This window comes from Struthio camelus, chromosome 7 (assembly GCF_040807025.1).
Source record: "Struthio camelus isolate bStrCam1 chromosome 7, bStrCam1.hap1, whole genome shotgun sequence".
Taxonomy (NCBI): domain Eukaryota; kingdom Metazoa; phylum Chordata; class Aves; order Struthioniformes; family Struthionidae; genus Struthio; species Struthio camelus.
Window position 1 is genome coordinate 19554857 of NC_090948.1, and position 288358 is coordinate 19843214.

The 288358-nt window shown below is 38.1% G+C and overlaps 4 protein-coding genes across 5 annotated transcripts; 2 read left to right on the top strand and 2 right to left on the bottom strand.

Annotated features, from left to right (window-relative positions):
• The first annotated feature begins 11718 nt into the window (after positions 1-11718).
• On the top strand, positions 11719-179515 carry PLCE1 (phospholipase C epsilon 1). The gene is made up of 33 exons (XM_068950063.1): positions 11719-11800; positions 38393-39988; positions 85586-85871; positions 119927-120243; positions 135492-135637; positions 137407-137665; positions 138342-138550; positions 141795-142470; positions 142925-143107; positions 144060-144177; positions 144548-144707; positions 148878-149000; positions 149085-149221; positions 150654-150892; positions 151994-152055; positions 152170-152335; positions 154082-154189; positions 154632-154748; positions 154831-154989; positions 156011-156140; positions 159819-159943; positions 160686-160803; positions 165378-165509; positions 167104-167391; positions 168181-168344; positions 169237-169498; positions 170445-170563; positions 171633-171761; positions 172482-172691; positions 174763-174924; positions 175081-175299; positions 176509-176721; positions 177683-179515. Exons 2-32 carry the CDS (start codon positions 38798-38800, stop codon positions 176686-176688), a joined length of 6894 nt encoding a protein of 2297 aa, XP_068806164.1. The 5' UTR covers positions 11719-11800; positions 38393-38797; the 3' UTR covers positions 176689-176721; positions 177683-179515.
• A 3972-nt stretch (positions 179516-183487) lies between these two features.
• Positions 183488-201333, bottom strand: NOC3L (NOC3 like DNA replication regulator). 2 transcript variants are annotated; one of them, XM_068950064.1, is made up of 21 exons: positions 201218-201333; positions 199197-199404; positions 198612-198738; positions 196477-196634; positions 196320-196379; positions 195177-195307; positions 194374-194535; positions 193573-193666; positions 193161-193336; positions 192826-192954; positions 192285-192416; positions 191781-191861; positions 190850-190950; positions 190305-190377; positions 190165-190228; positions 189971-190042; positions 188810-188991; positions 188452-188580; positions 187721-187818; positions 185692-185776; positions 183488-183977 (listed from the first exon to the last, which is right to left on the bottom strand). In XM_068950064.1, the coding sequence occupies exons 1-21, from the start codon at positions 201224-201226 to the stop codon at positions 183846-183848; spliced, it is 2403 nt and encodes an 800-aa protein (XP_068806165.1). In that variant the 5' UTR covers positions 201227-201333; the 3' UTR covers positions 183488-183845. The 2 variants fall into 2 exon arrangements, with proteins under 2 accessions (XP_068806165.1, XP_068806166.1); XM_068950065.1 differs by lacking the exon at positions 201218-201333 and adding an exon at positions 200398-200995.
• A 417-nt stretch (positions 201334-201750) lies between these two features.
• On the bottom strand, positions 201751-252211 carry TBC1D12 (TBC1 domain family member 12). The gene is given in 16 exon segments (XM_068950066.1): positions 201751-203413; positions 204156-204414; positions 206204-206313; positions 206646-206774; positions 208592-208663; positions 209415-209509; positions 212500-212580; positions 213282-213388; positions 213765-213882; positions 216182-216264; positions 219359-219474; positions 225115-225171; positions 232787-232910; positions 251148-252029; positions 252031-252134; positions 252137-252211. Coding segments are annotated over 16 exon segments (2475 nt in total). The 5' UTR covers positions 252197-252211; the 3' UTR covers positions 201751-203335.
• A 19042-nt stretch (positions 252212-271253) lies between these two features.
• Positions 271254-275986, top strand: LOC104146040 (D(1)-like dopamine receptor). The gene has a single exon (XM_009677916.2). The coding sequence runs from the start codon at positions 271254-271256 to the stop codon at positions 272625-272627; it is 1374 nt and encodes a 457-aa protein (XP_009676211.2). The 3' UTR covers positions 272628-275986.
• Positions 275987-288358: the final 12372 nt, after the last annotated feature.

Below are 288358 nucleotides of genomic sequence, written 5' to 3' on the forward strand. Positions count from 1 at the left end.
ATGCTTATGACAGCCTGTTTTTCATTGGAAAGTTAACTGGAAGATTTTTGCTTGCATTAGCTGGCGCTAAGTAGGCGTCACTCTATTTTATAGGGAGTACTGTAAAGTTTTGGGAAGCTAAGAAACCTTGAAGTAGAGTAAAAATCTGTTTAGTATTGCTTGGAAAGGCTATATTGCAATTCCCTTTCATATAAAGTGCACTGTGAATCAGGTCTATTAATATGCATTTTATATATTCCCATTTGTAATTTATTTTTTTTAAAACAAACGCTCCTTTATATTACCATAAAAAGTATTCAGTGACTATTGAGCTGTGATCAGGAAGTGAAAGGAAATGCTATACACTTCCAAAAATTAATCCTGATCTTATTTTTTCACTGTACTAGAAATATTTTATGCCAGCCAATGCCTTAAATTTTTCATTAAACAACATCTTTGTATAATAGGAATAAGGTTTTACTTTCTGTTATTTGCAGTAATGAAATAGGATATATAAGAACATGTATAATGATATTGGACATATGAGAACACTGTTAGCCAGTGCTTTTTACTCTTGCCATGTGGTAGAATATTGTCCTTCATTATTAAAGATGGCGGATGATAAAGGAACACCTTATAATCTGAAATCTCCTGTGGGAGGACTACAAATAACAAGGTAGTCTTTTCTAGCCCAGAAAAACTCTCTACTCGTGTTACTCATCTCACTGTTCTGCGTTGCTTGCCAGAATCACAAAGTTGTATTTCCCCTGCAATTCATTAGTTCTTATTCTGTACTAACAAAGGTAGCTATTTCCAGTTTATGATGTGATCAGCCCTGATAGGCCTTCTTGTATTTTTAGGGAAGGAAGGAAGGTGTGAAATAGATTACCTACTATGCAGACTTCAGAACTGATAGATACCGTATTTCATACCGTAGAAACCACACTTCCTTCGTGAGTGGAACTGGCAAATTGTAATGTAAATTTCTATCATAAATCAACTTTAGTGAACAACCTTGTGTGTCTCATGTTTGCTTGGGAGGGAGGAAAGAAAAGGGAAAGGAAAAGCGTGTGGGGGGAAAATCTTTGGTCTTTCGTTGGCAAATTCTCTCTAGCAAGACTCTCCTGAAGGACCCTGTCTGTCTGATTGGTACAGATTTAAGAAAGAGAAAGAACAGTTTGTTCTCTTGTGATTATATAAGAATACCCTTGACAGCATTGCTCACTTCAGCTTACAACCCTTATCCTGGGATTAGAATGGAAGAAAAGAGGAAAACCAGTGTTAACAGCATATTTTTTTCTTTACTATGTCTTTCTTGAAAGCAAGAAACCTTGGTTTCTAGGTAATGGATGCTATTTTATATTACACTGTAACATTCAAGATGACAAAGTTTTAGAGCAACAGACTGTTATGTACTATTTTCCTCAAGAGGAATATACTTGGCAGTTTGATTCAGCTCTTTTATATTTTCTAGAGGACACTGTTGTCCTTCCAAGTTTCACAGAATCCACAGATATTTTGTAACATGTTTTTCTCATTTGCTTTTTGTCTCCTTTTATGGGATATTTAGAACTTCATTTCAGGATTGAAAGACTCTTTCTGCAGCCTTTACTGATTCAATTTTTGTGAAAGGACAGATTTCCTCTCTACAGGCAGGTAATTAATGAAAAAGCATTTTTTATGTTTAACCTCTCCTGTGTAGATGGTCTCAGTGCACTAGGAACTTCTAGACAGAAGCATGAGATCAAGCTGCTTTTTAATAGTGCCTAGTTCTTTCTCTTGAGTTTCATGGACATTTTTAGGCCCCCTAAATTTTGTATAGATCATACAATGCTTACATATGATCTTCTGTAAAGAAGGCTGGCCACATGTAGTTTCTCAGTTATACTTGTTGTCATCGGTCACATGTGCAAGTGAGGATTGTCACTATACTTACTTCCTCAAATGGAAGGGCATATTATGTGTCTAGAAGAGTCAGCGACAGCACACAAAAGGGAAAACAGCACGGCAGTTTGGTCAGGACACTGCAAAACTCTTCTAATGCACATAGTGAAGATTAATATGACTTAGAAATCATGCATCTTGTGCTCCCTATCTCCTCAAACTCTCCCATTTATGAACTATTCACTGGAAATGCAGTGAGCTTTACAACACACTAGCAACTTACAAATTCTAAATTAAAGGGGCTAACCAACACTATAAAATCTTCTAAAGTCTAAAATTTTGTATTTTGAACAAAGTAATTATTTAGCCCTTTCCATACCATCCCCTTTCCCAAGCAATTTGATTCTGTAACAACATTCTTAATGTAATAATCTGGATGACAATATTTTGCATATGATTTTAAGTCATTAGAATCTGTTGGTTTTCAGGTTCTTCTTTATCTCTTAATTTTGTTTTTACGATTTGGGTGATAATTTCAGGTGTATTTATTTTAATATGTTATCACACTGAGGAATTTTTCTCTGGATTGTTAGGCATCTGATACCGAAAATGCCAAATAACCATGTATTTATTATTGTATTAATACCACATGTATTTATTTTCTTAACCTTAGCATATGATACAAGTTATAATTAGTGCCTCTGTGTTAAAATGTACCTACATGTCCATAAAGTACAGCATATGGATATTTTGATGAAAGGGAATTGGGAGATGTTGCTTTTATAAAGCTGAAAGCTGCAGAGCAGATGTGGAAGGAATTACTGCAAAGAATCTCAACTGGCATATTAAAACAGAAGCTGAAGTATATTTTGTTTGTTTTGTTTTTATTATAAAAGAAAGAATGCTTCACCAAAATTCTGTTCTATTTAAGATTATACAAAACGGAGTTGTTCAGGACTCGATATGAAATTATATGCATTGATGTGACACTGGACGTAGAAATTTTTTTTTGTTTTAAATATTTAGTAGTAAAAGTTCACGCTGATTGTAAAATATGTATATTTAGAAATTACAGTAAATTTAATAACGTTCCCTTTTGGGAGAGAAGGATATCATAGATATTGCAAAATTCATGTCCTTTTTTAATTTCACAAGCAAAGAACAAAATTGCAATTACCCTTTTTGCAGCCTGATTGTCCGGCTACATTCATGGAAAGCCTTGGTCACGCAAACTCATTTCTGAATAACCATTAAGATTAACTCTAAGTACTCCCACGCTCTCACAGTTTAAGCCTCTAATCAGCCAACCTGAATCTGTAGAAAACAATAGATTATTTAAATCTATAAAAATAAGTAAATAATAAAGCATTAAAGTGCCTACCAGGAAACTGTGTGTGCTATGACAGTACTAAAAGATGTTTCTCACTTTATTTTTCTTACCAGTTAATTCGTTAGTGTAATGCTACATTAGAATTGCAGAAAAGTGTGAATTACTATTCATGACATTCTTTCTGAATAATTTGGGAAGATAATGGACTTGTTTATTTCCTTTTCATAAATCTACTGTTGTTTAGAGCAATGCGTTCCGTATTTTCATTCTCTATTGTCAGCACTTCTACAAAGAACGAGGAATTGTTGAGCGCTGAATAGCAAAGCCACATGAACAACGAATAGCTTTTCACATATATCTTTTGTGTTCCTAACTATCAAAGAAATAATGTTGAATTAATGTATCAATCAAATGCTGCTGGTATATGTTATTATAACAAACACCACACACACGAGCACAGTGATAGCAAGAGTCTACGTCATATAATTAACAGAGCTATAAAGGAGCTTAATCTAAAAAGTGGTTTGCTTTTAAATTTAAAATTACAGAACATAGTCTTCCAATATTGATGGACAAGGTGGGTCCTTCAACATATCACCTTGTAGAATTTTATTATTGAGGTCTTTTTGACAGTATTAAACGTCAAAGTAGTGGACAAAGACCTTCTGTTATGTCTCCAGAATTCATGTGCACTATCAACTGCCAACCAAAGATAGCAAAAAAAAAAAAAAAAAAAGTAATTAATTACACATTGGAATGTCTGGGATAGGCCAGTCATATGTTTTCTTAACATAATTGATTCAATTTTATTTTTGCCAGATTGCAATAAACTACCAGTTCAAATGTATACTGGAATCTATCTCAGTTCAATAGCTTTTAATGAGAAAAAACAAAAAATATCATTACATTCTCATTCAAGAACTAAATTAAAAAAAAAAAGACACACTAGGGGCCATGTTTTCTTTTTAAAATAAACATTGTGTTGTATAACCAGACCCACCTTGATTTTCTGAATATTATCTAAATTATACTTTCCATTTAGAAGCTATCTATACGCAATAGAACTGAGGGATTCCAAAATGCAAGGGTGATGAGGATGAATTTGCCTCTGTATGATGTGGCATTAGACTTTGGCTTCTCCTGGCCTAAGTTAACTCCTTCTCCATTGGGCAATTTGTGATCTACATCTTAGACTTAAGATTAATTTAGCCTGTTTAATGGTTCTCAGACTTTCAACTCTCCTTTAAATTTAATCACTGACTACTCACCTTGTTAACTTGCTTCCTTTTTCCTGTGCTAACACTATATTGGTAACAATTTTATAAATCTCTGTGAGTATAGTACCTCTTTTTCAAAGACAGTAGTTCCCCAAAACAGTTACTGAAGTTTCGTGTAGACTGATGTTTGAGTTCTGGAGACATATATTTTCCAAAAGTAAAGTCTTCTTGAAACTACTTGTATAGGGTAGTAGAACATAGTGAACATGAAACAAACACATGATGATGTTCAGAGAATGTAGATTCAATGTTTTTTTTTTTTAAGAGATGTTTTTACTAGGTTGAACAGTAAAAGTTGCCAGTTATTTCTATTTAAACTGTATCTTAATTCATATGAATGATATAATAAAAGCTTATATAGAAGATAGCTCATTTACCTTTAGATTTAGTACATAATTTTATACCCCAGTTTTGATATTAGAACAGGCTCCAAAAAGGACTAGCTAAATACTTAATTTCAGGATGAGGCAAACTCTTAGTTGAGTTGTATATGTCTTCAGGTTATACGAGATTTCAGTCCATTCTGCAGATTTTATATGTTAGTAATTCCAGCAACTTCAGTTTTTATAAGAAAGCCAGAAGTAACTTAGACATGCTTTTTTTTTTTTTGTATAAGGTTATGGTTTTTTCTTAAGCAGTCTTGGAAGAATCAGGTAATAACCATGTTAGGACTTTGAAAGAGATACCAGTTTCTGAGAAAGGTACTATCATTCTGGTATTATTTTCAAGAAGGATGCGTTTTGTATACATCTAGAATCTCATATTTTGATGCTAAGATTGTGCAGTATTAGCAACTGAGATTATTATTCACCATTAATTCAAGCATTAGAAACTTATTAAAGATTAGTCTTAGTCTTGAGCTGATGATGATTCATCTAGAGGCATAACCTTTAAGAACATTTTGAGAAGGAAGCCAAAAATAAAAATCTGTGAATATTAAACTTTGTGTGTATGTACAATAAATAGATAATACATGGCCTTATTTGACTGTAGTAAGAAGTGTTTCTGTGGCACAAATAAATTGTATTAACAGCAAATATCAGAGCTGAGCTGTAAAAGAACAACAGCCCATAGGACAAGGCAACAAAATTTCTGACAACTTCAGGGGATTCCCTCCCTCTCCCCTGCATGTTTTTAATGATTAAAAATATGTATGTATATCTGTGCAAAGGAACAACTTTTGCCAAATTTCACAGGAAAACACTGCAAGATTGTGAGATAAACTTTTTCTTTTATCTAGAGCATACTGTGAATCATCTAGAATGAAGCACCTTAACGTTAAGAACAAACATGCTAGTGTAGTTTGCAACTACGTGCTTTACAATATTATTTTTCATTATGTTGGCACGTAGGCTTTTCAGATGTATTACACGAAAAATATACAAAATTTTTTTAGTATCTCATGGCATTAACAATTCTGGTTGGTTACCTAAACAGAGCCTTCTGTTGGTTCTTGAATGTGGTCAAATGCATACTATGGCAGGTTGCCAGTAAAAGGAACTGAATACTAAACTGACCCTGCAGACTGTACATTGTTCAGACACAGGCATTAAAGACAATACTGGTTTTATAATTTATTACATGAACAACACATTTTCATTGGCTGCCTGTTTGCAGAGGTGACAGAACGTGGGCAGTCGGCTCATTTCTTGGTTCACTGATGAAGTGAAGCCCGGAGCTTAATAATAGTTTTGCCTTCAAAATAAAGGCTATGGAGATGATAGCAGTACAGCCTTTTGGTAAAGCTTTTTTGAAAATGTAAATCAGGAGAAACAGACTAAAAATAAAATACTGTTCAAAAGGATGGTCAGGTGACCCTGAACACTTAATGGGATTATACAAAGATAGATACATCTAATTAGCTCAGATAAATCAGGCTGTATTGTTTAGCTGTGCAGGATAGTATTCCATCCAGGCTGGATATGTAATTTAATTCAAGAAACAACAAATATTATAATTTTTAATTTATAAAAGATTTTACTTTGCATTTGAGAAACTTTAAATCTGAGACTGTGTGGAAACTTGATCAAGTAATAAAGCTGGTTTCTAAAATACTCAAAATTTTCTTATGTGGCTCTACAGAAACTTCCAGTCCAGAGTTAATCATTTAAAAACAATTTCTGAAACTCAAGGATTTTGTTTTCCATGTGTTTTTTCTTTTGAATCAATATGGAAATGGTACTGATTTTATTTCGCAATTTACAATAAAATAGCTTCAAAATCATGCCCTTGGTGAGATAGTTGTTCTAAGTGAAACTGTGAAACTGCCTGGTCCATAAAAACTCTTCTCATAGGGCAGAATCATCTTGTGATTGAAATAAGTGTGCTTAGAAAGAGAGCTGAGCTGGCTCTGGCACAGCAGCCTCCATCATGTGTCGGGTAGCTATACCTGAGTAGAATGATAATTGGTCTAAAGGAAGAGAAGAGTTAATTGTAGATAAGGCCTATGTGTTCCATCCCAAGAAACATCCAACATTAGAAAATCACTGAAATTTTTGCTGTACTGGAACAGAATGCAGTTGAGAAAACATTCTCTGTCCTTATTTTCATGTGTTTCTAGTTTTCTTTTAGGATTTCTCTTTGCATGCGTGTGCTTTTCTGTAGTCCTAGCTGAAGGGTGAATTTTGGAGCAAAGCCTGAGGAAAAGCCTTTTGGTTATTTTTTTGTTAAATTAAAAGCACATTTTAAGTGTTTTATATAAACTTGTTAAATAAATTGTTTAAAAATATCATTATAAACTACAATGATTAAAGACAAAGTATTTCTTTATACATTACACTGCAGGTTTTAGGCAAGCAATCAAGTGTTTGGACCGAGCATAAGAAAAAGTCAGGTATTCTACAGTTCTGATCCCAGCACTCCCACACTTACTTTTTCTCCGTGATGTTGGGAAAATTGCGTAAGTGAACTCGCATTGCTTTAGTTTACCCATCTGTATAATATGAATAATACTTACCATCTTGCAGGGATATGTGGGATTTAATATTTATGCATCACTTTGAAGATCATCTCTAAATAAATTTTGTAACCCGAACTCCAAAATACGTGGTAGCTAGAAGATTGTCGCTGGTAAGAGCCAAAAGACATACCAGTATTTTCCCAAAGTCCTGTATTTTTCTCTACCTATTTAAAATCCTACATTAGTAAAACTTCAAGGTAGCTGAACCTCCAACTTAGGCTTATATGTTTGCTTTGTGTTGCTACTGCCTCTAGCAACACAGTGAAATTTATTTGGATGTGTTGTCCTTTCAACACATTGTCAAGTCTGGAGTAGGCTACAGTGTGCTGACTAACATAGCTAGTTCTCATATGAAGGGATGGTGGGCACTGATGTGACAAAAAAGGCAACTGAGGCATTCTCAAAGCACCTTCTACTTGACAGAGACACATTAAAAAGAGACTATGATCTACAAGTCCGTTCTAGCAGAAAACTTTTTTGGTCTGTACGGTGCTGAGGTGAAGCAGCTCAAAATTTACCCTTGCAAAACTCAGGCATGGGAATCCCCCAGGGAGATAAGCGGCGTCTGGGATGCTACGAGTGCCTGAGATGACTCCTACCTCATGGACAAACTGGCTTGGGAAGAAGGTCATTGACTGTTGTTCAAGGGAGTTCTGTAGTGTGTACAACCAGGAAGAGAGGAAAAGAAGAAATCCAAAATGTATGCCTACCACAGTAAGGGAGGCAAGCAGATTACCTGAGTAATTATTGCAATCAGCAGCTTTCCAATAGGTCACCAAGGAAAGGACTGTTACGTTTGGGAGAGAGGTTCTTCCCAAGTACATCTGCTTCTAGCATCTCAGAGGATTGTATACTTATGTTGGAAGTGAAAGACTATGGCTTACGTGAACCAAAAATGTATATTGGAACTGCAAATTTGTCTTGATCATGACCCCCACATACCTTCTGATTTGTTTTTAAATACAGAAATCACATTAAAAAATTAGGCAGGAACTTATTTTTCAGATATACCTGGGCATGTTATTCCTTCACATTTAATTTTTTTCTTAAGCTGCATTGCTTTTCAGGGATGCAGTTTCTGGACTACCAATCACAAACATTTAGGAAGAGGGCAGCTAAGTCAGAAAACAGCAGCCCTCCAGTGCTTTAGAATCCTGGAGGTTTCTTCTTTCCAACAGTATGCAGAAACACGAATATCATCCCAGAGGAAGTGACCATTACTTATTTTGTAGGAATTACTTGTCACCATTGTATTTGACTTGTAATTTTCACTCTGTTAGACGTTTTCCAGCTGAAGGTATATTGATAGCTCCCATTATCATAGTATTTTAAAATTTTACTAAATAATCTTCCAGGGTGTCCCTCAGGCATTGAAGTCTTCAATTTACAGGTGAGGAGCTGAATCTCAGGAAGAGATCCTTGATATAACAAATGGCTTGAGCATGTTATTGATCTCTGGTATGTTAAGTTGTCCCATTGATGTCTTGTGCACTTGAAGTTAGTCAGACACTTAATTTTTTTTTTTTTTTTGAATCAAGGATATACTGACTTCTCCAAATTTTCCATTCCATAACGTGTATCACTTTCTTTTCAGTGTAGTGTACTTTTTATTGTTGTACTCTTGCAAGCTGAAAAAAAAAAATCAAGTGCTAACAGGGTGTGAAGGAAAATTTATATATATTTTTTCTACTGGCATAGTGTGGTAATAATTTTCCTGCACTTTTTTAAACAAATGAAAAAGCAGAGAGAAGCTGGGAAAAGCTTCTATGGAAAGGTTCCTGTTGCATGTGTGTTTGGAGGATAACATATTGCTGCTATTGTAGTGCTGAACATATGTGCAGGATTTGTTACCAAGTAGTTGCTCTGCCTCTGACACTTTAAAAAATGTAATGTACACTAATGTATTATTAATTTAATGTATTTTGGCTCAGTGTTCAGCATACTGAAAAAATATATGGAAGTACTGAAAAATATTCAGATTATAGTCATGCATATTGAAAACAGAACATGAATTGGAAAGAGAAAGCAAAGATTTACTATTCCAGTTTTATCTGTTCCAAAAAAAATAGTGTTATGGCATTGTTTTTGACAGTACTACATGCAGTGAGTGAAATCTGGGCCACGCTGCAGGCAAGGTGAATATTGCATTTTCTTTAGGATCCATATCTCATCCGATATACTCTTTACTTCAGCATAGAACGACTACTATTTTCAGTTAATTTTAATTAACTTCTGTAGGCTTTTAGTGAATAATTTCATTGACTTCCGTACCTGTTGAATCGCTGACCTTCTCCACTGTGATTACTATCTATATGGTATAAATACACACGATTGTATTTGTGTTATCCTCACGGGACCATTACTACAATGAGCTACAGAATGATTTCTAAAGTGAATGGAGTATGTAATATATAGTAGTAAACCTGAGTTACAAGCTTTCTTTGTTCTCCCCTTAGAAAACAGTATGATGAGTTCCTTATATTGGAAGGGAATGAAGTAAGTTTTACAACCCTGTACTGGGACACAGTCTCCACATACCTTAGCCATGAGAACTGGTGTCATTCATATAAAGCTGTCCAAAATAAAATTGTGTGTTATCTGTGGCCAACTTTCACCTCTTTAAAAAATGAGAATGCTTCCTTTAAAATGCGAGTTCACAGCACATTATTTTATGAGGCTGCCTTCCTCCCTGTTTCACCCCGCACGGAAAAGCTCGCACGCAACGAGGCACCGCCGCCTCCCCCGGCACTGTGTTTTTCCATCGTGTAGATGGAAGCGGCGCGGTATCTCCCCCCTTCCACAGACTCCGGCCAGCCCTTTCTTCCCCTGGATAATGGCTGGCAGCGGAGCACAGAGCAGAGGTTGTGCGCTGCGCCGCTCAGCGCACTCCTCAATGAACCGTTGTTTCCACTGCGACGGCCCGCGCTGCTCCTTGCACGGAGAGGAGGGCGAGTTTAAAAAAAAAAAAAAGACACCTCGCGCCTAACGGCCGGGCGCCCCCCGCCCGGCGGCCGTTACCCCAGCGCGCGCGGGGGGGGGGGGCGGGGCGGAGCGGGCGCGCGGGGGGCCGCGGGGCGCGCGCCCGCATTCCGATGCGCTGAGGCAGCCGCGGCGCGGCCCCGGCCCCGGCCCGGCCCCCTCCCGGCCCGCCCCCGCCGGCCTTCATTCACCGCCCGATGGCCCTGGAGCGGCTCCCGCTGCGCGGGGTGTCGGAGCCCGCGCCGTCCCCCGGCGGTCTCGGGGCCCCGGGCAGGACCGCCTGAGCAGCCCCGTCCCTTCGCCAGAGGTAGGAGAGCGCTTCTGCAGGGGAACGCGGAGAACCCGGGACCTGCGCGTTGTCTGCTGCGGCGGCGGGGGGGGGGGATTTAGGGGCTTGCTTTTTACTTAAATCCTTCTGTTTCCGCGCTCTGGTGCTACTTTACGGGCAAGCACGCGAGGGGAGAAAAAAAGCCACTGACTTTGTGGCGTCCCCAGGGTTATCGATGCTGCAGAGCTTACCCGCCAAACTTTTAAGACGTTCAAGCGCTGCTCTAAGAGAGGGGGAAGGCTGGAGGCGCACAGCTGCAGAACACGCCTCTGGCTGAAGAGCAAACACGTCCAGCGCTGCTGCAAGGAGCTCTGCTAGGCGCTGCGTCCCCCGGGCTGTGGGGCAAGCGCGCTAGGCGTGAGCATTTCATGAACTGAGTGTGTAGCTTATCTAACACAAACTTTATAACGGTGCACGTAACAGCAGAGGGCTAGCTCGACGGAAGGAGGCAGGAGGGACTGCCAGGGAAAAGGTTCACCCACGTCCTGCACATTTGGGTCCGCCAATGATGTTTCTGGCGCATAGGTGCACCCCGTCCCGCCTAACCTGGCGGGCAGGGGCTGCCGCGCCGCGCCGCCGGCAGCGCACCGCCCCGGGGCGGAGAGCAGCCCCCCCCCCTCCCCCGCGGGGGGCGCGGCGCAGCGCCGGGCCGGGCCGTGGAGGCCCCGCCGCCCCCCGCCCCGCGCTGGCCAGAGGTGCCGCGCAGCCGCCTCCTCCCGAGGAGGAGCCTGCGGCGGGGGCAGGCGTCGCCGCCTGCCCCGGGGAGCCCGGCCGCCCTCGCCCCGCGGTTGAGTCAGCCGCCGGCGCTGCCCTCGCGGCACCTCCCGCCCGCGGGCCCCCGGCCCGGCCCGGCCCGGCCCGCCGAGGTAGGCGCCTCGCGCAGCGCCGCCAGGCAGCGCCGGCCGTTGGGCGCTGGCAGCGCGCGCGCACGGCGGGGGCGGCTCCGTCCCGCAGCCCGCTCCGCCGCCGCCGGGGCCAGGGCCGGGGCCCGCCGCAGCTGCTGGGGTCGCCGCCGGCCACCCGGCCGCGGGAGGAGAAAGAAGATGCCGGCGAGAGGCTGAAAGGTGCGTCCTGCCGCTCGCCCGCGCCGCCAGGCGCCTTCTCGGGCTCCCTGCCCGCCGCCGGCGCGGGGCTCGCGCTCGCCCGGCGGCTCCTTCGGGGCCGCGCTCCCCCGCCCCGCCGCCGGGGGCCGCCCCGGGCTGCCCCGCCGCGCCTGCCGTGGCCCCGCTGACACGCCGCCTTCACGCTCCCGTGTGCGCGCTCCCCCCTCTGCTTCCAGGAGGGGCCGCGAAGACCCAGAAAGCAATTTGGGGTGGGTGGCACGCTTCCTACGTGCTGTAAATCAGCACGATTTGCTCCTTCGCTTACCGCATTAGTTCTAGCTTTCTTATCCGTTGTGATTTTGCAAGCAGCTTTTACTTTTTTACGTTAAAATGGCTAATTTTATTCTGGCAAGAGTGGTGTAGCTCACGTGAAATCTGGCATTGGAAAGAACCTGTAAATGTAGTTTACTGACGTCAAATTGTTTCTCCTCCTTCCCCCCGGCCCCCATCCTTTTTGCGCTGTGGCTCACAATTAGCCCCTCTTATTGAAGGCTGCAAACATCCCTCGCAGGCGCTGCGGGCCCCGGCGTCCAGGCCATGAAGGGCAAATACATTCTTTGCTAGCTCCAGACTGCTCTTTGACGTGCTTGGTAAAGTGCAGTTGTGTTGCAAAGGCTTAAATCTGCAAACACTTTCAAAAGTAGTTTCACTGAAGTGTTTGTAGGATCAGGACCAAAGTGGTTAAGATGCGGTGCTTATCAGTTCTGCTGCACGCTCTTGGGATGCCACTAGCATAGATGATATGGAGAAGAGCCTATAGAGGTAGCTGCAAGCCAGGCTTCTGATAAAGGAAGTATAAGAGCTAACTAGAATGGTACAGAAATGGATAAAGGATTGGCTATGCTTAAAGGAACCGTGAAAGATATAGTGTTTCGTAGTAAGGTACTTGAGTGAGGAGTAGAATTGGGCTTTTAGGACAAAAGCTTGCTAAATTTTAATCTTGCCTGTTTTATATATTTGTGTATTTGAAGGGGGATTAGAGAACCTGCTAATTATTAAAAAAAAAAAAAAAAAAAGGTCTGTAGGAGCTACTGCAAAGCAATGACCATGATGTAGTTTAAGAAGTCAGGTATTACCAACTACTACTGATAATCATCTTTGATCTTTGGTATATCATGCTGTGAAAAGTCAATATCAAACAAGCTATGTATGTGGTTGTTACAAAAACAAAATGAAAAACACCTAAACAAACCGGGGAGCAAAACAGAAGCAAACACTTCGTGTTTTAGGAAATACTTCATATTCTGTACCACCAGAAAAAGCTACAGAGAGAAATGCCCAAGTCATAAAGGATTACTAAAAATCTACTTTTTTTCCCTTAGTCGTCCAAATAGAATTTATTAATATTCTGCCATTTTGAGGTATTAATCCAGTATATTGTAATGATTTCATTCATATTTTCACATATTTTGAGAGATGTTTGTTCTTAAGAATCTTTGTGCCAGAGTGCAGCATCTTCTCAACTTCCATTGACTTACTGTAATGTACTTCAAACCAGTAAAAGTGTATCGTTTGAGCCAGAGTTCCAACAACAGAGTAAGAAAAACATCAAAGTCAAACTTCAGGTTCAGGAAACATGAAAACCCCACTACAGAATCAAAAATGAAAGTTTTATCTATTGGAAATCATGGAACAAGTTCATTTAAAAAGTTGATAATTTGAGGTTTGAGAAACTTGTAAAATAAGGAAAATTCCCTTATTTAGTTTATCTCAAAAAAGGTTGTTGGAACAATGTGAATGCTCTTTGTGATTACCTGTAGAAAAGCGTATTTCCTCTTAAATCAAACAGTCCATTGATACAAGAATATAAATAATAAGATCCAGTGACTAGAAGCTGCACAGAAATCCAGAATAAAAGCAAAGCACATTGCAAAGTGGCAGTTGTAACTGTTTATGAAGGATTGCGGTAGATTTCTGATGGCTGGAAATTTTTAGCTCAAGATAGGAGCCTTCTTTTTTAGAGAAGAGCTGTTGTAATTTAGGAATAGTTCTTGGATTTGAAACAAGAATCAGTTAAAGGAAAGCCTGTATTATAAAGGAGGTTAAAAGTAATTAATCTATTAGTTTATTAAAAGTTCATGCTTTGCATAGGGATTTTCTATTAAATATTAAAATATTTTGGTGATCAGCGTAATTTATCTGCATGTTTACAAAAGTGTTTCTTTATTTTAGTTTTTTTTTTTTAAATAGTATAGCCCTGTGGAACAGGGACTGTCATTTTGCTTTCTGTTTGTACATAGCCTACCACAAAATGGATACTAGTTCATGACTGTAAGTCCTGAACTTTATAAATGATAATGATAGTTTAATTAACAGTAATTAATATCTTACTTGTTGTACTGTATTTTTTGAAAATACCAATAAGTGAAGCATTGGAATGAGTCGTGTAACGGCAACATGGAGTGGCTTATTCTCACATCTGTTCACAATGCAGTCATTGATAGTGTCATTTGAGTAAAGGCTATCAAATTGTGCCCGTATCTTTAATGTGCAGTCTGATTAATTTTCAAATAAGGCTTTTCATCATGGCTTTATTTTAGAAAGTTATTAGCATGCTAAAATGAAACCCATGGTTTTCCTTATGTTAATTCTGTCTGTTCTCGAACTTTCTTAGTCTCATTTAAAAGGAGTTGTTCCATGTGTGTACTTGAGGGCCTACATGACTGAGTACACAGTATATGAGAGCAGGACAGCTTACTCTGCATACTGCTTTGTTTGTCTTGGCAAACCTAGGCCTATATCTGCTGGTGGGTGGGGTTTCCATAATCATGGTTCTGCCAGATATTGGTCATACTTTGCTCTTTTGATTTCTGAACAAAATTTGCATTTACTGTAATAAAAATTGCCTTGAAGAGTTGAAGATGAGGCTGTGACAGTGCTGTTTTCCCCTGAATTTTCTACCTGAGAGTCTCTTTAAACTTGTTATTTTGCTCTTGTGATACAGAATTTTGAACTTACTTGAAACAATGGAGTTAACTGTTAAATACATCACTGTGGTATGAAAAGCTGGCCCTGGTGTTATATACTCTATCACATTGATATTTCTGTGCAAGGCATTATTAATATTACATTTTAAACCAAGCCATCTACAGTAATCCAACATGCTAAAACAAATGCCGGAACACTGATATGCTTGGCATTTGTTTCTGAAAATTGGTAAGCTATCAGAGCTAGAGGGGATGAGTTTAACATTAAGCTGTGTTGACCAAAACAGAGCTTCTGCACTGCCTCTTCTCTTTCAATAAGCTGTTGGTGAAGGTATCTCAGGTGATATCACCTCTTTCAGTGAAGGATTTAAAGTAGCAAGGACCCCAGACGTGTGGAATATGTGACGTGCCACAGAGAATTGCCTTCTGTGCTGTTTACGTCTGAAGCTCTTGGGTAGCTCAGTATAACTTTTGACTGTGGAGACAATGCAAGCTTGCATCTTAGGCAAGGACAAGTATTCTGTGGGCCAGTGTATTTACTGTACAATTTGCCTCACAGTAGTCTGAGGCATATCTCAGTAGATGAAATAGGCTGTCAACGCTGAGTATTTTTTATTCTACATTGCTACCAAAATCCAAAAAAGTAATGCTTCATAATTTGATAAGACACTTTCAATGGAGCTATTCATTTAAAAAAGTAAATGAATCATTATATTTTTCAATTGCTATACCATTTCATAAGTAACTAAATATTGAAAATACCTGAATATTTCAGTTTTGACTTTACTTATATTCAGATGTTTTAAGTGAGACAGAAAAGGTGGAAACATTGAGTGCAAAGTCAAAGCTACCTTTCAAAAACATTTATTTTGATGGTAATGGTTTTACTCTATTAATATGCAAAAGTGCTGCATAACTTGCATCTAATAATAGTATGTTTTGTTAGACAGATTACTCTCCAGTTACATTGACCTTGCCTTGTGTAGTAGGACCTTGCTGTCTGTTGTTTCAGACAATGCTCTGATGTGGGACCTCTCCTCCCACAGTGTTTTTCTCCATCTGTGCTACAGCATACAGCAAGAATGCTGCTGCAGTGATCTCTGGTATTTGAGGTTTTTGTTACACTACTTTTTTTTTTTGGACATTTTAATAATGCATTCCTTTATGCCAAATACAAAACTCTGTTGCTTGGATTAGGTTAATTTCTTTCTGTAGCAGTGCAAATATCTTTCTGCAGTACTACTACCCAACTGGGTTTCCCTTTGGAATTTAGCAAGATATAAAGGGGTCATGTAGCAGAGTAGCTACTGCTTTCTCCATTACCAACCGTTCCCATTAAAGGGCAACCTGTAGATTTCCTCCTGAGGAACTCCCTTGATGTGAATGCTTTCCTTTTAATTTCTTCAGTGTTATTAATGATTGTTTTGGATTGCAGCTATTTACCAAATTGGAAAGGAAAAAGAAAACTTAATGTTTTACTGTCCAGGCTGAATTGCCTTCTGCAGGGGGTATTCTGTTTCTCATCTAATTTTAGATAATTTTCATACTGTGCCATTTTTCAAAGATGTATTTTCAACTAGTTAGTTACTGTTCAGTTCAGACAAGTATATCGAAATGCTTTTATAATCTGATAATTGCATTAATGGGCAGAGATTTCTGATTTAGTATTTACACTTTTATCAGCTAAAGTTCACAATATAAAGTTCTAAAGCCTTTCAAATATATTAGATGTTTGTTCTGCATCAATTCTACTGAAAACTATGGGAAAAAGCTCTAATTACAGGTATTTCTTGTGAAAGCTTCAAGTCAGTGTATTATTCGCTGCTCACTCTCTGTACACCCATTTTGGTTCAACAGGCTTATGGGAAGTAGTAACAGTAGAGGAATATCCAAGGCAGCGATTCTGTAGATTTCTGACTGCACGAGAAGCTGACAAACCTGCACCCCCGTATTTGGTCCTGTAATTGTTACTTACTACTTAGGTATACTGTGGGCTGCTCTTCTGTAACAACTTGAATGGCAAAGGTGTCAGAGAGTACTAGGCAGAGAATGCTTCTTGAAGTGTTTTTTGTCATGGTACTCCTGCATTTTTTTAGATGAAATATATTTCTTACTGTGACTTCTTTAGAATCCTTGAAGTCTTTCAGTGTAGCTGTTATTTTTGCGAGTAGTCTGTTGTTTTTTATTTTTTCCCCAAAGGACAAAGTGGGCATACAAAAAGGAGAGAATCTTGCATAGTTACCTTTTGCTCTGCTGTGATAGCACCATTTTCCCCTTCTGTTTACGCTTCTCTTAATGGTAAGCTTGTAGAAGAGAAAGCAAAAATAGGAACTATGAAATCAGCTGCAGTCAGGCAGCTGCTTATGCTACAAATATTTTATTCTTAATAACCACTCAAAATGTTGACGTTATAACTGATTTGAGTATGCATCTGTTCTTATTCTGTCCTTTATTCAGCCAACTATAAACAAGAAGTCCCACTTAGGTGTTGTACACACGTAAATGAAATGCAGAAAAACATGGTGTATTTTAAAGGTGGATGACTTCATATATGCCCATAAACCAAAGCCTGCATGACTATCCCATTTAAAGATGGGATGGCTCAATTTCATTAGCCTCCATAATTTACATATATAAGTCCGATTATAGGGCTTTTTTCTTTATTTTATTTTTGTGGAGTGAATTTAGAAAGCACTTATCACCGTTTTGGCCTCTGGCACTGTATAACAATTACAAAAAGTAATATAATCCAAATTAAATATACTGCTCCTTTGAGTAGTCTTGATGCATCCTCAGAATATGTAATTGGTAGACTTAAGTGTTTCAGTTTCAAAACTTTGTGCTTTCTTTGTTTTTTGTTTTGTTTGTTTGTTTATTTCCAAAAAGATCTGTTTTCCTCAGAAGATGCAGTTATCAGAGGGTAATTCTGGTAATAACTGCTTATTACTCCCTGCCCACCAATAATTGATCCAGCATCGAATTTTGCTCTTGTTCTGGATATTTCCCAGTCTCGCCTTCTCTGTCACGTCAAATTTTGTTCCTTGTTTCCCACAGTCAGATTCTAAGAGGGAGTGGTTGATACTAGGGGAGAGTGATACCATTTCATGCTTGTGCATCATCGATACTTTTGGTTTGACAGAACCACAATATAAACAGTATATATAAACTAGTATATAAATACAAATTAGTATATTGCCAATCCTTACCTAATACTGTATTATTACAGATTGCTGTCCACAAGAGAAAATTCAATGGTGGTATGCTTTCATTTCCATGTAGTGCAACTTCCTGTGGCTGGAAGCTGGGAATTCCATCTCCATTTTCAGGATTTTTTCAGTATCCCTGTCAGAGATATTTGTCCCAGTTAGAGTACTCATGTATTTAAAGTGATTGGGCACCTGCTGAAGCTGCCTGTCAGTTAAAAGGGTCAAATCTAATAAAAGGCTGACTATGTATTTACACGCATCAAAGTCTACTCCTCCAATAAGCATATCAGTTAGTAGCACTGTTACCTTTCTCTCCACAGGACCTCTCAGTGAGCCGGTATCTAGCAGAACTGCTCAGTTGTGCCCCAGTGTTGAATGAAATCCACAGGGTTTCTCACAAAGCAGAATTACCGTAACTTACTGAGAAGGGAAAAGGGAGCAGCTTTTTCTTTCCTAAGTGTTAAAACTTCCCTGTCTGAGTACTTCTGACTCGTATCTAAAATGATTCTTTTTATAGTTTAACTCTGAAAATAGGGGCTCTTCTGTTGAGTATACTGTGTCATAGAAACCTGCAATCCTTCCTACGTTTTGGATGTATAGGTTATGTCATATGCCTCTGTTACAGATAATATTATGGAACAGTTAAGATAAAGATGCTACCAGTCAATTATTCAATTAAAAAATGTCAGTTGCTTGTACAGTGTTAACTCATACTGCAAAAGTTGAGAGACTTCCTAATTTTGGAAAACTCATTACGTTAACCTTGTATATTTCTTCTCTTTCAAGCAACAGTAAGCATCTGGGTCTGTACTGTATCTGTCAGAGTATTTTTGGATGGATTCTCCTTATCTCTACAGAAAATTACATTAGCTTAGCCCAAATCCATGTAACGTTGGATGCTGTTGTTTTTATTACATTGCTTATTCCATGTTGGCAGAAATATGATGTGCGTAAAAACATAGTTTTTGCTATCCACCCATCTTTTGATCCCCTGTTAAAACATATTTCAGAGACTGTATTATAGAATTCCACTACAGGATTGAACTAACTTGCAGTCTGAAACAGGTATGTTAGTTGATTTTTAAGATGCAGAAGAGTGGACTTTATAACCTAAGCCAAACTTCTTTCTTAGTACGTACTTACCCAGAAATTCTTTGTAGATGAAGATCTAGAGTTTAAACTCATTTGGGAATATGGATGAATCCCAGAGTGTATTATTCAGTTGTTTCTGTTCTCATGAAACTTAAATCAAATGAAAGTTAAGAATATGCATAGTAAGCTGAAGTCAAAATGTTATAATCATTTAAAATCAAGGTTTAGTGGCCAGTTTTGCTATGTAGCAACACTATAGTGTTAATTATGTTAATTTTTGTTTGTGTTAAGTAGATGTCGTCGACTACCAATCTAGTTGTTTAGATGAAAATGTAGTGTTGCTTATATATAGTTATTGAAACATTTCGAATTTATTATGGAAACAGAATAATATTCTTCTTAAACATTAGTTTAGGGTTATGGGTAAGGGGATTATGAATCTTCAAATTAAGTGCATTATTTTTGTGATCTGCTGAAGTGTTTCTTGTTCCAACAAATTCTGAGTTAGCAAATTTTTTATTTTTAACTGAATTTCTATGTATCACTCAAAATCAATTATGAACGTTTTTTGGAAAAATACTCTTCTTCTTGTTGTGATTACCATTGTGCAGAAAATCGTAGAATTCCTTGATGGATTATCCCCTCTTATTTCTTCGTAAGAGGAGATAATAGTGACCTGGGAAGATGGGAGAAAATAAGAAGTCTGAGTTTTTCTCCTTTTCATTACATTTCTATAGTTTCTTTTGTATAACAAAATAGAATATAGGCTAATACTTCAGCAACAGTTTGGGATGCAAATGGTCTTTCCTGTTTTTCCAAGATGAGGAAATGCTAACATTTTGGATTTCCTATGTAAAATTAGAAGAAGAATAGGCAATTTGTGATATTAATAAATGGATAACATATACAATTTAAATTTATTTGCCCAATTATGTTCTTACTCAACCCAATCAAGTTCCATTGCAGGGGCATGCCAGCAAGCCGACTCCATTATGAAAACTGCGTTGTCAGTACCAACTGTTCCATACATCATTTTCCAAATCCTCCTCCTGCCTCCCTCTTTATCATTAGTTTGGCTTAAAAATATTAAGTGTGGAGCCTTCGTTTTTTGTCTTAAAAAAAGATTCTTGACTCATTATTGTTCCCCTTTTCCTGTTGTTTTTATAACTAAACCTGCTGTTTTTAATTAAAGCTGACATGCTGAGTAATTATGTAACACTAGGACTAGGGGCTTCTAGAAAAAACTTATTTTCTGAGACTGTAAGAATTAACAATACTATGAAGCCTGTTTAGAAATCATTTTTCCATACTATTTGAACTGTGATTCTAGATTTGCAAGCCAGGTTCAGTAGTGGTTTGTAGAAATAAGCGGTTCTCTAGACAGCAGGCTATAAAACAGGTCAGCGTTAAAATATGCAGTAACATCTTTCAAATGGCCATATAGTATTAGACTACAATGCCTGTTTGAATTCTTTTTCAAGATCCAGATCATAACATCTGTTTGGAGTTTTGTTACCTGATAGGCATAGGAATCATACAGATATCTGGACAGTAAAGGGTTGTCAGGAGGTGTGCGGGTCCACCCCTCCAGAAGAGGCAAGTTTGTGTGTTCTGACAGATGGTTGCCCAGTGTGTTCTCTTAAAAATTAAAAGTTGCCAAAAGCTTACCTCCATATTCATGTAATCCACTCATTTCATTCCGTATATTCTTTATTCTGTTGTGCGAGTTGATAATGAAAATATTTACCCTTAACAGGCAGTTGTCCTAATTTGGATAGGTACGTAAACAGCGTTCTTGAGGCTGACACTTCTGAGAGCAAAAGGTAATATGTCACAATAATAAAGGTGCAGTACAGTTTTATACTGGCTAACAGCTTCTCTGTACGCCTGAACTTTGTCTCAAATAAGTGCTTTATAGAAAGCTGCTTGGGGTTGACTCGTGAGTTGATGGGAGAGCTGTAAATATGTTTGAGGAGGGCGTGCACAGATTTAAAGCAAGGCAAAATTGTTTGGCATAACAGCATTTGAGCTACGATGGCCAATAAAATATCTAATCTGTGCATGATTCATTCTCTGCTTTAAACTCTGTGTGCCTTCCTCTGACTTGACATGGTGCACTCAGATTATTTTTATTTTGCTGTATGATGGCATTTTCAGTCCTTTATCAGCTTTTCTCTGTTCCTTCGAAATCTGACCCACCCTACTGAAAAGAGGGGGGAAAAAAGCCCCCAAGAGAGTTAAAGGAAAAAAAACAAACCCCTTCTCTTGCTATTCTTGCTTGAATTTATACTTGCCAAAACACACTCAAGCACTTCAGGTGCGTTTGACTCAGTGAAAGCAATGGATACTTCGCAAAACAGCCTCTGACTACTAGTTTCCCACAATACCCATCTTGCTTACAGTAAGGCGCTATTCTGTTAGCAACTATTCATCCCAATAAAGGTTTTGAAGTCTGGATTGAAACAGAGACTGTCTCAGCTCTTGGCTGATGAATGCAAAGGAAGTTGGCCATGTTCCCTCTACTTGCCAGAAAAGCAAGAAGGCTGAGGCTCTTCCTCCATTGAAGGCAAAAAGGGAGCTCGGATCTTTCCCGGTGTGGATTTTTGCAAGTACTGAGTCCCTGACATGCTCTTGGTAGGATTTGTCTGTCTCTTGCTTGATGTTTGTAGCCCAAAGCCCCCAGGAAAAGAGGTCTCATCTACAGTGATCTTACTGTATAGACAAACCTGTGCTTTTTTTCTCTCCAGTTAGCGTCTTCCGAATGAATAAGAACTCCCATCTCTACATTTACGTTGTGGTTTTTATGCATGTTGCTCATCTCTGTTGTTCTCTTTCTACTAGATATAAACACCCACTGGCTTCATTTTTAATATTTGATGTATACATAAATATATAATTAAAACAGCACAGATCTTGTTGCTGTCTAGTGTCCTACTGTTGTAGGTTTGCATGTAGACACTTTCAATAGCCGGTCCTCTGCCATACAGAGCTTTTAATGCTTTCAATATTCAGGTATCTGACAATCCATTAAATGATGTGGGGTTATAGTAAAATAAAGTATATTAAATAAAGATAGTAAAGAAGGAAGTTATCAGTGAAATTGGGGCTCATTTTTAATATATGCTGATGCGATTTTAAAATATGTTTAATTTATTATTGTCTAATCTTTGTAATTTGTAGTAGTAAAATTAGGATATCCAATAAAAGAAGCCTGAGTTTAAAAGTAGTACAGTAATAATAGCTACTGGCATGTATTGCTAAACATGATTGATAGGTAACCTAAACCTGTTTTGTCCATATATGTTAATGCTGAAAAGTAACTAAAACAGTGACATGAAGATTCCTGTCTATTAATTCTGTGAACTGATATAAAAAGTATTGTTGGTATCACTGCAGTAGGCTGAGTATCAGAATAAAGGCTCTGTGCTGCTCAGTTTTGTTTGATTCCTCTTCTGAAGAATTTAAAATACAGTTTAAAACATGACTCAGGTGACAAATTGATTTTCTATTCCTAATTTTCAGCCTTGTAAACTCAGAGGTCTGAAACTCAGGCTGCTTTATTTCTGCCTTGGCTTTTATTATTGTTAACAGTGATGCCGCAGCCTTAACAAATACAGTAATAAACAGACCAACAGTTAATTGATCCAACACTTTCTTCTGATTGTGCTGTTTCTACTTGCTCTGCATCCACAAACAAGTGCAAACTTATTTCTTTGGCTGAATAAATATCTACCATTTTGACTATGCACAAGAAGCAGTTTGGATGATTATGATACCTTTTGTGTATTCTTCTCACCATAACTGTACTTAGGTGTATTTTGAGGTTCCTATGTAATTTTTTCTGGCCAATGAATCATGAAAAACAGGCAAGGTTGTGGATTTTTTTTTGGAATGTTTTCATAATTCTAGGCAGTAATTATGTACAAACGAGTTGTGTACCACTATAATGCACAGTTATATAAATCATGTGGAACTGAATACTGACTTCATAGTTATGACAAATTTTTCTGTAATGTGTGTATGTTTATAGAGAAGTTGCATGCAAAATAAGTGATGAAATGCATATATTGAATAAAATTTGAAGCAATATAGTACTATTAGCATTATTACTTCCATTGCTGTTTCCTCTTATATAATGACACTAGACTGCTTAAATAAAAAGTCAGCATTAATGAACTGTTAATAAAACCAGAAAACTATACAGAACCCACTGAAGACCTTTGATGGGAGTGCTGTATGTTTCTAATTCAGCCTCTCCTTAGGTTACTCTCAGGAACTGTTCTCAGTTTGTGAAATACCTGGAGAGGTCTACAGTAAATTTTGGTTTTGAAGAGAGAGCTTACTTTTTCTAAACTAAATTTCATTCTACTAATTTTATTTTTATTTTTTTGTAATTAGGTAATAAAAAAAATACCTTAAGTAATTTTAGATCATTTCAGAAATCATTAATAACAAGATGATTAATAAAAAGATGTTAATTGTAGTTAGCAATTGCATTCGTAAATAAATCCTGCTAAATTAGCAGTAGCAAAAGAGCAGGTGTGAGGAGGCACTTAACCATTTGCAACATTAATTCGTTATAAAAATAACAGGGTTACTGATTTTCTTAAAAGCATGTTAAAAAAAAATCCTAGAACTTAAGGGATGCCAATTGATTTGGAAAAGGAGGCAACAGAAAGATCTGGTTGAGCAGGTAGCTATTTTGAGATGTGGCAGTAGAAGCCTAAGAAGACAGATGAACAATAAGTAATCTGAAATCTCAAAGGACTGGTTAGTCTGCTTTATGTATGCTGATTTTTATATATTGATTCTTCATAGATACTTTTCTTTTAAACTGACCTCTGTTCTCGCATATGATCTGCTTCTTCCTTGTTGGCTTCTTAACAACCAGAAAATAACATGTGGGAAAGCAATGCCATCTGTAATGCAGACGTATCTCTTAGTTTGAAACCGTTAAACCAATGTTATTTTCTTACTCTGATTTTCTGAAGGGTTATTGTCAAATATTTTTAACGTTTTGTATTTTGTAATTACTTTAGTTTCTTCTAGAAGTAAGTTTTGAATTGTTTCAGAATCTTCAGTAGGCTCTAGTTATTGAAGAGTGATATTTTCCCTCTTATCCTCTACACTGAATTTCTAACATACTCTGTTTCTTTAACCATGTTGACTAGTACTATTTGAGTATACATTTTAGTTTTTATCTTTGCCTCTTATTTTTTCACAGATTTTTATTTAATTTAGTCTTTTTAGTTCAACTTATTTTTTTGCTCGTTTTCTCAAGAAACTCCTTTATGTACCATCCTGGGTTACCTTTTGTTTTACCTTTTATGTCTGTCTTTTTTTTTTTTTTTCATTTTGTAGGTTGCATGCAGCCTGTTTTACAGATTACATAAAATTAATTTCACAGGGGTGAGTAGGAACAGTGGTAGTAAATCTGTGAATTCATTCTCCATGGCTCAATTCCATCTTGCTAGAGCCTGTTTCTTTAAGTCCGTCTGTAGACGTTTTGGGGAATTTTTCCTATTAAGGGAAGGTTTTTTTTTTTTTTTAACTTTTTTAATTGAGGAAAGGTAGAGAGGACTGTAAGTAGTACAGTAGCTGAAAATTGAGATCTGAAATTTGTGTGGTCTTCCTCCTGCCTGGGTCGGTACAGAGACCTGCTATTGTTTGGAAGATTGCCTCTGAATAACTGTAATGCAGATTTAATTTTCAAATTTTGTAAATTACTAAACAAACTGCAAAATGTTACGTTAAAAATATTCCTAAGTTAATGAAACCAGTCATTCGAGTCAAGGAAATACCTCTGAAATCTTCATTTAGACACGTATCCAAGGACAGAAAGACTACCACCTGATTGTGCCAAGGGAGTGGGAGATAAAATGATGAAATGCAATGCAAATAAATGTAATTTTTTTCTATGTAGGTAACATAGTGAATAAACTCTTAAAGAGTTCTTTTAAGCAATGAATAATGTTTTCAGCAGTCAAGAACTAGAATATTATAAATTATTAGGTGGAGTTCTTTGTTTAAATAATATATGAGAGATTAGTCAAGAAAATGGAGAACTTCAGACTAACTGTTGTACCTTGTGAGTACTAGTAAAGGTGGTTGTATAGGAAGTTTGCCTTTTGCCTGGAAGTATTGATGAAACTGCATTTTGGTGGGACAGACAATAGGATCTTATGAGTCTAGAATAGCAGCTGCAGGTGAGTCTAGAGCATCTGGTTTCCTTTTTTTTTTTCTTCAGCTAGGTAGAGTCCTTACTGTCATCTTGCCCAAGAAAAGCCTGATTACAAGGGTTTTGCTTCTCCTTTCAGTTTGCCACCTAAATAAAGGCCTGATAGTACTTGATTCAGTATTACAAAATAATTTGTTCATCACCATTCTTTTTGTTCCAGTTGCTGGTGATATATAAATGTCTCTATTCAGTGTATCGTTTCCTCAGCTTTCTCTTATCATTTGTAATAAAAACGTAGCCCTTGCTCGTTGTGAAGTCAAAGTGCTCGCTGTTGGGAGCCAGCAGACTTGGGCTGCTCCCTGAGAGAGGATGAGATGGGAGCTGAGGGTCTGTCGCTAGCCCAGTGATCATGGGACCACTGTGAGCTGACCAGTCAGGTGCAGTGTCAGTCTGAGAAGTCCAGTCTAAAGGTCCTGAGCAGCAGAGAACAGGGCCAGGCACAGATCTACCTGTGACATGGCCCAGCTCAGGAGCAGGGGCTACAAGCCTGAGATGAAATGGCTCCCGTGCCCATGGGTGGGTGTCCCAGGTGAGGCTGCCATGGCAATTCAGAACTGTTGATGCACTCAGGACCCTGATACTCCCTCTGAAAGAGATGTGTGCTGATTCTGTGTTAACATCACAGATTTTTATGCTAGTTGCAACGTCATTCTGTTGTTATCATGCCCGAATATGTTACAGAACACAGAGTAGTTTCATATCCATTAAGTGTTACAGCAGAAGTAACCTTGAGCATTTCAGCATTCATTGGCCAATTCATTATCTTTTACAGTACTTTTGTGGTTGGTTCTTTGGCTTGTTTAGCTGTGACACTAACTGTTTCCTTTCTGGTGCTTTCCCTTGTCCTTTGCTGAATGGTGGGATACACATCAGGCATATGTATATGCCTCTGTCCTGCTAGGACCTTTCAGAAGGTCCTACGAAGGATCCGTATAGGAAAAAGTCCTTAGCAATACCCTAACTGTAAGAAAAGTTTCAGTTGGAGTAGGCATCCCCTTAGACATCCAAATTACTCAACTCTGAGACAGAAATCTGCAGAAAGCCAGGATTCATTATTTCCGGGAGTAAATTAGGTATATAGTACTCGGTTATTCTATGTTCTTTTGTTTTTTCGGTTTACTTCTACCTACTGCATACTCCTCATGGGCACTAAGTATTCTCTGAAAGGTTTATCCCTTACTTTTATCAACAGCTTCACCCTGTGTTTAAATTACGTTTCAGCCATTCGGGTGAAATGAAAAAATTTTTGAGAAATGTAACAAACTTTGAACAAGGAGTTTGTTTACATTAGATAAGTCTAGAATTAGCTTTTGCCACACGTTCTTACCCCAGTTAACTGGATTGTGAAGACTAAAGTAAACTAAAAAAATTCTGGGATAAAGTCCCATCTTACCAAGACAGCAGACTTTCATTTTTGGAGTTTTTGAATTATTCTTATTCATGAAGCAACTAGCTTGACCACAGTAACTGAGTGAGTTGTTTTATGAGGATTACACTTGTTGAACACTTGCTGAAGGTTATCTTTTTCTTCCAAAAGAAAGGATAAAGTCCACATACACAGTTATAACATATTAACTGGGAGCTGAATAAAACCCACAGATTCTGAAGAAGAATCTCATAAGCACACAAAAATGCTTAATAACAATGGTAGGCTAAAGTTAAGAAATCTTGTAATTCCTCAAAATCTGTGAATAGATGTTGACGTGGATTGTATATGAAGTTCATTTTATGTGGTAGTCTTTTCTTTTCATCCTTTTCAAGTGCCTGAGCTTCTTATCATTTTTCAGGAATTCCTTTGTTGTGTTCAGGACAAGAAAGTGGAAAGCGTTATTCTTGTTCCCTTGTATTATTTCTGAAAGCATCAACAGGATGAAAGTCGGACCTTTTTGATTCAGACTTTTTTAGTTCTTCCTACTAGCATAACAGAAATGTTAGATTGGTTAGTGACATGAAAGGTATGACGTGAAAAGGTAATGATAATGGGAGACTCCTGTAATGTCAGGAACTGAAGGAAATTGCCTTTCTTTGCAAATTTGAAAAGAATTTTGGGGACCTAGTTACAGTGTAATTTTATAATTTACACTTACTCAGTATAATTTTCAAAGTAAAATTGAAGACCATAGAGTAAAAGTTGTGGATCCATAGCACAAAGAGGGAAAAAAACAACCTCATACCTTTATACGTATGTTCAAGCCCAATTGACTTTATTAAGCACATCAAAGTCCTTCGCAGACCAAAAGCTCTAGAAGCGAGAGAGCTGCTCAGCAAGTATACAGACGTTCATTGGATCCCCATATAAAGAATGGCCTAAGTACAAGCATCAGAATGATACATGGAGACATGGTCCATTAACCTTCAGACATTTGTCTCTTTCAAATAGGCTTTTTTTTTTTTTTTTGAAGTGGAACTTAAGCAAAATGGAAATTGCTGTAAACATAGTTTTCTGTGTGTCTGGTTCCATTTATCTTAGACATGACAGTATATTTTAAAGAAACCTTATAATTGTGACCTTGGGTACATTTACATCTTACGTATTTATTGAATAAAATTGAATTATTAGTATTTGCAGTGTGGATTACAATGATGCCTACAATAGTTTTTAAATATAAAAACCACTGATGATGTTGGTAATTGAAAACTGGTAATAACAGAAATAGCAGGAAATTATGTTGCTCATGATCTCTTATGTTAACATTGTAAATATATAGCAACAGCGCTAAAAAATAATTTGCAGTTCAATGGTGGTTTGCTCCTTGCACGTTTAATTCTAGTAAAAGCCAACATCCTAGAGATTACTTCATGGCTTGAATGAGTCAAACGTCAGGGTGGGCTTTTTCCCAGAGAATGATGCAGCTGATAAAGCCGTCGTGGACAAAAAAATGAACGTAGCCTTGATTTGCTGAACAAATATTATTTGCTGTTTGAGCAATGTTGTTTTCAGGCTCACAGGGCATAAAATCTTGAAGTGTTAGAACTGAAGTAGTAGTACAGGATTATTTCTTATATTTTCAAGGATGCTTAATAAATAGTGTTGTGAAAATGACATGTTTCCTGAGCAGGCTATTAATTACCCTCTAAGCAAAAAAACAGCTTTTTTTTTTTCTACCTGCGCGCTCTATTAGGCATGATAATGACTCTTTGAACTCCTTTTCACGTACAGATTAGATTGTTCCTCGTTATTTGAAATATATACCAAGGTTCCAGTTTTAATAGTCTTACTCCTATTACAGTTAGGACAGTTGAGTAACAATGTATAACTTATTACTCGAGTAACATTTTTAACAGCAGTCCTCTGGCTTAGCATAATGTGAATAAAAGCGTTAATTTGCGTTTACAGAAGATAAATTATACTGATGTATGTGCTTCTAACATACCATCAGCATATTTTAGTAGCTAAAAGTATTTTTATTACAGATTTGTTCTGTTCTCACCACCATGGCAAGAATTACAGTTAATGGCATGCGGGCAGGACAGTGAGAAAGAGGGAAAGGAGAGGAGACCTAGGTGCTCGTACAGAAAAAGAGAGTCAGGAAGAAGGAACAAGAGGAGGAATCTGAGGTGTTCTTGTCGCTCATTGTGTTGACCTAGTTCTGAGTAATTTTAAAATTCAGATAAGGTGACAGTCTTCATGGCAAGGAGCAGTTGTCATTTATTGAAATATATGTCAGTGTGCCTCTTTAAGTCCCTTAAGGCTGTGGTTTCACATGGAGCAGAAATGCCAAACTAGCTCAATCAGGAAGGCTACTTACCTGACACTTCATTGTTAACTAGGATTAGATAAGAAAGGAGACTTCCAGGGCTGGAGATTCCTGCTGAGGGATTGGGGGGGGGGTGTGCGGCAGGGATTTTGGTCTTGTGATCCTAACCTCTCTGCTCACCTTTTAGGAAAGGGAAGGGTGAGAGAAAATAGGGTTGATAAGATATTTGGGAAATGGTTCATTACCTTGAGGTTGAAATGACTTTCAGTTATAAGCTGCTGAGCCAAGGCTTGTAGGTCTTCAAAATTAGTACTTGTTCTTGCACTGTCCAAATACAAACTTACTGCTGTAGAAACTGATTTGCCTGTCTGTTTTGCTGCTAAAGCTTAGATGCCAGTGCAGGGAAGAATCCAGGAGAGCCCCGGAATCTTCAAAAGTGGACGAAGTCTTGAAATGGGATGATGGCTAAGTTATTTCCCAGTTTGAAGCTGCAAAAGTTTCAAAGGATTCAGGTGATTGGTTGTTGTTACTCACAGAACATGTGGTCAGTGCTGTGAATGTGTTATTTGCTGTTCACCCAAGATCTGTGCAAGATCCTTGGTGGACCTGAGTGAGTGAGGCAGTTGTGATCTCATGGCGAGAAGGATGTGTTACTGGCTAAGCTAATAATGTTAAATACTGAGCTAATTATCTGGAAACCTGCTGGGGATAGAAGGAGACAAACCTGTTACTTGCCCTCGTCTTTTTGTTTGGTGTCTAGGTAATGTATTCCTTCTCTGCAGTTCAATTGGGCTAAACCAAAGTTAGAACGAATTTAGGAAAAGGGAGTTTGTACAGAAGCTAAAAAGGAGGACAGGTTTCTCAGTTTTCACATTGAAAAGGACAACCCTGTTTCCTTAGACTTAATTCTCATGCAAAGGAGGAAGGCAGTGAGAACCCTCTAATTGGTCTTGGGATCAGCTGTGGAGGGGTGGAGGACTGCTGGCAGATCTCCACCACATGGAAATCATTAAGGAAAAAATCACAATATGCATAGTGTAATTTATTGCTAGTAGATGCCAGATGAAAAAGTTAATATAAGTTGCTGCCTAATGAAACCATGTCTCTTACATCTTGTCTGTCTTCCTGCATGTTTGAGACAAGTTTCGGCTGCTGTTCAGTTGTTTGATCTCACATTTGGCTTCAAGGTGAAAATTTTTCAGCAGGCTATATAGAATGGAAAAATATACATATTTAATACAGTGATCGCTAATCCTGGTGGTTCCAGTGACCATAGATAATGGTGGGGAGTTGACTAAAGCTTTTCTGAATAAGTCTTTTAAGTTGACTGAATGAAAGTATTTCTGTGAAGCTGCAGGAAAGTGATCCTGCTCAGCTGATGCTGCTGAAGTTCATAGAAAGTCAGTACCGTCTTTTAGGATGCCTTTCTGCCTTTTTTTAATCCCCTGCTTTTAGAAGACACTTGTGTTTTATCAAAATGCTTCTGTCTGTTGATCAAGAAGGTTAATTTGTTCGTTATGCTTTACTATAAATGGCATTTCCTTTGTTTGTTTGGAAGTGTTGAAAGTCTTCATTTCTTCTAAAAGAAATTCATTAAAATTTATTTTTTTTAATATTTACCTGGCTTCTGATGCGTCTTCCCTATTATCTTTTCAGCAGAACTTTATGCAGTGAGAATGCCAGCTTGCAATACAGCTAAGAGTTTTACACCCTTTCTTTTGAGGTTATATTCTCTCCGCTTAGATAGTTGGGTGCTCTGAAACCTGTGCAGCCATTGCATTGGAGGCATTTTGGTCACAGAAATACAGAGAGCATGGTTAAGATGTGTAATTCTGCATATTAGCTTTAAACGGTTCTAGCTCCAGTTTGATCTGGTAAGGGCAGAGAAATAATTGATTCAGTTAGTAATTATAGTTATTAATTCTGTGAAGGATTTAACTCTGGAGAATTGAGTGGTTGCTGCTGGTTCTCAGCATTGAAGTGGTACGAATTTGTTTTTTGGTAGTGGAATAATTGAGTTTTCCAGTCTTCTGTGGAGCAAAATGATTTTTTAGCTGTATTGAAACGATGATTAATATGTTAGTGATCGCAGTGAAGCGGAGGGTAACGTCTGAATTGTGCGGAATGGTTGAACGTTTCAGTTAGTAATGATCACTGTTTCTTGTTAAGTGCTTGGCTGTAGCCCTCAGGCTTCTAAAAAGAGTTTCCTACTGAATTTAGAGAGTCAGGTAAGAGGGAAGACAATCTACAATACTGTTTTTAAAAAAAAAAAAAAAAAAAGAAGTGCTTACAGCAACTTTTTGCAACTGTTCTTATTAAGAAAAGAATAGAAGAGGCATGTGTAATGCATATCCTAATCTTTGAGGATTAAATGAGGATTAATGAAGAAATCTCTCTGCGTTTGAACTAGTTGTCTGTTATGTCCTGATAAGAAAGTTAGCGGCTTGCTTTCCAAAAAAAATCAGTAAAATGGACTTACTCAATGAAGTGAGTAAATAGAATTTACGCTACTAAATTTGTCTATATCTGATCATGTAAGCCTTGATGGGATATCAGGAAATCCTCCTGCTCTGAGGCAAAATTAGGTATTTGGCTTCCATTATCTACCAGTTTGGTACCATCAAAGCCTATTACGTTTCCTGTATTTCAACATGAAAGTTCGTAATGAAAATGCTTACTAGAACTACATCCAACAGGTGCTGCTTGAAATGTCCACTGAACTTTTGGCCTTCTGTTAGAATTGTGTAAAAAACAGTTAAGTCTGATCTAAAGTAGATGTTTTACGTGAAATCTGAAGGAAGGAAGAAAGGAAGGCAGTATTTCAGCCTTCTGCGTGTCATAAATCACTCTTTCTACTTTTTAAGTAATGGACCTTTCCTTATGGTCTTTTCTTTGCTGCCTTTTATGTTATTTGTTACGTGTAACTCATGTTACCATAACCTCTCAGATTTTTATACTTACGTGCCTGCAGTCCTAAAGATTAATTTTCAGGATCTATTTTGATGATTGGTTAAAGCTGTCTCAATATGGGATGCTGCCAAAGGGAGTGATCTTACGTTCCTGCTCTCGTCTTCTATTTTCCCTCTACGTTCTCCTGCCTGCCTTTCGCCTATGCTGTCTCTGTCAATTTGTACGATCATGTTATGAGTGACATCAGATAATCCTACCTGAAGACATTAACTAGGATTTCCTGGGTTAATTTTCCACTGGATCAGTTGATTCTCTGCAGGAGTTCATGGACTGGCATAAGGGTGTTGGTGAGAATGCCTTGTTGAAGGTGACGGGGAATGAGTCTTGACTGGAGCCTGCCAGTAGGTTGGCTGAAAACCTCAAACCTCATTTTTATTCTCATCCTTTTTTGCATGTTTTGTGTGATTGCTTTTTGATTTCTCAGATCTCAGAATAAATCCTGATGCATTGGTCCATTTGTCTTTTACCTGGTTCCTTTGATTTCTTGCTGTATTTCCTATTTTTCTTCTGCACAGAGATTATTTATCCTTTTCTTTTCTAAGTCTCTTTTTAAAATTGTCAATTAATTTGCATTCCTCTATAGTTTATTTAATCTTTTGAAGAAATCCTACTTACCAGTGTGAAGAGTTTGAATTCTGCTTTTGAAGGTTTTTGTTTTAAGTTCTGCCACTCTCCCTTTTCCTATGAGTGTGGCACTCAGCGTTCTGAAATCTTTTTCACTCGTTTGAGATTGTTTGCCCAGTTAATTGTAACAGTTAAGGAAAATATTAATGAAATACTTGTTCAAAGATGGAGAGGGATTATACTGCTTTTAATTAGATTAGAGTTGTCATGCATCTCCGACTGAAGGACTCTTTCGTCAAAGTATAGATACGTACAGTTTTCAGGTTAGGTCACTTAACATGAAGTTCAAAGTAACCATGGAACAGAAAGTTTATTTAGACACCTTATTGCAGGTCAGATCTAAAAAGAAATCAAGAACTGGCACTGGCAATAGGATAAGTAGTAAAATCAGTCTTGAACACCAGCCTAAGCAATAAATTCAGTCTTGAATTCTCTCAGTATGTCTCCTCACACAAAAAAAGGAATATCTGTAGAGAATTGAAGAGTGGAGCTGATATCTGGCAGTAGGTCCAGATTCTGCTGGACGTAGTGATGAATGATGGGGCGTTTGAGAGGTTTCAGCATCTGGCACCCATAGGCATAGTTTAAAACATCTAATAGTTAACTGTGTTTAGGTAGGTATTCTAGAAATTACAAAAAAAGACTCTCTAACCTGACAGGATATATAAATACTATAGTTCTTTGAGGGTGTTCTGTTGTTGAAACACAGACACTGATGGCAAATATCACAGAATAACAGAATGGTTGAGGTTGGAAGGGACCTCTGGAGATGGTGTAGTCCAACCCTCCTGCTCAAGCAGGGTCCTCTAGAGCATATTTCCCAGGATCATGTTCAGGCGGGTTTTGAGTATCTCCAGAGAAGGAGACTCCACAACCTCTCTGGGCAACCTCTTCCAGTGCTCAGTCACCTCACAGGAAAGAAGTTTTTCCTCGTGTTCAGATGGAACTTCCTGTGTTTCAGTTTGTGCCCGTTGCCTCTTGTGCTGTCACTGGGCACCACGCAGAGGAGACTGGCCCCATCCTCTCGACACCCTCCCTTCAGACACTTGTACACATTGATGAGATCCCCTCTCAGCCTTCTCTTCTCCAGGCTAAAGAAGCCCAGCTCTCTCAGCCTTTCTTCATAGGAGAGATGCTCCAGTTCCCTCATCATCTTTGAAGACAAATCTGTTTGTGTTGCATGTTTTCAGACTTGAGACATTTTGTGCATGTGTGTGCTGAAAGGTTGCCAAGTTGTTTATTTTCATTATTCAGTTGTCTGGGTTGGCTGACCTCTGCATCCAGGATGATTTGCTAATGCTGGATCTAGTTTCTTTTATTTTTACTTTCCTTTACTGCTAGAAGGAGTACATCACATTTCTGACATAACTCAAGCCTTGTAAAGTGAACCAGTGTAGTTATTAATGGATTTCATCAGCTAATCTAGTGGCTTTAGAAAATGTCAGCATGTGTTGAGTACAGTGCAGGCTTAATAGTCTACTTCATGTGCCTATATGTTCAGATTTAACTGTGAATCACAATGTTTTGAGTGACTATACAACAGGCAGAATATGATTTTGAGTAGCTTCCATGAGGTTTTTTAATAATAGGATCTAGGTATTGGCATTGCATGTGCAGAGAAGCTACAGGAAGTGAAAATTCTGCCATTTTACAGTAAGTTGCAAAACACTGTTTTATTGGCTGAGTTTGCATTTTATGCTCAACAGCATTTATAACACTGTGTTAACACAGTTCTTCATAACACGTTTAATGAATTCCAACAGTTTAAGGAATTTGCTGGGCACAGTAAATTCAAATCTGTTGATTAGAGTGGAAAGCAGGGATTGAAAACAGTGTATTGAGGGACACATGAAACCCTTGTCTGTTCAGCAGAGCTGCTGCTTCAGGTATTTTGTAGTTGTCTATAGATCAGAGGCTTATTGACGACCCTTGTTAATGCCTTCTACCATAACGCGGTTTTATTATGCTTGTTATTTCATGAGATTTTTAGTGTACTGCTACACTAGATAGCTATTTTCTTAGTCTATAATTTTTACGTTCAGGGTGCATTTAGATGTCATAGCAAAAATAGTCTAAACTCAAGCTACTACGGAGCAGTGCGGTCCTATTTTCCCTTCTGGGCATTCCTAATATTTCCTTTCCATGGGATATAGTGATCATGTGGTGATGAGGTGAATCAACTCATTTGGAAGAACAGTTTCCTGACAAGTCAGCTGGCTGAATCAACTTGACACTGTGGCCTTATGATCTCTAGGCCTACAAGATGGGGGAAATGGCGACTCAAGGTCAAAAGTGAGGAGTGAAACCACCAGTTTTGGTGGCAGCTAGCTGTTAGATTGGCATAGCTGAAACACCAAGCTGCACTTGCACATTGCAGTAATGTGTAAATCAACTTAAACAGCCTTTTTATCCCTTCCCTTTGCTGCTCATTTCCTCTCCTGTGCTGTTGTAGGGCATAATAGCACAGGATGATCTAGATTGGGAAAATGATCTAGCTGTAAAGTAACTTGAGCAAAAAATTTTTGAATTGGATCAGTTCCCTATCACATTGCAGTGATCATGAGAGGATGGGAACAGCTGGACATGGTAGGGAGCTTCTTAAGCAGACATTATTCTTGAAGATATATATTTTAAACACAGGCCCAGATAAAAAGAGAAAAGTGACGCTAGTAGAGAGAAATGGGGCAGGCATATAGCTTGTGGAGCTGATGGGAAATGTGGCCTCTGATGGGGAAGATTAAGATAACGTTCTAGAGAAAAGAAAAGGCAAATCCTGAGAGAGGCACTTTGGACAGCATACATGTAGACTCTTTGGTGTAAGAGAGAGGTGAGAGGATGATATTGAAAGAAGCTTTTGGGAAGACTGTGGAAGAGCAATTCTGGTCCCTGAATGAGCTTTATTTGCAGAATCTGGGAAAGAAGTGGACTTCTAATTATAACAGCTTTCAGTTTACAGAAGTGCATCAGTGCTAGGATTTTTTTTTTTTTCCATTTTCTCCATATAGACTGATGTAAAAAACTTAATGTGTACGGTAAGTGGTTTTTTTTTTTTTGTTTTTAAAGTGTAGTGTTAAAGTTGCGTAATGAAGTTGCTGGCTTTCCCTGCTGTGCATAAGAATGTTGTTTTGTAAGAATTTCATTCAGCAACCAGAATCAACTGTATATTCTTTGCAGTGACAGTCCATTCAATTAATTTTTATTCCTGGTTTAGCAGTAGTACAGGGAGTACATTTATGAATGTATTACAGGAGGTTCTGTTTTTATTGGGTTGTCTGGAATTTTTCTGATGCAAACAGAAAAGATGAATAGGAGACTGAGGTGTTTTGATAGATGAAATAAATCCTCCAGCTATTAGTACTGAAGAAAGAGTATTGCTAATACACATACTTACTTTGTACTTTTTACAAGTATTATTTTTATTTAGTATAGCAAGAAAGAGACTTAAGAGTTAAAATAAGATCAAGGAAGAACAGCTGCTTCTCATTCTGACTCTTCCTAACTCTTTCTCATATGATAAGCATCATCATCATATGTAGATTTGGACTTGAAGGCACAAGAATGGTTGTCAAAAGAAATAAGACTGGAACATTTCAAGATGAATTGCTCACACTTGTCTTCCTGCGTTGTGGAAAAAAGTTACATAAGCTGTTATCTAGGGATTGGAAGGGGAAGAAGGGACAGGGAAGAGGGATGGGAAGCAGTAGAAGATTATTACTGATGTTCTTTCCTCTTTTTTTGGTGCTTAAGTATTTTTCAAAAAACAAAATGGTTGAGATGGAAGAAAGCAAATTCAAACAAAAATCAGAGTATACTTTTGTGATATAGGAGCTGTCATGGAATACTGACTTAAATTGCTCGGATGTTGGTTCCCTGTTGTATCTCCTCTACAGTTGTGCTGCCTCAGTGTTTTATAGGCTGCTCTTTGGGTTATGTTGGTAACATGACCCTTGTGCAAGTCCTGGCTCTGCCACTCTGTCCAACTACAGCTACTTCCTTTTCCACAACTTTTTATCAGCCATACCTTTTGTTTTGATTTCTGCTGTTAAATCTTTCTCTTATCCAGGATCTAATTTTCCTATTTTAACTGTCTCCTCTGGCTGCTCTGGCATCCACATAAATTCCTGTAACATATGCAGAAGGTAAAATTTCTAGCCTGTTTGTTTTATCTATGTCATCTTCCTCTCCTCAGTCTCTCTTTTGTTGTTAAACCAATGAAAGTAAAATCTTGATTTAAATATTAAATTGCCGTTTAGTTTTACATTTGTTTACTGTAGTTACTTTCTAAAAGAGAGAATTCTTTTCAATGGCTAGCAAAACTGAAGTCATCTGATCTGATCTACTAAATGTAACTCTGTTAAATTTGCTTTTTTGCTTTGTCTTGCAAACAGTGCATTTAGCCAATTACAATTTTACATTTTATTATGTGAGAAAATGGCTAGCAAATATCCTAAAAACTAAGGAGTGTGTCTTACCTTTTGATTTGTGCTGAACTGCTTTTCAGTGAAGATTAGTAATCAATAAAAATGAAAGCCAGCATTTTGTAATTGTTTAAAACTGTTGAAAGTAGTTACTTGAGAAGAGTATCAGAATAGATTTTACATTTCAAATCTCAAAGCAGAGTAAATACGAGACAGTTTGCGCTCAACACGTCCCTTAAGATTTTAGAACCAGTAGATGATCAGCCCCACATGTAATTTTATTCATAGATTGGGAGAAGAGTTTTCCTGCTTCTCTTCCCCCCCCCCCCCCCCATTCCTGGTTGTTTTTTTGAACTACAGATCTAATTACTATTCTCAGCGGAACTGAATGAATTGGAATGAAGAAAATGGTCCCTTCTCTTTACAAAGATACTGCATGGACCAGTATTTGGTTTTCCACATTCAGAATAATATACTTAACATTTTAAAATATTAAATACTTTAAACTGTAATAAAAGCATGTATTTATGTAATTTTAATTCACCATGATTTATCTCTGTTCTTGTTTCCTTTACTGAACTAATGATAACCTCTTCTGATTCCAAGATTTACTTCTACGGTGCTATTTCCAGGAAAGAAATTGAAAATTAATGGCACGGTTGAAGGACAGGTTAACTTTTTTGCCTACATAAGGCATATAAGTAAAATAATTGAGAAGATTATTGATAACATTTTAGTCTCTTATGCCTTCACGTTTGTCTTTTTCAGTGATTAAACTTGGCAAAAAATTGTGTCGTCTTTATGATGTTACAGTACCAAACACAGCATAAGGGTTACGGGGGGGAAGGGCACCCTCAAAACACCAAAACGATTGTCCTGATAGACTTCAGTTCTGGAGAGGGAAAGACTTAGCTATTTTTTAAAAAACAACATAAGTTTAAAAATGATATATTTTTCTTCAAAATATTTTAACTTATCCTGGTTTTACGTTCGAGAAAATATGGAAAGTAAATTTCCTTTTTTCAGTTTGCATATATCTTGTGTTCAGTTTCAGTGTTACCGCTTCAGTAAAATTAGTTTTATTTAGTCATGTAGCTTTGCATAGTGTATGGAAGACACTATTTAAATACATAAAATGTGACTGTAACTTCCCTGAATTGGAAAGTGAGACTTCTAAAGATGCGTTTAAACTAGTATTTAGAAATTCTCTAGGTCTCAGTGTAATTATCTTCAGATGTTTTGTGTTCCTTCTCTTTATTTAAAAGCCATTTTTTAATGTTGTAATTGTGATTGTGGACATTGTGCCATGGATACTGTTTAAAACAAAAAAAAATATATATATATGTATATACACACATACTTTTTTTTTTTTCTTTACAGAAAACCAACTTTTGGATGTCCTGTGGAATGATATATCTTTGGCATGGATTATCTGTTCACTTTTTTCTTTTTCTACAACCTGAGGCAAAAATGCGTGTGCTACGTCTGATAGAAGAATTAATTGTGGGAAAAGTCAAATGGCTATGCCACATTAAGAAGCTGATTTAAGAATGTTTATATTTCATGCCAGTAATGCACAGCTGGGAAAGATTATAGCCCAGTAGTTAAACAAATTACTTTTTTTTTTTTCCTCCCAGTTCAAAAAGAACAAGTAACCAACATATGTTTTACTATGTGTTTCCTGATTATTTAGCATTGAATCTTTTATTACACTGAAATCATGGTGTGATGATTGGTAAAATCTCCCCCTAACAGACATCCAACAGCTAAAGACTGTACGTCAAGATGACCTCTGAGGAAATGACAGCTTCTGTTCTTGTGTCTGTGGTACAGGGTAAAGTGATACCTGCTCAGTCAGCTGGGGATGAAAATAGTGAAAATGCTTTGAACGCCAGTGTTATAAAAAGACATACTGCCAGTCCGGGAAGGCAAACCACACGCACGCGTTCATACTTACACAGACTTGAAGAAGAAAGTCTTCAGGGCTCTCTGCCCAAAATATTCTCTCTGGCAAATGAAGAAATGACTAATGACAATAGTAATGAAAACTTCTGGGAGAGAAACAGCTCCATCCCTGATTCAATGGAATTTCTTAATATTAACTGTAACATTGTACAGAAAAACTATGAGAGCATTATTCCCTGCAGCCAGTTATATAAATCATGTGATTCTTTAGTAGGGGGAGATACATGCCTGGAAACTGGAATTCCTGTTTCACTGGAAAGAGCCATGCTTGCTGAAATTCAGTTGAAAATGGATGGACCTTCATTAAGAAGCCAGTCAGCAGTGAAGAAGAACGACACTAATGATTCTGATAAGGTAGCATTTTTTCACTTTCATTGTGCTAGTGAAAGAAATATATCAAAGGCTTTATGCAGTTTACACAGCAGCTTCATTTTGGATAACTGCTTGCAGCCAGTAAGTTCTGACGATCACACCACTGGTTCTACAGCCTGCGCTTGCAGATTAATGGAGTTGACAAATAATTGTGAGCATGGAAATGGGCAACAGTTGTATGATGATTGTGACACTTTAAGGGATAAGTGTTTATGCCTGGAAAGAACAGCAAGAAAGGTTAAAGTAACGTGCTCAGGTCACAACTTCTGTGGAAATAACTTTACTGGAAGAATGCCCTCAAAGCCATTTCTGAGCCATTTTGAAGACTGCAGTGATAACTGTGAGGAAGAGATGGAGGAGGATTTGTTTAGAAACAAAAAGGAACGTTCCACTTTATTAATAAGACGTTTTTGTAAGAATGATAAGGAGGTTAAAAAATCAGTTTATACTGGAACAAGAGCAATTGTTAGGACTCTACCTTCAGGGCACATAGGAACTGTGTCTTGGAATTATGTTGAACAAAGAAGAAACAGCCGTGGCTTGAAGCATTGTAGGATTACAACAGAACAGCTAACTGTAATTCAGTCCTTAATAAAATGGGAATTTAATTCTTTTCTTCAGAAGTCTTTATGGTATGAGGTAAGCTTTTCATAGTTTTTCTTTTTGTTTGTTTGTTTCTGTAAGACTTGCTAACCTGGTGACCTTTCATTCAACAAAATGCTTTTGACCCGTAAATATTTATTACCACCTAATAGGATATTTCACCTACCCATATTGAACCTCAGTCTTGTGTTGAACGCTGCTTTTTAGAACTACATATGTCTAATGCTTAAAAACTCATTTTGATTTAAAATTAGCATGGTGGAAAATAGATAATTTGACATTTACCTAAAATTGTATTTATGGATATTTATATACGTATTTATATAATAACCTTTAATTATATTAAATTGTGTCAGTGATAGCAGAAGAATGAACTTGATAGCCCAGGAGCTCCATGATGATTGTGTCCTCCAATGATACCCTAATATCCTTCTAGAAACTAATATATTTCTGTTTGGGTAGATGATTAAAGAGTAGCAAGAACAGCTATCCCTCAGTTCTTGTACTAGATAGCAAAGCTTTGTGATGCTGTTCCTTATTGTCATATTCACTATCCTAAGCAGTGAAAACTATATACTTGCTAGTACATCATGTGCCATGCTGGATGGTCACACTGCACTAAAGGAACGATATGAGCTATGTGTTTACCTAGTGTGACATCAACTCAGTGTGTTTCTGTAGTCATTTATGCTTTGTGGTGGGGAGGGGGAGAAGGGAGAATGTTGCATTACTAAGATCTAGGATAACTTTCACTTGCCCCAATATGGAAAGGTAAGGATGTATTCAGGGTGGTTCTTTAGGCATTTTCAATTTAACTTAATTGAGTTCTGTAGCTTTCAACGTTGCCTGCTGTGTCTTTTCACCACTGCCACATAAAACCAAGTGTATAACATTTTTGGGTGTGGAGGATTTAATTTGAACATTTTTGTAGTACATATACAAACACAGAAATAACTGTAATAAATTCTGTCTGTGAGTGAACAAAAGATTAACAAGTGCAGTAAAAGTTTGCTTAAGTACAAAGTGGAGAGTGTTTTCTTGTGTTGAAAAGAGGCTTCAAACTGTGCATTTCTATGTCTTTCTTCTTCCACATGGTCACTTCTGAAATTCTTTTCGTATCAACCTCTGTATTTAATCTTATAATATATAATAGGCATCAAGCATTCTTAGCATTAGTTTTCTATTTAGTATCAAAGATAATGTGTGTTTATAGTTTGTGTTATTAGCCTTAGATGCTTTTATACAAACATGAAATTAATGCTGTGGACTTGTCAAATACTTGTTAAACATATATACTGAGTTAAAATAGTGTAATGAATTTTAAGCGTTTGTAGGAAGTGTTCATGTTAATAGATGAAGAAGGAGAAAGTAGCAAATGAATGTGGTAATTTGTTCTTTCTTTCCACTTACCTCACCCTTTGAGCATGCATATGTTTGGAACAGCTAAGTGAACAGTAGCTCTGTTTTTCAGGGCAATAAAAGTCAGAGAAATTCAGTTTTCCTAGTGGTATTGGTGTAACGGAGAACAATAAAGACCTTTTTGTTTTAAATGAGAAAATGTGGGTCTCATTAGTGCATATCTCAAGCATCATTTTAGAGGTAATATAGGAAAGGTATTAAATTATTGTCTTGCCTTTTTTTTTTTTTTTTTTTTTTCTGTTCTCTACATAGGAAGGTAGAACTGAGGCTTTGGATTATATAGAAAATGGTGCTTTTTAAATTTAGCATATGATTACTATTTTTACATATTTTATGTACAGATTTAGACTTCTCCCCTATGTAGTTGGTGTATGTTGTCAGAGAGATTTTTATGCTGAATTATTTTTTCAAATTTTCGTGTACTTCTTGTAGCTCTGTCCATCTGATAAGGATAAGCATTGCGCTGTGCATGTTCAACATGACTCTTGTGTCTATATGTGAGCAATTTGCTTGTCAGTGTCAGAACAATGAATTAGTGTAAGGCCCTCATGTCAGTCCATCTTAAGGCTGTCCCCAAACGGCTTTGAAGACTTTTGCCATTGAAGCAAATACTGAGAGTGCAAGCCTTGTTGTTCGTTTTGCTTGCACTGGTGCAGTGTGCCCACTTTTTTGGTTCAACTCAGCTAGCAATCTGTAGAATTATAGAAGTCACAGTTTCTGGAATCACTGAACCTTCTGTGCCTGTGACACGTTAGGTTCATGGTGCTGAAGTCCACCTCTTTTCTTTTTTTCTTTTTTTTTTTTTTTCTTTTTTCTGAGGGTGGTGGTTCTGCAGTAGCGTTATATAATATGACAAAAGTATCCAGGTGCACTATTGACTAAAACGTAAAATATGAGCAGCTCACTAGCTCACTACCCCCTGGCTGATTTTCTCAAACCAGGTGAATGAGCTGGCAATCTCCAGATGACAGCGTAGTTGTGCAACAGCATAGCTGCAGTGCATAATAATTAAATTTTGTAGTTAAGCTTATTTTATAGATGTCAGTACCATCTTTGCTGTGTCATTACATTCCTGATACCCGAGGCTGGAGCTTTAAGAAGCAAAAATTCTGCTGACTTGCTTAATCTTTTCAGATATAAGTTAGCACGCTAATGTATCTTTCATTCTCTCTAGCTGTTCAGGCTCTATTGACGTGCCAAATAAAAATGCAATAGCAATTAAAAAATCCCCTTAATCATTATCACTATATCTGCTTACAGATAGAATCTTAACTTTTGTCTTATAAAGGAGTGTTTCATAGTTAATTTAATGATTTGGTATACTATTTCAGGATCTATGATCATCACACTTTTTTTTCATGAAGGTTAAATTAATTTCAATATTTTTATGATTCAAGTGTAAAACTGATTTAATGCAAGGATTCTTGATTTCTTGCATGACTAATGTAAGGATTCTTGTAAAAATTCTTGCTTCCTGTACAGTTGACCTGTACTCAGTTGGTGGCATCTGTTAACTAATCGTTAAGGAGAGAAAAAAGATTGGGAGGTAAAGAGTTTTACTGCCTTGTTTAAGGAATGCGATATCTGAATTAGTCATCTTGGAAAATAATTTTAAAGGGAACAGAGCCAGGTATAAGTAATTTTCCCTTTAATATATGGTGTGTGTTTGTCTGAAGTTTTGAGTTTAAATTGTTAAGAATTAGAATTAATTTTTTTAATTCTGAACCTCTAAAGAGGTTGATTCCCGATTCCCCTCCCCAGGATGTCCCGGCAACTCTAATCAGTGTATCTTTGTTGTGTTTTCAGAGATGCCAGGAAGCATACAATTTATGTAACTCAAGTTGATTCCGGAATTTTTGGCGTCATTATGCTGGAGATGTTTGGATTACAGAAATGACTTTCCAGATAGATTGGGTATATTGCTGTCAGTCATGGAATTAACATCTGCTTTGACTACTGTCACATCCAGTCTCACTAACTAAATGCAGGAGCACTTGACATTACATGAAAACATGTACTTGTATGCTTAAGATCAAAAGAAATGTTAGTAGTCCTGTACGTTCAGAGGAGGAGACTTTTTTGGGGAGGGGAGGAGGCTACTTCTGTCAGGTGTAGGATTTACTGGTAAATTTTTATTATCAATGTTTTGTCAGAGCAGTCATGAGTAGTCTATCTCTACTTTTTATCTAACAGTATCTTGGAAGACACATTTTCCACTATACAACATATAAATTATATAATTACAAAACCTATGCAGGTTCTTAAGAAGTAAAGCAAAAAGCAAAAAACTTGGAAGCATCTAATTTACCCTGTGTAGTAAAGACAGCATGAAGAAGCATAAGAGTCTTTGAGTATGTGTTTTGTTTCACTCAATGACTAATATAATTTGGTGGAACAGACATACAGCTCAGTAGAGTGGCCACATGAAATCACCTGGCGATAGGAGTGTTACTAGTGAAGTCACTCTGCCAAGCCACAAAGCATTTCCTAAGAAATCAAATTTTCATAGGTGCTCCCCTGTCAGCTCCTTTTAAATTGTTTCTGTAGGAGTTTCAAGTCTAGATTTGCTGTGCTAAGAACATCATTCTGATAAGACTGTGGTTTTTTTCACACTTCTTGCTCCATATTTAAAAAGAAGAAATTATTTAGATGGACTTCTGCACGCTTCCCTCCCTTTTTTGCATGCATATCTGAAATGTAATACTGTTTTTTATGCTAAAGTTTATGCTATACTTTTGTTATTATAAAAAGATAGTTTGCAGTTCTCTACCATATATGGATATTCCTATGAATTACAGACAGATTTGGGGTTTGAGATTTTTTTGTTTTCCCACTTTGAAATAAAATTTCTTAGTCCAACAATCTGAAAGGAATTTACAGGAAGAAATTATGTGAAGTGAATAAAGCAAGTGACCTGGGTTCTCTTCCTGTCTAAAAATTAATTTTTCTCTGACTATGCACGAGAATCTTACCTGTTGCTAGTGTTACCATGTTTCTGAACAAAAAGGTTTATATTCATATGTTAAAGTAGTTTGAAGGAATAGATGAGCTCTACTTTGTTCTATCTTGACCCTCTCTTTCTTGTTTATTTGCATGAGAGTTACAGCCTTTTATTTAAAGAAAAGAAAATTTCATGAGTAAAATTGACTAGTTGGAAAAAAATCAGGGAAGCAAAGGAGCCAAATCGGCATGAAATTATGTTTTCCCTTCAGTAAGTGCTGTAAAAAATAAATTGTAGTTTGTTAAATGAAGCTCTGTACTTATATTTGCTTTGGGTCGAGTTACTCCAGTTTTATAGGCTAGCTTTAAAAATAGAAATTTTACCCTGTGTCTGCATAAGTAGTCAATTTTATTGCTGTAATATACTTTGTGTTATTTTGTAGTTGCTTTACAGCTTTAACAATTTGGGGCCAAATTATGAACAATGAGTTTTAGCTGTTGTGAGCGTACTTATGTATTTAAAGCCAATAGTGTGGGAGTCTTGGCAAGAGCAATTTATTATGTCTTCAGTTTTTCCACATTTTCTGACTTTCCTTCTAGTGACTGTTCATTAACTGTAAAGAAGCATAAAGATCTGTTATAGAAAATCTCCCTGCAGTGCCCTGAAGAATAGAGTGTTATAAAGTTATCCTCTCTTCTAAATTCTTTTTAGTTAAAAACTAATTTATCTCAATTATCTGTATGAACTATTGAAGTTTTGATTGTTTACTCTGGTATGTATGTATAAAATCTGTGCTGTATAAAGATCACACTGTTGGTGAGTGGGTAATTAAATTAATTAAATATGTATGAAGTTTCATGAGTTTAGATTTTAATCTTGCTTTTCTACAGTCTTTTGGAATCTTAAAAATTTTATAAAATAGAATAAGCTTGGGCTGACGAGAATCAATAGGCATATATCTTCTTGGTATGAAATTTTAAACAAAGAGCTGTAGGAAAATCCCTGTTCTTGTAAAGTCATACCTGCAGGAAAAAGGCCACAATGCTTAAGGCATTCTCCATGAGATATAAGGCTATTCAGTTTCTCTGTTTATGAAAAATGATTTGATGTCATGTAGTTATGAGCATCTGGTTACAAAGAATTTTGGTACTGAAAATACTTACCAGTGTGCCAACTCCTTTAATTAAAAAGAAAAAAAAAGTAGTAGTCAGTAATATGTTTTTGGATATAGTAGTGACAGCTCAAAAAAAAGGAATAAAAATTGAACATAACACAGCTGGCGTGTACGATCCGAATACGTATGAGCTGGGTTATCAGGAGACAGGAGAGCTCTGAGAGTGCTCCCACACCAACGAAAGCTAATTACATCAGTCCAGCAGTTGGACGCGTGGTGACTCAGGGCAGGGTGACAGCATGCGGCTTTCATCAGAACGTCGGAAATGGGGCAGTGCTGGAAACATAAACGTTCAGTCCTGGCATGCCTAACTTCTCTTTCCCTTTTCTTACTCTCCTAATAACTTCACTAGAAAATTGCAAAATTAGAAGCTAGTCTTTGTCTGCAAAACATGTGTATCACACAGTGCTCATATTGAGATGCAAAACTGTCTAGCAGAATCCATTTTATCATTTTTTAAACCATAACCAGGCACAGTCATTTTTAAAATGAAATTGAAGCTTTATGTTTGAGATGTGCTTGTCAATCCTCTAGATGAGCATGAGAGAGGAAAATCTGCGATCGTTCTTACTTATACAGAGTATTCTTGTCCTCACATTTCTAGAAAGTTCAAGAGTCTTTGTGTTTATGGAATTATAATACTTACTGTACAAAGCTATGATTTTCTTAGAATAATAAATACTCAAAGATAGATACCTGCAATTAAGTGTACTATGACAGTATGGGGACATACAGCAGTAACAAAAGGTTTTTTTTATTTTGAAGTCAGCACATGCACCTGCTGTGGGCCTCTCAGGACAATTTAATTACCTATTGTGAAAATGGGAGATTTTTCTTAGCTTTTCCAGTAACTATAGTATCTGTTGACTCTTTCCAGTGTTTGGACTTCAATTTCATAATAAAAATGATGTGAGAATTTTTTTTGAGATGATTAAAAGTGATTCAGATACTCTCCACGACTATCTTGATTTTATTCTCCTAACACTTAAATTATTTTCAAAAAATCAGAGCAGATACAGACCTTCATGAGTAAAATCTGAGCAAAACAAAGAGCGCACTGCTAGCTGCACTGGTTAGATATTGCAACAGTCTTAGTTCTTAAAGTATCAGGAATTCTTCTCAAGTATTAAAGAATGGGTGAAATTCTGGTCACAGAAAATCTGTTTAAAATCTCCCACCAGGTAATGTGACTTGAAGGGAGAAAAAGCATGTACAAAACAATAATAGGCTTCCTGGGATCCAGAATGTTATATCAGACCTCTCAGTAAATAGATGTATTCCAAACTCTTACATTAAGCAGTTTTGAAACTATAGTTTTAAATTAAAATTATTGTTTATGTAAATATATATAATGCACTGAAAAAATAATCTAGAAGGGTTAACTTGATACTCAAAACCTCCTTGCAGTGTTAGCCACAGAGAGCGATACCATTCAGTTGCACAGGCTGTTATTTACTGTTCATATTACCGCTCTGCTTAGAAGCCCTAGTTCTAGACTTGAACCTGTTGTCCTAAGCTATCTTACAAACAAGTGATTATCTCAGCTGCTCTATAGACTTAGAGACAGGTAGTTGTAAATGAGCTCACTAGGGCATTGGGTAGGACCAATTACTACCAAACTGTCATGCTGTGGCCTAACTTTCAGCAGGCTTAGTTAGCTCTGTGCTGCACTGTAGTCTGCAGAATGGACATAGCCTTAAGTTTCTAGTGACTTTAAAAAACAAACAAACAAACAAACCAAAAAAGCCAAAACGGGTTTTTTCACCAGTATGAACTGTTAATCTGTTTAGTTAATTTTTTTTTTTTTTGGAGATACATGCTTAAAAGCAAACAAAAGCTGAGGTGTTTATATATGTGTGTGCTTGTGTGTGTATGTGTGTATCCAATCAATAATAAAATACTATCAGTTTGAAATACGGTCTTAATAGTAATACTATATAGTTTGTCTCTCAACAAAACTGTAGGAAAATATCTGAGCTGCAGAGAATTGTTCTAAATTATTATGGTCCCTTAAACCAAGAAAAAGACCCCTGAGAGAGAACTGTGTTAGTCTCTTCCATTTTAAATTAGAAATTTGTTGTCTTGAGTAATTTTGCAGAATTAGAGCATCATGCTACAAACTTGAGGCAATTATAATTCTGCCCTGTGCATGTGTATTATATATTGTACTTTATAGAAGCACAGTACACTTGCCATAGGAACCACAATAATGGACTCCCTATCTGTTGTTTACTATCTTAGCATTGCACTAAATCGTTAGTGTTTTTAAACACAGATGTGTTTTTGAAGAAGAAAGTGTGTTGTTTCATGGCTATTTGAATGTTTGCCTTTTCTGAACTTTCCCTGTATTCTGACTCACCTACATGCCCTTTTGGAATTCACACCACTTAAAATATACCAAGGGAGAACTCTAGAAATACAAAATCTTCTGGTATGTGAACACTTCATTGACATCTAGTGATTTGCCAACAGCATGAAGGAGGCTTTGGTGTCTGTTAACGGCATCTCACTCAGTAGGTTGAGACTGTGTAGAGGGTCGGTAGAGGTTATCAACAAACTGGAAGTAAAGCAGGGGTCATACGTAAAACAGCAGTGTATTAATTTTCCTGTTCTCTGGCAGTCCAGAGATACAATTGGGCCTTTTTTTTAAAAAAAACAAAAAACAAAAAAACCCCAATAATTGGGAATGGACTTTTACAGTAATTTGAATGCTTCCCTTGAGCAACAAAGTTCCTTGAGCTTTCATCTTTAGCAGGCATTTGTGAATCATTTCATGTTTAATTTACCTTGCCTAGTGTTTCTGGGCCAGTGTGAAAAAACTGTGCACAGGTTCTGTGCAAAAACTGTGAATTCAGTTTTTACAAATGGTGGATCACTTTTGAGTCATTTTTTTAGTTTTGAGCACATTTCTGATCATAGCTTAGCTTTGACCAGCTGTTTCCTGTTTTTCCTTAACAGTGGTTCGGCTGTTGAGGAGGTAAATGCATCGATGGTTTATTTCAGAATTAAAATTAACTTTATAAAATGATGTAAAATTAAAACTACTAAATTGGACACCATTAAAAGTAAAAAGTATGGCAAAATGAAGTAGTGCTTGCTGTACCTAGAAGATATTTCACAGATTACAAAGCTTTTGCTACACAAGGAGCTCTTTCGATACAGGAAAATAAATCCAGCATCAGAAACACTAGAGTGATTAAGCTTTGTGTGGGGGATTTGGGTATGTGTGACTGACTTTTTTCAAGCAGTTCCAATGCAATATTTTTGTGTCCCTACAGGAATGTTATGGTTTTTCTGATCTGTGATCCGCCTAACAACCCGACCAGTGCACACACAGGTTTTTTTCAGGATTTGGCCTAATTTGGATAGAGGATATGTTGTTTTTGTAATTGTACAAACTATTTTGGAATTTTAGAACTGAGTTAGTGGTTGTATCTTTGCAGCATAAACCAAGGTAGTTCTTTGTTTTTTGTTTTAGTTATTTTTTTCATGGTAAAGTTCTCCATATGCAGATAGCAGCTGCATCTTCTCCTGGCCTCAGATACCTGTCGTCAGGACCTTTAAATGAGTTATTTACTAACTAGGAAGGTGCTTATATAGATAGTAAGGGAAATACTGCCCTCTGTCTTCAGAATTGGGGTTGTCGCTACCTAGGATTATGGAAGGATTACTTGATTACTTGTTGCCCCTTCTTGTTTGGCCTAACGTACAGGGCTGGCCTGTAGCGTCCAGCATCACCTGCCCCTTGCGGTGCTTTCATCCTTCTTGTGACCTCTGTGACCAGATCTTACTTAGTCTGCACCCTCTGACATAACGGAACGAGAGGCGGTTGACATCACATCAACTCCAGTGACTAGTGATCCTCACTTCCTTGACTGAAGGTTTTAAATATTTTTTACCTGTTAGGTCATTGATTTTCCTCTGCGGTTAGCAGAGGAAGAACTGGGGCCTTGTCTGTAATGAAGGTCTGAGCCCCAGAACTGTAGAGCATGCGTTTGCTCCCTGGACAAGGTGCTGTTTCCCTAGGCTGCTTTTTATCTTTACCCATTCATAGGCCCCACCCCTAACCATTTTCTGGGGCTCTGCAGAGGTCTGCAAGTACCAGCCTTGGTAACCTATGTTTCTCAGGGTATATTTCAGCTGTTGCTGGAACAAGCAGGAAAAAGACACCCCTACAGCTTGCACTCTTTGTTTTGTCGTGATCTTTTCAGGCTCCTTCTCCCAGGTTCCTTTTGGAAGATGACCCAAACAAAGATCTGCTCTCCCTTTCTAGGCTTCCTGCACCTGGAAGTCTCCATGGGGTTTCTCACAGAATCCTGGGAGGGGAAGAGGGGAATGGTTTGTTTGTTTGTTTGATTTGAAATTCTAACTTTTTATATGTCCTCCTAACTAGCTTTACTCTTTTTACTTCAGGTTTATTAACAGGATTTTTTGGTTTTGCCCCCCAGTGTCACTCTTGAACTTAGCCTTCAATGTTTTAGTTAACAGGTTTCAACTTGCTTACTATACCTAGGCTACTGGTCTTTATGGAGCCGCCTTTACCCCTCAGTCTTCTGTATAGAGAAAAACTTCCGAATGTATTTCCTTTCGATTAGCTACTACTGGGTATTATTTTTCATGCTATTCACTATCTACTATCACAATCTACTCTTTAACTGAGTCTAATAATTAAGGCTGTAGTTCCTTCTTCATGCAATTGTGTAGCCGGTGTGGCAGTCCTGTTTTGTTAGCTTACGTTAGCTTTGTTGAGCTCATGCCTCTTTGTGTATGACATCTGTGCTATTTATAAGTATTATATTTTGGTTTGAGCATTTTTCTGCCTCTTCTTTTCCATGTTCTTTTCAAATTTTTTTCGAGGAAAGTTTAGTACAGCATTTAAACTTCACGTTGGATGATTGATATGTTGATATGCACATGGTTGTAGCATTAGACTTTCAGCCTGGAACTGGCTTTCAAAAAGAGCTGATATTTTGCCTGAAGTTAAATGTCCATTTCATCGTACTGTCATAGAGAATATTACGTTTGTAACTCCTTTTTTTTTTCTCTTCACCAGTAAAAAAGATGTTTATTCGTTAATCTTTACTTGAGGAGTTAATGACCACATTCCTCTGATCCTTGCTTATTTTCTCCAGTCTGCCAAGAACACAAGAAAGAAAGCCAAGGTGAAAGCAGATTCACAGGAAATACCCATGTGGTTGTGTCTGAGGGGACCAAAAAAAAAAAAAAACTTCTTCCTTAAGTAAAAGAAGTGGAAATTCACTTAACAATACTGGGCAGAATTTGCTAATGAGATACAAAAGGTTAGCTAAAGAACTCGTGAAAAGGAGCCAGTGATCTATGAAAAGCTTGGAAGGAAGATGAAAGAGAGAGTTGACAAAGACTCTTTTGAATTTTGCAACTTTAAAAACATAAAGAAAAAAACTAACAAAAATCTTACTTCCAAACCTAACAAGAAATAAATGTTTTGCTCCTTTTCTGTGGGAAATAAGACATATCTAAACCAATGCTAGTACTATCATGATGGTTCTGTATGAAGGTTGCACTTTCAAGTAGAAGTATTAGGAAAATTAAAAAGAATTTGGAGAGAGATTGTTAGTCATCATTTGATTTCTAAACCATTATGAACAGAGGCACTCTGGCAAATCTTAGTGTGACAAGGCTGAGCATTTATGGCAAGGGTCAGTTGGGTTGTTTTGCTAGTTTTTTGGGTTTGTAATTAGATGTTTTTTCTAGTTTTTTTTTCTTTTTTTCCCCAGGAATATTTTCTGCTATGGAAGGTATCTGATTAAAAAACGTACTTCATAATAACGGTTGTTTAAAAAAAAAATACATTTGCAAGTTGAGAAAATTAGATTCAAGGTCTGAAGTTTGAGGAACAAATTAGACTCTAAAGTTTTTATCTGAGAGGTAAATGAAATCCCTGTATACAGTGCAGTTAAACTTAATTTTGGAAAGATTAAAATTCCAGAGTTTCTTAAAAGACTAAGATGAAGCAATTTAACTATTGATACCTGAGTCCCTCTCCTTGCTTCCCAGATTCTTAGACTACCACCTCTTGCCCATAAAGGGGGGGCATGGCTTCCAAATTCAGCTTGCTCATACATCAGCATCATCATGGTAGCAGCAGCACTTATCTGTGTGCACATGCAAGAAGAGGTATTTGATTAGGTGACAATTGTGTATGCACCACAGCTTGAAAACCCATGCTCTGCAATTTGGCTGAATCAAATTGCTAAGTCTGTAGTTTTTGACTGAGATGAGATTATTTTCTTCATGTTCTATTAATAAATAAATATTATGCTGGTCCAAATCTAAGACAGTCTAGACCATAATGTGATCTCCTTTTTTGGGAAACAGAAGAAAAAATTGATGTTAAATACCATTTTTTGAGAAGTGAAAATATAAAGTCCCAGAAGATTCCGGTAAGCCTTGTATTATCATTGTATAGTCTAACTCATCTCTCTGCCCCAGTGCACGTCCAGGCAGTCCTGTTTCTTTGCCTCCCTTTTCTCTGTCCTGCAACCTGTAGTCCAGCTAACTTTCAACTTCAGATTTTAAATGGCTGCATCCTTCCCTATGGTGCTCTTGTCAGGCATGCTGATTTCTTTCAGTGCTCTGAATAGCCTGGGGACCTTTGAGCCCAGGGTCCATCATCAGTCAAACTCTGGTTTGCTGAAACTTTGCCAACCTGGGCAGAGTTAGGGAGGGAGCTGCCCACCCTCTATGTCTACTGTTTTATATCCGGATTTGATAGAGATAAAAGGAAATTGCATTTCCCTCATTAGCATTCCTGAGTTGCTTATCTCTTAGTCTTGTCCTGAAACATATCCTGAAGCTTATGTCCATGCTATTTTTGCCTCTCAGTTCTAGCTGAAGATCGCACAGCTGTATCGGGTTCTGGAGTGTTAGTGCTAGTAGATCAGGGGCTGGATGGCACAGCATGCCTGCGCGGTAATAAAACAAGTTCAATTCTTCCAGATACTTATTTTTGAAAAAACCCTTGCCTTATTTCCAGGCCAAAATATTAATATGTTAAACTCTTCAGGACTCCTTAATGCTGGGAAACAGCTTCCTGATGAATTGTCAAGATTATCGTTTCTGGGAAAATAAGTAGTTTGGAACAACTGACATATAACAAGGAGTAATTGTTTAGGATGTATGTGTATAGAATACTGTGTAACATTGAAAGCTATATTCTCTTTTCTTCTGAGGTTTTAAATTTTTTATATCTTCCTCATTTTTAATTTATACATTTTATCATGGTAAGCAGGTGATTCAAATCAGTTTGTCCCTAACACAAAATATCTGCTTACTGAATAACATAACCCATTTTTCCCTATTATCTGACCTTTTGTGATACAGAGGTTCTCTTTATGAATATGTCTGTTAACAGATGTGATCTGGCCTTGATCTTCCACATTTATTTACAAAAGACCTAAGTATAAATGAGGGTTATAAAAGAAATGCTCCTTTTTATTTCCTGTCTGAATCAAGTTTAATCCTAGGACTAGCAGAGATGAGATGGCGGGTAGGATCACAAAACTTTGTAAGTCATTGGTTCAAAGACTGACTTGTTTGCTGATTGTTGCAAGTTGCTACTGTCTAACCAGCTGTTGAGATTATGTCTAAAATGGTTGCTCTGTCTTGGTATAATACCATGGACAGATACGAATGATCTGACTCCTATCAATCAAGAAGGCATGGAGATTTGAACTGTTCTTTATCAGAGCTGAGCCTTCCAAAACAGGATGGAGAAGCTGTGAGATAGCTTCATTTATACAATAATTTATGTTCTTCTTCTTCTTTGAAGGTAGAATTCACATTTTAACACTATTTAAAAACATTATGGTCAACATTTTTAAATAAGCGCATTTAAATTAGACAGCAAAAATTCATGATTAGTCTACTAATCTATCTACTATCATGATTTTAGAGATGTTGAATGTCTGATATTTCTCATAATCAGACCAGCTACATTTCAAAGTCTTGTTATGGTTTTAAAGGCCAATTTGAAAATTTGGGCCTAAATTCCACTGAAACACTGTGTTTAAAAATGTTGACAAGACCTCTTTCTATTTGACTACAATATCTGTGTAACTGCCATCACTGATTTCCTCTTAGATCTGGTTTGCATATATATATACACACACATATGCATATATATATACACACATGCATATATATATATATGCATGTATATGTGTCTTTTTATATATGTAAATATATATTATGCCAGATCATAAGTAACTGTGAATAAATGCTGCCCATAATGATAAAATTTTTGTCTAGCTGTAGTCCTTTTGACAATACAACTTACTTCATTAGAGAACTTGGGCAAACTGTAGTAGTAGAATAATCTTTACGCTGTCTTTCTCTCTGAACTGTTTCCCTGCAAGGATAGTTTTGCAGGTATTACTTTACTGGAAGAACTGTATTAGCATCTCCTTGCTAGAAGAGAAAAGGCCAGGGTTTCAAAGCACTTCATAGATGTCTATATTGATTTTAATTTTGAAAATGTGTTCCTTATTCTGTACCTTGATTGCAACACATATCTTTTTATGTGTTATGTTGAAACAGTGTATAATTTCTAAACTATTGTTGAAATGTGTACAATTAGAAGAAAAAAAGACAAAGTTTGATCGTTTTCATCTGTGTCGCTGAAGTTTGATTGTATTGCAAGTAAAATGTGAGGCATATGCCATCTGGTGGATAAAATTATACAGTTTTATTGGAAATCTTGATATAGTTAACAAGCAGCTTCTATTAACATTTTAAATCAATTTCTGTTTCATGTTGCATTATCCTTTTAAATTGACATTAGTGGATATTTCTGTAGTTCAGGAGTAAAGGAAAAAAAATTCTGAAAACCGAATTCTGTATTATTTCAAAGACAAGATGAAATTTCGTACTTGACTCTTGTATGTATCACATTGTTGCTAGGAAGGAAAACCCCAAAAATAAAATGGAAAAGTAGCCATTTTTACCTCACTTTAAATACTAGTTTTAAAGGTTTTAAAATGGCCAGTTAGCCAGAGATATCTAAGATTTGCCTTGCTCAAGCTTATTTGCCTTATTGCAAATTGTGGTCTGTTTGGCATAGTCTTTGCAAAAAGACTGGGAATTGCTCTTTATCTGCACTGACATGGCAGATGAGCCTGGTGTAGCCTTTCAGAGTTGCCAGGGTCATGGCATACAGTGGCCTTCAGATTCCATTGCCTGCAGAAAAGAGTTGAAAGGTTACTTTATGTGTCTTTCATACTGTGATTTGCTACAGGTTTGATCAAATGAAAGCAAGTTCATTCTTATGGTATGAAAAGGAGTGAATTATTCAAATATGTTGTAATCAGTACATGTGTGAAATGGAATTGTCATCACAGCGTTATGTGCGGTTAGTTATCTTTCCATTATCTAAGGTAATGGCGAGGAGAGAGCTGAAATGTGGCACAGTGGAAAAAAACAGGTGATGCTATTGCTTCTGCACAGTCTTGATCTCACAAAGGTGGATCAGGTGTCTGCGCTGTGCTGCACAACGTTCCCAGCTCTGAGGGTGTATTAGTTCCGTCGATGGTGCACACACAAAACGGAGATTAATTGCACATAGAAACACTTTTGCCATTTGTTTTAATCCTGGAAGTAGCTGGCTTCTTTAGAAGTATTTTGAATGTTATTTCTTGACAATAGATTTACTTTTAGTAGACTTAGATTTATAATGTGTTTCAAATTTCATGGCTCTGTTATTCTTCTTGCAATTATTTCTCAACCTTCAGAGAAAAGTAACATTTAAAAATCTAGAAGAACAAGTGTTCACATTCTTTGCAAAAATCATGGTTAAATGTTTTTGCACCCCTCAGTATAACTGAGCTTATTTCTAAACTAAGCTGCTTTGGCACTTTGTGTCAAGTATTTTATGAAGGAACAGCTTGTACAAAGCTCACACCCCTATTAACTGTGTAATTGATTGGGGAGTACATGTTCAGTGCTGTGTTCAGTAGAGCATTGCTAAAATGGCTACAAGTTTGTGTTTGGTGTGGTCCTGTATTCTTAACAAATACTTAGGCTATATTGGGATCAAATTCTTTGGTCTTACTGTACCTAAAATGTTTTAGGTGGTTATTTACTCTTAAAAACTCACAGCACTGCAGAGGGTTCAACACTGGGATCTAAAGTTGCTTTGAAAAGATCCCTTCCTTTTTTGTAAGCACTTTCCACTTGCTGTTATCATGAATGCTGAATGAGTCCTTTCATATTATATTAGAAAAAATCACATTTTCCTCCAATCTGATTTAACAGTGGTGTCAGACAAAGGAGAAACAGAAATGGATTCAGGCCTGAAACAGGCTGAGAGTTCTAAAAAATTGAAGGCGGTTAGATATGTTTTCCTAATGTTCTTGGGGAAAAAAGTTTTTTTTAAGGTACTGAAAAGGAATCCTTAAGGATTCCTTCAAGCAATTTATGGTCAAGCCCTCCTCCACTTTCATTGAATAATTGGGCAGAAGTTTTTTGTTGTTTTTGTTTCCAGCTTAAGAGGCACAGTTAGGGAAGTAGGTCGTCTTTCACCCTATAAGGCCAAGCAGAAAAGTTAAGTCAATCCCATTAATTTCTTTAAAGGTTTTATGATGGCCTGTAAATAAATTCATTTGAATCTCAATTTTTATTTAGAAGAATAAGGTCCAAATTAGGGAATTCCATGTTGTACATGGCAAAATTTATTTTTCTGAGATTTTCTTATTTTTCTGAGAATCCCTTTACCAGATTGAGAATCTTCACAAAGTTATTTAGAGTTAGAGACTCAATATTTTACTGCCTTTATTCTACAAACCAGACAAAATACTCTTTACCTGAGGTGAATTTGCCAGTCATGGTCCCAAGATCCATGGCACTCTGTGCTTACACGGCTTGGACAGAGGTGATATTTTATTTTGGTTAGAGTCCTATGTCATGATGGTTATGTTTATATGAATATAGATTCACACTAGGCAAATTATATGAATATGAAAAAAAAGATTTATTCAGATATTGCTTTGTTTTGTTGCCTAAAATGTTCTCTATGTTCACAAATATATTTGAAAAATATTTTCTAAATGGTAGTTTATATATATATATATATATATATATATATATATAATTTTATATATATATGTACACACACGTATGTGTGTACATATATGTAGTTATATAGTTTTGTTCTTGGTAAAACTACAGAAGGAAACATGGTTTTCATGTACAGAGCAATGCAAACAGTGAAGGAGATAATTATAACTGCAAATTTTAAAATGGAATTTAATTTTTCAATCTATACTGCTATGCATTTCAGGCCAGTTTAAGTTTTCAGTCAGGAACTTTAACAAAAGCTCAGTCAAGCTCTGATGCAACCTGTGAATAATATATTTGTATTTGGGAAGATTAGAGAGAATGTTACTATGAAGCTTGATGAGTTCTTTCCATTATTATCCTTAAGAATTGAATGATTTCTTCAAAACCATAGCTAGACTTTTTCTTAGTTCTGTACTTGAAGATATCAGTGCACAGACGCTTGGAAAAGTAAGCTATTCGTTGAGATACTGATATCTGGAAATTCTCAGGTGATAGATTTTTGTATAGAAAAAAGGAATTCCTTTTACTCTTAACATATAAAAGTAGAAAGTGATGATAAAATAAGTTACAAATGTTTCCCAACTGCCTAAATTGAGAAGAAAAAAGAATTCTACCTTTTGATCTGCTAAATGAAGATACTGTACAATAATTTAATAAACATCATAACATTACTCATGAAAGCCTTTATCAGCAGATTTTTAAATGTTAGAAATCAGATCCAGTGTTGGAAGAAACCTGATGGCCAGTTTGATGTTCTACTGTTTGAATAAGATATTGGGCAAAGCTTTTTTTGCATGTGTTTGTACCGTTGTTGTGGTTGTAGAAAATAATTTTCCTACCAGTAGGTGGAATCAGATGAAAATCTTAACAATTAAACGCACTGTGTAGCTGTGTTGTCTGGTCTGGCCAGAAGAAATAATCTGAGTAGCTCCAGTTTGCAGTTCTCAAATAACAGTAGCTTTCTAAATACCCTTTAGCTCAGAATATATATTCATATTATATTTGCAAACAGTATAGCTTTGATTCTGGTTACCTAAATGCCAGAGTGTACATATTGTATGGTGGTTACCATTGTCAGGTTGCAAAACATTCTCCTGGGCGTCTTTCTTCTTATAGTCTTGTTCAAATATTTTGTAGAATTTCTTTCTGTTGGCTTTATGGGCATTACCATAGTGAAAGAAAATCCATAACTGGCCAGTAGGCAGTTTCTTCCATGAAACTTCTTTTTTGAAAAGTCTCAAATCTGCCAATCTTAAAATTACCAATATTGACCTATGTGATCCAAAAAGTAATATGCCAAAAAAGTTGGGAAAATGTGAACCTCATAGGCATTATTTTAGAAAATAACCATCATTCTCATTCTTCAAAATTAGATTTGCTTTCAGTCTTCTTTTTTGACGAAAGCTGGCATTATAATTTCTTTCCTTTATATGACTCAGAAACATTCAGAAGAAAAAAAGTGAGGAAAGGGAATGAAGGTTTCCTAGTTATATTGTGTGCGTAAAGTTTTGGTACTGCCAATACTTTGTTAATGAGATATGCAATTATTAAGAAGATAACAGGATTGTCACATGTTTGTATTTCCTCTGAAAAATCTGAGCTGTTGCACAAAACTCGACCTAAGAGCAACTGATTCCTACACCAGTATATCTTTAGCCAGCTCATAGAAAGAGATATGTAGTCCCTTGGAAAGGTCATATAGTAGGCAAAGGTTCACCTAGCCTTGTAATTGTGGCAGTTGAGGGAGAGGGGTTCAGTAATGAGAGGGATACTGGAATTTAGAAGTTACAGATTTTACTTCAGACTCTTCCTCTGAGTAGTTCTTACTTTGGAGAGGTTATTTACATACTTCTTTTCTTCATTTCTGCCACATTTGTAAAACTATACTAGTTTTACTTACTGACTTTGGGGTATAGTTTTCCCACCTCCTAGGCCTTTTGAAAAGTAAAAGAAAAATTCACCTAACCAGTAGTAGTAAAAATTTTCAAAAAACTTCAGAAATTAGGAAATACAAAAGAAAGAAAATGTTGAAGTCATTAGTAACAGACATTTCTGACAAGGCTTTAGCACAGTTTTTCCAGTTGGTCTTTGTCAGGTATAAAAAGCTCAGGCTAGACTTTAGTCTATTTTTATGAATTTCTCTAAAACAGCCTCCTGGATTTTTGTCTTCCTTCTTACCAGTCATTTTATGAGTTGGAGAGTTCCCATTTATGTTCTTGGAGGAAATAGTTTTTCATGGGAATGTTTTTCTCCTTTCACTGAGGAGAAACTTTCCAGGGACAGTTTGGATCAAATCGTATTTGTGATGGAAAGCTTAAGTTACGGGAGCTCAAAATATAGCTCACTTTTTCTCAGTGAGGGGACTGGACTACTTAGCATGTTGTAAATGCACATCTTGGTCCAGACCCAGGTTCCATAGAGTCTAAGAAGCTAAAGTCCTTTGGGAAAAACTTACACAGGCAAATTTTATGACATATATGTAGAACTTGTAGCACCAGAGTTCTGCATCTGGGTTTTTCTGCTTTAGGACAGGCTTGGCAAGCAGACCAAAGAGGATATGTTGAATGTTGTTTTGCTTCCTCCCTCCTAGCTACTTCTGTATACTGTAATACTGTTTCTTGCATATTTATGCTCTCCTCCAATTGCATTTATATAGAGAAGCAGAAAGCTAATGACGTGTATTTAATAGTTTGTAGAAAATGTGTACATTTCTTACATACTGTATCACAGATTCTCTGCTCTTTGCGGTGTCAAAGCAGGTCAATAGAACTGCAATTAAAGCTGTGTTGCAATGGACAGACTCTTAAGCAAGAGTCAGTATAGTCGGTCTTCTGCAGAGATGGTTTATTCTCCTTGGAAAAAGAACAAAGCCAAATAATAGTGTGGGTCAGAGCACCTTCAACTTTTTGTCGAGAAAATCCTGCAGCTGGGGAGAATGTTGTCTTCTGCTAAAGCAAGTTGTACCAGCAGTTGCTCTTATGCTGGCGAAATAAACTCTTAACTGTCATCCCTCAGGCATTCTGCAGTGGTTTGTTTACCTAAAATTCCTTGACATTAGTGAGAAAACATAGCTTTTCTTCTGAAGATTGGAATAATAACAAATAACAAAAAAGCTGTTGGTGTGGGGTGGAAGGAACAGCGTTATTAAATTGTTGGATACAGATGAGTGGAATCCTTTGTACCTCTTCTCATGCCATTAGGTTAATATGTTGGGGCACTGAAAGAACAAAGAAAGCTTATTTGACAGGAAAAGTATTTGATTTTCTTGCTAACCCGGTGCTAAGACAAAGAGAGCAAGGGTGTCTTAGTAGTGCCTACCTCCTGGCTGCTTCAGGCATGTCATCACTTATCTCTTGTCCTGCATGTGATATTTGGAATTCCTGGTGAGATCTTAGAAACAACTCAGGCCTGAAAATTTAAAGAACTTTTTCTTTCAGTCTTTTTGTGCAGGGATGCACCTTGGGGCGTTGTGAATCTAGTTAGACAAGCCTGTTTGTGCAGAGAGTAATACGCGTAGGGCCTTAGGGACATAGGGTGATCTTCAATACAACTGATAGAGAGCATTACCAAACTATACATGGAATTTAGATGCTGTTTTGTTCTTCCACACAAGCCCTAAGCCCTAAAGAGCAAAGAGAATTTCATTGTTTATCTGCCAGGAGTGCACTTAAATTGTATTTGAACAAATCTGTTAGACTTTTGTTTTGTTAGGACTGCCAAGAACAGATTGGCTGTCTTGAAATACTTCTTTGCCTAGTGGGATCACGCTGCACGTTAAAGAAGCTTAAAAGAGTAAAGCAGTTTCTGTACTAGATGGTATCAGAGTTAACTGATGTAGTCATAGGCACTTAGAGTGAAAGTTTCATTGTGGACTCCCAAGAGCTTGGAATTTTCAGTTGAAATTATGTCTTTTGTTCAGGTACTTTGTTCTAAATTTTCAAAGAACACTATTGCAATGACTGTAGAGCAATAATTATGAAAAGAATTTGGATCTTTACAGGCTATAATATATGGGTAAAGTTCCAGGTTCTGTAGCTGCTAATCTGTTGGTTAGTTTTTAAGTTACTACTTTTTACTTATTTTATTAATTTTTCCTGTCACTTCACTTTTTCCAAAGCCATTTTTGCTAACAGATAGCTACTGTATCCTTTAAGATGTCCATATACTTGAATACCTCAGTGCAGTATAAACTAAATGTCTGTACTTCTCTGTCAACAAGCTTCAAATGTATCTTTGAATAAGTTCTATTGTAGTTAAGAAAAGTGATTAAAACTGCTTTATCCTAACTTTATTATATTCACTAATTTGCTTAATTCAGAATGACTGTTCTTCCCCTACTTTACAGTGGAGTAGAAGCTGTCACTGGGATTGGAGAGGTTAATAGAAAAGATGGGCATCTTTTCATTAATATCTGATATGTAAAAATGGAGCTACTCTTTATGGAGAAAGTGGTTCCTTCATTTTGGTAAAATGAAGGAACAGGCTTGTCATGTAAGGTGTCCATCTTCTAAGTATTAGATCTAGAAACAAAATTATCTGTAGCCTTTTCTCTTTATTTCCAATACACTTTCGGCAGGCCAGCTAAGGATAAATAGTTGTTTTTTGTAATGTGTACTTGTAAGATCCGCATAATTACAGGGGATTCTGTTGGAGAGCTAATCTGTGCTGCAAACCTCAGCTTGATTAGGAGTGCATACAATGTTTCCTGTGGGAGAGGTATCTGAAGATACTTGTGAGATATGCCTCTATCAAAGATATTAGATTTTGACTGATGTCATTCTACAGAGTAAATCACTAGCTAGAAAGCAGAGAGCAGAGTATATGCACCTACCACGTGTTGTCTTTCTACCTAGAAACATAGTCACTGTTGGGCACGGATTAGGTAGAGAAGAAATAGGACAACCACCCTCTCCCTCGATAATTTCCCCCACTGACTCTCCTCCCATTGTGCTGGTCCTGTTGCCTTCTGCTCAAACATCATTGATCCATCCATATTTCCCAATAATATAATGAAATTTCTGCATGTGGAAGAGATGCGTTTACCCTGTCTTTTCATGCTCGGGAATACCATGGAAAGACTTTAAGCTGTGTGGATACCATTGAAACAGTATGTCTACCAGACACAAATCCTCACGAGGTGGGGGGAAAAAAAGTAGAATATCCTGTAGTTGTGCCTTGTCTTCCACAAAATGCATCTCCCCAGACAGTAACAGACAGGAAATCTCATTTGGGTTACTACACTTGAGGAAATAAACTGCAACTTGGTATCAGGGAGTTTTGGGTAGTAAAGCAGGTGGTTTAATGTCAAGGAAACGCCAGAAAAATCAGTGGTTAGAAATAAAGAAAATATTTTCTTGAAAGAATGGTTTTCCGTAGATAGCTACTCTATGATAAATTTGCATTTCATTATTTTTAATAAAATTAAGGATTCTGTAGAAAGATAGATACAACTCTTTCAGAAAGTCTAGTTCAATGAAAACGTGCATGTGAAATTGTCTTTGCTTCAGTTCTGGAGCGGCAAGCAAACCGTTGTATTATCAGTTATAATGCCAGAGCTAACAATACTTAAAATGAATATAATGCACTAATGTTTGTAGTATTTAATGACAAATCTTTGCAGAAAAGTTTCTTGGAATGATATGTAGAAAAAACACTTGAAGTTAAGACTATTAATATGTATCTTTATTTAAGAAGATTTTAAAATTTTCTCTAACATAGGCAATATCTTTTCTTTCTTGTCAAACACAACCATGAAAGTGGACATACTGTGCAAGTTTTGAAATGCTGAAAGAAGTTTTAATATGGAAAGGAAAAAATATTCTGATTATTTTTGACTCCAGAATTCTTCTGAACTAGTGAGGCCAGATAGTTTTGTAGGATTTATCCTGTAATAATTCTTTCCTTGTTTAAAAAATGTTGTGACAAATGAATGTTAGGTATAATGTATGTGTTTTTGTAAGTAATAAATTGTGTATTGTGTTTAAAGTTAAAACACACCGAACAAGATATACCTTATTCTTTAATAAAGAACATTCAAAATATATTTAGAAAAAATGCATTAGAAAGCCATAGTTCTAGTCACGGGGCACTAAACCTTAGCAAAAGACGTATCAAGTATATGATTTTTCTAGTATCAAATATATTTATTTTTCAAATATATAATGCCAAATTAATTAAATAGAGAAGATTTCCTTCCTCATCTTTACAGTTTCCTAAGCTTTCATAACTATGACCTGTGGCTGAATATCTGCATGACGCTATAGACTGAATAAGTATGAGAATTAAATTTGTAGGCATAGGATCTAGATAAAGAGAAGGAAATTAAAAATCACTAGTATTGCAATTTTGCATCAACTGGTAAAGGCTTTGTGAATTCTGTTGTTTTTATGTTTTTACTGAACTCTGGTATTTCCCACTATCTTTACGTTATTTGCTAGATGACTTATTATATTTAATAGCACTACTAAGTACTATTAATACAATATTAAAACATTGTTACGATTTAATTTTTTTTTTCAGAAATCATTGTGCCTGTTTTGTATGGATAAGACAAATTATGAACAATGGTGTTTGCTGCCATTTACCTTTTTTCTGTATTTGTTGTTATTGGTTAATTATCCTTACAGAACACTGAAGGAAGCTTCCTGGTTTTACTGATAGTTGGGTGTTTTGCATGTTTTTTACTTTCCTGACACTGCATGCAACTATGACATATTTTTTCGTTATTTTTCTTCTTTGGTATTTTTTCCATAGTGATACTAACGGAAGGTATTAAAGAAAGTGAGGGGTTAGTCATATTATTCAAAAATATTTTCAAAAGATCTGCAATAATAACATTTAGTGCTCATAGTCTCTGCTACTTGATGACTTTCCTACTTGTATGTTTACCGTCATTACCTTTATCATAATTTCTTTTATTTTTCCATGGTTCATTATTCTCACTTATCATTGCTTTTCAGTCAGTGTTTGTCCATAGATGAAGTTATCTGAGAACGGTAAATGCAGATAAACTTAAGTTATGACAGGGCCCACTTCTGAAATACAGTTGCACGGGTTACCAGATACAGATTTATTCAAGAGGTTTATTTAAAGTGTGGGCTTTTTATGATAATCTCTTAAGGGCAAGGAGTCTATATTTTCCTAAGTAATCTGTGACTTGGAGGCGCTAGAATTCTCAAACTGCATCCCACCTTGACCTAAAATAGCCTTAATTTTGGAACACTTTGTGAAGATCCCTTGTTTTGATAGAGTTTTTGGAGAAAGTTGAGTGCGTATTCTTAGTGATGGAGCCTCTAATGAACTGCTGAGATTCAGTTACTGGTATACAGAGATGTAGTCACATCACCTAATTTAGGCTGTATTATTGAGTAGGCTATGAAACCTGAATTTTATATTACTATAGGCAACATAAACTACAATTAGATTTTTTTTTCTCTGCAAATCTGTATTTTTAGATTATAATAGATAAATGTAACCATCTTGGTTGTTCTTGGTTGTTCTTGACTTGATAATTTTATTTTTGCTGTTGTGATCAGTAATGATTTCGGACTTTAGCTCTTTTAGATTATGTGAACTTTTCTGCTGATGCGCATACTTGGAATGGCTTAATATTACAGAGTTGCATTGTGATCATCCATTGGGTGACAAGTTTGATGCTGTAGTGTGAGGATGGAAATTTGATATTGCGTCTGTCTGATGTTAAATTATTTTTATATTTCTCTCTGGAACTCTTCTGGTCATATTCCTCTGAAGACACCTTTCTTGGCCAGGTCTTCCCTTAAAAAATGAGGATCATAGTCATAGTTATCATTTATGTCATGTTTTTATAATTTTCAAAAGCAATAATGTTTACAAATTTTCACATTTCTGGTGGAGATTGATAAATATTTTTCTTCAATTTCAAAATAAAAGTCACAACGGAGATAGAGTGAATTTGTCCAAATCCACATGAATCTGTGACAGAGCTGAGATTTGAATGAAAAAAGTCTTGATGCACAATCCTGTCTTCATATTTTTGTAACTTACATTGTAGTTCTTGTTGTACTGTAAGGAGGAGAATTGACCTCTGGTAACCCAAGTGAGTGGCTATTCCAGACAGTTGTCTGATGATCTTCAAGCAAATAAGCAGTTAATGAACATGCAGATTTCCAGACAATAGCCATTATTTGGCTAGTAGGGGAAGATCCGATGACTTTAAAATATGTTCCACTCATCTGGATTTTGTGTGGTTGTGATTGACAGCTTGTGGTTGACAGCACAGTTTTTGGTGCACTGTATTTTATAGCAGCCAAAGAGTAGCTCTGAGTATAGCTTAATTTGCATCTCTTTTTGCTATATCAAGATAACACTAACTTTGATTCCCCTAGGCAAGTATATCTTAAGAAACCTCTACTGTAACCTGGGCATGACAATGCAGAAGAGTAGGAATGGAAGAGTAGTACTTCTTTGTGCTGTACCTTTATTTCATCATTTTGAACGTACAGGTTTAGCACCTTTGCACATATCTCTTACTTTCTTAGCAAGCCCACACCTGAAATATTTTCAAAGCTCTTTTCAAGGTCATTTGTGCTAGGTTGCCAGCGCTTTGTGCTCATCGTCTCCTGAGAGAAGCAGTATTGAAATCAGAGCCAAAATGGGTAGGAGGTCATGGTGTATACTGTCTTTATTCCCTTTATATTCTAAACTTCAATGAGGGTGGACATGATCTGTACTTAAATTGGAGAAGTTCATAAGCTCACTTTATAGGAGTCTTCCTGAGGAGTGTAAGGTCATGAAGCCACAAAATATCTGCTGTGCTGCATTACTTGAATGTTGACTCCTTTATTTGTGCTTTAATCTATAAGAAAATGGATACATAAGGCTGCTTATTTCAGTTTCTGCACTGGGAAGAATTCTCTTTTTTACACTTTGTGTTCCTCTGTGACCCTGATACGTTCTTAAAGTAGCATACAGTCACCCATGGAATCTTTAGGCTTACAGCTTTTCCTTTCTAAATTATGCCCCCTTGTGAAGAAATACGGTGGGTCAACAGCAGAGGACATCTACAGCTTTACAGCGGGGCAGTGTACAGCAACATCAGAAGCATGCTTGGGAAGTGTTTCAAGGTGACAGGAATTCGAAATCATGGTCTTTTGTTTATATAATTTGGCTCTAAGTTTGTGCCTATTAATCTGTAAATTTTCTGCAGAAATATAATTATATTAGTAGTTTAGAGATGAGAAATCTAATGGGAAGAATTATTTTACTTCTACTGACAATGAGTTTACATCATGCCAGTGACATACTTGGTATTTATAAACAGTTTGTAGAAAATGCTAAATTGTTAATGTTGTAAAATGTTTTATTTGTATAAATTCCTACAATACTGTAAGTTTAAAGCAGTATTTTCAGATAAATTTAGTGTTGCATCATGTCATTTCCAATAATGTAAATGCAAACTCCAGTATGTCAGCAAAATGAAATATTAAATATTTCAGATTTTATTTTCTTTGGGTAAACTAAAATACTTACAGAGTTTTTATAATAAGCAGATTTCAGCTGACTGTTGGAAGAGTAGAGTTGTAGGAGCTGCAGAGGTGAGGCAGCACCATGTGAAATGCAGTGAAGGGATTAAGATTTGGCAATGCACTTCTTTTCTCTCCAGGCTCTTAGGCGGTCTCTGTAGACGAGAACAGACTGTCATCTTGTATTGCTGAAAGCTGTCTTGCAGTTTCTGCTTGTGTCTGCTTGTTTCAATTTCTGTCCAGTTTTGTCATTTTTACTACCGGTTGATATGATATGGATATAGAAATGGTGAAACACAAGGGAAGAAGGTATGGTTCATGTAATATAAAATATAAAAAAAAGTTCTTACTGCAGGAATAACAGGAAGGCTTTTCTCGTTCAGGAAGAATAATGTAGTGCTGCAGAAGAATATATTCTTGGTGTATATATAAAACGGAATGTTTCTTGTTGGAACATGCTTTTTTTTTCAAGACTCATTCTGCAGATATAAACAATTAGTAAAAAGTATGTTATTTGCCTTTTATTTAAATTGTGCATACAGTGTTGCATGAATGTTTATGAGCTTGCTGTGATTAATCGATTGTAAAGCCACTTACAGAATTTTAGTATTTAAGTTGCAAAACTTGGATGAACTTCTGGCTTCTTGTGTTGTTTGGTTAGTATTTGATCTAATTCTATAAATATAGTTATAGGCTTTGCTTTTTCATACTTTTTTGCTTTGATAAACAGAATTCTTGTACTTAGACACAGTCAATGATGTCGGCATTAAACCCCCCAGTGAATACTTCTCTGTTACATTAGTATGTTACTGTAAATCAATGAAGAAATAGTGCATGTACAATGAGGATTTATACAAGATGCTTGCCATTCACTAGTAAAGTATATTGAAATCATAAAGTGAACATATAGAATTTTTTTTTGAAAATAAAATATGAATAAAAGCAAATTATGTACCTAACATTTCACCCAATGTAATCAATAGAAAAGATTTCATTAGAAACACAACCAGGATGGCATTAGATTATTATGTATGTTTTTATAAATACCAAAAATACAATTTTGTCTTAATCTCCCATCATTTACTTTAGAAACTAAAATTACAGGCAGCTCAGTGCACACTAGTGGTCCCAGTGAGAGAATTGTTTCCTTTTCTCAACTGTACGTTGTCACTTTAAAAAATTGAATAAACTTGAAAGTCGTGTAATGTTTGGGTGTACTAGGCTAGTCTTCCAGTAAAGTGCTGTATTTCAGGAATTTAAACTGTGAACAGTGCTTTTGACTTGGCCCAAGCATTTTAGTGTGTAGGTTGGATAATGAGGAACCCAAGTGTCTGCTTGTTAAAATAATGTAATAATGCTCTTTTATTCTGTGAGCTGTGGTGATTATCAGGAGTAAGTTGTGATGATTATACTTAATGAACATAAACTATATCTTTGTGACAGCTTTTCTCATTTTCAGTTGTATAACGGGAAGCGTTTTGCTTCTCTAATCCGTGAGTAGTTTAGTGTTGTAGCTTTACTTAGGTTAAAATCAAATAGGTTGGGAATATTGCAATAAAGCTTTGAGGTCTTCAGTAAGGGGTTCAAATACCTACTTTTTGCTTTGTGCTACTCTGCAATTATTTAACAAAAAGCTGTTAGAAAGCTGGAGAGTGATACATTACGATTTTTATTAAAAGTTATTTGTACTGTGGTGTAATTCCATCTTTACTCCTTACTTCTCTGTTAATTTTGAGAGAAATTGTGTTTCATTCTAAGTGTTCTTTTCTGCATCAGTTATTTTAATAATACTGAAGTAGTGCCCCACATTTTCCACCTTAAATTCTGAAAAGCAGCTCTTTTACTAAACTTTTACTCTTGCTTCATTTTCTGTTTTTATATAGTCTTTGACAGATGCATCTTCATAGAGAGGTTTCATTTTAGAAAACTGCATTAGGACCGTTTGTAGAGTAACTTTTGAAAAGGAGGAACACAAAGACTTGGTTTTAGAAGTGTGGGAGTTTGTCTCTCTAATGGAAATCACTTTTTGTTCACCACAGCATTGACTTTTCCTCTTTCTATGCTAGTATGGTAGTCCGTTTGGGGAGTTTCTTTCTATATATAAAATATCTTGGATCTGATGAGACTTCTGTTACTAAATGCATGTGATTTTTTCCATGGGAATGGATTGTCCTTGATATGTTACTGAGAAAATAAGAGACTGAAAATGATCTTTTGTTTCTTTATTTTGTACTAAAGTAAAGATCAGTTAGGTCTGTGTAAGGTATTTTTTTTCTATTTTGGTCACTGGTGACTCAAATTCTTATCACAGTACTATTTGAGCAAGAAAAAGATTCCTGTTTACTCTCAGAATGATCCTACAGTGATCAAAATGCCATGTAAAGATCTTAATAGTGTATTTGTCATTTAATACAGAGGTCACTTATGCAAGTAATTCTTTGTAATAAAAGTGCAGTTTTATAAAAATGATTGCACTGAGTAGGATGGCTATGAATTTTACTAAGGAAGCTGTTATATATACAAAGTTTAGTTGAAGCTGACACTAAAGCAAAATAAATCTCATGGATGCCTAAACTGTAGTCCCTGGATCTGTAACAATCCCCAGAGAATAAGGAAAGTTAATTTAAAATATTTTTGTTCTTCTGGTCTTAAGCCAGATGCTTTAAATTCTAAAAAATCGAGCCTCAAGTGACATTCCACTCCAGTGGGAAAAGGCAGGAGAACATACACTCTGGTCCTTCAGAATCACAGTTGCTTTATTAACGGTTAAAAATCATAATTTAAATGCTGAACAAACTCCCACTCTCTCCCCTGCTTCCCCCCCTCCCCTCTGCTCCCTCTCTCCCTCCCACTCTCACCTCCTCTCTCCCCCTCTCCTCCCCTCATCTCTCCCTCCTCCCTTCCGCCTCACTCTCTCCCCTGCTTTCTCTCTCTCCCCACTCTCTCCCCTCCCCTCCCCGTCTGCTCCCTCCATCCCTTTCCCTCTCTCTTCTGACCCACATATAATTACTGTAAAAACACCTTTGGCTCTGATGAAGGAATTAGGACTTTTGAAAACTGCAGAACATTCCATTAGCTGTTTTGTGTATGTTGGGCAACAAGAACTGTACTGGAAATACAATTAATGAATGATCTTCTCTGGTTTTGATCTTGGAATTGGCTTCCAAACTCTGTTTGGAGATAGGACAAAACAAACCAATCAATTTTAACCAATCTGGTAGCGTTACCATCATTTCATCCTTTTAGCAAATTTGGATGAAGGCATTCAAAACTCTTCCAGTAATAATCATTTCAGTTAGTACAGTTTTATTCTAGTATACAGTGGTCTTAATATGAATATGGCAATTAGTGTATATTACCTATCCACCATCAAAGTTATGGATCACAACATAAAAATTTACTGTGAAAATTCAGCATACTGTGTTCTGCAGGACAGTTGTTTAATATGAGGCAACATTTGAACACAGCAATTGAAAACAAGGAAACAGGGAGATTATTGCTTTAGGTCACTGGTTTACCTGTTCTCAGCTACAACTGAGAGTTTCAGCTGAAACTCTTCAGTACTCGTCTCTTCCTATAGATAGAACGCGACCTTCCTTGGAGATTAATGACAGGGCACAGCGACTAGGGTTCAAGATATGAACATGAGTAAAATTGCTTCACTCTACCATGCTGGTTTATTGCAATTGCTTATTTTTTAGCCAAAAAATGTCTTCTAAAAATTTACAAGATAGATTTTTTTTTTTTTTTTAGGATTGTTACTAAGTGTTCATCATGAACAAAAACTGTTGGGTATGATGGACAGTGAGGAATGAAAACTCACAATTACTTTTATTCATAAATTAAGATTAAACTTACCATTTTAAAATTAAGCTCTGATTATGAATATTCTCTTGTTACTTTGGGCAAGGAATGATGCCTTTTCTATTTCTAGGTAATTAAAAAAAACCTCAGAGTGGAAAATGCCTCTTTATAGAACAAAGTTATTTTGTTTCATGAAATCATGTTCTGTAGCCTGACCTAAAAGTCTATTAAACAATTCAGTCATGAAAACTCTGAGAATTTCCTGGCCCCTAAGTACTATCCAAAATAATCTTATAATTATTCATGTGACCCTAAGAACCCAACAGCTGAAGTACAGGCAAACAAATAGGCAGGGATTCAGTGTCTACAAAATTAGAAAATGAGAACTAGATTTCCTGTGCTAAGGAAAATGCTCCAAGTTGCTCTTTTATTAGCTATACACAATGGGCAGGATGCAGAAATTTTACAAATGTAGTAATATACCAACTGATCTTTACATCAGTATTGATTATAGTTTGTCATAAATGAAAATATTTAGAGATACATCTAAGTTCTGTGGCACTTCACATGTACATAATGCTTATGTTCTGATAGATTTTAGAAAGCGTATTTGGGAAGGTCTGCCTTTCAATGTATGTCCACAGTGTATAGTACAATAAAATCCCAATATGGGTGTTCCTTTGATACAAATAGTAATAGTGACAGTATAAATATAGAGACAGTTTAATTGCATGTGCTTTATCTTAATATTGTAATCATTTCAGTGTTAATTATTAAAATAAGACAAATTTTTATATATATATATGTGTGTGTGTGTGTATGTGTATCTTTCTAGTAATTGCAGTATTAACATTTGAAGTAATACAATTTTTCAATGTCAAGGCCCAATACATTGAGGAACTGGTGATCTCAAGGATTTTGATTGTTTTTTTTTACTAGCTGGCATATCCACTCATGGGCATTTAATAAAGTTTGTATGAGATATTTCTCACATTTACTTGGAGCTGGAGGCCCTTCATAAGAAATTGTAGGCAATTCCTTTAGTCACAAGGATGCAATGTTGCATAATGAATGTAAAATCGGAATAATCACATTGTGTGAATTAATTTTTGTTGACTTTTAGTGGCAAAGAGACAAAAATCCAAGCTTTCTGAATCAATTGTGTAAGTATACATAAAATAATAATATTTTTTGAAAAGAGCAGGTAAAGCCAGAGTTCTGCAGAAATAATTATAGCTAAATAGATAAGATTTTAGAAAGAAGAAGAAAAACAGAACTTTTGAACTACTGAAATGGGGAGGGGACAGGCCCCAAGGAAGGCAGGGCACCTTACTGATGTTAGGCTGGTCCAGGAACGTTGAAGTTGTGAGCATTCAAATCGGGAAATAAAGCCTGTGAGACATGGTCCTCCATGGCCACCATTTAGGTTTGCTATAAGTTTCTTCATTTGTAAGAAGGTCTTGTTGACAAGAGATGTTTTAATTTTTTTTCTATTCTGTTTTTTATTCCTCAAAATTGCTGTCAGTTTATTGTTCAGAAACATGGAAATAAGTTTGTCCTTCAACGTTGTTTAAATAATAGTGCACATCTGTGTGTGCAATTATTTTTAAATATGTAAGTTCTGTGGAGGATTACTTAAATGTGAGGATCACTTTTAGTAAGGTGAAAACACAAAGATGGTTATCTGATATGCTTTTTTTTTTTTTTCATTTTAAAAGAAAGCTAGACTCACTCATGCTGCACATACAGAATTATAGTTGAAGTGAATGAAAAGAAGCAGAGAAAATAGGCTGTTAAACTCCCTTGATGGACAAGGTGACAGATTTCACTGAGGAAAGGCTTGGCATTCATCTGTTTGAATGCATCCATCACACTGTCAGGGTATGGGAAAAGAAAAAAGAGGAACTTTATACTTGTTTGGAACCTTTGTTGATCTTAATAAAATAACTAATTTATGTTGACCTGTGAGGGAAGTAACCACTTGCAGATGTGTTGAACATAGTTTTTGGTGGTTTCTATTAGAATTTCTTATTATTTATTGGTTCCATTGGAAAAGTTCTAAGATCTCATTTTAATAGTGGTACTCCATTATAGTTTGGTGTTCCAAATGCAGAGAATGAAGAGTGGAATTTACTGTGTAGAACTGCAGCTTTCTTAAGTTGGAATTATTCAGTCATGGCACATGTAATATTCTAGCATCTAAGCAGTATAACTGTGAATGATGTCAGTCAGCTTTCTGACATGAAATTTTAATCCTAATTACTATTTTAGATATTGTACTTAGTTACAGTAAAACACCTGTTCTTCTTTAGAAAAGTCAATCTGCTAGTCTCTTTCTTGCTTTACATAATTTTTATGGAACATCTGAGAAATTTTAAACGAGCAGAGTATCTTTGTTGCACTGTGTTCAATTGCAAGATAATCAGTAAGAGGTATTGAAAGTCATTATTAAAATATGAACAAGTATAGAATGATTTTGGAACAAAATATGTGCAGTGTTTATAGTTTGGTATTAAAAACTCAGTAGACAGTTTTGAAAACTAGTAACTCAAGAAATTCCAGTCCACATGATCAGCTAGCTGGTCTAAAAAGTGGACCACATCAAACTAGAGAAACTATCAGCTTCTCAGCAAAGAACATATGGAGAACATTAGCTGGAGTTATTTTTAGAGTAAGGTTGAAATAGCACAGCTATTTAAATGTAGTTTATTTAATTTAATTACCTTCTAAGACAGCATATTACTTGTAAGTGCAATCTGTTGATAAAAATTTGGAGCAAATAAATAAGCACTTATTTCGAAAATGGAAAGATTGGCGACTACAAGAAGAATTGACAAGAGCAGAACAGTTAACAGAAGTTAGCCCAGAAAACTAAGTTGAGAAGTAGTAGAAAAAAAAAAAAAAAAAAAAAAAAAGGAAAATTACAGTGTAGACTGAAGGAAAAAGTAGCAGAAAACTTAGTAATCAAATAATTAGTAACTATTAAGAAAGTATGTATTTTCATGTATACTTTTGTGTTGACAGAAATAGAAATAGCAAAGGCTGACCAGAAATTGATCTTTTTGGTACCTTATGTGGATCAGATTCCAGAAATTTTGGCTACTTTCATAATTATATCTGTCTTTGACAAGGGCATTTTTTCACGTTGATAAAAAGTGATACGAAGATGTGAAGAGCTCTTGTGTTTTTTTTCCTTTAGTGTCATCCTTTCATTTTCTCCTAGTTCAGGTAGAAGTTTTAAATACTTGCAAACAACTTTTCAAATGGCAGTTAATTGATGTATCTTTTGTCAGCCTCTGTTTGATACCTGAAGCTGATTCTTCTTAGTAGTTTTTTGGGTCTAATGCGTATTGTCTGTTGAGAGAAGTGGCAAGCATTATTTTACAATTCCTTCTGCATAAGGTTGGACAGTTCTTCACAAAAGTGGGACTTTCTGAGGATGGAGATGCTTTGATGATTCTGTGCCCCATTTATATCACACTGTTTTTTCTAACTTCCAAACCAGTAAAGTTAATCTGTAAATTCTTTTCTTTACTTTACTTTGTCATTTTTAATATATCACAAGGAAAACTACCGAATTCGTGATTGTTTCTTGAAGATCTTTAGAGTCTTTAGGAGTGATAATTTACTGTTAATGTTTATTCCTCTTGCAGTTAAGGAGGTCATCTAAGAAGTCCATCCCTCTGTAGTGGCTTTTTAAATAATAAGTAGTATTGCCTGACAGAAATAGAAAGGTAGTAAATGATAATAACCAAGTTTTATCAAAAGTGAAACTGATGAATTGTTACAAGTTTGGGCCTGGCTGTTAGGATTTCTGGTCATGAGTAAATCTAACTTTCAGATTCATTTGGGAGAGGCTTACTTTTTATATATCTTTTAAAACTATATCTTAATTTCCTTTAGATCAAGAGTGAAAAATTTTCCTTAAGAAAGGACTAAGGCTGAGACATTGATGATGTACCAGAACTGAATGGGGATGGCTGATAATCATTTATCAAAATTGTTGAGTTACATTTAAAGTTTACTTCTGCAAGACAGTTTGATCCTCATTAAATTCAGTTTCTGCTCCTTGAAATGATCTCATCCTTAACAGGATGCAGTTCATAATGAATATTGGCTGATGAGGTAATGCACATTCTGTAATTGCAATTGAAGCTGTAGAAAGTTCACAGAACATCAGTTAATGGATATTAATATTTGGGCATAGCTGTGCTTTCTCACTGTTTTGGCAATATTCCAGCAGCCATCCATAGTGCTTTCCCTCTTATCGGGATGGACTAATCTGTTTCCCTGCTGTCCTCTACTGCTCTGTCCTATTTGTCCAGTTACAATATAGTGTGTAAAATTTGAAACACAGCAAAAATTCCTTTTGAATAAGTGAGCGTTACTGCTGTGTAACAAGGCGCGCTGTCGCACTGTCTTGTACTCTGTCCTGGTGTTCTACAAAGATCCTAGAGCATCTTAATCATTGATGAGAGAGGAAGTTTGAAAAGCTTTTGATAACAAACCTTGCAACAGGGGCATGGGCAAGACGAATACTAGAAGCATGACCAAAGCGGACAGGTCACTGCAATGTTTGATCTAGATTGTTAAAACGTAAAACTCATTTATAGGAAGCAAAGGCAAACATGTGGGCCTCCAGCAGTGCCTCATTATTACAATAGCAGAATTTTGCGACATGCCACAAGTGAAGTAGAATTTGGGACTCGTGCTGAGACAGTGTGATTCGTGTAGCTTCTGAGTATTCTGGAGCCAGCATTGATTCTAATGATGAAGTGCCTGAAAACCATTATTCCTCTCCTGTGATGTATTCTTTCCTTTAAATGTATAAGGAAACTGAGACACTTCTGTAGATACCTCATCTGCCAGTAGAGCACACCCTGCCCTGAGGAGGATAGCTTCCTTTTGACTCAGGATATTTATTCCCGTTATAAGAAAAAAGTGATAGTATATCCTAGACTGTATCTTGGCTTTGTGTGTGGCGTCCTGAGGAGGATAACTTCCTTTTGACTCAGGATATTTATTCCCGTTATAAGAAAAAAGTGATAGTATATCCTAGACTGTATCTTGGCATTGTGTGTGGCGTGTTTTTTTTGCCCAGCCTTGTCAGCGAGGAGGCCCCAACACATGGCAAGTTTGCTTTTACTCACTGTCTTCAATTGCAAATGATGCCAGCAGAGATCTTCTTTGAAAACCACAGTCTTGCCAAAAGCATTAGAAAAGTCTTTTGTCACAACACACAAATTTTACTAAACTTCCTTTCTTTCCTCTTTCACCTACTCATTCTGGTGACTACATTGAGATCAATTCAAAGCATCATCAGTGCAGTCATATTCAAATTCCTTCTACCTTAGCTATCTACTCAGAAATCTTCTCTTTTATCTTTCTTGGTGTTTCCATGCTGATTTGCTACTGCAGTAAACAAACCTTTCTGTCTCTGGCATTCTCAAAGTGTTACCTGATTTTCCTTATGGTATTCCAGACTAAATGCAAAAAACACCTATGGACACACCATCCTGAAAACACCTGATCCACCCTATAATAAATAATGCATTTGTCAGATCTGTGCAGAGCTGTAGCAGTATTGATTAGTGTGTGTATCTGACATTTTGAGCAAGGTTTTTTTTTTTTTTTTCTTTACCTCCTAGAAGAGACAACACCATTCCTAGTATATTTTGAAGTATGTTTCAGATTGCACTATTGCGCTGTACTCTCTTATTTCCTAGGCATATTCTCAAGTACAAAACAGCATTTCAGCAGTCCAGAGATATTTTAAGGCATTTTTCCATTACAAAAATTAGCATCTCAGCAGTCTAGATATTCTGTTTAAGCACCATGTGAAAATGCTTAGAGATAGTAAGATATGAGCAAATTAAGATGTAGAGGACACTGTTAACCCCTTATGTTCTGAACAGTCTTTGCACAATTGCTTTTATTTCACTGCGTATGTGCGTGTTCATAGCTTTAGCTTTCTTGCTAATGAGCTGTTACTGCACCTCTGAGATCACCTCCCTCAAGATCTCCAGAGGTTATTCTTTGTCATCCTGACATGCTGTAGGAGATGCTGTGCATGTCACACTATGTGAAAACAGTCCTTTACTGCAGTTTCCTGAACATAGATTCATCACTACACCAAATGACCAAAGCGGACAGGTCACTGCAATGTTTTCAGCAAAAGTTCCTTCAGGAGGTGGCAGTTCTCTTGTTGGAAAAGATGGAAACAGACTCGGTGGCACGTGCCATTGCTGAAACTACTATCAGCTTGGCTTTGCAGGGCAGTTTTTGGCTTGCGCAGCGAAACTGAAGGGTGACATTCAAATACATCTCCAAAAACTGTTGGGTGTGAAGAACAGCATCATGATACTGAAGAACAGCATTATGATATAGAACTTTTTTTTTAATCTAGGATGGTTATTAATTATTTAAAAATGTTGCCTGTTAGCCGAAAGAGATGGATCATGAGATGCTAGGAGAGGATTCGTGGGAATTTGTGAGCTTGACCCCAATTTGCAGAACTGCAATTGCTTCCAGTTAGCTTTTTTAATGTTTGCCACAGTATACCTAGAGAGAAACCCTGCAATAGGTCCAAGCAATAAATTAAAGAAGCTTGGAGTACCCATATACAATACTCACTGTTATGTAAGGAAGAAGTCTCTATTCTGTGAAAATAAGATTCCGTTGCAAACAGCTGGGCTTGTGAAGACAGCTGCAACATACCATCTACTACTCAAATGTTACAGTTAAGTGTGGAACTAGAGTCTTTACCCCCTGATAAAACTCGCATAAAAATTCACTACAAAAACACTTTTTGCCAAATTCCTCTCTTTGTAATTTTACTGTGCATTTAGCAGGCATAATGCTTTGGTACTAAAATACAATAATTTTATGGAGTGAACTCTGTTTGGACAAATTTGCTGAATTTATAATGACCTCTACAAACAACCAGACAAGATTGCCTATTGCTTATGTTATAAATTTTCTATCAGTCCAGTTTCTTCAGACTGGATGGGTTTCCAGAAATAACTCACTTTTTGCATGAATTGTGGAGGACTTTCAACTTTAACAGTATTCTGTATAATAAAGGCTTTTGTATGTTAAAGGAGATTAAAAGTGAATCTCATGCAAATTTGAGTTGCACTAGAGTTTACTGAAGGTTGCAAATGACTCTTTGTCATCATCCAATTCATCTTGAATAGTGAGTTAGGACTGGAATTTAATTGACCACAGCTTTTATCCTTTGACTTACTGAAGTCTTGTAAAATATTCGAGCTTAGTAAAGACGCTTAGCAAAAAATTGGATTGGCTATTCTGGCGTGAGCTCATTTGATCATGAGTCATGGGTAGCTGAGTGCCACCAAGATGATGATGTTTAAGCAATCTGCATGTCTTACCTTTTGTGCTCCAAACACTGGAAAATACTTTGAGCTTTTTTTTTTTTTTTTTTAAATGAGTTCAGTTTTTCAGAAGGATTTCTGAAGCGTTCACCTGTTTTATCACTAATGCAAAGAAGACATGTCAGTGAACAGAGCTCAGAAACAATTCCAATAGAGCAGAGACCTTTTGTTGTTCACAGCATTATCTCTGTCAAACTTAGTAACCTCCTTTAGCTCTGAACAGCCTGCCTAACTGTTTGAGATGTGGGGCTCTGGCATGGCTTCTTGAGGACATAAGTACATGGTAGGGAGAAATAAATAATAGTGTACTAGAACAGTATAGTATACTAGACATAATGGACATGACAGAATTTAGTGTGTTTAACATATTTCTGTTCTTATCATGAATCATTTAATCAAAAATAGTTGCAACAGCATCATGTTTTAGAAAGTCCATTAGTTAAAGATTTCCTTCTTCCCGTAAACCAGAGAATTATGGATATGGAGTGGTACCTCTGTTTTTCCTTCTATAAAAGTCATGAAGGGCTGGCCAATGTTTGCTCTTTTGTAGTGCAGAACGTTTGCAGTAATATACGTTTGAATCTAATACCTGGTCACTTCCAGTCTCTCTTGTTACTGTCTTTTTTATAGCAATAATTTTGTAGCTTGAAATCTTAACTCTTAATGACATGAAGCTTTTGTCCTGAAACCAACTAGATAATGACAGAGTATGTAAAATTATCCAAAATATGATAAAATTATCAATTTGTTCATTAAAAAAATTAGTACTTGCAAATATTTGCAATTTTGCAGGAGATGGGCCTTTTTGTAGGAGAAACTTCAGTTCTAATGAAATGGTATGCAACTGTTTGTTAATTTGCTATTGAATATTAAATATTTACTTTCAGGCATGTCTTTATGTTTTGTTGCAAATTAAAAATATTTTTCAGACTTTTCAGTTACTTTAATGGGAACAGTAGAAAAAGTGATACATCAATTTTTGCTGCAGCTTTGAAAGTTTTATTTAAAAAATTTCTTTCCTTTCCCATTACAAACATCCATCTGTACAGAGTTTGATTATGTGCTAGATCTTCTTAGCCAAATTTTTATAGTGAATTTCTCTGCAGAGATATCTGAGCATTATGAGAACACAGAGGAAACTGGTGAGGGAAACAGTACAACTAGTTTGTGTGGTGCTGTAAGCAATAAGGAGATACAAGTAAGAAAGCCTTCTCAGAACTGGGTTCTCTGCCAAACACAGTGCTAAGAAACAGGTAACTTTCATTTTTCAGATGAGCTGGCTCTACGGTGTCAGCCAAGTGCCTCTGTACCTATCGTTTTTATTCAAACTAGATAACTGCAAATGGAAAGTAGAGAATTGACTATACAAAATAATGATATTGATTTATTTTTATGCTCAACAGAAAATGTTTTTTTTGAAAATATGAGCTAGATGAAAAACAAGGTCAATAATTATTCAGTATTGACTTAGAATTCTATATGAGTTGGCATGACCTGAATTTAACCCAAATCAGTGGCAGGTCCTTTCAGTTGACAGCAGAACAGCTACTTTTAGCTGTGACAAAATGAAATAAGTAAATTTTGTCTTCAGCATCCCTTTTTTTCAAGGGACGGGGGGAAGGAACAGGGAGAGAAGAGGAGAGGAAGGTAGAAGGTGTTTGGTTCTTTACAAAGCAGAGTAGTGCAGAGATTGCTCGGTCATACTCTCATCCGCTCTCTGCTTCAGATTACAGCACTGGTCATACAGGCCTAGCTTACCCATTTTCTGAGCTGTTATTAAGGGGTTAATGGACGTCTTCTCCACAGCTTACTTCCTAGTGTTATTGGAAAGATGGAGGTGAATCGGCTCACGGAGAGTAGGACAAGCGTTAGCACTGACACATGAGAGAGGCAGGAACACATGATGGAGGTTGGGGGGGAGAAGCCATGTCCCCTCTTTACTAGATGGGCTTGGCTGAATTGTAAAAATAAGTACATGTTGACCCTGCTTTCTCCTTCTCGTCTGTTGACATTACGAACCTTTTGCGTTGCCTTTCCTTTCCCTGACCCACTCTTTCTTTGCTGCTGCTCTTGGTACCAGCATACCATGCCAATCTAATACCACACTGCTGCCAAAAGTGATGTACTTTCTGCACTGCACACTCCCATCCTCTGCCCTGCACTGTCTCTGATACTCATCTGACCCTGTTCTCAGTTGATTCAGCTTACTAAAACTAACAAAAAATTAACCTCTGGAAGGGGAGTTCAGGGGGAGTAGAACTCAGCCGCCTTCCAGAGCCAGTGAAAGGGAGAGGTTATTGCTGTACAGGGGGAGCCTGGAGCAGGGTGAGGCGGAGGGAATGGGACTGATGCTTTTGGCTGTAGCAAGCTCTTAGATTGGCTCAGCTCTCTCCCATAACTTCACCTGTGTAGCATGTTTTGAAAGCACAGTCAATCCAACAATTTCACCTTTGTCTCATTTTCATAGATTGGCATGATTTTCAGCATTTCTGCGGATCCCAGTTCACAGTTTATTCAGTCATGTTTGAAAATCAAGCAACTTATCCTTGTACTGTACGGAGTGTGATCAAGTGACTGATTTATTCAGCCCCATCATTTTGCCCTCTTCCGTTGCTTCTCACCCCTCGTTCTCACCCTCGTTTTGCCCTCCTTTTGCGCAAACATCACTTTTTGTGTGACCTCACAGTGTACTGGATCAAGGAGCACATGTTAAAAGCAATAACGTCAGAAATGAACGTTGCCGTTGTCGCTAAAAGAAACGTTCCTCAAACTATGGCCTCAGTCTTGTTTAGGCAGAAGAATGTTGGGTGGGATTTTGAAATTAATGACATGAGCTATTTTTCAGGTAAGAATATGGAGAAAGGTAATTCATTAATAGTAATTTAATTAAGAAATCTATCCATTTGCACTTTTAAAATAATCACATTTTTCCAGAGGTGATAATAGCAAGAACTAATAGGACCTCTTTTAATTTTTTGGTTAAAAAGAGAAAACAAAGAAACCCCCCCCCCCCACATGCTCAGAAAAACTGGCCAATGATATTCTGCAAATCCTGGCTCTAGGTGTAGGCAACATCTTTCAAAAGATGTTCAGAAGATAATCTGTTCTGCAGTTGCACTTAAGCAGTGATTTTTTTGAAACATCACAGGCTAATCAGTGTGGATCACCTGCCTCCCCACCCCCTATTCACATAATGTATTCCTGCCTTCCTGTCCAAAGTGCTTTTTTTGAAGCAAACTTCCGTCATATTCTATTTTAGACATATTTGAATTACATGGTGGTGGGATAAATATGTGTAAAAGCTTATGGAAAGGTCCTTGGACATGATTTCCAAGATACTACAACTGTTAACTTGATCCGATTAAAATATCTGAGGGAACAGTTTTCTTTGCCAAAACGGAAAAAATTCTCCTTGAAACAAAACAAATTTTGAAAAAGCAGCATTTCCTGTGGTAATATTAATTGTGACTTGGTTCGTATGTTCTATAAAACTTATGTTTTCAAAGGAGACATTTAAACAGCCTTCTAGACATGCTGTCCTGAGGGTTATTACTTGATAATCTACCAGTCTGGTTTTACAGGCATTTAAAATTACTTTTGCAATATTTAACAAATCAAGGCTTTGTATAGCACAAGTGCTGCACAGCACTTTGTAACAGAAACATTCTGTAGGTAGTGCTTTCAAGATTAATTTGTTGGTAGGTAAACAAGAATTCAGACTAGAATGCGTGGTACAAATTAAGCATGTGTATGCCTCTTATATTTCAATGTTTCGTTTTGATCTGTCAAGATATATCGATGGAGGCTTTTTAGAAACGGTTTGGGCAGGTATCTGTCAGAAATGATGCGTTTAGTTGTTGAGGTCCCTTTATGGCTTATTTGCTATTATTTTTATAGCGTAGTAGTAATAAACATACTTTTGCATGGCTAATCTTTACTTTGAACTTATTTAATATTTGATATATTTATTTTATTATAATAAAGAAATTAAGCCTGTATACTAACGCAAGGGAGTCTTTGATCTGTTCGTAAGTCCATTTTTTGGAGTTTGTTTGCAGTGACCAGCTTGTTTGACAAAATGATGTCATACCCTGAGGTTCTAAGCTGAATACCTGAAGCAGAAAAAAATATGAAAAGAGAAACAGCTAAAACACTATAATAAACAGAAAGAGAAACATGTAAGCTTAAGTGAGAAATCAGAAGAAGTATTTTTGTGTGTATTTCAGTACATCAGCACCTGTGAACTGCAGCTTCATTTGGGAGGAATATCAGTCAGACTCTGTAATGATAAGAATGGCTACAATATTTAGGTTTCTGATGCTTTTATGTAGTGAACCTATAGTAGCATGCCTGGAAAAAAGGACATAATGCAACTTGTAATTGTAGAGATGATTGAATAGAAAAACAAGATATAAGAGAAAAATCCTGAGTAATTTCAAGACCAGCTTGACTGAATTGTTCTTATAGTTATTTTTAACAAATATCATAACAACATATTTCTGTTGTCACTGTAAAGAATTTTTATTGCCTGAAGGTTGTCAATAAGTTAACTTGCACATACCATTTTAAGTTACTAGAAGCAAAACTGAATATTTTAAAGTTTTTATGATTTATTAGATACATTATTAACAGCTGAATGTTATATTTTGTTTCCATTTATTTCCCAAATATGGACTTATTTGTAAGACTAAGGATGGAATTCTGTCTGAATTTAATTTTTATTTCAAAGTTAACTTTCATTTGTAATTTGGAAAGTGTATTTTTCTTCTGCAGCCTTCTGGAAAATTTTCTGTTAGGAGTAATTTTTGTATTCTCTTTACTTACCTCCAGAAACTCTTCTTAGTCTTTAAAAAGCAGAAGAAACTGAAAATGTCTTAAAGCCAGAGGATACTCATGTACTGCTATATTAGTGCATGAAGCTATCTGTTTTAGCTCATTTCTTATTTTCATTTATCATTTTAAAAAGAAAAAAATGTATTAGAATGTATGTTTTTTATTTTCTAAAGTAAATCTTGAGATCCTGTTGTTGCACATAATTTTACCATTTATGTGCATGTTTGTTACGATAGTACAGGTAAGAAAGCTCACCGTAGGTTCCTCACTGTAATCAAATCAGTATGTACCGCCGTACTGACTAAAAAAAAAAAATTGAGGCATTTCAACACCTTTTGATGCAGATACTACCCATAGTTTTCTTGCGGACTACTTCCTGGTGTCTGTGTGAGATACCTCAGCATCAGGCTGCAGATGACTTTGAAATCTTTAAATTGATATGGAAGGCAAAAGTGAATCAGGAGTGATACACCCTTGCGAATCGTTGTTATTTGACAGGTAGGCTGTCTGTTTAATGCTACATTTTACTCTTTTTGGTTCACCTTTTTAATTACAGCAGTCATGCTTGGTAGAAAAAATGGGTGATATAGATCAATGTAAGTACATCTGTCAGGATGAAATGTAAGCCCTCATTTGGAATGAACATTTTTGTTTCCTGGGCAGAATTAATCTTTCCTGTTGTCTGGTGCAATCTCATTGAAAGGTGATTTTTCTGCGTCAGTTACCTGATGGCTCTGCTCCTATTCTGATGGTTTCCATTTTTTTTTTTTTAGTAGATTACAAGTGTATGCATTATGAGTCTGTATTTTTTTTGTAACTTCATCTATGTGCAGAAGAAGTAAAACATTCAGAGCTTTAACACATCAAAAGAGACAGTATTTGAAAATGTTATATGAAGCACAGAGTCTTCGGAGACAGCTAGTGCCCTGAAGTCTACTTTATACAATAGAGATTAATACCATTATTCTACATATAATCTCTCCAGCAAAACACTGTCGCCTATTTCTGTCAACAAATGGTTTCTTTGCTTTGGCAGCTGAAAGAAATTTTAGTTTAGTGTAGGCAACAGAACATGCCTTTATAAGTTGCAGAACCCAATTTTAAAAATATTTTGGAAAGTAACTGCAGTTTTGAGAAGTTAAATTATTTTCATTAACTAAATATTTTTTTAACATGCTAAAAAGACTAATTGTTTCTGCTGTGTGTGTCACACTCATAATCTATGTATGAGACAGGTTGACTATTTTACAGTACACCTTTTGGAAAGGTATATGAGATGCTCATCCCACTATGCCCTGCAGACTCTTACCTAATTATATGGTAGAATGGTAGATGGACTACAGTGTGCACATACGCTGTGCTGATAATGCACGCTCTAAGAGCGTATTTTTCTCCTGAATAAAGGTGACGATGAGCAGTGTTCTTATTGAGGGATTAAGAGTCCGCAAGACAGTTGTATAATGAAAAAAAGAAGATAGAGGCTCAAGTGAAAACTTAATGTTTCAAGAAGCCTGTTAGGAGGAAAAAAAAACAAAAAAACAAAAAAAAAGAGACATACAAAATAAACTTTGGAAAACCTACAAAAAAAAAGTTTAAGATTCCTCAGCATTGTATTGAGTAATGAATCACAGAAGAAATATTTCTAACAGAATTGAGTTCTACAAGTCATAGTCACAATGCAAAAAAAAAGTTCCTTTTTTATTATATTCTGTTTTAATAAGTACATCAGTGCTCTTTTGAAATCATTGAATTACATTACCATTTAATACATTTTTGCATTTTAAATAAAATTTGATTGGTCTCCCAATAAATTATTAATACAAAGTTAACAAAGTTGAGAAAAGAAATATATTTTTTAATAAATGCTGCCTTATATCTAATTTCCTGTGTTATGGCAAAAAGTAAACTCCAAAATATTAATTAGAATTTGAAACGTTTTGAGGAGCTGCTTCTGCTATTTTCAGTGTCTTTACGTGAGTGAACGAATTACATCATTGTTCCCAACTCCTGCTTATAGAGGGCCAGATACCTTGTGAACCCTCCTCAGTTACATGCTGGGGCAATGCAAGTCATATGACAGAAGTGCAGATCCATGTGCCTGGGAGCTGCTTGCCTGTTTGGTTATGTGACTGGACGTGTATTCTGTCCTATGGTGAGATTGTGAGTGCCCCTGACGTGTGATACGCACAGACTGTGCGAACAGTTTCTCACCATTTGATCTAGCACACGTGTGTGACCATCATACAACCGGATGCGCTTTCTGCCATGTCAAGGGATAGCTGCGTTTTGTTCATATGAGGGGAAGGATCGCAACAAGAAGCAAGCCGTTAATCACAAAAACGAGTCATAAAGCCTTGTTTCCTGTTTCTTAAAGCTTGTTTCTTGCCCGCATCTAAGGACTGGCAAGAGCAAAATTTGTATATTTTCATTTCCTACATTAACGTCTGTTTCCATGAAATTGGATAAATACTGAAATTTAAAATAACTATTTCAGATAAAGTTGTTTTATTGACTTATGTGACAGTACTGATTTAACTGATAGGATGTCAGTTATATGTATTACTGAGCGTTTGGGGGACAGCCTTGTGAAAATTGTCTCAGCAGCCATGCTGGTGACTGTTAAAATGACCTTTTCCTATCTTAATTTTTAGTTTGGTAGTTTACACTATTTAATTACAGAATACAGATCATTGAAACAAATTATTAAGGTTAATGAGTAAGTCAGCCTACAAGAATGCAAAGAATCAAATCTTTCCTTGTATAACAAATGAAAAGGTTTCTTCCAGGTTCTTGCTTTGATCATTAGGCTCTTTTAAATAAGCAAACATTACTTAGTTGCTAAGCCACAGCCTGAAGTTCATTAGTGTGTGAGCACAAATATTGGAAAAAGAGAACTCTAAACCAATATTAAATAGAGGACCTGTGCGTAGGCTGGAAGTAATGCTATGAACGTGACACCAGAATGTTCTGAGATTGTTCACAGTGGTTAAAACTGTTTCTATTCACAAAAACCCTCCCTACTCAGCCAGAAAAAAGCACGATGCTTGCATGGACATGGGTTTCTGCTACTAAGATCTGTAAGATTTTACTGAGAATGCAAAATATTGTATAGTCTTATAAATAATTTCATGTATATTCTTTATTTTAAATGCTGACCAGATTTATTGATGTGGCACATTTTTATATTATGGGGATCCCCAAAAAACTCTTTTCCATTAGAATGCTTTTAACCAGTTTTAAAGCTAGAATGCAATCTTATTTAAATAGCCAGTTTGGGAGTCCCACGCAAAATCTTTACGGATCAGTTTTGGATTCTCAGAATTTTCAGGCTTAATACATAAATGCAGTGTTCTAACTCAGTGCTTTCTTGCAGAGGCTGTTGAACTTTGCAACAAGTCATGCTGGTTTTGATGTTGAGTGTCTTATCCTAAGCAAATGAACTAACACTTCATATTTTTGTCTTCTTCACAGATCTTCAGTACAGTGACAGAAGAAGGAGCAGAAGATATTCTTGAATATTTTCCTCATCTTCTGAGAAAGCTCCCAACTTCAGATGCAGACTGTATATGCAAAGGTGTTGGTTTTTGCGTAAAACCATGTGTAACAGGTGCTTACTGTCAATATCGTGCCACTTTGCAGAGGACTGCACTCTCTAACTATATAACTGGTGCTTTACTAGAAGCGACGACATCATTAGGAGCAAGAAGTGGTCTTCTAAATATCTTTGGAGGATCAACTGGAAGAACAATGCTTAAAGGTAATAAAGATTTAATTTTTGAACCCTGTCCACTTTAAGTATAGGGAATATTGAAAAAAACCACAATACTATATAATATTCTGTACTTCAGGTACTCATATGTGAAATTAACAGATAAAAAGATTTTTGTGTTCTCCGAATTTTTCTTTGCAATGCACTATCTCATAGTAACTTGCTATACTAAAGTAAAAATGGTTGTAAAACTTAAGAGCGTTATTACAAAAGTAGACATATTTTCAGGGTTTTTTTTTGCCTTTTTTGGTAGAAATATTCCCATCTGCATCCCAGTAGTTAATGCCTAAGCCATTTTTGTTAGGGTTCTCCTTTGTTTAGTATGTCAAATATTTATACAATTCTTACTGTTCATGAGCTGACTTGGTTCAGAATTTCAGAAAGGAGTAGGCACTATACTCTATTATTGTTGTTGTCATTGTTATTTAGATAGCACAATGTGATAAGTACATACAATTCATTACTTATTTACTATTGATCTTCTCCTGGATCTGTCACCTTTCAAATATCTGATCACTTCAAATACCTTAGGGATTGTCTATATGGAAAATACCTACTGGCAGATGGTTGTTACATTCTAGCTTTCCATTTTGATAGTCATAGTCTACAAGAAGAATACCATTCTGTGGTCTAGTTTGGTCAGTTTTGGAAGTTAAACAAGAAAAAGGCATTCTTGGTATAAATTTATTGCATAAAAACAGGATTTTGTAAAGAAGAAAAATTATATTTTGAATTAATATTTAGAATAGACTATTTCCCAAGATAATCAAGCATTTGGGTATTATCACCATGTTATCTTATAGCAAAAGGAAGTAACATCTCTGTTGAACAATTGCAGAATGGAAGCATGTAGGTATCACGGCTTACCCAAAGTTGTACAGGAATATGACAAAATCATTACAGAGTTCTGAGCGTAGTTCCTTAATGCAGACTCTGACCTTATTTTTACAGACAACTGATAGTATAGTTTGTACTCAGATGAAGATGTCATATTTACAGTTGCATCCCTATGAGTTGGCCTTTCTGATTTTAATTAGTTTATCTTTAGGCAAGTCAAACGGCAGAGAAAGGCACTACAGTGGTATAAGAACAGCAGGTACAGGTGGCAAACTGTAAAATCTAAGTGAATTTCGGTATCATTTGAGCAGCATGACTAACCTTCCTATATCTATTTTGAACCTTCTCTGGGAGACAAAGGTGTGTACAATGCTGTGTCCTGTTGTTTTTTCTTTTTCTTTTATTTGTTTTTTATTTTTTCTGGGGATGGGAAGATGAAAAAACAATCAAGCATATGTGTTCCTGTGGCAACTCTGGAGAGCAAGGTTAAAGACCTGAACTTGGTGGTGCAGAGTGGTGGATGTTCTGCCTACAGAGTGGGAAAAGGGAGCACAGGGGATTCGATGTCCCAGCCCTGGATGAGACCCTAAGGATGTTCTGTCCCCTCAGCACAAAGCTCTGCCTTCCAAGGGAAGGGTGTCATGGGGACTGAAAAGCCCAACTTGTCATCTGAGAACTATAGGCAGAACCGACTGAGGTCTGAAACTGGAAGCAACTTAGTCACCCTGGCAGTTTTCAGTCTCAGCAGAAGTAATTAGCTCAGGCTCACTGACATGCTAATATGGCCGTACCTTTTTTTAGAATCTGAACTAGTACCTGCATGTGTTTGCACTGTGTACCAACACACTTTGCACTAGTTTGGGGATCTCAGCAGTGCTCTGTATAGTGTACCCTTGCTTTGTTATATTCTGAGCTCAAACAATTGAGTACTTGGAAAAAAAAAAACATCAAGATCTTGAACTTGATTTCAAATTCCGTGGAAAGTCTGTGTAGAGATAGAGGTAAGAGCTGATTTACTCTAATGGTCTCTGTTGATGAGGAGATGTTCTGTAGTTTTCTGGATGTGGAAGATTGATTTTTCAGGTATGTCACAGAGGTATAATACAGCCAAGAAATGACGAAGGTATTAGCAGCAGTTATTTTTCCCTCAGAATGAGACAGACTCCTCTCTAAAAACACTTGCAGAGAGTGTTTCTTGGAGATGTTATTACCTGAGACATTAGCCTTCAGTAAGAAATCCAAGAGTATTCTGAAGTCAGAGCTGCATTGATCATTTGTGGGTGTGTACCTTTCAAGAAAATTGCACTGTCCCTGCATTTTCATAAAAGGGTTATTTTCATCTGTCCAGAATCCTCTCTTATACTTGGATTTAACTTCAGTCATGATTTAATTTCACCCAAACAGGAGAACTTTTAATTGATGTTGATAACAACTCGGTTGTCAAATGCAGTGGAGTATTTATCATAGGATATAGCGTGTCGTCTAACCAGTTCACCTGTTGTCTGGAGGTGTAAAAAAGGAAATATATTGATCCTAGCGTGGTTCAGTAGTGAAGATGATACTTCCATCAGTGTTTGTGGACTGCAGTGCTCCAGAAATGGTTCAAACTATTGTGCACATCATCAAGACCCTGCCAGTTTTTCTCAGACAAGATAGCTACATAGATGTGTCATATGTTGTAGAGAGATCCGGCAGATGAAAACAATTGTCGTCTGCTATGACACTCACAGGTTTTGAGTGCCAGTGTAGTAATTTCAGTGCTGTGTGCTAGCCTGAGTTAGTATCAGCAATAGGAAATTTAGCATTGCATCTTTTTAGGTTGGGTTTCTTCATATTGCTCAGCCTGTTGAAGAAAGGAGAGAAAACCCCTCTCTGATTTTGCCATCGTTGTTCTGGTCAAAAATAGCAAGAGTTTCTTGTTACTGTTTTTCGCAGGCAGTGAAAGGAGAGGCCGTATTTTCAGCTTGTTGTCTTGCTCCATTAAAGACTTTAAGCATAGGTAATTGACATTCATGTCTCCATAGTTAATGTGTTCGTTTATTGTTGTTTTACTAGAACGTAAGTCTTGCAATTCTTCATTTAAAATTGTACTTAGAAGAAGGGTTTCCAATGTAGTAAGAGGGTATAGTACAATTGAAGATCCAAGTATAAAGGCCCTGAGAGCAGTGCGGGTGAGGACTGATGTGAGCATGAAAGAAAGAAATTATAGACATGTCTGGTTTGTACAGCACTTGACCTGTTGCTTGCTCGCTCAGACCTGAACTGGAGCGTTCTCATGAGGCAGGGAAATCCCCTGTGGAGGTTGGTTTGAAAACAAAATAGACAGCCCCAGTTAATAATCCTTCAAAATCTGACTCTGGTTGCGGCACTAGCTGCGATGGTGATAGTTTAGCATCGTTGCACCATCGTTCATTATACAGAGTAGGCATGCCCAAATACGATTGGTATTGTACCGATTATTTGAATAAAATAAAAGGAGGCACTAGCAAAGGAAAATGTAAACAGCAGTAACAGTGACGTGGATGGAACTAGAATATGTTATGAAAACAGAAAATTATATGCATTTATTTTAAAGTACCTTCAAAAATAATTTGCAATTTTATATAGGAATAAATATATAGGAATATATTCTGCCACTCAGAAAAAAACTTTGCAGTCAAGCTTCCTTTGCGTTGTAGATGCTATTTACATTTTGATACCTATATAAGATATTGTAAATAAAAGCTAAAAGAAGTAATGAATTATTAAGTAATTATAGTAGAACATTTGTGTGGTGGATCTAGATCAACAGATATTTTACCTCGTAACGATAAACTACATAAAGCCATTTTAAAAGCCAAAAGCTTTATGCTGTTGAAGATTTGCTATAGTGCACTTTACGTACAGTGTTAGACACTGATAAATATTCTTGTGTACTGAAGTAAAAGCTTATATATCTGAGTTTGTGAACTGATGTTAAGTGGCAATTCCTGTGTAAACTGTCCTTTGCCTCTCCTCTTCCTGGATTTTTGTTCTTAGAAACTGATTTTGCATAAAAGAATCTAGTACAAGGGTGGAATAATAAGGGGCAAAGTCAGCTTAAACTATTATTGCCATTGAGCGCTTCATTTTGTCAAATCATGTCCTGATTTAAAGATCTCTAAAAAGCCTTAGGCATTTGAACACATATTACACATTTCAGTTTGTTAACAGGGCTTTGTCAAAATGTTTATGTACAATATAGGCGAAATTCTATTGTGTTTAAAAGATGCTCTGATAAATGTTTTAGTTTTTAATACTTGTATGCGTTGTCATACATGTTATTTAAACATATCATTACCTTTGTGCAGGCATTGTGCAAACATATTCGGAAGTGTAAGAGGATTCTGTTTTTATTTGATTGAAGAATATGGATTGTCTGGCTAATTCTGAATTTATTTTGTAAAAAGGTTTGGGACTAAGGGGGTTGTATATGTGTTTAAAAGTATCAGTGAAATATGATATTGAAGAAAAAGATATGTTAATAATTTATATGAGAGGAGACTTAGTTTAAATGAGGTACCTTGCAAGTAAATATAACAAATTGTTGATTTCAATTTATTAGCCTGAAAAATGTTTTTTTGTTTTTAAAATTCTGTATAGTTCTTTGTCTTCCAAACTAGGAAACAGCTTGGACAGATTATTTTTGCAGGGCTGGGGAATATTGTCTACAGACTGTGTTTTTTTGGGAGCTCTTTTTTTGTGCTGTCAGAGAAACATGACATGCTGGAGGAAGTAGAGAGTAACAAATGTGTGACTGTACCGAAAGGAAAATTTGAGTAATCCACCTATGCAATTTGTTTAGTGATGGTGATAGCTCTCTGATGAGAACAAGTTTCCATCTGAACCTGAAAGGAAGGATTTTATTCTACTTGTAAAAATAATAATCATAAACAAGTTGGCTAACCTTGCAGTTTTATTAAGTAGTTCATTTACAGGTTCCATGTATTCATACAGTTAACGGTATAAGTGTAAACTGTAAAACATCACTATTTAATAGGCATATGGCTAGACAGCAGGTATGGAACCTGCTTGCTTCCCCACATGCCTTTTAGTTTTGTGGGAACTGCATTTTTAGTGCCATTTTTAAACTCTATGGTACTCAGAATTGCTGACAGCCTTTTTACTTATGTTTTCTAAAGTTGTGAAAAAATGCAGAAGGGTATCTATTTTGTGTCTAGAGCATATGACCCCCCCCACCATACCTTATCAAGACAGTTAAAACAGCCAGCAGAGCGCAAAACTCTTCTTTGTTCTCATCTGTTCACAGAAGCCCTCACAGTAGCATATGCAACGCGGGCTGGACCTATGCTGTTCAGACCAGGAATAGATGCTTTTTTCAGAGGTGAGAGGCTTACACTGAAAGTGGTCTAAACTCTTCCCTTTCTCTTACCAATTAAAAAATTCTAGCTTGTGCGTCTGTGCTGGTCACTAGACGCAATATGAGGCCAATATGAGGGAGAGTGAACTTTTTTCTGGTAAAAAGATCACAAGCCATTTAGAACGTTATCGCTCAGACCGATAACTTAAGTTCAGACTGAAACCAGTAGAAAGCCGATGTACATGGGATAATACAGGACACATCTTAGTGGGTGGACTACTGAATTCCACGCTTCAAGATTTCTGAAGGTGTAGCCACATGTAGACTTCATTGCAGTAAATCCAGTCTTGTGCTGAAAATATGTAACATGATACCAAGGTCTCTGTCAAGTGGATGTATATCTTTCACCAGGTAAAACCATTCCTCAGCTTTGCTACCACAAGTTAAGTTTCAATACAGACCTGAAACTGTGGACATAATTTAGAAATAGTTGTCAAATCTAGAACCAAAAATTTAACTGTTTCTTCTCTTGTTGCAACTAGGAATAATGTTCATGTGTGTTAATCTACAGTAATACTCTTGGAATAATTTTTGAACTCAGTTCTTAAAGCTTCAAAAGTGGAAGTGAGTTTATTAAAACCAGTAAAGTCAGTCTTGAAAAGATCTCAAGGTTTGTTGGTTTTATGCTTGGAGGACTTCTTTTGAACCAGATAACATTCCACTAATTTTCTTCCAATATTTGCAATTTCTGGAGATAAAATCTCTCTTGCATTATATGTTTAAAGAGAAGTCCATTACTTTAATGGGAGTGTCCCTTCATGATTCAAAAGGAAGAGTTCTCAAAACCTTTATAGGCGCCGTCATTAAGCATTTTATGTGGTACCTGTCCTGGACATAGGGATTTTGCAAACACAGAGTCCCCAATTCTGGGATAGTCCCCTCAACTTATGCCTTCTTAGCACTAAGAAAGTTGCAAGGTCTTAATATTCGGTCCTTTAAGAGTTCACTTGGTGACCAGAGCAATGAACTTTACAGATACGAGTAGTCCAGCTCCTGGAAATACTGTTATGAGGTTTTTGTTCAATAGCTAAGTACCCTAAATGCTCCGAGTCCCCAGCATAAGGACTTGTAATCTTGCTGGCATTTGCCCCAGCTCTTTGTCAGTTCTTGCGAAGGCTTCCAAATATACCGAAACTCAGAAGTCTGAATTTCAAGTCAAGTGGATCTAGGAATGACAGCCGTACCAGAGCTGCTGGACTTCTGTCATGGAGATAGGAGTTTAAAAAGCCTTTGAAGGCTTTTTAAAGCCTGCTTCCTATGAAGCAGGCTCCATAGGAGACACGCCTCTTGGGCCTGGAAGCCCTGCTCTCAGATGCTCTCAGAGGCTCTCAGAGCTTTCAGGCTCCCAACTGAGGAGCTGCAGCTCAGGTCCTGGTAGTCCAGGGATAGTCTGAGAGTCCAGTCGCAGGCTGTGCTCAGGAACCACAGATGCCTGGAGTTCCCTCAGCTGGTTGGTGAAATTCACATTCTTATCAACATCTTTGTTACTATAGAGAACACAGCTTTTGCTCAGCAATCCTGAAGATGTTGTTTCTGTAATGTAATTCAGAATTTCTGATTAATAAGAAATTTTGAGAATATGTTTCAATAGGGTTGAAACCAAATTTCTTCCCATAGAAAGGAATTTCTACATCTCAGCCTTTTCTGCTGCTTACAAAGTGATTGTTAGAGAAGTTTCTTCATAGTTGTTAATGAGCCAGAATTTTCACTGGAATAATATTTGAGGGTTCAGTCCTTGTCATAGTTCATGCGTTGTTGACATTTTTTTTAGCACAAAATGAAAAAAAAGTTATCTTAAGCAGAGAACTAGGGTATGTGATAATGTTTGTGCTAAGTAGTCATTGTTAATAAGAAACTTGCAGCCTCCTTCCCTCACCCCGATTAAGAGAAGAACTTCTGTAGCTTTGTAATCTAAGAAAAAAAAAAAAAAGTGGGGGAAGAGAAAAGTGAGGTCTCTGAGGATGGAGCATGCAACAAACATTTTATATCAACATTTTTTTGTTTAGCATCTTTCAAAGCTATTTAAATCTGATGCCCCTTTCTTAAATTATATATATTAGCCTACATCCTTGATCCCTGTCATTCGTCTGCCAGAAAAAGGACACCCAGAAGTTGTTTGATAGGCAACAACAGTTTTTGGCCAAGAACAGAAAAAACGCATTTGTCATGAACATGCAGGGAGAATATATTGATTTTAGGAAAATCTCCTTTTTCATTCGTTCCTCAGTATTCAGAGATTACTTTTTTTTCTGTAATCAGACTTTGCTGCCATCAGGCAAAAACTGGGTAACAAACAGGACCCAAGGCTCTATGGCTTTTCCCACTACTGTTCCTGTGCCCCTTGCACAAAGCTTACTGTTACTGGGGAGCTTCCAGGATTTCTGAAGCTGAGACAGTTGTCTTGACAGCTATATACCAGAGTCGTGGGCTATATAAGCTTTATGTGCACAGATTTAGGAGGGCCAAAGCAATTTAGCTAGGTTGTGTGTGTGTTTGGGCCCAAAAGTCAATGCCGGCTAGAGGGGGAGACAGAGCCAAAGTATTATCAGAGTGAGCTGATTATAGCCTGAAAAGAAGAAACTTGTCTCGAGCTGAGAATCTAAGGCGAGAAGATGGGTCAGGTGACACACCGTAGGAGAGGAAACCAAATCCAGGAGATGTGGCAGAGTAGATAGTGTGGCCTAAGGCGTAGGTGTGGGTCAGGAGACCAGGGGGTTCATGCTGCGAGGCTGGCTCCAGGATGTAGAGCTGGAAGACCAGGAACAAGCTCAGGTCGTTTGGTGAATTAGGAGTGAGGCGACAGGAAGCACAGGTGAAGGCTGAGGTGGCGAAAGCAAAAAGGATTTGGGAATGCAGCTGTTGCCAGGTGATACTTGGAGAAGTTACAGAAGCCTGCTACTAGGGTCGTTTTCATAACCTGACAGATGGGCAGATTACCTGCAGTCAGTCTCACGGATCGATCACCTACTACTCAGGCCTGTCAGGCTCTACATGTGGCCAGGCTGGGGCACGGCAAGAGCAAGAGAAGTAGGTCTTAAGTAGGACCCTTCGCAACATTAAGTTAGCCAAAACATTATTTAATTCAGCATGCTTAATACATTGTGGGCACAAATAATTAAGCTCTGCCAGCACAGCTCATCCTGCCCTTATAGTCCTCTTTCTGATTACAGTGACATGTGATGTGACAGTGAGATGCAAAGGTACATAATTGAATTAGGCAGTAGATTCAAGAGGTTAACTAATGTAAGTAGCCAAACCAACCAAAAAATAACCAAAACCCCAAACATAACAGCCCCTAAAAGCCCGTCTGTAAAATGGTTTGGGAAGGTACATGTTTATATGAATTTAGGCATCTTGACAAATACATACGGCTAAGCAGTTAAACAGATCTGCATTTGGGATAATTTTATAGCAGATTGTAGTTCCAATAATATTTTTTGGCAGTTTGGTAAGGCAGATGATCCTTTTAATCCATGTAGCCGAGTCTCTGCTTCCAACGTTTTTTCTATTGGTAGTCTATAGCTGCTGTTTCCACCAGCAGAAAAGAGTTTAAATGCACACCATGAGTCTGACCCTGCTCTTAGAGCCTTGTTTTGAGGAAGAGAGAGAAGGATATGCTAGTATGTCTGTGAGTGATGGCTAAGAGATCAGAAGTTTGTACAAACAGTAGTGTTAATTTCAAAATCAAATTTTGCACATGTATGAAGAAAAGTAATTAGTCTTTAGAAAAAATGAAATAGGATTCTAAATGCAGATCATTAATCCTTAACTGCTTATTATTGTTTATTATTTTTGAAGTCTGAATGTTTGTTTGAATGGGCCTTGTAACAGTAATGTCCATGGGAACTTTTAAAGTGTAGAATGGAACTTCTTTGGCATGTTTGTGTTAGCATGTCACTCAAAAGCCAAAAACCCCAAGGACCTCAAGCCATTGAGTCATCTCTAAAGATTCCCTTGAAGTTTTGTTTCTAGGAAACGAATTAGAAGATCAGCACATTTATAGTACAATACTGTTCTATTTAAAATCAGCCACAATTTTTGGGGGATAAATTCTAAGATGCGCTGAATAGGTTTCTTGCTAGAACTACAGAATTTTTGTCTTTAAATTGTCAGATATTTGCTTTTGTATATTGTGTGAAATTCTTTAATATTGACCCTATAATGATGAGCAATCTAATGGTTTATTTTGAATTTTATAGATAGTTAACACTAATAAAATTCATTTTAAAATACTATACTGTATTTCCATGATGACTCTTATATTACCATATTCAATATGAATTCTTCAGAAATCTAAATGTAACAGTTTTCAACTGGAAGTTGGAAACAGCACTGAACTGTCATTTTCCCAATTAAGAATATGCTAGGGTTGTCAATGAGAAGAAAATGTAGTGGTGTGTTGGCTGTGTTCCATGGTAGTTCCTTCAGTGGAGTTTTTTAAGACAAGACATATATTCACCATATAAACAAAATGACTGTAAGTGTACTACTTGCATTCCAGTTCTACACAGGTCACTCTCTCAGACTTCCTGGGGAAATGGAGAAAGGTTTCTTGTGGCAGTGTATTCTTTTTAAACCTTGTGTACTCTAGCAAATTTCATAAATAATTTTCCACTGATGTAGTCCTGCTGCTTGTTAAAGTGATGTAAACTGTATGTAGACAAAGCTAAGGTTAGAATGAAGAGAAAGAGTGATAAAAATGCCAGAGCCTGATATGAACTGCTGCGCGGACCAAGGCAGAATTTTAGTGTCTATGTAGTTTACTAACACAGAGGCAGCCTGAAAGACTATGTTGTCTTTTTAAGTTGCTCAATTTGTAATTTTTTTATAGTTAATCGCGCTCTTGGAGCCTTGGGGAGGTTTCCTTCTTTGCTTCTCAAAGGAACTTTTCTGGATCGTTGCCTAAGTCATAGCCCTTTGTCCCATTAAAGCTGATGCTATTTCATTTTATTAGAGAAACTAGTGCAGAGGGTGTAATAGCTGTAAAGGTAGGGCGTTTGCTAATACAGAAACCCATGATGCGGTAATGCTTCAAGGAAAGTTTCCTAAAACAAAACTAACTCAGTTTATTACTTTTGACCTGTTTAAACAACACTGATATAAATGTAACTTGTGCAAAAGCTTGGGTGTAGGATAACTTATTTCTTAATATACGATATTTAAAGACAAAAATCTAGCAGAATTAAAATGGCTCTTGTTTATAACTTTGCTGTCAAAATCAAATGCTTTTAGTTCTAGCAGGATGTATGCTAGTCCTTAATTTCTAAACTTCCTTCCATTCGAATCCCAGCGTTTCAACTTTTATCTAGGGAGGTGGGTAACCTGACCTTTTTGTGAGCAAGCCAAATGCAAGTCTTCTTCATGGCTTACACAAGGCATGTCAGTTATGCATTTTGCCACAGTTTGTAGCTTTAAACTGAGCAGCTGTTGCCTGACTGTTAGTTTGGACAAGTGCAGTGTACACTCTTCGTGTCATATTGGAAGTACCTGCTCCTCTGGCATTTTTAGGGGGAATCTAAGATTCAATGGAAGACACTTCTGCTGGTAAGATGTGAATATTTATTGCCTATAATACAAGGTCCTGCTATATTTAGGAAGTTAAAGCAAAGTGATAATTTTATTTCCAGAGTTAGAAGTAGATTGGGTGGGATTTTTTTTACTGTAATGTTGGCTCTATAATGCATACATTTAACAATAATGCTTTAAGGACACTTAAAACTGTTCCGGTGTGGAAAATGAAGTAGGGATTTAATATGAACAGTACGAAATGTAAAGATCTCTCTTAGTGTGTATTTTGTATTTCAGCTTGATGGAAATGGAAAACAATACAAATATTTACAAGTAATTTAGATATAATTTGCATTCATTTGGTTCTTACTTGAACTGTTTCAGCATCAACTTAAATCATATTGTGGGATGTTCCTTTGCTTCTTGTTCTACAAAAATAAGTGATGTATGAAAAACACTGGGCTAATATAAATGCCAGATAAAATAAAATTTTGAAAAGTACTAGAGCAAGGTAATTGATTATTTGTTAAGTTTACAATTTACTCAGATGTTTACAAGTTAGTGACATATATTTGCATGTACATCCACCTCTGCTTTTGTTCTTATAAAAGCCCTTGTTTTATATATATATATAATATATATATGTTATAAAAGCCCACTATACATTTATAATTTATAATGAATTTGTGTTTTGTGGATGCTTAAGGTGGCTGATTTTTTTCGTTTTTGAATGATGTGAGTGCATAGCAGCATATAAAGGAAATATTTGGTAACTCATTAATCATAAAAGAAACACCTATATTTACATTATTTGACCTCACAGGTATAACTTGATTCAATGTTAATTATGTTTTACTCTATATATGGAACATCATTTGTGTTCCATATGCATGGAAAATGCATATGTTTTATTATTGTGTTCTATTATGTTTTAGGCTAACACTCACATTTCCCTAAACTGACTATTAGATTAAAAAAAAAAATTACCCTTCAAAGAGAAAGTATCCCTTTACCCTTATCCCTACACCTTTATTTTCACTTCAGTGATTTAGAGCACACAAAGAAAAGCCCTGATATCAATTATATCTATGTTAATTACAAAATAATAGGATTTTAATCCCTTTATTCAGTTAATGATAACCAATGTAGGATACCTAATAGGTTTAACAGAAATTGAGGGAAAATGGTGTCCGTTAATTTAAGAATTGTTAAAATTACAAGTTCAGCTCAAACCTTGGCTTTGACAGGCTGATTTCTGGTGTTTCTGGTTTCGAATTAAGACAGAATTATACATAAATTTTCTAGAATAGTAGCTGATATGAGAATTTTTGATAGTGCATAGTTTGTTTTTTTTATGTCAAGGACTTCTATATTGACATGTTTTTCTAATATCTAAGTATTTTCTTTGGAAATAGCTGTATGTATAAAAATGCATTGGCATGTGTTTTAGTAATTCTGAAATAAGTAAATTATTAATGAGATTATCAAACCCAAAAACCCAGTGCCCCAAAATTGTGGATAATTTGCTTATAACGTATCAGACCAGTAACAGAAGAACTGGAAACTCAAGCTGAGGCTGAAAATACCTTCAGAGGTTTCTTGTGATTAATGTTAAAGGCTTTGCACATGGTACTGCAATTAAATATTTTTATACTTTATTTCCCATGAACTGTTTACAACAGTTTACATGCATATTTTCAGCTTTCTTTATGAAATCAAATGTTTAGATCTTCTAGAAAGGGAGTAGATCTGATTCTGTTTCATTAGCTCTCCTCTCTTCTCTTCCTCATCCACATCACCATTTCATTTCCTCTTCTCTGTGATATTTTGGAGTAAAGTACATGGCTTTTGACTTTTTCTATTGCCGCAGGAAAAAGTAGTGTCTTCCGAGAGCATCGTTCATTGGGGGAAAAGGAAACTTAGCCTGGTAATTAATTATAGTTTGGAATGGCTTTTAATACTTTACTGTTAGATTTACAGAAGATTGATATGAGGCTGCTCACCTGTATCGACTTGTCAGGAGTAACATGGCAATGCTCTGGAAAGGAGTTAAACAAAGATTTCTGTCATAAAGTGTTACTGAAGTAGTAGTTACTGAAGTATCATAAACATACATAGCCTTTTTAAACAATTCCTTTAAGATTTTTTTTCTCATAAATTGTTCTTCTACAGAGTTTGCAGAAGTAGAAGAATTCAGATCAGTGACAGTGTTTATCTTTGGGCTCTGATCCTGAAATGCGTATGCCTAAAGCCGTTGAACTGTGTATGATTTTTTGACTACGCTTTGTTTTGCAGAATATTTGCAGGGAATTGTACCATTTCCTGCCGTCTCCAGCTATGGAACGCAGCCGCTGGGACAGTATTTAGATTTTGGCACATCTCAAAACAACAAAAATACTCCAAACATCCAGTTTACTTTCATGTACCTAAGCATCCTGAGCTGCACAATGCCCTTATGTATTAGAATTTGTAGGTTAAGAACACTGTATTTTAAAAAGTCTTTACAAAGTCATTTTTATTGGTATATGAATTAAAAATTGTGTATAAACATAACAAAAACCATAACAGGCCATTATGACATTAATAATTCAAACTAAGAAACCAGTGAAGTAAGTAATTTGAAGTTTAAGGGATGAAGAAGTGGTTACAGTGCTCTGTAAAGTATGCTTTGGCTGTATAGGCTGAGAAGAGTTAAATTTTATAGTCACTCGTTGTGATTTTGTGTCAGTGTAGGCACAGATAATTTCTTTACTGAGAAAATATACTAATTAGTTCTTTATAAACTTATTTGTGGTGTCATACATTAAAGGGCTATGAAATAATTCAATTATTATTTAAGTTTATTATTATCCTCAATTTTAGAGAGAAAAAGGACAGCAAAAGAGATTTTTCTTCTAGGTTTCAGGTCTTCGTTGTTCCGTAACAGCCGTGAAGTACAAATGATCAAATTTTAAGTCAAGTAGTTATCCTCTGCTGCATAAGTAAAGGATTTGTGAATTTAAAACCTAAAAGCTGTCAACAAGCCATCTAAATATGTGCATGGAACACAGAAGGGAAATAGGAGATGGCTTCAGTGAGTTGGTTGTCTTGGTGGTGGTATCAGCAGTAGGATTTTGCATATGAACTTAATTTTCAGGGGAAGAAAAACTTCAGAAATTTTTTATAGCCATATATAGAGTGAATTGTTCTATGAAAGACAACAATGAAAAACTAAAATATATGAAAAGATGCAGTATGCAGAGATACAACTAGAACTGTGTCAATACCTGGGATTTCTATTTGCTACATAAACTAAAAAAGACTAGATTTTTTTGTGAATAAATACAACCAACCCCAAACCAAAACTTACTTTGAATCCTGACAGGGAGGACAGTCTTATTTTGTCTTTGTGGAATTACGTCATTTTAAAAAGAAGAAATACACATCAATTTCAGAATGAGAAATTGATACTTTTTTTTTGAAAGGATCAAGATAAGTCCTGATTTTTACAAAATCTATCAACTAAATGGCTAAAATACTTGGATAAATTCAACATAAATTCATAAACATTTCAGTTGCTTAAATACAAAATTTTCAATGGAAATCATTTTATCCTAAAGTTTTGTGCAGCAGTTGGGGGCTTAACGTGTTCACTTCTTCCAAATATTTTCTTTTAAAAATATTTCTTTTTACTTATAAAACGTTACATCTGTGAAAAAACATAAGCTCTTTCTTTGTTTTCCAGAAGCCATATAAAAAGCCTGAAAATGGCAGTTTTATATTCATGTCTTATTTGACTTACAGAAAGCTTTTATGGACTATATTCCTGCATATTTGAACTCTCTCTCATGTGATTGAAAGTTTAAGGACTGCAGGCATATTGGGCATCACATACTCATTGATAAAAAATTATGTCCTCAAGTTCCATTTCTAAACAAACTCCATATTTGCAAAATTTAGAAATTCACTACCTTTTTTTAAAAAGTAAACAAAATTGCTGTTTTTCATTACTTTTGGACACCTCAATGAATGGAAGTTACAGCCATTTATTTGATGGTAGAATATGATTAGAATTAAAACATTTTATTTCTCAGTGATAGGTACAATAATGAAATAATTTCGTGAGTTGTGAAAGTAACATTTTCGCATTCTGCTGTGCAGAAAATTATATCACTGTATGTGAGAGTGGAAGGATTGGAGAGAAACAGCCTACAAGAAAAAGTACTTGGTGATTATAGTGAGCAGTCTCTTAGTTAAGTATGTCATATTGTGGTAGTATGTTTGCTATTTTACTGGGAGGCAGAAAGGAATGTGTCATATATAAAAGCAGTGTAGTAATCCTCAGTCTTGTCATCACTGACTGTCCAGTTTTGAGCACGTATTTCAAAGATGAGAAACAACTACAGAGTGCAAATGACAGCTGAAAGAAAATGAAAGGTCTAGAAAATACCAAATATGAACAAAAATTGAAAATATGATTGCTATATACAGAAAAGTCAGGAGATGCGTGATAATCTTCAGATAGATAATAATTACTGTAAAGAGAAAGTAAGCAGGCTTGTTCTTTGTGTCTACTGGGAATAGGATGAAAAATAATGGATCTGAACTGCAACAGTTCACCGTAGGCATCATGATAAAAAGGAGATTTGGGGGGGGGGGGGTTCAGTCAAGTCAAAGCACTTCTCTACGTGAATGACCGTGAACAAATGGACACAGGCAACGTTGGTTGGTGTAACTAGCAGAAAAAAGTGGCAACGGTAATGAGAAAGGAAATGTATAAGGCTGAATTCAGAGTTACTAATGTCAGAAAGAACTTGCAGGAAAGAAGAGGCAGGAGAGGCCCAAAAAAAAAAGTTTGGTGATTGTAAGGATGATGGTACAACACATTTTAAGACAGGAGGTCAATAGGAACGTGTTTTTTGGGAAAGTAAGACAGTTCATAGAATTGTAAAGCCTGATGTTAATATGTTAATAGAGGCCTTTAGCCGTCGACTGACTTCCTTTATAAGAGGTCATTTACTTTAACCCAGTTGTCTCTATTTTAAGCCTACTAGTTGAAAGGCAGCAGTGTTAATTTAAAGCCTTCAGAGGATGCCTTCGAACTATCATCCATGTACATAGCTTTTTCCAGTGGTCAGTGACACTCACAGTCAAAGGGATGTGACTTATTTCTAGTTCCAGTTTGTCTGTCATCAAGTACCAACTGTTTATTCTTGTTACACCTTCTTCTGCTGGATTAAAGTCTTTAAAAAATGGTGGTTTTTTCCTATTGGAGACGTTTGCATGTATACTGCAGTCCAGTCACCTCTCAATTCTCACTTTGTTGAACTAAAGCTACACGTTTCTGATCTAAATCTCTCCGTCTAAGTCTTTTTATTCAACCTTGGGACAATGTTATAGCTCTCTTATACAGACAAACCACAGAGCATGCAGCTTTAAAAAATGTGGAAAAGATACTGCATTATTAGTATCATCAGTGATTTATGCATTCTTTTTCACCACCTCCTTTTTTGCTACCTCCTCCTTCTAAAAGCTCATAAAAACGTTTGCTTTTAGCATTCCTATGTGTTTTTTTCTCTTCAAGAAGCAGACCTCCATTCTATAGATTTGGTCTGTATTTCTTGTTTCAGAATAGCTCCTACTTCAGAATGCGTAACTTTAAAAAAAAAAAAAAAAAAAAGATTTTGAACGGTGCTCATTTGGCAAGAAGAAACTGCCCTGTTCTCATCATTTGTCTCTTAACAAGTCTGTCTGATAGATAAATTTTGTCAGAAGTTATTTTATCTTTATTTCCATATATTGACAAAAATTTTGAATGGGATAAGCCCTAGTACTGATCTATGTCAAGTCTTTCTGTAAGAACCCCCATTTTATGTTTCTCCAATGGCAGCTATATTTACTGATCTGTCAGTTATCCAGTTCTTAATCAACTCAATGTATGTTATATTAGTTATATATTGAGCTGATTTTTAAAAAATCAGTGTCAAGTGGTACTAATATATTTCCTTTTCAAATTCTATTGGCTGTATCTTTATATTTTTTATCAGCCAAATTTATACTGCCATCAGCTTGTGAAATCTGTTGGAGAAGATCTGTTTGTCATGCAAGTATACTTACTGGCATTAGTTAGATGATTGTCCTGTAATTCTTCATAAAATGGACCCAAAATAAGATTTCCAGTATTTTACCTGGCATTGATATTAGGCCGTTTGCTTGCCTTTTTGTAAATTGGCACAATATTACTGTTTTTCTCATATCCTGGGATTTTCCATTTTTCACAGATTACAAAATCAGCACCTAAGGGAGCTTTCTGCTGTTAAGTCAGGTTAATTCAGTTATCTGAACATGTTGCTTTTAAAATATTTGTAGAAATAGTCTGATAGTCTCTTCAGTTAGTGTTGGAGTGGAAACAATTTCGTCATCTTCACGTGAGATGAGCGTGTCATTTTGTCCTTTCCAAATACTGAGCAGAAATATTTAGTAAATAGTTAAAACATTTCTACATCTTTATTGTGATGGCTGTGTAAGGACTTCCCTGAAAGTATTTTAAAGTATTTGAGAGTATTATGGGAGCAGAATTCTTAGAGCCTTATTGATGGAAAGCCAGCAATGCAGAAAAGATAACCAGCTGCCTTTGAGAGACAGAAATTAAGAAGCACGGTAAAGGTCATTGATTTCAAGGGAAGGCGTTGAGAGCTGGCTGTGTTAAGAATAAAAGTAATACTGAGTCTAGGGGAAAAACATATGGTGGGAAAAGACACTCTCATTAGTGACCTTGTGCTTTGCCTTACAGGAGAATTAGTCCTTCAAAAATATGTACAGTAACATGAGTACTCTTCGCTTCACTACTTTAGTGATATTTAATAGCTTGTAAGTTAAATTGATAAACTGCCAGGTAACAATGATCAAGGTTGGAAGGGACCTTGGACGTAATTTATTCCAACTCTCTGCTCAAAGCAAGGCTACATTATTTTATTTTCCTAGTGTAAAGTCCTCATACTTGGTGAATAATACTGTTGACAAAGTTGAAACTAATTCTGTTTTAAACTTTACCCCCCCAATATAGGTAGCAAAGGTACCAAAAGAGACAGAAGGAAAGAAAACTGTTAATTTTGATTATGTATTTTTAGAGAAAGAAGTAGGTAGACTTTAAGCCTACACATTAAGAGAGAGATCTAAAACCTGAGGAAGTCACCTCAGAAGGTACTAAAAATGGCTTTGTTTTCTGATAATGAAGTCATTAATTTTGAAAGTTTTCATTTTAGAAGAGGACTGCTGCCACCTTTTCTAGTATAATTTGTTAAAAGCTACTGACACAGTTCATTAAGTAAAAGTCTTGTGATGGTTTAGAACTCTTACGTAGTGTGTTAATCCTGTGGAAAAAAGGAATAAATACTTGCATTTTTACAGCAAGATAACTGATGAGAGTAATATAATATATATTTAGTTCATTCCATTTGCTTGAACACAATCTTGCATAATCAATCTTTGCTAAGTTAGCTTAACTGCTTCCCAAATGACATGAGCTAAACAAACAAACAACCAAAAAGCAGAATAATTGCTTATAGCAGGAGTTAGTCTAGCAGAACTATAGCAATTCATTTCTGAGTTGTAAACAAGCTTTCATGGATAAACAATGGTCTTGAAGCATTTATATTTGAGATAGGAAGAAGTAAGTGATAATGAGGAAGACTGCCAATGTTAAAATCTCTGTTATGAGGTTTAGTAAGGTTTAATTGTTGTTGCAGCCAATTGCTTTACATCTTTCAGCTTCCAGGCGTGTGTCTGTCCTGTTCTCTGCAGTTTGCTGTATTTTACTGAATCCTCACATAGCTTAAACTTCTGAGTCCTTGAATAAATTTGAGTTCTAAGTGTAGGCTCATCCAGTCTGTAGTTAAAATACATTGGAAGGAAACAAAATCTTTCAGCTTTGACTTCTCAAGAGTTCTTGTGGTTGTGCTGAGTGCTTTTCACTAAGCTACATCATGTCTTTTTTGTCTCTGAAATGTAGATTCTTTCTTGGACTTCACAACATATGAAGCATACCAGAATATCCATTGAGATAGATGCATACTTTAAAAGTAGAACCAGCTTCTGAGGGTGTCACCAAATTTCAGCAAGCAACTTACCAGTTTATTTGTTTTGTAACTGTTAGCCTGGTTAAGCCATGCCTATCAGAATAAACTGAATCGATAGGTCTTGTAAATAGAAATTTCAGAAACCAAATATATTATTAGCAAATGGTAAAAGAGCTGCAGTATATCTAACCCCTAGTTCAGAATGAGAAATTATTAATCTTATTTAAAAAATAAAGAACTAGCAAATGGAGAGGTTAAGATATTTGAAGGTGTTTTTCAGGAAATTTGTCAGATTCTCTGAGATCCAGGCCAGGACATTTTACAATATTTTTCAAGAGAAGGTTCAGTTGTGATATGTTGTTGCTGATTCTGCTAATAAATTTGCAAATCAGCTTTTACATGGTGGTATTTAGCTCTGGAAGTAACTTAAGAAAAGAAACAACTTAAATTTACTGCATCTGATGGCTGAGTAATCACAGAAGCAGTACCAGAAGGTTAATCTAAGTTAGTTCTTTCTGGTATAATTGTGGATAATTTTTAAATGTTCTGATTTGTTTGTACAGCTGTGTTTTCCACTTAGTGAAATTCACCTTTTTCTACAGGACTGGCATAAGGCACACAAGCTACCTAAATTTCAGATAAGCTGCATTTTAGATCTCCTGGTTGTATTCCGTGGAGTTTAAGAGATGCCCTAGCATTTGCTGACTTAGGATAGAAGTGAATTTTCCCTTTGTCTGTAGTCACTTCATTTGTGTGTTTATGAGGATTTACTTGCGCACGGACAGTGCATTTTTGCTGACTTTTTTCTGATAATACGGATGAGAAAACCATTTTACTAGCTAATCAAGAAAGATGACCAGAAAAATTTAAAGACTATAAAGGATTACATTCTATATTTGCTCACACATGGACATTTAAACTGAATAAAATCATATATATTAGCGGGATGGTATTACAAAGTAAAATACTATAATTTTATAGAGTCTAATTTTTGACTAGGCAAAATACTTCTTTTTTTGTTTGCTCATTTGGAATGCTAATAATTTCTCCTGAAAAAGTGTATACTGAGAGTTTTCATTTTATGCACAATAGAATTATTAACTGCACAAACAGAGAAATCATTTTGAACTAGTTACATATTCACAAAGAATAATACATGTTCTTAATGTTTGCTGTGTTCCCATTTCTAGAATTATTGACTATACTGTCAAGAGAAGTATTTAGTTTGATGAATAATCTTTCCATTATGGATAGACGCATTGAACATGAGATTGTTGCTAAACATGTATGCAAATTACTAGAATTGCAGGAGTTTCTGGAATATTGATTTACATGAGGAAAACTTTCATGAGGTGAAACCTTGGCCTTGTCAGTTAGTGGCAAAATTGCCAGTGGAGTCAGGATTTCATGCAGTATCTTATATTTGAGTTAATAGAATTTGGAGAACTATTCTGTACCTCTGTGTCATATCAGGATTGATTTCACTACATCTTACCATCCTTGGTGAATGTTTATCTAGGTTAAATTAAATTAGCTTAAATCATGATTTGATTTCTACTGTTCTCTTTGTAATTTGTTTCATGACTAACATCTGTCAGACATGCGTTATGCTGATGTTACAGTGATACTGGTATAGCGTATACGTACTGAGCTAATGTCAAAGTAGCAGTGATTAACTAGTTGTGTTTGACTCAACAAGTAACTAGCTCATGGTGAGTGACATGTTAACGCAGCTACATTGCTTCTTGTACTGAGTTTTGCAATTTACACTAAATTCTGGGTTGCCCTCAGTAAATTGCACGGCTTGCTGGTGAGCTCACCTGGCTGCAGCTGCACTACCCTGCAGTCATGGCTCCGCTGATAGTGGGGAGGGAGCCTTAGATAGCTAGATCCTGTGGCCATTGGTATAAGCACTGAAATTTAGCGACCTTGCATGTGATGTGTTCTGTCTGTGAGTGGATGAAGTCAGTGGACTGCTCAGTTATATTGACCTGATTAGAACACAGGTTTTGCTGAATTGTATTTCTCTTTTTCCTTTTAAAGTGCCTTCTAGCTTCCTTTAAACTGAAATGGCACAGTCTTTGTGATTCCACAAGGTTTGCTAAGAATAGCTGGATAGTAGCAATACTTTCTTAAAAGAAATACTGGCATGATACAATACTTACTGAGCATCACAATGCATGGCTTCCTATGCTGGGAAGCTGTAAAAGCATGATAATCATTTATAAAAATAGTATATGAATTTCCTTTAGCTTGGCATCATTCTCCTCCTAGCTTGCTAAGAAATGCCAACTGTTACAACTCATTTGAAAGTTTTCTAGTAATTGATGTAATTTGATGTTTACAGTAAAAGACACCTTTTAAAATTTGGAAATTATATTCTATAATGAAGAAATTATTTAGAAGTGTTTCTCATTTGTGTGAACTCACTAAGCAATCTTGTTCTTTACTCGGTAAATTTTGCTATAGTAGTTTGTCTCTACCAAATTGTTACTCTAGCACACTGGAAACTTGCATTGAAATTGCACCTTAGGAAGAAATGTGGGACAGGAGTAACTAAGAGGAGTGCAGGGAGACTGGTTCTTCTTTTCCCAAGTTAGAGAGGAAAGTAATCTGCATAAGCAAAAGAGCTCGATTATTTCCCTAATAATCTAATTTTAATAGGTACTATTTATTCACCAGTGAGTTGGGGAAAAAAATAATAAACTTTTATTAGGAATGATGCCTGTTCTTTTCCTGCACTGATCCCTTTGCATGTTGCAGTTTATAAAAATGAGATATTTTCCAGCTGTCTTTGACTACCTAGATTGGCAGATGCTCTTTAAGGTTCCCTCAGCTTTCAGCTCAGTGTGCGTTTCCAACTACTTGCATCTTTGACAGTGCAGAATCTTTCTGGAAGAAACATGTTACATGAGAAGAACATTTTTAAAAAGTATAGTAAAGTACAAACTTTTTGTATTTAACTTATAGTTAATTACAAACTTTTTGACTTGAGAACACTTGTAAAATTTAGCCCATGATATAATATTTCTCATAGGAAGAGTAAAACCTGTTTCTAGCTCTGTTTTCACTTTATATCCTTTTTTGTTTTCATTATTCCTCTCCTTCCCAGCCGGTAAATGTTGAAGACATTTATCAGTTGTTAAGATCACTTTAAAGCCAAAATATCTTTTTATACTTCCTCCAAATATAATCCTTTAAGGCAAGCATGCTTAACGCCATGAGACTGTACCTGTATAATTCAAAATTGCTTTTACAGTAGCCTATAAATTTGACTGTATTAGTGCTAGCTGTGAAGTCCATAATTAACTCCAGCTACAGGGGAAAAAAGTGTAAATTGGACATAACCAGCCTTAATTTCTTTTAATCAAAATTTTAAAAATTGTATCTGTGCTTATCTAGGAGTATATGGAAGGATTCCCGCACTGACATGATCTCTGTGTTTTTGTGCATTCTAGGTAGGACGCGGACAAAATGACATTGTGAAGGCAGAAACCAAACCTGAGGTAGCACGGCTCTGGATTTGTTGGGGTAGTGGGGATTAGGTAGCTCATCACTGTTAAAGCCCAGGCTAGGGTGTATGAGAAAAGGGGCTCCTCTGCTGCCCAGCTTTCCTAGTGGGTATTGCGGCTGTGATCAGCTTATTGGGTCGCTATGTAAGACTGAAGTTTGCAGAAGTTTTCCTGTCACTTAATTATATATTCACTTGTTGCATCTAAAATATCCCGCTCCTCATCTTCTTGACTAGTTCCAATGAATATTTTTTTAATCTTTCATAAAATACTTGTATGCCATTTCTTTAAAAATGAAGTGCAAGTGCTAAATGCTTGTTGCTTCTTAAGAGTAATATCTTTACCCCTTCACACTATTGTGAAACCCATCAATTTATTTCCTGTTCATCAGTCTTCTCCATTTTTTTGGCATTTTGTTTAAATGTATGTGTCTTTGGTTTGGTTTATTTTTGTATGAGAGAGTCTTCTCATATTTTCCTCATTCTGCGTTGTGAGAAAAAATTCTTTATAGCAGCATAGGATTCATTGTTCTTATCAACTCTATATTAAAGTATCCTTTAAAATTCTGATACCGTTTATAACAGCATCTGAAAGGCTCTGTTTTTCTTGGTGTATTCTTCCTGCTGTACGTTGCTGGCATGAATAATATAAAATTATTTTCACAACAGTTTAGTGATATTCTAGTACTTTTTTGACTGATACCTTAGTACATTGTGTTGCCTTTTCTGTTGTGTCTCATGGCATTCTTTTCTGTATGTTAAATTTATGTTCTTGTTTAAGTATGGGTATATTTCCTGGTTTTTCTTTTTACTTGACATCTAAAAATCTTAGATGTCAAATTAAATTACAGCTGATACAGTCTAAAATAACTCTCCTATCTATAAAATATTCTAATCATGAAACATTTAGAGTAAACAGTAAAGTAACAAAATTCTTAATAGAACTAAATGTTGAAGGTGTAGATTAAAGTGTTTCTGCTTCTTATAACAGTTACGGGGCTAATAATTTGAATTTTTATTGGACAAAGTGTAATACAGAAAACTGAACAAGGTTCCTTAGCAGATCATTCACAAATATTTTTTGAACACAAGTACGTGACCAACAGTATTTTCTGTCAGTGAGTCTATTCTCTGTCCTTTTTCTGTGAAGTAATTGTGTAGAGGATTGATCTCAAAACAAATGTATTACTACTGGATTCTGTTTAGATAGTTGCTGAAGACCGACTAGGATGATGAAACCTCTGAAGTGATCAAATTTTTTTCAAGTGTACTACATTCCTTCAAAATTCTTTCGTTGCTAAGCTTCAGGGCTTAGATCAATAACATCTAATCAAGTGTTGCTGTTTTTACTGGATGCAGCATGGATTCATTCCATTCCAATCATCCGTAGCAATAATAACTGAAATACGTTATGCAGCAGAATTACCTCCCTTGATTTTTGTGGAAACTCTGGTAGCATCTTTCCTATACAGGGTTATCATTATTATGATTAACATTATTATTATTAGAGTTGTGATCAGCGGTGCAGAATCTAGTTGGAGGCCTGTAGCTAGTGGTGTCCCCCAGGGGTCAGTCCTGGGTCCAGTCTTGTTCAACATATTCATCAATGACCTGGAGGAAGGGACAGAGTGCACTCTCAGCAAGTTTGCTGATGACACTAAACTGGGAGGAGTGGCTGACACAGCAGAAGGCTGTGCTGCCCTTGAGAGGGACCTGGACAGGCTGGAGAGCTGGGCAGAGAGGAAGCTCATGAAGTTCAACAAAGGCAAGTGCAGGGTCCTGCACCTGAGGAGGAACAACTCCATGCACCAACACAGGCTGGGGGGTTGACCTGCTGGAAAGTAGCTCTGCGGAGAAGGACTTGGGTGTCCTGGTGGACGACAAGTTGACCGTGAGCCCAGGGCCAATGGTATCCTGGGGTGCATTAGGCAGAGTGTAGCCAGCAGGTGGAGGGAGGTGATCCTCCCCCTCTACACAGCCCTGCTGAGGCCGCATCTGGAGTACTGTGTCCAGTTCTGGGCTCCCCAGTACAAGAGAGATGTGGCACTACTGGAGAGAGTTCAGCGGAGGACTACAAAGATGATGAGGGGGACTGGAGCATCTCTCGTATGAAGAAAGGCTGAGAGAGCTGGGCCTGTTTAGCCTGGAGAAGAGAAGACTGAGAGGCGATCTCATCAATGTGTATATGTGAAGGGAGGGTGTCAAGAGGATGGGGCCAGACTCTTCTCCGTGGTGCCCAGCCACCCACCTACCACTTCAAATGGCAGCCCTCTGAGCCAGAATGAGATTTTTAAATGGAAGAAGAGTTGAGGTTAGCATGGAAAAAGTGCTTGGAAGAGAAAGAGGTCACCCTCATAAGTAGCCTGGAGAGAAAGTGACAACAAAGCCATTGCCACAGTAATAGTTAGGTAAGTATATACTGCCATCTTTACTGTCATTGCACAGGGTGAAATTGCAGTATAATTGGAAAGATTTAGATGTTAGTGCCCAACAAAATTGTTTTCTTAAGACTGTTTGGTGCAAAGAGATGGCTTTATATTTAACATCCATTGGAAGTTTTAAAATTCCCATGATTCCTTCTTCCTTCCCACTCTTGGCTGTCCTGTTGATCCAAACTAGATGTCAAGTTTTTGTGTATGTGCATAAAGTCTTTCAACATAAAACTCATGTCCCATTTTTATTAAGTTTTAAGTGAAAGTTGCAGGGTATTTATTTGTTGAAACATTAACATTTAGCAAAACATGAACATTCAGTATATATTGTTTGTCTTTGTAACCCATCACACTGAAATTGTTACAGAGTTACCTTGTTATTAGCATTCAAATACTGCCCCAGACAGCACGGATTGTGAGTTCCGCAGCACATGTTGAAAGAAAACAGCTCTTTCAGACAGGAATATGTGACCTCCTGGTATTTTCTGTTGATAGTGTGATGCAAGACTGAGAAATTAGGAACCAGTTGAAACTGTTAGCAAGCCCTTTCCTGTTGTTCAGCGTCTTGTTCCTCTGCTGTCTGCTGGTTGGCATTGCTTGAGAATTTTTCAGAGAGGAAGAACTCAAACTTCCATCAATTGCTGCTGAAGCTTACTGTCCCTTGCCATTCTTTGATATGCTGTCAGGATATGATCCCCTTTGCATAAACAGATGTAATTCCTCAACTGGCTTGAAGAATTTGGTCTTTCTTTAAGTTGGGAATGTACAATATGTTAACATTGTTGGTGGGTCTGTTGGCCTAAAATGAAGTTAAAATTGTACCCTTTGTCTGGTGAGGGATTTAAGTTCTCTTATTCTTCATCTAGCACTCAAAGCTCCTTCAAAAATATTTATTTATTTCAAGTTAGTGAAATCTGAAATCTTTGCCACAGTAGGATTCTGGTCTGAGAACCTGGCTAGAGGTTGCTTTTGAATAGATAGAATTGAACTGAAGGTGTATCAACTTGTAGGTTGTCATGGCATTGAATTTAAAAGAGGGATTCTTTCTTTTTTCCATGGGCAAAAAACAGTGCAGTGTCCTGTATGCGTGGCAGGATATTTCATCACAGCTGAACTGAGGTAGACACTCAAGCATAGGAAGGGACTTTCAACCAGCAGGGAAGTGCCCTACAGTGATCTCCTTTGTGTCACGGATGGCAGTCTTGGGTGCACGTGATATGAGTACGTGGACTACCAAAGACATAAAGGGGTATTAGGAGATGGAAAGAGCCAACAAAGAAGAAAATATGAGAATACATTGGTATATTTAAGATGTAAAGATGAAAGAGCAAGACTCAAGAGCAGAAGGAACATCTGAACGGTTTGGATGGTTTTTGACCCGTTACCTTCAAGGCTTCAGCCACCTGCTCTTACGTTAGCTCAGGCTTCATCTGGGTGCCACAGGCTCATCGTAATGATAGATGTTCAGGAGTCATGTGGACAGTGCACCATTCTGTGACGTGAAATGGGTGAATGTATCCCATTCATGTTGTTCTCCTGAGGCCATTTGTATCAGCAGAATAGATACACATCGGCAGAATAGATTCCTACATAATGGTTTGTTAATTTCAAGTTAATATAGTGATAAAGCCTTCAGGTTGGCTTTCTTTAATCCAACTTTAAAATTTGAGTTAAGGTTTCTCTGTGCATGGGTTTTACCCTGTAAGAGTGTTTATGCACACCTTTTATGGTTGAAGAAAATGTCTGTTTTCTTTGACCTGTTCAGATCCTAATATGTAGGTCATTTGTTTAGTCAGATTTGTTTTAAGTCAGACGTGATATAGGCAGCTGATCTCTCTTGCTATAGAATTCTTTTCAGTTTTTGTCAGGATTTTGTTTGATGACATAATTGCAAAAGATGTAAGAAGAGAGCACAGTTCAGAGTCTGGTTTTCAAAACCGAATCCTTTGCCATTTCCTAAAGCAAGCAATGATATTAGCAATAAATATTTGTTTGTAATTTAATGTCATGGTTACAAGCACTCTGTATTTTTCTGTCTGCTAAAATACGCTATGCTGGTCAGTTTATGAGTCAATATTTTGTGGGCTGTAATTGTAATTTAATTCAGTTATACCTCAGCATGATTGCTGCCTTTTGTCAAATCCTCTCCAGAGGTTTCATAACTCTATTCAACAATAAAATCTTAGCCTCAATAGAGATATGTGCTTTATATTTCCTAACAGTTTATTTCCAGCAACATTCTGTGTTCTAGAGGTGATTTCTACTTTTGTCTTTTTCCCTATCTGCTGTAGGAGCTCATGCCCTTTTCACCTGGTCTGTTGTGATCACTCCCTGCTGCTGTACTAGAGCAAAACACCTTCTTCTCCTGTTTTCTTATTACCATGACAAAATTAAACTCAGTGCGGATATTCTCAGACTAGCTGTGAAGTTTGCTGTTTCTATTCCAAACCTGAAAAACTCTTGTAAGCCCGTAGTGTGTCTGTAATATTACTTAGTCTAAAAAAAGATATTATTTCTTTCTACAGACCCTGCTTAAATTCGTTTTCTTTCCTTCAAATCCTAATCTGGGAATCTCCCTTTGCTCAGAGTATCATCTGCTTACTGATTCGCGGGTCAGACTGAACTCCTGTTTCAGAGCTCCCCTTCTAATAATTTATAATGCATGCTGATATACAGTTTTAAAAGGTAACTCAGATGGCTAGATTTAGGGATATGGAGAAAGAACATGTTGGTCTTCTGATTCTTTGATTACTTTAGTAATAAGTAAGTTTGAAGAAGAAACAGGATCTATCAATTTCAGTTGTTTCTACAGTGAAATTAAACTTGAACTTGATCGTGTTATTCTGTGGCAAGCTTCCAACTGAGTTTAATATCCTTTAATAGTGGAGCGAGTTGTTCTCAGTCAAAATCGATAATGGGGAACTCATGTTATTAAAAGAGAGGGTGATGTTTTTAATTATACAGAAGAGGAACAGGAAATTAACATAAAGCTTATAGGTTTGGCTGTTAAGGCACTGAAATATGTCACATCCGAGGGACAGGAAAAAAATGCGATGCTGGTTGTGCTGATCTCTATCCAAAGTTCATGCTCTCACATTACATATACAAGTCTTTTCTTTTGGGAGGTTTTGATTGTTTCTTCCTTTATGAAGAGCATACTTTTGTATCATCTCCACTGACGGTTTTTCACCTTTGGCTTTTTCAATTTTGCCCTGATCTGCTTTTATTTTTTCATTGTAATCAAAATGCATGTGTTAAAGCATATAAACAGTTTGGATGATGTCTGTAGCATTGCTTGTTTAAAAGGCTTTTATTATGATGTTCCATTTATTACAACATGTTAGTTATGACATAGGAATTGGTTTTTTTAATGAAGCTGATGTTTAAGATTACGTTACCTCTTAATGCCACCTGTGGAAAATAATCCTCCAAGGATTTTGTATAATTTCAGTCACAGCCATATGAGTTCATGGAAGCAAAGTCTGTTATTAAAAAGGCAACTGAGTGTATCAATTACAAGGTGTTGTGGAAGGTTGATTACTTTTTTTTTTAAACCTATTGAAATATTTTTTTTGCTTTAGAAAACAGTTTGTCCTAATCACAGGATCTTCCCCCAGCAGCCTTAAAGAGAGTGAGCACTTTTAAGAGAATGTAAATTTCACGTTGTTTTATTGTTTTCAAATTGTAATTATTGAATATAGAGAGAAAATACTTTTTTTCCCAAAGTAAGTTTAGAAAGAAAAGGAACCTAGATAATAAAGCTAAGACACAAGTCCTATAATCTTGTTTGAAAATTCATCTACCTTCTTGAAAATCAATTTTCATCTTTCTGACAGGTTTATTCTTTTCAAATTATACTCTAAAAACAGAATGTTTTTTCTCTGGGCATACTCTCTCATGACTATGCACAGCAAATTTCTACAAATATCAAATTAAGAGTTGTTGTATTTGAGTTTGGATGAAAACAGTTCTGTACCAAGGTGTATCCTTTGTCAGTTTTCACGTGGAAAGTGATGTGATTTTGTCCAAGTACAAATTGCAAGGTTGGATACTGTACTTTTAAGCAGGATTAGCACTTTTGACATTGGTGTGATTACAGTAAGGGCTGTATTTATTTTCCTTCTGTTTTTGTACAAATTCCACTTACCTAGAAAAAGTATTGCTCACAACCAGTCCTGGGTTTTTGCTTCTAGAAAACTGATGGCAGTAGCCCAACATATATGACGTATTACACAGTAGTAAGTTGTCTATGTGCATGATGAAATAAAATTTCATAACCAGTTTTTAATTTTAGCTTTGCCAGTAGTACAGTAAATTACCAGATAATGTGCTTTTATTTTTAGGAAGTATTACATGTGTCTTACAAATATTATATTTAGTAGAACATACAAATGTGGAAAAATTTTACAAATGATTACAGATAATTAACACTAGCATTGTACTGGTATTTTTCGTGTTTTTATTTATCAAAATATCTTTGCATTTTTCCTTAAAGCGAATTCCTTAAACTCCCTGCTTATTAATATATCAGCACAAATCTAATAAGACTTCAATACTAGAAAAAATGTCAGTGAAAATCTCTAGGTTTTCAAGATTTAAAACTTCTATGTGCACGCCCGTAAACCCCCCTCACCCCACACACTTCAGTATGTCTTTTGTTAAGCTTGTACATGTACAAGAGGTATGGAAATTCTAAGTATTGTTGTAAGAAAGGTTGAGTTAATCTCAAGGTAATCTGTTGGTAGAAGAGCTCCTTATTAACTTCTTGCAGAAGGTTTTAAATCAAAACCAATCATTGAATGAGTGAATGTTTTTCCGGAATTTATGACAAGCCTAGGCTGAAGAATATCCTAAATCAGACATTTTGTATTTTTCTCACATTCTTAAATAGATTATTCTTTTGGTAGAAAAGAAAGGATGATATGTTTTTGTTCCCATGCATATCAGCTGAGATTAAGTCTACTCATAGGTCTGAAGCTTTGCAGAGAGGTTATCTTGGGTTGATTAACAGAAGCAATGCTTGCTATTTAAAAGATTATTTTAGGTTTTTTATCAAAAGGAGAACAAAACTATCAATTCCAGCACTGAAAAACTTGCAAATGAATAGTCAGAGACCCTCTCATTTTCTTCTAGTAGTTCTAGCAATAACGTGATGTCTTAGAGTGCAAAGAATAACACAATTTACTGCAGCAGCTGCTGATTTTAGTGATGAGATAGGATTGTATCTTACCTTAACTCTAAAAACAAAATCCACTCTGATTTTGGCCTGAAAGTAGCTCCATTTGGTAAGTTACTCTGAAGAACTGGTCTTTTTGTGAAGCACAGAAAGATAGGATCTATTTCCTGAAGAACATAAACTGACAAACAACACAAAGCTAGAGACCTTATGGATGAGACTACTTAGGAAGCTTTATAGAAGAAACAGCAGACAGAGGGGTGCGGATCAGTTCCTGACATGAATAAACGGTAGGAGTCTTAGGCAGAAGAGACAAGGAAATAGTCCAGAAAAAGGACTAAGTTAGTAAAGGCAATTTTAAAAAATGAGAGAGAGAAGAGGAAAAGAGGAGAAGACTTTTGTGCAGAGTGTAAATCATGGAGAGTGGTGAAGTTGAGAATGAGGAACCTGAATTTTCTGTGCTAGAACATTAGGAAAGGTAAAACATCAGAATCTGGAGAGATGAAATGTTTCAACAATCAAGGCATGCAAAGATGTGAATTATGGGTGAAAGATATATTTACAGGTATAGAAACAGCCAATAAAAAGAAGCAACACTTCCACTTCTTCAGCGTTTATATCCACACTTTAGCCATGAGCTAGGAGCCTTTATAATTCTGTTTGGCCTGTGCTCCCCTCCTTGGATATCACCTGCAGTCCTGCTGCAGCAGCTTATTCTGTGGATTGTTATGCTAAAAAGAAATTTTTGTGGTTCTTTCAGTTTAACAAATGCTAATCTGAAATGTGGTTTTTGATTCAGAAAGTTTTATTTATTTTGTATATTCTTTCCAAATCCAGCAAGAAAGGTCGCAGATCTCTTTTAGCCTGTGACTTGAAACACCTTGGCTTAGCTTCTTTATAAAGATTTTCCTCTTGACAGTTTTATTTTTCCGTGAGAATGAAGCTGACTTGTAAAATCTTTGTTATGGATGATGAGGGCCTCTGTCAGGTAGTTGCATTAAGGGCTTCGAAAACAACTGCATTCGCCTTCCACTGGTCTTTATTCAATGGGCAGACAGTATAGTGAAGTGAAGTTCAAATGTATTCCTAGTAGTCTCTGGCAGTCAGCAGATGCACTGTGGAACAACCTTGTTATCTCTACTTGCTTCAGTGTGTTGGACATTGTTCTTATATCTAAGAGACTGTAATAGCGGAGCCTGAAGACTAATCATACTTAAGCAAGGCAGAGTCCATTAGGTTTATGAACAACGTTTGAGCCTGTTGCAAATTCAGTGTCAGTCTTTGCCAGTTCATTCAGGTGTGTAAGCAAAACTGAAATTCTTAGACAAGTGTGGAATGTGGACCTGTCAAAAGTTTGAATGTGGATAATTTTTGTAGTTAGTATTATCGTAACGGAGAAGGCAAAGCCTTCAGAATTCCTTGACCAGTGCCCTTGAATCAGTTTCTCAGAGAAGATATCGTCTTCATCCATATTTTTAACTCTCTTTTGTCAGCAGCTTCTATCTTCTTGACCTGGCACTCTGTAAAGAGCTGTACTTTCCTTTCCTACTATGTTAAAACATAATAATTGAATGATTATAGCTGTAGTTACCAAATGACATTGAATTTGCAAAGTGTTGGTATTTCTGTGGTATTGTGTCACCAGTGCTAATTACTGTCTTATCCCCTGTTTTCCATGACCTCCGGTGGCCAAGCCACATCCTGTGCACTCTGGTCCCGCTATGCTACTGCTTCTGACCTGAAGGTCCCCTCCAGAGCTAGGGTGCTGCTAAGGGCTGAAGCTCGTCAGCAGTTGTAATGCACTGGCTGCCCTCCTGGAGCGTGTCTTCTGGTGCCCTTTCATCTGAAAGGGATCCCAGTTGAATGCTCTAAGACCGTAAGCTAACGCACAGTGAATGGGGACATGTGAGAGATTTGCTTTAAAAGTGCTTTTCTGGTCCAACGTAAAATGCTGATGTAGGTGCACCCTGAACACCCTCTGTTTCAGCAGCGAGGTGCAGCTGGGGCTTGAGACAGGCTGTGTTCTCTGTCCTCTCCCTGCTGACACAGCTCCTCATATTTCACAATGAAGTGCTGTCAATCATGTGGGGTCAGTGAGGCATGTAAATCCTAGGAAGCAAATGGATGGTAGCGGATGTTTCTCGTGTGTTCCATATCCTCTTTTTCCTTTTTTTTTTTTTGGAACTAATACTGGTTGTGATAGTGGCAATTCTGTCTATATATGCAAAGCATTGTGCAAACATATATTAAGCACATCCCTATAATGTAAAATGAATGTTGTATTTCATATTGTTTTCATTTTGGCACATGCTTATGTTTTACTGTCAAGTCAAAAACAGTCCAAATCAGCTTTTGAGAACTTTTTCTTACCAGACCTTGGAACCTTTCAGAAGTGCTCAACACAGATTGCAGTGGAAAACAGAACTGGAATTCCAGTTGGAATTAGAAATTGCAAACAGAACTGTAGGGAAGCCAAAAAGCTCACTGCACTTCACCTATTGCCTAAAACAGGATCAATTTATTGATGTTATGTTATTCTTAACTGATCTTTTCTCTAATCTTTCTTAAAATAGTTTCAGTGATAGAGATTTCTTGACATCTGCAGATAATATGTAGCAGTATTTCACTGTCCTGAAATTTCACGGTTGCAGCTGTTCCCTACTATGTAACCCGAATATTACTTGTTGCAAGTCAAGTCCATAACTTTTTCCTAGCTACTGTAGTTATGGAAAACAGATTATGCCTTTTCTCTTTCAGAAGCCTTTTATATATTTGAAATTTTCTCAACAGCTTCTGTTAACAGTTTCTATTAAAGCCTGTAGGCTTTATTTAGGGCTTCTGTAATTTATGTATTGGCTTTTAATGGAATATATTAAGAAAAGGTAATTATCTGTCTTTTTAACTTCCACTGGTTGATAATAGAGTTTGCATATAATGAATGTAACAAGGGAAACCTCATGAAGCCTATTTTATGTTTGTTATAAGAGAATGAATTGTACTCAGTCATAATTAACTTGTTTTTTCTAGAGAACAGAAAGGATATTTGCCTACCGTATGAAATGAGAATTTATATAAAAAAGATTGAAGTGAAAGATAGGTCTAGAGTGTGACTCCATTATGTGTACAAAAAAACTCCAAAGATAATTTATGAAGCAACATATGTATGTGTATGCATATATGTGTGTATATATGTATGCATATGTATATATACACATATATATGTATAAAGTCCTTTTTCTGGGAAGGGAGAAGAGTACAAATTGCATCGCTATGACTGTTTATATGTTTAAGTAATTCTTGAAAAATTGTCGTTCACCGTACCCATTCTAAACTTATCTAGTCAGAGACTCATACTCACTATTTTGGAATCATTGTGTTGATATTTCAGGCTTCCCACATGGTCTTACAAAGCTTGGCTGCTTCCTTCTTAGGAAAAGTTTTAATTTTCAAGGGACATCACTGCTAGGATATTACAAAACTACCATGCATCTCTTTTGTAATAAAGGATAAAACATGCATACTTCCAAATATATGCATTTTCTCAGAGGAATGGAAAATGTTTTGTATCTTTGGATGTTTATTTTCAAAATGCAGTGAGCTCAGATGAATCTTATTTTCTAGCAAGAGGAATATGAAGAAAAATGCTGACCACTAGGGTTTTATTTGATCATTTTATGTTCTTTTTTGTGGCAGTAGAGTCCTGATGGCCTGGTCAAGGCCCCAAACCCCTTCGTACCAGGGACTCTACATGGAGACTAAGTAGAGTTAGCACCCTGCCCAAAAGATCATTTTATTCAAGGTTATGACAAGACTGGTGGTTGAAGCAGGTGTTTGGAAAAGTCAAGAAGCCAGCACGTTTTGGCAGGTAGCTTAATAGTCTCAGAAGCCCCAGTTACCAGCTATATAACTAATACCAGATGTTGATTTATGGACATATACAGAAAGTTCTCAACTAAAAGAATATATTAGATTTTTGAAATATAAAATAATTATGAAATGCTGTACTTCTGTATAAATGAATAAACAGTATAAAAGATCGAAAAATAAATTGTCTTAATTTTGCACAGCCCAGTCCAAGGGTTAAAGGAGAAGCCTAATACAATTTTTATTTGTTTTGTTTTAGAACGTCAAGCGTGTACATCTATGGCTGGTTCCAGTGTCCTTCCCTCCAATGTGGCTGGTATCAGTAAAGAGCTGATTGAATTGCAGCACCTCATTCAGTTCCCGGAGGAGGTTGCCAGCATACTGACTGAGCAGGAGCAGGAACTCTACCGGAAAGTCTTACCCATTGACTACCTCTGCTTTTTAACCAGGGACTTGGGTAACGCTGAATGTCAAAGCAAGCTTCCGAGTATTAAAGCCTCTGTATCTGCCACTATTCTTTCTTCCCAAAATGGTGAACATAATGCCGTAGAAGATCTTGTGACAAGATTTAATGAGGTAAGACAAAACATTTATTTACTTATAATTTATGAGGATTATTACCTATTTGATGCAATTTGCACGTTAAGTTATTTTCTTTATCTCTAAGAACAGAATTTAGCTCTAGGCACAATGATGACTGGGGGACTTAGCTAAATAACTTCCACTGAATTTAATGGGAGTTATGAGACCAGTTTGCTCAGTGAGTTTGGAAAATTGCAGCCTAAGTTTTTCTTGCACGTTGCAAAGTAAACAGGAAGAAGAGAATTACAGACTTGTATTTCTTTATATTTATATTGACAGTAGGGGGTATACTTTCAGTCTTTTTAAATTTTGTTCAGGAGATGAAAGTTTGTTTATTTGCTTTGGATTTTATAGAATAAGCATGATCTTAGCAGTCAGCACAGAAGTATTGCAAACTAGTAGCATTACAGCTAATCTGAACTGTTTATTTATTTATTTAATCACTTTGTGCTTCTTGAATGTTGTTATACAAGAAGTGTCATTTGGCAGGACGTATTTCCATGAGCCAGAGCCTCAGGTTTTTATAAAATTTTCCTTGGTTTTTACTCACGTGATCTCCTGATGAGTTTAATGGAAAATTGATCAAGGAAGGATTGAACAAATTGTAAAAAAAAAAAACCATGAATAAAGAGCTCAGATTTCAGCTGCAGAAAAATGGAACAATTTCTTTCTTCTCCCCCCCTTTTTTTTTTGTGTATGACCCATATACAATATTAACATTTCTCAAATTTATAAAAGTGGAATAAAATGAAGATACTCTTGACTTCGTTTAGTTTATTTTTCAGTGTATTCCTCTTCTTTAATAAGAGGTTATAACTCAATGAGTATCAAAAAGGCAGCATGAAATTAAGTGGATAGATCAGAATATGTATTAACCCCAAGTGAACTTTCTGCTTCCTAGGCAAATAAGAATTAGTGACTGAGTATTTAGTATGTGTCGGAGTGTTTCTGTGTCTTGCATGTTATTGAGGTACAGGAACGAAAATACCGTGAACTACACTGCAACTGCATTGGCTTCTCTCACTTAATTCTATTATGGGAGCATATATAAAAATTGCCACTAAAAATTGAAATCTAATTTTTGGATAGAGCCTTAAAATCATTTAAATTAGCTCTAGTTACTGTACTTTAGAAAATATTGGTCTCATTTCCCATTGTATCTGGTGTTTAGCCAGAGAGGAACACGGCTTCTGATCCAGCTAGAACCAGGAGCGTTCCTCCTTCCTGCGGCGTTTCTACTATGATGGTCACCATAGTGCAGGCAGGGGGAAAAAGGTGAAGTGGTCAAGCTCTCGTATGATCTGCTGAGGCACAGGACCAGAGCAGTTTGTTGGGATATTTTGCAGTTAGCTGTACAAATTTGGTGGACCTTCATGTGCTCTAACACTCTGAATGTAAGACTGAAGAGTAAATAGCCGTGAAAATGTCTTAATGACTTGAGATTATCGCATATGAAAGTGAAGCTTAACTTTAAAGTTGTCTCTTGGTAGAATATTCTTTTTTAACATGTGATTTGCAGTTTTTGTAGTCTAACATTACTCATTTTATAATGCCATAGGATCATTTTTCATATAATTTAAATCAATTCCTTCATATCTGGTGCATATATTACATAATCTATAGCGCAGTATATTATTCTAAGTATAATTCAGATTTTTCTTTGTTTTGCGTAAATGTTATGTGTTTAAATGGAGTTGTTATACCATATTTGCTGCTGGTAATAAATCAGTGTCTTGCTATCTGCTTTATCTTATGGTGGAATATATGGCCAATCACAAGTGTGGACTTTCTAAATGTCTTTGTTTATAAATGGCAAGAAAATTCTTGTGCAGAGAGTCATGCTTTTGTTGGCAAAAGTCAGTGAGCGCTTGCTGATTTTTTGGCATTGCTTATAGAAATACTGAAGTGTATTTATATTGTGGGAGCCAGAATGAATTTCAAAATGACAGCTTCTGATACGTAATGGGAGAAAATTATTTCATGCTGTTGTTCTTTTCAATGAGCAATTATAGTATATAGAATATTTTTCATATAGCAATCTGCTTTTTAATTATTTTTCTGACGCATATAACTGGGGACACCTGTCTATAACACTTGCTTAGTGACAGTCAGTAATTGCTGTTTTGTGACACAAAGGAACTTAAGTGTTTTTTAGTGGACCCAAGACCGACTTTTTAGGGAAGCTTAGATTGAATGATTGCAAGAGTATTAATTAAATAAATTAACAGTTTAAAATAATGAAGTTTAAAATATCCTTTGAAATATTAGTGGAAAGTAGGGAAAATTTTGGTCTCACTGGGGTAAATTTTACTAGTATTATTTACCGTTTAAATTCCAAGAACACCTAGAAACTGCTTATGACTGAAGTTGCAAACTACCATTGATGGCAGAGTGCAAGGTCAAGCAATGAGTACTGGGAACCATCACTTAGTTCCCTTATACATAAAATATGTTTGCTATTACAACACTATTGTTTTCTAGATGTAAATTATTTAAATAGTGTCATTGGTGAGGTGCACAGAACACAGTATAAATATTTTCGACTCACTTTTATTTGTTTAACCAACAGTAATTAGAAAGGTTTAACGTTGGTTAATATGATGACAATGTTTAGACCTCAATGGGGACTAAAAGGTATGGGAAAAAGAGTTACAAGGGAGAAAGAGTTTATGGTGGTTGGTCTCCTTAAGATGTTTGACACAGAAATGTTCTGTGAAGAATTGTAGAGCAGAATCAGAAATTGTTTGCCCTATTCAGTAAGGATAGTGAGACACTTGAAGGCAATTAACATAGCTGAATGCAGAATAAATAATTGCTGTTACTTTCCCTGTTCTTATCTGTGGAAAAGCATATTAGTGGATGTACTGTCTAAGGCTGGATGAAAGCTATAATGTGCATTTTATTTTGTTGCATTACTGAGGTAAGGAGTTTTGACTTAAATTACTGGAAGTGTTTCAACTACCAGCTTAGTAGTGATCATCCATCAGGGACACTTTCCAAAAAATTCGTTTTCCACAAAAAGGTGGGATGACAGGAGTTGGAGTTCTTGCCCACCGCAGTGTTTCATTACATCTGTAACTTTCTTTAGCATAAATCTTGAGGATTTTGCAAGAATTCTTAAAATTGTGGGATCTGCTAGTATGGCAGCGTAAATGCATTTTTGTCAGATACTCCTGTCCTGAGATCACAGCATGGTGAGCTTGACCAGAGGAGTTCAAAAGTAACAAAAGGCTTTTAAAAAATTTCAGAACCCAAATTAAGAAACATATAGTGAGAAATCTGCACCACAAGTACCTGAATCTATAAGGAGAAAAGTTCTGAGTTAAAATGGTATGTATGAGCCTTTCCCTTGATGAAGGTTGATTAATGCCTGGCTTGCCAAAAGCCTAATCAGTATCTTAGTGCTATCTAACAACACTGCAAAAAGTAAGTATAAATAAGTGGTATAAAACTAATCTGTTGTACCCCTTACCTGATCTCTGGAAAACAGGTACTCTTATTCCTGCTGTAAAGTCAGGGTGACCGATTTTTAAAAATATGCCTGGTTAGGATAGTTCCTTTTTTACAACCTTTGTGGCAAGGTTTCCACAGCTTAATTACATGTTGCCTGAAGAGCCACATAACTTGTTTTCAACCTGCAGCATTATGAACACAGTTGTCACAGTGTCTGCATTGGTTCAGAGTTTCAGTGGGTTAAGTTCTCGTTACTATGAAAGAGGAATAATGCATTTACCTCTGGGAACCGTTTGATTGTAACTGCTTGCCTTGTCCTGTTCTGTGTAGCTTGAATGAGTGCTTTTCCCTTAAATTCATGGCTACAGCAAGAGACTCTCCTGCAGCTGGAGATACCTTTGTTTATCACAGATAGTCAATGAAGCTAAGCACTGAATGGCTTTTTTTCTGGTGTGTAGGGAAAGTAACTAACGGCGTAGAGACTGGAGAGAAATAAGTTACCTGTATTTAATATTCACAAAAGATTGAATTCTAGCACTGTGTATCCTTTTCATGTATACATTTTTTCTTTTCATTATCAATAATTAAAAAAAATGTTTGAAGTACTGTAGAGACACTGAAGATGGGTGGCACACACTGAAGCTACTGTCAAGCACTCCTTGAATAGTAGCACAAGCATGCAACTAGTGAATTATGCTCTTAACTGCTGAGGCTGGAGAACAGGAACTGCCTTGGTTTAGGAAAGCATGCTTATATGACATACAGTTACTGGAGATGATGGAGGCAAAATGTTTCTCTCTCTCTTTTCTTGTCATGGGTTTCCAAGTATCGGTTTATTCCCTACTGTGTTAATGAAGATGGCAGCGAAGACAACAGCTTAACACACAGCAGTTTGTTTCAAAAATATGTTGGGAGAAATGTCAGTCAAGAAGGATTTGTGAAAACACAAAATGGGACCACTTTCAGGGTGGAATACATTCTCTGATAGTATTTTATCTGTATTCTAGAAGTTTTGGGTCATTCCAGCTCTTGAGTCTGTGCAGAAATTCACAGGGAAATAAAATATTCAGTGGGGGGAAAATAAAAATCCTGTCACCTGTTAACGCTGTAGATTGTCTGTGGGATTTGCTCTCTCTGATAGAGCTTGCAGATAGATAAAAGTTCATATGACATACAGCCAACTTGCAAAATATTTCTAATGTTTACATACATAGCAACATGTTTTCAGACTTCACTTCCTTAAAAAGAAGACAGTCATGGTGGAGATTGCCACTGAAGTTTAAATAATTTTTATAATGCTGTTGTAGAAAGGCTGGTGAATTGTGCTTAAGAAGTAGTTCATAAAACGAAAGCTAAATTAAAAAAAAAAGGAAGAATTAGACGACTTTTTAACATGGGGAATCGGCACACTTTGCTTGATAAAGGAAAAGTTAAAAATGGTGGATAACCAGAGAAGGATAAGAGATAGAGAGGAAAGGTATTATGCAATCATTATAGTTACATATTACTTTGAGGAAAGATTATAGATTACTACGTATTAAATATCAGGCCTTTAAAGATGAGAAAAACAGAACTGAGAGAAATCCTACCATGTTCCTAATGCATATATTTCAGAATTAACATAGAACAAATAAATAGGTTTCTCTGCTTAAGAAGAAATGCATCCTGGTTTCTGTAATTGGCAATTATGTGTGAAGAACAGATTTGATCAACCGCTCTAGTAGAGTAGTACAATATTGTGGCATCAAACACTGTAAACGACACAAGGACTTTTGTCAAATTCAGAAAAAAAAAGGAGAAAATGATACTGTCTTCACCTATAGCTACAGCTTATCTTAGACATCGAAATATGGCTGGAATTGAAACTCTGTTTATTGGAAATGCTCCTTAATAATACTACAATTAAGCTGACCTTTTTTTAGTCTTTCCTTAATCCTGGAAATTCAGATCAGACTTAACAAATATGCAATGTCGAAGGAGATGTTAATTTAATTGTAGGAAAGGGTTTAATTGCCATACTTTTAGACTGCAAAGATGATATTAAACTTTCATTGATCCAGTGATCACCCTAGTTTTCTAGGGTGACAGATTGTTAATCTCAGCTGTCATCATGTCTATGTGTTTTGACTTCTTGTCTCTGTTATGTATATAAAACTTAACAAAAATTAATTGTAGTATTTCGGGGGTATTTAAAAGAAAAACTGGAAAAGTAGAGAGTTGTTTGTTTGTTTGTTGTTTTTTTTTAACTTTATGATGGGTAAAGTGGGGACTGGAAGAATGGATCATTTGTTTTTTCTTTCACTTTCTTCTTGTAACAACCTGAGATTTAAAGTGATCTCAGAGAAAGGGAACGATAACCTATTTGTCTTGAAATTCTGTTCATTTTGTACATCCTGTTCCTATGGATTATCTGTTCCCTTATCCGTTAATAACAGTATAAACATTTGGAAAAAAAAAAATTGTTTTGGGTGCTGTGAATGCATTTGGTTCAGATTTTCAACAGCAGATGACTTAAGTAATGTTCTGATAGAATATTCTAAGTTTGTCCCAAATTCTATTTTTATTGCCACAACATACTAAGGGAAGCCACCTTTAAACAGTGAATCTTTCCTGTATTTTGAAGTGTAGAAATCTGAACTTGGAAGTGTTGCAGTGTAGGAATTAACATCTATTCAAATCTTTTTCCGAAAGAGGAGAATCTTTGAGTATATTTTAAGGGTGCATGGTATCACTGATAAATGTGTTGCTAAAGCAGATATATTTGAGAAAAAAATGTAGGCCTGTAACAGTTAATACCATGTAACTTTGATTCAGTAATTAGTTCAGATGTACACAAGTGAAAGAAGCGAATTACCTGTAGGTATTTCAAATGTTCCTAAATGTTTTAGCTTTTAGCTTTTTTTTTTTTTTTTTTTTACTTTTTTACTATACTAACAGAATTTAAAGCTGGGTTGTAGCCAGTGCCATGTGTACACAGATAATTTATAAGGTCTTTTTCTATTTGGTTTTTATTTTTCATGAAAAGTTTGAGTATGACCGTTCAGTGTGACCAATTATAAATAAACCTATAGTCTTTAAAAGATTGACTAAAACTGCAGTTATATGATAGTGGAGACTTGAGCACAACGTGTACTCATCAGCCAGACACAGCTGGTATTTCATTTGCTTCTATTAATATCACATTTATCATAGAGCCTTGTAAGACCAGGGCAGTGGATCAAGTTAAAGACAGATACTCTTTCCTGTTAATAACAATAATTAAAAGCTGATCGTGAATTAGCAGTTAAAAATGGTAGGAGACGAGTGAAATATGGTAGCATCCAATTTTACAATACTGTTTTTACATTGATACTTTTGGATTCTCTCTGCCTGTACACATAATAGCAACAGTAATACACTCCTCTGCTGTAATAGAGACCCAAGTTCTCAGGTGCCTGTCCATTGTATTATAAAAAGCGTGATATTTCATAAGTAAACCTAAACGTGTGTTTTTTAAAAAGAACTGGAAAAGACTCAAGAGAGCATGCCAAACTACAGGAAGGAAGGATAAGGGTAAATACACGGGTGTATAAAAGCTGTAGGATGAAACTATTAAGGAGATCTCGAAGAGGTAGCAGAACCTTGGTAGCAGGGAAGGGACTGGCAGAATTGTACCTATATGAGTTTTAGGACATGGAGAATTGGAACAAAATGCTTTTTTCTGTCTCTCCTTGTTGCAAACTATGCCTTTCTCTTCTTCATTTAGTTCTTCTTTCTGATTCCTGTATGCTATTGTGATTTCTTCCTTTTTCAACTGTCCCCTTCATGGGCTTATGTACACTTACGTATATGACACTCCATATGCCATGTGGTCCTTACTCAGCATCATGCCTTTATGAAATGCCTACAGATATTCCATAGTCTTCCTGGGCACCTGCTTCTTTTTCTGTATCCTTATCCTCCCAGACTCCTGCTAACCTAATGATTGTATTCCCATCCAATCTCTTCTACCTCATTCCAGCAAAGCAACTCCAGAAATACGATTTGAATGTGTGTTGTAAACATATATGTTTACAAATATTTAAAATAATTTCAAGCATTGCCGTATATAAATATGAAGAGTCCCTTTTATAGCTTGAAGTTTTTGGCCACAGCTTCAAGTAAAAGGAAAGCAATTAAAAAGCTAATACAAAATGAAGCATTTAATATTCCATGCTGAGATGCATATATACAGCAAGTATGGTAACTTAAACTGAAAATTGTTCCAGATCATTGAAACAGCCAGCCTGAACTTAATCCCACTTTGGAGCTGAAAATACAAAACAAGATGTTCAATATATAAGGGTATTTTTTTTTTTTGAAAAAATAAATTACCCCAAAATAAGCTAATAAGGCGAAATTTCTGATCTACTCTAGTATAGGACTGTGATTGTAATGGTTTTGTCATTCGCTAGGTCATTCTTATATTCAGTATAGTTGATCAAAAGTCTGCCTGCTTGGCAAACTAGATGATAATGATAGTTTTATTTTTAATGTTTTAAATTTGTAAGTTTTTTTCATTGTCATTCAAAGCAAACTTAAACGCTTACTAGCAAAACAGAGACATATCATTTTACTGAAATAATGGAATGTAAATAAATATTGCGCTCCGTCTCTTAGTTCAGAATTTTTTTGCAATGCCTAAATAGGTTTGCATAATGCTTTTTAAAAGATTGTGTTTGTACAAATATCAAACTGTTTCCAGTCCTTGTTTGGAATAGTGTTTAATCAGATTAAAAATGGTAAATGTTCTTTGTAAGGTTATATAATTTCACCCAAGCATGTAAAGTGAACCATCTGTTTGTAAGATATGCAATTTAAAAATACTCAGCTTAAAAATGCATATGAAAATTATGTGGCGTAGAATACCTAAATAAAAAAAGTTAATAAAGAAACTTTGGCGAAGCCTGTTTAAAACAAGTGTGTTATGTACTGTGATCCTTTTGTATTCATCAGTATGCGCTGATGGGTTTGTGCAGTTAGCTAACTCATGTTAGCCAACTGATTAGTCGTAATGCTAAATAGTACTAGTGCTTTAAAAAGCCTCCCTCCACAGTAGTTGACTTTGCAGAAAAACTTTGTGATACTGGGTAAGTGGATTTTTCTTTTTTTAAGAGAGGAAAATCAGAGTACACTGCTCTACTACGAATTCTACTTTTAAACAAGATACTGTATATTTTTCTCTCTTACCATAATCACTGCATCTTACCTGATGAGGATTGTTTTTTACATGGATTTTTCGTGTTCTTTAAATTTGACTTAAGTTTTCTGGTTTTATGAGGCAATTTCATTAAAAACAGAATAATTTGGTTAAATGGGCTACAGATTGTCATGCCTATCCTTTGGATAACTGAAAAATCAATGTCTTGTTTTGTAATCAGACCTTTCTCATACATGTAAATATTTTGTCAGTATTAAAAATATTTTCTTTATCACTCCGGTGTAGTACTTATATTATAGAAAGGTACTCATGGTTAATTTTTATACATTAGATGTTAGAGAAGGTATGTTCAATAATCCTAATTTATGATAAGCCAGCAGGTTTTATTTTGCTTATTAACAATGGTACATGTTAAACTTCAGGTAGACCACTGTACTCTGAAAGCTGCGTCTCTCAAGTATTATGAAATGGCTAAAAAATGTAATATAAAAGTAAAAGGCATCATTTCTTCCATGTAGCAGTAGCCTCTGAAGCATGTAGCTTGGGAATTGGTGTAAAAGCCTTATGAACATAAGAGCTGGGGAAACGAGTGTAAACCGCTACAAATGACAGTGAGAACATTGGGCTGCATAGGTGGAGATTCTGAATAGTTTCCTCCCTCAATATCACCTGTGCATTTATATTCTTATAACAAATAAGCAATAAATTAATTCCCATTCCAAAAGATTCATGGAATATGTTCTCTGGCAGTTGTATAAAGGGTAATAAATAACACTAGATGTATATGAACTACGATAATCTTAAGTATTAGAAGACTTGCGTATTAGAAGACTAAAAAAATAAAAGGGGTAAATCCATGGCAGATTTAGGGATGTGGTTATTAATTCAACATGCGTTAAATACCATTTCATCCTGTATACTGCATAAGGCAGGGTTCCTGTAGAGCAAATGGTAAATAGTCCCATAATTCACAGTTGTAAAAGCTTTGAGGTCAGGAGTCATAGCTTGCTGATTAAGTTCCATCTTGAATGTTTCTTTTATGTCCCATCACAAAGTCCTTCATGCTATATTAATAAAAGCAATTGAACATCAGTAATAAGCCATATCTTGCCACAGTGAAATTGAGAGTTTTTTGCCTGTGTCATATTACAACAGTACATAGAACTGGCTTTGAATTGGTGTTTCAGTGATTAGGTCATCAGAAACATGGGGGTCTTGTAATTGTTTGATTGATACAAATTTCCCATGTTTAAAGGATTTAGGAAGGGTTTGTTTTATTTTTCATTAATAAAATACTGTAAGTTTAAAAAATAAATTATTGCTATTAATTCTGATAATTGACTTAAAGGAACTTTTCTGTCTATTTAATTGCCTTTTTAAAAAAATAGCAATGAAAAGAGAATTCTGAAAAGCAGAAAACAAATACCTAGAGCCTTCTGGGAGTGTCACGTCCTGAAAACGGAAGGTTTGTCTATCCTCAGTAAAGGCTTATCACTGCTACATTCGTGAAAATTTCCAATTCAAGTAAATTAAAACATTTAATGAGAGTCAGTCTCAGTCACTGACTTAAAAATATTCACAGCGTATTTGAGGATTAATGCTGTGTTATAATTTTGCCTTTCCAAAATGCATTAGCAATATTTAACTTGAACTTATCTGAAAACTTTGAGTAAAGTGATATAAGCCCAAACACCTAGTGAAAAGTCTATTACAAAGGTTTTAGTGCAGTTAAATTGTAAGAGGTGATATAAAAAGATAATCTCAAAAAGCTAAAACTCTACAAGTCGTTACAAATGCTTAAGACCATTGTGCAGCTACTGTTTTCTTCGCTTGGACAGCTGATACAGACCCTGTTGTGCTTAGAATAGGTATTTAAAGGAGGCTCTTGTCACTCTGAAAAATTCCAAATGAAGTTTCATATTCTTTACAGCATGGCTGAAATTTGGCACAAAGTTGTCAGTACTTCTCTGTGTTAGAGCACAAGAAAAAAGTATTTATATCTTAACTAAGTATCTATTTCATTTGTTTATTTCCTAATATTTGTATGCAGTAATCCCAAAAGACGTTCATTTTCATCCATCTGAATGAAAAGATGAATTTTGTTATCAACTTATTTGAGTGGATTGTATTTCAGTTTATGACCTTCTTGTGTCTTGCTGTCATGTGGATTATAGTAGAGCCAGGATACATTTTCTTAAACTTTTCAAACTCATCAGCAGTGCAGCGGAAATCTAATTACAGGTTTACTGTGATTTCTATTGTAAAGAGAGTTTAAAATCAGAGTTACATAAACAGAGCTATGTATGTAGAGCGTGAAAAAAAGTAAACTAAGGAAATCATACTTAAAATGTCCATATGCAGATTATGATTTGTAGCTGAAGTGGTATCTAACACAAAAACTTGATTGAAAAAGTGTCACTGATGGTTCTGAGGAATACTTGCTGAATGTTTTGAACTTCTTGGCAAGGCTACTTGAGCACACTGTTTCTGGAGCTAGTTTGTTCGGGCATTGCCAAAGAGGCGAAGCCATCGCATTGCTGTAGTTGCAGTCTGATACCTAGCAGCTTGCTACCTGGTGGCATTTCGTTCTCAGGCTGGGTGGTCCTCAAGTGGAATGCAGCTGAGGAGATAGCTCTCGAAGCCATCCACTACTGAAATGCAGGAAAAGGAAGTGCCTGTTCTGTATCCACATAGCTGAAATGTCAAGAAGTCAGTGCCCGCTGCTAGCTGGGAAGGAGCCTCCTTTTGCACATGACCCACTGTGGAAGCCGCGTCTTGGAGTTAGAGATCACGCTTGGTTTTGGGGAGAGAGTGTGCAGAATAGTATCTGTGGTACTCACTTGCCAAAGTGGTAAGAACCACAGTTTGTTTCAAAACACAGTAGCGTTTTGAATACATCTTCCAGGTGATTTCCATAGCCACCAATACATACATACATATAGAGATTTGTTCTTTCTTTTGTGAGCTGCATCGAGCTCAGGTGTGCCCAGACCACATCTTAGGACTCTCACTTCTGGACTTGCATTCGAATGAAGGTCCTAAAAAGCTCACTAGTTCTCACATACCTTCTATGCAAAGGGAGCTTTGTGCACACTAGGCAGCAAAAATATAGTATGTGCGTTATCAGGTGTATTTAGGATCCAGTGGCAGCCAGAACGCCATTTGAGAAATGTCAGTGATTCCTACAGAGGCATACCTTTGAGGACGTATCCTGGGCTGCTAATGTATTGCTCAATAAATCACATAAGAATATTTTTATTGAGTACTGTTTATTCTTCCTATGTTTTAATTAATATACTTGTTTCCTGTAAGCTGTCACACGTGATGTTTCCTAAACAACTCAGTCATTTCAGCTACCTGCATTTCAGTGGTGTTTGCATGTGGTTGGTTATAGCTGTAGTCATTATGAATAATCACCTCAAATTAATACCATAACCAAGCTATTTCAGTATGCATTTATTTAAGAGCTTTAGAATATTGTTCTTGTTGATAAAGTTCTTGGATCCATTAGTTCAGTCTGCCTGGACAAAATAAAAACTTTAAGGAGCTGGGAGCTGATTTCAGTCAGCTGAGGTTCTGCTTATTTTTTCCGCTCCTTTAAAGCTGACTGATTCAGCCAGATCTCCCACCTTCAAAACTTCCATGAGAAAAATTCCCCGTTGCATTTTAAATGGGTAACTACTAGTTTGGCTCATTAATTCTGTTTTTTTCCTGCTAGGCTCCAGGACCACATTTAATTTTGGGGAAATGGCCCTCAGCTCTGTTAACTGACTGACTGAATTCTCTTCCCTTTCCGGCTGTCTTCACTAAGTTAGGAGTAGGGAAGTTGTTGCAGACGTTAGGCACAGCACTCAGCGAAAACCTGTCTGAAGCAAAGTGCCCTTGTTCACGGCTCCTTTCTTCTATTACCTCCTCTGTGACATGGCTGTTGCCTTTTAATGAGCTGTATTTGAATCCCAGACTGATGCAACCTGCCTAAAAAGCGCAAATCTTTATGGCTTCTAATAAATACATTTTGGAGGCTAATACGCTTTTTGAGAAATCCATAATCCTCCTTTCTGGGGGAAAGAGTGATCCGTTCAGACTAATTAACTGACAGTTCTCTTAATAATTCATAGAAAATCTTCATGGAGAGCTGATGCTATTCAGAAACACCAGAAAAGGCAGTTTATACTCCTGGCTGCTGCTAGATATGACATGCAAAAGAGTCTGTAAAGCTGAAGCCTGTGACAGAACAGAAGAAAATACCTCTTGCAACCAAGCAGTATTTTCAATTCTTAATTAGCTCTGTCTGGAGGACAAGACCTGACTGGGACAAAAGGACCACTTAAAGCAGAGGTTGTCCAGCAGGGATGCACTGGGGAGCTACTTATGAACATATGCAGGGGAACAATTCTGTTTCATTCCTTCATTCATACATAAAATAATATGAATGAAATTTTCCATTACCTGCGTCTGACTGAAGTATCACAATGTGCTCCTCAAATTTTTTCTAATCTCAGAGAACCAGGAAATAGGAAAATTTAGAAGTAAGTTTCTAAAGCAGGCATGTTCTTTATTTTCAGATGGTGGGTAGTAGTATCCTTGGATGCTCAGTTCTTCTGTCTTTTGATTCTGTCTGAGCCGTTAGATCTTCCTTTGCCTGCTCTGTTTCATAGCTTAGAGATTCAGACACTACTTTCCTTCTTGTTTAGTGAAAGGTTTAAAAAATGCCTTCTGCTCTTCAAGTCTATTCTTGTCCAGCAGAAGGACGGAAGATCAGCTTCATGGGAGACTACTGCCTTTTGCACCCGTATTTCGCTGTTATATATACATATGCCATCTCGAGGCTGCAAAGGCCTTCTTCATGCTGACTTTTATCATTTTCTGTTTGCTTTTACAGAGTGCTTGTAAGAGTTCATCATAACTGTTTATAACAATTCTAAGCTCTCTATTGAATAGAATTTCAACAAGCGACTGTCCTAGTTTCAAGGGTGCTTCTTAGTGGGGAGTCTGAATTCAGTTGCCTTTTTAGCCATTCTTTATCAATTTTGCTACTATTTCCCCCCAACCATTGCATCTTCACTACGTTAGATGAAAACAAATCTGTTTGAAATTATATTGTCCTGTAAAGTATTTAAATCCCTATCAGTTAAACTGTCATTGCCATGCTTAGTATTTCATATGATGCAAATATTGATTATTTTCTGTGAGATTGCATGTTCAGCAGTTGTATTCTCTAACAAAGCTGTTTCTGGCAGACAGGAGTAATATCCAAAAAAATAAGTAATATTCCAACAAACACAAATTATGCCAGTCTTGGCTCATGGATTTAACTGTTTTGTTTCACAACTTCTTTTTTTTTTTTTTTGAGTATTTGCTTTATTTCATTTTATTCTGTGTTTACCCTTATCTGAGCCCTGTGTGATGCAGCAATGAGTAGTTTGAACGTTATTTCATATGGATCCTTTGTCTCCTGAGCCTCACATCTTGTCAGAGTGACCGCATCTCTGTGGTACACACTCTGAGGGCATCTTCACTGGATGGGATACAGAATGATTTTAGTGCTTTTTTTTTTTTTTTTCCAATTAGTACTAACACATTTTTATTTTAATTCTTGTGCTTGTTCTTTAAAATGAAACAGGCTATCCCCCATGAGAGGGAAAACAACATTTTCTAATTTTTATAAGCCTCTCCTCACACCAGTGATGCTTATAAACACTTGAATCCTTCAGGACCAAAGAATGGAACTTGGTGTCAGTAAACAAATTGCGTTTATTGCTTTGTAAGTGTTTATACAGTGACAAAAATCAGGCTCCAGGGAATCATTTTGTAAAAAGGAACAGTTGGTTTAAATTAAGTGTCCATGTGAAGTACAGATACTTTGTATGGATGTTGTGGGAACAGAAACTGGAAAATTTATACACTGGTAAAATGAAGTTTGTTTGGTTGGTTGGTTTGTTTGTTTGTTTGTTTTTAATATGAACAGAATCATGTACTGAGTTGATTTCTGATTCTGTCAGTAATCATCAGACGGAAGTTGGCGGTATGGTCACACTTAGGAATGTGAGAGTTTTATACTTCATTCATGAGAGGTAACATGAATTATTTTAAATGTTCAGTGCATGTAGGGCTTAGCAAATTTATACATTAAGTGTATTCACTTATCAGTTTAGTGAACTTAAGCAAAGCCAGAAATTATAATTTATCAGCTTTCACTGTCCCTGTTGTAAGAACAAAGATTACTTTGTTTCCTTAGGATGAGCCTGAGATTTTTGATCTATGTTAATGAGAATTGGCACTGCAGATCACTCTGGCAGCTTTAGAAATCAGCGTTAGCCTAAGCTGCCCATCTTCTTCAGTGATCAGAATGTATATTCAGAATATTGGATATTAATATACAGTAGTTTTTTGTTAAAACTAAGTATTTTCAGACTAGTTAATGATTCAAGCGTAGGAATGTGTGTATGTCTATGTGTAAGTTGTGTTTGTAATGCATATGTGATTCTGCCATGTGTGTGTGAGCAGAATTTGACTGATATCCTTCTGACGGAAGGAAAAAAAAGAAATGCATGAATGTTCCAAATATTATTACTTTGGCTGATTGTCCTTGTCCATTTTGTTTTACAAGGTGAGCTCATGGGTTACCTGGCTGATCCTGACTGCAGGTTCTATGGAGGAGAAACGAGAAGTCTTCTCATATTTAGTACATGTGGCAAAATGCTGCTGGAATATGGGAAACTACAATGCTGTAATGGAATTTTTGGCAGGGCTAAGGTACTGGCAACTCTGTTTTTGAATGCTGTTTCAGCGACAGATTACTTTGCAGCTTCTGTTAAGCAGACCTCTCTAAAGAACAATGAACTAACAGAAATCTGTGGCTAAATCACATCACCTCACTCTGTAACTTCCTAATGATCCTCTTTGAAAAAACAAACATGCTAAAAGACGTTTTCTCAAGTGGAGACCCCATCGTTTATCTTGGTATATTCTAAATATGTTGCGTTAGAAAACAGACACTTCTTAAACAGAAAGTTTTAAAATGAGAAAAGAAGATGGAAAACAGGGCTTAACTATCTATAATCAACCAAAACTATTGTAGCTTGGGATTGGAGTCTGCAGTACATAAGTGAAACATTTTAATAGTATCGTTCTATATAGTCAGACTTATATTGTAAAAATAATCAGCTAAAACTCTTTATTTAACCCCCTCCGATATACTTACACTGACTGATATTGATGTCTTGTACTGTAATGATCTTTCTTAGCCAGACCTGCAGTGTCTCCAGGACAAGGACAGAGTAGGGGGGTAATGACATTTTGTTGCAAGCTTTTCTCCTGAGTTACAGATAGGGAGTTACAGATACGTGTGGGCCCCGGGTGAGTAGAACAGCTGTGCCTTTGAAGGCAGTGAATTACACTGTGCAGGGAAGAGTTAAGATCAAGTTTCCCATCTCTTAGCTCTGAACCTTCTTGTATTTTGTGTTTGTGTAACAAAGCTTTAATGTGTTTGCATTGTCTCTCTTTGTGGTTTAATAAGGACTCTCATTGAGCTATTTGTTTACATCTTTGGTATATAAAACACATTTCAGCCAGTCACAGACACAGGGAGTCTTGTTCAGCAGAATGCAGTCACAGTCTCCTAGCCATATAAGTTGTGAGGGAAAATGCAAAACAAATTAAGGGCTTAATTTTATCTCTAATGCCTTCCTCACTGCACAAGGGAAAGAGAGGAAAGGAAGGCTAGTTGCAGATTTGTAATGTTTCCAGGACAAGGGCAGAATGTGGAGTTAAGGATGTTCTGTTGTTAGCCTTTCCTCAAAGTTTTTCGTATGTCTGGGGCCAGGGCTGGGTAGAATGACCATACCTTTGCATAGACGTACAGCTCAGAAGGTGAGAGACCTCCCAGCAGTACTAGCAGTCCTTCTCAGGGAGCCCCACGAACCATTTCTGTTTGAAATTAACAATTCTTTTCAGCTACAATAAAAAATCTGCAACTTTGTTGGTGTCTGAGAGTCGGAACATGATCTTGGCCCGTAGATTCTTATACTAAGGTCAAAGTAAATTGGGGAAAAAGTCAATATAAATTATTTTAAATAAATTTACGTTTTTTTACTTTTGCTAACTTCGTGGATTGTTCATAATGAAGCAGAGGCAATTGTAATAAACCATCTGGTTTGTCCTTATGCCATTTCTTTAATCTTTTCTTATTTCTTCTTAGGCCTTTATAACTTTAAGGCAATGGCACACTAAAAAAGTAAGAAAGCCAGCTAGTTTTTCTTATGCAGCTGGGCTTATATGAAAGTTGCAGTTGCTACGCCAGTCATATGTAGACTGGACTGCTTGTTTCTCCTCTTTAGTGTTGGTATTCAGTCATCCAAAGGGGAAAGTGGTCTGCTATCCAGAATTTTTGTAAAAATAATGAGCTTGATTCATTTCTGAGTAATGATTATAATTTCCTTTATTAGATATGCTGCAGGTGTTGAACTTAAATGTAAATTGTACTTTCAATTTTTTAATAGATGTTTGATCTCTATTTGTAATAGGTCAAGAAAAGTTTTAAAAATGTGGCAATTCATGGACCAGTCTGATATTGAATCTATGCGAAGTCTGAAAGATGCTATAGCCCAACATGAGTCATCATCTGAATACAGGAAAGTGGTCAATCGGGCACTCAATATTCCAGGCTGTAAAGTAGTTCCTTTCTGTGGTGTATTTTTAAAAGAGCTTTGTGAAGTTCTGGATGGAGCATCAAGCCTCATCAGACTCTGTCCACGATATAACTCCCAGGAGGAAACACTAGAGGTAAATGGGACTGATATTCTAAGAGGTTATGTTCATAGCTGTATCCAATGGCAGTGCATTTTTTTTTAATATATTATTTATTATTTTATATGACAATACATCTAATTAAAGTTCTCTAAACCGAACTGATATTCACAGTTCAATTAGAGGTACCTCAGTCTAATTCTCATAATAACTGTAGTAATAAAAATGATTTAAAGTTAATGGTTGTTTATGCATAGTTCAGCATAGGCGTACTGAAAAATTAATATTTGTACCAAAGTACCACGTTCTGAAAGCTGTAAAATACTTTCTATTAAATGCTGTGACCTTCCGCTTAACCCGTTGGGAATGGGAAGGTTTTGAGTCCCTGAAAAACAGAATTCAGAAGGTCAGTGGATCAGGCTCTTGTATGAAAAGAGCACTTCCATTAAGCTTTATTGTTTTGTTTTGAAAAAAAAGTGCCCCTGCTCTCTAAAAAGATTTAGACTGGGGCTTTAAGAAAATCTACAGGAATCACTGTTGCTTGTGTCACGAGATTTATGCAGTGGTCTTGTCTGCACTGTATGAAAAGTAGATCCTATTAGAAGTTAATGGGAAAGATATGCTAAATATTCTTAATTCTTGTAAAAAATTCCTCTCATGAGAAGAAGCTGACACAGTGTTGTAGTTATACTAATCTTTTAGTTATCTTCAGTTCGTTTCAGATTACAGTGGACAAGATAATTTCTTGCAACGAGTAGGCCAAGATGGTTTAAATAATCCAGAAAAAGAATCAACAGCAAACAATATATTTCAAACTATTCGGAGTTGTAATCGCAGTTTGGAATCTGAAGAAGGTGAAGATAATTTCAGTGAAGGGAGCGATTCGAGAAAAAACTCGCTGAAGGACAGAAACCGGTACCAGTAGGTTTCGTATTTTATTGTTCTGTCTTTATCTCTGTATTTCACATTTTTCATCTTTCATTTTCTTCTTCCAAGGGTCATTTATAGAAACAACGTGTAACTTTAACAACTGTCCTTGTACTTATCCCCTTCTAATTCAAAACTTTACCTTCACCAGAGTTATGCTAAGTAGCTGATACTCAGATGCTTGAAACTCTCTATATAGTTTTATTTTTCCTCGTGATGTAATTACTTCCTTTCATAAGGGTAAATCCCTTTCATCTTACATGTAGAGCTTTAAAAATCCACAGTTATGATTACAATTTTGATCTGTGGTGCCAGGAATAGCACCAGGGCATATCTGGTATCAGAGCTCAGAACATTATATTCTGCATGCCAGGGCAGCGTCCTGTTCCGTTCAAAATAAAGGTTATTTATTATTGTTCATAAGATCACTTCTTTTAAGGGCATGTTCATTTGAGGCTTTTAAGTTATGTCCAGAAAGCATTTGGAAGTCATTAGACATTTTGAGTTTTCAGGCCAGCTTAGTCATACTAGTTTGCCTAGGTCACCACTTAATAGCACCCCATGGAAAAACTCAATGTTCAGTAATCTCAGATTTTTTGAAGATCCTGTATACTATCTGCCAGCGAGAAATACTGTAGGGTCAAACTTTAACACTCCGCATGATCTTCCAGTGTTGCTTTGCAGTGAATCGCAGCCCATGTAGACATTCATGGGTCAGCTTTAAACTGAGTAACCTGGGTGGACCAGAACATTGCTCCTTCAGCCTGGAGCCTTGCATGAGCTGCGTGGCAGCTTGTGGTGTACCAGTCTCGTAGGAAGCTGGTCGATACTTGGCCAGTCCTTCAGCATTGAGTTCCTGCTGCCATAAATGCCGGACTGTCACTAGCCAAGTTAGCTTTGCTGTCTCTTCACAATCTGTAAACATACTTATGTGTGCACATACGTGGATTATGTAAAGATAAAGCCTTTTCTAAGGGGGTTAAAATTCATTTCAGTTGATGTCTGAAGGCAGTAGCGAGGTATGTTTCTGACTAGGCGCAGCTATAGGGTTCAGAGGTGAGGTGATATAAAATGACTGATCAGGTATTGCATAAAAGAGTATACTTATTTCACTAGTAGAGTTATTAAATTGATAGTGTGTAGCAGAAATTCTGTATATTCTGAGGTATCCAACCTATTTCAGCTACTTATACATAAAATCTAATAAGTGACTGCCTGAGAAGGAGCTACCATCTTCCTGTTTTAAATGCATTTATTTCATTAACCTGGAATTGTAAATTTCATTTCACATAAATAATTGTTATTTCCTGAAAGAATGTTTTCTAATAGAATTATTCACATATGGCTTTACTTGCTTCTGGACAGTGGAGCAGGAGATTACGCCAAGAAAGATGATCCCACTTCCCTGTTCATTTATGTTGTCTCTTGACTTATTTCAATTTAAATGCTTTCTTCCAGAAATTGATTTTCTTAACTAATATACTTCAAAGCCATCTTGTAATTCACAGCTCAAATGGAAAATGAACTAGAGAAATCAACATTTCACTTGGATAAGCAAAATAGAATTCACATATGCAGGAACAATATGGGGAAAATCAAGTCCTCTTGGTTAGGTGTTTATGAAATCACTTCTTGGTAAATTAGTTATTTATGCTCTATATTGAATACAATGTACTAAGTTCCACTATATGTAAAGTAGGAATTAAATGCAAGGAAAAAAGATCTAATAGAACATTGAAATGAAAGCTTAAAGTTTAAATGGACAAAACTGGAAATAAGTATTTTTCCCAATTCGGCCTAATACCTACTGAGTTTGTTAGTATCAATTATTCTGGGACAGTAGATACTCTTTTTAATAGTATAGCAACTTGTAGAAAATACCTCTGAAATTATTCATTTACCTGAAGTCTTGCACAGACTGTGGAAATTCCTTATTTTCCTGCCATCTCTTCCCTGTTCATTCAGAGAGCTGGGTGAGGCACAGAAGCAAATTGCTGCAAAGATGCACAAGGGCTATATTCTGTTGTCCCTACTGTGTGGAGGCAGCAGTGTTTGTTTTATTTTCAATAGTCTGAAGAAATAATAGCCTTTCTTGTGAAACCTGGATCATATTGCTATATAGTATTATACAGTCAAGATTATATTAATAATTATGTGCCACCTCATAATTGTATTATTGTGGTCATAAAGGCAGAAAAATGTACCACACAGCATACTTCTCATATTCCAGAACTGAAAGGAAGATTTGCAGTTAGTTTGTTTTTTGCTGATTTAAGTAAGTATTGTAGAACATGAACCCCGCAAAACTAGTAATTTAGTTTGATTTGAAGAAAATGAAAAGCATCTAATAAAATCAGTCAGTATTGGGTATAGTTATTACTTTCCCAGCTGTACTGGCAGATAAACTCTGTGTCACACTGTAATCAGTGACCTATTCACTACCTAATCTAATCTATAGGCAGTGACCTGCCTGTTCACCCAGAATTTCTGGATGTGCCAAATAAGTACCAAAGCCTGATTTCTGTTAGAGCTCTGTCTTGTCAGTTCTCAAGCAAAGAAGGGCAATTAGAAGAACAAAACATTTTGGGTTTGAAATTCAATTTTTAAAGAACTGTTAATCAAATTGCTTACTAAGTTGCTTTAAACTGTCATGTCATTCGGTTAGCCTTAACCCATCTTCCCTTTTAAATTTTCCTAATTGCAGTAAATATCTTTTAGAGTACGAGGAAAAAACTCAAGTTTTTTCCTTGTTTTTCCAAATAGGAGGATTTGTCAACTTCAACACCAGTTTATACCATCTAGGGTATGTTTTGGTTGGCATGTCAACCAAAGCCGTCTTATGCAGTGGATGTAGAAACTGGAATCACTTGGTTTTAAGATGCAAACTGAAGTTGTCTATTATTAAAGGAACACATGGAAAACTCTAGGAAAATATAATTACGTTATTATTATTTCTAGGAAAATAATAATTCCACTATTAAAGCAGTTATAATTAATTGTAGCAACATCTTTTAATTAATCCAGTATTACAATAACATAAAATGTAATACTGTAAAAAATTTAACCACAGATGTTCCTGTAAGTCCAAATTACATAGAGATGATGGTGTTTTTTTGATTAAGCTCCAGCAGAAAAAATATTAGAGAATCAAAGCATAAACCAGCACATGTATCAGGTGTTTCAAAGGGTTGAAAGTGAATGTACAAAACTCAAGTCTCTCATCTTTATTCACATACAGATTTATAATTGGAGATCTTTCAGATTCTGAAAGTGATATATTTGAGCAGTTGAAGGAGTGGGACACAAATTCAACCGAAGAGCAACAAAAAGCTTTCTGTCATGGGATAGAACTCATTCCTTGGTATGTGTTATCAATCAGAGCTGATGTCCATCAGTTCATGCTGCAGGGGGCAACAGTCATTCATTATGACCAGGAGACACATCTCTCAGCACGTTGTTTTCTTCAACTTCAGCCTGACAATAGTACTTTGACTTGGTCAAAACCGACAACGGTTTGCCCTGCAAATATGAAAGCAAAACTGAGCATGGCGAGTAGTACTCCTGAGCTTGGTAAATATCAGTTTCTTGGCAATACTGGACTAAATGGATTGATGGAAGGTTTTCTGGATTTGTTTTCAGCAAAGGCTGTATATATGGGGCACCCTGGCATTGATATGCACACTGTGTGTGTTCAAAATAAACTGTGTAATATGTCTCTTGAAGAAAATGGTGTAACACTACTCTATGGACTTCAGACTACTGATAATAAGTTGCTGCACTTCGTTGCTCCAAAATATACTGCTAGAATGCTATATGACGGATTACTGGAATTGTCTAAAGCTGTAAGAAAGATGAGGCGCTTCCCTGATCAAAGACTACAGTGGCTACGAAAACAGTATGTCAGCCTTTACCAGGTAAAAAGATACTGTGATTATCTATAAGAAGAGAAAACTTCAAAGATAACAGCAACCTAATGTTATGCAATTAGTTCCTATTGTAAGTGAGTTAAGATGAAAGATGCATGCCAAATCACCGCCTTTGTAACATGGTCTGATTCTCTTAATGTTTTCAGTACGCTGAAGATAAATCTTTTTTTATTGCAAAGTTCTTCATATATTTGCAATTTTGGAATGAGCATTTTATTAAGCAGCAAACAATGACTGTAAGTAGGATGCTGAAATGTTGAGCACTGAGAGAGTCAAAACAAAATAGCAAACAAAATATTTTACTAATGTTTTAAAAAGCCCCATCATATTGATGCAATAATTAAAAATTACCTGCTCTTGATGTTGTCTTTCACTGAAAGAAAACGTGTCTGTTCTTTGGCAGTTATTCTCCTTGTTTTGTTAATGTTGCAAATTTTCATAGGAGGATGGAAGATTTGAAGGTCCAACCTTGGCTCAGGCTGTTGAACTGTTTGGAGGCAGGCGATGGAGTGCAAGAAACACAAGCACAGGAACCCTTACCAAAAGCACTGAGAAACCTAGTGTACAGAGAAACAACACTCTGGGAATAAACACAGCCAAGAAAAAGAAGAAAGTACTCATGAGGGTAGAATATTTTGTTACTCATTTTGATTTGTTATTTATAGGGCTGATTTGTTTCCTCCTTGTAGTAATTGTGTAGCTATAACTATCTATTCTGAACCAGAGAAGAGATATTAGATGATAATTTTAAAATTGCTTATTGGAGTTTCAGGTTTTTGGCTTATTATTTTCAATTAACTTTTGTTTCTTTTGGTTTTTATTCTTTTTTCCTCGTGCTTGGAACTTTCTCGGGATATGTGGGCACTGGGACTAGCAGAAGGGGACAGAATGTGATTGAGAGCATTAGATGCTACCTTAAGTATAAAAGTTAAATATGTTAATCATAACAATAGCAACATGCAGAGTGACGTGTGGAGATTGTAGTAAGTTTCTTTGCTCCTTTTCATTTTCGTGTTCCCCAAAACATCACCAGAATTCTTCTACCTCATATTAGCATGAAGTTTTATCTCGTGTGGCTGACAGGAACACTGGACAGCGTCTCTTCTTTTTCCTGGACTCAGCCACTCTCCTCTTTTTTTCTGGACTCAGCCTCTTTCAGCAGTAGCCAGAAGAGAAAAACAAGCAGGAACTAGCAGTTCTGCACTATCCAAATACTCCAGTAGGCAGGTAGAGGTCCTCAAATGACAAGATCCAGCCTCTTTAGGGCTCCTACGCATCAGTGGAATAGTGTAAAACCAGCTGGACCACTTTAGAGAGGCAGGATCATTGTCGTCTTCTGTATGATGTCACACTGAGGTAACACCTAATGTTCCCACACTTCATTATGTTTCCTTGGTGATGCTTACGTCGCCTTTTTTCTACTTAGATGGTTTCACTGACAGTGCACTTACCAGATTTACTGGAGTCTTTCATATAGAATAGCGGATTCATCTCATGGTTTTGTTACAGGTGACACTGCTTAAGGATGAAAAAAATTGTATTTTCAGAATGTTTATTATGGTGCTCACTGTTTCTAGGGTGAAAGTGGAGAGGCCACCGATGATGAAATGGCAACTCGGAAGGCAAAAAGCTGTAGGGAATATCGTAATAGAAGTGGTTCAGATCCTCAAGACATTGATGAACAAGAAGAATCAGGTAGATGTATAGTCTCAGTACTTAGAAGTCCTTCAGGGTTTTGCTCGAAATCTTTTCATGCAGCCATTTTTTTACAGCATCAAAAATACATTTATGATATAAAACTGCTTTTTGCAATTTGAAACTCCTAATGATATAAACTTTTAAAACTAATTTCCGTAGTTGTTTATGACTGTTCTTTCATTTTGTTTCAGTTGCACTTCTAGCAAAACCAAGTGGCTATATAGGCATTGTTCAGAATATATCTTTTTTACTGTCTTGGGACAAATCTAGAATCCCTTTAGAATTTTACTAAGCGTTAAAGAATTACGGTGTAAGTCTCTTGGACCAGATGTTATAATAGTGCTGCAAACTTCTGTTTTCTCCGTAGATCAAAGTATTACTATTAATGCTTCTCCATCTAACACCTTGTCATCAAGAAGAGCTCACTCTCTGACAGCATCTGGATCTCCTAATTTAGCACCTGCAACATCTTCACCAGCAAGACCGGTCTCCTCTCCTGTAATGTGTTCAAGCAAGAGTCAGTCTAGGTAAGGACAAAATCAGTGCTTTGATTTAAAAAGAAACAAGTTGCTGTAACTTAACTATAATGAAATGTGATCTTCTCCAGATCTTCTCCAAAACATAATTATAGTTATCTTATGTATTTTGAAAATCAACAGAAATGTAGGAGGTGTCATTTCTGCCTGGGGGAATATTAGCTTTCACTGAGGTTTCTGGTGATGACTGCAGAATGTTAGGGAACTGAATAAGCAGTTTTGAAATCTTTCTTCTCTTACAGGCTTCCCTCTTCTCCTTTAACATTCATCACTGTTCAGTCTCTTACATAGTGCAAAGGGTCATATTGTGGTTGTGCAGTAATGTAATGCACTAATGCTTTAATTCTATTAATAGTAAGAATAGTAATATAACAATTATAATATATCAGGGATGTGGATGGTAGTTTATGACATATGAGAAGACAGTCTCAAGAGAGGTCTTCCAGTGCTTTTTAACATAATAAGTGCTGCGGTACGGGTATAAGTATGGATCTTGGGGTTGCCAGGAGAGCCAAGTGGTAAAAAATGGAAGAGACTATTGCTGCATTATTTTTAAAGAGACATGTCTCATATAATTGTTTATATTGCCTGTTTCACAGGGATTTTTTACATTTAAAATGGTTGGGTTTGACGGTGGGAGGGAGCGGGAGAGCCTCCCATGGATATCACCACAGAATGCTGGCTGCTTCTCCTTTTAACAGAGCTTTCTGAGACTCTTACTACATTCTTTGCTTTCAGTTCTTCACTCCATCATTCAGAACCAGTATATGCCAGAGTAGGATTTTTTAACAAGGACTGGAGCAGTTTTCTTTTACAATGAAGTGAAGAAATATTGCATTGCATCCTCTGGAAATTGCTTCTGTTTTGCAAATCTACTTTTTGCTTTGTATGCCAAAACAGTTGTTGTTATGTAAATGAGATTAAGAGGCTCAACTGCGAACTCGCATTCCCAGGAGAAGGGCAGCTAACGTTCCTTAAGTCCTCTCAGTCCTGGATTTCTGCACAGATCCCCGCATAGCTTAGCCCTGTGGGCCTCCCTGAGTTACGACAGGTTTTCCCTAAGCTGGATGGCAAAGCTGTCTGGAAACTGTGTAGTGTTGCTCAGTAGAGCTCTTACTGACTTGATATGCCCCTTTATGCTGGAATTTGCAGGTTATTCTGGAAGCAGCTTTATGGGTGCTTTCATTTGTCCTGAGGAAATCTTCCTTGGGACAGAATTACATGTTTATCCATTACCCTGCCCCAGGCTCAAGTTTTTATGAGCCATTAAGGGGCTTGGAGCACTGGCCAGGATCTTTTTCTTGGTCTTTACATCCCTGGATGGGTCTGAATTGTGCTATTTGGTTTTCATGTGTATGGACACTTTTCATATCCGAAAAAGAAATAAATATATGCAGTGCATCGTTTGTAATCATTAAGTCCAAGCTATCAAATAGTTGACTCTCTGCTTTACTGCAAAGTGCTATGATTGTCCACGCTATATGTATTTGTTAATTCACTCTTTGGATCTCTTTTGGAGTAAACCAGCAGGTTGCCCCAAGGGGGAATTTAGTTACAGTTCTGGGACTGTTGCTTCAGGGACTGCTGCCTTTAGATAGTATGGGTGCAGAGCTTACTAGATTTCAATCTGTTTGCAATATATCCCAGCTCTTTGGGAACTGAGCTGGTGCTGCCTCTAAGGAGGGGGAGATGGGAGAGGCCGTTGGGAAATAGGCAGCAGGATATGGAAAATTAGAGATGGGGGCTTATTTACAAAGAGAAGGTGAACTTTGTCTTGTATTATCCGTGTACATACATAATGCAGACTGTTCCTACTTACACAATTGGGGAGGGGGCTTTTTTTCTTCTTCTTCTTCTTTTTTAAACAGTCTGTGATATTACCTGTGGAAGTACTGGAGAAGTTGCTTGTTAGTGATGGAATCCGATGAAATACTGAGCGTACTCGTCTGCTGCTGATAGCCCATTCTGGACTGCACAGTTCTAGTCTGTTTTCTGGAGCTAAGAAACTTTCCTCGTGCTAGTTTACTTTTCTTGTCTCACGAAAAATGTTAGGAGTGGTTTTAGCCAAAAAGTTAATGTGCGGCATATCGGTATTTGCCATAGTGATGCCAAACAAATGGAAAATTGTTAGCCAAAGTAGATGATGTTTTTTATACATATATTTTACATATATTTTTGGGGGGGGGAGCTTTATATTTTAAATTACATTCATTTTTCAATTGCATGCACCTATGCCAGGCTAGGAGTGAATGAGGAAACTGATCTAGTATATTTATGTTTAAAAAAAAGTCTGCTTACTGCACGAGTTTTAAGGGACCACAAATGTCTTTAAGAACACTGGACAGGAAGGTGATCTTGTTTCCCTGTTGCAGCTGTTGGATCTGTTTGTACTGAACCTGATGGCAGAATTCATAAATTAATGGCTTTGCAGATGTGTGCGTGATGTTGGACACATGGTCAACTAGCTTGATGTTTGGTAACAATTGGTATAACTTCTGGAGTTAGTTACAATTTGGACGAGACAATTGATCTTGATATTGGTACTGACTGTTTAGATCCCTCCCTTTTCAGGATGTTGGCGCTGGTGGATCCCAATCCTGGGGCATGTGTTTGTCGTTCTTTAGGCCTGGGAAGGGGCTCAGGAATTGGCCCATCTGGCTGTCATCATTGCAGACTAGTACTTGAGATTCACTAAGGACTTGTTCGTGCAGTGAGTGAGTAGTTCAAGTCAGGGCCAAACTACGCGTGCTAATCTAAGTCCTCTAGTAGTCTAGAGATTTTGGGATGTGAATTTTGGAAATACACTATTCTGCTTCAGGACTCTTTGCACAACTTAGGTTGAAAATTGAAGTTACTAAGAAATTGGCTGGGCTTGATGTTAATCAAACTCTCAAGTTTTATTGACTTATTTTATGTATTTATTAACTGTGAAGAGTACTCTTTCTTGGTTTCAATATGAAAAATAGTTAGCTTAAACTGTTGCTGAAAGCAGGCTGAACCAGCTTATTTTACTTTCCCCTGAAAAGGATAGGAATGCTCACTTACTCGGATATCACATCTCAAACAGGGTGTGGTAACTGCACGTACAGTTGATCTGCACTGTATTTAAAGAAAAAGATTTCATATTCACAGCATGAACCAGACGTATTTTTGGCCGTCGGAATAACGGGCTTCTGGAAAAAAAAGGCCTTGTTTGGCTCAAAGGGTCAATGTGTAGAATAGCAATGGGTCTGTTCATTGCACTCGGAGGAACTTGACAGAGGGCACCGAGTCAAATAAAATCATTTGTACCAAGCAGCTAGTTATTTCTGTGATCGTTTTTTTTTTCATTTACTCTCAAGAGGTTCCAGTCTGTTTTCCCTTTCTTCAGCCCTAGAAGCTGAAAGAAGGAAGTCCCTAGAACCTTGTTCCTTTAGAAGGAGATGGCCTCGAGAGACTACTGTAAAGCCTAAAAGAAGAGGACTGTACCTTGACCTGTCTTTGAGCTTTCTGATGATATTCCCAACTGGTTTTGGGAAGTGTCTGGGAAACCCATGTGGCTGGGAAGTGATGAGGGTTGAGTGCTAGGAAGGAGGAAGGGTTATCCTTCTTAAAATCTTGCAGACCTGTAATTCTCCCAGATATTACAAGAAACCCTAAGCTCCTAAGAAAAATATTTGTTGTTCTGTTCTTTGTTGTTCTTGTGTTCTTCCGGTCAGAATGTTGGGGGTTTTTTTAGCACTGAGCTTTGAGGAATTCTGTATCTCTTTCAATTTCCCGCTTGGCAAATCTTCAGTGATGCTCATAAAGAACGGGACATGTTTTTTAAAGCTTGTGCCACAGGAATGCTGGCATTTTTTTGTTAAAAGAGAAAATGAGAAAGCTTTCATTTTTATCATTTAAATCAAGCCTTTCTGCACAAGGAAAAGTTTAGAATAGCGTTTACATTATTTGTTCCTGCAAAGTTTGCAGTTGCCTTGAGGGAAATGAAGGGCCACTATGAAAAAAAGAAAGTAGAAACTGTCATTATACACACTATAAGATACTACTCTTTTGCTTCTTTCAAATATTGATAATAAATGCATTAGGAACCACAAATAAGGTGTTAATTCAGTGATGCATAATATTTTGGCATGTGTGAATTAAAAGTAACCAAGTTACAGCAGTCTCTTTGTGATTTAGCACGTGGAGCAGCAGTAGCTGGCATGGCCGAGTTAAAGGAGGAATGAAAGGGTTTCAGAACTTCATGGTTTCTGATAGTAACATGACTTTTGTGGAATTTGTAGAGCTCTTCAAGTCTTTCAGGTAAAATTATTTTTATTTTGTTTTGACCTCATTCACCCAAGTTTAAAAAAGAGCAAAGATTGAACTTTTCAACTGTTTTCACAGTGTTCGGAGCCGGAAGGATCTTAAAGACCTTTTTGATGTCTATGCAGTGCCATGCAATCGATCTGGTTTAGAGCCTACTCCACTTTATACAAATTTGAAGATAGATGAAAATAGCAGCGGACTCCAGCCTGATTTAGGTGTGTTAAAGAAGAAATACCCCTGTTAGACTACTGAACAGTTTCAGTTACTGACCTTAAAAGCAAGTCTCTCAGTCAGTCTTACAAAGGACAATAAATTATACGTTTCAGCACAGGATTGCTGCCGTATCTCCATGATACCTCAGGAATTAGAAGGAGAAAAAGTGTACCTGCTTTGTATTAGGTATATTTGTAACTGGTATAGGAGAGGCATAAAACTTTTTGCTGAGAGGCTGAACCCTACACAGGCAGTATGCAGCTGGGCAGAAACTCTGGAATTTGCTGGAGGGCAGGCTGAAATAGTGAGCAAAAGTAGAGAGGAGAAGTGCAGAGACTGGCCTGTGGTTGATTTCTACCTGCTTTCCTTGTAAATCTGCTTTACGCAGAAGAAGGGGGAAACCCATGTTACCTCTTTAATTCCCCCCTGATCATCATATAAGTCTGGAGCTTTCTGCACTTCAGAAAAACTCAGCCTTTCTGCCAAGCAGCGTGTGGGAAAGGGTACATTATGAGTGGCATCTGGGGCTGGATGAAGACGAACTGATTTCACTAGCAGATTATGGGGTTGTGCACAGAGAAGGAAAGGCTATGAGGCTGTACAGGGTGGTGGGAAGAAGCAGGAGGGTGATGGGTGACCGTGTGGGAGACGATGGGTCTATGCCTGAGCTTTGGGAAGGATTCAGCGTGCTAAGGGGCCAGTGGGAAGGGAGGAGAAGATGGGGAGGTGGGACTGAAGCTGGGAGGTGAGCGTGAGTAGGAGTTAGTCCAAGTGGGATTTGGGACATGAGTTAGGGTGAAACAGATGGATTGACAGGTTATGCAAGTGTTTATGAAGAATGGAGCTGTGAGTTTGTATTTTTTTTTTAATCAAATATTTTCAGTTTTGTTTTTGAGAAATAGGAATTGCCCTCGATTCTGGGCCAACTAGGTATTTGGGTTACTGTAGTAATGGTTATTGCATTACAGGCACGCAGAAATAGCTTGCCTAATATAACAAAATAAACAATTTCAGATACGTTTTTTAACATCAATTTTAACAAAGGGTCTTTATCGTCTGCTATTGTTGCTAAGCGTGACATTTAAAATGATGAAAAAAGTGGGGAACGTTTGAAGGTTACGTACATGAAATGCACATTTTAGAATGAAGCCAGTAATACAGATCCAGTTGGTTAAGAACTCTCTACATCTAATCAAGAAGTACTCTCATGACTGAAAATACTAATTTTTCCTGACTACATTTTGGTTAAAGATTCAAGAATTTAGTTTATAGTAATTGAACACGGTAGTAGTCACCTCCCACCATATTTGCCCGCACGTGTGACACTCTTTCTCCTATTAGTGAATTTAGAACTGAAACAAGATGATCTGTTCTAATGTATTACATGTTAGCGCTAAAATATTCAAGTTGGTTTTCTGTTTGCTTTTGTTTTAGATTTGTTGACTAGGAATGTTTCAGACCTTGGTTTGTTCATTAAGAGCAGGCAGCAGCTATCAGATAACCAGAGGCAAATATCTGATGCTATTGCTGCTGCCAGTATTGTAACTAATGGTACTGGAGTTGAAAGCACATCGCTGGGAGTATTTGGAGTGGGCATCCAGCAGCTAAATGACTTCTTAGTGAACTGCCAAGGCGAACACTGCACTTATGATGAAATCCTCAGTATTATCCAGGTCTGTAATAAAAACATCTTGCAATTCCTTCTACTAGGACTCTTGTTCCTTCTGTTTTCCCTGCCAGTATTTTCTGCCTGGCATTCGGAATTCTGTAGGTATGTGGATATCTCCTTTCAGGCTAATGCTGTCTCTGCAGTTTGCTTGAAACGCATTGTGTAAGTCTGCCTAGCAGTTTTGTTTCAAGAGACCAAGTGTTTTACTTTGTAGTCCTTGTTTCTACTTGATAAATTTAAAATGCATTATTATGTTTATTATAGGATATAAACTTGTGCAACTGTCCATAAATATGCCCATAAAAAGAAAAAATAAGCTGAGGCGAATAAACAGTTTTATTGGCTACGAGTGCTTTACATGGGAAGGGACATCAACGCTTGGAAACATTATTCATGACAGTGCCTTGTTTCCTCCTCATCTGTGACCACCTTTGATACAACTTATCCCTAACTTGGAACTTCATCCTAAAACACCACCATTTGCACATATTTTTATTTTGTTTCAAATATTTTATTCCAGTCTTTAGTTAAAACATTCATCCTCTCAGAGTAATTTTCCAAAAGCACATCTTATTCACTTACGCATACAATGGCTGAAGTGATGGAAAACATTCTTGTGAATTTTGAATTCTTCCAAGGATGCGTGATTAGTGAAATCCAAAATCAAGCCCCTGCTGAACAAAGCTAAGAAGTTAAGTTAACAAAGTTTAAAAGACTGAGCGTTTCAACTATCAGGCAAGTGTATGCAATATAAATTTGTGAAGTTTAAAGGATGGAAATTCTAAGGAAACATTAAAGTACTACACCATAAATATCTCTCTGGTTCAAGATGATGTGTTCTGTTTAAGCACAACAGATAGGAGAAGGATCCATGGTTACAGACCCTTCTTAATATCACCTTAAGTGCTGAACCTGCTTTGAACAGGAGGTCGGATTAGATGACTTCCCAATGTCCCTTCCCAGTGGACACCCGCTACTTAAACCACATAAATGGTGTTTTTGGATACTGACCGATTCCTTCGATGCACAAGCTATAAACAAATGAAAAAGCCTTATCTATAAAAATTATTATAATGTTATCTCTTAAATTTCTTCTTCCTTTCAGAAGTTTGAACCCAGTGTGAATATGTGTCAGCAGGGGCTACTATCTTTTGAAGGATTTGCAAGGTAATTAATTGTGTTATCTTACATATAAAGGTGGCACCAGTATATTGATGCTTGCATGACATTCACAGCATACTCAGCACAGCATAAAATTTCCTCACATCTTCTTGCCTCTAGATTTTTGATGGATAAAGACAACTTTGCCTCCAAAAATGATGAGTCACAAGAGAATGCTGAGGAATTGCGGTTTCCACTGTCATACTATTACATTGAATCTTCACACAATACTTACCTTACTGGCCATCAGCTTAAAGGGGAATCCTCAGTAGAGCTCTACAGCCAGGTATGCAGGATTAGATTCTTGCGTAGTTTTCAACATAAACTTGTTTGTTTAACTAGCAAATCACAGAAACATGACCTTTTTGCTTTGAAAACCTGAATGTTCTAAGCCCCTGCTTGTAAAATGTTGGAAAACATGATGTGTGGGAAAGCTGCCTGTGAGTGCAGTTGAGCTCAAATGCCTTTTCTAAAGCAAAAATGGGTTTAGTTCGAGATTCATAGCTTTTAGGCACTAGTCAGTCTGACCTAACCTACTAAAATTAGACTTTCCCACAGGAAAGACTGATCTAATATTTTAGTTCATTCAGATGTCAAAAACACTATTCAAATATGGTACGTTGCACTGCAAAGACAAATTTCAAATGGAACTATAACTTCTATAAATGTTACTTCTAGGAATATTCTACAATTTTTTTTACTTTATGCCCGATTGTTGGTAAACAAGAAAAGAACCTTTTCTCCCTAGGGCTTGTGGTTCTGAGTTAGTTTGTGTACGTGTATTTGTCTGTCTGTGTGTTTACCAAATGCTGGAGAAAACATCAAACTTCCTGTGAGTGGTGTTTTCGTTAGTCTCTACATTAATGACTGGCCACGTTCATGAAATTGGGGTTGGTTCACCTGGAGTCACATGTGCCACTTCTCTTTTGAGTTTTAAGACAGATGGGTGAGGCTATGTTAGGAAAGCTGGAATAATATGATTGCATAGAATAATGCAGTTGCAAAGGAGGAGAAGAGTGGGAAAGTGTGCTGCGGGAAAGCCTCTTCCTGTCCCTCAAGTAGTTGTCCCTGGAGGAAGGAGGGCGCTGTCTTCTAGCTCAGTGTGTCTGACTCCTGGGGAGAAAGGTGGTGTGCCGGCCGTTGACACAACTGCCTGAAATTTAATTACTCAAATTGTGATAAGGTAGTACATTTTCCCTTATTCATGTGCATTTTTGCTAGAAGTGACTTGGAGTGTAGAGGGCTTTGGTTTTAGTAAAATAGTTAATTGTAATAAAGATAAACTTTTTCAGTAATAGTCATGCTAAATAGCAATAGCAGTAATAAGATGACCCATCTGTCAAAAGCTGAGAGCTTCTCCTTCCTTCCATCCTGCCTTCTTGCTTTCTTCAGTGGTTTTCTGGCAAGTAGGGCTTCCAGTGAAAAAGAATGGATGTAAATCCGGCTTAATGTCATTAAACAAGATGGCCTGGTACATTCTCATTCTAACTATCGTCATGTAAGGTGTTTGCTAGAAGTTATTTTCAGATCTCCTTTTATAAAACAAATAAATAAAAAAAAAAAAAGAAAAACACACACCCCAAAATAGAATCAGCAAACTGCAGCTGCCATGCCCAGAAACTGTCATGGTAGCAACCAGGAAAACATTGCCATGTAGCTTTCCAACTGCGCTTGTAGCTAGAAATGTGGAAGTGTTTGTCCCTGAGGACATCAACCTATGCAGTAAGAACCACCTTCTGCAAGCAGATTCCATGTGTCCTGCAGAGATACAGTGAGTTTCTAAGCTTCATTTTACGTCTCCTAAGGACACACATATATGCTTTCTTCTTAATTTTCCCACTATTTCTGAACCTGGGGAATGCAGTTAGCTGGACCGTAGCTTCTATGGGCTGTGTTTACTCCACAGAGATTGCTCCTTCCAGCGCCTTTTCTGAATCACTAGGCTTTCATTTAGCTTTGCATTATCTTTCTTCTGCTTTGGTGAGGTGAGACTGTGGCTCGTACGTGCTCACACTGTTCAATTGCGTTGTAGGTTCTCTTACAAGGCTGCAGAAGTGTGGAATTAGACTGCTGGGACGGCGATGATGGGATGCCTATCATTTATCATGGGCACACTCTTACTACTAAGATCTCTTTTAAGGTATAGTGGTAATTGCATATAGAAATTAAAAATGAAAAGAAATGAATATTTTTTCTGTAATGAAGAAAAAAATTCTCCAGGAATACAAATCCTAATAGGTCGACAACACAGAACGTATGCAGTACTTCATGAAAACTCCTCTTCATGAGAAAATGGGAGCACCTCAGTTATAAACGTTATGCTTTTCAAATTAGTTTTTGTAGCATATGTACTATAATTTTCTGTAGTTTTAGTTTCGGCATAACTGTAAATATCTGTATTCGGTTCTGCTGCAATAAGATGCTAGGTTGATCTGTGGGAGTTCCGGTTTTGGAAGCCAATTGTGGATTCTTTCTTCTTAGAGGAGAAAACAGATGCCTTTTCTCCCCTTTTAACTAGTAATAAGTTAACTGAATGCTGCACAATAATCATATATTCTTACAGTAATCCTTCTTCCTCATAGGAGGTAGTCGAAGCTATTGATCGCAATGCCTTCATCACCTCTGACATGCCAATTATCATATCCATAGAAAACCACTGCTCATTGCCTCAGCAACGCAAGATGGCTGAGATTTTCAAGGTAAGCCATAAAGTGTACTAAATTATTCTAAGCACATGCCTGGGGATTTTTCATAATATCTCACATGCTCTCAATATTTCAGAGTGTATTTGGAGATAAGCTGGTAACCAAGTTCTTATTTGAGAGTGACTTTTCTGATGATCCCATGCTTCCTTCACCTGGCCAATTGAAAAGAAAAATCTTGCTGAAAAACAAGAAGCTCAAAGCCCATCAAACACCAGTGGATATATTGAAACAAAAGGTATGACCCTTCCTTAATAGCAAGAAGTGAGACCTAAATTTTGTTAGAAGTAATTGATTTGTTTTTTGCCATTCCTCTATGTACAGCAGAATAATCTAATGCATATTCATGCTCGGGGGACTCCCAGTGGTTTGCAACACTTGCAAATAAATAGAGAAGCCACACAGTAAGGTACAGATAAACCATCACAAAATTTTAGTATATTTATTTTTATGATTTTTCATAATATTCTGATTAGCACTACGTACCATATTTGTTCAAAGTAAATGAATTTTCCCTCTGAAGCTATAGCCTTTGCTATTTAATATTTGCTGAGAAATGGTGAGAAGTGCCCAGTATATTCTACTTGTTTGAAATAAATAGCTTTTAACAGACTTCTACTGTGTTTCTTCTTCCATTTTTCAAGCCTTCTTGCTTCCTTTTTGTGGAGGACTGTGTTATTCAAGTAGTGGTCATACCTTCATGAGGTATTTTTTGGTTTCTGAAAAGCCACAGCTGCATCTCTGGTATACTCAGCTCGTGACAATTTGGTATGGATAGTAAGCAATTAGAGTAATTCCTTGAAATCTAACTGATCTTAGCCAAAATGCAAACACAATGTAACAGTTACTAGGAGGCAAAAAGTTTTTCTTTTCTTCTGAGTCTAAGGGCTTTTTCTCATCCCCAGTATGCTTGCATCAGAATAAGTAAGTCACAATAGTAATACCAGTATGTGGACATTCTTCATCTTTTAACACGGTTTAAACTGCATAAAGCAGAGTATCTCAGCCTGGAAAAAGATGCTCTTACTCTGAATAATTTGCCATGGGGAGGTTTTTCCATAATCAGCCAGGATTCATATCTTGCTGTGTATTGTTCTGCGCACGCAATTTAAATGTGATCTTGATAATCTGACTTGCCTGTCATTATATCTCTCCAGTGCTTTCATATAAATAAAAGAAGATGCAAATAATGAAGAAAACTTTTGCTTTTTAAAAATACCTATCAGTAATGTAATAAGTGGTTGGTTCTGTTGCTGTAGGCTCATCAGCTGGCACATATGCAAGCACAGGCTAGCAATGGTGGTAGCGCTAGCCACCCCACATCTACCAATGAAGAGGAAGAAGACGAAGAGGATGAATATGACTACGACTATGAATCTCTCTCTGATGGTAACAATATGTATTTATTTATTACAGTGCTGTTGCTAGAGAGCTGTAGCAATAAGGGATTTAAATCTGATTCCTTGTTCAGGAATGATGTAGGCAAGTTGAGCTTACCTTGTGAGAGGAAGATGGACTAAATATCCTCTGTGGCACTTTGGTGCAATGTTCTTTAATACTACAAAAATAATTTGAATGAGTAGGGGACTTTAGTGTTTATCTCCGACTATTAAATGTTCTAACTGTGCAATGTATGCTAAATTACACTCCTATAAATTAGTTTTTATGTTTGTGCTAAATTACGCATAAATGACTGTGTTCATTAATGTAGTGTACTCTCTATATGTTCACCTATATTTCCTTTCCTAAGGAGTTCAGAGGCTGGCAACGGGCTTAGCACTTGCCACCTACCTGACTGCCATTAAATCAGTCTAACATGCAGATTCTCCAGAGCCCTCCTTGACTACTCCCAAATCCCCGAGACCCCTGAAGAGCCTATCTTAGCTACGCTTTCAGCATAAGCTGTTCACTTCATGGTGAAGTTGGAGAAGCTGCTGTGCCTTTGGCTCATGCAAGTGGACAGGGAATAAAGAGAAGATGAGTTTACTAAAGCTTTAACTGCTCAGTGAAAAAGTGGCAAGGGATAACTTAAGTGACTTGCCTTGTAGATATATGTGCTGTCTGGGCTTCCTTTTTGCCAGGAAGCCACTGCCCACAAAGCAGGAATAGCAGAACAGGATAAAATTCCATGCTTCAGCTATTGGGGCCCTCAAGAACTGGCAGCTTGGCATAAATCCACCTTCAGTGATGGTTTAAACAAATCTACTAGACAGTAGATTGGATACAGTCATTAACATGTCAAGGCTGATAAAAAATATCGCAGGTAGTAGCTTCCGCTACATCTTCAGTTGCTTAAGTTCGGTCTGACAGGTTTAACTGAAGTACTGATGAAGGAAGGACAGTGTGTGTCGGACTGAAGCAGCTGTGGTGAGGTCATACGTCTTTTAATACCTTATGATGCTGTGGGCCTGGTAGACACTAGTAGGGCAAACAGTTGGAGTCAGAAACACTTAATCCTCTGAAATTTTATCAAAGGACATTTGTCAGAACCCCCACGTATGGGTGAACAGGCTAGTGGCCTTTAAAATGAGTGCATGTTATTTTTATTGGTAAATTTCAGAAAATATATCAAAGTAGATGACAGTGTGTTTGGAAAAAGTATACTGCCCAAAGAGGCAGCAGTGAAATCTCCTAGTGTGCAAGTTAAATGCCGCATCAATGGCAAATAACTCCAGAAGCAGGTCATAAAACGGAACAAGTGGACAACAGATGTACAGATGTGCTTCAGTGTGGATGAATGTAAGGTAGCACATCTAGGGGAATAAATTTAAACCATGCTTGATGATTCCAAGATCAAAACTGGCAGTAACAACTCAGGAATGAGCTCTTAAATCATTAGGAACAGTATTGCAACCAAAGCAGCATATAAAACCTTGATGTTGCGCAACTTGAGTTCTGTGTGCAGTTCTAGTGTCCGGATCTGGTTGGGTTATGGAAGGAGGGGAGAAGGGCAGCCGAAAAAGGGAATGGGGCCTTGGTCCTACAGTAAGAGTCTAAAAAGGCTGGAATTCCTCAATTGGAAGAGGAAAAGACTGAGGAGAGGGTTTGACAAAGGTTAGCAAAATCTTAAAGTGGTAGTTGAAGGGAGTACAGAGCTGTTATTCACTAACTCTCATCATACTAGTTCTAAGAGGCAAGCAGTGAAACAAGTAGAAGATTGGTTCAAAACAAGTAAAAGGAAATACTACTTTATGCAGCTGGTAGTAAACGTCTGGAATTTGCTGCTACCGAAAATTGTGGAGGCAGGCAGTGTCAGAAGATTCAGAAAAGGACTGGACAAATTCAGGAACCACAGGCTTATAGACAGACGTTATAGGTACAAAGGTACCCTCCAACATCCCCAATATCTATTGATTGTAGATGTTGGGGTGATACAAGGGGAACGGACCGTACCTACGGGCTGGGTGCTCTCCCTAAATAGCATCTCCTCTTGCCACTGTCAACAACAGAACACTTGAGTTAGATGGACCATTGGTCTGGCAAGTTGAGCATGTTCTCCTAGATAAGGAATGAAATATTTTACTCACTTGAAGTCTATTGGGTACCTGTGTAAGTGTTACACACTGCATTTAGAAAAGATGCGAGGCTTGAGCATGCCCTTCTTCAGCACAGGGCTTCTTTCCAGTCAGTCCCTCGTTTGTTATTTGCTTCTGTGTTAGCGATTAAAAAAAAAGTCACAAAATTAACAAATGCACTTCAGGACCTGACTCGTTAGTGCTTGTGGGATAGCAGTATTATTTAAGCTAGTAAGAAAATGTAAGGGTCTGGTTCTGGTGCCTTCTCCAGCTGCATTTTGCTAGAAAGTTTGCCTTACTGGCTGCTTGAGAGGTCTCCTTGTGTGGGGCAGCATAGAGATAGCTTCCGTGAAAATTGCTGTGAAAAGCGTTAGACATTTGTTAACACGTTTGCAAAGGAGATACCATGAGCTGACTCAGTAAGTAATGTTTGAGCAATGTTGTAGTTAAGAGAAGGTCTGAAAAATCTGAAGCTAGCAGCAAACAATCACGCCCTGCAATACATGAAGGAATCTGTGGCATGGTTTACTGCTTTATTACAATGAATATTCTTTGGGATTTTTAATTACTTTAATATTTTGGCAAAACTAATCTAAATAATAGTCTGTAAACTTTCTAAAAGATTTTCAGTGTTATTTTCCTTACTGATGCATTAGTTTTGCATAAGGCTAATACACTTAATTTTCATTTTTCTGGCTGTAAATCTTAATTTCCTTTACTCTTATTCCCTCTCTGACTCCGTTTCCCTGTAGCTGATGTCCTTAATGCTTCTCCTGCTGCTAACAGCCAGGAAGGTAATGGCCATTTGGTTGAGCGTTTTAACTGCATGAAATCAGCACCTCATTTCCAGCCCACTAAAAGTGCCGGTGTGAATATATGATTTTATATGGTATCTTATATGGCATTATTAACTGGTCAAGAACCACTAGAAGATTGCATGTGCAACACTGGTTATGCATAAAGAGAATATGGTCAAAGCGTCAGGAATGAATAAAACCCATTCCTTTTGTGGCAGATAATTATAATATTTTAGTCCAGAAAGACCAATCAGTAGATGCATTATACTCCAATAACTATGTAGCTTTGAAGAGGAATTTCTCTAGAAGTAAAAAATATTTGTGTGTTTATGCACAGTGAACATAAGGAGAGGAGAATGAAAGCTTGATGTACAAAGACATGTTACCTAAGTTACCATGTTTGATGTGGTTAAATTATTTGAACATATGCAGTTACTTGTTGTTCACAAGTGCCACCGAGTTATTTTCAGATGGCAAGCTTGAAGAAGAAATTAGATGATTTTGTTTTAAGCATTTTGTGAGCACAAAAGGATGGGCTTTCAAAGAAGTGTAGCGTATTAACTGAAGTCAGGCCTTAACTTTTTAAATAGAAAGTTACTGTTAAAGCGGAATGCTTTGACCAGTAAATGCATTCTTTTGCCATCTGGTTTTTCAGATAATATTCATGGCATTATCCACAAATATTGCTAACTGAAATCGAATTTCCAGTAGAAATTATTTGGCTTTATGCTTATTTAAGTCCCATTGATTTTTAGATAATATTCTTGAAGACCGACCTGAGAGTAAATTATCAAGTGATAAGCTGCAGTTTGAATATAATGAAGAGACTGCCAAAAGAATAAAGAAGGCTGATTGTGCTACTTACAGTAATAAAGGAAAGGTAGTACTGCTTTTTTCCCCTCTTTCTTCTCTGCCACACTTTTATCTGTAACAAGCTTCAAAAGCATTTAAGTTGCTTAGATAACAGACATCAGGGGGCAAATGCACTTTAATGAAGGCAAGTAGTAGAAGTCATGGAAACACACCAAAGAAAATGGATTAAACAGAAAACACATTCAACATAGCGTTCAAGAAAAGTCCGCAGAGGTTATTTTATGTGCAGGCCATTTGGATGAAAATTTTAACTGTAGTTATCCTCTTTGGAATACTTCTTTGTAGCTCGATCCAGAAGTTTATTTAGATACCTAATTGCCCTTGACGTGGATGGGCTTTAGATGTCTAGGAACTAAAGATTTCATGAGACTCTTCAGCATTTCTGTGTATCTAATTAACTTAAAAATATGGCACCATGATATCTATAGCCATGTTACCATTTATTAAATCATCAGGCAATTAAACCCCTGCATTGTTGTTCCTTAAACTGTGGTTTATCCTGAACGCAGATCCTTTTTGTCTAAATATTTGTGGAACAGACCATGACTCAGGTCCTTGCACGCTATCCCATGTTATCGCAATAATGCATAAACCTGCACACGAGAGACACGAGAGATCTGTTAGGTGAAGACAGCAAACCGTGTAAGAGCAATGAGATGTAAAGGATTTTAAGGACATAAGTGCGATATGCTACAATACCTTCATATTCAGTAATATTATTATTTTATGTTATTGGAATTGTCACTTAGGTTTATGATATGGAACTGGGTGAAGAATTTTATCTTCCACAAAATAAGAAGGAAAGCAGACAGATAGCCCCAGAGCTATCTGACCTTGTCATTTACTGTCAAGCTGTAAAGTTTCCAGGTAAGTATACTTCCCTGTTTTATTGCTTTAAACTTTCTAATTCTTTAGGCTGTTATATTTGTGTTTTGAATTATTTAGTACAAGCTTTTTCAAATTTAAGTAGTTTAACTTTCTTTTTGAAGATCTGGTAGTCTACATAATAGCTCCTGACTGAGAAGTAGTATGCGTAAATCCATTATGTGAAGGCATACTGTTTGTCATATAAAAATGTTTACAAATTTGAAATTTCCCAGCCTTTATGACTTAGAGAATAGTCGTCTTATTGCTGCGTGGATGACAGATGAGAGAAAGCTGTATCATAAGAGCTCTGAATTTCCATGTACGGAAGTACTGAATTGGCAATGAGAATAAAACCTTGCAGAAAGAGCTTGTCAGATTTCTTTAAGTGACTGCAGTCTGGCATGTTTCACCTTTGCCTATGCGCTCTACGTTTTCTGTCCTTTCCTAAATGGATAGGAGGGGAGCCATTTGGGGTTGGGCTGGGGTGGTAATGGGAGAAGCTCAAACCTTCTGAATTCACTTACATTGTCTGCCTGCTTGACTAGAGAAGCCAGCGAGGGCGGTTCGGGAAGGAGGAAGACAAAGCTAACAGCCTTTTCATGGGGTGGGCGAGGACAGCTGACTGGGGAGACACATACACATGTGCGCGCACACAGAATTTATGCAAAGGGTTAAGGAAATAGGAGAGCATTTCTTTTGTATGGTAGGGAGAATAACGTTAGCAGAGCAGAAGGAGAGGCAGTAACTGAAGAGGAGATCACTGGTAATTGCTTGTTCAGTACTGAAGCATGAGGATGAGTATGTTTTGGCTCATATATTGTACATAAATTCTTTTAAATTGAGAATATATTGTTTATTAATGTGTTCAATGTTTTGAAAGAAATATCAGCTTTTTAATTGAATGATTCTCTGTGGAAATATCAGTAATTCTGGCAAATCACAATCTTACGCAAATAGAACTATAGTCAGATCAGAGAAGCTAACCAAACATAAAAGAGAGTCAAATATGCAAGATAAACATGCTGAAAAATGGAAGGGCATACTTTTATAATCTTTCATAACTTTAAGAATTGTAAGTGTTACGTTTAGCAATAATAACTTCTGTAAAATTTTCACATTTGATACTCTCTTTTTAATGAAATCGGCAATGTGATATCTTTCAAATAAAATATTTTCTTTTAAAGAATGATATTAAAGATTAAACAGAGATAGCTTAAGTTGTTCCAAACATTTTGACATACAAAGAAGTTCTGGTGTTCTAAAATAACTTTAAAATATTTCAAGTTTCTAATGTAACTTCAATCAGAAAAAAGAAGTTACTTTCCACATCAGATTTCTTTCTCTTACTTTAATTAGAACATGAATGGAACAACTAAGAAAATGAATTCCTTTCACAGTTGAACACATGAAGCTATAAAAATCAGTTTTCCAACAAATTTGTGTATGTTTCCTCTTTAGAGACAAATACTGTCTTCACTGCGATGGATGTAGATATGCGTGCTCTCTGTGCTTCTGGTGTGATCTCTGCCCAGCTGGAGGGCACAAACACACTGCATGCCTCTGTTCCACTGCTGTACCCCAATATTGTCAGTTAATAATGAGCACAAGGCCAGTAGATCCATGGTTATGTAGATCTGTTGACCAGTTTCCTTTCCAACTCAGAAAATGCAAGCGTTCTGCAGATAGGGAGGGCAGAATTCATGTTAGTGGCTGATCGTTGGTATAAATACTTTATTTCTCCTGTCCCCTTTTAGCTCTGTTCTATGTTTATAATTGCCTATGTCTGTGAAGGTTATCATTGATTTATGACTACAAAACAAGACGATGACTAGATCACCTAGCCTAACCTGCTGAGTGATGTGGACTTCCCAAATGGCTCCCTAGTCAAAACAGAATTTATCGTGCGGAGGAAAAAAAAACGTTTCTTGTTTATACAATATCTGGGAAGGAGAAACCCACCACAGCTCCTGTTGTTTCAGTGATTTTTGGCCATTACTCTCCTTGCCTAACTTCACTTTCAGTCTGCTGGATATCATCATACTGTTGTCTGAGACAACGAAGACCCATTCTTTTGGGTCCCTGAAGATGAGAGCAATGAAGCATACTTGAGCACAGTACTGCTGTAACTAACTCACTTGTGTGTGGCTTGTTGCCTTGATGCTGAGGATCCTTATACAATGAACGGAGAAAGTTGGGTGCATTAAAATAGGGTCTGTACAACCTTGTGCAGTGAGTGGGTTGTTACCTAAGCTACTGAACTTGAAATTCAGTCATCATCTCCAGTGTATCAGACTGCCTGCCACTATGGTATCAATTTTCTAGAAATGAAAGTGGGCATAAAAAATGGCACCCTGCAAATGTACCATAGATTGTTTTTGAGGTCTGCAGTCCCACAGGCTGCTGGCTGTTTGCCAGGGACACACAGTGAGAAGGTGACAATTACATCTTAACCTGTTAACCTTAGCATGATTAGAACAGGAAGGGGCAGGGGAGTTTGTCATCCCCTGAATTAAAAACCTGAAAGCAGTAAAACAATAGGATTTTATCTAATCGGAGAGAGTAATTCTGTAACCTGCAGGATATAGCATAGGGGTTGTAGGGAGATCTGAAACAAGACTTGCTCTGTCATTGTGGCAGTATGACAGGATCCAAGTTGGTCCGGCTTTGAGCGGGGGGGTGAACCAGATGACTTCCATGTCTCCTCCAGCCTCCATTGTTTTATGAATTTATGATTCTATGAATAGGTGATGCTGTCTTTTGGAGTCCAGTTTAAACTGGAGTGGAAAATGGAGCTTCCCTGTGGGAGGGGAGGCCTTTCTCTTGCATAGTATGCCCATGGGAAAGACTGAAGGAAAACTCCCAGCTTACCGTGTAACTATCACATACAGCTCAGTTAACCTTGATGTTTTGCGTTGCACTCTCCAGTGATTTATGAGGTTAGTTTGTTTCCTCAGTGACTGTCTCCACAACAGGATTTTGAAACCTGGATCTTGCTTGCCAAATCCATTTCATCTATTGAAAACTGAGATTAAGTAGTTCTGGAGGCACATAGTCCATAACTCCTCATTCTTCTAGTCAGTTCATATTCCTTGATCTCAACCTGTACCATCTTCTGCTGTTTATGTGCATGCTTTGGCCCAGAGAGACAGTAAGTCTCCAATCCTGAAAACATTCATGTACATACTAAATTTTACTAACGCGAACAGTCCCATTGAAACTATAACTTCACTAAGTACACGTAGACATGCTGTTAAGTTTGAGACCTGAAAATTTACATCTGTGGACTGACTTCAGTAGAACAGAATCTAACATTTCCTTTTGTGATTTGCAGTTGTAGTTAAAATATTAATATTAAATCCAGAGCTGTCTTTAGGGAGGTGTGAATTGGTGGGATTGCGTTGGACCCTCTATGCAACATGTCTAGTGTCTGGGCTGACACAGCATTGCCAGCCTGGTGAGTGGCCCCGCCAGGAGGCATGTGCACAGGCCCGGAGGACACGTCCATGGCTCTAGTGAGGCATTAGGGAGCAGAGCCTGGCATTTAACTTTTTTGTATGAATTTTGGGTTTTATTTTTGTCCTTCTAAAACTGAGGGTCATCTTACGAGTGACACATAGGCCAATATAGTGAACTTGCTTTGTCATATTGTAAGTCACGAGCGCGTGTTGGGGCTCTGAGAGCGTTCCTCACCTCGCTTCTGTGTGTGTGTGAGAATAACTGTGGTGCGTTTTGACTTTGTTTTTCGTTGTAATCTGCTCTGTGGTCTGTTGAAGACTGAACAGAAAGAAACTGACCCTAAAGGGAATGAAATCTATTTACTTCACTGGGATTTAGATCACGAGTTTAATGATTATTTTGCTGGAATGCATATATTTGAATAATAGCTATAATAGAGCTTTCCAGCCCCACAGAAGCCCCAGCACTCCGTTTCCCATCTTTGAAATGCAAGCTCTAAACAGAAGGAGATAGCTCTGAAAAGACCTGGAGGTTAAACTGGTACATTAAATTAAGAGCATTTGGGGGTTTTCCTTTACTGTATCTTCAAATGATATTTTTGCATTTATTTAATTATGTAGCTCCCGTAACCCAGACAAATCCCATGATATTCAACACTGCACAATTTTATTGCCTGTGTAGAAAGTATTTTTTAAACAATTTTCAGAATGAATGTGTTGGGACTGTTCCTGCAGCATTTTTTATTATTAATTAGGACCATTTAGGAGGTTGAGACAGAGCCACCACCTTCCTCAAGCCAAAAAGTAAAATGGAGAAAAGTTCCATCACACAGATTTTTCTGTGTTGCTGCATATATGTTTTTATATACATTATATAGAGATGTGTGTGTGTGTACATACATGCATATGTAGATGCATGTATGAATGTCTGTGTATATAAAGGTATATACCGCATATTGAGGTTGTTGGGAGTTAAATTATGGAGAAAAATACAGTTTGCCCTGTGTACTATATAGTGGGAGGATTCATGTCTCGAAACATAACGTAAAAAATGATGGAAAATGTCATGCCCTCTTGGTCATGTTTTTTGGCTCATTCATTTTACATTTATGGGAACAGGCTTGTCAACTCTAAACCCATCTGGCTCTAGCAGAGGAAAAGAAAGGAAAAGCAGGAAGTCCATTTTTGGCAACAATCCTGGCAGACTAAGCCCTGGGGAGTCAGCAACTCTTGCCAAAGCATCTGGAAAAGGTAAAGTTAGCATCCTCTTTCACGAGTCACGTGGAATGAGTTTGTAATCCAGCACATGTACCAGACCACGTTGTTAAAGATCAAATACTTTACAATGTGTAAGCTATTGAACTTTGGAATGTTTTTTTGTTAGCATGGTAGCTATTACAGTAACACTATTATAACTAAAGAATTGACCGTATAGAAATGGAATGTTAGAATAGAATTAATTGATCAGGACCCTAATTCATAAATGATTCAAAACTAAATACACTTTAAATGATACATCTTACAGTTTATTTCTTAAAGATATGAATTGCTATGTTCTTTGGAAGTACAGTTGGAAAGTAGGACTATTGGGCTGGATCCAGAAAAAAAGATTGCGAATGTCTGAAGTAGGATTTAGTTGCCTAAAATTCAGCCAAGTCCAAATTTGTAATCCTGGAACCCCACCCGCCCCATTCCACCTTGGAGGTGTTCACACTCCACAGGTGCTGCAGTTTGTGAACTTGGGAATTCTACTTCTGTGTATGGACAGATTGAGGAAATGCATAGAAAAAGGACGCACAAGGTTCTGAAGCAGGGATGAGACCCAGTTGCCCTGCCTTTCAGGTGAATGCCATAAAGAGAAAGTTAGAGAGTTGTTTCCTTTCTTGGACTCCTTTTCTGACTCAGGGCCATGTGTTTCTTTCAGCGCAGTGGCACAGCTGCACCAGACAGGTTAGATTCCCTTCTAAAGGCCAGTGACCTAAAAATGAAGAATTCTAGCACTTAATTCTTACAGCCTTAAGTTTTTTGCTGGATTTGTCCCCTGACTCTTATGGCACTCTAGACTGCTTGGAGACTTAGCAGATAGGTTTCAATATTGCCCCCCTTCCTAATATAAAAGATATATATGAGAAGAATGGAATATTGTCTCCCAGAAGACTCTACAGCTGGGTAACTAGGGTGTTTTCCTGATAGGTTATAGTTCCAGACTCAAATCTACAGAGGCTAACCCTATAACCCTGAGTCTGGACTTCAGTTGTGAGGCTGGGACTTCAGCCCATGGGCTGTTAGGAAGAGGTGACCTCCCCAGGCTGTCTGTCAGTGATCCAAAAGATTGTTGTGGATGACTTTTTACAGGCACCTAATCTGTAGCTCCGAGTCAGGATCGTGGCTTCCTAATCTGCTTGCTTCAGATGGCACCATCCTTGCCGTTATAGCCTTCTGGGGTACCTACTTCCATTGAATGGAAAAGGGATTTATATATGTAATTTAGGAAATTGGTAGTACTTTACAAGTATTGTTAAGCGATGGGTTGAAAATGAAAATTCATTTCTAGCTAATCTCTCTATTACAGTATGTTATTCAGGAATGCCAGTTAAACGCTTCTTTATGAAAATGTTTTTTAACACATCTACTTACGGTATAATTTAAATACTTAAACATTGTTTTCTCTCATTAACTGTTCTTACTACATAAGAAGAAATGGGACACTTTGAGCAGTGTCATTTTCCAGGATCCCCTGTTGGCAACATAGCCAAAGTGTACACATATACCTCACTAGAAAACTTTGAATTCTCGGAGTCTCTGGACCTACAGCTGTAACTTGCAGGTACTGTTTATTTTCCAGGTCCTTTTGATGTGATGCGGCAGACCTGGGAAGATCCTTGTTCTTTTAATTCACCAGCTTCTCTCAGTGCTATCATAAGGACACCTAAATGCTATCATATCTCTTCACTGAATGAGAACGCGGCCAAGCGGCTGTGCAGACGGTATTCTCAGAAACTGATTCAGCACACCACCTGTCAGCTGCTGAGAATGTACCCTGCTGCCACACGCATCGACTCTTCAAATCCCCATCCCCTTATCTTCTGGCTCCATGGCGTACAGCTCGTGGCTCTTAACTATCAAACAGATGGTATGGGTAGAACAGTGTACATGTTTATACATGTTAAATATGATATAAATCCTCCTTAAACTGTGAATTTGTATTTAATGTTTTCCTTTACCTGCTGTTGTAGGGGGACTTACCTGCCTGTGCACCCCAGCACAAGCAGGTTCACACAATTACACTCTCTAATCCTTAAGAACAGGGGTCTCAGAATTCAGGAGTAGATGCCAGTGCTTGGAGATCTCCTGATAGCACAAAGCCACCTGGACAGCAGCACCTTCAGTTTCTTTTATTTCTATGGAAGGCTTTTTTTCCCCCAGTTCTAGTGGCCATTATCGCTTTCTCCTCATTTCAGGTATAAAACGATACTGAACTATTTTTCTTCAGAGTTGCCTTCTTGGATAACTGCTTCAATGTTGGTCAAAGAATTTTTGCACCATGTCACCACCCTATCTAGCGTTCCCTCACCTTCTGTGAAGAAAGAGGAGATCTATTAGGTTGTCTGCACAGCTATTGCAGTTGATGCTTTTTCATTCTGCAATTCAGGGCAGAAACTTCTAGAAACTTCTCAGGGACTAGGTGTAGGTGGTCCTGCGGTTGGATAAAGATACCAGAAAAGGATAGAAAAGAATGGATATTCTTGCTGCTTGGTGTAATTAATAGTGTTGGGTAGATTGGATACGTAAATTTCAGCTAACTCTGATAGTTAAAACTAAAATTCAAAAAAAGATGAAGTTGCATGTCCTTGTTTTCACTGTTACAGTTTTTCCATTGTGCCACTACTGTTTGTGAGCTCTGGCTGTTTTACTTTCACAGATCTTCCTCTGCAACTTAATGCAGCAATGTTTGAAGCCAATGGTGGCTGCGGATATGTTTTGAAACCTCCTGTTCTGTGGGATAAAAGTTGTTCAATGTACCAGCAATTTTGTCCATTAGAAAGAGATCTTGATAATAAGGAACCAGCTATATATTCGTTAACAGTAAGTACATTAAAACAGAATTTCAAACAGTCAGATAGATAGGAATAAACATGTAACTACAGTCTTAAACCACCATTACAGTCATGCTTCTGTGTGAAACGACTGTACCTACAATTATTGCTTGTACTTCTGAAGATCGCTATAGCTAAAAGAAATTGGATGGGGAAGGAGAAAATGACCACCTTTATCTGCTGCTTTGTATTCATAGATACTTCTACTGTTTCCTTCATGATATTTGACAAAACCCAGTCCTGAAAACATTTTCAGTGGGACTACATAGCAGAGTAAAATTACCTGTGTGATCAGATGTTTCACACATTTGTGAAACAACCAACTGTAATGAAAAGCTGTAATGAATGTTAAAAATACGTATTTTAAAGAAGTTATATAATATAGTCATGGATTTATGGCATAAATTTGGATTCTAAGAAGCTAATGCCTTCCAGGCAATGTTTCAGAAAATCGAGATCCGTAAGAGTCAAAATGCTCCCAGCTGAGGTAATTGTAGACCTAGTTCTTCTCTTGTGTGTACCAAAGCAAGCCAGAGGTCAGTGCCGTTACCTCAGAGTAACTGAGAAGAAAATTTGATCCTTTTGACTACATTACTAGTACATTCTTTCTGGATTAACTTTCAAATGCCTTGAATGGTTACAGTCATGATTTATGGTGTACTTTTTTCAGAGGAAAGATACCGTAGCAATGGCATGTGATTTAAGCACTTCTGCTTCAGACATTACTGTCTTGGCAGTTACAAAAGCAAAGGAGGGTTGTAATTAAATCAGTATGCTAACAAACCCTGCGTAGGAGTAGGATAAATAATATTTAGCTAAGAATTGTGACAGAAAAAGAATTACCCCACTAATTATTTTCTCTCTGTGCTTCTCGGCTTCAGATTGTGTCTGGCCAGAATGTTTGTCCTAGCAATAGCACAGGAAGTCCATGCATTGAAATAGATGTTCTTGGGATGCCTCTGGATAGCTGCCACTTCCGGACTAAACCCATTCATCGCAACACTCTCAACCCTATGTGGAACGAACAGTTTCTTTTCCGGGTTCATTTTGAGGATTTGGTCTTTCTTCGATTCGCAGTTGTTGAAAATAACAGCTCAGCTGTAACAGCTCAAAGAATCATTCCACTAAAGGCTCTAAAAAGAGGTAAAATAAAGTTTATAGTAACACTGTGTACCAAGATGGCCCAGCAGACTCCTGGCAGACTGAATCCTGCCTGAGGGATATTTTTAATCAGCTTGCTGCCTTCCTCTGGAGGAGACAGGGAACAACATACTTTGCCCTAGCAATCGAACGCTGATCTGATGGCCTCCCTGGGAGCTGCCACAGTGACTTGTGAAAACTCCCAGAACTGAGCTGCGTCTCCTGTTGTTGCAGAGGTGGGAGCACCTTGTACACAGCAGCTCAGACCTTGAGCTGTGGTTGTCAGCGCTCAGGTCGTGCTCACCTCAGGACTTACCCTTCCTGTAGGAAGACTGGAGTGGTTTCACTCTGTGTTAGCTGTCCTAATTAGCGGTCACCGAGGCAGAAGCGAATGACACTGTTTGCAACCTTCGCTGGAGGAGAGATGAAAGAAGGTGAAAGAAGGTGAAAAAAAGACAAGCAAGCACCAATAATGCTGTGGCACTTGTCGGGGGATGCCATAACGGCAGCAGCTCTTCAACAGAATGGTGAAAATAGTTTCAGATTTACCTCATGCCACTGTAACACCACAAAACAGATTTAACGTACGAGGCGATCTGGCCATATGTATCCATTTTCCCAGTGAGACTTTGTCCTTGTTTCATTCATATTTAAAACTGTAATTTATTTAGCTATTTCATGTATGAAGAGCTTGAATATTATGGTGACTGCCAAAAGCAAAAATGATTTTAGTAGGAGTTAAAAAAGGGTACACAGCCACACAAGCCACTCAGCAGTTCATAGGATTGGGCTTGTGCTGCTGTACAGACAAGAGTGTTAATGCAGTATTATTACAGTGCTTTAGTGCTATAGGTATAGCAAAGGCTTAGTTATTGGAGTTTTTCATCTCTGAGTCAGGTGTCCTAGGATGTGGCAAGGTACTCATGAAAGGGTTTTTTTTTCTCTTTAGGCTATAGACATGTCCAGCTACATAACCTGCACAATGAAGCATTAGAAATTTCAAGTTTGTTCATAAACAGTCGGAGAATGGAAGAAAGTCCATCTGGAAACACTCTGCCTGCATCTATGGTAATTTAATTATATTTTTGTGAATGCCATGTATTTTTGTCTTAATTACTAGTATGATCTGAAGACTTTTAGGATCAGACTGTTCAAAGAAATGAGGCCCCGAAACCTGCACATCTTTCAGAAGTACCTTGAAGCCCGAATCCTTTTTGGCTTCAGTGGAGGTTAGGTTATCCTACCTGGCTGAAACTGTGGGTGGGTTCGTCTTTCCAAAGTCTGACTTTTGGTATATTTAGGTATAGCGCAGGCAGAACTTCTGTGCTGGAGCTGTCTCATGCATTCCTTTATGCATGAATCATAAACATTGGATTTGAGATGCACAAAAAAAATGCAAATTACCAAAAAACTATCGTTTGTTGGAATAGTGAGAATACAGTTAAATTCTTGTACAAAAGAGGATGGAGCCCCTATTTACATACACACATATTATATATTTTATTACATACACACACACATGCGTATATATATAAAAAAATAGCCCTTAAGGATGGGTTACTTTTGCTTGTTTCAGCCTCTTTAAGCATGTGTATTATCACTTTGCTGAGTATCCTAGAGTGTTAGATAAAAATCTCCTGGGCTACTGAGTGTGCCAGCAGATGTGCCGCAGACATTATGCTCCCGTGAACACAGGCCAAACACCTATCTATCTGGGTGAAGTACTAAGGCAGAAAGGACAGCTATGACTGGTTTGGAACATAAAATCAAGTTACTGATTTTCATCCAGTAATTACTGCATTGACTCCAATAGTCTTCGTTCAGTTAGAACGCAGAGAGTGAATGATGGAGGTCTGTGACACTGTGCTTGTTCAACGGTGGTTTATGTACCCTCACTGTAACACTTTATTCCCATTTGAATTTCTTTTTATTCCTGTCCAGCTTCAAGGTAGTGTTTTGTTTTGTTTCGTTTCGTTTTTAATATCTTGATCTGTGTGCAAGAAAGAGCCCTATATTAGTTGGATAGCTTTTCTCTGTCAAGGTCCTATAGTTTGCGTGTGCAGTGTCTTTTAATGCAACTTACAGATAATTAATATGCCTATGTATATCAGTATCCTGATGAACATTGTCTTAACAGTTGTTCAGCACAGCTGAAAGGAGAGCTGCTGTGGCTTACAAAGTGACCATTCATGGAATTCCAGGCCCTGAGCCTTTTACTGTTTTTAATATAAGTGGGGGGACCACAGCTGCACATCTTCTTCATCAGGTAAGTTGCTCACTGTATTGCAAGCAGCCGGCCATTTGTCTCCCTGCGTTTCTCAAATGCAGAATCATTGTAGCTTATTCATCATAGCCAGGAGTTATGTTAGCAGTGTATTACTGTGGAATTAATTGCACTGTAAATGCAGAGTATCATCAGTGAAGTTTTCCGAATCGTGGATTCTGATAATGGGTTTTTAATCTTATAATATAGTCCCTATTAGTATTTTACTATTTGGGCATATGCATATGAGAAAAGAAAATCTTTCTGACTGATAGAGTCAGCAGGCTGCCCTGGAAAAGGGCAGACTTTTCTGTGTAATTCTTTGAACTTGAGCATTGTAGGAATACAGAGTAAAAGTTAGAGGGCTAAGTTCATGAGTAAAAAAACCATTTCACTCAACAGGGGTTGTTATTCCAGCAGTGGGAAAAGACTGTACTGTCCTGGGATTATGAATAAATTGTCTGGCCTGGCCAGAAATAAGCTTAAATAGTACTGCCTTGTCTGGAATACTTGAGCTACTTGGCAAGTGTAAAGCGTACGTTAGCCTGGAGTAAAATATCTGAGTAATGAATAGAACATCAGAAATCTTGCCTACACTATCTATCAATCAGAATTGTTATTGATTCTTAAAGCTTTTTTATTCATATTCATTTATAACTACTAATTATGCAGTGTTTATATTTAGCCTTCTAAATGCTGTGTGTGTATCGTGGTCTGTCTTAGCTCTTGGCTACCACAAAAGGCACTGAATCATGTGCCACAGACTATTTTCTGATGGAAGAGAAAAGTTTTATATCTAAAGAAAAGAATGAATGCAGAAAACCACCATTCCAGAGAGTAATTGGTCCTGAAGAAGGGCTGGTGCAGCTTCTGAACAGCTGGTTCCCAGAAGAAGGATATGTTGGAAGGATTATCTTTAAAACCCGAGAGGAAGTAAGTCTGTTTGTTTTAGAAAAATTGTTATTTACATAGGTAGCTAAAAATAGCTGTAAGGACCAGGATATAAAAGAGTGCAGTACTTCTATCACTGCTTGGTTGAGTGATGTCAATGCTGTGTACATCTTTTAAAAGCAAGCGTAACACTGACTAACGCAACTAGCTGTAATACACCTCGTTAAGTGTACCTGTGGAACAGTAATTTGACTTCAGTCAGCTCTAGTATCAGCTGTCACCGATTCAACTATCGGATACTATGAGCTGCCTGTTGTAACTGATCGTTCCGGTTTAATGTCAGTCAGGATTTTGACATGATATGAAATGAATATAAAGAAAGAATGATAGTAGTTATAATACCAGAGGATCACAGGTAACAGAACACCAGACTACAGTTAGCAACCAGTTTGGATGGCAGCAAGTTTTTTTACTTTGTTCAATAAAATTAGAAAGGACTTCTTTAATATTAAACTACACTAAAAAAAAAAACAAAGGATGGTGAAATTATCCATGGTAACTTAGAATAATGAAAGAAGTGATTTCTCTTAATGTAAGGTAGGAAGATGGCCCGATTACTCCAGTTTAAACTATGGGCAGAACATCCACATCTTGAATATATGCTAACGCTCAGGCTTGTGAGAGAGGGAAAAGTTTAAAAAAAAAAAAAAAAAAAAAGTAGAAAACACCTAATAATCTAATTTTCAGAAGCATTTCCTTTGACCAGTTCAGCATATAATAGTGCTTGCTTAGTCTGAACACAATAATGTAGGTAGACATATATTTATATATACAGATTTTACGTATACAACTAACAGGAAAATGCACACCACCTTTGTTTATGTGCACATTCCTCTAAGATTTCTTAGAATGGAAAAAAAAAATAAGAACAGCTTTATTATATGATAAATTTACAAACCAGTGTTTTTTTAACTCTGGTTATTTCCACACGTTTTTTTGCTACAGCTTCAATTTGACATTTTATTACACAAAGCAATTTTTTTCTTTTATTTCTAGTCTACTCAAACAATTTTTGAATTTCTATTTCATTATGTGGAGCAGAAGTTAGGAGATTAAAAACTTGTCCGTAGGAACAGTAGTATACTTCATTCAGTTGACTACAACACTTAATTTGCTAGTATGTGCAGCCACACTTACATATGCTGTGTATGTATAAGTACATATATTTTTAGTCTTACTTTGAGATATATATAAAAAGACGTATGTCACTGCCAGTCCCATTCTTTCAGAAAATATGGGTTAAAATCTGTATTAAATTTCATGAAAATTATGCTGTATTTTTGTCCTAGGATGCTAGTACATCAAAGCATTATCTGTAATTTGGAGCCTTTTCAGAGATGGCAGCTGACTCACTCACATCTTAGAACCAGAAATGTAGCTGCAGATTTGCATTGAAAATAAAAAAGAAGTGGGTCCATGTGTAGAGTGTGACCCACAGTTCATGTTTACATCTTATGCATTCAAACGTTGTTAAAAAGGGATGCAGAGAAACGCAGAACCCGAGCGAAGGTGCAGGGAGTAGTTCTATTTGTAAAAACTGTAGTCATGTCACAGATCCTGAAAAAAAGAACTTACTTACTTAGAAGTAGCCTTGCTCCACATGGAAAAGCGACTTCTTGCTCTCTGAATGCCTTTCTTTGTGCCAGAAGCTAGCTGTAGCCCAGGGGCAAGGAGAGGAAAAAGGACACACTTTGCACCATCTCCCATCTTAATTCCACCATCATAAGAAAAAATAATAGAATTTTGTAGACATCAAGGAAATAATAAAAGATAGATATGTATGTGATCTTGTTTTTGTATAACATGGCACAATGCATATGTATGTCTTCATTCCTTGCCTCCTCTGACAAATAGTTAAGACGCTGATTTTTAGAAACACAAATAAATATTACCAATATAAACTTGACAAAATGGTTTATAGATTTGTATTTAATGAAATAGAGCCAGGGCAGCAGTAAAATCTCTGATTTCCATGGGATAAAAAATCTTCTGTGATCCCAGCAATTAGTTACCTCTCTGAACTAAATAAATTTGGCTCTTCTTTTTTCTATAGAATTTAAATGAGAGAAACTCCTTTCAAGAAACAAAGGAAGAGGCAGCCATCAGCTCTGAGGATGACAGTTTCTTTGTTCAGGTACACGATGTCTCCCCAGAGCAACCACGCACTGTCATCAAAGCTCCTCGCTTTAGCACAGCTCAGGACGTCATACAGCAGGTAAATAGCATGTTGTTTCCATTTAGTAGGTTCCATAATCTGGAGGCTGGAGATTGGTTTCACACAAGATGCGTGTGTTTTGTTCTCAGCACTAGCTGAAGAATCTGCCCAGTAACTGACTCTGTGATAACGTTGACTTTTTCTGCTTTTAAACAGACTCTTTGCAAAGCGAAGTACTCGTACAGCATTTTGAGCAATCCCAATCCAAGTGACTATGTCCTCTTGGAAGAGGTGACAAAAGAGCCAGCAAACAAGAAGTCCTCAACATCTAAACCCTCTCAGAGGATTCTCTCTGATCAAGAGTGTGTGTTTCAGGCCCAAAGCAAGTGGAAGGGAGCAGGAAAATTTATCCTTAAGCTCAAAGAACAAGTTCAGGTAAAAGAGTAAATACCTTGTAGCAGGCTTTATATATCAATGGTATGTGATCAGCTCGACAAGAACATACTTTTAATAGGAGGGAGATGCTAAATAGTCAAATGAGATTTTTAAAGTGGCAAAAAGGCTGACTTGGTATGTGGTAGTAATGGAATTAGTTTGGGGAAAAAAAAAAAATCCACAAATTCCAGCATTAACAGATGTCTGTAAGCAAGCTGCCCCCCCCCCCAAAAAAAAAAAAAAAAAGGGTTCAGAAAGCCTGCATTTAACAACTAACTGCAACGGTTTAGCCTGAATATAGTACGAAACAATTTTATGACGCAGAGCCTCTTGCTGATGTGCTTCCAGAGCCAAACTGCCACCTCTTGTACTTGTATGGCCAGCTAGTACTAGAGACTCAGCACCTCTGCTTGACATGTCTCTCAATATTTAATCAAGCCTAAGATCAGGATGTAAATAAAATCTTACAAGAGATGCCTCAACATTTTACAGGATTGGGGGGGGGGGGGGGGGACTACAACAAAAAGTAGATTTCTATTTTCTCTCCACCTCCATTAGCTTCCTCATTGCAAAACTGCATCAGTTACATCCAGCAACATGATTTTTCTCAACAGCCTGCAACTCCCATGACAACCTTTATCTTTTGCTACCGGCTTTCTAATTTTTGACGTCTTCTGGCTGTCGGCACCCTGCTTCCCATCAGAATAAGACAGGACTATTCAAATGAGCAGAACTTTAAAACTGCTGGAGTGAAGTCCCCTTTATTCCTACCCAGTGAAAGAACTGCTCTGTTGCTTTAGCTCAGGCTCAGGAAAAAAAAGAAATGGAAGGATTATAATACTTACTTATCATCTGCTTGGGGAAGTAACTGCATTCGTCTTTCCAGCAGATGCCATCAAACCATAGCAGTTGTTGCTTTAAAGTCACAGTATCGTGAGCACAGATTTTTTTTTTATAAAAGTTTGTACCAGATTTGCTAAACAGAGTCTTAATCTTTGACAACACATAATTTCAATTAATTCTTTTATTCAGAACAATCAGAAAAATATACCTGGCTATGAAGGCACAGCTGCACTGAGTTTCAAAAGTCAGGCCTGCTTAGAAAAATCTTACATGTTTTCATATTAAATTGCTGTATTTTGCAGCTAACAGTCTATTAAACTAGTTCTGCAATGTTTTTTTTTTTTTTTTTTTTTTTAAATTTAACAGGCAGCACGAGATGACAAAAGAAAAGGCATTTCCTTTGCCAGTGAACTCAAGAAGTTAACCAAGTCAAGTAAACAGTACCGGGGATTCATATCACCGCCTCTGCAGGTCTTGCCAGACAGTCCACAGAGTAAGGATGAAAAGTCTGCGTGCAGTTTGACTTTTAGTGACATTATGGAGTAATATCCACCACTGCCTACAGTACAGTCTGTTCAGGTATGAGATACTTGCTATTTGATTCTAACTCTGAGCAGTTATTTAATGCATGATATAGGGTGTATTTTTTTCAAAGATGTAGTTGGGTAAACCATAGTGAGGTACAACAGACGGACAGAAAGATTCATGAAACCCTTACAGATTAGTGGTGTGCGCAGACCCAAGTACCTGCGTGTACTGGTGGTCAATAGGATTTCAGATTACTTATTATGACATTTACTAAAGTGAACTCAAACAGTGCAAAAACTAGAATTTTACTCTGCCTCCTTTCCCCATTTAAAAAAAAGAAAACAGAATGTTGCAGCCTATTTTATTTTATAGTATGTATTTTAAACAACTAACTGTGCTTAGTTAACAAACAACATTCTGTTACTCTTTTGCTGTAAGCCAACATAGATTGAAGTATCCAGTAGAGCTTTTGGTATTGTTATGTTACGTGCATATAATAAAATCATTGGGATTGACGATCTCTTTTCTAGCTGACACAAGTTTATGCTTTTAAATTCTCCCTATGTGGAAATTCTGCCACAGTTTTTTAAACATTTTTACTATCTTTTCTGTATTTCTTTAGTTCCTTCTATCTTGCTTGACTTTACATAACAAATGAAATAAACATCAGATTGTCCCATGTATATAAAGATAACACATCCAATTTCTTGCCCACTGATTTACGCTAACCAGAGATTTGCATAATGCTGCCTACTACAACATGGAGATATCACCTGAGAAGTTAGTTACAGCTTGTTAGAAATGAAGAAGAAATCTTCTTCAGCGTTGATAATCCCATGTCACGTATGATGAATTTAAGGAGTTTACATTTCCTTTCCACATACACTCAATTATCAAAACATTATTTGACGTGCATTGTCATACTACTGATAAATTATTATACTGTCAGAATTCAAATAATATCCTTTGCAAAATATTTCAAATACGAACAAATTTGATATCTTCTTTCTAGGTTACTATAAAGACCCTAAATCATCCTAAACACTGAATTCAAGGAAAGCAAAGTAAATAATGGAAAGACCCCAGAACATTCCTCCTCCTTCTGCATTTGTTCTTTCCTTTGGTAGAGAACTGGAATTTACGTCACTGAAGCCTTCTACAGTGTCCTTGGAGAAAACTGCTGCGGTCTGAACTGGTCAGCAATTGTGCGGCCTGTGCTACAGATGCTTAATCCAGACAGTGCTTTTGGATTAACACACTCACTCCGGGAACGCTAAGTGGGATGGTGTAGGTTAGAAAGATGCCTGTCACCTATCAGAAGATTCCCTTCTTCCCATTTATTTTCACATCTGCAGATTCTCAATAGGCAGGTGAAGCCGTTTTCTTGGACTGCATGTTGTAAACAAACATGTCCCCCGACCCCACCTTTTTGTTTTAAACAAAAGGTAATTAATGTTAACTAGTTGCCTCAAGGGAAACTGAAGGCAGAGAACTAGAACAAGAGTGTTCTTTTATGTGTATTATATTAAAATAATGCACTTTTACCTAAAGATTCCTGTTAAACACTGTGTTAAGTGATTGTAAAGAGTTTTAAATATATTGTAACTTCCTTAGCATATCAGTTTAACTTTGGTGAATATACACAAAATGCTCAAATTATTTATGGTTTATCTACTTCAACAAAATAATGTACAATAGCCAAATACACCTAACTGTTAGTGATCCTTTGACAAGGAACAATGTTTTCTTCTTATAAATTCTAGTTTTTCCAGACTTATGTTCAAAGAAAGAATGAATATTTATTATCATGTTCCAAAGTATGTGCCATTGTATAATATATTTATCATATACTACTTTTTAGAAACCAGAATTTTCACCTCTCTCTGGAGTTAGAGGAAAAGAATATTTAAACTTTTCAGGTTGTTTCTTTTCAGCCGAAAAAGGTTAATATCCGAAACTGATCAAACTTAAACAGTATACTGAGAAATGTAATTAACATTTCAAAATTGCAATTTCAAAATACATTTTTCCATAAATCAGAAAATGTCTATAGCTGGTTTTTCACTTGCCTCTTAAACCCTGAGAGTATAAGCAACTCTTTACACTATAACCCTTGACATTTTTGTTTACATAGAAACACTGTTGTAAAGTTTTATATGTGTTTGCTGGATTTCTCTTTCGAAGTTTAAACTAGTTATGGCTGTCTCTTTTTTTCCCTCCATAGGAGTTACTGTTGTGCTTAGTTACTTAAAACAATCCATACCAATTTACAGGGGCACAAATGAAACAATTGCGGAAGTCAGCCATCCCCTCTGATTTGCCACATGAACTGTGTCTGTGGTGAATAAATTGCTCAACACATGTTTTTGTCTCTCTATTAGCAAATCCAGAATAAAGCATTTTAGTCGCCTGGTATAAGTAAATCAAGTAGTCCATGAATACAGGGAGTGATTCATGCAATCAGCAATTTCACATCACCATCACTACTCAAGCACAAACAGCTGCTGCTTCTAGGAGAGAAGCTGTATCAGGCAAAGGATAGAATAGCAACGCAACTAAAATGTTTACTTTTGATAGTCAGTGCAAGGAGGACAGGGAAAAAAATGTTACCTACAGACATTACTCCTGTGACAACCAAATAAATAGAGAAATAATTAGCAAATTAAAAAAACCCAAGTTGTTAATTGATTTATAAACAAGCAGGAAGAACCTACACTGTGTCACAAGAAGCTATGAATTAGCTTTAAGTATATGCTAGGGAAAAGTCTACAAAGTAATCATTACCAAAGCAAAAAGTGCCCCCTTCAGAGCATTTCCAGCTTTCCCACAGACTCCTCCCCCCCCCAAAAAGAAAAAAAAAAAAAATCAAATCTCGTTATGGCATGTCCTACTGCTAATCTTCAGTACTGATATAGCAAAACAGCATTTTGCGATTCAGCAGTTAGTTGTTATTCCCACTCAGAAAACCCCGGCTGCCTTCCAGCTCAGCCTCGTCATTCATAATACTGTTCTGCGTTCTGAGGAAAAGGCAGTGTGTAAGAAGTCAGTCAGACACTCAGATTTTTCCTTGTCTAAAGTTTTAGTTTAGATTTCCATTGCAAATGATTAAGAGTAACATTTTCAAAAGTGACTCACCTAAAATTCTATACATTGCTGAATTTAAATGGATTTAGGGACATTACTACTTTGGCTACTGTGTAAAAAGCCTGAGTGGCACCAGTCTGTACTCTTAGAAACCCAGACATGAAAACAAATTTAATCTATCTGAAGGTAAATGAGGGACTCCTCTTAAAAAAAAAAATGTTACCCAATATCTTCAAATCTGTTGTTACCTCTGTGTATGTGTGTGTGTGTGTGTGCGCGTGTGTATTTACTGGCCAAGTGAACAGAGAAACAAGCGGTTCATACAGTGGCCTAGCTTGTCTTTTGACAAATTTTAACTGCAGCATAACCAGCCTCTCTAAAAATGAGGTATGTGCCCTTCCCTCCCCATGGCACGTGCATCATGGACGACTGATACTGAATAAAATGTTAAGAAAGTGACAAATTAGGCATAGCTTTAGATGCACAGTTTGCTTCGGGAAATATGTATATTGACCTACTGCACAATTCAACTAATGAAATGTTCCCCCCCCCCCCACACACACACACTATAATGAATTTTTCCTTTCAGTGTTGTTAAGGACATTCTAGAAACAGCATTTACTTTCCTGTACATTTATTCCTGTACCTATTTAGCAACTTTTTTTAAAGCTATTCAGCAGCACTGAAAATAAAACTCTCAACATCACCTTTAGTATCCTAAAAATCTGCAGCACACTTGCTAATTGACTAGGGAGCAAACAAACAGAGCAAGTTTTCACACGTATGGTGTCGTCCACTGATGGTTATCTGTCGCACTTGGGGAAAAACAAAACAAAACAAAAAAAAACAACTTGGGAAAGCAAGGGACTGCTACAGCCCTGTTGTTACATTGTGTAAAGCAGCTCTAATACTAGCCTAAAGTCTAGCAGCAGTTTAAAAAAAAAAAAATTGTTTTGTACTATTTCCGCTAACACAATAATTTCCTACCTAGTTGTAGGAACGGTTTATTAATAGAGGTAACCGCCTCATCAGTCAAGGTCTGTGTTGCTTTTGTTGCTGTTTATCATCACAGTGAATGGAAACTATTGGGCTTTTTATTAAAAAAAAAAAAAAATTCTTTATAGGCATTTAGAATTTTGCAAGGCTAATAATTATACTTTTCGACTATTTCCTTTAATGTACATATTTCAGATAATCTCAAGTTTTAAAAAGCTTCTAGGTATTGGTAAACATCAGAGTAAATTCTTTTTGTCGAAGGAATGTGGTTCATTTTTGGTGACGCTAGAAAGGAATACAGCATCCTTCCACTTGCATTATTTCCAAATATCCAAAAAATGAAGCCATACCACTACTTAAAGGATTAGACAGAGAATTTTTGTTAAATTTTATGAAAGTCCAGTTAAACAGATTTCATGTGCTGAGTTATTACTCTAACAAGAAAGCTTATTCCGCTTATCCACAGATTTTCTTTCTGCAGGAAATCTGTCCACAGATTCCTAGGACAAGACTGACAAAGTAACTTTTGTCTCTTTCTGTGCTTTTGGCTGGGCATGGACATCAATTATGTAAAAATACATTCATTTTTTCACATTACAAACTATTAACAGGAAGCCGCTTCCAGGATAATGTTTGAAAGAAAGGAATGTAAATAATCAACACCTTCCAGAAATGTGCAGTCTCTGAGTGGTAGCAGGCCTCACTGGGAACAGTTTACACGTGGAACTCACACCCAGTTGCCTATGAGCCATAGTGAAGTTTTTTATTCTGTACTATTTTCAAACCACTATTACTTTTCTACTAATGTCTTGTATCTCTCTCTCTCTGTCGCATGTGCTGTTTGCAGTGCTGTGACTGTATGGGACAAAACTCAGGCAGCTGTGGACCCTGGCTCCATTGCAGCACTGTTCAGTTTTCAGGAATTGGAGGACGCCAGGAGGTAATAGCAGTAGAGTCTGAAGAGTTTTCTGTTTGTTTTTTTACCTGTTAAATTTGGGCTCACTAAGATAGATAGAAAAATACTGTCTCATTTTTAATTTTTAAAATGCAGTCACGTTTTTATCTTTACTAGATGAAGTATCTCAATAGTCATCTTTTGAAAGCAGTCTGCCTCTAGAGATCACATTTTCAAGAATTAAAGCCTTTAACATGGATGTATCTGACTACCTGAAAAACACATCCTCTTACATTCATAGTTTGTCTTTAAAAAAGAACAACTTACTGGCAGATTTACATTTTGGCAAAACGTGGAGTCTGCAGCTTCTGAAACTGAACTGTCCATTCTGCTCTAGCTCTCAAAATGCTACTAAGCTTCAGCTAACACTTGTTTTTTAATCACTGCTGTTACAAGTCCACTACAAAATCCAGTTTACTTTTAGGGTAGCCCACTAAATGTAACAATGGTGGAGTTTTTTTTCTGTCTGTGATAAATATTTTGTAACTGCAATAGTACTAGACATTTGGCAGAATTAGCAAACACAAAAATAAATAGCAGTAAATAGAAGTAAACAGATTTCTCTCCAGTACACGTATAGGATATTTCCTCTGCCTCTTAAAGCATGTCAAAGTATTCTGACAATGCAATATCACTATGTGCCAGTCTTCACATTGTTTTGAAATTATGTCAAATGTACAATTTTAAAAGTGACTTTCCACTTGGAGTATTTTTTTCTCTGCTGACTTGAAGAATAAACTTGTATTTGTATATCTTGTAAAAAAATAAATGGTTTAAGATGTGGGCTCTTTGCTTCTGCTTTCCAGAACTGACAAAGTACTGGTAAATGACCACCTTGGAGTTTTTCAGAGTTTAAATCACATCCGTCTTAGCAATCACTTAAAAACTAGAATAGTCAGAATTAGTCAAAAGCTATGGGAGTGCAGACCTAACCAGACAGAAACACGTGAAAGATACTATTTATTTATGTATTACCTAGTAGTAGTATGCAGGCTGTTTTGTAATCCACATAGTAAAAGATGTATTTTCTGATCCATTGATGGATATATGCCTATTCCATAGATGCTTGTGAATTTCTGTTTTAACTGCTCAGAATTAAGTGAACCAGTCTTAGTGATACTAAAAAACACTTACTTACTTAATAAAAACAAAGTAAATTATTGATAAAAGTATCTCTGAAGCTTAAATAAGGACAAAGGACTAACTTCTCTAGAGAAAAAGAAATATTTTCTAATTATTGTAAGGCTGTTAGTCCCTTGAACAAATGCTTTGCACAACTCACAACATGTATCATTACCACTTCATAGACAAAACATTACGAAACCTCCCCTATAGAACAGAATACATATAAAGCTAACACCTTCTCATTTTCAAATTATTTCATATATTTTACTTATGGTTTGCAAAGCCAACATGAAATTAAGCACAGATTCTGAGACAACCAGACTGACTAGCATTAGGGGAATGGGGATAAAATTCTGTTTCCGATATAAAAAAAGTTTAAAATCCTTACCTTGAATTTGTCCCATAGTTTTGACAGTGATGGTTTATTGAAGGCATTGTTGTAGACCATTCAATTATGCAGCTATTTCAGATCTGAAATTCAGTAATCTCAATTTGCTAATAAATTCCAAAGAGATTTCATTGGGAAAAAAAAACATTAAAGTAAAATAATTTCAAGAAAAGAGAAATGGTTAGGAGACATGAGAAGAAAAACAGAAAAAAATACAATACATACTCCAAACCTCCAGGTATTTTAGCATCAAAGAACTCAATACTATGTTAGAGTTTCAAAAAATGTATTCATTTATCAACACAATCCAGTGATTTTTTAGGAAAATTAGAAAGTTTGTAAACAAAAATATTATACTATAATACACAGCTGCAAGCAATTTTTAAACGACCTGTTTTTATATCTTTTAAAATTACTGATATGACTGTTCATTCTGGTTCCCAAGTCCAGAGAACACAGTCTAGGCGGGTGAAATGGAGGGGCCATGTAACTGTGTGAAAAACTACTGTTTTATTTTAATGCATTTCCATCTTCTAGCAAAATCCTACTTGAATTCTTTTAATGAGTGAAAATTTCTTTCAGCTGCTCTTTCTCCATAAGTCAGTCAACTGAATGTGATAGAAATATTTATGAGAGGGACGATTCCTTTAAGTGTTTAGCAAAATCCAAGGGTTTGCGAATAGCAGTCTCACTGATGTGTTGCTGAAGCTGTTCATTTAGCTCTTCATTTAGAAATGAATCCGGTCGTGAGAATGTATCCTGAAAATTACAGAATAGTAGCTGCATTAGTAAGCAAGGCATATATGTGTTTTCCATGAGCATCTTAGCGGTCCTGTTTCTCTCCTACGCCCTTGATCATCTCCTAGAGCAGCTCTATGGAACTGGCGGCCCACTCAGATCAGGCCTGACAGGAGGTTTCATGGGGATAGCAACAAAGTGATGTGTCCAACAGTCCTTCAGAAGCTCCTGTTTTTTGGGGAGGATTTTGTCTGGTTTAAACTGTTCTCTAAAAGAATACCCTGTTAAACACAGCCACAGCCCCTAGCTTTGAAGGAGCTTATACATTTCTTCCTGTTCAACACACCTTAGAATAACTAAGCAGCTCTGCTCAAAAGGCTAGTGATCACACTACTGCTGACAGTAAGAAGGTGTGAAACTGAGCAACGAAGCACCTGCCCCTGCCTCAAGAGATCCTCTCAGGCTCAGGGAGCCTTCCAGTCTTACCTGGTAACTCAGACAAGGAAGGTCACGCACATGATTTATACCTCCCTGTTAAAAGTCCTAGCACACACATGGGCAAGTGCTTCATGCAGGCTCACTCAAGAAAGAATGAGATCCTCTCTTCTTCAGCGGTGCACAGGGAAAGCAAATTCTCACTCACGAGCTTCTGTCAATAGGGAAGTACTGACAGGCAATGGCAGCATGACACACAGAAGAATACGTGGGATAGATACAGAAACACCTAGATACTGCCAAAGTTTGCCAAAAGGGCCAAACAGTCAGCAAGCAAGGCCTTGCTAGGTATGTCCGATATAACCACCTCAAGTCACTACTTTCTCTCCTATCTTCCTCTTTCTTTGTTTCCAGTATCTTAAAGAGCTTACGCATTTCCTTGTTCAGGCAATACACAGTCTCTCTCCCGTCTGCTGTTCCCAGCCTCATTCTGTCAGATCGGCTAATGTGACACCCAGGCAGGGCAGACATGTCCAAAAGTTGTTACAAAAGGACAGAACTATTAGATCCAAACATATTTTCAGAAGCTGGTTCTCTGAAATGGAAAAACTGTGCTCTCAGTGAGTTATGAATCAGAGGCACTACTGAGGTTATTAGGTTACAATTTTTTCATTAGGAGAAAGAGAATTAATTACCACTTTTTGAAGGACATAGCACTTACTGGACCTTTAATGGGAGTTGGCATCTGGAACACATCCAGTGCTGAAGATCTGAAAACTGTTCACTCATTTCTCCTCTTTACACATTAGTTCTTTGTTCCCTTCAAATTTACACTTTAAAGATAAAAACTGACACTAGTGGGGATCAGTGTCCTTCTACACACTGAACCAAAGGCTCTGGGAATTTAGCTGTCTTGCCAACTCCCAACACTGGGAAAAAGAGAGCTGCCTTTTTATTACTGCTTTATAAACAAACATTAGTTCATCATTACAGAAAAGGGACAAGAAATCTGCACTGAGCCACTGGAGAGTCCAAAAGATAAGAGAAATAATAGACACCACATTCAACTTGCTACATTAACTGGTGCTATGGGAGATGAAACTATTCATACAGCTTTTCCTCCTTCTTTTAGAGTCAGTGCTATCTTAGGCCAGTAAAAAATACTCAACTGAGAAAGCGCAAAATTCAGAAAGCCAGATTAAGTGTGCTCATGCCTGGGCACTGCATAGTGAAGCAGCAGATGATACAGACTGTATTCATACATAATAAAATGTTAAAAAAGAACAAGGAGAGACAGTACCTTTCTTCTAGGTGCTACTGATGCAACAGGAGGATTAAAAGTCATTCCTTTCATGCTGTATGTCTCGAAAAGTTCTGTGGCAGGTCTATAATACAAGCAGAGTTTTCACAGTGAAAGAAACATGATACGAGATACATTTCCAAAATGAGAATATACACTTTAATATTACCACCAACCAAAAGCAATCCTCTTTTCCCCCATTCACCCTGCCTCCCCTCCACCACCCATCAGAGTAATGAATGTAAACTGGAAAAGACTGCAAGCCAGCAGCTGGGAAACAAGGGAAGGAAACGCAAGTAACATGTATCTGTTAATACTCAGCTGGAGCACAGAGAAAGACCATGGGAGACAAGAGAACTGTTCTGTCAGCCTGCCAGAACTCCAAGCAGTCACTGCTTACCCTGCACATATCTCCACCTTTGAAAAAGTCAAAAATATGTGGATAAGGGTTATCTAGTTGATACAACATACCTGAATTTCCAAAGGGATTCCTAAGTCCCTCACCAAAGCATTTCATGAAAACTAAGCAGCCATGAGAGAAAAGGGAAGACTATGACAAGGGAAGAGGTTAAAAGACAGCAGAGAAAAGTCTGTGCAACATTCTTGCAACGGCAGGAAGAAACTATGTATTTCCATAGAGTTTGTGCCAGTACCTCTGCTTTTCAACACACTCAGAAATGATCTGCAGAAGAGGGTGAGTGGTAAGTACAAAGTTATTTGCAGTAGTAACAAGAGCAGCCTGTGAAGAACTGCAGACAAACCTTATGAGATTGAGTCACTGGTCAATAAAATGGCAAATGAATTTCATTGTGAAACAATGAACACAGAGACATATAATCTCAGCTCACATAAAAAACAACAGGCTCTGAGCTGAGCATTGCTAGAAAGGAACAAGATCTTAATGTTATGACAGAAACTTTCAGGGGACTGTGACCTCAGTGCTGTTTGGCAGTAAGAAAGGAACAGAAAACAGAATACAAAGCACTGCTACATCAGTGTTAAATCCACGGATCACCCACATCTCAAATACTGCACTTGAGTCCAAACTCCTCATCTGGAAGTATTCAAAAGGCAAAATGTTCAGGAATGGACAACAAGAATGACGACAGGTATGGAACAGTTCCTGCATGGGATGGATCTCTTCAGCCATGAGAAGAGATGGTAGGTGGAGGGGCGATATGACAGAGGTCTGCAAAATCGTATGTGTCACAGAAAGGATGTATTGGAATAGACTGTTCGTTGTCTCTCCCAGTGCAAGAACCAGGGACCATCAAATGATGCATGCAGGCACCAGGTTCAAAATAAAAGAAGGTAGTTCTTAACACAATGAGCTGTGTTATAACATCCTTACCAAAGGATGCTGTATTTGCAAAACGTGTACTTTGGTTCAAGGGACACTGAACACTGTTTTGAAGAGAATTCCACGGGAAGTTACTAAACAGAAAATGACATCAGGTTTGGGAAATCCCCTGGACTGCAACCAGTCAGTGGCTAGAGCACTGCTCAGAGTTAAGTGTCTACATGCTTGCCCTGTTTTCGCTCTTCCCTAAGGCATCTGTTTACAGCCACTATTGAAGACGGGATAGTGAGTTAGACAGATCCCTGGTCTGAATCAGGATGGCTGTTCTTATGTTTTAACATACTCTGGAGTTTCTGCTGCATCTTGGTTTTCAGTTTACACAGGACAGCCATAGTTCAACAGTCTCGATCCATATTCAGATCAGGGCTGCTACTGAGGAAGTTCAGCTATTTTGCTCCCGTGGGAAGAAAGCACACTGCACACTGAGATTTTTACCCTTGTCAAAGCCTGGCAACAAGCCTCACAAGGAAAGAAAAGGGGGGAAAAAAAAAAAAACCAAAAAGACAGCCAACTTTCTCTACTGGCAGAAGAACAAAGAAAGTGAGTTTCAAAGAACAGAATCTTTTAAGTTTATAATTTTTTTTTTTTAGGGATTCCTTTAATATTGTATAAACAACTACTACTTTGCCAGGGCACTTTTTTTAAAAAGAGAACTCTTTGATAGCTCACCTTCGGCTCAAATCAGGTGAGAGAGCTCCTGAGCCTTCAGCTGGCGCTCCAACAATAAGGTGAGCTGCAAATTTCTGCACTATTGGATGATAGTGCCTCTGAAAAAAGGAAGGAGGAAGGCAGTTGAGTGTGGGTAAGCAGTGATATATTTATCCATGGATTCTCCAATTTATTTCCATTCCACTAAGATGGAAGGGTCTGCTTTTGTTTTAGATAGAGAAGCTGAGCACACAAAAATCAGTCAATTGGTAAGGTTAAATGAACAAGAACCCCCAGTTATACATCTATTCACTAGCAGCTGGCATGCTGTGAGTATAACTCTGCAGTTAATCTAACGCCTTCTGCCAGAAGGTGAGAGGAAGGGTGGAGGAAGCTCTCCCCAAACCCCAGACCCTCGCTGGAATGACAGATCAGGGTATAAGTTGTTCCTGGAGAAGGGTTGGGCTGCCTGGGAACTTAACAGATGAAGCAGCCTCCAAATGAGTCTCTCAGGCAACCTGCAGTGAGACCCAGGGTGGTAGTATCACAGGGGATGCGTAACATCCTCTTTTGAGCTCCCCCGCTTCTCTATACCATTGCGTTGCTGTTCCTCTTTGTTGGAAGTAGTAGGCTCCTATGGGTTAGATTTGATGCATAAGCCTGGCGATCTCTGTTCTCTATTTCTGTAACTATATAAACATGTAGCAGATGTTTACTACTGACCTTCCCAAATCACTCAGCTAGTCACTAACCTGCAATAAATGAAGCTCCCACAGAGCTGTATTCTGAGCATTGCAATGCTCCGGTTCATCTAGTTCTGGGAGATAAACTCCACTTCCTTGGGATTCGTTGTCTAGTAAGAGGTCCATCTTTGGGAACGTCTGCAACAGAAACAGGGACTGAGTTGCTTACGTTACACATCCAACAATAAAATGTTTAATTTAAATCCAGGATTCATTCAATTTTATTCCGTCTCAGCAGCTTTTAAGGAGATTCTGTCTTAATTATTCCTGTTTAATATGCTTCAAAATATTTTTCATAAAATTAATTTGGCAAAAAATTCAGTCACCATTAACCAGTAGGCTAAAAATTCCAACGAGTAGAACTTACGTGCATTAATACCCTGTTTGTTGCCAAGATCCCAATGCTGGAGTTTGGAAGTACATGGAGACCAAGTGTGGAAAGTCGTTTTATGAAAGCGAGAGCTCGTTGTTGGGAAACCTGCTTTCTCCGCTTGGCAAGCATGACATCCAGGCACTGAAGCACAATCCCTATATCATCGTTGGTACCACCTCAAAAACAGGTATTTCATACAAAGAGTAAATAATTATTTCAAGGAACATAAAATACTCTGCAACTGGAACCTGTGAAATAGTATGAAAGTGTAAGATGTTCAAACACAGCACTAACATGATACAGGAAGAAACACTCATCCTTCTTTGGTAAAACTAGGCCAGCTTTGAACAGAAACAAAGTCTCTTTCCTTCTGAGTTCCTTTCTAAAAAAAATTTATTCCATCAAAATTGTCTAAAAATCAGAAATAAGTGTTTTAACCCTAAGCGCACAAACTGTTTCGTCCTTTGTAAGTTGTTACATTGTGCACAGATTTGCTTTAGACTACCCAAAACTGTGGAATGTTTTTCCTCCTTCTTCTCTTATTAGTCAACACAAATGTATGAACCTCATTAAAATTATGTGAACTTTAAACTTTAGGAGTATCTTTTTTCCATAAACTATTAAGCCTCAGAAATATTACTGGAACATTTGATTAGAAGATTTGAAAAAAACAGAACTATAAAAAATAGAAAATTTAAATGTTAGCTTTTAGCAAACAATCTAAATTAGACATTAAAAAACATTTTAACAGTTATAATAGAAAAATTAAGATTTTTTTCTTAGAGAAAGAATCAGAAAAATTTGGTTTCAATTGACAATGAAAGCACCAATTATTAAGCCAGAAAACTTAATCTGAAGAGAGGATAAATGCTTACTCAAGATCACAAATCAGGAGTTCCTTAAAGAATGACATGATTAGAAACTGTTATTACATCCTACAGTAACAGTTTTGGGATCTGTATTGCAGTAGGGCAATGTGCATTTTGAGAAAAAAGTAGATTAAAATAGACAGCTACCCTTTTCAAAACTTAAATATAAAAGGCATCTTAACACAACTGCAGTTTAATAATGCTATATTAAGGCTGAAAGCAGAATAAAAATTATTTATTAAATATACACTGGAAATAAACACTGGAAATAAAATTCTGAAGTTACCTGCATGTAGGCTGAATAGAGTCTTATAAAGATGTGTGTAGAACTTCATCGGATCGATATTAAGAACATCACCTATTAACATAATCCCAAATAAAAAGATTAACTCCATTAACTTATAGGACAATATTAAGCAAAAGTTTGTTTTTAAAGAGCTCTTACCTTGACCAGAGAGTATGTTTTTAAAGAGCTCTTACCTTGACCAGAGAGTATGTGAAAAGCGCTGAGAATGCAATGAAGGGTCTCCCGATAGGTTAAACCCTGAGAATACAAAACTGATAAGCATCCACAGGAACTTCATTTTAAGAAAACTCTAAGAAAAGTAAGTTCAACTTACCCCCGACGCAATGAGAGAATGAAGAACAATCAACAGGTCATCAAAAAATTCCACATTTATGAGATGGGCAAACCTTGAAGCAGAGGGATTTTTATTTTTAGCTATAGGCATTATCTGCAAACTCAGTTCAAAGTATGCTGACTTGCAAAAGTCCAAACCTTGAAAGCGGAGCTAAATCAAATGCTGAACATCTCTATCTTCCCATAGTTAGACAATTCGGCCTCCAGCTGCTTACCACAGCTTCCCTACAGCACCAGAGACATGTTCAGCTTCTTTAGTAAGTTACCAAACTAAATAACGCAATTGCATCACACCTGCTGGGTTTGCATCACAACAATTCTATCCCGGCAATTTCACATCACACTGAAATGTTTTTAGAAGTAGGGAAATACTTCTGCATAGAAATAGAGGGATTTCACCAAATTCATCAGAGACAGTCTTCTGTCATTGCTGATAAAAGATATAATCAAAAAACCTTTAGTGTTGTGTATCTTTTGTGTGTATATCTGTATATACACACAAAAGGACGTGGACTCAATTCTTACTTTGCAAGACCTTCTAGCACTGCTGGCAAAAGCGGAGACTTCTGAGCTTTCTTCAAGATTCTAAAGTATGTTAAAAATACGATATTCAAAGTTTCTGTGTGCTGAAGGAAAGAAAGGAAAAGAAAATATGTAAGCAAGAAAGCAGATATTTCTAGTTCACTTCAACACAACTTAAAATGTTCGTAGTACTACTGTACTATCACATTAAACCACAGCGATACCAGTTTTGAGGGCCAGCATCAGTGATTCTTGGGCAGCAAAACCTACTGGTGGAGCAAGAAACTTGAGGGAGGAGCCTCAGCAAAGGCAACAGCACAGCATCTTCCATCCCTCCTCCCTCCAGGGTGCCTTTCCAGTGGGGTGGCTGATGGTATTACAGAACAGACAGAAAAAAAGCTACAGTGCTGGCTCAGCTGCCACACCTCCTTACTGTCCAAGCCTGCACTCAGGCCTCCAAAATTTGGCCTGGCACTGCCATCTCCACTCTTCCAAACCCTCCCCTCCTGCCCTCTGCCCTGTGCTGTCATACTCTCTGAGCTAACCAGCCTCCTTTCCCCTCCATTCAAGGTGGCCACGCTCCTCCCCTGCCTAATGGCCTCTTTCGGTTTCTGGTAACAGCTATTACATAGTACCAAATGTAGCAAGGAACAAGACACCTGGAGGACTTATGCCGGGATGCCATATGGATTCAACTACCTTTTTGTGCAGGTAACGGAAGGAAATAGGCATGGCTAAGTTGGCTTTTCTGGATTCAATGAGAGGGCTCTGTTTACTAAAATCTATACCTCTGGCACATGTAAGATGTAAGCTGCTATGGTTAACCAGAGGTGTGGAATGCTGCCAATTTGGGGTGGAGGGGAGATGCTTGGTAACAAAAAGGCTAGGAACTGCTGCCTTGTAAAAACAGGAAAATAAATTCTAAATTACTTACCAGCTTCAGTTTTTTTTCTTTACTTTCTGAAGCTTCTGCTTCCAAGAGTTCGCGTTCCAGCTTCTCTTCTGCTTTCTTCCACTGAAAACACACAGCTGATTTTAAGGCAACCGCCATTCCAGCAAATTAAATATTTCCAGCCAGCCTGGGTGTCCAGGTTCCAAACACATCTAAAGAACAAATCTTCCATCTTGGTGAGTTGCTTAAAGTTGCCTTTGTGATGTTACAGGAAAACCAACTTCTTAGATCTGTCCCTTCCCAGTGGCCAACAAAATTAACCAATGGAAAGCATTATCAACATCAGAAAGACAGCACAAGGACAAGAACAAAATTAGGAAGATGAATTAAATTCACTGCAGAACCTCATGAATGTTCTCAGTCCAGTGCAAACACTAATTACCGATGCTGAGAGCTAACAATGGCAACAGAGGAAGCGCAGTCACTGCTGAAACAATTTGCCACCTAAACTGATTAAAATAGAGCATCAGAAAGCACAAGTCATACCTTTCTTTGCATTCTCGAAAGATTTTTTCTTTTTTCTTTGTAAGTCATGAACCTTTTTTTCGGCGCAATGTCTTCAGAGTCTTTTTTTAATTCTACTTCCTTAATTCTTAAGTGAAGAAATACTTTTAAGACCTGTAGTAAAATAAAATAAAGAAAAGGTGATCCAGAACAGAGGAATGGAGAGTCTAAGAAATCCTGCATTTCATTCTGTTTATTTCTTCATCTTCCTTCCCATCGCCACTACTTGTCTCTGCTCCCTGTCCCTTCCCCATGACTGTCCATTTCTACCCCTTTCTCCATTTCCCTGTCTCACTTCAGCTCTCCCATGTCTGTCTGGATGTGCTCTCCTCTTCCCAGTCTCTGTCCCCAGGCCCATACCTCTCTTTTTAACCCTCTGGCTCAGCCTACTTCTAGCCTTCCTGTCTGTTCTGTCACAGTGATGAAATGCTGCATGTCTGTAGCTAGCGCCTGCATTAACTTTCAGATTTTTTTTAAGCCAACTACAGAAAAAAATTGTGAAGTACAACAGAAAGACTCTTACCTCAGGTCTGACATCGTAATTTCTACCCTTCACAAGACCAGATATGACCTTAACTACCCCAAGCGAAGCAAAGCCCAGCTTGTCTTGTTTAAAGAGCTTCTTTACTGCCTCAAAGCATAGTTCAGACATCTGAAAGGGAAATTGAAACAAATTCTGTAAAGCCAGGTTCATGACAATAGCTAACTGACGATACTGACAATATTTACTACGTGGACAAAGCCTGTGACATTTTGAAAAGATACGGCTACGTGATTAGGATACTGTGGGATAAAGTTCTGAAAAAAATTACTTTCAGGAAGAACGGGACCTCTTTCCCTAATCAGAAAATCGCTTACCATTTTTGAGGTATCATTCATGAGCGGAACAATCAGAACAATAATGTTGTTGTGGAAGTTAAAGTGGGGTAAGGCCACAAGCAGCTCACACAGACACTTCACTGCAATCTCTGCTAGACCTTTATACGCTTTTAATGAGATGACATTACTTTTCTTCAGCTTCCTTTGTTTCCAATCTGCACAAAATAACATTTTTTGTTAAAACACCGGAGAGCTTCTAAATATTCATAATTTTAGTTTTTTAGCAATTTTAGTATAATTTAGTTTTTGCAGTTTTCTACACACTTATACGAAACAGTACTAGTCTGAAAGACAGGCTCAGGTAGCAACTTTCATTCAGTCACAGGAGGCAAACTGTGATGCTGCAAACAATTTTGCTTTTGCTACAAAAAATGGGAAGTGTTGACTTTACCTTTAATTGTTTGTTCTAGATTTTCCAAGTAAAATTTGTACTGGCTCACAAGGCCTTCTTCAAATTCTCTTAGTTTCTGAGTTTCTTTTTTAACCTGGAAACATAATAGAAATGGCATTTTATTTGGAGAGAGAAATACTGAAATTAACCAGTACTGCCAAAAAAAAAAAAAAAACTTTAACATGATTATCAGATATCTGAGAAGTTTTTTCTTCTAATCAGGCATTCCCTGAAATGTATTTAAAATAACACTTACAGATGTCTACGCATATTCTGTGCATAGAGGGCCTTTCCCAATTACGCCTATTTCATTAAAAGGGACTGAACTGAAATTTGGCACAAGATGTTATTTTAAAGGCATAAAAAGCTCCAGAAAACAAGTTATTCTATATTTGTTCAGTATATTATTGAACTCATACACAGAAATCTGTGCCAGTTAGGTGGCAATGCTGCATAAGTTGCTTTCTTTACAGGTTCCTCAATCTGACACCAAACACTGTCTTATCCAAGGTTTATGGTGAAGGTCACCCAGGTTTGGTATACTACTTTCATATACTATTATTTCCCTCCATTACCACGAGCATGTCACCTGCTTATTGAAGGAACTACACAAGAATCAAAGGCTAAAAATCAAAAACCTCTGCCCCCCAAAGTGTCAAGAGTTTCAAAATTTCCACAAGTACTTGTCAGCCTTTGTTCCAAACTGTAAATTTATATTAAAAGAATCAGTATTAGTATTTGGCACCATTTAAAACCATCTGAACTACTCACGACACTCTATAAAGAAACTCAGTACTTCACCTTGGTAGCCTTTTCTGCTTCGGTCAGAGGCCGAATTTTGTAAGAAGGAGCAATATCTTTGAATATCTCCATCAAAGAAACCATGACCAACTTCCGAACAATCACAGCCACATTAGGATCCTGCTCCATCAGCATAGCACGCAATTCTTTCAACCTTTTAATCTGGTTAAGAAAAGAGGCAGTCAAGGTCAGCTGAAGATCACCTTCCAAACCAATTTACAAGCATAATGTATGCTTCAGCAAAAGTTAGTCACAAGAAACACACCTCATACTATAACAAGAAAACAATTAACTCAGCGTTTACTCAGACTCTACTTAGCACTGCATGATGAGTCAAGAAATGCTACGTAACCCGATAAAATCCAGAAATATTTTGGGAATGTTCAAACTACCATGCCATTAAAAACTTGCACAGAACTATCTAGAGATAATAGCCTATCCCAAAACACTGAGTTTCAGTTACAACCTTGAAATCAGAGCTTAAATGAGGGTCATACCCAGGAACAAGATAGTTTGGACAGCAGGTACTGACAATATTATTCCTAAAATCACGTGTATTCACAGAGAGACCAATTACTTCTGAACAGAGCGGATGCAGTTACCTGAATGAAAACCCACCGTACCAATGTCTGGCAAAAGCAAGTTTCACTTTTTGGAACCCCCTGGGAGGGAGCGCAACCCTGATCTTTTTCCTTGTTCCAGGGATATGTTTTGCTGCTTTTGCTATTATTTAGCCACTTTATTTATTGATTTACTGCACAATACAGGCATACATAAATGCACATCAAGTAAACACTACCCACATTGTTTTCTGGGTCAGAGAGAATGGCAGATGCTAAAGCAGCAATCTGTATCTTCCTTTCTTGCAGCTTTCTTCTCCTTTCAGCAGCCATTTCCTCAGGAGTGAGAACAGGCAGGGGTTCTTCATTAGGGTCTAGCACAAAGTGTAACAGTTAGAGAGGAGGGTCACTGGGGAAACCACTTAACAAATACTATATTGCAAACTACAGTTCTAGAGACTACATTTCAAAAGGGTACCGTGATAGCACCATACAACAATACCACATGCAGTTCCACAGTAAAAGCAGCTTTAAGAATGACCTTGCTAGAGCTTCTATTAAGCCAGGACTTAATTTTCTCTTGCACCCCAAAATCTTATTCTTGCAAAAAGAAATGGACCAAATCTATTTTGAATTTGAAAATAATCTTTTCTGAATCTGAAAATGGTTTTTCCTAAGTACAGTGGTAATGTATAAACTCAACATACGGTCCCAATTGTGCCAAAAAATAGCGGTGCCTTGCAATTTGCAGCAAACTTTTCACCGTTCATTTCTTGTTCTGAAAATACAATTCATTTATTTGCCTTTTATGAGGATTAATTGGCTTAGAGTATGTCCTTGCTCAACTTCTGATTGACTTTAGATCATAGTGACCCATAAGTGGCAGAGTTAGAACTACAACTGTTACTTGAATATGAACGTCACTAGATAGCAAACTGCAAATTGAAGTCTAAATTTCCTAGTGTTCTGATATTTGATTAAGTAAAAAAGTCAAAGGCAGTATAAACTCAAAAACCTACGTAAGTCTGTGTCCTGAACTGCATTTCAAAACTGTCTCAGAATAGCAAATCCAAAACCGCAGCATACATACTAAGACCAAGATTTCCCTTCTCACTGGCGAAAATGACACAACTGATGTAAAGGTGAAGAAAACATCAGTTCCAGACAAAAATCAAAGTGATCTTCAAGACAGTGATTCTGAAACCAGTTGTGGAAATTCTGTTCCCTGGAATTCTACTACGTAGTCTGGCGGTAACACGACAATAAACTGAACATACTCAAAAACACCCTAAAAAAATTCACTTCAATTATAAATTTCCTTAAGGAACAGCAATGCACTCTTCAGTTATGTCAGTGATTTGGAAAAAAGAATAAACAGGATACTACCCTCTGCTACCTCCATTTCTTCTGTATCATCCTCCTCTTCATCCTGTGCAACATTTAGAACTGCAAAAATAGAGTATCTAGTGTCAAGCATGTAACAAACGCTTTGGAATTTTAAAAGAATAAATAAAACACATCTTGGCTGACTTCACGGTTTTACCTGGCTTTTCCATGGTTTGAGGAATAATGCCACCTTTGTCTTTGATGGGGAGCAGATGGATGAGTTCTTTTTCTGGCTCAGTCTGCATGCGTCTCGGCATCTTCTCATATTTGTCAATCACGCTTTCATGTTTTCGTTTCTTGATGTGAACAGGTTCACTGAACAATATAAGGCAAACTAAAGCAATGAACCATATATGACAGTATAACAGGTGGATGACTTGTCCACATTTAGAAAATGATGGTTGATCTTATTATGTAGAATGTTTCAGTGTGTTGACCACGATAGAACCAGTCACCACTCTGTCAATCAGTTTTTATGTAGATCCACAAAGGAGCTTTGAAATCAGGACAAAAAATTGCTTCCCATCTCCTTTTTAAGGGAAACATAAACGTGAAATGAGCAAAGACAAAATGAGAATTTAGTTAATCTAGCAGGTCAGATGAATTACTTGGTGAATTTTAAAATGACTGCATATGAGTGTAAACAGGCAAGCAAAACGCTTACATCGACTTAGTTAAATGAATTTACAGAAGAATCTAAGTAAAAGGTATAACCACTTGCAGTATAAGCACATCTCCAAAACGTTATCTGTTTTCCTTACTAATGAACTAAAAGCCAGGGATGAAGGATCACGCTGTGGAAGTGAGCCATGTGATCACATGCTTTCCCCTTCCTCTGCCCTATGACAGGAACGCCTGCTGTTGATTTTGTATGAGGCAGAGTTTCAACTAGGCACATCTGAAGAACTCTGGAAGCCCTGGGCTGAGCGACTGCTTGGCTTCAGAAAGGAAAATCACATGTATGTGACTTAATGTCATGTTACAGTGAGTCCACTCAGCACACATGACACAGTTACCCTGCCTGTGTACTGTAAGGCCAGCCTATCAGCTTTGCTGTCCCTGTGCAGATCATTCCTGTGCGCCCAAATCCTATGCAATGAGCACTGGACCTCTGCACATCCGTGACTGATCAATCGAGTATGCAAAAAATAGACCTGCTGCAAAAACACAAAAAATTCTGTGTTATAAAGGACATCTGGAAATCGCAGTGCTAGCTGATGGGTTTTGAGATGGCGCTGCTTCCATTGGTGCAGCAGCAAGGGACTAAGGGGCTATTCAAAGTAAGGCAACAGTGAGCAGATCAGATGAATTCAGGTAAGGGCCAGCACCCTTGGGGAACATAATTTCAGGCCCACATATTAAAAACTTTGAAAAAGATTAAGTAAAATGCAGAGAGACAAAATGGCAACCATAAAGATCTCAGCACAGCCTCATTAATTTCCTTAGAAACTAGTCTACATTATTAAGAACTATCATCAGCATTAACAAATTAATTTGTCACAGATTGGCAAAAAAAAAAAAAGCTAGAAGATACATCCCTCCTCTTTTCTTAAAAACAGTGAGCAATGAGGTTTTGTTTTTGAACATTTGCTCCATGTTCAGTTTGAAAAAAATGTTCCATAAATAAAGAAAACTGAAATTTACAGAGAAAATTACAAGCACCTTATAGAGACTAGGCATCCAGAGTCTCCTCCCACTCAGAAAAGCAAGTTAGCAATTTTAAAGTCATCTAACTAGACTAGTCTGTAGAAGTACATTTTTACAGACTTTTAATTGTACCACTTGTAGCACCATCCTTTGCTGATTTTCACTGTGAACTCTTCCTAATGCTTTGTGCCAGAAAACTGGAAAATAATTTTTTCTATGTGTGTTTTGCTGTTGTATGTCTTAACAGACATGGCTTCCAGAGCGTTTTTTTTCAACTGACAAAGCAATATGCCAAGTACAGTGGCTGAAAGCACAGGGAAGGACCTGAATACTCCGCAAAATAAGCACTGTATACAGAATGAAGCATTTTTCTGAGTTTGAGGAATGCTACTTCTCTCACAGTTAGGGTTCTCACAGGAGCCAACACTGCGCAGAAAGAGTATCCTGAAGGTCAGACACGGCAGGTGAATGTACCCATAGACATGAACACATTAATACAGATTACCCTGAGAGACTAAAAAAGGGCTAAACTGGAATTCCAAAGAAAACTGACTCAAAGCGACCTCCTGATACACGTTATTACGTTACATATTAGCCACACACAGCTGAATTACTATGAAAAGTAGACATCGTAACAACACTCACTTAGAAGAAAGATCTCTGGTTAAAAATGATGCTTTCTGAGCCAAATCTTCCATTAATTTCAAGTCATCCTCATCCATCATGTCCAGTGGAAGAGCATCTTCCTCCTCTTCTTTGTCCTGTTTTTCAGCTATTTTAGAAGACAACAAATACAGATTAATATTCTGTACATATATTTAAACTGCCTACTTCTGTCAGGTAATTTTAGACCTCACTTCAACCTTGATCTCATCAATCTTCACAAACATTGGGCCAAAAAATCTTATCCCAGAAAACTGCCCTTTTATTGATCCCAGAAAACTGCCCCTTTATTGAAACACACAATGCTGATTATAGCAAACCTGGTTCTACCATCTCTGTCAGATCTTTTGTTGCCAAAAAGGCTGTTTTGTGTTTTTCATAACTTTCTTTCTTTCTTTTAACAAGAAGAGCAATTATTTATGCACGCGAAATTAAATTTTGATTTTCTGAAACAATTTTACAACATAAAGAGCAGGATACTAGTAAACCTCACACCTTTGCCTTCCTCTACAAAGAAAAAGCCTGAGATGTTAATAAATTCACTGCTCATAACAAAAAAGCACTTACCAACATGTTTTTTCTTGTATTCCTCCAATGGAACAGGTTTTCTACAGACAGCATCTCTGACAGCCTGCCTTAGCTTCTTTTGTTCTTTTCGATACTTCTTAGCAGCACTCTGCTGCTTATATTGCTTGTTCTTTAGTTTGTTGTCGAGTTTTATTTTACTAGTTCTCAATAACTTGCGAAAGCTTGGAACTCGTTTTGTGTTTTTTCTCTATGAAACAAACAGAAAACTACAAGTAACTGACTTGTTTGTAGCCCTTGTAAAATTTAATTTCACTATTTCATGTCTCACTAAGCACATATTTCCATCAGTGCTGAACAACTTGTTCCTTCCAAATGGTATCATCAGCTCAGCAAGTTTACCCAACTATGTTAAATGAATGAGAAGACAGACATTTCTCTTTTTTACAGAAACATTCTTTAACAATTCTTTTATTAAGCATAATACTCATCCACTTTCAGACACAGAAAAAATATGGATATTCAAAGTGTGGCATACAAATAGCCAAGATTCAGTTCTTTGGCTTGCGCACTCCCAAGCACTCCATCTCCTTTCTTCATGACGCTGTTCTTCCCTAGCCCACAGTAAGTAAGGTTAGGGACTCTGGTACAAGGCTACAGCCTCAGGCAAATGTCCTGATGCAGCACCCTCCTGTCCCAAGCTCTCCACGACAGCTATGACATGTGGAAGAGCCCAGGCTGCCCTCAGCAAGGCTCAGAACTGTGTGATGGAGAAGCTGTGAATGGGCTGCGGGTGCCAAGGATCATGGAGCCACAGCGGTCAGGAGGAGGAGAGGAAGGAGAAAGCCTGGATGCACAGATCAGTATGGGCACAATGGGCCAAAAAATGCAAAACACTCCAAGAAGCATTCAGGATCCTGAAAACGGACACGGTTTACATAATGAGCAGCGTGGGAAGGTAGGAACTGGAGTTAAAAAAAAAAAGAGTGATTTTAGAGTTTTGGTGAGGAAAGATGTGTCTCCTTGGTAAAGAGATAGGTGACCGAACCAGTGTGGAGCTCTTAGGTCTGGAATTTCTGTCGGTTCACCTTCAGTTTCCCCTTTTAGGTTTGGCTGTTGGGAAAGAGTTGAAGAAATAAAAGCAATCCATATCCATACCCTAGATATCAACAGGCTACTCTAAGCCTGAATGGACCCATAAGCCATTATTTTTATTGTGATCTCCTTCTCGTGAAGGACTTACCGTGTTCATCTTAAGACCCAGCAATCCCACACATCAGTGACAACAGCACTGACTTGCTTTTAAGGTTTTGTGAAGGCTGATGATACGAAAATGCCAAAAGGGTCAGCTCTTGATTCTAAAAGACCTCTGAAAATACTGCTAGTCAAATCCTCATCCTCTTCACAAGGGCTTTCTAAAGCTGACCCTTGTCTCTACACTAACCACATAAAACTAAGTGAGAATAGTTACAATTACCATCTACCTAAAAGTCCCTTTCGAGTTTGCTTTTCCTCTCCAGATACCACCTCACAACTCAAGTGCGTTTGAGCAAGAAACGCTGCAGGTTATCCTACTCTGCTAAAACTCTTATGCTATACCCCTCGTCTTAATGAACGACTCGACCGACATTTGCCACGCACGATCCGTTTCTCTCATATTGTAGTTCTGACAAAACCACCTCTCACAAGCGAAAGACAAGCCTTTGCTAAAAAAAGGAAATCTGCAGCAGAATGAGCACAGCTGCTGCCTACCCTCCGTACTCGCACGGTATTTTATCACCTGCCCTGCAACACCAAGAACTTTCCCACGCCTCACAGCCTCACGCCACACCTGCTCCGCCGCAGGGATGCGGAGCCAGCGCAGGAGGGCAGCCCCTCCACCGAGCAGCCCGCAGCCCGGCCGCGGCCACGTCCGCCCGGGCCGGGCCCGCCCCGCAGCCTCACACGGAGCCGCGGGGGGGGGTCCGGGAAACCGCCGCGCCGCGCCGCCCAGCCCCGGCGCGGGGCGGGTGGCCCCGCAGCGCCCCCGATCCCGGCAGCCACCCCCAACCCCCGCCTCCTACCGGCTTCATGGCGGCCGCCGCCCCGAGCGCGTGCTACGCCGGGCCCGGGCAACGGAAGCGGCGCGCGCGGCGGGACCCGCCCCTTGACGGCGGCGGCCGCGCCCACAGCGGCCCCTGGCGGCGGAGGCCGGGCGCGGCGCGAGGCCGTTGGGGGGTGCGCGGCCGTTGGGGGGGCCTCAGCGCTACAGCTTTAACGTCTGTCTCACCGTAGCCCGAGGCGGGGGGGGGGGGGGGGGGGAAGAAGGGCGTTAGTACCTACTACCACCGCGTTCGCAGTTAAGGCAATCTCCTCATCCCAAGCATTCCCCCTCTTCCCCCCCGCAACAAAATAACACGTTCAGCCATCAAGTTGGTTAGGGCAGCAGTGCTGAATGCAACGCTGCTACGTCCTTAACCGTTCTTTTTTTTTTTTTTAAAAAAAAGAGAAAAAAAACCACACACCAACCTTCTCCTACTGTATATTCATATATTACTTGGCAAGTGTTGTTATTTTTTTCTTTTGGGCAAACAACAGCCTTGAAAAGAACAACACAATATTTCTGCTATAAGTTTTATTTACACAGGAATTGTTACTAGTGGTCTTAAAGGAAGGCTTGATCCTTCTATTTACAGTTATATACAGAGATTTATACTTGAAAAGTAAGAAAACTGTACAAGTTAACACAAAAATATAAGACAAATTGAATCCAATTAAAGTAGTGAATACATAAGTTAAGAAAAATTTGACATTTAAGTTTCAAATTGTAATGTTATGAGTAATATATATGTAGTTTTGAACCAGATAGCAACGTAAGTTACACCACACTAATTAAATCTTTACCCCAAGTTACATAGACTCTGCTTTTAAACACCAGACAGCTGAAAACCTCCTGCACTTAAAAATATGCAATGATAATTCTGACTTGATTTCCACAGAGGGTCCAGTTACAAAAACCCACATGTAAGGAACCTATTTACATTAAATATTAGCAAAAATGGACCAAGAGAGTGCAAGTGTTCCTCACCTGCAGTGCTATCCATTTTAAATTCCCAACCTCCACAATCGAGAGTTGTACGGTGGATCTTTGAGAACAGGAAATGTTGAAAACATCTGCTGTGACATGTACTGTATGACATTATTTTCTCACCGTTAAAAGTTGCTAAAAGAATTAAGTATCATTAAACCATATGCTTTTTGCATTTCAGTATTGCACACTAATAAAATATAGTTTAAAAAAACTGCACTATTCTGAAGTGTTAAAGGTGGATGCTCCCTTGACAATACAAAGTCTGTAGATAGCTTTATCAATTTCTAGTGTTTACCATTACATACAAGCGTATCTTAGTTGGGAATGGCTTAATGAAATAAAACTTCTGGTGGCAAAACCCATTCACAGAATACCCACACCATTTTTAATAAGCTGCACAACTAATACACCAAAACAAAGGCTCAGCGCCATTCATTTTGAAAGCTGTACACACTGAGAACAGTCCTGATCTTATCGCTTTTTAAATTTCAAAAAAAATTTTTCTGTTGTAACAGGTTTGGACACAATACTTCCACACTTCGAGTTAATTATATTTGCCCAGACTGAAGCTGTAACTGAAAAGCAAGTAAATAACAATACCCCTTCCCAAATCTTACCCACCTGGCATACGCATACCAAACAACCTTATTTGGTCCTCAATACTTTTAAATAGTTAATTTTGGAGGTAATATTTGTACCCAAAGCATTTGGTCTGGATAGCAGTTTTGGGGCCTTAAGATTTAGCATTTTCCTCACCCCTCTCAAAAAGTGCCTTTGTGGTATTTGTAAAAAGTTATGCCTCAAAAAATTTTTAAAGTACCAACAGAAGTTATTACAAATGTTTATTGCATTGAGCTGACTCTTTTAAAATATTAAATATGAACTCCTCGTTTCTCAGTTTCATAGGTTTTAGTATGCTGTGTGAAAACAAATCTTTCCACAAAGAGCTAATACTGGCAAAAGGCTGAAGATTTCATCAGTTCATTACTTCAATGAGAGCTAAACTGTCTCTCTCATTTCTTGCACCATTTTCTACAGTGGCTTCCCACACAGATTTGATGCAAAAACTCCTTTTTCAAGTGGTTTCCCACATTTTCAATTGACCTCTACATTATGACGACTGGCTTTTCAGTGCTGGGCTATGGTTCTTGTCCCCTTCTTTGTTGTCCTTCATTAGTGAGGCAAACACCTGAAAATGTAAATTATTTAATGAATATAAACAGATTAGTCTTATAAAAACAGATCGAGATTAACAGTCACAGTACCAGCACAGAGACTACATTCAGAAATAGGACACTAGAGAGGAAGAGTCAATTAACACCCTTATCAGTCCCAGTCACAGAAGTTTTCCTCCATCTTAGGAAACATTCCAATGCAGAACTGATCTCAGGCTATTTTGCCCTTTTAACTTGATGAGGGTTTCATCTGCAACAATTCTGGTCCTTTGTTATACAGGTATTTTCCCATCAGCATTAGATTAATTCCAATACGGGGGACAGAGGTGGGAAAATTATGTCGACAGCCACAACATAAGATTGTATGAACAGAAGTTTTGTTCAAATGGGTCTACGCAACCTTAGGCTCTGCATTTTGGTCAGTCTCAGGTAGACTTCTGTTTAAAGTGTTCATCTTTCTCTTCCTCTTGCCTGGCATGTAAGTCTGCACTAGAAACTAGGGATTCTTCAGTAACTGTTTTATCGCTTCCCACATAAGCAAGTTTCAGTGCTGAATTTGTCTTCCAAAAGAAGGAGGGGAAGGAGTAATCACCAACAAAATCTGAGCTTCTCTTCAAATTCAAGATGCATCTCATGTCAGAGGTGAGGCCTCAACTACAGTATTAACCCTCACTCTGAAGTCAGACGCGCAGCATAAAGTAGTCATTAAGGGAAGTGCCCCCCGTAGTGTTCTGAGATTTATAACCGAAAACTCACCTGTGCCCATTTCTTGTTACTATTCTGCATCTGAATAGCTGCAATACAGCTAAAAAGCTTTTCTGATGTAATGTCTTCTGGAAGTTTTGTTAGAAACTGGGCTATATGAATGAAGTCCATCTGTAGGAGAATATCTTCATATAATCGAAGGATTCCTAATCCCGTCCTGAACAAAAATTCTTCCCCATCTCTGCAGAAGACATCCCAGACACGACAGGCCAGATCAAGTGGTAGTGACTTGCTGTAGAGTGTAAAAATCCTACATTAAGGGGGAAAAAAAAAAAGAACAGGTATAATTTTAATGTATTTCAGAAACATGAAAATACCACCTCCTTTAAATCTAAATTGGATTAGCTGAGAGCAAGCAGATGACAAGTTCTCTCTCAAGTGTTTGTATTTTTTTTTTATTTCGAAGATATACAAGTCCCCAGCTCTTCACATCAGAGTTCTGCTGAAACTTTTCACGCTACAGGAAATTCTCCATTTGAAATCAACCTCCTCTAGGAAGCTCTAGCTAGAAAAGTTACAAGGATCTTTGTGCTCAAATAGGGCACAATATACATAGGGCACAATATACAAGGGCTTATACAATAAAGATCAAAAATGTGATACTTAAACCCCCTTTTTTTTTTTTAAGCCATGTAGTTTATGAACAGCTCTATTCATCATTTGGTTTTTAAACTAAGCCTGAAGTTTCAAATCTTCCCTGTAGAAGGCTGGAGTGGTAGGCTACAGCCCACAAACATAGTAATGAGAATCTGGCAACTACATTTCCATAATACATTTCAAGTTTACATCCAAGTTAAAAATCACCAAAATCTAAAGACAGGCACTCTTTCTACTCTCTGTTCTATATAGGACTTGTTTTTTAAATTATGAAGCTTATTTTTAAAAGCATTCATTAGATGTGCTGTATGCACCATACCGCATAAACCCTTCCATAAATTTGTAGCAGTTCCACTGATGCAAGGCATAGCATTCCATTTCCCCCATTATTCACACTAGAAAGCAGTTCTAGAACCTCAGAAGACTCCTAACCACTGAGACTACTACAATCCTCCTGCATTCTCTTCATAAAGAGAGCTCTTTATCTCAACACCATTATTGGAACAGGTGCAGGAATGTCATAATCTTAATTTACTGCTGATAATCAGAACATTCTATTGCTTTACACAAGAGCACTATTTCTGCAACAGATGCACCTCTTCTGATCCCCCCAAACTCTCAGGGCTACCTTACTCATGGGTCAACACTGCTATTGTGTGCCTTGCTCCTGCTGAAACTTGCTGCTTGCCGATAAGCTACATCTTGTAGCAGTTCTTCACTCCTAAGCACTGGGATGACCTGGCATTTTTATATTATTTAATTCTATGCGATTCAGTTTGCTCCAGTAAAAACATCTAGCTCATATAATAATCCTATACACACACACACGCGCGCTTGTATATATATTTACACACGAGACAACATTCAGTATTTGGAAGTGCTCCATGCACTTGAAGGGTGCTTGCATTAGTGGCTTCCATTAGTAGTACACAATATAGTTTAGTACTGTGCTTTGGAGCACTCATTAATTCAAAACAGTAATCTTATTTCCAAATTTATCCCTTCCTGAATCAGGTGCTATATTTCATTTTGCCTCTACTTTATATTCCTTTCAGAGTTTCCCCTTACTTTCTTCAGTAACAGATTATGTTCATGTCAAGTCTCTTATGATCAGTCATAAAATAACTGCAGTTCTCTCTTCACATTACAAATAAGTGACTGTAACCCACAACAACATAGACCTAACAGAAGTCCTTCATGACTCATTTCCTATCTGAATAGACATCTCTCCTAATCCCAGTTCATAATGCTTCAATCCTGCCAGAGGAACTGCAGTTGTATAAGGCAAGTCACAGGGATTTCACAAGACCTAGAAAGCTGAAGTACACTTACATTTGACAAGTGCTTTTAGGCTGTATTTCTATTGCTGAAAAACCTATAGCAAAAAATGGGAAGTGTTTCAACAGTTGTAAGATTAGATATACTATGTTCTCTGAACTCACCAGTCTATCAAATATATGTCTGGAGTAAGACTGTATGATTTGAAATGAAGAAACAATTTAGGAAGATTTTCTTCAAAAAATACTTCAAAGGCTGCAAAGTATTTCAGCATCTGTAGAGACAATAAAGCGCCTCATAAGCAGTCTTGAAGAGAACAGGCTATAAAACAACATAAAAACAACCAAGGATTGAGGAGCTCAACACAGCATGATGCGACTTTTTAGTTAAGTACTATGATTAAGTGTTTCTAGATGAAAGTCAAAAAAGTAGAATGTGTTCAATGGATTAGAACCTAATCTCTAGATTAGGTGCTCTCAGTCTTGTAACTGCAGATTACAGTTCTCCATTATTCAAAAGAATGAAAGGAAGGAAGCCACCAATAATTCAAATATGCTTCAGGTCAAGAGACAGTAAAGTTTTAAAACCAGAAAACTATGTGCATACCATGCTGTGATCCACACGGAAAAAGGCCAGTTGGCATGGCTTGTTTAGAAGGTTAGCAAAGGCAATGAAAGCATCTGCCTCTTCCAGATTGAGGATGAGTACAGCAGCAATGAAGGACATCCCTTGTACCTTCAATGGGGGGAAAAGCATCAGGCAAACATAGGTAAGTAGGTTCAGCGCATCATACATCTTCGAAGTGCAAATATTTACAATCAGCAATATATCAAACACCATTATCTAACATTCCCAGATGAACACAGAACAACATGGGACAAATTTTTTTTTGCATGCAGTCAATTAGATTTCAACAAGAAATTCAGTGTTTCTTCAGATACAGGTCTTAGATGCTCGATGAAAATTCTGGGAGGTCTTACAAGCACAAGTGCTCGGAGACTTGGAATGCAAGAAAGTTAAAACCACACAGGCTGCACGCAGAGCTCAAAGGAGACAAAACTTGGCCTTAAGTTTATTGTTAAGCTAAGGGAAAAGCAGACATGGAGAAAGAGAGCCACATATGGGACACTTTAGACCCAGACAAATATGCTGGAATTGAGACAAAATTCTCTTTCACAACAGTCAATACAGATCTTCCCAGCCGCCAAACACTATTTGTTCACATACATAAAACTATTTTAAGTAGTTCGCTACAATGCGAGTTTTACGTTTTTCCACCATTACCTTCTCTCAGCAACTTCAGTCTCCAATGAAAGTAAAGAATATTGCTCTTGTAGTTAACTGATGATGTGAATACTTGTTATTCTAAAACATAACTCTACCAATTTCATCTGCAATGATTATTTTGCTGTCTCTATGCACTTATGCTACCAGCTCCTCATTTAAAAAAAGCACAGTTTTTTAACCAACTAGGAAGAAAGCATAAATGCGCATCAAAAAAAAATCCAGCACTTTTCCATTTTTGTGGGATGGAGAAGTATAGAAATAAAATCACGTTACCTTTACTGCCCAACTAACATTAAGAAAAGCGTACAGTCAGAAATATATAGGCTAGCTGTAATTGTTGTATCATCTATTTCTACTGAAAAATACGACACCTCTCCATGAAAAACACTTATTTGCCTTTTATAACTCCACCCTGGGAACAAGCAGCCTCAAAACCTGCGGAGTTTGTAATCTCACTGAAAGGGTATGGGAAGGTCTCCAAAAATGAGGTCACAGACGACAGAATTCAGAGTTGAAAAACAACATTTAAAAAGGAAAAGCCAATTAGACATTGATGCACAGTCCTAAGCACGTCTGACTTGGAGAGAAAACACACCCTGTGGTAGTTAATGCTTTGTCTCACGGATCAATCTTTTGGACTAAAGTACTTGAAGAGTTTTAAAAGTGATTCAAAAGCTTTTGAAAGGCTTTCCTAGCTTCAGAAGGAACAACAAGAAAAGTCAGCATCTGGTTGTCATTTAACTGCTTCTGTCACTTGACACCTTACATATTAAGGTTTCTGCTGCCAGCAATCTTATCGTCACTGAACTCAGATAAGCTGATTAACCTTCAATATCAAAGCACCAATATAGAGTATCTGGATTCTAAGATGTGAAGCAAGTGAAGCAGAGAGTCTCACCACGGAAATGACAGCAGTGGGAGCAACACTAGGCTAGAACAGTGTGAGAGCTTACTGGAAGTCTGCTGGCAGTTTCCTCTGTAATTACTCTGGGTCTACCTCATATCAGTTCAAAAAAAAACTTCCAGAACAAGCCAGAAAGTACACTCAGTATTAACACTCAGTAAGTTTGCAGCTATTTAATTATCTTTAAGAATTACCATAACTGTAACTCCTATAAAATGGGTAGGTACTAAAGTTAAACTTGTTTTGACGTGCTAGCAGCATAAAGTTTAGATAATCTCATTCTCTAGTACACTCTGATATATGGCTTTTGAGCATCTGTGCTATGCTATAGATTTTTTTTTTTTTAACCACAAATACTTACATATCCCACATCTGGTCTGTAACATGTATATGCTCCTAAAACACTATGCAGGAGATCATGATAGGGACCACCCTAATGCAAGGGGAGGAAGGGGGGGGTGGGGGGAGAAAAAGAAAAGAGAACTTTTCAGAACTGCTGTATAAGTTTAGGTAGGTAACAAACCAGTTATTTAAAGATGCAGAAGTGACAGGGAATTATGGCTCTGTTTACATCCTGAAAAATACCTCTTTTACTGTAAGCATTACCTTTTATGCTGTTAAGATATTAAAAGGAAAACAGAACAATAATTCAATATGAAGTAATTCCCTGGAAATTAGTATATAATGGCAACTGAGGATATCTGTTGCAGACATAGGGTTGTTTTTTTCCCCTTTAAGGGACACTGGATGTTTGAACTCTTAACACAAGTTATTGTATTACAGTAATGCAAGTGACTTTATGTCTAATTATGTGTACATGCATATATAAAGTTCTTAAAAACTAAAATGTGTACTAAAATACATTAAGATTTCTGTAGAAATAATGAGAATATCCTCACTGGTAAACTTCATAAACATTAATAGGAACTGCATGCATTTTCTCCAGGAGAAAAAGCCTTGTAGCCCCTCATATTTACAACTGCCCAGAGAGGAAGACAACTTTATCCTAGTAAGTGTCCTTACCTGTCGAACAAAACAAAAGGGTACTTGCTGTTGTATGTGGGAACCAACTAATTTTACTTTAGTCATTTAGTTTTAAACAAACAGCTTCTACAAGTATTTGGCATTTAGCCAGCCACACTTACTTGTTTACGTATTCAGAAGTTTAAAGTCAAAATTCTCACCTTCTGGAAAATATACAGGGATGGAAATGTGCGTGATATGTCCAACTTAATTAGCTCCAGGCTGGCCTCACGATCAGCAACAGATGCTCCCGCATCTGCAAACAAAAACACCACTGATAGGTAATTCCACAGACTTCAGAATAAGTCTGCCATAGGCACACATAGAGACTCTTAAGAAAAAGAAGTTACTTAGTTCTTGTTCTTCGAGTATATTTCTACGCTGCTGCAGTTTAAGACCTACGTTAATTACTGTCCACTGATACCAGGTGTATACCACCTACTGCAGAAAGTGAAAGAAGCAATCAGTAATTGCTGCCTCCTCCTACTCCTCTTCAAGTCACACAGCTTTACACCATTCAGATTTAAAATGTTACCTTTTACTTCTATATAACATTATCCAGGCCCATACCGCCACTGTATTCACTAGCACTTCAACTCTGCCCAGCCATCAAAACTGTTTTCTGTCCTTATTTTCTACCGCGACCTCCGTAACTGTGTAAGAACAGTTACTCTGCCTAAGTCTGTAAGAACAGAGTGACATTACTGCTCTTGATGTAAACACGGTCCTGCAAGATCTCACCTTACTGTAATTTTTCATTCCTAATCTGACTAATTTGGTGGCTCATTTCAACCAATAGCATTACAATATTTTCTATATACTGGGGGAGGAAAAAAGAGATGGATTATTAGTCCTTATTTCAAGCAAAACAACACTCCTCCACCTGCAAAGTCAGGCAGGTACATCCTGTGCTTGTATCATGTTCCACCATGCTCCAGTTTTACTGAAGGTAACCCAAAAGCGTGCAGTTGATACTTCACCTAAATTTCTGGAATTTACCAGGTATACCCTGCAGAAGTTACATTACTTCTGAGCTCTCATTAGCTCTCTACTTGGCCCAAACAAGTTCTTTGCATCCTTAGGATTGGCATTCTTCAAATCAAAGGAAGGAAAGTAGGCAGCAAGAAGCTCCTGAAGGATTTCAGCTGGCCTTTGAGTCATCAATATCCTGTCCTCTAGATGAGAGATAGTGCAAATAGTAGTGACAGTGAGGAGAAAATACATGTGGCATTTGGGGCAAAAGCTTTTTGTCCCAAACACTGAGTGCTTAAACCAGCGGAACCAAGAACCATCTGGTAGCTTGAAGGTTGCAGGATTTGATGAATAGGCTTCAAAGGATCAGCTTTGCTGACACCTGGAAAGCAGTATGTTTTTCTAGCCCCTCTAAATCTAAAAGTCACAGGAGGAGTCAGGAGGAGCAGGGACTTACTGCAGGCCATAACAGGAAAATTTTGGGGTGAGAAAGAAGGCACAATTTAAAATAAATTTAAAATAAAGAGTTACAATTTAAAATAAAGAGTTCAAGAAGTGCTGCTTAATCCATCCCTTTTCTTTCAAAGGGATGGGTATCATCAGAATCATGTTCATTTTGGTAGCATCTCTTTAATCATGATGTGGCCCAAGGAAAATAGAAAGCTACAACACAGAGCACAAGAAACTCTGGATTTATGCAAAAAATGTATTTCAGTGAACTAGAGCCAGTCACTGCAGGTCTTCTGAGCACATCTAGCAGATAACATCTTTTGACCAACCAAATTCTTCACTCCAAGGCACAAAAAGGTACTTTCTATGCTTAATCTTTATCTGCCAAACAAAAGCGTTCAAGATATTTGGACAGAAAAATAAACTTAGAGCTACTCAAATATATTATAGAAGGCAGAAGCAATTGATTTTTTGGACTTTGCTACCAAAGATTCTGAATAAAAACAGTAGGCTGGCTTGTTCTTTATCCAGAGCACGTTGGTCTCAATTTTCCCTTAAAATTTTATTTCCTAAAATATTTGACAAAAAATGGTGCCTCCTCCCCTTCATTCTCATCCAGAACTACCACCCCCTTTCTGAAATAAGCTACCTAAGCTTCCCCCGCCAACTCTGTCTCCTTCCCTCACAAAAAATACACACACAAAAAAACCCTCCCCACTACACACACAAACCAAGGGACATTCCAAATGCGTTTTCCAGGGATAAGCATACAGTCGTGTACATGCACAAGTCTTTACAGTTTGTCTCAGATGAGTCACAGAAGCAGTCTAAGGAAGACAAATACTTCACTGTAAAAGCAGACAGTAGATCAGGACTGGCCATGAGGGAAGGCAAACAAAAGTATTTCTCGCATTACAATGACATTTTCTTTCCCCAAAGAGACTACTCAAAAAAAATAGTTATCTCATGGCAGCTGGTACTGACAATGTCACATAAGACAGTGCCATAAAAAAGCTAAGCAATCAAGAAAGCGTTAACAGCATGAGCAGTCAGTAGTACTGGTGACAAGGATATATCCACTATTAAAGCACATGATTGATGCTATTTTTAACTGAAAGAACACTCACAGGAAACAACAATATGCCAGTGATAAAACTCCATCGTATGTACAGATGCAAGTGTGGTAACATTTTCATTTAATAGATTTGGGAGAAAAGGCAGTCTGGGTAGTAACTAAAGAAACCCAAAAGGGATTCAAAACATGTAATGAATTACATGCTCCTCACCTTTCAGTTCCACAATCAAAAATAATTGTTTGCTCTTCCAAAATCGTGGAAGGGATATCTCTGCAGAAAGCGATCTAGATGCCAACATAATAATCTAAGCAGGGCTAAGCAAATGAACATGCTAGAATTTAGTTTTTTTTCTTTTTGTTCTTTTCTTCAGTCCTAGTCTGGCTAATTTGGCAGCTCATTTCAACCAATTTTGTTCATTTCTTTTTGTGTTTTATCTAAAATTTTCAAGACGGTGCAGAGCTGGAATTTCAGGATTCCAGAAGAAAACATTCATTTGAAAGTTAATTAGCACATGCAGTATTTTAATGCATCTTTACTGACTGGCAAATATTGTTGAGCCTCTCACTGACTTGTTATTTTAAAAAAAAAAAAAAAAGCAAACATTTAAGGAGGAGCTCACCCAGGTAACTTTGAATAAATATTCCTATCATTGCGTTACAGCTGAACTTGAGAGATTTTTGTGGAGTTGTAAAAACAAGTAGGTAAAAATAGGGTGACAGGAAGACATCTAGGATTCAGAAGACCTTACCTTCTATGTCATTCTCTGAACTAGTCTCACTGAAGCTTTTCCATCGTTCCTTAGCCCTAGATAAGAAGATTTCATACAGTTCTGCAAAAAGACAGGATGATATGAGTAACAACAGTGCCCCTCCAAAATTAAAGCACAGAAGGTATATGCTTAGCTTTGTTGTTGTTGCTTGGTTTCATCTTACAAGTGGACCGAAAAAGAAAAAAAAATAATCTATTTTTAAGGTTACTACTAACCACTGGAGTACCTATAGAGTTACCTATTATGCACTATATTATGCTTTCTTCTGGGGTGAAAATTCAAATTACGAGAGAAATAAAAAATTAGATCTTGACAATCACATCTTAAATCATTTGTATTTTTATTCTTTTTTTGAATGAGTTAGAAGAAGCACTTCCAGCTCATCAGAATCATGAAATATTAAAGCAACTCCTTCCCCCTCCCCTAAATCATTATTCAAAACTCTCAATTTTAAACAGCAAGTTTTGTCTTAGGAACCAGACCTTTAAACTCTAAGACAACTAAGCATTTTTTTTTCCCCATAAGCAGGTTTTGAAGCCTACTTCCATAACTTTACAGGCTATGCCTGTTTCATTGCTACAAAACTCAACCCTCCCACCCCCCCCCCAAAACACAAAAATAAGACAAAACACTCACATGCGTGCTTCCCAGGTTGTGAAATATAGTTATTTTAAAAGCAAATATGTCCTAATTAAGTTCTGTTTTTTCTTTGAAAATAATCAACTTAATTTTGCATTAAAGTATTATCTGTTAAGGCATACCAGGAGTGATATTCAATTCGTTTCCCACAGCTAGACTCCAAACCTTCCCACGTACGCTTGGAGGTAATCCCTGCCACCACAGTTCTCGAACTCTTCGGGTAGCTCGCCTAGGACAGGGAAGCAGGGAGGGGGAAAAAAACCCAAAAACCATACATTCCAAATCTTGTTTTCCCAAATTCATTGAGCAACTTTACAAGCAAGATAACACACTCTTTTTCAAATAAAAATGTAAGGATCTGTGCCTCTGTTAAAGCCCTGGGGGGTGGAAAGGCACCCACCACCCACCCACACGGGGGGGTGAGGGCGCACAGCAGAACATTCAGAGAGTGGATTTCATGTTGCTCTGCCACGCTATAATATGATGTCACTACAACGAACTTCTTGACAAAAGAGAAAGAGGAAAACAAGGTACGTGGTTCCTCTGTTTTCAGAGGAGGAACACAAGCCGTGAGTGCCTCATTTATACAACATAACTTTACTTACATGCCTTCCCAGTTAGGTAGTATTTCATTGACCCAAATCACCATAGCACTAGCGATATTCTCTTCTTGCTTGAAACGCTCTCTCATTATTTTTTTCCTTTTATGTGCTTCTTTAATTTCTGTTAAATGTAATATTAACAATTCTGTGTTAGTGTATTTAACAGTTGAATTATTTATCTAATAGTTTGCCTAATTATTTAGATGACATCTGAAGAATCAGGGTAAATTACAGTTCTGCGAGCTATCCTTTACTAGCTGTTTCTATCGATTGTAAGCAAATATCAAATTTTGTAGAAAATCAGACAAGATAAAAACAGCAGTTATGTCCTACTCTGAGGAGTGATGGCAGGGAAAAGGGGGAGAGCAATACCAAGCTCCATATCGGTTGTAGATAAGCTATTTCTACGCCAGATATGCCCAGTTTGTATCCTGCTTCCATTGCTAAATATGAAGTTAGTCTCCAGTGGGTAGATCTATTCGGTGAGAAAGCGCCGAGTTAGTCCAAAACAGAAAGATTCCTATTAGTGCATAGGCAGTGGGTACCTTTCTACACAAGGACAGAGTACTGTTCTTAAATATACTATTTAATTCCTCCTTATAAGAGACATGTACCTTCAGATCAAAGCATTCACATAATGTGTTCCACTACCTTTCAAAAAATTTGAGCTTTAAATGCTAGAGTAAGATCAGCCCTTTCAGCTACCAATAGATCAGTTTATCAGAAACTGAACATTACAGCGAGCTTTTCCTCAGAAATATACTGATCTCTAACACCTGAAGGATGTCACTAAAGAACATAAAAATGCAAGTGAAGCTCTCTTGCAACTTCTACATGCCGTCAAATTACCGGTCTCAAAAAGTGTTTGGTTTATTTTAACTCATCTCCAGAGAAACCTATTTAAGGATCATTATTCAAAGATTAGAGACTATTTTAAGTTAATTAAATAGAAAGCAGTTGGAACAGGAGAAATCCTATTGGAGAACTAGTAGCACTTTTCTTCTGCAACATGTAGAAGGACTAATAAAGCAAGTCTACCAGCAGCATTGTTCTTCCTGCAGAGAATTTGATACCATGTCCTACGCAGTACACGGTTACTTCCACATTTAGACTATTAGCAATAACTATACTGTTCAAAAGCACAGTTTTAGATCCATTCTCAAATTTAAAGTTTACTGAAAGCGCCACCAAAAAGTATTACACATCTGCATATTTCGTTTTTGGAAAAAAGACCTAAAGATCTAAGGCAAAGTCACCAGTATTCCTGAACAAGAGAAAAAGCAAGAGTTATTTTGCCTTATGCTAAAATGGATCATTTCTAAATCCCTCTTATTAAAATGGCTAATAGCAAAAATGGACCTGCTACCTTAACAGCATCAAAAACTGCTGTGAAACTGCAAGATGTGCCCTTTTTAAGTGGCTCTACCTCAGCTGCATTAAACATACCAACACAGTAAACTTCTATCCCCAGTAAACTAATGTGGCTCAGTAAACTGACTAGTTTACTGACAGTTAAGTCTTAAACTGCTGCTCACAGAGCTTCCGTAATTTAATGAATACTAGGGCACACGTACTAAAACATAAAACTGTACATGGCTGACCCTTCAGGAAAGATGCTGCTATAGGAAGTGGCCCACAGATCACACCTAACAAGACGCGCACCACGAGAGAAGAGCAAAACGAGTTCTGAAGTGCCTTGGATTTCTGCCTTTCAGAATAAGATTACCTAGATCCATACAGAGGTTTGATCACTTCTGAAGCTTAGATCTGAGTGACAACAGCTCAAGTAAAATATGCAGCTTAAATTCTTAAAATAGCTTGTTCCCTGAAAACTAGATGTGAAATGGACCCTACAGAAGTCCTTATAACAGTCATTGCTAATTTTCATCAATAAACTATTCAGATTGACACAGTACCACATGCTACAGCTGTTTAATTTAAAAACCAGACTAGTGGGAGTAGGTACAGATAGTTCACATAGGTACAGATGGTCAGAAAAAAGTAAGTTTTCAACTCTCTTCATATTGAAATTGATCACAATTTCCTGGAAAAAAATGTTTAAGAAGTCAACCGTATTACAGTTTTAGCAGCAACTGCAGTAAGGCTGCTAAAGAAAAGTCTGAGCATCTTGATAGTTTCCCGCTGATCACATTATATAAGTAGTTAAAACCTCCCAAGTTTCTATTTAAAAATTATAGAAAAAAGTTAAACTGACTTCTGAATCCAGTTATGTTTATGGTCATGGAGTAAGGAAACAATCTGAGAAGAGAGTTCTGGTTTTAAAGTGTGTGCACTCATGTACCAGAGAAAGGTAAATACCAAACAAGGTTGTTTTTAGCATAAAGACTAGCCTAAGCGCCATAAATTACTTTCTAACTATTTAAAAAAAAAAAAAAAAGATTTTTTGGTAGTTAACATACCTCGTTTTTTGGCCTCTGCCACCATTTCATCATATTCTTGTCGGTGACGTAATGCCTCCTCCACAGATTTGGCAGGAAGATTTCTGAAAACAAGTTGTTCCTGAATTCAGTACACAAATGACATTCGGAACCATTTCAAAACAGATTTTAACTTAGTTCCTCTCTACGGTGAGGTCTGGAGATGTCCTCATGTTTCAGTAACGGTAGTAGAAGACTGCTATTCTTTCCAGAACTAGCAGACACTTACTACTTCAGGTTATTGGTTCACCTATAGCTTCCCTGTAAAGCAGGGCAGGAGTAAGAGAAACTAGCACCCTATCCGAAGTCACACCGTGGCACGTCCAAGATCTCCCAAAATTCCAGCTCTTTTTCCTTTCAATTTGCATGTAGAAAAATAAACTACTGGCAGAAAAGTTTGTTCATGCCCGACCTTAGTCGCCAGTCTCTGAAATTATTAGATTCATTGAACATCTGTAATGACATGTTGTTACACAGAGCTTTCCGTTTAAAAAGCGGAAGCACCACAGACAACAAAAACATGCACATACAAACATTACAGTATGACAATTCAGTATCCATTATAAGACACAGACTATTATCAGGGTCACTTTTGTGGGCCACAAGTAAGTTCCATTCCTATGTATCCACTCCTATGTATACCTGCACCTATAAGGAGTATCTATTGAGGCAAAAACAGCTATGAAGACGACTTCTGCTAGGAAAATTAACTGAACTACAAAACTAACTTTATTAAATCAGGCTTAGCAGGGGAAAAAAAAAAGTATACAATAAAAACCAAACTCTAAGGACAGGCTCAAGAAAAAACTCTTAATGAACTAAGAATTTCTATCAAAATTATTCTCTTTGATATACTAGAGAAAGCAAGCTCACAAAGTGAGTAAAGAAAAACACTAATATTCCATATACAGTTTATTTCTTCCAATATAGTGCCATCACATTTATGTATGTGCATACCTAAGTCATTAAACATACCAGTATATCTCTACTCCATTTTTTCATATGAAATTTTGATTGTTATTTTCAATAAGAGGTAAAGGTTTTCATTCATTATAGGCAGTTCCTTTAAACTATCAGAAGAGAAGATGGGTTTATCCAAGGGAGGACAGACCCAATTTATGTCTAGAGCTGAAGTTAAGGAAGTTTGTTGCAGAGCTACCAGCATGCTAGTTTCACGTTAATTTGTTTTTCGGCACTAACTTAAGTGCCAAATAAACACTTCTTTTTACCCCAGTGGACTCATTCTAAAACAAAAGAAAATACAACAATGTTAGGTCGCAGGTTCTCACCCAAACTCTAGTCTACTCTGGTTCAAAACAGACTGAAGAGTTTGTCATTTTAATGAGCAAGAAAAACGAATTTCCCCACCTCCTTTTATGCAAGCAGAAAATTTAATTTTCTTAATATTTGTCAGAACGAGACCAGAATTTATTTTCAAAGATCATAAAATACGGCAACACATTACACATTGGAGATGGTACTCAAATTTGATACAAGTGGGAGTGCTACATTCTTAAAAGCATACTTCTGGTAAATTTGATTTTTCAAATTGTAAAAATTTGAAAGTATAGGAAAATATCAGTAAGGCAGTTAACTCCATGTCTTACTGTCCACCACAGTAAGAGAAACAACGCAATTATAGAGTCTTATAGCAGTCTGTACCTCCATTCCAGATATTCCTGTTTTAGCACTGAATAAGCTTATACACCACTAGAGAGAATCTCTAAGGAAACACTCCAGCACTATATATTCCATTTTCGAATTGAAATTCATTAGAGCAAATGCTTAACAGTGCTATCATAAGCTTTCTCTCAAGGTGTAATCTGAAAGCCTTGCTCCATTTGCTTTCCACATAAGCACCCGTTCCTAGCCAGGAGATCCTCCTCTTTCCTTCACAGTTGTTGAAGGCAGCATAGCTGAAGATACAGACTAAAAATTACAGAATCACAGCATAGTTGGGGTTGGAAGGGATCTCTGGAAACTGTCTAGTCCTAATCCCCTGCTCAAGTCCGTTCAACTAGAGCAGGTTACTCAAGCCCTTGTACAGTCAAGTTTTGAATATCTCCAAGGACAGAGATTCTAAAACCTCTCTGGGCAACCTGCTCCAGCGTTCAATCACCCTCACAGGAAAAAGAAAAAAAAAAAAAGTGTTTTCTTATGTTTAAATGGAATTTCTCATGTTTCAGTTTGTGCCCACTGCCTCTTGTCCTGTCACTGTGCACCACTGAGAAGAGCCTGGCTCCATCATTTTTACATCTTCCCATCAGACATTTGTACGCATTGATAAGATCCCCCTGAGCCTTTTCTCTTCCAGGCTAAAGAGTCCCAGCTCTCAGCTTCTCTTTGTACGAGATGTGCGAGTCCCTTAATCATACTTGGAGCCCTGTGCTGGACCATGTTTTTCTTGCGCTGGGAAGTCCATATTCCAGATGTTACTCATTATTGTCGTTATCACCCATTTTTCATTACTGTTCTTATTTGTACTTAGCACATTTTTTTTGCATCTACATTTGCTGCTGCTCGCCTTCAACAGTAGTTTTAAGGAGTCAAGACGACTTAATTGGGATGGGAGGGAATAAACAGTTTCAGTAAACTCATTTTCACCCTGGTACCAACAGAGCATTTAACTGTAGTTGTCAAATACCTTCCGATTACAAATACTGATTATTCATTTTGTATTTCTGGTGTTTTAAAACCTATTCCTCCCACTCTACTGTTACTACTGTTACTTACCTACTAAGGAAGACTCTTCTGGTAGAGCACTCTCCAAGTTTGCTGACAGAACAACTGTTAGTGATTAGATTTCCTAGACCAGTAGGGAAGCCTTAAGTTTTCAGAACTGGGGGAAGGAGAGGGAAGCGCACACTCAGACAGCAGGGAAAGGACAGGGAAGAAATCCATAAAAGCCTTCAGAGAATTTTCCTGATTAAGGGTGCCTATGACACTATCACAGGCAGCCAGTGGGCTCCATTAAAGAAGGAATTTATTATACAGACTAATAATTGCAGATCCTTCTGGAGGTATTTTTTGGACTATCAATTGGGGTAGAATAATCAAATGATAATCTTCAAGCTTCTTACACAAAAGTAACTCATCATAAGCATAATCTAACAAATAAATTCACAGTCATCACCTACTCCACAGCAGAATTATACTTACGCTGGTCGATCCTCCAAAATCAGAGCAGTAGTTGAAAGCGGTTCAAACTCAATATTTTTACGTCTTGTTGATGAGGGAGGAGGTTTATACATTCTTCCTGTACGCGCTTCATATTCCTAAACAAGATTAATAAAAATGAAATTTCAACTTTCAGCTTCCCTTCTAATTAGGGAAGAAAATTCTTTAGCACTTACTAAGTAATTTGTAAATATGTAATATTAAATTAAGACAGGACGGAGCTAGCATTTCAAGTTGAAATATAGCAAGACGATACAGCTTTTCAGGATTGTTAAATGAAGATGAATGAGAAAGTTTAATTTATCAGCTTAATCCTATCTGTTACAGTTCAATATTAATACTTAGCACTCAAGAATCAGTTACATTTAAGAAATCTGCATAAGTATACTTCCAATATTAATTACTGAGCAGTTATATTTGAGTAATCACCTGTAAAGTTAAGGAAAAAAACACCAATCACACGTTTTTCATGTGTTTTGTGTTTCTGAAGCCTTTAGCAAGGCCACCAAATCTTTGTCATCTGGAATACCTACACTGTACTCAGTGGCAGTATATGCGTATATATATGTATACATACACACACACACACACGTATGTATGTATACACATACATCTATTATGACCAATCTGTTTTGCCTCACTGGATTCTCACATGCAGTCTATTTGGAAAGAAACACTTAAGAGCCCTTAATACAGAGAAGATACTGCAGAAGAAAGAATATCTTTCCTTTTTCCACTGAGTAGGTCAATAAAACAGAAATAGGAGAAAGTCTTTAAGAAAAAGGCTGGACAGAGCCAGATGAAAACCTCAGATCTTAAGCGTTCTCTTTTATTTGGCCTTTGTCTACCACCAAATTACTGGAAAACCCATTCTTACAGTTTAGCAAGTTTAAAAAAAGGTTATCTGAGAGAAAATACGCAACCTATTCCCAATCCAAGTTTGCTTGTGGGTTAATATTCTCCTTACTCAAAGATTAAGCACTAATTTTTCTACAATTCTCTTTCACATGCTGGAATTCAAACGCAGCATATTAAGAACTGAAAAGTCATCTTTAAGGGAGCAAATTCAAGGTACTTTAATAATGTACTTTCATCCAACACTCTGTTCTTACTCTTAAGCACAGTCAGAGTCTAAATTTTTTTTTCCCCCCGATTACTACTTAAGGACTGCTTATTCTTGTATATCTGTTGCTTTATCAACTGTAAAACAAATTCCATCTCATATTAACCAAAATATCTCACGTTGGTTAAGACACCAAAACCAAGAAGTAATCAATTACTAACTAATTAGGTCATTGTAGCCTCCTGAACAAATTCAACAGTCTTCTCTAGAAACTCCTCCCAAATGAATCTCACACCTAATAAACAACACTTTCTTATACACATTAGTTCTCCCAGGAAGAAGCAGAGGGCGATACATATTCAGGGTTATTTGATAGCATTATGGAAACATAACTGACAATTCTGAAGTTAGCATACAGCTTAATAAAGCTGATTACACAAGTTGAAATCTATAAAGTTAAATGGGATAACAAGTCTTACAAGGGCAAAGGCACAGCCTCAGATTTTCAAAGTAAGGACAGTCGAAGTCTTTGCACAACACTAATGTGGCTTAAAGTTTTCTCTCTCCCTCCCCCTCCCCCCCCCAAAAAAGCAAAGCGCAGACACATACAGAGTGAAGCCTATGAGCAGTACTAGAAAGAGTCAAAGGAAAGACCAAAATAGCTTCAGGTTCAGAAGTTGTCACGGCTGCATATTTCCCCAAGATGCAAAAATACATTAGAGTATCTTTCCTATAGGAGATGCTTCTTGCCAAAGCCGCCTGTGCTCTGGAAGTTATTTGAAGATTAGATCCAAGAAACCATCAAGCATGCATGGATCCCAAGAATTTGGGCAACTAAAATACCCATCACTTTCCGGTGTATTTCCTCACATATTTTGTGTTACTGCACTCAAGGATTCCAATAACCTTACTATGCATTTGATGAAGTGTACTGAATGAAACAGTACATTGTACACTGAATGAAAATTTGAGCTGACAGAATTTCATTTCACCAGATATGAGGTAATACTCATCTGTAAGAGGTAAAGATACAGTTTAAAGCACTCGACCAGCACTGAAGATGCAGGGCATATCCCACCAGATAGGGCAGCTGACAGCTAAGATGCAGACTCTGCAAGACCTGTTGAAGAACAGCTGATTTTTGACTCATCTGTTCTGCTGAGTTCAGTTGTGAAAGTCAGTCCTCCTACAAGCAAAGGAAGGCCCACCGCTCACTCAAGCTGAGTTTAGTTTCTTGCCTGTAGTTAAGTCAATAGATTTTATCTGTAACTACCCATGTCTGGACAGAGATCATTTTTTCACATGCAGAGTCAAGAGGTCATAGACCAAATTTTCTAGTGATACATGCTCTACTCTTCCGAGTATCATGAAATAAAATTAGAAATTATGGTGACTACTCTTACTGTAGAGAACTTGAATCTTCATTTAAATGGTGACTACCAGTTTTATTGTGAACCTCTACCAGGGCAGACGCACAAGATCAGAGGTTTTACTACTTTTAGCACTAACCACAAATACTTACAGTTTAGTATAAAATAATACAAGTTTGTACCACAAATACAGCTCTGTTCCCAGACACTAAGGAAAAAAAAAAAAGCAGCACATCTTTTCATGAAAGAAGTTTAAAAAAAAAATATAAAGGCAACTCCCTCAACAAGAGCAAGTAAAAATTTTTTCCAAGAAGAACAGAAAATAGGTGTGAATTAACATATTAGCATTGTACTTCAGAAATTGAAGCTTTAAATTATTCTACATTAAAGGTTTGTAATGTATATCCTAGTTCACTCATAGACCCAAGTAAGATTTTCAGAAAACATATGTTCTGAAAGTCTAGAAACGACACCACAAAAACTGCTATTGGTAGATCATGTATAACATTACCTTAAACTTTTATTGCTTTAAGTAAAAAACGAACACACACACACACCACAACAACTTTGGAAGAGTCACATGCATGGTTTCAGTAGTTTAGGGAATATTGTTCTTAAAAAAAAAAAAAGTGCTCTTTAATTCTTTATTGCAGCATATTTAGTATTTATTAAAAACTACTGAATATGTCACAGAACCAAACTAGGTAAGAACCAAATCTCAGTTTTAATAGAAAACTTTAATAGAAAGTAAGAACAATCATTTTATTCAAGGATGATACTAGATTCTTTTACCTACTGCCAAAAACAAACCTGTAAACAGATTAAACACTTTTTCCTGAAAAACACAGTAACCATATTTGTAAGATCACTTTGAAAACTGGCATCAGTAGCTGATATGTGAAGGGATGGGCATTTCTACTTTCAATTCTTAGAAAGAAAATAGAGATAAGACTATTACCCTATAGACAGGTGAGCGCTTGGAGTAGGGGGAAAAAAAAGCCTTTCACTCAAACTGCCTTTGGGCTTAAGATAAAGATATCCCAATTTGGGTCTTTTATTTCTTTCTTTAAAGGAAGTAGATGTTTTAATAAGAAGGAAAAAAAAAAAGTACACCTGCACAGTTCCTTTGTGCATGCACCTTTGATAACTACAGAAAATATTCAAAACTGAAGTTGTTCATCCTGCCTCAGAAGAATCACGCATGCCAGCTAGACCATTCTGAGCTCATTTATGTATCTCTAAGCAGTCCTGGACTGCGCTGTGTAACGTATGCCTGACGGCCCACAGCTACTTCTTCCAGTGCCTAAGCAAACTTGCATAAAAGAAGAACAGCCGCATTAAGGCAGTTCACAAGCATTGGCTGACCCTAAGTAAAGTAGGGTACACGAGTCGGACAAAGTACTTTACTAGATGTGGATAAAATTATTCAATTTTAGAAGACAAACTTGCATCCTCAGTGCCAAAAACTATACAGCTTTAAAAGAAAACCAGTAAATTTGACAATGCTAACAATAAATAATATAAAGTTAACATGCATCTTGTTAAGTTTTGATCTAGCTAGGACGAAACCACAAAAGTCGAACTCCTAGAAGTGAGCGACAAGAATCCTTGGATTACAGACAAACTCCCAAGAGGCCGACAAGTACCAATTGTATCAATTAAGTAGCACAGATCCAATTACGTTTTAAGCGTGCTAGAGAAAAACTGACAAGGATAGGCAACAGCACGGAAGAACTTTTATTCTATTAAGCATTGTCTCTCTTTAAAGTAGATATCAAGCCACATTAATAACCCAATTAAACAAAGCACTGATCCCGTGCACTATAATTTCTTTTAATGCTGTTCATTTCCCCGCCCCAAATTCTAATCCTGACACTGAAACAAGTTTATTCATTCAGTTCGTTGTGACTTCTATTGAGGAAACAAAAGGGATTGGCACACATTCTGCTAAAGTTTTAAAATCTCTCCCCTCTACATACACACACCTCTGCACAGCAGATGGACCTCTAAAAACATCCTTACAATTAATCTCAGTGTTGCACAGCTTATTAAAGCTATCACCACAAAGATTATTTCCCTTCAATTCAAGCACAGTAACACTGCCCAAGAATGGAAGCATCAATAGAGTCTCCAGGAGGCTGCCTTCCTATGTCACTTAAGCTAATAAATTCAAGTAATGTCTCCAAAAGAATTTCTGCTAATGCCTACGGACTTCCCCCCCACCCCCCCCAAAGAAAAACCCCAAGAGTTAAATCTTGTTAAAAATCACTGAACTAGCACTGGCCACAAGGTGGTTAAAGCAAGAAGATGCTTATAGCAAGAACAGACTTTACTGAAAAATTCTGGGAATCAGAAAAAAAAAAAAAAAATCAAATCCCAAATAGACACTGAGGAGGTTTCTAGGTCAACCTCCCAGCTTTCAAAGTACTATCTGCCACTTCAGCTGTCAATTCATTTTTTTCTCCCGCTTCAATTGGATTTCTCACAAGGAGTGCCAAGTTTCATCTCTTGTTACACACAGGAAAATATGAAGCTATGGGCTTCTTGACGCAGCATAGAAGAGAGAAGAGCGATTGTACTCCGTAACATGAACAACAGGCATCACATATCAACTAACAGTTACCTATACCACTTTATTTCATGAAACTAGAGCAACAGTTCTACAAGACTAAAAAGCAAAGTTGCACTACTCCTGTCTAACAAAGCGTATGGGATTACTTAAAGAATTTTCAAAGTAACAAGCATGGGTGCTGGACCAATTTCATACCATAAAGGAGGTATAACAGCATATAACAAGAAAGTTTCAATAATTATACTTTTCTAGGTTTCCACTTTCATAATTTGAAAGTGTGGTTAAAAGCATCCGTAACTCTGAAGCACCACCGTTAACAGCTTGCACGACTTAGTAACAGGGAAGAAAAGATTCTAGAATATCAATTTTCCAGGCCAACAAGGTGTTCAAAAATATTACAAATTAAACCATTTTAACAGCTTTTATCATTAAGCAAAGAGGCACTGCAAACACGGGTAACACTAGAACTTGACAGAAATTTACTTTCTATCTCGTGCTATTCAAGAACAAACTATTAAACAACAATAATACTCTATCACTTTTCAAGTTGTTAGTGAGATTCATGTGTGAGGTTTTTTCTTTTTTAAACTAATGGTATCTAATGAGTTGATGGTTAGTGCCATAAAATATTCATGCTACTGTGGAAATGTGATGTTGTTCTATTTTTAATGAGTGCTATACAGTCCCATGCATGGCATTGAATGCAACTAGAAAAAAATATTAAATTCCATACCCCTGTGTTTAATAGACTGAGAGCAGATATTGACGCAAGACTGCCAGAACTGTCATCCTAATGAGAAAAACAGAAGCAAAGCCTTAGTGAATAAGTGAAGAAAAAGACCATTAAAATATAGCAACATGCAAGCCAAATTTAAATTTACATGTAGAATATTTTTACTCAATGTTTGAAATATGTGGCTGTTCTTCCTTCTCCAGCCCTCAAAACATGCAAAAAGGCAAAGACTTCATACATGTACAACTTATGTATAGACTCCTATTAGATTATTTCTTCATTTTAATTGAAACTTTGTATTCTTTTCTATAATCAACACCTGTGCCCAAAGGCAGACCTTTTCCTCTTCAATCACAGCACTTTTGTCAAGTGAATGGCAAAATATACTCACTGAAGTGTCTTTCTCTAGTCCACACCACCCAAAACATAGTTACACTTTTTTCACTTACACTGCCTTGGAAGATTCACTATGAACAGGAAAGAACAAAACATTGTCTCTATACAGACATTCCAGAAGTCCCGTTTGCTCTGAAAATGAACCATGAGCGTCTTGCTTTCATTTAACTTACTGTAGAATGCATTTCACTCCCAACTATATCTTCATCTAAAAACTAGTTAGCTTTAAAGTTGAAAATGAATACTCAAAACTAGACACATTTACACTGTAGTGAAAGGGGAGGGGAAAAACACACACACACACACACAGAGCAAGACTGAGCTTGGATAGCATTTGGCAGGAAAACAAACACTAAACTTAATGTGGAAGTTCTGTTTAACTGTTTTGTTTTTTTCTTTATTTAACATGAGAGAATAGAAGTCTGCATTAAATAGCACTCAGAGTGGGTCTTTAAGTCCCATCCTGCCTTCCCCCTGTTATAAATGGTGTTTCTAAATTGAAAGCTCAAGAGCATATCACACTTCAACCTCATTGGTGAGCTGCAAGAACTAAGATATATTTGTAAGGCTCTGAAATAGTCACTTCAAAGTGACAGATATAAGATTCTAAATAGCAATTTGAAATTCATCCCCATCATATCTGAACAAGGAGATCAGGCAAGAACAAGCCCTACTACAGCAGAACCTGTAGAGCCAGAGCTCTCTAGGCTTCCACTCTAGATAAAACCTGATTTTCTAATGCAAAAGTCAACCTTAAGGGTTCCAAAGAAAAAGCCATTTTAAACATTATACTAGAGATTTTAGATTGGATTAGAGATTTTTAATGCTTAATATTTTAAGCATTATATAACAGCACAAGGAAGGAGTAAGTGAAAGCAAGCCCTTTATTATGATTTCCATGGTATTTCTGAACATATCTGTGAATTTCTTGTACCATACATTCCCAAGACTGGGGGGAAAAAAAAAAAAAAAAAAACTTCTTAAATTCCTTCTTCCTTGCCATACTATTTTCTCTTCCGTACTGAAGTACCATGACAGCCTCAGGAAGCTGATAAGCTCTATCTTCAGATTTAGCATTAACACGACTCTTGAGTTGGGGGGCAGGGGAGAGAACCACACACACAGACTACATAAAAGGTAGCATTTTCACCACATGGAAAGCAATCTTTTTGCTAAATCTAATTCTCTTGGAATTGATATAGCAAAATCTGTATCCAGACAGGCTATCACATCACCATATTTTCAGGTCCTTTATGCAGACAGAGGAAGAAGCATTTCTCCCACTGAGGTCCTACCAGCTTCATTACCATTTTAGAAACAAGATAATAATTGCAAAAGCCTAAAATGCTGGGAAGTGTCTTTGAAATAGTTTTAAACATAATGCTTTCTTTCTACCTGTAGCATAACTTTACTGACTAGATACATGACTGCACATTCCAGCTTCCACAGGAAGGACTGTAGAAATTTCTAGAGGATCTGATAGCTACCATATCTGCAAAAAATAAAAGAATCACAGCCTTCTCAATGCTACTAGTAGAAAAACTGTTTTTCAAATGTTACATATTCCTTCCAAGATCTAATATCCAGATTTGTCTGTCCTGATTTCATAGGAGTCTGCTACCAGCGTGTTTCCACCTGTATGTGGTGAGCCGGCAGAATTCACGTCTCTCCTCTCCAGTAGGACTGCGTAAGATGAGCCAATGTGACCTCCATCTAGACAAGAATCTGCTTGACAGCCATTCTTTCATTTAAAAAGAAAAAAAAGAAACAAGAAAGAAAAGACTTCCAGCATTGTATTTACTCATCTCTTTCAAAGATATTCAGTGCTCACATTTGCCGACAATCAGGTCATACACATTTTCTAAGCACTAAGGAAGAGCTTTGTATACAGTTAAGCCAAAATCACAAGATTTGAGGGAAGAGTTAATATTGCAAGTTGGAAGATCCGAACTGAATGAGAACTGATTCAAAACGCGTCTGTTCCTCCACAGAGGAGCCTCAGACATCTCCTGTCCCTGGCAGACCATAGGAGTTCTGCCGATCCAGTGAATGCCATTTCGCCATTAGATTTCAGATCAGAGATAATGGCATAGGAAAGTATGCAATTGAAAACACTTTGAGAGTTCATTAGCCCTCTGGTATAGCATCTTTTTCAAGATTTCATAAGAGTCCAAAAAGAGTGTTTTCAGAGGTTAGCTGGAGGACGGTGACCTAATCATCTAACCCACAGTTACTATTTAACCAGCTCTCTAATACCTTCCATTCTGCAGACAAGGTAAGAGTTTTTGGAAAAAAGGTTTTACTCCACTTCTGAATAAGAAATTTTAAATTATTGCAAGCTTTTCATGATGTATCAGATTTAAAGGTGAAAGAGCTATCCCCTCCCTCTTATATTCATATAAGAATGGGAAGAGGAGAACAGCTTTTCATGCTTATATACTCTCAGCTGCCACTGACAGTACTCAGTTATAACAGTAGTTGAAGTAAACTCAAACGTTGACATACACATTTGCAAGACAAAAATGAGATATTTACCAAACTCACTTTAATTTGGGTATATTTTAGAAAAGAAGATCTTCATGCTTTTTTTAAAAAGTTAAGAAAAATATTCAAATCTGCTTTAATAAAAGCAAGAGCTGAACCTAATCTGTGATCAAAATAAGTCTGAACATGCAGTCATTAAAACTTCTTTTGTTTAACTGTAAGCACAAAGATGAAATGGAGTTTCCATCTTAAGACATATCTTGCACTTTAATGAATACATACCAAAGTATTACACGCAATCCTACAAATCAGTTTCAGCTTTAAATGATTCTGTATTAAAACACTTTTCAGTCTGCACATAAAACTGCTTAGGCTGCTGAATTTACCAGACAGCATTAATGAGACCATACTTTTAAGAGCCAGCTTTATTAGTTGCAGTTCGTGGAAAAAAAGACACTTCCTGAAACCATCAAGTGCGTTTGACATTTGAAATCCTAAAGAGTTGCTATTTTCCCTTTTTTAAAAACAGTGAAGGAAGGAAGCCCAGAGGAGGAACATGTCCAGCAAAAGTTGGCCTCGATCACATCCTGCTTGGGCAGCTCTAAATCCAACGAGAGCTGAGCGCGCCAGCAGCTGTAAGCTGGGAGACGCAGCTGCCAAGGACTTGCAGCCTCTGACCCAGTTCGAACTAGAGCATCTCACCCAATGCACACCAACAGCAGCGCAGCTGCAAAGCAGACTACCGTCTTCTAAATGGGCAGTCCCTGCAGGCTGCTTTATGACAAAAAGAGTTCGTCTTCTTCCATATATGCTTAGAAGCTTGCAGAGAAATAGTATAAGGTAATATTCATTAGACATTCTCTTAAGGCAGGACCTGCTAGTGTCATTGTCTGAGAAGTATCTGAAGCAGTATCCCAAATTAAATTTCCAGATTTTCCAGAAAGTATTTAAGATACTAGAATTACTACCTGACTGCTAGTCAGGCAAATACAGCACTGTCTAGTTGACAGAGCAGCTGACTAGGATCCACAAATATTTATTTTCATTTAAATGATATTGATTTGCTACGTCATCCTCACCAAAACAGAGAGATAACAAAAGCCTGCAAGAACAAGAATGGAAATATGGAAATTTAAGACTCATGTTACTTAAAGAGGAACATCACTTACTAAGTGGTAGCACTGAGCAAAATATTCAAGTTTAACACTTCCAAAATCTGGAGAATTCTGATGCTTAAAAAAAATATTTTTAAACACAGGGTTCAGCTTTAAACAGAAATCTAGTCTTGGACAAATAGTTTCCTACCACAAAAGGAATTTGAGTTTGCCTGAAGGCAACACAAAAATCAATACTAGATTGCACTTCTGTAGCATCTTCCACAGGCTATAGTTCACGGGGTTTATACTGGACTGCCAAGTGGGACCGTCTCCCCTATGACAAACCACTGCCATACAACTCTGACCGACAGAAGTGATGCTGCATGAGCTGGAGGAGGTAGGCTAGCGAGCTTAATCCATTAAGGAGGACAACACAAAAAGCACGTAAACTGAGGAGCCTGTGCCTCTATAATCAGAGGCAAATGAATGCCGAGTTATTCAAAAGAGACATTTCAGGTAAACTGAACAAAACTAAAATATCTAGATTCAGGTTACACTGGCCCTGTCTTACCTGCCCTCTGTAGCCCTCCCCTCCAGAGGGGATGTCACAGAAAATTTTTTCTTCTAAAAACTGTTTTTTTGCAAGAAGCCTGAGCAGCATGTGTGTTAAAGTAATAACAATATACTGATTCCAAAATATCACACAGCAAACCCAAAAACTTTAGATTAACTTAATCTTAACACAGCATGCAAACTCTACCATCCCTCTAACTGTATGAATCTACTCGTAGAGGAGGGTATGTATTTTTTGCTAATCTGCTAATACGGAAGCCCTTTAAACTTTGCAATAGTGCCAGAAAGCTTTGACCCTTAACCAAGGGACTTCTCCTATTATTAAGCATTACCCTTAACCAAGGGACTTCTCCTATTATTATTGAGTTTTTCCTGTCATGACTTACTCTTCCTGCAAAAGGGCTTCTTACAAGACTTCATCCTTTATCCCAATGATGTTGACTCAGTAGCGAGTGTCTCTAATCAGGAGTTTATTTGCACACTCCTGAAGCTGGCCATTAGCATCAGTAACGTCACAGAACTTTGTGTACAACCATGGAGATGCAATAACTGTTCAGGAGCATTTGTTGCTTAGGATAAACTGTTGTCAATGCCTTCACAGGTGGCTTGTCCACAGTTTAAGATCACTCTACCTGAGCAGCCTTAAACTCAAAACCTCATTTGACACAAGCTGGTGATCAGCCAGTAGCCATCATTCTGACCGCAGATAGGGGGGGGAAAAAAAAGGCATACAATTTTGGTCATCTTACTTCAGATCATACTTGCTAACTTGACTTCACGTTTACAAAGGCAAGGTGGAAGCCCGTAGAGATATTCTGTGTAGAATACAGTTTATTCTGTCAGGTTCACAGAAGTAGTTGTGAATAGAAGTTATGAGCCTCCACCATATTTGTATTAATTTCTTCAAGGCCTTACAATTGCAATCTTGCATATATTTGCTTTAGTTGAATCTCCTGCGCAGTGAGGAATTTTACTCAAGAGACCTTGGTCAGCCATTCTAAAGTGGGGATACAATTTTCCACTGATTTGCAATAATGAAACCTGCCTTAATTCATTCTAACCCATTGCCAGATTAGCAAGTTTGAACATTTTCAAGAAAAGAAACTACTCACTTTTCTTTAAAAGGACATATGCACAAGGAACTGTATTATAAATTTTAAATACATATGAAAGAAGACATCTCCAAACAAATTAGGAGATGTTAGGGTCACCTCTCCCAATTTAAGGGGGGGGGGGGGGTAGGGGGGAAGCCACACACAAATATTCTCAGATTCTGTCAAATATTCTCAGATTCTGTTCAGAGTACGTAGTCAATTTGAACCCCCCTTTGATAACTGAAGAGCTTAAAGCAGGTGGTCATGTATGCTTTATCTAAATTAGAAGCTAAAATTATTAACTATAACCCATACATTACTCAGATTATATAAACACAGAAGTGACCCTGATCTGATATCCAGTATAGCACAGGCCACATGACTAGTGGCTAGGACAAGTTCAACCATGTTTAAAGACAATACGCTGTTTTAATATATTCTCTTTTCTGCCGCTTAGAGGTTAAGAAAAATAGTCACTAAGAGACAAGAACAATAGACTATTTTTGTAGATTATGATTTGTCTCTGGAACAAATACCTTCATTACTAGAAAAAAGGGAAGCAGATAACTGCCAAGTGTTATGCATACACCCCATTTCTCAGGATAGAAGAGAAGTCTGGATTCCTAGCAGTTTTCACAGCACAAAGCCAACAGCATTCATCAGCAAGTAAACTAAGAACTCTTCCCCCCTCCCCCAAAGGCAAAGACATTTAAATAAAGGAAAATTGTATGGGAAAGCATATTGGAAAAAAAACATCGGTTTACTTCAGAGTAAATAGCACTTGCTGCAATCTCACATAATTATTTCTTACTTTTCTACAACACTTCAATTTATGACATGTCCCATTACCCGAAAGCCCATCAAAAGGAACATTTTTCACTTTAGTAGCTCCCAAAAGGCCCTCTTCGCCATGAAGCTCTTTCTAGAAGATAACTGAATACAGCTTCATCCATAGCCTTTTGCACCTGCCAGACAGATCAGCTAACGTGGAATTGTTAAGAAAGGAGACACAAAGAGAAAGCAACTCTCAAGGGACTCAAGGACTTACTGCTTTCATCAGCACAAGCAGCATACAAGTTTCCTATGTCAACATGTGTTTCAACTTCATGATTGTATGTTAAAATTCAGTTAATGATACATTACCAATTACTCATCTTGAAAGGCCATGCAGCTTTATTAACGATACTGTGGCAAATTAAAGACATATTCCACAGGAATGAACTTACAAAATTATTACAATAGTACAACTGAGTACTGGGTGAAGGAAATCAGAATTACTTTTCTGTGGTACGCCAGTAACTCAAAAAGCAAGTTCAACTTATAGTAAGTATTTTCAAACAAAGATACCTGAAATCGGACCAAAAGCCTACATGAAACAGGATTACATTTCATAATTCTTAGCAAGTTGTCACTAATTACTCGTAAGTTTTACAGGCCAAAAAGCAAGGATTTTGGGAAGATGAGTTGGCTCTAAAGAAAAAACAAGCAACACCACCACCACAACACAGACAAGCAACAGTTTTATGAGACTACAATATAAAAGAATGCTTTAGGAGGATAAATGTTTTCTGAAGAAAAATCATACAGAAAAGTACAAATATGGTTTTATTACACAAAGCAGGCAAGAGCAACTCCAGACTGAGCCTCATAATGGAAGTCAATCACTTTACAATTTCACAATCACTTTACACCAAAAATCCTATCATATCATGTTCAAATAAGGTAATGCTTTATGGAAAATTAATACAAGTTTTAGCTTTTTGATCTAAACAGTTTAAACACTTTTTGAACAACTATCAACTTTTTTTTTTAAATAAGCACCAAGATGTACTGAAGGCCGTACTAGACAATCATACAGTTCAAACTCCCTTTTCTCAGTAGCTATCATTCTTGCAACAAAGACCTAAAGAGCCCTCCCAGAGCACTATGGCTGTATAGGAGAGACTTAGAGATAACTACAGAGAATTGCAATATCTATGCATTCACTTTTATAAGTTTTATACCTAAAATTGTGTGATGTTTACTCACCTGCTGAATTATTTTGGAATCTTTCTGAAGATTTTCCCTGGGTGGGACTTTTCCAAACAACTTCCAGCCAGGAGCACTTTGGACAGCAGGTTTGAGTTCCTTCGTCCTTTTAGTGAAAAAATTTCTGAAAGGAGAGGAGCATTGTTCTGTTATTTTTAATTAGAAGCATATAAACAGTGATATTCAAATCCATTTACATTTGTTTAAACGGAGTTCACCAACATAAAGATTCAGTGCTCAGCAAATGCGTGATATGCTACTCACTTCTCCCTCATACTTAAAAAAAAAAAAAAACTAACTTGAAATGAAGCAGTCTTTATTATATGTGTTTTGATGTTAATATATTCATTCTTAGCATTCAATTTCACCTCCAACTAAGCCACTTAACTGTGTTTGATATCAAAGTTCATTTAGTAATATTGGACACTTTCTCAAATGTATGTTGGTAGCATGCAGCAGCTCTTAAAGACTTGTTTGGGGGTTGTTTTAGTGTATCTTATCATGGAGCTATTTGGAGACTGAAAAGGAAACAGCAGGAAGTTGCTGTGCAGCATACAGATTTATTAAAAAAAAAGTAAACTCACTATTTCCGCTAGCATTTTCCACAAGCTTTATTAATGGTCTTTAGTTTTCATGACACAGACTAGAAAACTACACACAGCTTCAATTTAGCAGATATCCTTTGCCAGTCCCTAAAGCAATTATACTCAAACAGGCTGATGACTGCACTGCTCAATTATTTCTTAGAAAACCAACCATTACAAGGTCACATCAGCAACCATTTGTCTAGATGCATAGCTGCACTGTTTTGACTTGGACCAAAAGCTCCCACAGAGCATATTATGAATGCTTTGAAAATAAAAGCAGTACATTAATCCCGAACATCAGAAAGTTACTATCCAGAAACTTATGAATAATAGGTACAGGGATTAAGCGTTAAGCACTCTGTAGGCTGTTACGTGGGATGCTTACATATTGACCTCTGAGCATACGGAGCACTAGATCTCCCTGTGAAGACCTACATAAGCTGCCCATGCTTCAGGATTACTTCATGGAGCACTTTATTGGAAGCTGTTTTTGTGTAGCGCTAACTAGCTAGCCTTGTACTTTCACAGCTGTAACACTTCAGTCCTCTGGAAAGAAAATCCCAAATTTACTCTTCACTAGAAGATTTTGCTTTATTTTAAAAGACATTTTCTTCTCAGGTGGACTGAATTCATTTGTGCACAGAAAGCAAGCTTCTGGCTTTGGCCAGACAGAAGTAGCATGATCTAACAACTGTAAGCTGTCTGAAAAGTGTACAGTCACTCAAATTCCAGTGCTGTCAGGGTTTCTGACTATGAAGCATGGTTTTACAATTAGAAACAGTCAATGTTTGTAAGACATGATACAGTTTTCAAAAATAAACTATCTTTTCAGTTACTAGAACTTTTTCCTGTTATTTCAGAAACAAGCAAACGCCTCTGTGATAAAATCCCCTTCTGTGCAACCATGCACGAACAGGCTCTATAGATACCTATGCACGTGGCTGAATACATAGCTACCAGAAAACAGAAAACTGGAGAGAGGGAAAAGTATACGCTGAGAGGTAACATGTGAAAGGCCCCCAAGAACTGATAAGCTCAAGACTGTATCAGCTCTTGTGGCTTCAGCAGGGCTAAACTCAGAACACCAAGACTCTGCTGAATCTGTGTGAGGCCACCAGCACACACTACCAACAACACAGATGGTATAGTTCAGAGCACATCCAAGAAGGTAGTGGCTGCTATATAAGCAGACAAAGGCCACGGGATTTTATACATACCCGATTAAAAAGACAGGCCCCTGAGGGACTTCCTGAACACCTACCTAGAAGCCATCCGTGCATCAGTACAACCCTCAGCTTCTGAGTGAACAGCTGAGGTGGGCCTTCCAGCTGTTGCCACAACCCAGCAACTGAGAGTGAGCGTGTGCAAGAATAACTGTGCTGTATGGATACCTGCTATTAATAGGAACAAGCTATTGCTATCAGTAATAGCTTAATACAAGGTATTCTGATAAGTACAGGTTATACCCTCTGTTTCAACACTCAGGGAAACCTGCAATATCTTAGTTCCTACCTGCTAAGGCACAACCTACACAACCTACAAAGTAAGCACACAGAACACCAGGCAGGCAAGTATTTCTTGACATTCAGCCTAAAAGATTGACGAAAAAAACCAAACCACAATACAGTGTCTTTAATGGGCACTGTCCTCAGTCAATCCCTAGGCTGTATATCATTAGTAGGATGAACAGATCCATCCACATGGATAATAAAAATAAAAAAAACCCACACACAAGATGGAAAAAGTATGCTTATATAGATAACAAAGGCTCATTTCACAAGTACAGAACAATTTTCATAGTGCTTTAGATTGCATACAAAAGGGAAGGGAAGTGTTTAAAAATGCATTAAGGTCCTACACAACTGTTCTGCTAGCAGTTCCATAATAGCTTCTTAAAGCTTTTTCATACCCACTAGTAGTCAGATCACATATTTTTCTTATTTTGCAGAGGGATGGGGAAAGTTGTTTAAAAAAAAAGTCACTAGAAATACCTTTCAAGTGTTGTATTTTTCCTCCCTGTTTTAGGCCCTATTCCAAGATTCTCCATTATATGCTTTTTCTCAGTTACACCGTATTTCTCTTTCCCCTTGTTTCCATTTACTTAATGCTTTCTATGATATGTTCTTGCCCTTTCAAGTCTCTAATAAGAGTTTCGACTTAGTCCGCCAAGTTCAGTCTTTTGTTTGTTGTTCAGAAGCATTTGAAGTTAACATATCGGCAGAGGGCACCAACACGCAGCCAAGAAGTTCCACCGTATTTTTAAGTTAAGTTCAATTTCATTTAAGAAAGGAATCCACGGTGGGATAAAAGCTGGCTTTTGACTGAACAATTAACAGGTTCAGGCTAGGTGCAGATGCCTTTCACATTATCACTGCAAATCACTACAGCTCCTCTAGAGGACATCCTTCTCCATAACACTACTAAAAGGAGGCTACAGTGCTCAAGGAACCACTTTTTCCCTCATCTTTATCTTCCCCATCCCTCATACCACTCAGACAGCAGACACTCCTGATATTTCAGATACCTTTAAATCAAAGTAAAAAACACCCAAACCAGAGACCTGCATTAACTTTTTTTTTTCCCCTCAAAAAAGGAAAAAAGCACAAAAAGTGTCCTGAAGACTATCATGTCAAGGGCAAGACTGTAGTATAGTATTTATTAAGTCTGAACTAGTACAGTGGCTGAATTTGAAATTACTTCAGAAAGGGTTTTTCCAAAAGCATGTATGCAAGAAGATACAGTTTAGAGTACCATTCTTGAAATACAAAATAGCTCATTCATCCTGCCTACATGCATTGCAATAATCGTCTAGTCTTTGCACATACGATGGAATACTGCCAGCATTACCCGGCAGTTCCGCTTCATTGGTTCCAGCACTTGTGGAAGCTGCAAGATGTAAGGCTTTAACCCAATGGCAATCTGTTGCCATATCAAAGCTGTTTTATGATTAAACCGGGAAGCTGGTAGATTAAAAAGGAAGAAAAGTGTAAACATACAGAAGCTGTTTTAATTACTGTTTCTGGACAAAAGCTTTAGGTATGCTCAAGGCTCTTCAGAGGGTTTTTTTTTTTTTTTTTTAAAAACAATCACAATATTAATAAGTCTTTCAGAAAATAATCCTCACTAACTTTTTAAAAATATTCTTTAGGATACTGAATTAAGCAAAGGCTTATTTTGCTTTTGAGAGGTGTGCAGTAAAAAGATAATTTCACATTTATTTAGTGGTAGATATTCATTAAAGTTTCAGTTTCTTCTTAAAGTAAGAAATCAGATCAAGTTTTGTATCATTCATCAGGATAAACCTAATGTAGGAACTCTAACCCAAGAAAAATGTATGGGACATTTACAAATAAGTTTTGCATAATTTAAGATGGAAGGACACTATTTTAACAAGCTGTTTGGGCAGCTAATGCAGCATCACATTTTCTGATGTGTCACTGACAACAGTAAAGCCTTACAAAAGCCATGGCCTTTTAATCTGTGACTGCTTACCAAGTACATTCACTGAAATGTAGAAAGTGTATTGGATTTGATATATGCAATGTCATTGCTTAGAGTATTCATAGATTTCGCTGATCCTGGAAAATGTTATCCAGAAATTAGCTAATTTGGTACAGAATCTCAACATCCACTTGAAACTTCAGTTTCTTAAGAATAAGTCTAATCTTTAGGAAATTACTTAACGCTTTCTGTTTTAAGGACCTGTGGGACAGAGCTATTAAATGAGTTTACTGAATTAAGCGTTAGTTTACAGAAGTCCAGTGAAGAAGTTGCATGTTTTTTCCACTAGTTTCATATAACCATGCTGCAATGCATATAAATGCCCTCAAACGATAAAAACACACACACACACACACACACCCCCTTGGTGGATCGAAGAGCATTAGAAGTCACAGAAATAACACACCATCATATGCCAACAAATCTATTCCTAACATTGTTTGGATTACACTAAAGAACATCTGTGGGCTTTTATGATCATTCAGCCAACAAAGAGCTGCAGTGGCAGCAACAAGTGGCAGCTTTCTTGCTTATTTAACAACATTGCTCCGAGTGTCCCAGCTTACGCCTGCTGCACTTTGTGCTAGAGTTCCACTATTCCAAAGAAACATAATTCAAAGAGGTGGGCCATTTCCATAGGTGGTATTAATGTGAAGTTCTAGTATAATTTCTAGCTCACACACTGCTTTTCTTTCTCAAATTACTCTTCTAGTGGTTGTTTGTTTTAATACAATTCAAGATGCCTCTAGACCTCATCAGTTTAAGCGTCAGAAAAGGATGTGTTGAACTTTTTTGGGGGGAGGGAGGGTAAATCTGAATACATAACTTTGTTTCATAAGTAAAATTGCCCCATGAATATAACACCCCCAAGAGGACAGCAAATTTCCAGGTTCTAGAGGAAGGAAATTGCCATAAAATACCCAGAGACAGTTACTTCAAGCTTGAATTTAAATGAAATTTAAAACCAGATTAGGAACTAGGTCACCAGATTTGGACAACAGCTCCTTAAAGAATGTTGACCTACTTGAGGAGAAGCAACCATAAGAAGTCAGCAAGTAGGAAAGCCACCAGGCTAGGTACATCTCCAGCACCCAGCCCCTAGGTATAATTTGCCTGTCCTTTGACAGAATTCTGTCGTTTTCCCAATTCAACCAGACCCTGTGTATGACCTGCAGTCACTGTAGTTTAAACATCTGAAACATCTTTTTTTCAGGTGACTAAACAATCACACCAAGATAGTCTTCTTTCTATGGGACCAAAGAATTCAAACTCAAAACCACTTTTAAGCTAGATGCCATTTTGCTACTGCTCTTTCAACAGAGCCACACATTTATCTTCCCTTTCAACAACTATACTGTGTGCCAATGATAATAGACCGGCTAAAGTTGTTCTCCTTCCTACTCCAAATGTAGGTCCTTGGGTTTAACACTTAACTTGGAATCTCAAAAGGAGCCCGCACAGAAAAATCTCTTTGATGTTGTTGCGCTGTAGTAAGTAGTCAACTTTAATTTTCCCTGCAACACCCATTTGACTCCAACATTCCCAACAGCAACGCTAAGAAACAGCATTCACAAGCCTACACCCATCTTTATATCTTGTTTTAAAACCAAGGCACTAGATTCTCTGATCTCTCCACTCCCTCTCTACAATTGTAACCCGTAACCTTTGAGCCTGTATCTTTAACTACATTGCAGAGTGCCCACCACAGTGGGACCGGGTGCCCCAAGGTTAGTCTTGGAACACTAAAGGCAATTGCTACACAGTACAAGTATTCTAACCAATTACAGAAACGGTGAGTTGTACCAGAATTATGAGGAAAAGACAATAGTTTAGAAGTCTGACTATGAAGTGCAGCTGACTTGAGATGGACACGTAAACAAACAGTCCTTGTATGTACGGCTTATTCTGCATTGTTAAAGTACGCTTAGTGTGATTGCCCAGAAAACCATCCTAACTACTCAGTTAGGATCTATTCCAGCAATGCAATTTCAATGAGGTTTAACAAAGGAATAGCAAACTTGAAGATAATTAGTCCAAATGAGAAAGCAAAAATAGGAGGCCACAGCATGATCCTACTTCTTATTAGATATTAAAGATCCAGTTATTAAAACTCTACCTTGAGACCCAAGCTTCACTGGTTCTGCTGCTTACAGAGCTATTAGTTATCTGTGCACAAATTTGAAGTGGTAGAGGAAGGTCAAATCTTACGCTGACAACTATTTTAAATGGCTCGAGCACAAAGCATTTTAAAATAAGCCTACATTACCAAAGACTGCCAGGATCAAGAGGTATCATCTACCAAAACAAGGGTATGGTCTCAGAAGGGAGCATAAAACATGCTATCATTATCACTGTTACACCTGATCAGTCAGGCGTGCTTCCTTACAGTTCACTTTAATACACAGAGAAACCTAACCCAAAGTATGCTGCATCATGTTAGACAACAAAACCTGTGGGCAACTAGATTGCAATCTTTGCTAAATTTGAAGCCTTACAGCTGGCACCAAAGATATGCACTTCTCCAAGTAAAATACTTAGAATCAAGGGTGGTCCGAGAAATAAATGAACACCATGCCTAAATCAGAGAATAGTCGTCTTGCTGTCAGAATAAAGTCTTATTTCTCTTGCAGAGTAACTTTGACCTTGCTTGAAGTGTTTACTCACTAGCCTACAAATAGTTCCAACAAGTGACCTGTTAAGGATTGCTAGATTTTTAGCACTTCGAGATATTTTTAACAATAAGGAAGTTTGTTTCCAAAGGAAGCTTTTTAACTTTTACTTTACACATATAACATGATTTTGCATATTGTCATTGTCAATCAGTAATCATTTCTTCTCACTGCACACATCTTTTAAGATCTGTGAAAACAGGGAAACACTGAGAAAACAAGATTCAAGAGCCAGAAAAACAGACAAAGGAAATGAGGACTGTGTTTCCCCCACCCTCCCTTTTTATTTAAGCACCCTCATACCTGATATTAAACATAACGTAAGACAGCTTCCTCATGTTAAACCCAAGGAAGCACGACATGCAAACAGGCAAGAAAGAATCATCATCACATCAAGTCATCACAAGCTTCATCATTCTATCCTATATAACCTTTCTTCACAGAAAGGCAGAGGCTTACAGAGAGGGAATCCATCATGGAATTAACTCTACAGATGGGCACCAAGTTGGTCTACAGTCTAGAAGTTCGTTTTTTTTTTTTTTAATAAAATTATACAAAGAGATTAAAAAAATCCCTGAAAGTCACATCACCCAGCAATACCTGAAGTACACTAAAAAAGCACAAAAGACCATGATAAAACCCTAGAGTGTGCAGAATATGGAAGTACCAAACTAAAGGCATTAAAACCCTGTATATGTGCTATGATACAATTGAGCTTTCACCACCACAAAGGACAGAGTTCTGCTTGTGCAGTTTGTTTCTGCTCCACCCTCGAGCCTTACCCTCCCCTTTGTTAACAAGGGCCTCTAAGAAAAACCTTTAATCCCTAGCAGATGCACATATCAGGCTTCTCATGTTATTTGAATGCAGGTACACAAATCCATAAGGTATTTGGTTATGAATGAAGGGAAGCCCCAAAACAAACTTCTATGCTTCTGTTAGCCACGTACACATCAACTTAAATAAGTGCAAGGACTGCAGCAGTATGTAGCAGGTTGCCACAAGTAGAAACTAGAGGTACTAGAGTACTAGCAGAAGCTAAAGTTAAAAGTGAGCAAGAGAGGCAAAGAAGAAGGCAGAAGAGACTAAAGCCCAACCTGGAAGAAACTAGTTTGGAATCTTATGTGATGAAGCCCTGTAAGAGCTGAAGGAGCTCAGGAACCTCAGGCAAGACCCTAAAGAGTCAGAAACAGCAAAAGAGATAGCGGCTGCCCACGTCAAAGCGATATAGAGAAGCAGCATCTGACTAGAGAGGCTTTCACACTCCCCATTTAGGGTTTATTAAGTCTCCTAAGTAAACAAAAGAAGTTTGAAATTTGAATTAGCTGAGAGCAAACTGATGAGAAAGCTATTTATGTACCAATACTACTTATCCAGAGAGCTGCATAAGTCAAGAGTTTGAAAGGCTATAACCTAGGAATTGTTAAAGATGCATTTTAACTAGTACAGCACAGGAACCCCCTCCCTCCCCAGCCCACACGCTTTGGCTTAAACCCATGCTTCCAGAGCATTCAATACCAACCCTGCAGGCCTGCAATTCCATATTCCCTCATGACTACATAAAAATTGCTTTATAACACAGTAAAAGTTACTGCATTAATATTGCCATGTTATCAGGTGTAAAATGCAAAAGCTGCTTAAAAAGCACATCAGAACTTTCTTCATATTCAAATTTTGTCCGTTCTGTCTTATGTGCAAGAAAATGGAAATAACAGCAGAAAAACATTGCCTGATTATAGACAGACAATCAGCTTCCATGCTTTTGAGGAGACTTTTCAATAATTTATTTACAGAAACAAATGTAACTCAACTCTAAACATAAACAAGGAATCATTAAAGGGAAACAAGACCTTTTTGCTAGCCACTTAAAGCTTGCAGAGCAACAGAAGTAAAAACATTTAAAACGTAGGAATAAAATCTTAAGTGTTTTAATCAGTTCCTACAAATTGTGTACTGTATAAGCGTTCAAGAAATTACAGTAGATTTTCAGTGTGTACACTTGAACTTCTTAGCTCAACTGACAGGATGTCACTTCTTGCCCATAATTTCATACTTGAATTATATGTCACTATCCAGAAGGTATTTTCTCACCTAAACATGCTCAGAAATACATGTTTTCTCACATTATTGATTATGGCTGGAAAAGTTACAGGAGCAGAAATTAAGAGCAATTGTTCCCTACTTTACAAACACTTTGCAACTAAGCATTTATTCCCAGATTTCCGTCTTTCTTTGTATACATACATACAGTGATCACAAATAAACTTGCAACTGTTTTTTTAGTTTAGCTTAAAAATCTAAACATGGAGATTTACAACATAGCAACACACTGAAATTTATAATTTTCCACTAATTCTAAATATTAATTTCAATAACTTAGAATAGCATCAGCCCATTTTGACTCAAGGTATTTGTAAAACTGTTCTGACCCAAGCTTCGCTCTACACTGGGGAAAAGAGGACCCAGCTGATTTTACAATTCACATCCTCCAACACTTTGATACAAGGAGAAGCTGGACACCAGATTCTCTTTAAATTGTATTGCCCTCAAACACAGATCTCCTGCAGGATTCTTCTAGTCTTAGCAGCTTTCAGCAGTGCAGAGCTCTTCCTCTCCCCCCAAAACAAAGTCAATCCAAAACATCTTCTCCAAAGGAACTTTGATATATTTGCATCTATAATACTCAAATTCTACAGTCTTAATTATATACTACACAAGACAGTGAAGTTTCTCCCTTCCCCCTCCCCCCCAAAACTAAAAAATCCTAACTAGGAGAACATGTCTGCAGCAACACCTAAGTTGCCTTTTTTTTTTTTTGTTTAAATGCAACTGTAACATTTCTCCTGATACTACTGGTCAACTAAAGCCTCAGCTACAATGAGGCCTAAGAGAAATTAGTCCAAATGAGAAAGCAAAACTTCTGAACTGTCAAAGAGAACTGAACTGTCAAAGAGCAGCTGCTATGGGTTTAGGCATAGGAAAGGAGGAGGTTTTTTGACCTCTTAGAGGTGACAAAGATTAACACAAGTATTATCTAACTGCATAGGAGAGACTACCAAAATTAGATCAACTGTACTGCTCAAGCTGCTAGCTGGTAACAGTCCCAAAGCAGTCTAACAAACTGATGGCAACCAACACTGAGGAAGTTTTAAGAGTTAAAACTGTTTGGTAATACTATATAAACACTCTGTAGAGACCACTCACTAGAAAATAAGGTTTTAATAGTTTAAATTATTGTCCTAAAAAAAGAGCTGTTGTACAAGTCAGTTTATGTTTTTTAATACCTGAGCCTGTTTATAGATAAATAAGCAAGCACATGTGCAGAACGTTAAGGTTAACAGACATGGTTAAGGTTAACAGACATGGTTAAGGTTAACAGACATGGTTAAGGTTAACAGACATGGTTAAGGTTAACAGACATGGTTAAGGTTAACAGACATGGTTAAGGTTAACAGACATGGTTAAGCACAAAGAGTGAAGGAAGATAATCAATATAGTCTCACACTTGCTTTTAAGAACACATTATCAAAACAAAGCTCTGTATCAAGCTATTGTTTCATCTTCACACTTAACCAGGTGATTCAATAGCTACTTATTAAACACTATACCAAACATTAGAGGCAAACTTGAACAACCACTGAGCATTACCTGCAGAGTGCAAACTAAAATCCCAGGTCACAGCTCCAGGTGGAGAACTTCTACCACTTGAGCTAAAAATGTTCTGCTATTTCTTGCATGGCCAAGACTTCTAATCCTGCAAAGCCACAGCTGGTCAACCAGCAACATACTAGGAATAAAGTAGTGCTAGAGGAATAAGAATTTTTTCACATGCTGGCTGAGCTGTATTAATGCTGTATTAATGCAGCTAAGGGAATCGCATTTCTCCGCCCTGCACCAGTAATGTCCTACGCTCCCTCTGCTGCATTGATTTTGAGACTCTTCAAACCTCACAAGCCAATTCAAATCACTACTCCAGAAGAAAATCATCCAGATTTTTTCCCCCCAGCAGCTGCTCAGAGAGTCAAATAGGCACCACAGGCAGGGAAGAAGGCATTCCTTTGTTTCCTGACAACAGCAAATTCTTAAATCAGTTCCTCAAGATGTCCCATGAAAGTACAACCTAATAGGGCACACTACCTAAAACCATTCTAGCAGTGACTCACTTCCAGTTAAGGCAAAAGTTATCAGCGTTATTAACAATCAAACCATTCACTTAGTCACTATATCTGTAGTCCAAATGTCCCATATGAGGAACATCCTCAAGACAAAGATGAGAAAGATTTCCAGCCTTTGATAATCTATAACTCTATGAACTATTAGTTCAGACACAGGGCAGAATTTTGTTTCAAAGACTGTCCCAGCAGTTAGCAATGCTTACTGCTCAGACCAACGTGGATTAAGCCTCAGTTAGTATTTCTCCACCCTCAGGTCCCAGACAGACCTAGTGTCTATTAATTATCACATCGTGTAATATACAATTACACTGATCAAGTAAGTGCTACAAATTACAACAGCCACTTAATATATCAGGCATGTGCTGCGGTTAGCAATTCACAATAAATTATCACTGTTCAAAGATAGATTGCTGAAATACTACAAAACACAGGAGTTTGATCCATTATATGGCTGCTATTAACACGCAAGAGTGATTCTTTTCAGTTTTCCCTGATGACTTCATATTTTGCAAAGTGAAGAAGAAACTTCCCTCTTCGCCACTCAGCTGCCTACAAAATTTGAGGCACAGCACCCAGCACGCAAATAGCCTCATTACTCCACAGCAGTAAATCTGACAAGATCCTACGTTAATGTCTGCATTAGGCAACTGAAGTAACACAGACAAGACTGAGTTTTGCTGGGACTGGGACCTGACCAGGGCCCAGTTTCCCCTGCTGCAGAAAGGAGCGGAGCTGGCATCAACAACTAGGTTTGCTGGTCTTGCAGCATGAGTAAGACATGAGAAGTAAGTACATCACCTTCTTCCCACAGCAGTGATCTTCCTCAGTAGTCACACCAGACCTCAATGATGGTGGCAGCAACAAGCCTGTTTTTTTGTGGTTACAGCAGAGGCAGAAGGGCTATAAAGGTTTTGTTGTTGTCTATGTCTCAGGTCTCTTCTCTCTTTTACTTCTGCTCTAGACAGATACTTTGCCTATTCATATAGCTTGGCTTCAGCCAGTTTTGTAGGTCAGCAGAACTCTCCTAGGTGAGGGGAGTTAACAGACAGTTTTTATTACACTACCTGATAAGAGGCACTCTTTCACCTGAGAGCACATTAGGTTAAATAATAAATAACTCCCAATATAACAATGGAAATTTAACAGTTTGTTCTTAGTTAAAGGAGCAGCTTAGGGGAAGGCTGAGGCAGGAGGAAGACACTCAGTCTCCTCCTCTCACAGGCTACAGATTATTTTCAGTCTGGAGGTAAGAAAGGAGGCTATGACTTTAGGAGAACACTAGCCTCCAGGTGCCTGGCTTCCTGAAGTTCGGGGGGGGGGGGGGGGGGGAAGATCTATAAGCGTCAAAACTAATGAAGTCTTCTTTTATTATTATTAACTCAAATCAAATTGACCCATAGAGCACTCATCTTGCCTCTCACCCTGCTGCCTCACTGCTGCATGCTGTGCAGGCTGCCTGCACAGCTGACTGACTGCTGCAAATACAGAGCCAAATTAGCAGTCTTTCTCTTGCAGGGTCTCCTTATGCCCAGCCTCCGTGCAAAAAACCTGCAAGTTTTCATATCGTAGTCCTCTCAGTCTTGGAGAAATTTGATTGAGCCTGGTTAACTGGCTGCAGTATTAGAGAAAGCAACAGCATGCTGAATGGCTATTTCACATGTTTGGCTTGAAAAAGCAAACTACCATTATAGTTTAATAAGAACTGACATCAGAAACAATGCTATTAGGATTATAGGTCTTTCAGCTCAAATACCTGTACCAATATAGAATATTACACTGCCTACCAAGGAGAGCAGAGAAATTAGTATTTTGAGTAGTTTAAATTGATGAAGGTTACACCTACAGCCCCAAGGACTTAGAAGGATATGAAGATTTCTAACCAGTGTTTTAGGGGAGGGAAAAAAAAAAAGAGAAGGGGTACAAGGGAAGGTTGTAACAACAGAGCAATCTCATACGCAATCAGAGTTAAGCCAACGTATGCTCGAGCACCTGAAGATTAACTTTGGTCTGCTACTGAACAGACATCCTAACCAAAGCGATAACACACGCACACGACGTTTTACATACTCATGGCAAAATGACCATTTCTAATGTTTTTCAAAGACGTACAATTCTTTAAAAAGTATACAGAAGGAGGCCTGGGAATGAAAGTTGCTCTAACAGCCATTTTCAGCTCGCAGACCATGAGGACTTGTTAATTTTCCTGAACTGCTTAGAACTAGTTCACTAACAAGATTGCTGTTAAATAGAATTAATTTGCTACAGTGGGATCTGCACTTCAAATAGAACCTTGGAAGTCATCATTTTAATACTCTGTTTTACACCACTGCAGTGCCACCTCTTTATGTCGTAAAAGCTAAACTACCTAGAAAGCTAATTACCAACCTGCCAAGGAAACAATAATAGAATTAGGACTGGAGAGATGCAACAGAGACATTTCCTTGATAATTTCATGAATAAAAAAAATTTTTCACAGTTTTGGTAAAATTTTCTCTATGCACCGATATTAAAAAAAGGAGGGAACTAGAGATAAATAGCTAGGATTTTATCTTTAAAGTTTACTACAGTTTGTTTTACTTTGGAGATAATATTTAAGTTGCAATTATATGCATTATTCACATAACTGAAAGCCAGGAACTGGCCAATATGTCAGCACAACTTTGTAAAATAGATCATTCTTAGTGAACAGTGCATGAAGACTCTTCAGAGGTGTTTCTCATTTTTGGCAACATGAGTCTTTCTTCTTCTTTGTATCAAGTTATTATGCATCTTAATTCAGGGGAAAAGAATGCTGTTTGAAATTTGTCACAGTGATTCCTGCAAGATTTCAGTCCAGGAGCTTTTGCCTACTTTCCCCAGAGTTGCAATTCAAATACACTATTAGTATCTGCTTTTTCACTTAATTTTTTCCTCCAGTTCTCTTTTCTATATTACTGCCAGTATATTTCCTGTTAGCTGTTAGACGTTTTCTGTGCCCTCCCCTCCTTTTTTTGGGCCTGGACGGAGAAAGTAAAAAAATAAGTCTTACAGTGTGCCAGCAAAATGAACTAGCCAAGATACAGGCAGAAGCAATAAAAGGATAATAAACTAAGCATTATGAAATGCCCCCATCAATCAGTTCTTTCACCTTCAGACAAAGGTGTGATGATCTCCAGCTTTAAACAAAACTGCTAGGGCAGCTCACTTCCCACTTGACTCTCATTTTTGGTCAAAAACCCATACCGTAGATTTCTTCAGACACACAGTGCATCCCCTTAAGTTTTATAATGATTTAAGATAAGAAAAGCTTAGGATATAAAGAGAAACATCAATTCAGGTATTAAACAGTCACAAGATGCAACTGCAGGTGACAAATGCCTATATAGCTTATAAAGCTGCAAGTGCTACTTAGCAATCAGTTGAAGTTTAAGCTAACAGAACTAGAGACATCAACATTTACAGAACGGACAAAATAACATTCAAGGAAGTGAATCTCTTTGTAGCTCTCCATGGTCTCTGCCAAAGACATTTTTAGGAGCAAGAAGATTATCAGCTTTTGAAGAACTACTACCTACTTACTGAATCACAGAACTATGTTTTTATATAAAGAGGGAGAAAAGATGTGGGCTTGAGTGATTTCTCCGTTCCCCCCTCGCCTTCATCCCATTTTCCATTTTCTTTGCCATTTAAGATTTTTCAAAACTTCTGGACAGTAAGTGCAGTAGAGTTCTGGAAGAAGGTAGGGGTAAGGCCGAGACTAATGACAGTTCTTATAAGCGTGCATGTGCCAACTACCATATATACTTATAACCTAGGTACAAGTATTGCTTACAGCACATTCTACAGAACTATGAAAAACAGCAATTATGAACTGAGCTCGCAGCACTTTTATTTGCGGGCGGGGGAGGATGGACACTTTGTTGGATGTATTCTGGAAAGTGTGCTTTACTATAACAAAGTAAGTTTCACAGGTGTTGTCAGGAGCAAGCTTTGAATCCGGGATTCAAAAAGCAATTGGGCATTCTGTCAGCTACTGGATACCTAAATTTATCTAAACGCAGTTCAGAAAGGAACAATAACTGCAGAAGCTGAGACGATGCCTGGTATATACATGCAAAAACAGGGAATACATCACTTTTAAAAGAGGTTCAGAGTTACTGTGGACTTACTTAAGCCACAGGATAGTGGAATACTTACTAATACTTGTCCTTTTATTGTTCTGCTCTGTATATGCTGCTTGTGAGGACAAAGCAAACTGCAATTGGAGTAATCATTGCTGCTTTAACTCAACTGTCCACCTAACACTCCTTGCTCACTAAACCATACTTTACCCAACAATAAACCACTAGGGCCACCCAAGTAATCTGAATAACATAAGAAGAGAACGTTGGGCTTGTAAGCTGCTACGTAAAACCCAAACCCTTAAGAACAGTGCCTATATATGATTGTATCATGAATCATACACAGGAGTACAAAGCAGTGAGAGGTGACTTTCAAGAAGCCACTTAATGCTCTGACCATAACACTAGCACAGTGGAGACAAGTGACCATAGTCATGCAATATGCCTTGCCACGCCACTCTGCTCCACATACCTCTGATTTACTTGAGGCATCCCACTTCATATGCTGAGAGAAACAAAGAGGTAGAACAAAAAGACAGCAAAAACAATTATTTTCAGTTAAAAGCTGTTAGCATTAGTTTGACAGGCTTAACAATTCAGCATAAATACAATTTAGGAGTAATAGTTGATCCTGGGATCTTAATACTTACCTGAAAAATAAACTTCAATTTTGAATATTTGATCATTTTAAGTAACACATTTCTCCAAGATCATGGGAAAGGTTATATCTAGAAGGGCACGGCACTCTTCCTGTAGCAGAACTCAAGTAAGAAGCTGCTGTTCACAGCTGCTTGCTTCTCCTAACTCACCTGACCTGTTTCTCATCCAGTTCAGTGAAATGAACAAAGACAATTAATACACATCATTTCACAGGCCTGAAACAGGCCAGTCTGATAACTGAAGATATGGAAACAAGCAGCTGGAAACAGCAGCCTCCTAACCCAAATCTGCCATGACAGAATAGTTTGTCTGACTGGATAGTTCAAACAATGAAGCTTTCAAACACAGAAGGCAATATGACTTCCCCCTTGCTGTCTCTCAGTTTAAAGCAAAAATCATCTTTTAAATGAAAGCAGTCTATATAATTAAGACCATTAGAAATAAAAACAAATGAGACTTCAAATTTTAGACAGTGTGTAAACTAGATAAGAAACATTACAAAGATGAAACATTCATTAAAAGATGTGCCAGACTGAGGTACAACTCACATATCTTTTTTTTTTTTCTCCTTTTGTACTCTAAATAGGTATGCATTTTGACATAACATGAAGGAGTAGTTCTCTTTCAGCAAATACTTTTGATAGAACACTGCCAGTCAGTACAACATAAATGTTAGCGGTTAACGCTCATTTAAAAATGCAAGCAATCACCTGCTGAGAAGCTTCATGAGGAAGGACAGTGTTGCTACCAACATTCAATCACAGAACAATTTTTAAACAATTTGAGTCCTTATTTCTGAGTCAGGCTACTTATCTTTATGAAGAACTGGAGAAAAAAAAAATCTGTTCATCATGGCAACTGTCAGTTTCAGATGAATCTGAGCAGTTTAAAAAGTGAGATGTCTAAGCCTTTAAACTATCAAAAAAGTTCAGAAGACAAAAACTGACTCCTCTTCAAAAAAACATTTTATTAGTACTTTTGCAAGCAACAGAAGAATACAAACTCAAGTGTTACTGTATCTAGAAACGAGCCTTTCAAGTAAAGAGAGTTGTTTTGTTTTTTTTTTCCTCCTCTCAAATCAGTATAAACTTATTAATGTCTCATTTTGGCTGCTCAGACAAAGTTAGCTGCAACTAAAACACTTCTGGGCAAATATAGGCAGAGCTGAAGGTAACAAAATCTTCAAAGCCAATATTGCTCAGAAGGCTAAACGCACAAGAGGAACAGACAGCTGGACTTGCAAGGGGCTATGAACTCAGTTCACTGCTAAGTCCTTTCTTCCGAGCTGCCAGCACTATAACTTTGCCAGGATAGATGTAATTAAGTTTTTCCAAGTAACATCCAAGCCCTCCTCAAAAAACAGCAAGTGTCAATGTATGCTCATGACAACTTCTACTGTAGACTGAGTTCAGTCCTCTCTAACAGTCTAAATTCTGGAGAATTTCTTTAGGCTACTGCTCTGGGACAAAAAGCAGCAAGTACCAACACTACTTATTAAAGCATTCAAGTGATGAGGCACACAGAAGGTACTGTACTGAATCTGTGTAACATGAAGAGGAGAATGGGGAAAGACAACTGATCGGAAATAGTTGGAATAGAAGAACATCTCTCAGGCCATCCTTGAAACAAAGGGGAGGCATCAAACATACCCTGCAACTGCCACTAAACGATCCTGTGACAGGAATTCCATTTCTCCTTTTTCTAAGTGTTGTCAGAAGAAGCCTATTTCTCAATTTGGGATCATCCCTAGAGATCAAAGCTCTCTTCTTTCCTATCAGTCTTCAATTAGTAAGTTTGCCTCCTCAAAACACTTAAGAGTCGCTCTGAAAACACAGTACCTGTAATCCCAGGGTTTTGGGGAATAAAAGTTAGAAATTGGGAAACTGAACTCCCCTCTTTAAACATAAGAGAAATAGCACAGAGTAAGTTATCATAGGCAAGGTGAATTTCCTGTGGAGTATATTCAAAAGTGAGCCACACCACAGAGGCCCCAAATAGCAAAGCCTGACGTTCCAAAGGTTTTGGTTTTGTTTTAGAAACTTAATAGAAGCCCGATCAGTTTGGGCATAAAGCCTAGCATTTGTAGCTTTCCAAACGACACTTTAGAATAAAGAAGTAAAACAGTAACTCCCTTACCGCAATGCCAATAAGGCCATAAAGCTTTTACTACTTCTTAGCAACTTTCACGATGATACTCAGAATCAACTGAAAGTAGCATCCAAACCCAATAGATTTCACATTGTTCCCCAAGCAGTTTAATCAGCACGGCTATGTTCATCCAGACAGTAAAACACCCTGATGCAGAAACCAAACTCCAATTTTAAGTGCATGCTGCCCGCAGTAGCGGAAGTACCTTTACGGTCTTACCCTCGTTTCCATCCCAAAGCCTCTTTCTCACTGTAGAATTTATTGCCACTGAGTAAATATTGCTATCTGGGGTGGAATTGCTGATCAATCGATAAGCAGCAAATACCGCTGGCACTGCACCACCGCCTTTCAGGCGACCCCTCCACCCTCCAGAAGCTGGCCGGGCGGCCCATAACCCCGGGGCACCCAGCCTGCCCGCGCCCAGCCGGGCGCCTCTCCCGGGCTCCGGGCCGGGAGCTTCGCCAGCCGCGGCCGGACCGGCGGCGGCCAGGCCGCCCGCCGCGCCCCCGCCGCTCCGTTACCTGGTGAAGAACTCGGCGAAGCTGCTGCCGGCGCCGGCGATGCCCGCCCGCCGGGCCCTGTCCGCCGGCTCCTGCGGCGGCGCCGGGGCCGCGGGCGCCGCCGCTCCGTCGGGCAGGTGCTCCGGGGCGCTGCGGCGGCGGCTCACCTCGAAGGTGTTGCGAGAGTTCAGGTTAACGTCCATGAAGCTGAAGGGCCCCGCAGGGAGGGCGGCGGGCGCCGCCAGGCCCCGGGCAGTCCGCACGCCGGCGGCGGCCTGCGCGCGGCTCCCGGCGCCCCCCGGCTCGGGGGTCGGCGGGGGGCTGCTGCCGCCCGCCCCTCCGCGCCGCTCCGCCTCGCTCCGCAGGCGGCAGCTCCTCAGCGGCTCCTCCAAGGCGGTCGCCGGCGGCGGCGGCGGGGCCGGGCGGGTACCGGCGCCCCCCGGGTCGGGCAGGCAGAGGAGGAAGCCCCCATTCTGCAGTTTCGCTTCCTCCTCCTCCTCCAGCACCGGCTCCGGCTCCTCCCGCCCCTGCTCGGCCTGTCCTGCCCGAGGGGGCGGCGGCGGCTCCAGGAAGCCGACGTCCCCGTTGGTCATCCTCCCGCGGGGGCCCACGGCGTAGGCGGCCCCGTTGGCGGGTTTCTTCGGGCAGCGCTTCGCGCCCGCCACCGCGGCGGGGCCGAGCGCCGCCAGGTACCGCTGCAGCAGCCGCTCCTGCCCCGGCCCGCCGCTCCTCCGGCTCAAGCCCCGGCTCCCATCCCGCTCCCCGTCCTCCTCCTCCTCCGCCTCCTCCGCCGCCTCCTGCCGGCCCGCGGGAAGCACGGCTGCGCTGCCCTGAGCTCCGGCATCGTCCGGCCCCACCATTTGCCGCCGCGGAGCCCCGGGGGTGCCAGCGGCGCAGCGCGGCCCCCCCGGCGCGGCGGGGGCCGAGGGGGGGGCGGGGCGGGGCGCGCGCGTTCCTCCGCACCGGGGCGCCGCTCACCGCCTCGGACAGCGGCCTCGGCGGGGGTGGGGGCAGAGGGCCCGGCTCACGCAGGCGCGCGGCGCCGGCACTTCCCCCCGGAAAGGCACCATAGAGAGGCAGGTAGGAAAGACACCCACCCTTCCCGCACAGATACAGTCCTTCCTCCGCGCAACTACATCCGGGATCATAGAGATTGCCAACTAGACAGGATCTTCCCCTGCGGAGAAGTGCCTCGCAGACCGCGGCTCCCTCTTTACCGTATTCCATCTAAAGGCTGCCCTCTCCCGCGCCTCCCGTTTACCGCATTCCATCTGCATTCCGCATTCCCTTTACTATGGAAAAAAACCCAAAACCCGCTGCCAACGTCCTTCTCCTCCCCCCCCCCCCGCCTTTAATCAAAGCCGAATTAACACCCAACCGTTTAAGCAAGCGTTTCAAACTTCAACTCCTTCCCGCTCTTGCTGGAATTAAACAATTCTGCAGGACACTAAGATGGTCTGGGAACAAATCTGTATCACCAGCATGACAAACAGGCCCTAAAGGGTGATGTGAAAGGAGTATTTTCCTTGCAAATCGCTATAAACCAGGGTCACAGTCAGACTTTCTGCATGCACCTTTTAAGGAGCACTTCATAGAGTATACGTTTATCCAGACGGTAGAAGTCCGGCAAAATATGTACGGTACAGCCAAACGCACCAACAACCCATTCACTATGTCTACTCGAGTCCAGTGTTAAAGCACCCTGCCGAGGACTCCCTGCCTGCCAGTAAGTATGCTGGCACACTTGCAGGGTTTGAGGATCTTATTTCCACACCAGGGTCCATGCCAAGGCTCAGTCAGACAGATGACAGGGCAGAGATGTGCCCTGCAGTCACCCGTCTAACCTCACCTTGCGCCCCACTAACCCAGAGACCTTCCCGACTCGGCCGCACCAGCTGCAAGGCGACACCGAGGGCCTCCCCCGCTGCAGAGCCCCAAGGCTGTGCCGGAGGGAAGGCACGGGGGCTGAGGCTGTGGCAGGAGACGCCTGAGGTTGTAAAGGGGACCCTTGGGGGTGTTCCAATAATTTCGCTGTCAACCTTTTTTCTTTTCGTGGAGAGACATAACAGCAATAGTAAAAACACAGTGAGCTGCTGCGAGGACGCTGCAAGGGACAGTCGGTACCAGCAGCTAAGACGCACTTGCCAGAGGAGAGGCGGGCAGCGCAGGGCAGCCCGCGGCGGAGCCGCAGCAGGGCGGCGGCGGGCGAGGGCACCAACGGCAGGTGCGAGGAGAAGGGGCGAGGGCGGCTGCCGCGGCCCGCTAGGCGGTGTCGGAGAGAGAAGGGCGTGCGGGGAGCCGCCCGGGAAGTTGAGCTCCGGGGCTTGGAAACGGGGCCAGAGAGATTAGGGCAGGTTTTCAGGAGGAAATCAAGGCGAGTCGACAACGACTTCCCCGCGAGGGCGGAGGGAAACGGAGTTATCGGGCTAATCTGCGGTTCGCAGGTTTGGGCGCCGGAGAGCTCACCAGAGGCGGAGAGGAAGCCGCAGCGGGGAAGCTGGTTTGCTGTCGCTGTTCACCCGAGAACAGCGCCCGGGCCTCACCGGGGAGGCGAGGGCGGAGCAGGGCCTCGGCCGCAGCCGGCACACGGGGCGGGGAGCCCGGCGCGCAGGGGCGGCCCCTCACGCCGGCGGCGCGCACCAGACGGAGCCGAAACAGCTCGGGTCTGGCAAAGGCCGGGAGAAGCGGCCGTGGCTGGCGGCGAGCGGGTCAGCGGGGAAGGCGCGGAAGCCAATGCGGGGAGACCGGAGGGAAGCGAGAGCCGGGGGGCTGCCTCCGCCCCTCCCCCCCCAGCAGGGAGCCGCCCCGGCCCAACGGGCGGCACCAACGGCCGAGGGGGGGACGGGGACAGGGCGGTCAGGCGGCGCCCGGCCCCGCCTGTGCCTCCCCTCTCTCTCCCTTTTTTTTTAAAGGTAATCAGGATGTACTTGGGGTTGGGCTTTGGGGGGGGGGGGGAGGAGAGAAAAGAGAGAGGTTGAGCACTTTGAAACCACAGGGTGAATCCTCTCCACAACAGTGATGGGATTTCAAAACTCTTCTGCTTAATACCGGGGAGGTAGATGGAGGATGTGCAGGAAGGCAGGAACCACTGACTGTATTTCCTACCACTTGTCTCAGGAGGAAGGAGAAAGAAGTCATTTTTGTCTCTTCTTTCTAGCATCAAAACAGGACCAAAAGTCACAGGCAACCAAAAAGGCCCCAGGTCCCCAGAGCAGCTGTAACAACACTGGTACCCCACAAGGTTTTGCAGGCTGTCACTCTTCCTAAGGCCACACCAAAGGTAGTCCCAAGCCTAACAGGTTATTTTCATGTTACTATGATAAATACTCACAGCTGGTAACAGGGAAAGTACAGTTCTCTTGGAAATTCTTGGCCAGAAGAGTCCTCCATTTAGTAACTCCACCTTCAAGCGTAGCTGCAGCTTGATGGAAGTCTTTGCTTTTAAAGGCAGGCAGGTGGAGCATGCTCAGAGGGGAGGAGGCCTCATCCAAAAAACGGGAATTGGGGAAAGGGGGAAGGAAGAGGTGTCTTCTTTTAATGCTTTTACCTATTCATGGGAACTCTAGAAAGAAAGGTTTAAAGTGGGAATCTTCACCAAAATAAAGTCAATACATTTCCTTGTGCTATGACTTATTTTTAGGACTTTACAATATAAGGCCTACTGGGCCTAGTTTCAGTAAATAAACAAATATTTAAACTAGTTTGTGGTGGTTTTCTTCCCCTTCTTGTCATCTTTTAATTATACTTCTGAGCTCAGGCATGCAACACAGGGTGTTTTACACGTGAGATCAGACTTGCTTGTTACCCCCTTTGACTAGAATAATTACCAAATACTCGTGATCTCAGAGGCTGGAGAGGAAACTGGAATCAGTTTTTGTTTGTTTTGTCTTGCTGTGATCTTGATATCAGACATGCAGTCTCATCCAGCTACAGCTGTGCCGAATAAGGGACCTATTGGCCTCAGCTGCTTGGAAAAATGCCCCAAAATGCCGAGATTACCTATCCTTTGGATATGCCCGCTGAACTGCTTTTGGGAGTACTTTGTAGGCTACTTCAGTCAAAACAAGCTAGTAGCAAAGATGGGCTAATTATGGTCTTTGCTAGCCTTGCTGGTGTCATTAAAATGGTAGGTTATTTTATTCTGCATTGTGGTCGGGATCATCTGAGATACGCTGGAGTCTAATCACCATGCTTACCAAATGAACCTACCTCATGGGTGTTGTACAGGCCCTCTGTGCTAGTATGGCAAGTCGGGTTCTCTGTACTCTCTGTGTAAGGAGACTATGCAACTTGTGCCATCCAACTGATGACCAAGTGGAATATCCCAAGCAGCACCTGACTGGTTGACAGCCACAGAGAGCATAGATACTGTCTGCTCAAACGTAATAAAACAACTATGACACTTAGTATTATTCTACCCATCTTAAACTGGAGACTTCCCACACTGTAACAAGGAATCAACAGTGATTTCACTTAATAGCTATTTATTCCTTGTTATCTCAGCTAATGTGCTATGAAGTGAGCTGTTGAGGGAACACAGCAGCAGTCTTGCAAGCAAGGAAGGAAGGGGTGGATGCAGTGCAAATCCATGGAGAGAGTACAAATTAGCCAGGAGCTCATTCTGCACCATGACAAAACATAAGAGGTACACCTGCCTTTATTAGAGGGGATTTTAGGTTCAAGAAACACTCAGAAATCCATAAAATGTATTGTGCACATTTTCAATGAAGCATTCACTTTATAACTGTGAAGCTGTATGGCAGCTTCACTCTTGAAGGGACTGCCATGATAAGCTTATGAAAACCAAGATTTTAATGTAGAAGCTGCATAACAGCATGAGATGTAAAAACAAGCTACGCGAGACAAAGAATGGCTCTGAGATTGTTGCACAAGGTTAGCTTAGGATAAACGTTTTTCAATCAGTGCGACTGGGATAGCTGAAAATTATGCTAGGGGTTCCGAAGGATAGCAGATTGTTTTGCACAAAGTATAACCATTTGGTTCACTGCATTTCCATTGATTCGCAACTCTAAGACTTGCTAGACAGGCAGATTAATTTTATATTGTTTTTTTAAGACAGATTCCCAGCAGAATAGTCTGCATTTTAAATCACTCCTGTAGGACAGAGTTCAGAAGTGAGTGAGGATTTTGAAGCTCCATATTGGATTTTCCAAAAATACTCAAGCTTGAGGAATATCTAGTTACATGACCTAGCAGTCAGAAGACAGAAGCTTTTTTCTTATTTTCCACTAACTTATTATGTGACCGCAGGCAACCTACTTTACCTTTAGTGCCTCGGTTACTTACTGGTGAAATAACTGTCATGATTTCTATTATCTTTCTTAAAGATAGAAAATGCTATATAAAGTATAAAATCCAATCACTATTTGATGGAGAAGCTTTGTTGTCTTTCTGCTTTATGAGCTAAAATATTAAAGATGTGATTAGTAGGGATATATATTATACAGTTCCCCTATGACTGATTATGAAGCGGCCGTGAGACAAGTGTCTGAAAGTCAGGGCAATAATTCAGAGAAATGTGTGTGCACCTCTGGGCAGCTAAGTTTCATGTTAGGAGCACATTCTGATTTGGCAGAGCAGGGGGAGCAGGTAACCTAGAGTCTGTGGAGAGTCATCAGCAGTCCACAAGGAAGTAGCGGGGATTAAACACTATGTAAGTGGCTATAAAATCCGGGAAGTTTAAGAACAGGGTTGCAGAAGCCCTTGTAATAAGGAGTAGGAGTGAAAGAACACTTACATTTTGAGCCTTGTGAGAGTGTAGTTCCATGTTACAACTACTGCAGCAGATCAGTGAAATAATCTGGTTCAGAAAATTAAGATCCCAGATCATTTCGCTGACTCATTTTAGGGCAAGGCCCCCAAACAGTTGAATCACCGCAACTAAAAGGGAGTTAAACTATGGCTGCAGGTTGAGAATGACTGGCCGGAGGATGACTCTCTTAACCTCGCCTTGACATTGAAGAAGTTGCAACATGGAATTCTGCCCTAGCCACGCTAAACTGTAACTATGCTGTTGCCCAATACTGTTAAAAATGACCTTATATATGCTATAGTTCTGATCTGGTAGTGAGAACCTTAGTATCCAATGTTTTAGCAGTATTCACATAATAAATAGTTTAATTTATTAGTAAAAATAAAAGAGCTGCTTAGTTGAATATTCTGAATAGTTTATGCAGTGGTTTTGTATTGTCCTGAAACTGCTTAGGCTGATTTGTATGTAATAGGAACCTTTGTGCTCCTGACCCTCTAAGGTGACTCTTAACGAAGGAGGCAACTTTACCAAGTAAGGATTCTAGAAAGAAAGTGTGAGTCACACGACATAAACATGAAGCTGAGCTCTGTTTACTTTGCTGGAAACTTTTCTGCAGTAACAAAGCCTCTAGCTCAATTTATAAAATCTCTCCACTATGGAGAAGATAGTCCAGGTGTTCTGTTTGACGGGCAGAAGACGGCAGTATCTTCTCTACCTTAGAAGGCTGTCAGCTCTGAGACTGCTATGCCTGCTGGGGTGAGGTAGCAAGAGGATACATACGAAATAGGAGCTAAGCCGGAGGAATCTGGCTAGTTTGTTCTCACTTTTAGTCACTGAAAGGTAAAAGGAAGTATCTGATCTTCAACTTATTCATTATTTTGTGTTACAAGGAGCATGTACCAGTGTCAGCTAGGCAACTCTTCATTCAGTGAGAGAGTGTACAAATAAATAATGCGTGTAGATTTTGCTTCAAAGAGTTGATGATTAAAATACCATATAAGAACAAATCAGGTTTTTCAATAGTCCCTACTTAAGGTTTGCACCAACTGCAACATTACCCCGTGTTCCAAAGATTTCTAGTGTGCTCCAGTGATCCAGTCTTGATGTCCAAGAGACACAACTTCTTAGTTGTTAAATAAATACACAGGCAACAGAGAACTAGACCTGTCTGCATTCATGACTGTTTTTGAGAGCTGACCTTTCGATACAGTCCCTCATTAGGAATAGCTCCTGTCTATAACTGCACCCTTTCAAAGGTCTGAACACTTATGAAATGTCACACGTCTCTGATATAATTAACACATTTCAGTGGAGTCACTAGTTTTAATTCTGCTTTCCATTTAGATATACACTGTTTCATCCAGTTACGGATTTTAACGATAGAGACAATTTTTTACTCCCAGGTATAAAGGATAAAGGTATAAAGGATATGCTGCAATAATATAAGCCAGGCAATTGTTTTCAAGGAGGCTGTGAATGCAAGAAAGGATCCAGTCCGGCAAACCTTTATGACAAGGTATACTGGGAGCAGTCCTAAAAAACCACGGTTGTGAACTCTTCATTCTTTGGTGTGTGATGCCCATACAATTGGACTTAGACAACACTACTGGCAATACTGAGAAAATCTTGAGGTATTTATTTAGGAACAAGAACCTGTCACTGAAATGCAGGACGTGATGATCTGATTTCCCCGCCAAACTGACAAATCCTGCTGAAAGATGCTGTGGATGCAAGATGTTTACAGAGATTCAAGGGGAAACTGGACAAGTACTTGCTGAGAGATCCAGTAAGGCAGAGTTGGTCCAGGAGCGCCGCCGCTTGGAGTGGTTTCAGGGGCTCTCATCCATCTCTTCAAAGTTGAGGCCACTGATACAGAGCTTGTGCAGCTGTTCACATGCCTTTGGAGACTCAGACATTTTCATAGCAGCAATAAGACCTAGCCTCTAGATCAGGCTTAGAGACAGGGTACGGGACTAAATGAACCCTTGGTCTGAACTAGGATGACCATTGTTATGCTCTTAAGTAAGTTCCTGTTCCCATTTCACCTCCAATTCCCATCTACAACGAATCAGTCAGATTCTCTCTGCATTTCTGGAAATTAGGAACAAGGCAACTGTCAATTTATAATTTGTTCCCAAGAGCTGAGAAACAACACTACTCTGAAAATAAAATCCCAAACTGCACAAAAATAAGCCAGTGCCCATTACTAGTTTCTTTTCATAGGAACAACATAGCAAGGCCTCAGATATTGCCTTACCTCTCGTGCCAAGCAGTGATAATAAATAAACATTTATTGGTAATACACATAACCAATATGTGGCTGTTACTTTCCCTGTGCTGTTTCATTACTTCTGTAATTAAAATATGGAATGGCTTCCTCAAATCAGCATATATGAGCAACTGTACCCTAGGGCTCCCGAAACCTCAGATGGTCTTCTATTTGCAGTATAGCTGTGCTCTTTGGCATTTCACTCCAGAGGCTCTAGTTTCTTTGGAAAAACTACTTTGGCAAGGACGTCTTTACATTCCACTAATAACAGTTTGCAGTTTTAATACAATGCCTTCTGGCCAAGACCTCATCACACTACATAACTAACAATTAATTAAGCAGCTCAGAGCCATTATGTCTGGCAGACTCCCACACGCCAGCAAGCTTCTCTGCAGAGCATTCCCTGCTGTGCTGCAGTCCTACAAGTCAATTACATTGCTTGTGGATCAAACATGTCATATCCCTGTGTTAAGACAACTCAGCCTGTGGCTGAATAGTATATTCTTATGTTTTCTGTGGTCCAAACAGTGTCAAAACCTCCCTGAGTACTGTAATGGGTTAAGCTGTATTTTCCTTTGCTAGGTGCTAGAAAGCTTTCCAGGTTATTGATAGTCACATAGTCACTTCTTCCACGTAACCTCCATGTTACCCGCTCCCAAACTGGTCAGTACTCCTATGTGGAGACTTATTCTGTTCCCCTCTGGAGATCATCAGCAACATATTGAAAAGCTAGAGACTGCGAGTGTATCCCAATATTCCTGTTGTAAATGTTACCAAACCTATTAGGGACAGAGAGTTAGTTACCTGGAAATTATTATATAGTTAGCTACCTTAAGCCAGGTGAAGACAAAAACAAATGGAAGTATTTATTACCAAATCCAAAACAGAAATATAATTACACTGGTTCATAACAACAAGGGAGAAAAATGAAAGAAAATATTATCTGCTCTGCTAGGATCCAGAAGGCTTGTATTTCCTCTTTCTAGCCAGCTAATCAGTTAGACACTTACCTAATCCACAGGCTTTGTCCATCTGGGTGCCAAAAACCTCAGGCTGTGTTCAGAGGCACTGGGAACTCTCACTTTCTTTTTGTTTAAATCCACCCTCTGGGATCCACTCAGAGGAATAGGTGCAAGCTGAGAGAGGACAAAGACACAGATAAAGCAGAAGAAAAAGAATAGCTGAGGGAAAAGGGACAGTGCAGGATCTCACATTTCTCATCCTGGCATCCTCACTCTCTCAGACGGTACCCCTATGTTGTTAGTGGAGGGTTAGCAGATATTTTTGAGATAGGCAGATGAAAGGGGAGTAATTGGATCAAAGCAGAGGTCTGACTGCTTTTTTCTCTTCCTCAGGAACACTTTGGCCAGTTGTTCTCCAAATAAGTTTTTTTAATTATTTTTTATTTCGTAGGACTGACAAACAGTATAATTGGCAAAGTAGCTTTTCCTGTACTTAACAAATTAGACCCATTTTGAATTACGTATATTCAGTATTATAACTTCCTTGTTTCCAGGCAGGATCTCAGCATAGTCCTTAGGCTACAGCGGTAAATATTTTTGTGGGAGCTAATTCAGATGCATGGACTCTCCTTTGCACTTTTCCTACCGGCATGTATTGTCACAGACAATGGGTGTGTTTTACAAGATTTTTGTTTATTTTTCTAAAGCTAATATGCAGCTGATAAAGAGTTGTTGGTCCACAGCACACAAACTGCTGTCCCAGTCTTGTGCTCTGTTTACTTGCTATGTCAGTAAAACTGGTAAAAAAAATCACTGCTGTAGCTGATAAAATATAAGCAGCAAAAGAAAAAAAAAGGGAATGTCTTGTAGGGATTTTCCATTTTTATTTTCCTGCCAAGTCGTATTAGATTTGTTTTTCTTTTTAAAATTTGTATTGTAACGTACACTGGAAGTTTTGGGAACAGGAGTCTGGCTTTGCACTCCTCAAACACAGGCCTCTGTTTTGTAAGCTAAGTCCCTGTTACCTTTTTTAGGAGTAATCTAATTGATGTGATTTCATGCTGCCCTGAACCTACAGTTGTTCTTCATAGCTGTACAGAATGGCTGTAACATGTTTGTAGAGACTGCAAATGAGGTTGTGGGCACTTTAGAATTCTGCCCACTAAAATTAGTGGCAAAACAGATAAAATTTGGACTGCTCTTTGGTCGCGAATTCAGTGAGATCAGGACTGGGCTTAGAACTACTCGCAGAGGAAATCTTTTAACTGAATTGTATTATAAACTAATTTCTTGAGATATGATCAGCAGAGAAGCTTTCACAACTCATGGAAAGCTGAAGAAGTTCTCACAGGGTCTGTAGTAGCAAAGGGCAGAAATAGTGTGAACTGATGAACAATTTGTCACTGGCAGTGCTGATGTGAACAGACCTTACACTGTCACAACTCCTGGTCGTGCATTCTCCTTCCTAGTCCTGCCTGCTATTACGCCATCACCGTTTTCTTTTTGGCAGCACAATGAATCAGACTGAGGAACTGATATGGCTGAAAAATAACTTACTTTTTTGCCAGATTACTCTACAGCGCTATCAGTTCTTTGGGTTCACAGCACACAGAGTTGGGTGATGCAGACACAAGAATAAGTAGCTAGAAGCAAGTGTCGCTTATGGACATTTATAAAGTGCTGCTAGTGAATGCTGAACCATGCCCTAAGTAGTAGTAAACAAAAGTTTATCCTTAAAAGAACAGGCCGCCCTTATCTTGGGCAAACAGAGTAACAGGGAGTGGTTGGAAAGGGTAAGGTTCAATTTACTGTTCTGTGCTTAAGCTGTGCTAAACTGGCAGACACTCCCTTAGGAAATGCTGCAGCCAGGCACAACCAGTACACCTCGGGCTAATCACAGGCAGTGCACAAAAAGGAGAAACTTTTTACATGTATTATTTATTAAGAATATTTGTTAAATGTATTTACTAAGAAATGTTTGTTTATAAAATCCAACATGCACAATTTGGCACCATCAATGGTTAGGAATGAGGAAAATGACAGAAAAACGAAGAATATATTCAATATAGAGAAATATCACCTCCTAGATTACCAGGGTTGCATCCTACAGGCATCCTGAGCTATTTTTCAGACACCACTGAAAGCTTGTGTTGCTGAGCTGTTCTGTACAGGTTCTTATGCTATGCTCAGCACTGTGGTATCCAAATCCAGCACTGCAGTAGGTAGTGGCTAAGCATATGTAGCCTTAGGTAACGGCTATGTCTAAACTGTGGGGCAGCGTCATACTTCTCACTTCCCAGTTCCAGCGCTGTAACTCATTTTATGCTGACTTACTATTAAAAGCTAACCATGCACCCTGCCTCCTTTTCTCCATGCAATAGTTTCCACAGAAGGAAACCCAAGAGAAAGACTGGAAGGGACCTGGTGCCCAGTCTAGACGGTTGGAGTGTCTCGTGAGAAGTATCTATCTTAGAGCAGTCGTGATGTAGCCAACGCAACTAATATTTGCCATGTTCTCCCACAGGAAAAGCAGCACATACCGCAGGAAAGTTTTTTGTTTGTTTGTTTTGTGTTCAAAAACTAATTTGCTCAGCTTACGCTAAAGAAGAAAAGCAGAACACCAAGCGGCAGGGTGTGTGACGCTCTCAGACTTCTAGGGATAAGACTGCAAGCAAGTGACTCCTGCAGGATGAATTTTGTCTGCACAGAGACCTCTCAAATAGTCATTAACCATGATCTTTATCGTGAACATTTTATGTGGTTTTCACACACATGAGGTCTAGGAAAGCCTTGAAGAACAAGAACTCGAATCTGAACCAGTGTCTGAGGTAGCCGGAGTAGGCTGTCGAGGCCTGGTTTGTTGTGCTGTCATGTCTGTGAGCGTCCTTATACACTGATGCCTTCGTGGCCAGTACCTTACACTGCTCTAGTCCAGCCCCAAGCTTGCAATAAGTGAGTAAGTTAGGCTTGCCACTGCTTGCCCTTATGGAATAGCCATCTAGCCTAGGTAATAGAAAGTTTGTGCTGCCAAATGAGAATTCAGCAGAAATCCAAAGGTTGTTCTAAAAGACAGGTTGGGTAGTTTGTAGGGATGTGGGATCTTCAAAGAAAGAAGACTGAATACAGGGTTGTGAAGCCTTCAAAAGTCTTTTACCTGCCTTCCAGCAGGGCTTCCATCTTGTTTACATTCTCTTATACCTAATCTTTCAGGTCATCCAAGCCCCAAGACTTCCTAGTGGCAGTGGCGTGGTCGTCACTTCAGGACAGGGAGAATTGTGCATCACCTCTGTGTTGTCTGACCATGTCATTCAACCAGTTCCACTGGTGGCTGCATGCAGGCTTACAAAGACTGGAGACTGAACTGGTACTTGTGGAACACTAAAATTCAGAGGCTACTGGGTATCACATCTGCTAGGTGCTAGAAAGTTTCCAGGTCGCTAACGGTCGCTGTATCATTAAATGTCTAAAATGAGCAAACACAAACCAAAATAAAAAGTAATGCAATGGCTGTCTGAAATTCTTTAAAGTGAAATGATTCTGAGTACAGATTAAATTGTGCTTCCTAATGCTGAGTGCTAAGTACTGTCCGATACAGAAAGTCCCTTTTTATTCTAGCCTCAGAAAAAAACGTGCATCTTCTCTCAAAATATTACTTCACACATTGTGGGGACAGCGGCAAAAAGTAAGGAAAACTCTCATTGATTTTCTGAATAATTAAAATTTGCACCTTCTAAAGCAAGCAAAGGAAATACATTCCTAACCTCGCACATAGTTTTTGGTCTGAAGTGGAGCACAAATGATCAGTTTCCGTAGGAATCTGAATATGAATTGGCATGACTTCTGCCACAGGTCAGCTAGTATGAGCAGGTTTCAAAAATTTTTCATTTTGCAAAGTGCTGTGTGTGCCCTCTATTGGAAACACACGATGGATTGCATTTTTTAATCTTCATTTTAAAGTCTGTTTTATAAATGCAGGGATAGTCAATGAAACATTTCTATGCTAAAACATAAGGAGGCAACGTTTTGAAATGGTCAGCGCTTTCATATAGATTATTTTTCACATTATTATTATATTGAAGTCATTTATCTTGATTAAACACTGGTTAAAATAGCTTAGGTGCTGAGTACTATAGCAATGTAGTGTATTTTGCATTTCTGTTTAGAAAGCAAAATCAAAAAGCTGTTTACCTTGCCCTGCCTCTCTGAGAAGAGGCAGCCACTCTCAGCCATAAAATACCTTATCAGCTGGACACGTTGCTTTGTTTAACAGAGAAAGGGCTAGCTTTTACGCTGTGAAACTCAAAAAGTACAGCTCAGATGGGAGAGGGCAAAGACTGCATTAAAATCGCCTTTTTGCCTCCTAAATTATGGGCTGCGCCAGGAGCCACCATAAGCCCCAAAGCGCTCCCGTCCACCCTGGAGGCTGCGTTAACTTAGGGTGGTGTTTCAGGGCTGCCAGGGGATGGCTCTGAAGATCAGAGCAGAGAAAAACAATGATGTCCTGCGTAACCTGTGCATTAAAGCTTCAGGATTTTTGGAAACACTGCTAATGCGGCTGCTTTTGCTCGTGTTCTCTGTAGGTCTCAGCAGTTTTTCTAGCTGGTTATCCTTAGTTTGTCATCAGGGCAAAATAGTTGGGCTACGATGTGTCTGGCCTTTCTACAAGGGCACTCTGGAGGAGGAGGTGGCAAGGCAACTTTCTCCTCCTCTCCTGCAGCTCATGTGAAGGGCAGGCACAAAAGGAGCACTGCTGGGGCCTCTCTTGCCATGTGCCAGATGTGCATGGTGCCTACACGCGGCAGCGACGAAGCGAAGCGCAGCTGCAGCTTCTCTGCACCTTGTGCCTGGCAGACTTTTGCAGGGGACGCACAGAGCAATGTTGCACCTGCCCCAGTTTATTACTGAAGTATCTTTTGTGCTCTTTTGTTATTTAAAGTGTGTGCTATTTACAGTATTTATATGTTAATCAAATTAATTCTCTTTGAAATGGCAGACTTCCATAAAACGACAAACCTAGTAAAAACGGCCAAATAAGGGCATAGTAAAGGAGACAGCATCTTTACATTAGTGCTTGGCTATTGCCTAAGGAAACAACAGAGAAGTTCAGAATGGATGTACCTCCAAACATCATGAAAATGATTTGGCAAAAACCAAATGTGGCTAAATTATGAATATCGAGAGATGCTCCAGCCTACGCCAGTCCTGAATTCTGGAATCCAGCTCCAAATCTAACTACTCACAGCAGCCTTAGGAGTAGTAAACTACAGCAGACAGTGTATAAGAAAGTAATTAGAAGGGCTGCTATGGCCCTAAATGGATTTGTGCACTCCCAGTTCCACCAGAGGTTGAAGGGAATAATCAAACAAGCTTAAGACAGTACTAGGGAGGGGAATGTTGCTTTCTCTATTTCAGTCCTAAAGCTGGGAGCATGATGGGAACACAGCTATCCTTGCCTAATCTTTTCTAGTCGTAAAAGTTAAGCATTCTCTCAGAACGAAGAGTAACCAAAAGATAAATTAGAGCAATCCTATAATTTAAAAAGCCAAAGAGCCATCATGCCCAGGTGACATACCCAAGGAGTCTGACAGCACCCACAGGTGATGTGGTTAGGCTGTTAGCAAAAAATTGCAGCTTTTCTGCTAGGTCTGGAGGGTAAAAATATTGCACCTATATTTAAATTATTAAATATTAAATATTTAAATATTTAAATTATAATACTGCAGTGCAGTCTCCAGGCAATTCCAGTGAGAGTGTCTTTGCCCAAGACATTTGGATTGAAGAGGATAGATCACCAGAGTCTCAGCCAAATCCCTCAGAATCAGCTAGAGGCCGGTATCAGTCCCCTAAGTAATGACAACTGTCATTGAGGAAACTCTGAAAACATCCAAACTTCTAGGTCCAAATAGTCTCGTGTGCACTTCCCAGGTACGCCCTGACCCAGCCGCAGAAAGGGATTCCTGCGTGCGCTCATCTTGCCACTGTCCTGTGCCTGCTGGAAGGAAACTCGGGTGCAACAGCGGAAAGGGAGCCATGACACACTCAAACTAGGTTCCCAGTCTGGATAAAGATGTTGGAGCACACTGCAATACACACCTGCAGCTCAGTTTAGCTGTAGCCTAAGGGATCCTGTCACTCAAAGAACACAGAACCACTCTCCTTAGATTACATAAAACATAGGCAGGTAATGCAGAGACGCTGCATCTAGTAAATTTGTCAACCACAATACAACGTGACCCCTTACTGCTTATGGTATGAAAGGATCTGATCAGCAAAGAGTCTGCAAAGAAACACAATCTCTTGTTAACTTGGTATAAATACTTTCTTGATTTGTCAAAGTAGCAGTAAGAAAGACCTGATGGAGATTATTCTTAGACTTCGAAAAGGCCTTTGCTATTACCCTTCACAAGAGACAACTACCAAAATTAAGAAATCTCCTTTTTTCTCGCCATGAAATCTGTTTAGCCATTTACTGTTCTGAACCTGCAAGAGGTGGCATCTTCACTGCCAAAGACCCATTGCATAGTGATACTAGTAGATGTAGTAGAAAAACCATTTATCTGTAGTTACTGTTCTTCTGCTTGTTTCCTTACTCAAGAAATCCCAGTTGTGAATAGGAACTTCCAAATTAGACCATATACAAATATCACAGCATCACCACAGATTGCTACTTATATGCTATCATGTAGTGATTCTAGGAGAGCCTCTCCACAGAGTGAATTTGACATCTCTGACCTATATACCTGGAAGAGAAGCTAAGCACTTTTTCTAAAAGGGTAATTTAGGGAGCTATTACATCACTTTTCTTCTTCACTACTCAATTTTAAAGGTATTCTAAACTCAAGAGCTGCTTTACTAAAAAACTTGCAGTGAAGTCACTTTAAGAACCACATCAATTTCAAGTGATGTGAAGAGCAATAGTAGACTCTGTGCTGGACATCACAAATTCAAATGCTTTCTATTAAGCCTCAACTGACAAAACAGGATTGTGATACTTAGCTGTTGATTCAGCTGTTCTTTAACTTGTCTAGACTGTTTCTGAAACAATGAATTATTCAGTGGTTTCCAATTCTGTCATACAGCTAATCTATACCTCTGTGATAGAAATGTATTTCCAACAGCGAGTACTGTACTCACTATACATATAGATTAGCAGCCTCATTATATAACCAAGTTTATAAAGCTCATATAGCATTGAAGACAAGAATGAAACATTTAAGGCCAAGATGATGTATATTTATATATGTAGATATGTATGTATGTACACATAGATGGAGAAACTCATATTATATAGATATAGATATATATGAATATATACGTATCATCTTGGTTTCAGATGTTATATTCTTGCCTTGGATGCTACATGACATTTTCTTCCAGGTCATTTAAAACCAGTCACGAAAAGCAGATGTAAAGGTAATCACAAACTCCAGCTTAGTCTAATTCACACACTATAAGTGATTCATTGTTTTACAGACTGCAAGGAAGACAACTTAGAATATCATTTTACCTATACCGAGAATCACAGAATCACAGAAATAGGATCACAGAAATATCCTTACACTATGAAGTAGAATCAAAGAAATATCTTTACACAATGTAATCACGTTACATTAAATCATATCACTTTGTAAAGTTAGTTATAATAATGCTCCCATGTTTGGACAAAATACCAAAATTCAATCAAGTATTTAACTGACCATGATTGGTATTCCTTTCGTTTCACAAAGCCAAAATGAGTCTATAGCCTTACTGCTCACAAAGCAGTAATGGTTGGCACTGGACAAATGAGGCTGAAATCTACGGTTGCTGTCCTTACGAGACCATGTTGTGTCAGATTTGGCACTAGCCTCTGCGAAGCTTGCAAGCCTAGCCTAACCTACCCTAGCCTAATTCTCCCCAGAATTAGGCCAGAGCATGACAGCACAGGCTGCGAGGACTGTGGTGCCCTTCCAGGAGGCACCTTGAGACGTGGGTTGAAATGACGTGCCCTGCTGGAGCACCGAGTTTTAACTGTTTTCGTTGTCCAGCCAGCTACTGCAGTCGTCTGAGATAGAGACGTGAGCTCTTGCCCTCCTTGCTGCCCAGTCTTTTTCCTCTGCACGTAATAATAACTGGTAAACTAATAAAGGCTTAATTTTAAGTTCTGAATCAGATATCCTCATAATCATAATATGTGCTATAAACATGTGAGCGCTACGTCTAGGATGAGAGAATTTTGCAGGGAGAAGTAAGATGAAAAGGAAACCAAACGCGATTTCTTACATAGGTCTATCTGATCAGACTTCCTTCTTTCTTTTTTTGGAGAGAGATTTTGAATACAATAACTGTGTTTTTAAAATGTACGATATAGAGAGATTACATACACTTGCATACATATATGCTCTGGAGAAGTTTATTTTTTCATTGATGGAATGAGCGCTGGAGTCACAAGATACATTGTTTTACCCAGTCTATTTATCTTTTACGTTATCTTGCTCAGACTCTTCTTATTCTGTCCAGAGTATGCTTAATGCAATAAATGTCTGCAGGCCCCAAAAGCAAAATTTGCAGCATTTTCAACTTACTGCACACACTGATTGTGCTTTCCCCCCTTTGTCTCTCTTTCTTCCCTCTCCAATAAGCTTACTCTTCACTCCGGCATGCCCAACACAGGAATAAGATTTAGTCAATGTTTCTATTCCTGTCTTTGCCACTGACTCACTGTATAGTTTCCTATGCATTTATGTCTTGTGGTTGGATTTTTCTGGTATCTAAGAAGGTGAAAGCATCTGTCGACATGTTCTCTAGAATCAGGGCATTCAGAATGTCTCGCTCTGTATGCATTCTCTCGTGTTGAGTCCACACTGCACCCTGTCTATCAATGAGGCTATTAATAGGGGCTCCTATATTTACCCAGATGCCTAATTTAATTACAACTTTAAGAAATTCAAGTCTTTGAGACCTCTACCTCTTAGTGAGATTTGACTTTGGCCAAGAGCCTCGTAATTCTGAGGTCAAGCACTCACATAAAAGCGTACGCAAACAAAGCAGCACAATCACATACACTTTCCTTTTTAATGAACGCTAAGAAAGAGATAGAAACGTCAGTTCAGTATGTTTGTAAAGTACAATGGGATCCTGGGAACTGGAGATACGTAGAGACGCTCAAAACAGTTGCTTTTATTATAGGGATAACGCTAGCTACTGTCTGCTACAGAGCCCTGTAGCGCTACTGTCTGTTGAGTATTCAAAAGCATTGCTCCTGCCTCTTCAGTACTATATTGCCTGAATTGTGTCTGCTGTCCCCTTCATAATTCTTCACAAGAATATTCTGTTCTTAGCCCATTTCACTGATTGTTAAATAGGAACAAATACATTCGAGTAAAATTAGCAAGTGTGTAGATAAGTCTTACAAACTAAGATTTAGTCCTTTCTTAGCATTGTAGTGAAAGTCAGAGAGCCTCTATAGTTTGCAATGTCAGTAAAATCCATGTAGATAAAGCTACAGATGTTTCTAAGTAAGAGAAGGTGTAGAGCGGGCTCTTGTTTTACTGCCTATGTTATTTTAACAGCTGCTACTTTTATAAGAGAAGTATAATATTTTATCAGAGAAGATTTTAGATAAATTGCTGAAATTCTGAGCTAGTTTTATATTTAAACGCATTAACAAGAATTGTATTCCAATTTCCAGTGTCGTATCAGGGATAACTCAGCGGGCTGCGTTGTGAAGACTGTGGTCTCCAAGGCGCAAAGCAACTAGAAGCTAAAAAACATGACTAAATATTAACAATCTGTTATGAACTGATACAAGCTAGCTTATCTTAAATATGTTGATTTTTACAGGACAAGCTGCCAGCTTTACTGTTCTAAATTTATTTTTTTAAGTTTCCAGTCTCTGTTCTAATCACCAAGAACGTCATAACAGTATGATGGAAATCAGATACTTACTGGCTTAAAATTTATTTATAGTGGCACTAGCGGATAAAGTAATTTTAATTAGCAGGTAGAACAGAAAATATAAAATACCTCATCTAAAAAATATACCTGTTTACCATATTAATTGAATTATAGGAACTAATATTTTCCACTCACATCCCAGTCTCTGTATTTTCTCATGATAGGATTACCATACAAATTCTTCCATAAAAAAGGATTATACCCTATTTGCACTAGGAAGTTTAACTGAAAATAGGCTGTAAATGTATGCAAGGCAACACATATATAATTATAAATGCAAACAGGAGACTATTGAAGTACATCAGAAAACATCTTTGGTTGAAATACACAGATGCAGCTTTTGGGTGCTCACGTCTGAGGAAATGTGTCAACAACCTTCTGCCAAAACATAAAAAAGACCAAACGAGAGCTGCCTTACGTTTCTATGTGTTTGCTTTTGTAACGCAGGATTTTGATTAAAAAACAAAAACCAAAAAGCAAAACGTTGTTTTAACGGAAAGGCAGCTTCTAATACCCGCATTTGATAGAACTGCAAATTCCACTGTAAATGAAAAAGTAAATTCGATGTAAAAACATGTAGCGCGTTATCCTGCCCTTTAAGAAACCAGTCAGCTTATCATCGTCTCGAAAGGAGACACGCAGAAAGTGCCTGAGCCCCTTCCTTGGCACCTGAGCGAGCGCGAATTAGAGAGCGCCCAGAGCCCCCGGCAGGGGATGCTCGGGGGAGCCTCTCCCCTGCCGCGACGAAAGCCGGCCGAGCCGGGGCGCTTCGTGCGCGAAGGCGGCGGCGGCGATGCGGAGCCCGCCCCGGGAGCCCCGGCCCGGCCCCGGGAGCGGCAGCCCGCGGGCGGCCGGGGCGCGCCTGGCGGGGCGGCGCCGGCACCGCCTCCCGGCGGCCGGGGCGGCAGCGCCGCCGCGGGGCTCCCGGCGCCGGGGCCCGCACAGCCGCGGCGGGGGCGATCCCGGAGGGGCCGCTGCGGAGCCCGGGCAGCGGTGAGTAGCCGCGGGGGAAACTGAGGCAGGCGAAGGCGGGTGGCCGCGGCGCCGGGCCCGGCGGAGCCGCCCGGGGCCGGACATGCCCCCGCGGGAGGCCGCCGGCCAGGGCCGGGCGGTGCCGGCAGCCGGGCGAGCAGCGGGCGCCCCGCCGGGGCCCCGGGGCGGCGCGGCGCGGCCGGGGGCGCCCCCTCATGGAGGCGGCGGCGGCGGCGGGGGGCCCGCGGGCCCTGCGGGCGCTCACGGGCTGCCTGCTGGGCGCCCTGGTGCTGAGCACGGTGCTGGGCAACGCGCTGGTGTGCCTGGCCGTCCTGCGCTTCCGTCACCTGCGCGCCAAGGTCACCAACTGGTTCGTGCTGTCGCTGGCCGTCTCCGACCTGTGTGTGGCCCTGCTGGTGATGCCCTGGAAGGCGGTCACCGAGGTGGCCGGCGGCTCGTGGCTCTTCGGCAGCCGCTTTTGTGACACCTGGGTGGCCTTTGACATTATGTGCTCCACCGCCTCCATCCTCCACCTGTGCATCATCAGCCTGGACCGGTACTGGGCCATCGCCAGCCCCTTTCGCTACGAGCGGAGGATGACGCAGCGCCTGGCCTGTGCCATGATAGCCGTAGCCTGGGCCCTCTCCATCCTCATCTCCTTCATCCCGGTGCAGCTACACTGGCATAAAGCCCAGGACAGGCGGCCTCCAAGGTCCTGGCTGCCTGGGACGCCCCGCTGTGACATCCGCCTGAACCGCATATACGCCATCACCTCCTCCCTTATCAGCTTCTACATCCCCGTGGCCATCATGATCATCACCTATACCCGCATCTACCGAATCGCCCAGGCCCAGATCCGCCGCATCTCCAGCCTCGAGCGAGCAGGGGGAAAGCACCCAGCTCTCGGCAAGGAGCCTGCCTCCTCCTTGCGGAGCTGTCTGCGCAAGGAGACCAAGGTGCTGCAGACCCTCTCCATCATCATGGGTGTCTTCGTTTGCTGCTGGCTGCCCTTCTTCCTGCTCAACTGCCTGCTGCCTTTCTGCCAGCCCGCACCGGAGAGCAGCCGCGAAGGGCAGTCGCCCTGTGTCAGCCAAACCATCTTCAACATCTTTGTGTGGTTTGGCTGGGCCAACTCCTCCGTGAACCCAGTGATCTATGCTTTCAATGCGGACTTCAGGCGGGCATTCAGCAGCCTGCTGGGCTGCCAGTGCTTCTGCTGTGGCACAGCCAGGTCCACTGTAGAGAGGGTCAACTTCAGCAATGAGCTGGTGTCCTATCACCATGACACCACCTGTCAGAAGGATGGAGCTGCCTCATCCTCGGTGCCACCCACCACTGTGGCTGCCTGGGTGCAGCCTGTGCCCCATGTGGTAAGCCTCCAAAGAGAAGGGAGCAGCGGGCAGCCGCCTGTGGAGGAAAGGCCTGTGACTCCTCATACACAGGCTGCTCCCAGCAGCAGCCCCAAGCGTCTTCCTGTGCCAGCCACTTTGCCATTGGATTGTGAGGCAGAGATATCCCTGGAAACAATTACCCCCTTTACAGGGCTTGGTGGAGGTGAAAGACCCCACCACCCTATTCCGGAGGGATAAGTGATGCCACATTCACGCGCAGCCATCCCAGAGCGCGGAGTTTGCTCAGCTTCCACGAAGGATACTCCTGTCCCCCAGCAAACAGTGTCCTGCACTAGAAGGATGAGAGCTTGCAGCTCTTACCCTAGGAAGGTGAGAAGCATAAAAAGTCTATTCCAAAAACCTAGCAACTACATATTAACATGTTCCCACTGTCACCTTCACCCCTTGCTCTCATTCACATTTCCCAAGCATTTGTTCACCTACCACTCTTCAATCAACAACTTATGTGATATTTTGTTGAGAATGAGTTAGAACAAAACAAAAACAGCTCACATAGCTTGAGAGTTTATAATGTCATCTCATGCAGACAGGTTAATCTTAGATTTAGCTACGTTTCTAAAAAGCACATTTTTTTCCTCACAGTTTCACATCATACAGTTGCACAGTCTTGGTCTTAAAGTTCTGTGTTTGGTTTCAATTCTGTGCTTATTTCAAGCTGAGGGTCTGGATTTAAACCTCTGAAACAGTGATTAGGCTCTTAAAAATTGCTCAGTTGAAACATCATCATCTTATGGTGAAGTCAAAAGAGTGCTCAAAACCTGGGAAAAATCAAGTTGCTTTTAGATAGGGCCCCAGGAGCAGTTACAGGTGCCTAACTTTGGTGTTCAGGCTTAATGATAGTGACCTAGGATCTTCCTCATCTTCAAATATTAGAAAATTTATTATTGTTTTAAGCTGAGGTTACAGTACAGCATCTGATAACTAGCAATACAACTCCAGAGCAATTTTAGCTGCTATAAACTAAGACTGCTGCAATCCTCCTTTTCTTCTGCTAGTTTAGGCAGCAGATCCTTCCAGAAAGTAATCTGGTCAAAAACAAACAAACAAACCTTACTGGCTGTAATCTCATCTTCAGGCAGGAAAGGATGCAAAACAAGCAAAATAAAATATGATACTAAAGTGCATGAGCAGAAGAATGATCTGGAAGATGCATGAAATAGTTCTCCTGATGTCGTGCATATTGTTAAAGCCTCAGGTGGAGCATGGAGGCCATCTGATGGCCCAGATCTCCATAAATACGTGGGATAACTGCAGATATGCCAGAGAACTACAAGAACAACCAGCAATACAGGAAATGAACCACAACAAAAGGCAGAACAAATTGGAGTTGGAGGGCTTAAAGGAGAGAAAAAATGGGAGAACACAGCAGCGCCTCACTATCCATTCTCTCTCCATTGCTTTGGAGTTCTGTTGCTGATCATTTAATACCATGCTCAACCAGCCACCATTGTTACCCCATTTTTCTGTCCTTCACCTGTGATTGAGTTGATTGGTCTTGATTCATTTAAAGGTAGGTGATGACAATGATGAAAATGCAACTGTTCAGAAAGAGGCAGCAAGAATGCGCACACTAAAAGAGTTACCTTGGCCATTCAGTCTCACAGATGGCACAGCTGAGATTTTTCAGGACAGTGATCCATTCTGGAAAGCCAGCTGCTGAAAAGCCAGACTAAAGGGCCAGCATTTCCTCCCAAAGATCCTGCTCCTGCCTCTCCATCCTCTGTCATATAGTCATATAGCCCCTGTGAATTTAAACTGCATATAGTACTTAAGTCCCTGCACATGTTCCCCCTCTATCCCCCGTTAATTCTATGGGAAAAAATTGCTTCACTATCCGTTGAATTGCTAACCATTGCGCTTCTCAGAAAAGCATCCTTGATGGGTGCTGGGGTGTGGCTGAAATCTGTTCTCCATGGCCAGGACTGGCAGGACAAGAAGTAATGGGCTTAACTGAAGTTGAGAAGACTGAGGTAAAGCACTGGAAAAACTTTCTAAGAGCATGCATAATTAAGCACTGCAATTGAGATTGCCTAGGGAGGTTACAAAGTCTCCATCAGGGAAAGTCTTTAAGAAGGTGTTACCAAACATCTGTGAGAAATGACACAGATGTTAATCCTGTCTTGCGGCAGAGTATAACAATCTCTTGAGATCCTTTCTAGTCCTGCTTCACTGTGACAACATGATCCCTTAAGGAAGCATGGAGGTTAAGTTGTTTGAATTCTTGTTTGCATGTGATCATCCTTAGCTGTTCTCTTGAAGGCAAACAGGCATACAGTTAAGAACTTCAAGATCACATTTGGATAGTTCCCTTTCTCTTAGTGATCATCCGTTTTTGTTAGCCTTTAACAGCTATCATTTCAGCATGCTTGATGTCTCACCTGGAGAGTAATCCTGAAATCAGTTCACATATACAAGATCTATATTTTTCATTTTGATTCCGTTTGACAATTTTTTAGGCTTTCTTATATGAAGCATACATGGATTCAGATGCCAAAGTGTTCATATTAATTGGCTGGAGGATTTTCCTTGCTACATTTTTTCATTCTTGTACAAACTGGAAACTGCTATGGTAGAGTCAGCATCTTTTATCTCCTCCAAAAAGCCAAAATTATATCCTAGAGCTATAAAAGACATCTCATCTCACCCCCTCCTCCTCCACACTAAAACCCATTCTGGGGAGATGCTGACACACCCGATAAAACACTGTCCTGAAGTGCAGCTCCCTCGCTGCCTGCTGTACTCTGCTTTCTGTTGCAAGAGCTTCAGCTCGCTCCATCCCTCAGAGGGTTACCTCTCCCTGCCCACACACATCTTCAGTCGTGTGGGCAAGCAGTCTTCTGGCAGTCAAGACCCCCCAAAGTGATTATTCACGATAGCTTTTTTTGAGTGTGTGTAAAGTCTTGTTATTAGGGATCAAAGCTGTTAATTAATGGAAGGGAAAGGTTTATCTTCTCACAAGATTTGCTCTGCATATGGGAGCTGTCTAGCTCAGGAAGTCTTCTGGACTTAACAGGTTTGATGATGAAAACTTAGCATATGACAGAGTGGGTTGCAGAAATTAAGCGATGAATATATGTAAATAATGTTTTCTCTAAAGAGTAATCAGAAATGCATGGTAGCTTTGGCTTATGAAACTATATTTGTGTTAAGAATGGAAAAAGCTATCTATTTATATCAGTTCTTGTGGCTACAGTTTAAATAAGGTTCACTAACAGGTCAGACTGTCCTTGAAAATGAAATGATATTTACTTCAAGAAGAAGAAAATCTGGCTTTGACTGAAGCTTTTAAAATGGATAATTTAAAAAAACGCTCTGTAAGTGATGCTAGAAAGAAGTGTTTGCACTTAATTTATAATGGTCATTACTGATATGCAGATGTTACATGTAACTATATTTTACAGCCGTAATATCTGTTGTGCAGCGTGATGTTCAAGGCTTCAATAAATTTTAGAAACTGTGCATTATAAATTGTTTGTACTCCTTTTAAGTGGCATATAACTGAAGGTACCTCATATTAAAGCTACTTTTGCACAGCCCTTCAGACTGTTAATGGCATCTTCTACTATTGTTGATTTAATAATATATAAATATTCATACTGTATGTATCATACTGTATTTTTATTTTCCTAAGCTATATAAGGCTCCTGAACATTAACCTGACTACAGAACAAGCAGTTCTGTGAACAGTAAATGAACGAAACCTATTTTCCTAAAAATTGTTTTCTAATGATTGACTGATTTCTAACTGACATTTTTCTCATGACAGGTAAGCCTGCTGTGTTAGATTAGATAAAAGGTTCAATTAATATTGTTAGGTTCCAGTCTGATGAGATATATTAAAATTATTACAAAAAGTCACAGATTTACTTCAACAGAAATTAAGAGGCAAAATTCTTTCCTCCTTACACCATTGCAATCACTCGAAAGAAATGCTTTCCAAAGTAAAACTTTGCCAGCATTTTGTTATCCATTTCTGGGTCACAACTTCCTTGACTTGGCAGAACAAAACGAATCACAAATGGTAAAGCTATTATTTTAGGGAGATCTACAAAGAGCTCTTCCTCTTTATAACTCAGATCATCAAATCATCATACTTCTTTATATGTCCACCACAATACATGTGAGGTATTTTGCTGACTAAAAGCAGTTTACTTCCATGCCTATTGGTTCCACATTTATAACATCATTAATGCCACAATGACTTAAAAATAGCTTTTAAATATCCTTCATGTCAGAACAGCCAAACCTCACAGAAACCCTTTCTAAACACTCTTATTAGCCAATGTCTAAACATCCTCATCAAGACGTGATCAAGACACGTTCCAGTTTAGCAGAGTACACATTGTAGGGCTTTATGATGCATACCAAATGCCTTCTCTGTTGAATTAGATAATTCCCACTCCCTTTTCTTCTGCCAATTTACAAAGTTCTCAGTTAACTAGTCCCCCCCACCTCCGAGCTCCTGTTTCTTTCTTTTACACAACTGTAATGAATACAAACTTGTAGTCCATTAAAAACTCTTGTGCATGCTGCTGCCCTGCTCAGTATTAGGTCACACATGAGAAGCAGTGATAAGGTCTCTGTACCCTGCTTGGGTGGCTGTAGAGATGTTTATCCACCTGAGACCTTTCTCCTGCTTTTGAATTTCTCTGAAATTATTCAGTGGATTTAAAAGTTAATCGTGGGAGTAGACAGGCATAGATATGTGCATGCCTGTGTGCATGTCTTGTTTTCTTAGGGAAGTGGGCTAAAAAGTAAACAGCTTTCTTCAAGGAAGAGGAGACTTAAGTCTGAAGGCAGAACTTCCTGGAGCTGGAAACGCTGCAGGCAGAGGACAAGAACTCTCTTCTCTGATCTATGGCCAAGACCAGTTCCTGCACCCCTGCATGGCAGAGCTGCCAGCAGAGATTCCAGGTGACATATCCGTAACCAGCTATCAGTGCGTTATTTTAAGAAGAAATGTAGTACCGCCAGTTACAAGCAGTACCACCGTAGGTGTAGCAAGAAGCCGTGGAAGAACAGGAAAGATGGACTTAAATATGGGTTTCTAGGGAAGCTTGGTTTCGCTTTCTGTGTAATAGTTAACAAATATTAACTATAATGCATGTACATCTTTGACATCATGCTTATGTTTTTGTATTTTTTGTTTACCGCTCTCTTTTGTTGCTTATCTGTTTGTTATCTTATTTATATAGGCCTTTATTTTGCATTATGCACAAACTCATTTGCTTTCAGAGAGTGCTGTTGACTTTAAGAAGCTTGTTACAGACACAGCACTGCTTCTACACACATTAATTCTGGGAACTAGAAGAGACTGCAAGTATATGGCTCTTGGCATGAGAAAACATAAAGCCCTTTGGACGTTTCTGCAATTCCCACCACAAAAACAGGAAGATAAATTCTCAGAGAAACTCCCCATTCCTAATATATTAAAACTAAAAAGACTAGATTTCCTCTCAAAAGCCACCTGTGATTAGAAGTCTACCCATATAGCTAACCTAGAGGGAAAACGTTCCATCTTCCCCACCTTTCTTTCTCCTTATAAATGCACAAAACATGCAGATATTGCAGAGGGCAAGAGAGCTTCCTGCTCTAATTCTTCCCCTCTCTCTTCCCATAACACATCCCTCCACCTTTGACTAATAAGTGAAGCAGGCAAAAGAAACACAATCAAAAGGAAACCAATAACAACAAAATGACAAATGATCTCACTATCTAAAGTCTAAGCAGCTGCTTCATAGGGTAGAAAAGAGCACAGTCGTGTGGATATTCAGCTTTATATTTATATAAGCTTTGTAATTCTTCCACTTGGGTGTTTTGAGGAGGAGCACATCATGAAAGGCCATGACAGTTATTTTAGGCTTTATATATTGCATAAAATATTTATTTCCAAGGCATCAGAGGAGATAGAAGTCTTCTAAAATTAGTCACCCCTCCTCCTCCCTTTATTACTTGCTAGATTGTTGTAATTTGTTTTGTTGAGCTGAATACAGACTAAAATAATATTGTTCTCTTCCATTTATTACTATATATTGGTATAAAGCTCCAGTCATAGGTATAAAATCTATCCTTACAAAGTCCATCCAAATATATGTACAAACTGAAAATGATTTACATACAGTTGTGATTTTAAAAATATTATGTACAGTTGCTGTGATGACAGTAAAACATAAATTATTGTTCATAATTTTATAATTATATTACGTGCAACTTTAACAAACGATCAATTCAGTGGAAGTACCAGCAAAGGAAGTCAAGATCATACCTTAACTGTATGTATTTTTTTCTTATGCTTCCAATACTGAACTGATGCCTTAAACTTTCAGTGAAACTTAAATTTCAGTTGGAAACAGCTGACCTAGGTAGCAAAAGAGAAATCTCTTTCACAACTCGGTTGTCATAAGCATCTGTTGTTTTGCTTTTGCCAAAATCATGCCTCTTGTGTTACACTTCAGACGATGCACCTACACGCACCATATTAAGTATATTTTAATCAGCTGAATATTTCTCAGTACAAATTCTCATTGTGAAGAATTATTTCTATATTCTTCATCAGCTCGGTTTTTTTCCTCACCTGGTGGACTGAGGTGGCTTTCTGGATGCTACACACTATCAGTCCAGACCCCTGGGCTCTGATGTGCTTGAGTTGTTTCATTACCATGGTTACAGGACTCCCACCACATAACTCCTAACTTTCTTTAGCTCAATGTTAACATTTACCTCACTTTTCTGAATCCTCCTGCAGTTCTTGCTGCAAAGGGGCCAGAGGGTAGAAAAGGAGAACTGCTCTCTGCTGAGGCATTCGGATTTATCCCAGAAGCCCCAGGCTTACAAGTAACATCTAAACTCTTCCTTTTTTTCCTTTTTGGGGCAGACATCTTGCCACCTTGGACAGGTATCTTTTCTACAACCAAGAAAATATGAAGAGCCTGAAACTTTGCGTTCCAAAACCCTCTGCTGTTTAACTCAAAATGCTGTTAAAGGATAGTGTTGCTCTTCTGCCTGCATGGCCTGTGCCTGTCACACCTTGATATCTATAGCATATGTCCAAAGGAAAAAGGCAACAGCTGAAGAATCACACTAGAACAGGATTAAGAAGGTTAAATGAGAAGTTTTTCCAGTGCTGCTGGTGTAACTGCTTGCTAGCTATCCTCCATTTTACATTTATTCCAAAGTTTAATTCCTGCCTTCTGAATTTACATGACTTGGTACATGGCCTTTGCCTGAAGTCTTCAGAACTATAATGAGTCCCCGTCACTAGCGACTTGATTCCCTCCCCCTGGCTACTGGCTACTCCTGTGATTTTTAGTTCTCCTAAGAACTGATTTGGATTTATATCAGAGAAATAGCAAGCAAAAGACATGAAATACACTAAGAATTAAAAAAAAAAAATTGGCTTGAAAAAACTTCTGGTAAACCTGATCTGGATTTGTTATCCCTCCCCCATCCCCATCTGTCCCCAATCATCCAAGACATTTTAGAAAGTCCAATGAATGACATCTGGCCTACATCTGTATTTCATATATTTCTGAGTTATCTACCTATATGATAGGATAAGTGCCTTGCTGCAATTAGTGAAACAGCCAACAGTATTAAATGAAGTGTGGAAGTGAATGCAGGATCTGTACATGTGCATAGCCTCACATGAAGGAAGACGCTGGGGGAAAGATGCTGTTTCATGTCACCGTGAGGAACCTTATTCACATGAAAAGCTCCACTGGAATCAGTAGGTTTATCTTCATCAGCAAGAGAAGCAGAATTTCATCCTGTGCCAGTTTTATTTTAGTTAAGGTAGTGAGAAATTTGTAAAATCTGCAACAGCTGTTGCTAGGTTCCCCTTTTTCTTTCAAGATCATTTTCATAGAATTTTCTGCAGTTCTTCTTTTTCATATAATTGTAATTCATTCAGCTTGTTTATCTTTGCATCTGTCCTTGGTGAGAACAAGTCACTTTTTATCTTACTCTTTTCAAATTATATCTGAACTAACTGAATGCAGTTCATGCACGCTGTTTTATTGGCTCAAATCCTGCGTCACTTTTGCATGGAAAGTAACTGAACTCAGCTGAATGCTGCTTAAGCGAAAAGCTACTTTAATGTGAAAGCCTATATTTCTGATTTTTTCCATATGATTAATAAAAGGTATATCTAGCCTAGGCTAGGCAAAGTGAAAAAGAACAGGCATATCCTAACTCACAGCTCAAGAGGAACTCAAAGAGGGGTTCTCATTGTCTTTCAGGGTCATAGCTCCTAATAATGTTTTGGAGTATTTGGATTTTTTTTTCTGTTTTCCTACTTCTTTATTTCTGTTTTCTCACAGACATTCCCCAACAAGTGTCCTTTAATAACAGCTCTAGTTCTTGCACAAAACTTACAATGGCATCTTCTCCACAGCTATTCCACTAAAATTTGAGTTCTCTAGTTATGACACATAGCTACTTCATCTTAAACCTGTAAATGAGGATTATATTTAAGGAGGCTATATAAGAAAGAATTCTTGTATCACTCAAACCCCGCCAATAAAAATGTGCCAATGCACCAATAAAGCAGATTAATCTCTGCCAAATCCACCATGAAGATGCTAACTACTGTTCCTGGTGGTTTCCAGTGATTCAGCAACCACACGCAAACAATTGAGTAACACTGCTTGCACCCTGGCATCTGGTCTCCTTGACCCAAAAGTCATACGCCTGTGGCTGAGAGCCACAAGACATGTACCACACGTTACAGGGAGCTAAGATGAAAGGAAAGCATAGTTCACAAATAGGACGTGAGCATTCATCTGCAGAACAAGACCAGCCTGAGCTGCAGCTCAGGACCCACCACTTGCAGCTGTACTTGCAGACTGGCAGCAGAGATCCCCATTACCCAGCAAAACCCGGGTGAGCAGAGCCCTGCTAGTGGTCCTGTGAATACAGTCCCAGAAGGGGGACTATGCTTGAACTCCTTGAGAGCTGCACACCTCAGAGCTTGAGGCTGGATGCCCAGGAACAGCATTTCACAGATGTCACCAAGCAGTTGTCACATTGGAACAGTTTTTTATACAACTGACTTTCAGTGATGAATCAAGCTAAATTGCACAAAGGGAGTGGAGAGCCAAGTAGAGAAGAAAATAACATTCCTGAAATATCAGAATCTTGCAAGCTTGTAGAGCTACAGCTGGAAGCTTTATATCACAGCAGAAAACCCCTTCTTACATTGTTACCTCCCTAGAGAAGATTTCAGTTCCTGCATGTTTCATTTCTGGCTGCTACCTGTTCTTCAGGGCAATCAGCAAAGGTAACATAATTTGTGTAGGAGCAGGGGCCCCTCACAGTACCTGCATCATTTTCCGATGGCCACTGGCACATGCTGACAGTGGCGGTCCTAGAAATCATGCCAGCACTTCCTCAAGTTTCAGATCAGCAGATCAAAGATCCCCAATGGACAAAGTTTTAGTGTTCAGTACTGTTTCAAAATTACTTGGGGAATAAAAATGATGAATTTATAATGTCTCATAGATAGTAATTTATCATCATTCTGTACAGTTTAATATTTATGATTTTTCTGCAGAAGTTTGACACAAGGCAATAATACATATTTCCATGTTGGTAAGATATCAGAACCTGTTGTTACAGAGGTATTGTATTGCAGTATATAAAATGTAAAACAGTTAAAAATACTGCAAAATTAAATTAAATTTTATTTTGCTTTCAGTGTAAACAAAGACAATCAACCGAAAACATTCTGATAAATCTTATTTATAAAAGATGAAAATCCAAAAAGTGCAAAAACTTCAGCACTTTCTACTGCATATAAAAATAGCTTTTAATGAATTTCCTACATAGAGAAATAGCAAAAAATGCTCACTATAATAGGCAAAGGTTGTGATCTGATGGTTCTTCCCCTTGTTCCATTCTGCGGCTCACAATTTCCTACAGTCATTTTGCAGAACAGGGCAATTTTTGTATACCACTTATTTAGTGTGTCTGTCTCAGTGCTGTTGCCTTTGTCGGATGGGTCACTGTCCAGTCCTCACTGGTGATGACTGACACATTACCTGGGATTTGTGAAATTATGGTTGTGGCTATCAAGGAGATCTTGGTTCTTCTGCTAATTAAATACTTGTTGGCACACCGTGTGTGCCAACAGTTGTTTGTAAGCAGAGAAAGAATGGATTTAGGTCTGATTCAAGTGGTGTATTTCTTTGTACAGCACAGATAGAAAGAGACTTTTCTAATAGACATTAAACTTTATTCTAAACATATGTTACAGAGAAATACAAATTTACTTTGGTATCTGTTCTGACACAAATAGAATTGTTTTTCATAATGATTCCAAAACATTAAAGTGAGGGATAATGAATGAAAGTGTGGCATATGCATGATTAATGAGGTGAATTTTCTAACATCCAGGGGAGATTCCTTTGGTTACCTCATTATCTAATTTTAAAGTCTATGGGTGCCATGACAGATCACTTATTTAGTCTTCACTAGAACAATGGCTTTTCTGGGTTTGGCTCTGGGGTTTCCTTCAGCTTTATTTTCATGGCACCCTTCCAGCTGGAAGACAATCATGTTCACATTTAATATCACTCTAACGCTTTAAGGAGAAATATTGAAAGGTAACAGCTGCACTTTAAATGGACTTTAAATGGATTCTTTTTTAATGGATTCTTTTTTTTTTTAATTGAAGCTTTCTCATTATGGTGAAAATTTAAATTCAGTCTGACTTTTAGTAAATATCAAGGGATTGCAGTATTTCTGTTTCAGAAGGATCTATTAACAAAAAAACCAATAAGGTAATGGTCAGTATTTTTAAGTAATTTTTTTTTTAAGATGCTGATTTTAACACTAAAATAGTTGAATCATACATTGACATTGGGTATCTCAGTACATTACTAGTGAGAAAGAGAAATACTACCTGTCTCCTGTGAATATTTATAGCTATTTGTGAATAGATTTGTCTCCTGAATAGTAATTTTCCCCTTCTTGTACCCATTTTCCCAGGACATCTGAGTGATTTACTTCTGTTACATGAATGCTTGGAGAAAAGGAACTTCAGAATCACACATTCAATTTAAAAACTAACTTAAGAAGTATGAATGAGTGCTGTTATTCCAATGAGTGTAGTATGAATGAGTGTTGTTATTGTTGTGACAGTACCTACATGGTTATCCAATCAGGTGACAAAAATTACGTAATACCTGAAAACCTTGGAAATCGCAACTACTGCAAAATTAATAATGCATTATCTAGCATTTCTAATAGCGCTTTTAGAGCCTGTCATTTTTGTATAGCAGGAGCCAAATCCCAGCTGCTACAAATTGACCTATCTCAGTCAATGCCATTGAAACACTAGTACTTTAAGTGCTGTACTTGGAGATGAGGCTGTCACTCATCTGAAAAATAGCTCTCCATGCATGCTAGGCTTCCAATTAACAAAGTAAATAAACCCCTATCATTATGTTGCATTTCAAGGAGTAACCCCAAGTCTGAGGATTAGCTGGTGTGTGTATTGTAATTCCTACTGACAGATCAGGCAATTTATAGTTCTCATTACAAATCACTTCAGATTGAAGATGTAACTGTTTGCCGAAAGGGGAAATCCAGAAATAATACTACCTGTTAACTAGGTAGCATCCTCACATATAGCAGGAAGAAGTTATGCTTACCTGACTCATTTGGCTTTTAATCAAATCTGAAAAGTGTAGAGATGACAGTAAAGGTTTTGACACAAAGACTTTTGATGTCACTAAGGGAAGGATTCACCTTCATCAATGATCTGTGTCTACAGTGAAGGTATCTGGAAGTTTTCCACAATAATTTAAATAAATGAATGCATAAAGTAACACGGAGGATAGGCTGTTTACTAATGACTGAATCAATAATACAATAAGGCAGTATCAGAGACAATGTTCTTGGTACACATTTGTTAACAGAGGGAGGCAAATATATAATAGAGCTGAGTTCAAGACAGCAAAGTAGTAGTTAGACATTCTGTCTCTTTTATGTTCTGTATTATAGCAGAATATTCATGCTGTCAAACCACACTGTGACAATAATTTGATAATGGTAATTAATATCCATAATTTTCTAAGCATGCTTATCATGTAGTAGATTACCAAGTACTTCTGAGCCATGAATTACAGCAGCAGGAGAGTGATAATATCTCTTTGGTGTGCTGCTAGCCTTTGAACTAAAGCTCTTCAATAGCTTAAAAAAGAAAACGAGTGCGCTACTATAACCCAGAAAGCCCTTTGCTGTAATCACTCCCACTTTCAAATCCTTTATACCCTCAGCAATGGTCAAAAAAAAAAAAACTACTGCTCAGGTGGACTTCCAAAAAAGAAACGAGTTTGCCAACATTCCCCGTTGGCATTCCCTTTCCCAGTGCCCTGGCACTGCTGGGCAGTGACTCTTGCACAGGAAGGGGACATGCATGAGGTGCTCTGCTTGTGCCCTTTCACGTAGCGCTTGGACTGCATTACTGTCAGTGTCATCATCTGTATTCCCATTGCTACAGCAATTGGACTAAGAGTTTGTTGCAGGGGAATCTGAACGTTGGGCCAGTGGCCACATGTATTTTGCTCTAGGACTGAATGTGCTGTCCTGCTGTCTTCTTCACAGTGCCAGAGAGGAAGCTGGGAGGAATGGAATCCTTTAGGAACCAAATTATTAGATAAATAGCATCAACAAGAAAAAAAGCCAAATTTACGATTATATTTATGCAAACCTTTCCCCAGAGTGAAATTCTCTGTTCAAACAGTTTTTTGAAAGGTAACAATGACTTCTAGCTGCTTTCTTTTCCTTCCCCACTTTTCACTTGCAGCCGGATATTGTCAGGCCACATGTTTTTTTCTCAACACTTCAGCACTGATCACTGGTATTCGCTGAAGGACAATTTTGACCACCTAAAGTATTTTTTAATCAGTCTTCCTCATTGTGTTTTACTCATTGGAAAACTCTCATCCAAAACAAAGGCAACTTCTATTGATAGAGCCAGAATAAAAGTTCTGCATCACTGATGCACTTCAAGAACCCCTTTTTAAGGCTAGATTTTTAATAGGTATTTAGATAGCTAGTTCTCGATGGGAATGGAAGATAACTGCCTAAATGACTTCATAAAAAGTACCTGTACAAGGAACAGCAAGCATGACAACTATGCAGCAACTATTGCTAAGAGCAATAGGGTGTATTTGGGGCACAACAACTTACTTCAGGCTTCTTTCAACATCAGCTGATTTTGACCCTATGGCTGACAACTTATGCTACTGAAGGAACATCAAGTAACTTTAATAATGGTTAAAGTGGAAGCCATTTCCTTGGTGTAGGGTAAATCTATGGTGGTTAAAAAGTTGCTGTGATGCTCCTCAGAGGCACCACCTTCGCACATCTGGGTCTAGTCCAGGGACGAAGGAATGCAGATAAAGCATAATGCTTTTTGTGCAGTGCCGGTATCTGACATAGATCTCTGATAAAGCAAACTCTGTGACTGATTAAATTTGAAGCACAGGTCACTTTACTCACTACTACTGTCGCTTTTGCTTCCAGATGATGCACAATAGCTGTTTATCTGAACGTTCATTATCTTTATTTTATATAGAAACTACATTTTATTTTGCTTTTGAATAATTCTCTTTGTGAATTTAAATTCACAAAGCCTAACTTCGAGACGAGCAAGCTGGACAGGCAAAAATTTGAATTGTAAATGTCTCTTGTTGAGCTTCAGTTGTTGTTTCCCATGTCATATTTTATGAAGCTGAAATATGTGCACAAGCTGAGTTCAAACTATGCTTCAAGTCAGATGCTTCCAACTGCATTTTTCTCATGGGTTGCTACAACATACCTACTGCCCTGCAATCCAGGCAAATAACAGCAATTCCTGGGAAAAGCACAGATGGGAGATGAAGGGAATCTATATAAAGACATCAAAAATGAAATAACCTTGAGGATTAAAGCAGAAGAGTAGTACAGGGGAAAATTTTCTTGTGGTTTAAAACCACTGAGTACTGACACTGTAATTCCGCTATATTACTTAGGATATCATACATTTCTGTTCAGCAAGTGCTCATCACTGTCTCTTAGCCTCAGCTATAGACTTGTTTCAATGAAATCCAAGTTTTTCACTAACATTATATTCCAGATTAGACTATAGGATTTAGATAGGGAAATGTACATGTTAGAGTCAAAAGACCCATCACTCTTGGCAGTGTGTGGTAGGAAAGGAAAAACTCCTCACGGTATATTCCTTCAGGAACAAGGGCTTCTATGACTTCAGAGCACTTTTTCATGTTGCAATGGAAAATGCAATGAAGTTCAGCCCCCCTAGGGGCCTAACCTGGAAGAACTGGGTGGGCTGAATGGAAGGACGCATAGTGATTTTGATACCCATTAGGTTGAGCGTTGAACATCATGCAAAATTGTATCCACAAAACAGGCTTTCCCAAGTTTCAGCTGGCCTGCATGCCATCCCACTGCTCCATACTTCCTGTTAGCAGGGCTAGCACTCACCTCCATGAGCTGAAGGGCAGCTTCTGCCCTTTCCAAGACAGTGGTGCCTGCTGACACTCAGTTACCACATGCTCATTATAAAGGTCTCATCACTGTGCTGTCCTAATGAACCAGAGTACAGAAAGAATAGTTTATATTTCCTTTGTATTTCCTTTCCACTAGTGGGATATGTCCGTCTCATCAGCTGTCAGGGTGCCTGGGTATTGGATGTTCCCGAGTTAGCGAACAGAACACCTATTCTACTCGCATTCCAGTTTTGCTATCTAGTCCACAAAAATAATACCTGCTTCCTTCCTTACAGGACAAAAAAGATGAATTAACTAGCTTCTCCACAGCTCTTTAAAGCGCGGATACAGATGCAACTAATAGAGGAGTTTATAGGTTTTGTGGTTCTTTTTTGTCTCTAAACTGAGGAAATTCTCTTAAAGTGATTATTAATCATACTTAGAATATACAATAAGAGAAGGAACTTCAGTCTATCAGTAGTCCAATTTTGTCCTGCTTTGCTAATCCCTTGGTACATATTGAAGAGAGTATGGTAATAGGGCAAGCAACACTATTATGTGCTTTGGGGAGAATAACCACCATGGAACATGATGGGAAAATAATGTTTTGGGTTCAAGTTCTCTGTTATCACTTCTAACTTTCCAAAACTGCCTCCATAAAGGTCTCTATGGGCACCAGGAGCCTTTCATAAATGCATTACAGACTGCAAGTCCAGGCAGACCCAAGCAGCAGAGCCCACAGAAGCTGCCGTGCAGCTGGGCCTTTAGGGGTCTAGACCAAAGAGCTAGCAACAACAAGAAAACAGGCGGGAAAAAATTTACAAGCGCACTGTTTACTATTATTCACTTTTTTTGGTAGATATTCCATGTTTCCTAACACATGAATAAATATCATACTGTATAACACAAAAAAAATTACTTTTAAAGGAACTACTTGAAAAATTATTCTTGAAGCAAATGCTTGTTATCAGGATCCACATTGTTATCAAACCGGAAAACATCCTTTTGGAAACGCAGTGGCCTCTGTAGTTTCAAGGCAAACAACTATCAGTAAGAACATGCTGCTCAGCTGTTTTTATTTATATTAGGTTCTTAGTTCTCCTTTTAATCAGGTGCCTCTCCTTTACTTTGTTTATTACGGGGGTTTTCTGGTTGATGCTTATGCCTATTATAGCTTTACTTAAAAGTGGCAGTGTCACTCTGATTTTAATATTGGATTACAAGAGAAGTGAATCATATATTGTCAGAGTATACGTGCTTGTATAACCTGGGTATTTTTGCCCCATAAAATCAGTCTAATTTGTAGGGCAGGACGAACCTCATTGTTTGCTATTGTTTAATACATTGGCATTCTCCCCATTGTTTCAGGTCTCTAGATAAAACCACAATATAAATAACAAACACACAGACCAT

What these genes read in the sequence shown, in the direction of transcription:
- LOC104146040 (XM_009677916.2), top strand. Translation starts at nt 271,254, where the DNA reads ATGGAGGCGGCGGCGGCGGCGGGGGGCCCGCGGGCCCTGCGGGCGCTC.
- NOC3L (XM_068950064.1), bottom strand. An exon ending in ATTACGATGTCAGACCTGAG is followed by an intron (nt 192,417 to 192,825) that starts GTAAGAGTCTTT and finishes ATTTTACTACAG; the next exon opens with GTCTTAAAAGTATTTCTTCA. An exon ending in GGGAGCTTCATTTATTGCAG is followed by an intron (nt 187,819 to 188,451) that starts GTTAGTGACTAG and finishes TCCTTTTTTCAG; the next exon opens with AGGCACTATCATCCAATAGT.
- PLCE1 (XM_068950063.1), top strand. Translation starts at nt 38,798, where the DNA reads ATGACCTCTGAGGAAATGACAGCTTCTGTTCTTGTGTCTGTGGTACAG. An exon ending in TGATGAACAAGAAGAATCAG is followed by an intron (nt 144,178 to 144,547) that starts GTAGATGTATAG and finishes TTTTCTCCGTAG; the next exon opens with ATCAAAGTATTACTATTAAT. An exon ending in CGGACTCCAGCCTGATTTAG is followed by an intron (nt 149,222 to 150,653) that starts GTGTGTTAAAGA and finishes CTTTTGTTTTAG; the next exon opens with ATTTGTTGACTAGGAATGTT.